The sequence below is a fragment of the Lagenorhynchus albirostris genome, chromosome 15, assembly GCF_949774975.1.
Source record: "Lagenorhynchus albirostris chromosome 15, mLagAlb1.1, whole genome shotgun sequence".
In the NCBI taxonomy this organism is placed as follows: Eukaryota; Metazoa; Chordata; class Mammalia; order Artiodactyla; family Delphinidae; genus Lagenorhynchus; species Lagenorhynchus albirostris.
Genome location: NC_083109.1, coordinates 78,948,857 through 79,213,402, shown reverse-complemented (window position 1 = coordinate 79,213,402; position 264,546 = coordinate 78,948,857). Strand labels below are relative to the sequence as shown.

At 47.8% G+C, this 264,546-nt stretch overlaps 4 protein-coding genes and 2 non-coding genes across 9 annotated transcripts; 5 read left to right on the top strand and 1 right to left on the bottom strand.

Annotated features, from left to right (window-relative positions):
- Nucleotides 1-24,226: 24,226 nt before the first annotated feature.
- Nucleotides 24,227-35,268, bottom strand: RHBDD2 (rhomboid domain containing 2). 4 transcript variants are annotated; one of them, XM_060124071.1, is made up of 5 exons: nt 35,037-35,175; nt 33,300-33,424; nt 32,560-32,967; nt 27,668-27,818; nt 24,227-25,201 (listed from the first exon to the last, which is right to left on the bottom strand). In XM_060124071.1, the coding sequence occupies exons 3-5, from the start codon at nt 32,720-32,722 to the stop codon at nt 24,844-24,846; spliced, it is 672 nt and encodes a 223-aa protein (XP_059980054.1). In that variant the 5' UTR covers nt 32,723-32,967; nt 33,300-33,424; nt 35,037-35,175; the 3' UTR covers nt 24,227-24,843. The 4 variants fall into 4 exon arrangements, with proteins under 4 accessions (XP_059980054.1, XP_059980055.1, XP_059980053.1 ...); XM_060124072.1 differs by lacking the exon at nt 35,037-35,175 and adding an exon at nt 34,030-34,092; XM_060124070.1 differs by lacking the exon at nt 33,300-33,424 and having other exon boundaries at nt 35,037-35,268.
- A 35,743-nt stretch (nt 35,269-71,011) lies between these two features.
- Nucleotides 71,012-73,258, top strand: CCL24 (C-C motif chemokine ligand 24). The gene is made up of 3 exons (XM_060124148.1): nt 71,012-71,125; nt 71,366-71,483; nt 72,544-73,258. The coding sequence occupies exons 1-3, from the start codon at nt 71,053-71,055 to the stop codon at nt 72,710-72,712; spliced, it is 360 nt and encodes a 119-aa protein (XP_059980131.1). The 5' UTR covers nt 71,012-71,052; the 3' UTR covers nt 72,713-73,258.
- An 8,054-nt stretch (nt 73,259-81,312) lies between these two features.
- On the top strand, nt 81,313-81,384 carry TRNAR-UCG (transfer RNA arginine (anticodon UCG)). The gene has a single exon. It is a non-coding gene; the product is annotated as a tRNA-Arg (tRNA).
- Nucleotides 81,385-81,745: 361 nt separating this feature from the next.
- Nucleotides 81,746-85,047, top strand: CCL26 (C-C motif chemokine ligand 26). Its single transcript, XM_060124335.1, has 3 exons — nt 81,746-81,856; nt 81,946-82,060; nt 84,829-85,047. The coding sequence occupies exons 1-3, from the start codon at nt 81,784-81,786 to the stop codon at nt 84,923-84,925; spliced, it is 285 nt and encodes a 94-aa protein (XP_059980318.1). The 5' UTR covers nt 81,746-81,783; the 3' UTR covers nt 84,926-85,047.
- A 26,252-nt stretch (nt 85,048-111,299) lies between these two features.
- Nucleotides 111,300-263,527, top strand: HIP1 (huntingtin interacting protein 1). Its single transcript, XM_060124462.1, has 32 exons — nt 111,300-111,456; nt 212,457-212,520; nt 216,524-216,666; nt 216,905-216,961; nt 224,634-224,714; nt 226,776-226,852; nt 227,302-227,363; nt 230,847-230,987; nt 232,959-233,016; nt 236,179-236,254; nt 236,347-236,487; nt 236,700-236,797; nt 237,161-237,233; nt 237,804-237,987; nt 238,511-238,599; nt 238,973-239,089; nt 240,070-240,171; nt 240,403-240,546; nt 240,997-241,132; nt 243,017-243,103; nt 243,308-243,415; nt 243,497-243,633; nt 245,397-245,507; nt 246,276-246,334; nt 246,733-246,826; nt 253,674-253,774; nt 254,459-254,564; nt 255,711-255,834; nt 256,283-256,344; nt 258,654-258,762; nt 259,721-259,794; nt 260,144-263,527. Exons 1-31 carry the CDS (start codon nt 111,337-111,339, stop codon nt 259,771-259,773), a joined length of 3,114 nt encoding a protein of 1,037 aa, XP_059980445.1. The 5' UTR covers nt 111,300-111,336; the 3' UTR covers nt 259,774-259,794; nt 260,144-263,527.
- Nucleotides 215,032-215,164, top strand: LOC132506548 (small nucleolar RNA SNORA25). Its single transcript, XR_009535874.1, has one exon. It is a non-coding gene; the product is annotated as a small nucleolar RNA SNORA25 (small nucleolar RNA).
- Nucleotides 263,528-264,546: the final 1,019 nt, after the last annotated feature.

The window sequence follows — 264,546 nt, the reverse complement described above, 5'->3', positions numbered from 1 at the left end:
GCTGTCAAGCAGCACCGGCTGTTGTCACATTGTACAGGGGATACACGGCCAAACCAACCACCCCTATGAGTACAGGGCTCGTGCTGTGTGTCCTCTTTCTGAAAGTTCATTTTTTTCCCCCCGGCACAATTTAAAAGAAACAGATCCTCAATCTCTCCAGGGATCTGGTGTATCAAGCTTTTTTCCTGAGACTCCCTCCAAGGTTCTCAGGCGCACCCCACCCCCATCCACACTGGTTACTATAAAGGACGAGGCTGATTCCTATCTGTGTTTCGGGTCTCATAAAGGGGCACAGCAGTTTGTGGAATGAGTGGATTGCCTTAGTCTGGAATGCAGGAAGAGCGTTCAAAATCTGGCCCCAATGTATCTTTCCAGCTCGATCTTTATAACCTTCTTCCACAAATTCTACACTGTAGCAAAACTGGATGAATCCAGTTTTGTACATGCTGTGCATTTTTATTCCTCTGAGCCACTAGGAATGTTGTTCTCTTCCATGTTTATATGTCCATCTCCTACCAATGCTTCCACCTCTGGAAGATGCCCTGATCCCTCCAGAAGTGATGGCTCCCTCACTACTGTCCAGCTCTCCAAGGCCCAGAGTATTTCCTACTTTAAATCATGTCTCGTCAGTCTTAAGTGTCTCCGGGGCAGGTCTGTCTCAGAAGCCTCTTCTCTCTCTGCCTCCCAAGCCCCAGGTTCTGCCAGATGCAGGCAGCATGGAGGCATTTGCGGGATGAGCCACAGAGGATTCAGGAAAGGCAGCCTGGAGTCGAGGGGCTTGGGCTTGGGTGAACGAGAATGAGGGTCCAAGGGGCAGGGATGCCAGAGCCGGGGCAGGGATGCCAGAGCCAGGGCTGGAATGAGAGGGAGAGAAGGGAAATGGACTGTGGTCTGGGCAGAACAAGGACTTTATGACTTGTCCAGGCCACTGCTTTGTTGCTTTTGGAAGGGCTGTGTCCTTCCACTGAACAGAATGGAAGAAGGTTTGTCCAGGTGAAGGCGCGGGTACCACTGCATTAAGGGCTCATCAGGAAGATGTCGTCTTCTAAGGGAGGGATGGGGGCCATCAGGATAGGGCCTTTCTCTGCCATCCCGCACCCTCTTCCCACAAGGTTCTTCTGAATGTGAACAGCCTGAAAGCTCAGAGCACCTACAACAGACAGAAAGCTCAGGGGCTGGGGGGCCAGAAACTGACCCCTAAAGCAAAGCTCCTCTCCACAGCAGAAGCTTTTACACATATAACATCCCACAAAGCTAAGGACTGTACCCTGTATCCGTACCTCTTGATTGCCATGATCCCTTGAAGCCTCTCCTTGCTCTATAGAACCAAACGTTCACTGAGCACTTGCAATGGGCTCCCACTTGCTATGGGACAGAAGGGAGGAGCTAATTACCATTTACTGAGCACCAACTAGATCCCGAGCGCTGTACTAAGCAGTCTACAGGTGTTACTGCAAATCTTCTCTCAAAAGTATATTCTATGATTCCCATTTGACAGATGAGTAAACAGAGGCTCAGAGAAGTGAGGAGATGTGTCCCAAGCTCCCCAAGATCCCACAACTAGTAAGTGTTTAAACGGTGACTGGGGCCTGGTACCCACCGGTCAGCGTGTCAAGCATATCCAAACCCTTCCCACTTCACCCCAACCCTGGGAGCCGTCCTTTCCCTCGGGGGAACTCACCCAGCCTAGGAGGGGGGCTTTGTGCCACTCTTGCTTCCGAGTGGTACCGTTTCTCATGCTGGTGGAGGCTCCCCCCAGCCCCACCCAGGGCAGTTCTGCCTTGGAGGGTTCAGCCTCTCAGGGCCCCTGTCCCAGTCAGCCTGACTCTTCCCTGCTCCCTCTGCCTCCGGCTTCCTCCTTCTCGGGTGCACAGTCTCCAAGATCCGCTTCAAAACCCCTTGCCTTGAGCAGGAACTCACTCCAGGTGTGTTGAAAGGGGCTGCCCTGTCTACTTATAGAGCCAGGGATGCGGCAGTCACCAGAGCACAGAGGCACAGAACCTCCATCTGGAAATCAGGAGCCAAATTCTGCTTTGACTGCTAACCAGATGCACGGCGTCCCTGGATAAGAAATCAGTTTCTTTATCAGCAAAATGGGGAGAAAAACCCTGTCCCGCCCCCTTCTCCCAGGTGTTCTGAGGTTCGTGGTGATGACCAGAGGATGTATTTGTGACGGCAGGGCGGAAGGCAAGGACCCAGGTGAGACTTATTGTCAAAGAGGAGCAGAGGGAGGGAGCCTGAAGATACACTTCCCCAACCTCTAAGCCTCTGGCCAAATCTCATGCCTGATCTCCTGCCTAGGGGGACTCTGAACTTCCTGAAGTTCTCCGATGAGCACTTGGTCTTGCCCCCATTTTACAGATGAGGAAACTAAGGCAGCGAAGTAAAGCAGCTCCATCTGGCTGGTGCACCCAAAGTCTGTTCTTTCTCCATTGATGGGATGGTTCTCTGCCCAAACCTCTTTTACAAAGGGCAGACGTCCTAGTTCCCTCTGATGTCAGGGGCAGCTGGCTCAGCCTGCCCAAAGGCTCCCCGGCTGGTCAGGAGCCAGGTCCTTGTGAGAAAGAGCAGAGGCCCTGGCTGCGGGGCTTACTAAGCCAGTTGAGTGTGTGGGGGCCTGCTGGCTGCAGGGTGAGCTGGCCAGCGGGGGGGCAGCTGTGGATATCCTGTCTGGAGACAGTGTCTGGCGACAACGTGAATTGGTCCCAGGGAACAGCTGAGAGGACGAGAGGGCAGGGGCAGCGGGGAGCTAGAACGAGAAGTCACTGAAACCTGGGGCCTTCCAGAAGGGACAGTGAAAGTACAGGAGATAACGGAGGCCCTGGCTGGATGTCTCAAAGGGCAGTTCACGGGTCCCCTACATCAGAATCATCCTGGGGCCTATTAAAACTGCCAATTCCTAGGTCATCCCTACCCCCAGCCGTTGGACCAGACTCTCCAGAGGCAAGGCAGAAATTGACATTTTAAACAAGCTTCACTCTTATCCACACTGGAATATGAGAACCACTGCCTTATGGGGTTAACTTGGCCAGAATAGGGGTGAGGGTGTCATGTCCACGACAAGGCACACCTCAGGTGGATCCAAACACAAAAACAGATAAAGAGGAGGGGGTGGTTGCTTTGAAGGAGAAGCTCAGATGATGACTGGCCTGGCCCCCCCAGGGTGTTAAAATGTCCCCAGACCTTCCTCACAGCCTCCCTGCCACCCCACACTCCTAGTGCTCTAACCTCGTCCAAAGTTCAACAGTTTCAAAGAGGCAGCCCTGAAATGAAAGAACAAACATAGCCCTTGGCAACAGCAGATTGGATTTCCAATCTGGACACCGCCAAGGCCCAGACAGCTGTGTAACCTTGGACGGGTACTGTGGGTCCTTGTAATGCGGCCCCTTGGGGTCTGGGTGAGGATTAAATGGGTTCATGGGCATGAAGTAGCCAAGCGTCTGTTGGTTCTCAGGGACCAGGGTTCCTTCCTCTTTCCTGTTTCCTACACATGAGCCCCTGCCCCGCCCAGCCCCCTTCCCTTTGTTCCTTTCTCTGTTATGCAACGAAAGTTTAAATTATTCCTGGGTTTGGGGCCGCCGCAAAGCCAATGGGAGGGTGGCTCTGTAATGGGAGGTTTTGGAAGCCACGTCTTCCCTGCCTACCTCGGCATTCTTGTCCACGTGCTGCTAGGTCAGGCCCTCCGCCCCCTCCTCACTATTGCGAAGAGCCGCGTGACTACGTTCCCCATATCGCCTGCCTGCTGCTCCAGCTGTTGACACAGCAACCAGAACCCAGGGACAGCCATTGAGAAAGAGCCTCTGAGGAGGAGCCTGCTTGGCTTCCATCTACATTCAGTGCAACAGCGCTTCCTGAGAGCACCTACCATGGGCCTTAGCAGAAATGGAAATAAGTTAGAGCTGGTCCCCGGCTTTAAGGGCCTGGTGGTCTCCTGGCCAAGATAGAGAATCTACTGGTCTAGTTGAATGATTCTCAAAGTATGGTCCCCAAACCAGGAGCATCAGTATTACCTTTGAATTTGTTCAAAATGCCACATTTCAGGCTCCTTCCAAAGTCTACTGAATCAGAAATTCTGGGGGAGAGGAGATCCTGAAATCTGGCTTTTAACAAAAGCCCCCCAGGTGATGCTGATGCAGGCTGAAGTCTGAGGACCACAGATCTAATTAAAACCTCACCCAATCCCGAGAGCTGGGGTCTATTGTTCCTGTATCACAGATGAGGGAACGGAGGCTCTGTCCTGCTCTGTGTGCAGACTAGCTGAGAGCTTATGAAGGGTTTGGATTATCAGGTCCCTCCCGGTGTCAAATTCTACCTGTGTAGCACCTGTGATAAGGTAATGAGCAGATATACTTTTTCCTGGATCCTGGCTGGAGAAACATAGAGGTATCTTACACTGTGTCCGGCAGGGTCGGGGTAGAGTGACGATGCAGACAGAAATGAAAACCTTACAACGGGAGCAGAGAAGAGCTGGGAGTAAAGTCAGAAAGAGCAGCAGCCCTGGCGACAACCACCTGCCCCAAATGTGGGGACACTGGGCTGACATAATGCCCCCCAGCCGAGGCCATCCAGGCTTCTAAGCCCGACCCCAATCCTGAGACCTCCTCTCCTGTGTTCACTCACCTGCACGCTAGGTTGGTTTCTTTCCTCGCTTTTGCCCCCTGCAGACTCTCAGGGTCCCCTCTTACACAGCATCTGCCTGAACACCTGCCTTCCTAAATTTGCAATCACCTCTTCAGCAACGAATGACTTCCAGCCTCTCTTTGCCCACATTCCGTGACTGGGCACTCACTGCCTTTTCAGGCAGCCCATCCATCTGTGAAAGCTCTGATGGGCTTAAGTTTCCCTTTGAATGAGCTGACATCCATCCCCGTGTAATTTCCACCTTTTACAATATGAGTTAGTCTAATCCCCCGTAACAGAGATTACAGGCTTATTTTAAAGTAAGAATATCTATCCCAATTATTTCCCATGAATCTACCACCCACCTTTGCGGATAAACAAGGCAAGTAGAACATACCAACCCATGACCTTGAAAACAGTAGGAACAACAAGATGAGGTGAAAGTAGAAAGGGGCAGGAGGAAGGACGGGAGGTGGTGGAGGGAAAGATCGCTGACTTGGAGCCTCCGTCTTGCCACTTCCTCCCCAGGAGACACTGGCAGGACCTCAGCAGTTTTCACAGGAGTCCCCTTCAAGAAAAAGAATACGATTTTCCAGAACTTGTTTCCTTTTGTTGAATAAATTCACAGTTGGATGGTTTGTAATGACAGAAAGGTAAAACTCACTTAGTGCATCTTCCGTGATCATTTCACATATATTACTGTTTTCAGCAAATGGGGATCTTGAAAGTTAAGTGACTTAGCTTTGTGGAAATCTGCCTCTGACTCTGGGCCTCAGTTTCTCACCTGTAAAATGGGGGTGAACCTAGCCACCTTCCAAAGTTGGTCTGAGAATTAAACAAGTTAAAGGGAGGGGAAATCATCTGTTGAGATATTATTATGTTCTCTGATCTCTAAAGATGAATGCTTGGAGTCTGGGTATGAGGGAAACTGGTTGATGGTTTCTATTGAGGGGAAGAGGGGCAGAAGTGAATCCCAGCTTAGCGTTCTGCCTGGGGGAGACCACAGCTGGAGCTCTGGGGCAGAACCAGTAGAACCAGTGAGTTTGGAGGACAGCTCTCTAGAAAAAGACAATGGAACAATCCCCTTGTCGCCCATCACTGTTTTTGGGTTTTGCTTTTCAGGCTTATTTTTCACAGGATTCTTTGCAAAATGGGCCTCAATGCAATTTCTTGGGTGAGGGGATTTGCCCACATTTGGGATCAGAGAGACTTTTCAACCCCAGAGGTAGCTCTCCGGGGCCTGTGAGAGACCCTTCGCTTTCGGGGGTAGTGTCTCACAAGGAAGGAAAGCCTCTTGTGCGGAGCCAGGGGAATGTTAACAGGATTATTTTAATCATTTTAGCAACACTGGCTCTGCCAAGTCTGCCAAGAGAAAAGGATGTGGTAGGTCAGGAAATTAAAACAACTCTGGCCTCATTCCCCAGAACGTGTTTTTCAAGAGGGATGAGTGTCTAGCAGGAGAAGGAAGGAGCCCTGGAAACTCCCTCCTTGCCTTGGGCTGCCCAGCCTGCACGTGGCCACTGGCCCTGCTTTGCAGAGGGTGCCTCCTTTGTCGAGGTCATCCTCCCCCCACCTTTATTTTTTATTTATTTATCTTTTTCGATCAATATTTATTGAGCACTTATTCCCCTTTATTTTTATTTTAAAAATATTTTTTCCTTCGGCCATGCCATGCAGCGTGCGGGATCTTAGTTTCTCGACTAGGGATTGAACCTGCGCCCCTTGCAGTGGAAGCGCGGAGATTTAACCACTGGACCGCCAGGGAAGTTCCCTCCTCCCCTTTTTGAAAGGTCTCCAGAGAACACCCTAACTCCTGGCCTAAGCCGGGTACCTGGGGGCCCCCAGTTCCAGACGCTGCTGGTGCCCACCTCCCGGAGAGTCCAGGAGCCTCCCAGGCTGCAAGTGGCACCCCCATCCATCTCTGTAGGGCTGCTTGCAAAGGAGACTCAGTCTCACTACCTACCCCTTCCTGGGTCTTCCAGAGCAGTGGCTTCCAAGCTATTCGGCAGAGGAATCCCCCAGGCACCGTGCATGCCAAGGAGTCCCATTCAGGAGGCCAGGCGCCGGGCAGGTGCACATATCTGCGTGCTGCTGGTGGTCCAGGAAGCACAGAGCTAGAGAAATTCGGGGTGGTTCTCCAGGGACTCAGCCCCACGCCCTTCACAGGCCAGTCCTCTTCCTCCCCAGCCGTGCAGCCTTGGGCATTCCGCTCCCCTTCTCTCCGATAAAAATGCCTGCTCAGCCTGCCTCCGGGGAAGAGAGAAGATGACCATGAAGATCTGGGCCCCACAAGGCCCTGAAAAGTTATCCAAAGTCTCCAGTCCTTGGCCTGGAGGCCCAAGGCTGGAAGTCAGAAATGGCTGCAGGATGGGATGAGGGTGAGAGCAGATGGGGCGGAAGGTGGAGGAGGGCGGGCCACCCACACCCAGTCCCACCACGAACTTAAAGCAGAGATGGTCAGCCCTGAAGAGCCTTCAGGATCATCACAGGCAACCTCCCCATGGTACAGATGAGAAAACTCAGCCCAGAGAGGTTGAAGCACTTGCCCAAGGTCACAGAGTAAATGAATGGCAGGGCTGTGACTAGAGCCTTCGGTTCAGCATCCGTATGCAGGACGTTCCCTGCTGCGCCCATAGGTCTGGACACGGGTGGGGGATAGGCCCCCCACCCCCAGACTGGGACAGGACAGAGGGCAGGGCAGAGCCCAGCCAGCGGCTCTGCATCCTCAACGCCTCCTGCCTTCAGCCGCTCTCACTCGCAGTTTTGGTTGACCTTCCAGGAGCAGGCAGCCTGCTCTCTGCCCTCCTTGCCCTGAACCTGGCTTCCCAGGAGGGCCAAGGAGGAGTGGAGCAGCAAGACTGCCGCCTCCGGCGCTTAGCCTCTGGCCCCCTCCCCCTCCATCCTACCCTGCCCCATGCTGAGAAAGCACCTACCTGGGCAGCTGGAGGTGTGGGCGCCCTGGGCAGGGCCAACCACCTGGGGCAGGTCCTGGGCTGAGGACCCTCCTGCCTTCCCAGGGCTTGAGCCCATGGTGGCCTTTTATGGGACAGAGAGGTATGCCGTGAGGGATTAGGGGTGGAGCCTGGTGTATCTGTATCGTATCTGAGAAATGCCCCCCACCCCGTCCCCGCCAAGTGCCCCTGTGAGGAGCAGCTGAGGCTGGAGCTGATTCCCAGACAGCTTCTAACCTGGCTGAGGCCCTGGCCCCTTACAAACAGCATAGAAGCCCCATCCAGCCAGGCCCGGGCTTCCTGGGGGGCTGGTCAGGGCCCCGGGGAGTGAGGCCTGTTCGGGACACACACCCTCCCCAGCCCCCTGCGGTCCTGTCTTCGGGGGACTCAGACCTTTGCATCAGGGGCCAGACAGATATGACAATTCCCACATACTCTGGGAACTTGAACAAATTATGCCATCTCTGGGCCCAGTTTCTTCACTCTAAGATAGAAATAATAATACTCACTTCATAGGATTGACCCAGGACCTAGCACATAGCTACTCAATCACTATTTGAAGGAATGAATGAATGAATAGAAAGATGACTAGGTTGGGAGGGGTCTGGAGACCCATCTCTAGCAACTTTATTTCCTCAACCTCTCACCTTGCTTGATCTAAACATGCCAAAGTCTCTCCCCATTTCCCAGCTCCATCCATAACTGTCCCCCACATCCTCTCATGGTCAGGCTGTGACTCCCTCTCGCTCTGGCTGGTTGCCTCCCAATAGCCCCTGTGCCCAGGTGGTTTCCCTGATGGCAACTGGCTTAGGAGTGACACATGACCTGGCTCTGGCCAATGAAGCAGGAGGGGAGGTCTTTTGGGAGGCTGCAGGGAGGGAGTTCCTGGCTCCCAAGAGAAAGACACTAGAGGAAATGGCCCCTTTCTGCCTCCAGATATAGTCATGTCCACTCGTGCAGCCTTCTTATGGCCATGAGGGGAACTGGCCCGAGGACAAAGCCAATGATGGGGATCGTACAGCAGAGAGTTCCTGAACTGCTGGTCATACCACACCAACTGCCCACCTGCCTCTGGACTTCTCTCTGTGTGAGATAATGAAGGTCCTCATTTGTTAAGCCAATTTGAGTTGGGTTTTCTTACTCACAGCTAAACGTGTCCTGTCTGATCTTCTCTCCAGCCCCTACCTGCATCATTCCCAGCACTAGTCAGCAGATGTGCCCAGTCCTGGGCTTTGTTGTAAGGACCCTGAGATGAGCCAGACTCTGTGCCTCCCCTAGGGAAGCTCATAGTTGTGAAGGGAGAGCCTGGCAGGTAATTATCCATAGATGGTTGCAAGCTTGTGAGCAGAGGCTGAGGGTATCTGGGGAGGGACAGACTAACTGTCCTGGGCAGTTAGAGAAGGGTTATGGGATATGGGTTTTGAAGGATGCCTAGGGGTTTTACAGACAGACAAAAAGAATGTGTTCCAGGCAGAGCTAACAAGGTCAATGAAGGGGTACAGCTTTGCTTAGAGAACATTGGTGAAGCTCAAGTTAGGTCCATCGAGGAGTGGTGAGCAGAGGCTGAGTGTCTCGCCCAGGAATCTGTGTATCCTGGGGAGCCAACAAAAGTTTTATGCAATATGTACATTTTGGATTAGAAGACCCTGGGTGTTCAGGATCGAAGTGACAAGGATCTTACCTGGGTGGGAACAGAGGGGAGAAATGGGGAAACTGGTGAAAGAGGTATTGTAGAGGCCCAATCCTGGGCTTTGGTGACTGAAGGAGAGAGTGAGGGTGAAGGGGGAGGGGAACGTGATGGCCAGATTCCTGGTATACGAGGGAGAAGGGGTGGTTGTATAAATCTTGGAGCAGGGGACTGTGGTAGCCAGTCTCCAGGATGGCCCCCAATGATCCAGCGTCCTGATATTCACGTCATCGTGTAGTCCCCACCTACACTGTACCAGGACTGGCCTACGTGACCAGTAGAATATGCAGAAAGAATGATTTGTGACTCCCAAAACTGGATCATAAAAGACATCATAGCTTCTGCCTTACTCTCTCTTCCATCACCAGCTCTGGGGGAAAAGCCAGACGGCACATTGTGGGTACGTTCAAGCAGCCTCATGGAGAGACCTATGTGCTACGGGATGGAGCCCTCTGCCAACAGCCAGCAAGGCACTGGGCTCTCCCACCAACAGCCATATGAGTGGGAAATGGAAACAGATCCTCCAGCCCCAGTCAAACCTTCAGATGACACCTTGGCTATAACCTCAAGAGAGACCTTGAGCAGAACTGCACTGTGAAGTTGCTCCCAAATTTCTGACCCACAAAAACTGTGAGATAATAAATATTTGTTATTTTAAGCTGCTAGATCTGGGAGTAATTTGTTATACAGCAATAGATAATATTGGGACTTAAGCCATCGAGATTTTATTTTCCTACCTGTCCTTCCTAGAGTGAGGGAAGACTATTATTATCAATGGGAGAGGCACTCCCCAGCCCACATGGTCCATGCCTTCATCCACCTCTCTTTACAGCTTACAGACTATTTTTACATGAGCAAACCTTTCACTGTGGCAACCAACCCCAGGAGGTAGTTATAATCCCTGTTTTACAGAGGGGGAAACTGAGGCTCAGAGAGTTGGAGTGACTTGCTGAAGATTATACAGGTTGTCCGTGGCAGGGCCTGGACCAGAACCAGGTCTGTTCCCAGGCTCTGAGCGGATCCACATCCTACCTGATGTAAAACAAAGAATGTTGCCCACCATCCAGTTCTTCAAGGATCAAGTCATTAGCCACTGCAGTCGCTGACCTACAGTGCAGCCCAAAAGGAATTCAACGCCAAGAACAGGATGAGGCACTCTGTTCTTTGAAAAAACAGGCCACTTAGATAGTTAGATACATCTCAGGAAGAATTTTAATGGACCCAGATTCTTGCACGTTCCCAGACATAGAAAAAGCACTAAAACCATTAACTGAGATACCTGTTTCTTGTGACTAGCAGTGACCTTTTACCAAAAGGTATACTTGATTGTATGTATTCTGCAGCCGAAATCATATATACATGTATCCTGGCTTCTTCCCCACTACCCGTTCAGAGCAGTCTCCTCAAAACTACTGAGAGGCTGTTTCCCGGGCTATAGTGTTCAGTAAGCCCCCTGAATAAAAACTGAAACTTACAACTCTTAGGTTGTGTGTTTTTCTTTTGGTCAACAGTGAGCACACAGTAGGCCCTCAGCACAGCCTGGGACCTGACTGGCCAGGTGAAAAGGCTGGAGAGCCCAGCCACAGGAGCCTGCGCTGAGGGAGCTGCTCCAGCCTCCCAGGACATTTCCAGGATGGTGGCTCTGTTAGTGGAAGCCCTGGCATTTACAATGATCTTGGAAGGCCTGCCTGGGTCAGATGGCAACCCCTGTATTATTAGGTGGCTCTTCAAGGAACCCAGCTTCCTCTCCTTTCTGAGACTCAGCTCCAGGCCTAGGAGCCCTTGAGGCCAGGGACTGAGGGGCTGGTCGCACCCTTTGAGAACCGCGTGGGCAATGAAGGAGTCAGGGAGGGAGCCCAGGAGCATCCTCAGCTGGGGCTGAAGGAAGCTGGCACTGCACCCCTTGCCGTGGCCTCAAGTTCCACATTTCATCACGGAGCCCTTTATTTTACACCAGGTGGGGGGCCATGAAGAAAGAACCCTCAAGGGACTGGCCGGTACACAGGGAGACAGGCAGACACCCGGCAGCCTGCCAAGCAGGACAGGAGGTGCTGTGGGTTGTATGAGAGGCCCTGGAGTGGGAGAAGCAGGGTGGACCCGACACCAACTCGTCAGTACTTCCAACCAACAGGCCAGTGTGGGGAGGGCTCCGTGCTTGCCTCTGCCAGGGGACATGAAGGGCTTGGTCTCAGCACTGCCCTTCTGGAAAGTCTGATCCATTGTTCCCAACGTCTCCATATATCCCACTGGTCCTCCTGGTAATGGCTGTTACTCACAGTGGGGCTTCTCTCCAGCCTCACTCTTACACACTCTGCAGCCGGAGAGCCGGTGAGGCTCCCAGAGTCATCTCATCCCATTTTGTCCAAGCTCTGGCCCCAGGAATAGCCTCTCCCCTTGTGGATAAGGCCCCGCCACCCACGCCCACTGAAGAGCCCCTGAACACAGGTGAGGGTGCTTTGTGGAAAATAGCCCTAAGTAGATTTAGCAAATAAAAATACAGGCTACTCAGTTAAATGTGAATTTTAGATAAACAATAAATAGCTTTTAGTATATCACAAATATTACAAGGGACTTACTTATACTTAAAAATTATTCATGATTTATCTGAAATTCAGTTTAACTGAGTATCCTGTATTTTACCTGGCAACTCTAGTACTAAGACTCTGAAGTCACTGCTGTTTCCACCTCCACCTGGGAGTGGCCTTGGTCCTCAGAAATCTTAAGTTAATGGACCCTTACTGGGCCCCGACTCACTGCCAAACACCCTGCTAAATTGGAAGGCCCTGAAGACAAATGGGGCAGGATCCCTTCTCTCAAGTAGGGAAAGGAGACATGCAACCAAATAAATTGTAAAGTACTGGCTATTAGGGAGGCACTCAGCTGCCAGCAACCGAAAACCCAATCAACAATGGCTTAAATGAAGAAGGCTTTGTTTCTCACACAAAACAAGAAGTCCAAGTATGTCTGCTGCTAGCTTTGGCTCAGCAGTTCAATAGAATCAGAACCAAGATTTCTGTAATGTCCTTGACTTTTCCCTCATGGCCTCAAGATGGCTGCCATGGGTCCAGCCATCATATCTGTGTTCAAGATGGAATAAAGAGTGGAAGGCAAAGGTTTTCCAACCCTGCCTGCTGCAATAGATTTATATTCATGTCTTATTGGGCAGAACTGGGTCATACGGCCACCTCTAACTGCAAGGGAGGCTGGAAAAGTAGACCATAGGATTATCATAATCAGATTAGATCCATCCCAATGTACTGCTGGGGCTGGGACCATTGCTTCCCCGCAGGAAGATGAGGGGAGAGGGCATTGGGCAGGCCCAACTGGTCTGCCATGTGTTCCAACAGAGGTTTGCACTAAGTGCTAAGGGAACACCCAAGGATGTAGTGACATGCTCTACCAGAGGGGTGGTAGTCAGGGAAGGCTTCACGGAGGAGGTGGCTTTTGAGCTGAGACTTGTGGGATCATTGGGCATTTGCCAGGAGGAGAAGGGAATTCCAGGCAGGGAGGACAGTGCAAATAACTGCAAGGTAGGCACAGTGACTGCTGCGGCCAGGGGTGGATGGAGCTCTCAGTGAGGCCATCCTGAAGGGTCTTGATGGCCATACTAAGAAGTTTGTGCTTTACCCCAAGAACAGTTTTCTGTCATCTTACTCAATGTCTCAGCGGCATTTGGCCCCTTTGAATGCCCCTCCACCCTCGCCTTCTGTGGCTTGTGACCCTCTGGTGCTCTCTTCCTCATGTCCTGCTCAGGGTCCTCTGTGAACTCCTGCTCCTCTACCTGGCCAGCCAGGGTCCTCGGTTTAACCCCCCCACTGAACCATGTTCATTTACCCCAGAGCACTTGCCGCGGTTGGTAATTAGATATTCATTTGTGTGGCTGTGTGATTGATTACTGGCTTTCTCCCCTCCAGCCTGTAAGCTGATCCTGGGCACCCGCGCCTGGCACATAGCAGACCCTTCCTAAACATCTGTTGAATGAGCTGATGAACAAAGGGTAACGTGTGTGATGGCGGGGGGAGGGGGGAGGGGGGCGGCATCAAAGGGGTGAGAGCTGGGAAGAGCTGTGGCTTGTTTCCTTGTGTTCTGGTCACTCCATTGTCCACTGATCAGAGGGGACAGGAATGGGGGATGAGGTACAGGCAGGCTGCAAAGGGGAGACCAGATAGGATACTTTCGGGTCTTTGGTTCTGCCTCTGAGGACCCCAGACCAGTACGGGTGGGCCCCCAATGAGGCAAAAAGAGATCTGATTCCCCCCTGGTGTTTCTCATCTCTGGGCATCTGGCTTCTTCCTTGCAGGAAGAGGATGGTAACACGCAGCCGCCCCTCCCCGGCCAGCTTGGGGCAAAGGCGACCGAGAAAGGGACAGCATGGTTTTCGAGTGGGCCTTCTTCCTGTGTACACAGCTTTCTCACTGCACCGGCGGGTCCAGGGTGGGGCCCACTCTCCATCCTCAGAGACCCAGCAATTCCCAGCAAAGCCCTGAACAAGGGACCAGAGCCTGAAGAAGGGTGGCACCTTGCAGCTGTGTTTGCTTCCGAGCAGTGATCCAGACCCCAGGAGAGGTGAGGTCTGTTGACACCACTGCCCCCATTACCTACCACCCTCCCAGAGCCCTCAGGGAGTACAGCCCACAAAGGATGACTCGGGTGTCATTGTCCGAGCGGGGGTTGGAAAAGAGTTTCCAGGCACAAGGCAGAATGTAAGGAAGATAGAGTTTATTAAAGAGAAGGGTCGCTGCAAGAACAGCGGGGCAACTTTCTGGTAGCCAGGGAAGGTCGACAGTGAGCATGGGTTGCTGGTCTGGCTTTATAGCCAAGGAACCTGCAAGTCATCAGCTGACTAGGCAGAGTATGTATACTTTCAGTGTGCTGAGCGGGAGAAAAACATGGCAAATGTCTTTCCTTATATGGGATGGGAAAGGGACAGGGCATGCTGCTTGGGAGGGCTCTGGGACATTGCAGTGGTCACACTGTGACAGAGTGATAGGAGTCCTGGAAATCTTTGTTCAGGCAATACTGGCCCCTTGAGTTTATCTTGTTCTTTGTCCTTGGAGCACACCACATCGGGTGTAGGGCGGGGAGGGAGGAGAGGAGAGACAGCCTGGCTCTAGGTGTAGTTCACACAGTAGGGAATAGACAGAAGCTGAGCAGTGGGGAGAAATGCCCATTATGTGGACGAGGCCCAGGTAGACTGTGATCTGCCCCAATTCTGCCCAAATTCTCAGAGAGTCAATGGTCTTCAGGACCCTACAGCACATCAAATTCAGCCTTCACAGCACCCCTTGTCTGCTCACCTCGGTGACGGGACCTCACCGTCTTCCAAGGCAGCCGGTTCATCCTCAGCTGGGCCCCCCTGGCCGCTGTACCAGTCCACGCAGCTCCCAGAGCAGGCTCCGCGGTGGGCAACATGACCTTCGTTTTGCAGTTGAGTGACCTGAACTGGGAGGCCAAGGGCACACAGTGAAGCCGGCCTCCTGATGGCCATGCCGGTGCCCCCCACACCCGAGAGAACGGGCAGCACCCCTGTGGTCCCTCCGTCTCCAGAGCTCAGCCCCACCTGGGCAGCCCCTCCTCCACCTCTCCCAACAGAAGACACACACACACACACACACACACACACACACACACACACACACACACACACACACACACACACACACACACACACACACACACACACACTTCCAGCACCAAGTTCTGCTGCGGAAGGAGCAGACACCCTGGCCTACCTTTCTGGTTCTCCCTGTCCTGTACTAGAAGCTGGCCCTTTGCCTTCCACAGGCTTGCGAGGAACCTTCTGGACTTCTCCCCAGGACTTTTCCTTTTGTCTCTCTGTGTCCCCATCTGGGCGCAGCCCTATCCACTCTAAGGGGGAGCACAGCTAGGCTCTCGCTGCGGAGGAGGGGTGAGACCAGGAGGGGCCAGCGGACCCGCAAGAGAGGCTCAGCAGGCTGGGCACCGGCCAGGAATTGTGTCCCCAGCTGATGACGACACTCCCAGCGCCGCCACGTTGCAGCCGAGCGGACCTCGGCCGTACCCAGCGGGTTGGCACGGAGGTTAGAACCCAGAGCTTTGGCATCTGTCTCCTGGGTTCAATCCTCGCTTCTTAATGGTATGACTTGTGATGATTTACTTTACTTCTCTGCGTGTCGGTTTTACTATATGACGACAGCGATGAGTCATCCCTACCTCATAGGATCGTTGCAATGATTAAACGAGTTACTACCTTTATCCAGCAAATACTTGTTGAGTGCCTGCCGCGTGCCAGGACTGGCAGAACAAGAACGGTTCTGGGCACGGGGGATAACGCTGTGAATGAAACCAAGGCTCTGAGCTCATGGAACTTAATTTTTTTTGTTGTTGTTTTTTGGCTATGTTGCACAGCTTACGGGATCTTAGTTCCCCAACCAGAGATGGAACCCATGCCCTTGGCAGTGAAAGCACAGAGTCCTAACCACTGGACCACCAGAGAAGTCCCTCATGGAACTTTATATATATGTTGGGAAGGGGTTCTGTGCAAGGGAGGGGCTCCTGAGGCGGGGGGAGTTCTCTGACGGCGGGGCGGAGCGAGGTTCTGTGAGGGGAAAGGGGAGAGTGGGCTCCATGCAGGGGAGGGGTTCATGGAGGAATCTGGTCCCCACCCCATTCACACGCATACACACATGTACACAAATGCACACAGAAACACGCGTACATGCAGACGCATGCCTGCACGTACACACACACAGAGCTCTGAGAAGACCCAGGTCCGTTCTGCCACATCCAGCAGGCATTGTGGCCACCCTCTCTGCAAGCCCCCTTCCTGGCTGTGAGCAGGGCAGGATCAGTGGGCTGAAGACCTGGGTGCTCAGCAAGACTCTGCTTTTACTGGCCAAGTGGCTTCCTTCCCAGAGCCTCGATACGCTCATCCATAAAATGGGAGCGAGAGTCCCTGCCTCCCAGTGTGGGGTGCCAGGCTTAGGGGCCCTGCAGGGCGGTGGGGGGAAAAGAAGCCAGCTCTCACCATCCTCTGCCCTCATTCTGACCCAGCTCAGCCTCTCAGGACAGGTGAAGGGGGATGGGCCGGCTCCCGAAGGCTGGAGAGGGCTGGAACTGTTACCTAATACCACCCGGAGCCTCCCAGTGAAAGTCGGAACCTGACCCCATCGGACCTTGGTTCTCGGGAAAACTGAGCCTCTCCCAGGTGCAGAAGCCACCAGAAGGGCCTGGCACCCTTGAGAAGGGAGGGGTCAAGGCCCTACGGAGAGACCCGGGCTTCTTCCATCAGGACTTGGGACTGCAGCATGAAGGCTTAAGGCTAGACTCCAAGCAGAGAGTTCCACCTCAAACATCCCAGAGGGCTGGCTGAACACCAAGGGGGACTGAGCCACACTGACTGGAGAGGCCTGGGTGGAGGCCGACGCAGGGCAGGGCAGGACCCGGGCAGTTTTCACTCATGGGAGAAAGTCTCTGGGGGTGAATGGGATGCTGGGGTGTGGGATTTGCCTCTACTCCCTGTGCAGCCCTGGGAAAGGGTTCTTTCCTCTCAGGACCCGAGGGGATCTAAGGGCCTTTCCCGCACAGCCATCAGTGCCCCTAGGCCGAACCAGCCTGGGAAAGGACCTTTTCCACTGGAGAAATGTCTAATAGGCAGTGTCACCCGCACCTTCAAACTTACCCACCTGCTCCCACGTTGAACACACACAACGACGCACCCACCTTCCACCTGCCCAAGCCGCCATACTCATACACACACTCCGTTGCTCCTCCGCCCATCCCTGGGTTCCTCCAGGGAAGGAAGAGTGACGGGGACGGGATGCTCTTACTGGGGCTACCGCCCTCTCCCTCAGGCCCCAGGGGAGGTCCTGGTGTCTCCTGTCCCTCCTCACATCCCAGATAAGGAGAAGGGATACCGGGTTAGCAGGATTTGACACCTGCAGTTGAGGCCAGCTGATTTCTCGAGGGACGTGGGCTCGGGGCTGTCCCAGTAGCCACGGCCAGGATGGCGGAGAGTTTGCCTCACGCTGGCAGAGCCCTCAGGAAAAACCCTCCTTTCCTCCACTTGCCCACTTCCTCAGACAGCGGAGAGGGGAGGAACTGGGGGCAGGTGGGATCTGGGGAGTGGGACACCTGGGCTCCATCCTTCCATGTGGGGAGTTCGGTCTGCCCTACCTCACCTGAAATGGCAGGTAACACTTCTGTGCACCTGGAGCCCTGGGAGTTAACAGAAGAGGGACCACAGCTGGGAGTGAACAACAAAGAACAGACGAGAAGGCTCAGGGGTTTTAGATTTCTTCTCTGCCAGCCACAGGAATGCCCAGACGGCGTGGGGGGGTGGGACGGGGGAGGGGCCGCCCCATCACATGGCCAGGGAGATCCAGAGAGCCGGCTTCGGCAGAGAGCTCAGGCACGTGGAAGGGCCAGCTCTGCCCACCCTTAAACGTCCTCCTCCAGCCCCGTGAGCCCTGGGTACACGAGGAAGGCAGGGGCAGCCCCAGGGGAGAAGCCCGGCTTCAGCCCCGTGAATGTGTGCAGCTCCCTTCAGACCCCCGCACAGTCACCCGAGCAGGGAAACACACGGAGGTCTCCACCACCCACAGGATCCAGTCCAGACTCCTTAGGCTGGCCCTCAGGGCCCTTCTCACCCTGGCCACCACGGCCTCTCCACATCGATCTCTCGGTGCTGGCCCCATGGGCCCTTCCATACCACACTTTCTGGGCTGGCCAAGTATCTGGGCCCAGGCTGTCCTCTCCTCCTGGAATGCCCTTCTCCACATTCTCTTCTGGGGAGTCCTGCCCTCCAGGCCAGGTTCGGGGATCACCTCCTCTGGGACACCTTCCCTGGGTGCTGTAGGGCTGGCTGCTCCCTTGTCTGTGCTCTGCCAGGGGTGAGCAGATGTCTCTCCCAGAGCTGGGGCCTCCCGGGGTTACTGTGGTTTCTGTCTCCCTCATCAGACCTCGATGGGAGGGGACCGTGGTCCTCTTTGTGCCCCAGCCCCTGGGATGAGGCCGAGGATGTAGCAGATGCTCAGTAACTATTTGGTAAGGGAATGAATGAATGAATGAATGAAACAAATGAGTGAGGGTGGGCACTGTGAAGGCTCAGGCTCCCAGGATCTATGGCCCTTGACAATGAGCTCTCTGTGGGCCAGGTGGACAGGTCATCTGGGCTCAGAGAACCAAGCCGTGAGCATGGGTGTGGCCTCCCCAGCCCAGGATGCCCACATGCAGATTCCCAGGGCAACAAGCATCGATTGAGCGCGTACAGTGTGCATCACCCCAGGCCATTCTCCTCCATGCTCCACCCTTCCCACCTGGCCCTCTGCTCTTGTCCCTCTGTCCACCTGGAATGCTTGCACCCTGATCCTCTCATGGCTGCTCCTTGGATTCCATCAAGTCTCAGCAGAAAAGTCACCTCCTCCAGGAGGCCTTCCCTGATCTAAGGTTGCCCCTCTCTATGCCTCATTGTCCTGTCTTAATGCTCTGCACCATCCTATCACTAGCTACTATTTTCTGTTTATTTTTGTTTGCTAATTGTCTTTCTCTCCCTCCCTGTCCCTGACACACAGATTATTAAACTCTTTGAAGGCAGGCGTTTGGCCACCTTGCTCTCTGCTGCAACTCCACACCTGGAATAGAGCCTGGCACCTACTAGGTACTCAGTAGATGTTCAGTGAATGAGTGAATGCAGACTTTGGGGATGAGAGCCCAAGCCAGACAGCTCCCGTTTTCACGGAGTCTGAGGTGCAATACACAGGCACCTGCTTGGAGAAGGCCACCTGAATTGGTGCAATTTGCCACAGTTGATAAAAGCCTTTCCCCCACCCCTCGAAGCTGCATTCACATCACGTCAGGTGCCTCTGACAACCTCCCTGAAGATAGGGATGACTGTTTCCACTTGGCAGGTGAGGGAAGGAAGCTCAGGTGAGGATGCGTGCCTTGCCCCCAGGTCAAACACTAGAAAGAAGCATGGTTTGAACCCCCCTCCCTCTTTATTACCTATATAATCTCCCTGTGTGGCGCAGGCAAGTCTCCCTGAGCTCAGGGAAGGCAGGTGACTTGCCCAAGGCCTCATAGCCAGGAGAGGCAGCTGGAGCCTGGAGGCCCCCCTCTGCCTTCTGATCAGAGCTCCTTCCTTGGGCTCAATTTATAATTCCAGCTCTCCCTTCCCTCTCCCTGGGGCCCGGGGCTGAAGTCTATATTCTTCAGAATCTGGGTTCTAGCACCATCTCTTTCCAAGGCCTCAAGCAGTCTCTGCCTCGTGACCTCGTGACCTCGTGACCTCGTGAGTGCAAAATCACACGGCCCTAAATGGCACACCCACTCGCACCCCTGCCTGCAGTCCACCTCCCTCTTCCGGCCTCCCTATTTCCAGTAGGGACTCAGTCACCTGAGTTCAAAATGTCATTTCTCTTCTACTCACCTCCCCCCGTTCCTTGCCACCGAATGAGCACAGGATGTTGTGGAACTGACCACGTTGTTGGTGGAGAGATGGCGAGGGGCGGGGTCCGGGGGCCCGGGTAGGCGTGGGGGAGCCGGCTGTGATGGGCTCCTGGGATTCTGAGCGGGATGGTGATGTACTGAATGTGCCGTCTGGGGAGACGACCTTGCCCGTATTAGCTTCCTAGGGCCACTGTAACAAAATGCCCCAAACTGGGTGGCTTCAAACAACAGACATTTTTCTTTCACAGTTCTGGAGACTGGAAGTCCAAAATCAAGGTGTCCAGGGGGCCAAGCTTCCCCTGAATGCTCTAGGAAGGAACACTTTCTCCCATCTTCTCAGCTTCTGGTGGTTTCCAGTGATCTTTGATGCCCCTTGGCTGATAGACAAATCCACCCCATCTCCGCCTCCGTCTTCACACAGCTGTCTTCTCCCTGTGGGTCTCTGTGTCCCTGTGTCTTTACGTGGCCTTCTTATAAGGACACCAGTTGTTGGGTTTAGGACCCGCCTGAATCCAGTATGGCCTCATCTTAACTAATTACATCTGCAAAGACCCTATTTCCAAATGATGTCACATTCACAGGTACCGAGGTTAGGACTTCAACATATTTTGGTGGGGAGGACACATTACAACCCATGACCCTAACCAAAGGGTGCGCAACGGAGTGGGAGGCCCTGCAGATGACCAAAGCTGGGCCGGGAGGCTGCCGCCCCAACGGGGTAGGGGCCGAGGTGCGAGCCCTGGGGAGGGGCGATCGCTCTCCAAGCTGCGCTCCGGGGTGCAGCGTGGGTGGTGGGCTCGCTGCTGTGGCCACGTGTGTGGGTGCTGTGGGGCGCCACCTTGCTGGGGGCTTTTCTCGTCACCCTGACCCACTTCTTCCCGGGTGAGGCCCGGCGAGGCCTGGCCACTGCAGAGAGTAAGGGGGCAAGGGGCTGCGCTGGGGTTCGTGGGGGGAGCGTTTCTCCTGTGCCCTAAAAGCCTCCCCCAAAATCTCCCTTCAGAAGGATGAGTGTACAGGGGTGTGGTCCCGGCGAGGGGAGCTAGACATGGGGATGGTAAGCTTTTTTTTTTTGCGGCTTGCGGGATCTTAGTCCCCCAACCAGGGATTGAACCCAGGCCTGTGGCAGTGTAAACACCAAGTCCTAACCACTGGACCGCCAGGGAATCCCCTAGAGGTGCGGATGGGATTGCAGGAGAGGTGGAGGTCCGTCCCGTCCAGCCCTGGTAGGGGCGGGTGGGGACTCTCTGCTCTCTTCTCCCCAGGGAGACCCCAGGCTGCAGATGAGGCTGGGAAGGGGTCCTGCGTGTCCTGCCTCCATGGCCTGGCCCAGCCTGATGGGAGAAGGGGTCTCACCTGCTCTCCTGAGCTCCTGATCTCTCTGGAGAGGTGCCACCATCCTGGAAGGGTTCGGAGAGCTCTCGTACACCGAGGCCACCCCGCCTCGGCAGCAGAGTCTGATTGAAAGGGGCTTCAGGACACCCTGTGAGGACCGAGACCCCCTGCCACCACTCCTGGCGTCAGCACAGCCGAGTGGGCTCAGCTGGGCCAGGTGAGAGCCGCTGCCTGGGCCTGCCTGTGATCCCAGCTGCCCGCCAGCCCATTCCACCCACCGACCAGAAGAGCGGAGCAAACAGGAGTGAGGAGACCCGGGTTGGGTGCTGGCCCTGTCCTGGGTCCAGGTGGGGGGACGCGGCTCCTGCAGCTGGCGGTTGTCCAGGCACAGATGGGCAGAGCAGAGGCCAGGGAGCATCCTGGGATGCAGACTAGGGGAGGTGCCCCTGCAGGTCTCAGGAGTCCAAGGTCCAGTACCCAACTCCGAGGCCAGCTCTGCCCTTCCCCAGTCCCCTCATTCCACGCTTGGGAGAACCTCATCCTACAGGATTGTCCTGCCTCCACCCCTACCCGGGGCCCTCCCCCATCCCACCATCTGAGGGCGAGCGGGCACCTTCAGGCAGGGCAGGAGCTCTGGACTTCGGATGGGAGAGCTGTGCACACGCTCTCAGCTCGGCAACACGCTTGGTGTGACCCCGGAAAGTCACTTTGCGTTCTAGGCTGTTTCTGCCTGTCCCACCCCTCGGCCAGGGCCTCAGGACGGGCTCCCATCATGTCCAACTCTTTCCTACCTGCCCTCCCAGCCTCCGGGCTCACGTCTCCGCCCTGCCTACTGGATCCCCGCCTTCCTGTCTCGGCTCACACCGTCACCCTGCGTCCTCCGGGCCCTGCCCTTGCTGGGTAACTCTCTCCTCCTGGAAGTCTCCTCTCTGACACCCTCGCCGCAAGGTGGGCTCACCTCACCTCTGCACCTGGCTGCTCTCTCTCACTCCATAGAGCACGTCTCCCTTAATGGACTGTGAGTGCATTGAAGGCTCAACTCGTTCTTCTCCATCTTCATGTCCCCAGAGCCAAGCACAGGCCTGGAACTCAGCAGTTGTTCACAAAGCATTTGTTAAATGGAAGAATGAAGGAGCAGGTGTGTGAAGGAGGGAAGCCTCGCAGGGCAGGGCGGCCATGCCTCTCAAGGCCCTTAACTTGAGTCGCGGTTAACCACAAAGCTGGTTCCCTCCCGGGAGGGGCCTCCTCAGAGGATGGGAGCGATCCCTCTTCCTCCTGTTCCCCCAGCGCCGGCCCCAGGGAAGGTTTCAGAGGCAGCCAAGGGGCTGCTTCTCTGCTGCCCCCTGCTGACGAAAAAGGGGAACTGGATGAAGTCTGGAAGCTTCTCTGGCTTCAGTGGCTCCCTCCTGGCCTGGGGATAAGAGAGAGGTTTCTGGTGCGCGGGGAATAATGGCCTTCCCTTTGCCAAACGTGCTGTATTCTTCATCCTCCTAACAGCCAGTAGTTAGGGTCTTCCCCTTTCCTTCCCTCCAAAGTCACCCCTTCGCCCCCGTGGAAGGGTGTGTGCTGGGTATCCGAGACGGACCCCCAGCTCTCCAGACTGGTCTGGGCGCCTCCTGGGAGCGCCTGAACTGCGTTGCTGAATTACAGTTCTTTAATCATCCACTCCCCCCACCCCCAGACTGAGCTCCCCAAGGGCAGGGATCCCAGTTCATTCAATTGCTCAACAGATCTTTACCGCGTGTCAGCCCCGCGTAGGGGGTTCTCTGCCCCCACGGAGCTCACCTTTCCGTTTCCAGGCCCAGCCCGAGGCTTGACACACACTTGGTGTTTGCGGAAGGGGGCACACTGGCGGATCATTCAGCAGCAAGTTGGGGAGGGGCTTGGGAGCCCCTCCAGGTCCTCTCATATGCGTGTTCAGGGGAGAAATGCCCCCTCTGACCTGGCTCCAGGCTGCCTGCTGTGGCCCAAGCAAAGGCCGGGGGAACGAACCGGACCAGTCTCAGCGCAGCAGCTGTGGCCGCAGCCCAGGCAGCCGCTGCTGTCAGCCACTCTGCCAGACCCACCCTGCCTCCCTGGAACCCCGCTAAGGAAAGCAGGGGTGGAGGAGACGGCTGAACAGAATGACCCCTGAGGGCCCTTCGGCTTTCTACTCGGGGTCGCATGAGGGCCCTGGAGCCTGACCATCCCCAAGGCCCAAGGCCTCCACAGCTCCAGCCAGACAGCCCAGCAGGAAGGCCAGACGTGAGGGAGGTGACTGTGCCACACTGGGAGCAGGTGGCCACCTCACCTGCCTCTGGATACAGGCTGGGACTGGAGGGAAAATGTCTAAGGGACACACAGCAGCCTGCACTCAGCGAGTGAACATGATGGGAAAGATGCTGGGTGTGGCTGGAGGCACCAGGCTCCGGGACTGCAGACAGGTCTCAGCTGCAGCCTGGGGCCCAGCTCCTCGGCTGGTGAATCCTCTTCACAATCCCGCTCAGGAGCCACCGTCTCAGCTTCATGCCCTGCCCCCCGCCCCAGTGCAGGCCACTCACTGCCCTGTCCACTGCTGCAGATTTGTGGGTGTGTCTCATCCACCTCCAATACCCAGGGCCTCCCAAAAAGCCAGCCCCGAGCAGGCCATGCAGCTCCAGGAGTAAACGAAGGCCGCGTGTGCTGGTGTCTCTGAGGACACCTGCAGGTGGCGTGTCTTCTCAACGTGAGCCCACTTCAAAGAGCTCAGCTGAAGGCTGATCAGGAGCCAGGAGCTCCCCTCGGCCTGGTCGGGCGCCCGTAGGCTCAGTCACATCCCTGTCCCTGTCCCGCCCTGCGTGGTGTGTGGGGGGCCTGACCTCTGCAAACTACATTTCCCGGGCTCACTTGCCAAAGGCTTCCTGGTTAATAAGGCCCACAGGAGACCCTGCGGGTAGATCAGGCGACAAAGCCGCCAGGGCTCTCCTCCCTGCTCTTGCTTCAGAGGCCACCGCGGCCAGTGCCTGCGTCACTCCCTGGCGTAAGGTCCCGCGGGCAGCCCTTCTTGTGGTGACCCAGCCTGGAGCCCTGGGAACACCACAGCGGCTCCCCGCTGTTGCCTATCTCAGGGTTGCCAAACTCTCCCGTTTGTCCTTTCAGCTCTCTGGGGACCTTCTCAACTCACGCCCTCACGCCAGATGCCCGCTGGGAGTCGTCTGCCTGACTTGACCACAAAGACACCACACACCGAGGGCAGGCTGGAGACTGTTTCTTTATACAAAGGTAATCAGCACTATGGATCCAGAAGCATGCGGCTGCGGCTCACGCTGGCCCGTCGCACCACTTCCGGGGCAGAAGTCTGGGTGTGGGGCTGGGGGGTCACCGCAAGGGAGGAACACCGCACAGGCCTGGGGACTGGCGAGCACACCAGCCGGGAGCTCCCAAAGGGCACACGCAGTCACACGAACACGGCATAACCACGAGCATGACGTACAAGGACAGGAAGGGAACGGAGAGCTGAAACGAGCCACTGACCACCAATGCCCTCTTCTCCCAGGTGTCCTGTGGGGGGCGGGACAGTGGGTGGGCAGGGCCTGGGCCTGGAGCCAAGTGCCCCAGCTGTGCCACTACAAGGCCACGTGACCTCACTGCACGCTTTCTGCATCTGTAAACTGGGGACGACAAGCTGTACTTCACCAAGTTGTCACGAGGATGAATGAGAATGAAATAGAGACACATATCAAAATACTCCACACAGAGCCTGGCACATAGAGGTGTTCAGTAAGTAACTTTTTGTCAAGAACATCTCAGCTCAGAAAGGACCTTCCTCGGAAGGCCGAGATGGGAGATCGCTTCCCTGGAAACTCTCTCTCAGGGGATCAGGACCCTTGAGCACTCCTTAGAGCCTGTAGTCGCTGAACTGGCCAGGGCCCCGGAATGCACTGTGCCGGGGCAGTTGAGGGGGGCGGGGGGCTGGACCCCCAGGGAGGCACCCGCAGAAGCCGGGTAGACACCAGAGGAGCTGGGAACTGTGCCAAAATGGTTCTGCACGTAACACAGGCCGGACGTGGGCTGGTACGGAGGCAGGCTGGCCGTGTGCCCAGGGACCCAGGACGGCCAGGGGGCCAGTTTCTGGCCACTGGTGTGCTGCATCTGGGCCACAGGGTGGTTCGGGGCCAGGTGAGGGTGGCCGCTCTGTGTGGGGTAGGAGCCAGGCACAGGGTTCAGCCTGGAAAGGAACAGAGAGAAAACGGTCACTCAGCCACTCATGCCGGGGCACACAGCAGCCCAGCGGTCGATCCGCAGGCGCGAAGCGTGGGTCGCTATACTGCTTTCTATTACAACGTGCTGTGGACGGTTCCCATAACCAGCTGCAAAAGTGCCAAGCGGGGAGGAAGGTCAATCTCAACTGGACAGAAAACATATGCCCAGAGGGGGCAGGGCCCACTCACGGTCCTGCAGTAAGTCAGCAGGAAGAAGGGGTATCAGGCCCATGCCTGAGACACGCTGAGGTGTAAGAGCAGCTTGCAAACTGGATGGACTGGATGGAGATGGGGACAGATCACAGCAGTCAGTGTTTGTGGTCGGCTCAGCAACTGGACCCAGAGAGAATGGATCCCCCTCTGTGGGAGGGAGGAGGGGAAGGCTCTAACGGGTAACACAGAGCTTGGGCCCAGGCCTTGTCTGCTGGGAGATATTCTACCCACGTCTTCAGGAATAAAGACTCACAACTCAAAGTCCTGGCAGGCAGGAACCGACATGACAGACGCGGGGAGCTGTCTGTGCTGAGGTTGGAGACCCCACCACAGACGCGTGCGGCTGGGGCCACAAAGGGGGACACATTCTAAGGGTTTTAGCCTGTGACCTTCGTGCAGAGTTCCAAATATGAAGAACAAGTGTCAACACCACTGATACCTGTGTTAGGTAACTAGACTAAACCTGTATACATTTCAATCCAAACCTAAGCTTACAAGTCAGCTGCTTAAGTACAGATACAGGACACTTAACAGCACTTCTGGCATTTTAAAAATATAGCGGTTTTGGCCGATAAGAAGCTTGACAAGAGCCTCCAGGGAGGCAAGGCTGTCCGGGCAGTCAGGTCCGCTGCCGAAACAAACACGCGTGTTCTAATACTACCTGTGTCCCGTTGTCAGGTCATCCAAAACATCACGTTCTGTTCCGGGTGCCTACAGCAGGCCAGGATAATGAGGGATCGAACACCACGCCATGCAAGGGACACAGAAGGAGCTGAGAGGGTCACCATGGCCCCTGGCCAGATCAGCGCGTCATGGTGAAGCAGGATCACCTGGCACCACGGTGTCACAGTTACAGAGAAGTAACTGCGATTCAGCGTGGAAGACCTTTCTCATTAGGGGCTGCCTTGGAGAGCCAGCCCCCAGCCGCCAGGGGTGAACATCGGCAGCTGTCTTAGAGGGGATTCCTTCACGGGAGAGGGCGGGGGAGAGAGCATTTGCAAACGTGGACCCTTAAGTTCTCTCTAGATTCTGTGAGAACAGCAATTAAGAGCCCAAAAGCTACAATACACCTAATTCTAGATTTAAACACCTCCCACCCATTTAGACTCCAGGAATTACTTGCCCGAAACAAAATGGGTGAGTGTGCGTTTCTATTTTTCCCAGTACCCGTCCCTGCCTTTAAGAAATGGTCAGAGTGGGGAATTCCCTGGCGGTCCAGTGGTTAGGACTCAGCGCTTTCACTGTGGGGACCTGGGTTCGATCCCTGGTCAGAGAACTAAGATCATCCTGCAAGCCATGCGGCCCGGTGAAAAAAATAAAAATAAAAAAGAAATGGTCAGAGGGCTCTGAGCTGCTGAAGGGCTGGAGTGTCCACCTCCTAAAATAAAGTACAAGGAGCAGACTCCAATTCAGCCGAAGTCCTGCCTCCAGGGCAGCGCGGGGGCAAGATGTACTGCACAGCTGAAGCAGAAAAGGGCCACTGACAAAGCACCTTGACTTTGTACTGAATCCGTTCTTCGGGAGGGACTTGAAGGAAAGGAAACCTCCTCCATTGTGAACTCTCAGCATCGGCAAAAACCAGTGAAGGCCACCTGAGGCCGGCAGTGTGTGCCCCAGCGACAGGGAGTCAGTAGGACCCGGAAGCAGGAGCCCCTGGCTCTAGACTGGGCTCTTCTGACTCTGTGTTACCTGGAGACAGACTCTTGTCCCCTTTGGGCCCTCTCTCTGAAAGGAGGGAGTCAGGCTACGTGAGCTCTGGCGGCTTGCCCAGGACTTTCCATTGAGAGTTAACGTGCCTAGACTGGAAAACAGTAAGCTTCGCCTTCTCCTGCCAGGTGGCCAAGAAAACCCTCTCAGGTTCGGGCCATGCCACCTCCTAAGGCTCCCAGTCCGTTGCGTGGACTGTGCTTCTTACCAGCGTCACACGCAGGAGCCCAATCCCACCTGCACAGGGTGCTTGTCGGCGCTGAGGGCTGTTAATGCCACTGGATGGGGCCACAAGTCACTCGGGATTATGCACAAGAGCCCCTTCCTGCTCAGGCCCTACTTCAGATGCAGCTGGGCAGAATCTAGGGTGCTCGGGAGAAATTTGTGCACAGATTTTTTTGGGCCCAGGCTGCCCACACCCTCTTGCCTATTCCCCAGGACAGTGAACGAGTCACACCCTCTAGAGGCCCAGGAATTGCTTTAGGAATAAAGCACAGAGTTCTATAACTTACTTCCGGCTTTGGGCTGCCCTTCTTTCAGCTGAAGAGCCGGAGATGTACTTGAACATCGAAATCTTCCTCATCAGGCTGAAGGGGAACTTCTGGTCGAGCTTCAGTGCAACTCGCTCTGGGAGGTCGATGGAGTAGCAGTAGGTGAAGCCATCTGAGGTTGGCATATTAAGGAAAACTGGAGGCAGCTAAAGGGAGGCGGGCTGAACACTCCCCAGAGGACACAGGTGCCCACATTGATTGTACAGGGGAAGTAAGTGTTTATTCCACCATAATATCTGACTGGAGTTTCAAGCTCAGGGGAAACCAAGAGTTGAGTTTCTATCCCCTGTACCTCAGAGGGAACATGACCCAGCAACAGGAGAGGGCAGACAGGTGCTAACATTTCACCTTCCCCTAGACACACCCATCCTGTCTCCTGAGCCCCTCTGGCCCCTTCAATCACAGTCAGAAGCCAGCACACATCTCTGTCTTTCCCGTGGGATGAGGCAGGAGGCTATCCTAATACCCTCTGGGAGGACTGACATCTTCTTGTACTTTGTCCCAAATAGGAGGAACCTTGTCTCAGTGTGACCAACTGAGCTTCCTGGGGGCCTCTGTGGCAGCCCTGGGAGGTCCCAGGGATGTGATGGTACTCTGGTCATCCGACCTGTGTCAGCCCATCACTGCCTAGACAGCCAAAAAGAGTCAGCCTTTATCCCACCATCCATCCGTCCTCTCGACAAATATTCATTGAACATCTAGTATGTACCAAGTACTGGGGTAGAATAAGTGGCCACAAGCAAAAGCTAATCTATGGATGACCACGCTGGGGACCGTAAGCTAGCCTAGGTAGGTCTGAGAAATTTTTCTCTAAGGATGTGATGAGGAGGTTGAAGCCTAAATTGTGAGTAGCAATAGCTAGAAGAGGGGTGCTGGCAGAGAGAAGACTGTACAGAAGCACCAAAAGAACACTGTTCCTTGTGGCAGTGTTCGTAACTAGAATACTACTGGCGAGATAATTCTCTGCTGGGCTAGACTGTTCCACTCATCATAGGACATTTAGCATTCCTGGCCACCAGCCACCAAATGGTGGTAGTACCTAGTCACTGTGATAAACAAACACACCCTTGCTATGTCTAAATTCTTTCAGGGACGACAGTATGCTTCCAGATACCGATTCCAGGTGGTAAGCAATGCTGTAAGGAAGTCAAAAGTTGTCATGGCTGATGACTTCAGAATGATCTCAAGAATCTGTTCTGCTTCTGACTCTGATGAAGTAACAATACTAGACTATTCCTCCCACATATATAACTATAAACCAGGATACAATATTTCACACAATTGCTTTCAGACTTTGGACCACAAACACTACCAAACTGTGATACCTAAGAAAAGGGACACAAAGCAAGTGAGCCTCAAGATCAAGCCGGCTTTCCGCCTGGAGGCACTTTCTAAACCACAGCACAGGAACCGGAATCCAAGTATCACTCCAACTTTAGTATACGTGCTGCCAAAGCAAGCACGGGGAATCCAAGCAGAGTACAGTGTTCCTGAGCTGGAGAGACAAAGAGTTCAGGGAGGAAAAAATGCCTGTGATTTACAGGTCAGTAATGGAGAGGAGGGAGAAGAAGCTCCTCCTCTTCTTCTGGATGGGGCCACAAGTCCCTTGGGCCCGAAGAGGTTCCCCGAGTCTTTAGCTAAACACTAATGTAGACGTACATAGGCTGAGGCTCCTCCAGTCAGGCAAAGAACAGCTACTGAAGAAACAACAGCTATCACAGAGCTGTAAGATTAACAACTCCTGGAGCTCCCACAGGACAGGGACACGCTCAAGTTCTAACCAGAGTAAAGAGACTTCACTGAACACCCAGGACATTCAGAAGAGACCCCCAAAAGGCAATGCCTTAACAAGTAAATTAACTACCTATTAGGAAAATAAATACTCTTTAAAGGAAGACAACAATATTCAGCCCTTGATAACACAGTATTCACAAGGTTTATCAAAAAATAAAAAATTACAAGACAAGGGACAAAGCAAGAAAATAGGGTCCATAATCAAGAGGAAAAACAGTCAAAAGAAACAGGTCCAGAAAGGACAAAGATGATGGTATTAAGAGACAAGTATTTTAAAACAGCTATTATAAATGTGTAAGTGAATGTGTTTAAAGGAAAACATAAACATAACAAACAGATAAAGAATCACAATACAGAAATGAAAACCATAAAGAAGAACCTCTTGAACTGAAATATACAACACAAGGAATAAAAAACTAACTGGGTAGGTTTAACAGCAGAGTAGACGCTGCGGAAGATGAGATTGCTGAACTTGAAGGCAGTGTGATAGAAATTATCCAAACTGAAATGTAGAAGGTAAAAAAGGCAAAAATTAAAAAAAAATACAACAGCCTTAGTGACCCACTGAACAATACCATGTAGCTTATATATATATAATTGGAGAAGAGAAAAGAGGATAGAAAAAAAATACTTCAAGGCATAATGACGATAATTTTTTTTAGACTTGATGAAAATTCTAAACTCACACATCCAAGATCAACAAACTCCAAGTAAGGTAAACACAAAAACACCACCTCAAGGCACAAGATAATAGCTAAAAACCAATGATAAAGAAAAAATTGTGAAATGAGCCAGAGAAAAACAATGAATTATATGGGGAAACAATAAAAATGATTACTGATTTCTTATCAGAAACAATACAAACCAGAAGTAATGCAAGGACATCTTTAGAAGTGAAAGGATATCAGAGAAGGCTAGAATTCTATATTTAGTGAACTAAAAGCATTTTCAAAGAACCAAAGATGGAGAGAATTTTTCACCAGCATACCTACTGTAATGTTAAAGGAAGTTCTTTCGGCTAAAGGAAAATGATACCAGATGGGAATCTGGATCTGCACAAAAGAATGAAGAAAAATAGAGATGATAAATATGTGAGTAAATGTTGCTTTTTAAAAAAATATAATTGACTGTTTAAGAGTAGCAAGAGAAGCAGCAATGTATTATGAGGTTTATAACATATGTAGAAGTAAAACATAGAACAACAATAACACAAAGGATGGAAAGAAGGAAAACAGAAATACAATGGAATAAGATTCTTACATACAAAGTGGTATATTATCTGAATGTAGCCTGTGATAAACTAAAAATGCATACTTCAACTCTAGAGCAACCACTAAAAAATAAAACAAAGAGGCATGGTTAATAAGCAAAGAAGATAAAATGAAATACTAAAAAAATATGCAGTTGAAGGCAGGAAAAGAGGTAAAAAGGAACAAAGAACATTTGAGACAAAAAGAACAAAAAAAGCAAGCTGGTAGACTTAACCCCACTATATCAATAATTACACTAAATGCAAATGGGCTAAACAAGCCTTTAAAAGGCAGACTGTCAGACAGAGAACCACCTATATGCTATCTACAAGAAAGATGCTTTAAATGTAGACATAAACATGTTAAAAATATAAGGATGGGAAAATATATACCTTGTAAATCCTAATTCTAAGAAAGGAGAAAGCTGGAATAAGTAAATTAATATCAGACAATGCAGAATTTAGGGCAAAGAATATTACCAGAGATTTAAAGGGTCAATTTCATAACAGTAAAGGGTAAATTCATTAAGATGATACAACAATCCCAAATGTGTATGTATCCAATAAACAGAACTTCAAAAACACTTGAAGCCAAAAACTGATAAGAACTGAAAGCAAAAAAGAGAGATCTACAGTATTAGCTGGAGATGTCAACAGTCTTCTCCCAGTAATAAATAGAATAATTATAAGGATATAGAAGATTTGAACAATACAATACCTTGACCTAACTGACATATACTGAACACTATACCCACCAATTGCAGAATGCACATTCCTTTCAAGTACACACAGAATACTCACCAAGATGTAACAAATGCTGGGCCAGAAATAATTTAAAAGGACTGTAATCTTACAAAGAATTTTCCCTGACCACATGAAATAAGAAATCAATAACAAAAAGAAATCTGGGAAATCACCAAATATTTAGAAATTAAGCAACTCCCTTATAAATAACCCTTGGATCAAAAAAGAAATCCCAAGGAAAATTAGAAAATACTTTTAACTGAGTGATAATGAAAACACAACATATCAAAATTTGTGGGATACAGCTAAAGTAGTGCTTACATGGGGAGTGTATAGCTTTAAATTTTCATGTTAGGAAAAAAAGTTTAAAACCAATGAAATTAAACTAGAATTTAAAAATAAGATACATAAGAACAATGTTATCAATGTGGATTTATACACTACCCACACTAACAGCTCACAGAATCACAAATTGTAAGATATGTCAGGAATGCACCTTGTCCAACTCCAAACACTACCATTCTGATGTTTAAAAAAGAACCACTTTGTATTTTAGAATACTTTCCCCTAATTGCCAGAATATTTATACAAGGAATATGAGGCTTATCCTAAGTTTTTAACTACCCATATGGTAAAAGCCTACCATAAAAAAAAATTTTTTTTTTCTTCTGAGAAAAAGATTAAGCCAAACAAAAACAAACAAACCTGTTTCCTATTCCTTTCATGGAACATCTCCAGCCCATGGGTAGTTCAGGTTCCTCCAATAAAAAAAATTAGTCAAATGTAGGTTTACACCTTGGAAAAAATCAATACAGAATATTTTACTAACTGGCAGTGCTGAGCCAGTGTGAGGAGTAAGCTATGGTGATCTTTTCCAGATGAGAAAACTCTGGCCTAAAGAAGGGAAGTGACCTGCCCGAGGCCACATGGTTTTCAAAGCTGAAGCTAGCACACAGATTACCTACATCTGAGCTCACAGCTCTATCTACTTGACACCCCCAGGCCCCACAACTTGGTTCACCCTTTGGCATGTCATTGTTCTACAGTTACCTTCTAGGAAGGATACATGTTAGCCCAATTCCAAGTCCACAGACGTTACTGAGGAAAGAGGTCTGGGGAATGAGCCAGGAGGCACAGAGCAGAAGCCACGGCACCAGCATTGAGGGCACAACCATGCCAAACACCAGGGCCCTCCTCATCCGAGAGCGGACGGAATTGACTCCCAGCATGGCAAAAGCCACTGGGGTGAAACCTCTGGCATCCTCTACCTCCCCCAGCTTTGACAGCGATGACACAGCTTCAAAAGACAGGAAGATGATGGCGCAGATGATGGCGAAGATCACGGTGAAGAAGCAGTGGCGGACGGTGCCCACGGTTCTCTCAAAATTGCCAGCAAAGCGCCAGATGATGATGGCACCGCAGAGCAGGGAGACTGGGTTCTCGTAGACAAAGATGTAAGTCACCAGCCTGTAAACTGCAGAGGGAACTGAGTTAGAGGCCCAACGGTGGGTTGTTCCAAGAAGGGAAAGCCAGGTTACAACCCACCTAGGAAACGGGGAGTAGCTGGCTCTCATTGCCAGTGAAAATCAGCCCGGAGCCAGTGGGATAAGCAGAGGGAGGCAACAACGAAAGACCCAGGACTCAAAGTAGAGGCGTGGATGTCTAATCTTTGCTCTTTCCCAGACCTGGAGCAAGTCTTATCTGTGACTGGCTTCCACGTGGGGAAAAAAATAACACTTTTTAGCGTGGGATGGTCTTTAAATTTGCAATGTGCTTTATAATCCTTTTTTAGGTTTTAATACTGACCTATCTCACCGGGCAGTTTGAGGGTTAATTAATTGTAACGGCTTCAGGTGGATTGAGTGGGTGTCACTTAACACTCTTTGTGCCCGTCTCCTCGGCTGTAATCCTGACCTCTCCTTCCATAGTGGCTGTTCAGAGGAAGAAAAAAGGGACCATGAATTATTTTGCACCTGTAAAGATTAGAAAACTATCACTGATAATGTAGATACAGAACTCAGAAGTCTTTCGTGAAAGTGCTGATCTAGTCTTCGAGGCAGAGCCACGCTTTATATGCAATAAGACAGCAAAGAATCTCACTTTTATTTTTCTAGAACCAGTCCTCTCTCTTATGTACTTTTACATCCCCACAGGCCAAAATACTAAACTGAAGGAGGGGGACTGGTGAAGTGGCAGTAACAGTGGACTTGGGAGCCTAAAGGCTTGGAGTGGAATCTTGGCTCTATCACATCCAGGCCGGTTGAGCTCAGTCAAGTCACAGGCCCTATCGGCTTCAGTTCTCTCTTTGTATAATAACAGGCATACACTCGAGGCCCTCAAAGGTCTCTTACATGTCTAATACTCACATTGCCTGTGAGCCCCAGAGAAGCTGCGAAGTAAAGAAAAAAAAGGGAGCTCAGTTTACGCTGGCATTTTGCATCTGCCTCTGAAGACAGATGTGCTGTGTGTATCTCAGGTGAGGTTGGGAGGGACCAGTTTTAGATTTGAGCAGGGAGGCAGGCTATGAACCATGTACCTCAGTCAGGCCATCTCTGTAAGGCTTCATTATCTGAAGAGTACTTCACTGCTTGCTGAGTACTTCTGACACTGAAATCCCAAGTATAAATGTGAAGATTCTAGAAGCAATTCTATATACTTTGGGGATCATAAACCCCAAGGTTCCAGTCCCAACACATCACACGATAAAAAGAAAAATCTGGGTTCCTGCGTCAATTATATAACTCAATAGCTCTGCGAGTCTTCGCATTAAGCCTCAGTTTCATCTAAATAATGCGCAACAATAAAGCCTACATTACGTCATGGGATCACCGTGAGTATTAAACGAGATTAATGCATGTGAATGTGCTTTGGAAAACAAGTCATACAAATTTCCCATTTTCCTCCCCATAAAAGAATGGGTTAGAAACAGAGACTAATAACATCTTTTATGAGCAGATGTTTATACTTCATTGGTCTGCAAAATCTCTCACCCTCCCCGAGAAAACAAACACCTCTCCCAAAGGTAGAAGATACCCCCTCGCGCCATGAGCAGGGAATCGGAGTGGATTAAGATTAAAACGAAGAAGCACAATAAATTCTAAACCCCAGGAAGCCAGGATCTTATAGGGGTGGCCACAGATAAAGTTCAAGTGTCTTGACGAAGGCGAAAGAAAAAATTTTTCAGTGGGGGGTTGGGCCCTTAAAGCAGACGTAGGTGTGAATGTGACAAGGGAGGGGAACAGAAAAATCCTCCTTGGTGATGGAGCAGGGGTGAATGAAACCATTTGCTACGAATGGATATGGGGGCCTTGACCAGTCGGATGGAGACAGGTAAGGGAACAAATCTGGGTAGGGAAGCATTACAGTGGTGACGAAGATGGGGCTCTGCACAAAGACGTGGAATATGGGGCTGGTCTTCCAGGTGGGCAGAATGATGATGCGGACGGAGGCGGGGTGACGCGGATGCTGGGAGGCCAGAGCCCAGGGCCTGGCGAGGTCGGAGGAAAAGGGCTGGCACCCGGGGTCCGGCCCCGCCCTGCTCACCTTGCCAGTTGCGCAGAGCCTCGGACCGCAGCGAGAGGCCCGAGGGCGCCAGGGGAGGCTGCAACAGGAACAGGCGAGGCCCAGACACCAGCAGCGAGAGCAGCGCGGTGAAGAAGGTGGCGGATGGCACCTCGGGCCACAAGGACCAGCTCCGGTACCCGGGCTCCGAGACCGCCATGGCCGCCAAGGCTCCCGCTCCCCTAGGCGACTCCGGCAGGTTCTCGGCTCCTTCCGCCTCCTTGCGGCTGTCTCCCATGGCAACAGCGGAGGAGGTGGCCGGAAGCCCCGCCTCCCAGACGCCCCGCCCCGTGCAGAGTTGCCCAATCCGGTCTCGCTGGCCAGTCTCCCCCGCGCGTAGGACAGCGCCCTCTGGCGGCAGCACTCCCCTTTTCTGTGTTTACCCCCATTATACCAATGAAGAAACTGGTGTCAGGGTAATGCAGTTAAATGGCAAAGACAATTAGAACTCAGGTTCCCCCCAGTTGCTATGGCCTGGAATTGGCTACTGGCAAGGTGCCTGGGTTAGAGAAACAGGGATGGGAGAGGAAGGAGGGATTCTACTGAAGTCCCCGAAGGGATGTAATGTAGCAACAGTGATAACCAAGGTCTATTTCAGCCCTTAAAGTCTGAAAAGCACCTTCACCAGAGAACAGCTATTTAAAGTAGCCAACTGGAAAATGGTTTCCCTGATTACAGATACTTTGGAAGGTGACTTGCCCAAGGTCACAAGTGGGAAGCAGTAGGACTAGGATCTGAATTCCTGTTTGCTAGGCCCCGATTTTCTTCCCTTTTCACTACTTCCCTCTAATATCCTGCCTACTGCTACATGTATGTAAATTCGACTACTGAAAAATAAACAAATGCTTCACTGTCTGTGCTGGACATTCAGATCTGTTCCCAGTCCTAGTCTGCCCCCCTCAGTAGTTCTGGCAATGTCTGTGTGCCCATGAACCTCAGGAAGAGAACCTAAGATTCTTTTCGTCTTTTGTGTTTAGTACTAAAATATAACCATGTAATTTTCTGGATATAAATATACAGCAATGGGACATATTTCAATGAATGCTATGTGTATTTAAACTAATGCTGCTCACGACGCAGCAGTGGGCATGAAAATTAAGGTTTTACTCAACAGGAAGCAAAACGGGAATCAGAAGTGTGGTGGAGCAGCTAAAAATAGCGAGTGGGGACTTGGGCTGCTGGAACCAAAGTCTGGGCCTTGGAAAGAGGAAGGGGGTGATGGTCCCATCTCCTCTGTGCCCATCAGACCACTCCAGGAGTTCTGGGTCTACTTTCAGACATATATTCTGAAAAAGGATGTAGAAAATTAGAGCTTGTCCAACACAAAGTGGCTAGGACTGGGAGGAAAGGGGGAAATTTCAAATCATATCTTGATGAGGGACAATTAAAGGGACCAGGGAGACTTCCGTGGAGAAGCTTCAGTGGTCCAGACCACTGGCTCTAACTATGTGAAGGGCTTTCCTGAAGAGGGGGAGTAGACTTATCCTGTGTTACTCCAGAGGGGAGACCTGGAAATGATAGGGCGACACACTTGACTTAAGAAAGAACTTTCTGACTTCCCTGGTAGTGCAGTGGTTAAGAATCCGCCTGCTGATGCACAGGACAAGGGTTCGAGCCCTGGTCCAGAAGATCCCACATGCCGCAGAGCAACTAAGCCTGTGCACCACAACTACTGAGCCTGTGCTCTAGAGCCTGTGAGCCACAACTACTGAGCCTGAGTGCCACAACTACTGAAGCCCACGCACCGCAGCAAGAGAAGCCACTGCAATAAGAAGCCCGTGCACCACAACAAAGACTAGCCCCTGCTCACCGCAACTAGAGAGAAAGCACGTGTGCAGCAACGAAGACCCAATGCCGCCAAAAAATAATAAATAGATAAGTAAATTTTTTTAAAAAAGAAAGAACTTTCTGACAGTTTGGATTGTCTATCCGTGGCATGAGCTGCCTTAATAGGTAGTGAGCTCCCTGTGACTACAGTGTGCAAGCAGAGGCAATCTGGGGACTTGATGAGAAAACTGAAGTGATTCAAGCCTCAGTTTGGAGGTGGAACTAGATGCCTTTTAAAATCTTTTTGGACCTTCAGTTCTAAGACTCCATAAACAAACAAACGCATATGGAGTGTTGATACATTCGCCACTTACGGGGGGTTGGGGATAATTGCATTTGGATTCCTGGCAGGATGAGAGTTGTGGTGACATCACATATCCTACAGCCAAGGGCTGTGTAGTCTAACGCAGGGAGCACCCAATGGTCTCCCTTCTCTCTGATTCTGCCTCCCTCTTCTCATTTTTTCCAATTATGCCCCCAGAAAACCCCAAGACCTTCTCTTCAGCTCAGGCGACAGAGGACTATCACGAGCAAAGCAGAGCCTTCTTCAGCAGATGGGCGCAGGGAGGGGGCAACCCAGTACCATGAATCTTTTTTGTCCTGTCTTTTCACTCTTGGTCTGCAAACATTTCCAGGCCTCAAATGTGCTACCTGGAGTTGCCTTTGTTTACGGTTCCACCAAGCATCCTCCTCCTTGGAGAGTGTCTAGTTTTCCACGTGCCAGACTTGGAGGCTGGGGGACAGGTGACTTCTCAGGGGGCACACATACCAGTGTGGACATTTCTAGATGAAACCCACGAGCAATGCTGTCCACGTCCAAATCCCCAGATTCTATGTATATGCTACCTTATGTAGCAGAAGGGACTTTGTCGGTATGATTAAGTTAAAGATCTTGAGACGGGAAGATTATCCTGGATTATCTGAGTGGGCCTAATGGAATTGTGAAGGTCCTTTTAAGGCAACAGGAGGGTCAGAGGGAGAGACGGCAATGTGATGACAGAAGCAGAGGGTGGAGCTATGAGGCTTGAAAGCGGAGGTGGGGGCCATGAGTCAAGGAATGAGGGTACCGCTAGAAGCTGGAAAAGGCGAGGAAACAGATTCTCCCCTAGATCCTCCAGAAGGAACACAGTTCTGCTGACACCTTGAAGTAGCCCTGTAAAGCCCATTTCAGACTTCTAACCTCCAGAACTGTAAGATTGTAAATGTATGTGGGGTTTTTTCCCAATGTTTTTTCATTGTGGGAAAGTACACACCACATTTACTATCTTAACCATTTTTAGGTGTACAGTTCAGTAGTGTTAAGTACATTCATAATGTTGTGCAGCCATCAACACCATCCATCTCTGTACTTCTTTGGATCTTGTACACATCAGATGATAACTCCCCACTCCCTACTCGCCCCAGTCCCTGGCAACCACTATGTGTCTTTCTGTCTCTATGAATTTGACCACTCTAGGTACCCCATATAAGTGGAATCCTGCAGTATTTGGCTTTTTGTGACTGGCTTCTTTCACTTAGCATAATGCCCTCAAGGCTTATCCATGTTGTAGCAGGTGTCACAATGTGCTTCCTTTTTAAGGCTGCATAATATTCCATTGTATGGATGGACCACACGTTCTTTATCCATTCATCTGTTGATGGACACTTGGGTTGTTTCCACCTTTTAGCTATTGTGAATAATGCTGCTCTTTGAGACTTAGCCTTCAATTCTTTGGGGTATATACCCAGAAGTAAGAGTGCTGGATCATATGGTCATGCTATTTTTAATTTTTTTAGGAGCCTCCATACTGTTTTACAGTGGCTGCACCATTTTACATTCCATCCAACAATGTACAAGGGTTCCAATTTCTCCACATCCTTGTCAACACTTGTTATTTTCTATTTCTTGGATAGTAACCATCCTAATGGGTGCGAAGTGGTAATTTGTATCGTGTTAAGCCACTAAGTTTTTTTTTAATTTTATTTATTGATTGATTGATTTTTGGCTGCGTTGGGTCTTCATTGCTTCGCGTGGGCTTTCTCTAGTTGCGGTGAGTGGGGGCTATTCCTCGTTGCGGTGTGTGGGCTTCTCATTGTTGAAACCACTAAGTTTGTAGTAATTTGTTATGGCAACGATAAGAAATGAATTCATTCCCTCACTCACTACACTGGTCTCTGTTTTCCAAACAAGCCAAAGTTGTTCTCACTTCAGGGCCTTTGCACATGCTCTTTCATCTGCTGAAATGCTCTCCTGGCTCTTAGTATAGTGGCCACGTTCTTAGCCATCAGGTCTCCAGCTCAGATGCTGCTCCTCATAAGGGCCTTCCCAGGTCACCACTTCCTGTTACTTCTTTCAGTGCACTCCCCTGTTTGTGTCTTTACTTATCTAACTGTCACTCTTACTAGACTACAAGCTCCCTGAGGGCAGGGACCTGCCATATCCCAGCACTTAGGATAGAGCCTGGCACACAGTTGGTAGCCAGAAATACTTGTTTAGTCCCTGCTCTCCACAGCTGGTGTCTCTGGTGTGGGGAAGGAAAGGCTGTGGAGGGTTCGAGGAGGTGATAAACAAACACCAGCTGTCGCACTTCGCACGGCTGAGGCAGCACTGGGACCAGTGCCAACCACCCAACTTGATGGGGCAGGGGTGTTCCTGGATTTACCGCCCCCACCCCCAGTGCACATCTGCAGAAGGTACAGAATGACCAAAGGGCTCTGGGGAGCTAGGGGTAGGGTGGGGACTGGACCTCATCCATCACCAAGGGCAGTTCCAGAGGCGCAGAAGAGCAGGTCCCTCTTGGGCGGACCCCACTGAGCAGCGCTGCTCCTTCCTGGCCCGTAAGTCCCTCTCTTTCCTCCTCATTTCCACCGAGGATGGCAGCGGTGCAGAATGACGTTTCTTAACTAGTTCCCAACTCCAGCTTCAATAAGCTGCTGTGGAGCCTCCAAGGCACGTCCTTACTGGCCCCTGGTGGACAACCCTGTGTAGGGTTCCTCTGGTCTGTTGGCGAAGAGGCCACGTCCCAGAGCAGAATACTGCTCCCCTGCTGGCTGTCCTGGGAAGAAGCCCACATCTAGACAGATGGTTTTAATTCGGGGACAGCTGAGTAGGTCCAAAATCCTGGATGGCTACCCCCAAAGCAATGTAACTTCAGTCCTCCGTGGCATTCGGGTGCCATGCCATCTCGCCCCAGCTCTCTTTTCCCACACTCACAGCATGGGGTGCACGGCAGCAAGCTCGCTGCCTAAACACACATCCCCCCAGGGAAAGGAATGCCGGTTCCCTGACCCCTTCTGGCTGGCATCCCATTTTCTACAATGATCCTCCTTGGATGTCCCCCAACACTTGGCTTCAGTGGGGCCTGGGAAGAAAGGGTGGCAGCGGCCAAACAGTGGAAGCCCTTGCAGGCTGTGGTGAGGAATGCAGATGTTATTCCAAGAAAGTGGGAAGAGGGGTTATGCCAGAGTGTCATCAACCATTTATGGTTTCGAAAGTGGAGGAAATGAGCACCCTCAGACATTGCTGAGAAGACTGAATATTGGTACAATTTCTGTAGAAGGAAGTTTGGCAACATCTTTCAAAATGACTACTGCACATATCTTTGATGCAGCAATCCTACTTCTAGGATTTTAACCTACTGACATACTTGCATCTGTGGAAAATGTCTTATGTAAAAAGCTATTTATTGCAGTGTTGATTGCAATAGTAAATACTGGAAACAGCCCAGGTGTCCGTCATGTGGGGATGATTAATAAATGATGGTACATCCCTTCAAAGGAATACTCCACAGTCATAAAAAGAAATAAAAAACTGAGAAAGCTCTGTATCAATATGGAATGATACCTAAAATATTTTGTTGAGTGGAGAAGCAAGGTTATTGTCAGTGGATATAGTGTGCTACAATAAATATAAAGAGGTGGGGAGAAAATAATACATTACTCTGCGTGGAATAATTCTGAGGCTTCCAGGGAGAGGAACTGAGTGACTGGGGAGCAGGTCTGGGAAGGCTTGCTCTTTTGTAATCTCTTTTGTACATTTAAAATTTTGTTATGGCCTGAATGTTTGTGTCCCTCTCAAATCCATATGTTAAAGCCCTAACCCCCAAGGTGATGGTATTCGGAGGTGGGACATTTGGGAGGTAATTAGGTTTATATGAGGTCATGAGAGTGGTCACTCCATAATGGGATTACTGTTATAAAAAGAGGAAGAGACCAGAATCATGTGAAGACTTAGCAAGAAGGTGGCCTTCTGCAAGCCAGGAAGAGAGTCCTCACCAGGAACCAAATCTGCCAGCAATTTGATATTGGACTCCCCAGCCTCTAGAACTTTAAGAAAGAAGTGTCTGGGTTTTTTTGTTTGTTTGTTTTTGGGTGCACCCCGAGGGATGTGGGATCTTAGTTCCCTGACCAGGGATTGAACTCGCGCCCCCTGCATTCAAAGCACGGAATCTTAACCGCTGGACCTCCAGGGAAGTCCCATGAAGTGTTTGTTGTTTAAGCCCCATGGTGTGTGGTATTTTGTTACAGCAGCCCAAGTGGACGAAGACATATGTGCAAGTAATACTATTTTAAAAAGTAAATAAAATTAAGGAAATGTTTTTACTCAATTATTTTTTTATGAAAGCATCTCTAACTTACAGTAAAAAGTTAATCTTAAGTATAATTGGCAAGTTTAACACACATATATATGTATGTATATCTCTCATGTGACTTTCACCCAGATGAAGAGAATTTCTAGCATCCCTTCAGGTCCTCTCCTGCCCTTTCTCAGTTTCCACCTTGCCCCACCCCAAGCCGTTCCTCTCCCTCCTACCCCCCCCATAACCTTTATTCTGACAGCTGTTATCATGAATTCATTTCGACCATTCTTGAACTTCATAAAAATGGAATCATATAGTAGTATGCTTTTATGTATGGCTTCTGTCATTCAATATATTATCTATGAGATTCATTGACATTGTTCTAAGTAGCAGTAGTTTGTCCTGTTGTTATTATTACTGCTGTGTGTAATATTGGGTTGTATAAATAAATCATAATTTATGTTTCCATGTTCCTGTTGATTAACATTTGGTTGTTTTCCTTTTTTTTTGTTCTTTTCCTTTGGTTATTATAAATGAAGCATCAATGCACATTCTTATACATGATTTGTGTGTGTGTGTGTGTATACATCTGCACTGGGTATTTACATCTAGGAGTGGAGGACAGGTGTATGTGGTGGACACAGTGATGCACCGTTCAGATCGCCCTTTAGAAACAAAGGCCTATTTTCCCAGCTGCTAGGATGCTACCTGCAGAAAGCCCTCCACTATGGGTGCTCTATGGAGATTGGCTGGGCTAAAGAGAGCTGCCTTGCTTGAGGTCACAACACTTTCCTGGGTGGCCCACATTCAATGACATAAACTGGGAGCGTAAAGGTGCATCCCTCACCCCAACTTGTGACAATTCTGAAGGATCATGGCAGCTTCAAACTACCCAGGGGTCGACTTGTAAGCAGCTCCTTTGCCTCTTTTCTGTTTGATCATCCCTGTTTTCTTTAGACATTAATCAAGGAGATGAGAGCATTAGAAAACATTTAATTTAGCTCCTGACTTCTGCTTTACTGGGTATGTACAACATTTTAGGCAGTCCAGTGGTTAGGACTTAGCCCTTTCACAGCTGTGGCCCAGGGTCAATCCCTGGTTGGGGACCTAAGATCCCACAAGCCATGCAGCGTGGCCAAAAGAAAAAATATATATATAACACTTTTCCTGTTTCCTGAAAGGAACCTGTTGAGTCCTTTCCTGAATTAGAAGGAGTAAGAATAAAGAATTAAGTAGTTAAAGAATGACTGACCCTCTGCCCCTAGCTTACCCTCAGTAAACTTGCAGGCAGACCACGTGAACAAGACCGCATCCCAAGTAAGACCAAGAGAAGTCAGCAGGTCTGCACGCAATGGAAAGATGACAAAGAATCTGACCTGTTGCCTTAATGATTAATTGAGATCGTTCCCCTTTTTCCCTTCAAAAATTGTCATGGCTGAGCAGAACCTTCAGAGTTGGTCTCTCAACATTAAGTCCACCATCTCCCCAGATTGCCGGCTTTTCTGAATAAAGTACCTTTCTTCTCTACCAAAGCTTGTCCCTCGATTAATTGGCTGTTTAGTGACGCGAGGGGCTGAACCTGCGTTCGGTTACAGAGTGAGGCCTTCACCGAGAAGAAGACTAGGGTACGGCATAAGGACAGGCATATGGACAAGTGGTGTAAAACAGAGAGCCCATAATAGATAAACCCTCATATATGTGGTCAATTGATTTTTGACAGAGTGCCAATGCCATTCAATGGGTAAAGAATAATCTTATCAACAAATAATGCTGGGAAAGCTGGATGTCACATGCAAAAGAATGAAGTTGGATCCTTATACAAAAAACCATATACAAAAGTTAACCCAAACTGCATTATACCCCAGTTTTTCTCTCCAGTCCTGCTTCCTTCCCTTCCCTAGGTGCTGATCCCAAGAGCGCTCTCCCAATAAATGATCACCTCTCTCTCAGAATGTGCTTCCCAGAAAACCCAGCCTGCACCAGCATAAAATTAATTTTAGTAGAAGCTGCCAAACCATTTTCCAAAGTGGTTGGGCTATTTTATACTCCCCCCAGCAGTAAATAAGAGTTCCAGTTGCTTCACATCTTTGTCAATATAGGGGAGTATTCGTTTTGGTTTAATTTGCATTTCCATGATGACTAACGATCATGGTCATTTTGTGAAATGCTTGAATACAAATAAAATATTAAAAATGAAACCAAAAAAAGATGTCCTGGAGAGAGATACCATGGCTGGACACAGCAGCTGAGGTGGAGAGAAATAAGTGGATCTGGAATATAATTTGCGGGTGGCACCTATGATTTAGCTGATGGAGTGCATACGCAGAGTAAGAGAAAGAGAAAAGTCAAGGGGAATGCCTACATGAATTGTGGTACCCCTTGAAGATCTGGGGAAAACTAGGGGGGAGAAGAAGACTAGGGTAACAACAGAAATCATTTTGAAGGAGGGGAAGGATTGGGAGAATCTGAAAGGGCAAGGAAGGCATTAGAAACAGGGAAGCAGGATGAATGAGGAATGATCTGTACAAAGCTATAGTAATTAAAGCGGTGTGGTACTGCATAAGGACAGGCATATGGACAAGTGGTGTAAAACAGAGAGCCCATAATAGATAAACCCTCACATATGCGGTCAATTGATTTTTGACAGAGTGCCAATGCCATTCAATGGGGAAAGAATAATCTTATCAACAAATAATGCTGGGAAAGCTGGATGTCACATGCAAAAGAATGACGTTGGATCCTTATACAAAAAACCATATCCAAAAGTTAACCCAAACTGGGTTAAAACCCTAAAACTACAAAACTCTTAGAAGAAAACACGGGGGAAATCTTCATGACATTGGGTTTGGCAGTTATTTTTGGATATGGCACCAAAAGCACAGGCAAAAAACAAAAATAGATACGCTGAACCTCATCAAAATATAAAACTTTTGTGCAACCAAGGACACTGTAAAGAGAGTGAAAAGACAGCCCACAGAATGGGAGAAAACTCTTTGAAGGAAATATAGGTGTAAATCTTTGTGACCTTTGATTTGGCACTAATTTCTTAGTTTTCATATCAAAAGCACAAGCAACCAAAGAAAATATAGATAAGTTGAAAGTCATCAAAACTAAGAACTTTTATTTAAAATTAATTAATTTATTTTTGGCTGCGTTGGGTCTTTGTTGCTGCGTGCAGGCTTTCTCTAGCTGCAGTGAGCGGGGGCTACTCTTCGTTGTGGTGTGCAGGCTTCTCATTGCGGTGGCTTCTCTTGTTGTGGAGCACAGGCTCTAGGCCTGTGGGTTTCAGTAGTTGTGGCATGTGGGCTCAGTAGTTGCGGCTCGCGGGCTCTAGAGCACAGGCTCAGTAGCTGTGGCGCATGGGCTTAGTTGCTCCGCGGCATGTGGGATCTTCCCGGACCAGGGCTCAAACCCGTGTCCCCTGCATTGGCAGGAGGATTCTTTACCACTGCGCCACAAGGGAAGTCCAAAACTAAGAACTTTTATGTGTCAAAGGACACCATCAAGAAAATGAAATGACAATACACAGAATGGGAAAAAAATGTTTGTAAACCACATATCTGACAAGGGTCTAGTATCCAGAATATATAAATAACTCAACAATAAAAGAAAACCCAATTAAAAAACTGGGCAAAGTGTCTGAATGGACATTTCTTCAAAGAAGATATACAAATGGACGATAAGAAAATGCTTAACATCATTAACCATTTGGGAAATGCAAATCAAAACCATAATGAGATACCACTTTACACTCCCCAAGATGGTTATAATTTAAAAAAAAAAGAAAAAAGAGGAAATCACAGTGTTAGTGAGGATGTGAAGTCAGAACCCTCATACACTGCTCGGGAGAATGTAAAATCCTGAAGCCACTGCAGAAAACAGCAGTAGTTTTTCAAAAAGCTACACGTAGAATTACCATATGACTCAGAAATTCTAATCCTATGTACAAACCTGAGAGAATTGAAAAACCGGCATTCAAACAAGAACTTGCACAGGAATGTATATAGCAGCATTATTCATAATAGTTAAAAAGTGGAAACAACCCAAATGTCCATCAACTGATGGATGGATATACAAAATGTGGTGTATACACATAGTGAAATATTCAGCCATAAAAAAGAATGAAGTACTGGGACTTCCCTGGTGGTGCAGTGGTTGAGATTCCGCCTGCCAATGCAGGGGACACAGGTTCAAGTCCTGGTCTGGGAAGATCCCACATGCCACGGAGCAACGAAGCCTGTGTGCCACAACTACTGAGCCCACATGTCCCAACCACTGAAGCCCGCGCACCTAGAGCCTGTGCTCCACAACAAGAGAAGCCACCGCAACGAGAAGCCCGCGCACCTCAATGAAGAGTAGCTCCCGTTTGCCGCAACTAGAGAAAGCCCGTGTGCAGCAATGAAGACCCAACACAGCAAAAAAAAAAAAAAAAAGAATGAAGTACTGAAACATGCTATAACATGGATGAACCTTGAAAACATAACGCTGAGTGAAAGAAACAAGTCCAAAAGGAGGACATATTGTATGATTCCATTTTTATGAAAAGCCCAAAGTAGGCAAATCCAGAGACAGAAAATACACTAGAGGTTGCAAAGGGGTGGCGGAGGCGGAAGGGAATGGAGAGTGAGTACTAACAGGCATGGTGTCTCTTTTTGGGGATGATAAAAATGTTCTAGAACTAGTGGTGATGGTTGCCTAACTCCAAATATACTAAAAATGACTGAGGGAGTTCCCTGGTGGTCCAGTGGTTAGGACTCTGTGCTTTCACTGCTGTGGGCCCGGGTTCTAGCCCTGGTCAGGGAACTAAGATTACAAGCCACACAGCGCAGCCAAAAAAATAAAAATTAAAATAATTACAAAATAAAAATGACTGAACCGGGTACTTTAAAATGGTGAATTTGGGACTTCCCTGGTGGTGCAGTGGTTGGGGGTCCGCCTGCCAATGCAGGGGACAGGGGTTTGAGCCCTGGTCCGGGAGGATCCCACATGCCGCGGAGCGGCTGGGCCCTTGTGCCACAGCAGCTGGGCCTGCGCTCTGGAGCCAGGAGCCACAACTACGGGCCTGGGGCCCGTGCTCCGCAACGGGAGAGGCCACCACAATGAGAGGCCACCGCAGTGAGAAGCCCGTGTACCGCGGCGAGGAGTGGCCCCCGCTCGCCGCAGCTGGGGAGGGCTCGTGTGCAGCGGCGAAGACCCAACGCAGCCAAGAAATGGATAAATAAATAAATTTATAAAGTGGTGAATTTTATGGTATGTGAATTATATTGCAATGGAAATATGTGCAAAAGAATACAAATTTTAAAATAAACTAAAAACCTGATGGGATTGTAGGCCAAAAAGAATGAATTTTCCTTTGTGTAAATTTAAAAATAAATTTTAAGTGTGAAGAAACTTCAAGTTTCTTGAGGGTAGACCCTATGTCTGCATCAAATTGATAATTCCCAGAGAGGTGAGTACATTGCTTTATGCTTAAAAGTTGCAGATTAAAGTAAATGATTATTAAATCAAAGTTATTTTCTTTGAGCAAACATCGGCACCTTTAGGGCAATTACTCTTTCATTTCCACAGCTTAATGCTGACAAGAGGTTCCTATTTCTCTATGATTGACAAACCTTCATTCCAGTGAACGCACATTGACCTGCAAACTCACTTTCTGAGCTATTGCCAGATGTCAAGTTGGGTCAGCATGCCCTAAGCCTTCCAGAGAAACAAACCCTCCACCCACAACTTTTCTTCTATACTGTCTAACCCAACTTCCTCCATCTCCTTCCCAGAGTTCCTATACATGTGTACACATACACAGCCCCGCAATGGATTGTGACATGATCAAGAAATAACCTTTCATTGGGTCAAGCCACTGAGATTTGCAGGTCTATCTTTCTTATTAAGGCCCTGGAGTAAAAGGATGGTAGACGCACTCAAAATGGGGTCCTTGAGGGAAACTTAGTAAAGGGACTCTTTGTAAAGGTGTGGGCCAGGTAGGCTGGTAGGTACCCCAGGGCTGGGAATGACTAAGAGTCATTTCACCTCCAGGGCCTGAGGGGTAAGAGGAGGGTGTCATTCCTGGGCCTGATGAGGGCAGCTGTACCAGGAGACGGATGAGCTAACTTCCTGGCGCCCCCCATTGGTCAACGCCCCTGAAGCCAGATGGCCACGGAGCCCCCTGATATGACACATAAAGGTCAGCCTACTCCACAGAGAAGGATGGAGAAGGGTGGAGGGTGTGTCTGGGGAAATGGAAAATATCCTGCCCACCCTGTTATAGCTGCCACTGCTCTTACCCAAAATTACACCACAGCTAAGAGTCAAATCTCCTTTATAGGAGTTTATTCCCTAGAGTTTGTGCTGCTGGTAGTGGGTGGGAGGGTGAGAAGGTGGGAATACACGCATCAGCTTTTGAATCAGAATACCTGAATTTAAGGGGATAATAGGATTTACTTCCCAAATCTGTGAAGAGCAACAAACAAGTTAATATTTGTGGAAGTGTTTTATAACGCGCTATCCAAAAATAATTTACTGGAGTTACGCCCCTCCCCTGTGTGTCCCTCCTGAGGATCACCAGCCAACCCAGTCTGCATTCCCGAGGACTTACATCTTGCCCCCTCCACATGCACTAAATTCCCACTGTGCTGTCCTCAGTTAGGTCTCCATTTTCCCCAGGAGCTTCCCCTCTGGAGAGGACACAGATGCTGGAGCCAAACAGAAGTGGGGTTGAACCCTGGTTTTGCCACTCACCAGCTGGGGACCTGGCTTAATCCTCTTCACTTTAACTTCCTCATCTGTAAAATGGGTACAATAAAGCTTCCCTCAAAACATTAGAAGTAATATATGTAAGACACATGACAAAGCAAGTGGCCAATAAATTGTAGCTGTGATTATTGACCCTCCACTAGTGGCAGATCAATCTCCTCCCAGAACAAATAGGGCTCAAATCCCACCTGTGAATTCCTCACCGCCGGAAGTGAAGTAGAAACTCCTCACTGTTGGGAGGTAGGAACCTAAAGGAGAAATCCGAGAGAGAGCCTGTTGACAGGAGATGGTTAAGGCACCCACCGGCTGGAGGAATTAAAAGATGTACGTGAGTATGCTGGGGGAGGTGACAGAGGTCAATCTGATCTTTTAGGGAGATTCAGACCTTGGAAAGAGAAGCAAAGTAGGGAGAGAAAGGAAGCAGAAGGATGGCCTGGTTTGCGTTCTTTTGTCAAAAAGAGTGAGGAAAGCCAAGAATGAAGGGGGAATCCATACACACACACAAAACAAACCCAGGAGAATCCCCCTCCGGTTGCCATGGCAATGGGGATGAGTCAGATGTGGCAACAAGAATCCAGAGGGGTCACGATTCACAAATAGTCTCTTAGCTCGGTTTTGGGGCAGATATGGGGAGAATTTTGAGAAGAGTCTGTGACTCTGGCCTGCTCCTGGGCTGCAGCTGCTGGCGGTAAATCCTGGAATTGCACGTCCGTGATGTCTTGCCTCCACGGTGTCTGCTTTGCTGCCTGGAAGGAATCACAGCCTGGTGAAAGGCAAAGACCCCTCTTCGGGGCCCCTGCGTGGGTCAGCCTGGCACTGGCTTGGGATCCCATACTCGCATCAGCAGGCAGCCATCCCCTGGGGACTGGGGAGTGGCACACGTGCACTGAGACATTCAAGCCCCCTCATCGGGGGAGACAGGCAGGGTGACGCAGGGGAAGGAACACAGTATGGGAATCAGAAGACCAGGGCTTACGTCCCAGCCCTGCCTCCTCTGATCTGGGTTTCAGGCACCATTTCAGCCCCTCTGGGCCTGTAAAATAGGCCTAATAAGTTCCAATAAAGCTGTTTTTATTCAGAATCAACCAATTTTCACTGATTCTATGGTTTCTTGAACGGCCATCCTGGGGAGTGGACTGGGAAGGAGGTTTAAAACCATATATCCTCAGAACTTCCCTGGTGGCGTAGTGGTTAAGACTCTGCGCTCCCAATGCAGGGGGCCTGGGTTCCATCCCTCATCAGGGAAATAGATCCCACATGCGTGTCACAACTAAGGAGCCCGCATGCTGCAACTAAGACCTGGCACAACCAAATAAATAAATAAAATATTTTAAAAAGAAAAACTATTAAAAAGTTTTATGCTCATCAAACACAAAGAGAAGATTTATATGAAATCAGCAGATACAAATTTGGATACATGAAGAAAATGTTCCTCAAATCTTAACCTTTCTACCCAAATGGCAAATTCCTCTCCATGAAGCACAGTCTGATCTCTCTTAAGTAGAAATCGATCCCTCCCTCCCCTGGAGTTGGGTGACACTCAGCTGCCCGCTTGGGACTTGAGCGAGTTACTGGTCTTCACCGACATGTTACCTACTTTGTAAGTGTTTCTTCCCCACTCCGGATGTTTCCTTCCATGTGGCGGGAGTTTGTTGGCAATACACTCCTGGCCTTTCTCTGTCTGTCCGCTTACTCTGTTCCAGAGAAGTTGGAATAACTTAGTTGCCTGGAAAGTTTGGAAGGAGAAATTAGGTGTCTCCCCTCACCTCCCACCATCTTCCCCTTTGCTTATGAGCTGGTTCCTTCCCTCGGAGTATATTTTCTGTTGGCTTCCAGGAACAGGTTCCCCCTACAGGCCTGCCCTACCCAGCAAAGCGTCGATTGGGCAGAAAGGTTTTTAACTCTGGGCTTGTATATCAGGGATCCCACTTTGGCTCTTATACCAAGCTACTATCCTCCGATCTAGCCTATATTAGCAATAAAAGAGTCATTTTGATTGTCCGTATGTTGCCTCCTTTGTCTTATGTCTTAGTTCAGAACTCAGGTAGAAAGAGGGTTCTGTTACTTACAAAACAGAAACAGACTCAGACTTCAAAAACAAACTTATGGTTACCAAAGGGGAAAGGAGAGAGGGGAGGGATAAATTAGGAGGTTGGGATTAACATATACACACTACTATATATAAAATAGATAATCAACAAGGACCTACTGTATAGCACAGGGAACTCTACTCAATATTCTGTAATAACCTATACAGGAAAGGAACCTGAAAAAGAATGGATATATGTATATGTATAACTGAACCACTTTGTTGTACATCTGAAACTAACACAATATTGTAAATCAACTATACCCCAATATAAAATAAAAATTAAATTAAAAAAGAGGGTTCTGTTCATTGGCCCTGTGGTAGATAGTATTATTGTTCCAAATATTCACTGTTCTTCCCTAGAGAAGATTATTCCCCCCACACTCCTGAAGTCATTTAGGAGCATTTACTGAATGTAGCTAATGAACCATGTGACTAGAAGTATCCTTCTACTTCAGGCTTCCACCATTGCTCTTTGTACTTTTTCTCTGCCATGAGGCTGGTTTGTTCCAGATAAGAGCTGCTCTTGCAGCCTGGGACATGGAACATAGCTGGGGCTGACCATAGAATAACATGTAAAGTGAGCAAGAAATAGCCTTTACTTCTTTTGGTAGGCTACTGAGATTTGTGGGTGGTTATTGAAACATTATAGTGAATACTGACCTATACAAGAATTGGTACCTGGAAGTATGAAAATCTAAAAATAAGTGGCATTGTTTTGGGGGCCATTAGAGATTGGGAAAAAATGGCAGTCCATGTTTCACAGTGGCAAAACCTTTGTCAAAACTATCACCTGAGCTAACCGGGAAGGAAGATGATTTAGCTAATGAACTTTTGGCTTTAGATAAAGAGATGAGAAATTTGGTAGCATGAGTTGGTTTCACTCGGTTGTATCTGACAAATATTCATGAAACCAATGAAATTTTTGAGAAAGTTGTAGCATTAAAAGAACCATTAATCTGAGCTAAAAGAAAGAGTGACTATTTCAGTACTTGAAATCATCCTTGGACCCTCCAACATTCTACAGGAAGGAAGCAAATTGAGAAAGCTACTCACTCCCCATGGATAACTTATTGTCCAATGTCTACTTCAGATATGGCCGCTGGGTGTAATGATGTAGTCAGAGCTTCGTAAAGAGTGAATCCAAGAGCCACAGGGAACGATGGACTAGGGAGACACTTCCAGAGACAGAATCTAGACCCAGTCAAGGAATTTTCCCCAGTCCCAGGTAAGCGGCCTTCCATCTTCCCCTGTCTGAGTGGGAGTGTTTACTATGGTTAACCTTTCCTGTTCCACCATTGCATGTTGGCGAATATTGGGGTGGAGGGAGGCCTGGAAGTCAAGGAATTTCCCCCAATCCAAAGTAGGGAACTTTTGCCAGGAGGATTTTAGAAACGGCTTATTAAAACATTATTTAATTATAAAATGAAATAAAACATCATCTTCTTGGGACTTCCCTGGTGGCGTAGTGGTTAAGAATCCGCCTGCCAGGGCTTCCCTGGTGGCGCAGTGGTTGAGAGTCCGCCTGCTGATGCAGGGGACACGGGTTCATGCCCCGGTCCGGGAAGATCCCACATGCCGCAGAGCGGCAGGGCCCGTGAGCCATGGCCACTGAGCCTGCACGTCCAGAGCCTGTGCTCCGCAACGAGAGATGCCACAACAGTGAGAGGCCCGCATACCGCAAAAAAAAAAAAAAAAAAAAAAAAAAAGAATCCGCCTGCCAGTACAGGGGATATGGGTTCAAGCCCTGGTTCAGGAAGATCCCACATGCTGTGGAGCAACTAAGCCCGTGAGCCACAACTACTGAGCCTGCGCACCACAACTACTGACGCCTATGCGCCTAGAGCCTGTGCTCCTCAACAAGAGAAGCCACCACAATGAGGAGTCTACACACCACAATGAAGAGCAGCCCCCACTCGCCACAACTAGAGAAGGCCTGCACGCAGCAATGCAGACCCAACGCAGCCAAAGGCAAAATAAATAAATAAAAAATTTAAAAATCATCTTGTTTCGGCAAACACGAGCAACTTTAGGGCAAATATTCTTCCATTCTCATGGCCCAGTGCTGACATGTTACCTTCTCAGTGTTACCTTCACTGACACAAACACGCGTTGACCTGGATCCCTTTCTGAGATGCTGCCCACTGCCAGCCTAGGTTAACGTGCCTTCCCGAGAAACAAACTCACTCTGACTGTGTCCCAACCAAAACTTCTTCTACACATTGTAACCCAAATTCCCTTGCTCCTTTCCGTCTGCAGCTGAATCTCTCAACACACGCACACACCCCTATCTCAATCCCTTGACAACTCCCCAGAACAAAAAGTTCCCTTCCTTCTGGAAGTCAGCTCTTTGGTAAACCTCGACTCTGCTGACAGCCTAAATTTACATTAATCTCGTTCTTGCTAAAGAGTTGAGAATTCCTTTTCACAGATAAAACCTATCTGTATTTCACAGGAAGTCACCTCTGAGTCACAGGCGGAAGCACCAGGCTATTCAAAGGCTGCCCTCTATAGGGAAGGGCTGGGAGAAAACATTCGAGCCCAACAGGCTTGACCAATAGTGAGCAGAGCTTGTTCTTTGGAATCATATGAAATGAGTCTCTTCCATTTCAAATGGTGCCATTTGGAGATTTACAGGTGGCGATTATGACCCTCTAAGTCTCCTGTTCTTCAGGTTAAATATCCCCACTTTTTCACATATCTGCAAAAGGGAGGAAGAGCTAAGTGTTTCATAAAATGTACAGTACCACATACCCTGAAGTTATCCCGTTGCATGGATTCAAACCTCAATCTCCATCCTGTTCACCCTCCTCTAAACACAATCCACTTTGTGAATAGTTTTCACACAGAAAACAACCCAAAATATCGGCAAGGCTTCACGTGCAAAATTATCCACCACAGCATTATTTGTAATGGCTAAAAGAATCCAAAAATCAACTTCAGTGAGAGGTTCAGTAACTTCTCAGCCTCTTTCTCCGCCAATGTAGTGTGTTTCAAAATAAGAAACCAGCTCTTGGGGCCAATCACTGTCAATCGTCAGCTCGAAAAAGCCATCAGTCACATCACTAAGTAGAAGAAATGCTAACACATTTAACCAGTTGAAACCAAACAGTCAAACCAAAGTGTCAACAAGTTATCTCATCTTTCACAGCAAAAATGCGTTATGGCCAATTAGCTACGTGGTGAAAATGTGTCTGGCAAGAATGCTTGTGGCAAAGATGCTGACAGCAAAGATGCTTGAAGGTGAAAGTACCTGGGATTGTTTCGAGGGTTAAATAGAATGCTTACCGTTTCTGGCAGGTGGTGACATTTGTCAGTGATAAGTTCTCCTTATTAGGAAGGGAGACTAACTTGCCACTGTGAGCCCAAGCTGCAAACAATGAATACTGTTCTTTGGGCCAAAACATGGGCACTGAGACACAAAGTTGAGGGGCAAAAGGGGAGGGAAGGCTAGCCTGGGGAAATAAAGCTATCTTCTGATCAGATAAGGCTTCCTAAAGCTAAGACAACGTAACAAATATCTGTTGAACATCTACTTTGTTCCACAGGGTTCTTCTGTGTATTGGGTTCAGCAGGAGGTCCCACAGCAGGTTAGCGGCAGAGTTGGAACTAGAATTTGGGTCCCATCATCTTGACTCAGTACTAAGGAAGTGTGGGTGGGAGTTGTGTTTCCCTGGAAGGAGTAGAGATTTCACTTTAAGTCAACCTGGAAAGAGGCCAGTCCTTGGACAGTAAATGGCGGGGTGGGGGAGTGGAGGGTGGGAACTCCTCCGACTGGGCTCAGACTGGACTGGAGGAAAGCAAAGGTCTCTCTCTCTCTCCTGGCCTCAGGCCCATTGAACATGTGCTCTGAGGCACAGGCAAAGGGATGGTTCACTTGATGCGTCAAGCTGCCTAGGCTGAGATGCCCAGGTGTTGGTTGAACACCAGTCTAGACGTGGCTGTGGAGGTACTTTTTAGATGCGATTAACATTTGAATCAGTAGACGTTGAATAAAGCAGATGGGCCTCATCCAATCAGTTGAAGGCCTTAAAAGCAAAAGCCTGAGGGTTCCTGAAAAGAAGCAATTCTCCTCCTGCAGACTGTAACATAAACCTCCTCCCTGAGCATCGGGTCAGCGGCCCTGTGGAATTTGGACTCGACGCTGTGACATCATCCTGAATTTCCAGCCTGTCGTCTTGCCCTACGGATTTTGGACTCGTCCTCAACCCTAATCCTGTGAGCCACTTCCTTCAAATAAATCTCTATCTCTATTTCCGGAAGCTCTAGCTCTAGCTCTACACCCTAACGGTTCTGTTTCTCTGAGGATCCTCACTAACACAAACAATTTCTCCAGAAACCGACTCCTGCGAGAGCTGAGGCTGGGAGTGGGGCAAGGGCAGTGCTGGAAGGGGTCCTGTGGGGGGATTGGCACCCGTGGACTCCGGCTGCAGCCCCGCCCAAGACTCAGCTGGGAGGGTGTGCACCAGGGTCAGCAGATGTTGGGCTTGCGAGCCAAATCCACGCCAGCCCATCGTGTGCAGCTCACGGAGCTAAGACTGGGTTTTGTACATTACAAGGGCTGTCAAAACAAACAAACAAACAATCAAAAAGAATAGGTGACAGAAGACTGTGTGTGGCCCACAATGTCTAAAATATTTATGATTTGGCCCTTTACGAAAACAAGTTTGCAGACCCTGCTATGGCTTATTATCCATTAACGTCCAATAGACTTTCATCAGATGTTATAGTCTGATTGCAGCGGCTCTGTGGGGAATTAGGGGATGACATGATGTCAGAGGAAAATTGGTGCCCTCTCTGGAAGTCAAGGGAGGTGAGAGCCGTGGAGATCACCGTCAGAAAAGGTGTCTACCCAGGGCATGTTTATCTCACAAGGGACAGATGTGGTCAGAAGGCCAGAGGGGAAGAAACTGACAAATTCACCTCGAGTCCATGAGAAGCCGCCCCTTGGGGACACACAGGAATGACAGATGAATAATATGAGGGGACCTGGGTCCCAGTATGGGTAAAGCAGGCTCTAGGTAAATCTCATTTGCGGGGTTTAATGAAAATAATGAGACTTTGTTGGGGAAGGTGTGGACTTAACATTTTTGTGGATGGACCAGCAGAATTATTCAACACGGAAACCGAGTTGGTAAAGTGAGGTGGTTGGTGGACGTGGCCGGTCTCGTGTCACCCAGGCTCTGCTGAAGCATTGGGACCCAGTTCTTCTCCAGGAATGAAGATGCCTTTCTAATTACGGGATCCTCTCGTTCATCACAGAAATATGCCTTAAATGCTAGAATATAAAAAGACCACAAAGACAAAGCTCCTTCTGAAGAAGTCTAAAATAAAGGGTCTTTTTCCCAACTTGAATATATAAACTTTTAGGGAGAATGATGCCTATTTATAATATTATATTTGTACTATTTATAAAATGTATGGTCATGAAGAACCTAGGTAAAGGACGGGAATAAAGACGCAGACCTACCAGAGAATGGACTTGAGGACACAGGGAGGGGGAAGGGTAAGCTGGGACAAAGTGAGAGAGTGGCATGGACATATATACACTACCAAACGTAAAATAGATAGCTAGTGGGAAGCGGCTGCATTGCACAGGGAGATCAGCTCGGTGCTTTGTGACCACCTAGAGTGGGATAGGGAGGGTGGGAGGGAGGGAGACACAAGAGGGAGGAGATATGGGGACATATGTATAACTGAGTCACTGTTATAAAGCAGAAACTAACACACCATTGTAAAGCAATTATACTCCAATAAAGATGTTAAAAAATGTAATTTATTCATTTAGGTGTATGCTCATTTTTTAAAATGCATGTTATATATAACAATGTATTAATTTGCAAATATTGGATTTTCCATTTTCTGATTTCATGAAACTATTTGTTTCAAATCTTTCCCTGAATCTTTGACACCAGTGTCTTTATTATCACTAGAACCCTCCTCTTAAACACACACACACACACACACACACACACACACACACAAATACACACAGCTTTTTAGTACAGAACATTTTAAACATATATACACATCAAGAGAGTAGTATAGTGAAACCCCAAGTACCCATTACCAGCTTCAGTAATTATCAATGCCTGGCCAATCTTGTTTTCTTTATGTCCACCCTGTTCATCTCTCCCACATATTTTTTTTCTCTTTTAAAAATTGAGGTAGGGGGAATTCCCTGGCAGTCCAGTGGTTAGGACTCCACTCTCTCACTGCCGAGGGCCCGGGTTCAATCCCTGGTCAGGGAACTAAGATCCCACAAGTCATGTGGTGTGGCCGAAAAAAAAAATTGAGGTAAAATTCACGTAAGATTAACCATTTAAAGGGTATACAATTTAGTGACATTAAGTATATTCATGATGTTGTACAATCACCCCCTCTGTCTAGTTTCAAAACATTTTCTTCAGCCTCAAAGAAACCCATACAGCCATTAAGCAGTCACTCCTATCCCCGACCCCTGGCAACCGCTAATCAGCTGTCTGTCTCTTTGGGTTTACTTTTCTGGGTATTTCATACAATATGTGACCTTTTGTGTTTGGCTCCTTTCACTACAGTTTATGTCTCTAATAAATAAGGCTTTTTGGCAGATAATATAATCATAATGACATCCTTCATTATGATATAGTCATAATGACTATTATGACATCCTTCAAAATCAACAATTTTTTAGTATCACCTAATACCCAATCTGTGTTCAATTTCCCCAGTTATCTCAAAAATGTCTTTTCGGTTTGTTCCAACGAGACGCCAACTAGGACCACACAGTACACTCGGTCGCAATGCTTCTTAGGTCTCTCTTTCTCTCTTTTTTTTTTACAATATTTAATTTTCATGTAGTTTCACCTATTATAGAAAATAATATACTGATTAAGAATACTGTTTCCCCCACTCTCACATTTCATGCAACAATTTTATTCCAACGCGTGTATATCAAGAGCAATATTTTGAATCATTCAGGAGGGTATTCAGAGCACATCATATTTAAGATGTCTCAGGTTTTAAATAGAGCACTTTTGAAAATCATATATGATGTCATCATTGGAAATCTGTAAAATTCTTTTTAATTAATTTATTTTATTTATTCTTTTTTTTTGTTTGTTTGTTTTTTTTTGTTTTTGGCTGCATGTGTCTTCGTTGCTGCAAGCCGGCTTTCTCTAGTTGCAGCGAGCGGGCGATACTCTTCGCCTTGGTGCGCAGGCTTCTCATTGCAGTGGCTTCTCTTGTTGCAGAGCACGGGCTCTAGGCACGCAGGCTTCAGTAGTTGTGGTTTGCAGGCTCTAGAGCGCAGGCTCAGTAGTTGTTGTGCACGGGCTTAGTTGCTCTGCGGCATGTGGGATCTTCCCGGACCAGGGCTCGAACCCGTGTCCCCTGCATTGGCAGGAGGATTCTTAACCATGGCGCCACCAGGGAAGCCCGGAAATCTTATCACGAGCCTGAAGCAGCCACCTGTGATATCTACAAAATTTCCATATCGTCTTTTTTTGTTTTTTGTTTTTTTCCGGTACGCAGGCCTCTCACTGCTGTGGCCTCTCCCGTTGCAGAGCACAGGCTCCGGAAGCACAGGCCCAGCGGCCACGGCTCACGGGCCCAGCTGCTCCGCGGCATGTGGGATCTTCCCGGACCGGGGCACGAACCCGTGTCCCCTGCATCGGCAGGCAGACTCTCAACCACTGCGCGACCAGGGAAGCCCTGTACATTCTTCATACATCAATGCAGTAAATCTTAGGCATGAGTACACTATATGATGAATCCTGAGTCCTTCTAGTGAATCTCTACATGAAGAGATGGTCTTGGGGACCCTGATATGAATCCATTTACATTTAATGTAATCATCAGTATAACTGGGTTTAGGGCTACTATTTTATTTGGCTTCTGTTTGTCTTATCCTTTAGTTTGTTTTATTTTGCTTTTGTCTTACGTTCCTCTGTTCCTACTTTCCTGCCTCCTTTTGTGTTAATAGCATATTTATTTTAGAATTTCTTTTTAATCTATCTATTAGTTCTTTTGCTATATCTCTTTACATTACCTTTTTAGTGGTTACTCTAAGGAACACAATATACATCCTTAACTTTTCAGGCTATTTACAGCTAATATTGTATCTTTTGATATACACTCTAAGAACTTTGCAACCATCTAGGTTCATTTCTTCTCATTCCTCATGCTATACTTATCATATATATTATACCTACATATGTAATAAACCTCACAATAAAATGTTTTAAATCATTGTCATAAACAGTTATATATATTTTAAGTAAATTACAAGAAAAAATATTGCCTTTAATATTTACCCAAATATTTACTATTTCTGATGTTCTTCATTCCTTCCTAAAGATGCAGGTCTGTGGTCCAACAGAACAGAACTCATCAGCCTTCATATCTGAATAAGAGTTCCCATCTCACACCCACTAACTCAGCTAAGTTTTTGGCAATGCTTTTGGGCTGGCACACAGGGTGGAGATCACTACGCCCATCTTACAGGTAGGAAAACTGAGACCCTGGAAGAGTTAGTGACTTGCCTGCTCAGCTGCTAAGTAGCAGAGCTGGAATCAGAATCTAGGTCTGTCAACTCTCGGTCCAGTGTCTTCCCATGTTTCTCAAAGATTGCAAAATAGTTAGAACTCCTCGTGTTGTATAGACAGCTTCTCCTATTGGGATCATTATATTCTGGGAAACTCTGTCCATCAGGAGATCATTCCTTGTAAGGAGCCATTCTTGAGGGTCCTTGGTAGCAGAAACCAGGGAAAAGATGAGCAAAGTGATCTTTCTCGGGTGCCCTGTCTTCCTGCTGAGGTTATAAGCTTCCTGAGGATGGAGAGGGTTCACGGGCACAGTGGTTGGTGTTGAGACTCTTCCCATAACCTCTCTCAGTGCCATCATCTGTCTTGGTGCTCCACCTCTCCCAGGAGCTCCTTTATTTTATTTTTATTTGTTTATTTTTTGAATTTTTTTTTTTTTTTTTTTTTTTTTTTTGCGGTATGTGGGCCTCTCACTGTTGTGGCCTCTCCCGTTGCGGAGCACAGGCTCCGGACGTGCAGGCTCAGCGGCCATGGCTCACGGGCCCAGCTGCACCGTGGCATGTGGGATCTTCCCAGACCGGGGCACGAACCCGTGTCCCCTGCATCGGCAGGCAGACTCTCAACTACTGCGCCACCAGGGAAGCCCGAATTTTATTTTTTTAAATTTTTTATACAGCAGGTTCTTATTAGTTATCTATTTTATACATATTAGTGTATATATGTCAACCCCAATCTCCCAGTTCATCCCACCACCACCCCACCCCCTGCCAATTTCCCACTTGGTGTCCAGGAGCTCCTTTAGAACCCCATCTCCCCCAGACTCCCAAAACTTACTGGATAGCTAACTACCCAACTCACCAAGGACTTTCTCTGTAGCCTGAGCCACTGAGTCAATGAGTTGGGGCTGCTTCCCAGGGGTCTTTGGTGAATGAGTCATCACCATCATTCCATCACTCATTTCTACTCAGTGCTCTGCAATTTGCCAAGTGCTCTTGTAACTATCTCTCAGTCAAGCCTCCTACTGCTTCCAGGAGGTAGGGCAAGCAAGAATATCCCAGAAGCATAAGATTCCCAATTATTCCCACCGACCCCATGAGATTTGGGGTCAAGTAAATGGGAACAGTGTGTCTGACCCCAGACCCAGAACTTCAATATCCTTGGGCAGCCCAGTGAAAGAGCTGGGCCTCTGTGGCCCCAGCCTCATGTTTCTCTGTCTTAGGGAAGAAATCCAGCTGGGCTAGTCCTTCAAGAAGAATGCCCCTTTCACTTCTCCTTTTAGTGAGGTCCTCAGCCGTGAGCTTTCGAGGATCAGCAGAATCTAATCCTTCCTTAGCTTCCAAGCAGGAGCTATTTCTACAAGGAGAAGGATGGGACCTGGCCTCAGGCAAGACAGGAAAAGCTGGTGGTTAGGGCTTCCTGTCCCCAAGCCCGGGGACTCCTTGCCTTCTTAGGGTGTGGCCTCCTCAGCCGTGGCCCATCAGGACCTTTGTGCACGTGCTCAGAGGCCTTCCCTCCTCCTGCATCCACCTGCTTTCAGTGAGCCTCTGGCTAGTAAATATATTCCAACCTCCCTCTCAGCACCACTCTTTCCCCTCCTTGCATCTCCCAGAACTTAAGGACCATGAGCCCCCTAAGTCCTCATCCTGGGTCCCACCCAGTGGTATACCAAGGCCAGCACATACCGACCTGGGACAGCATCTCTTCCCAACTCCACGTTCAGTGACACCAGGTTGAAAGCTTGAAATCAGCCACTGTAGGAGTATTTACATCATAGGAATCAGCAAACATTGCAAACCAGAGCTTTCCGCTCAGAGCCAGTTGTTAAACATTTACCAGCACATCACTGGCCCCATCTTACCTGTCTGTCAACCAAGACCTGCCAAGTTATTTGCTCATAATCACTGGTATTGGTATCAGCCACTTCCGGGTGGAGTTCCTGAGTCCCCTTTCCCAGCAGGTCATCCTGGCCCCAGGGGGCAGAGCCAGCCAGGTGGTGGCAATGGAAGCCAGGCCAGCATGCCCTGAATTGACAAGGACAAGGAGATATGGGCAGAGCATGGATAGTTTCTGCTACAGACACACACATACACACATACTCACTCCTGGTTTACCTTAACACTTGTGGGTTCGTTTCAATGCATATTGGAAAAAATACAGCCAGTACACTAAATCTGTGATTTCATGGGTATTTTTATTTTTTTGTTTTTGTTTTTTTGGCCGTGCCACATGGCTTGAGGGATCATAGCACCCTGACCAGGGATGGAACCCGGGCCCCTGGCAGTGAGAGCGCCAAGTCCTAACCACTCGACCACCAGGGAATTCCCTCATAGATAATTTTGGATGAAGTCAATTTCAATTAAGTGTATAATAGATTGGGTGGTGGGCAGAAGTGGTAAAAAATTACGGAGATGATGGAATGAACAAAGTTTAGCTGTTGGTGATGGGGTCCTAGTGAAGAATTTTAGGCAGGGGAGTGAGCAGGGCTAGTTTGCATTTTAGGAGGAGTTTTCTTGCATTTGTGTGCAGAACAGATTGGAGGGAGGCAAGTAGGGGCAGAGGAATGGGGTTGAGAAGGAATAGATGGGTCTGGGAGTTAAACAGGTACAATCAACAAAATTAGAGACATTATCAGATATGGGGAGGGGACAATGGTGACTTCCCTGGACATTAAGGAATAATATGTGAGTTGCTTTGGGGGCAGGACAATTGAGATGCAGTGTGTTATTTCTGCCCCCAAACTCCCAACCTCACCTCCTCCCATCACCTTCTGGAACTCAACCGATCTGCCTCTCACCAGGCTTCCCATTGGCTTGGAATGTCCTTGACCCCTTGTCCTGCGGATATCTTGCTGCCTTCTTTTTTTTTTTTTTAAATAATTTTTATTGGAGTATAGTTGATTTACAATGTTGTGTTCATTTCTGCTGTACAGCAAAGTGAATCAGTTATAAATATACATATGTCCACTCTTTTTTTAGATTCTATTCCCATATAGGTCATTACAGAGTATTGAGTAGAGTTCCCTGTGCTATACAGTAGGTTCTTATTAGTCATCTATTTTATATATAGTAATGTGTATATGCCAGCCCAATCTCCCAGTTTATCCCTCCCCTCCCTTTTTCCCCTTGATAGCTGTAAGTTTGTTTTCTACCTCTGTGAGTCTATTTCTCTTTTGTAAATAGGTTCCTTTGTACCATTTTTTTAGTTTCCACGTAGAAGCGATATCATATGGTGTTTGTCTTTCTCTGTCTGACTTACTTCACTCAGTATGACAATCTCTAGGTCCATCCATGTCGTTGCAAATAGCATTATTTCATTCTTTTTTATGGCTGAGGAATATTCCATGGTATATATGTACCACATCTTCTTTATCCACTCCTATGTCAATGGATATTTAGGTTGCTTCCATGTCCTGGCTATTGTAAATAGTGCTGCAATGAACACTGGGCTACATGTATCTTTTCAAATTATGGTTTTCTCCAGATATATGCCCAGGAGTAGGCTGCCTTCTTTTCTGAAGCTTCCTCATTTGCCACACAGAACCGTGTCTTCCTTTGCACTCCCAGATCCCTTCGTACCTTTGTGCCTGCAGGTGCTTGGCACTAGCAATGACCCCCCTTGTTAATATTTATTACAGGCCGGGCACCCTGCCAGGAACATTATGTACAGCACGTGGTTCACTCTTTTCTCATAATACCCCTGGGAAGCAAAGGGTTTCATCCCTACTTCACAAATAACAGAACTGAGGCTGATAGAGCCAGTATATGAACCCAGGCCTAATTGTCTCTAAAGCTCGTGCTCTTAATCTCTCTGCTACATATGCCTTATCATGCTATAGTGTAATTATTCATTTATGCATTTGTCTTTCCACTGGACTTAGAGTTCTAATGGCATTGAGTCTGAAATGGGTCCTTCCCTAGATCCCAGAACCCCAGAACTGAATGGGACTTCCTCATCTGAAGCTTGAATTTCCTACTCGGAGGCCTGCCAAGAGGTGCTTGCATGGTCCCCTTGTTGGGGATCTCACTATCATTCAAGGTGAGCAGATCTGTCTCTGAATGGCTCTGCCCATTACCAATGTTTTTCTTCTTTGAGCTTTATCTCTTGACCCCTGCTTCTGTTCCCCTGGGGCCTCCAACATCTAGGAGGTAGCAATGACACTGAGACATACAAGGGGATCTTCTAGTTCCCTTTGGTTTACAGCTGTCCCAGTTCACCAGGCAGAGTGGACCAGCTGGTTAGCGGTACCACTATCTGTGCTCCTGTTTGTGTTAAGTTGAGCTCTGGCCTCCAATAATCTAAGCATGGTATATGGTAAAAACCATATATAGTGAATGCATAAATTCATGCTGCAAGTAAAACTTACATTATTTGAAACTTATGAGACTTTTATATTGTTGATTTCTGAGTTAATTTCACACACTGAGCCGCTGACATAAACATACGTTTAGTTTTTATTACGTGGTCAAGAGTCTTTTTTACTAGTATGTTTATATACATCATCAATAAGCAGGTCTACAATTAAATTTTTGTGGGTTTTTTTTTTTTTTTTTTTTTTTTGCGGTACGCGGGCCTCTCACTGTTGTGGCGTCTCCCGTTTCGGAGCACAGGTTCCGGACACGCAGGCTCAGCGGCCATGGCTCACGGGCCCAGCCGCTCCGTGGCATGTGGGATCTTCCCGGACCAGGGCACGAACCCATGTCCCCTGCATTAGCAGGCAGATTCTCAACCACTGCGCCACCAGGGAAGCCGGACAGATTTTTTTTAACCTCTTAAAACACATCCACTTCATCTACCCCAGGAAGGATCTTGAAACAGCTGTCTGTCACCCAGACCCCAGATCCCAAGAAAAGAGCAAGACCGATATTGTTGGTCCTATCTTCCAAGTCATTTCCTTTCTTCCTTAAAGCCCATTCAAGAGCCAGCAAAGGGATTTCCCTGGTGGCCCAGCGGTTGAGGCTTCGCGCTTCCACTGCAGGGGGCGTGGGTTCCATCCCCGGTGGAGGTACTGAGATCCTGCATGCCACGTGGTGTGGCCCTGAAAAGAAAAAGAGCCAATCTGCCTTGATATTCAATTTTAGGGGCCCAAGAAAGACCTCAATGACCCCATATATTTGCTCCTCTGCTGTCTAATGCCTGAAATGGGCTTAATTCCTCTAGTTTAAGGCTCTGATTGCTGTAAGATGGTGAAGACTTGCAGGGGCACCATGCTTTGAAGTTTACTAAAAGCTCTCATATCCATAACTTCCTTGGAGTCTCATGATCATGTTACCCACACCCCCTGCCCATTACATAGATGAGGAAATTGAAGCTTGGGAGAAGTGAGTGACCTGCTCAAGTCTGCACAGCTAGTTTTTAGCGGTCTGGGTATAGAACATTCCAGTATACCATAGCTGATTCTCTCCTTGATCCCCAGTCCAGTTCCAAACCTTCCTAGGAAGACTCACATGGTTTTTAAGAAATTTGTCCCCCAGGTTTCTTCACTATTGAGTCACCAACTTTTTCTTTGTAATTAACATGTGATTCGTGGGGAGATACTTCGAGACTATGTAAATATCCCATCTCTCATCACCCGTTTACCCACTAATTTTAGCATTCATGGATGATTTTCTAACTCCATCATTTCTTCTATATTTATTAGTTGATATCCTACTGTAGGGTAAAGCTTTCTCTTCTCTCCCTAGTTTGCTAGGGCTGCCATAACGAAGCACCATGAACTGAGGGGCTTAAACAACAGAAATTTATTTGCTCCCAGTCAGTTCTGGACACTAAAAGTCTGGGATCAAGGTGTCAGCAGGGTTGGTTCTTCCTTGAGGGCTCTGAGGGAACGATCTCTTCCGGGCCTCTCTCTTTGGTTTGTAAACGGCCATCTTCTCCCTGTAGCTTCACATCATATTCCCTCTGTGTGTCTATCTCTGTGTCCAATTTTCCTTTTTTTGTAGGGACACCAGTTATACTGGATTAGGGCCCACCTTAATGACCTCATTTTAACTTGATTATCTCTGTGAAGACCCTATCTTCAAATAAGGTCACATTCTGAGGTCCTGGGGGTTAGGACCCCAACATTCATTTTTGTGGGGAGACAAAATTCAACCTCAAACTTACTTTGTTTGTTCATTGATTGATTGATTTCTTATTCAATACATCACTATCAACTATTACTGGTCCAACTGTCTCAGATTTGGCCAGTGTGAGCCCCTGAGAGCTGGCTCCTATGTCCTTTTGACATATCCCCATGATTCTTTGAGCAACTTCTTACTTTCTGGCACCAAAAAGATATTCCAGGTTCTACTTTCTTTGACCCAGGACTAGAATCATTTATTTCTCCAAGGAGAAGTATCTTTGCTAGGTATGCTCATCGCTATTGGTGTATCAGTGTTTCTAAAAGATGATATATACATGGATACCTCTGCTTTCAATTCAGCAACGTTGGGTTCACGCACTCCTTCCCCCTTTGCATATTTTCAATGCCCCTCTCCAAGAAGCAGAAACCTGGCTTCAATGGTCCTCATTTGCAGAGGCCTAGAATACAAGAAGCGTCTTATTTTAAGCTGTTATCAGTCACTCAGGTGTAGAGGGAATGTGTGCCTTTTATTGCCTGTCTATAGAGTAGGTTTTGATATAAGAATGGAGAGAGGGAGTAAGGAGGCACTGGGGTCTGAGGACGGTCACAGGAGGAAAAAGAGAGAGAGAAGGGGGCCCTCAAGCCACAACTCTCTAAGGACTCGGCCATGGGACCCACTGAAGGAAGCTTCCTTGTCTGCCTGCTTGCCAGGAAGTGTGACCAAGGTAAGGGAGGACCAGGGGAAATCCCACTGCCTGTGCCCTCTCGGTTTCCAGTCTAATATATCAGACTGTTTGCTGAAAGTCAGGCCACATGAGGGAGGCAGACAAGATCTTTGAAACTGGGCGCAGCTTTAATAAAGCCATTAATAAAGGCCCCACCATTTGAACAAACATTTTTAATGTTTCCACAGCATCTTCTCTTTCTTTTTTCGTCTAATTTTTAATTGAGATAAAATCCACATCACATAAACTTCATCATTTTAACCCCTTTAAAGTGTACCTGTGAGTGGTATACTCACAATTTGTACAATGCTCACTGCTATCGAATTCTAGGATATTTTCATCACCCCCAAAAGAAACTCTGTATCTCCCTACTTTCTACTCCTTCCAGGCCCCTGGCAACCAGGAATCTACTTTAAGTCTCTATGGATGTGTCTATTGTGAACATTTCTTATGAATGGAATCATACAATGTCTGGTCTGTTGTGTCTGTCATTTAACATAATGCATATATCGGTACTTCATTCCTTTTTATGGTTGAATAAAATTTCACTGTATATTGCATTGTACCTTCGTTTATCCATTTATCAATTGATGGACATTAGGTTGTTTCCACTTTTTGGCTACTATGAATAATGCTGCTATGAACCTTCATGTGCAAGTTTCTGTGTAAATATTTTCAGTTTTCTAGGGTATATACTTTAGAGTGAAATTATTGGGTCATATTGTAACTCTATGTTTAACTTTTTGAGGAACTGCCAAACCTTTCCATAGTGGTTATACCATCTTACATTTCCATGAATAATATATGAGAGTTCCCATTTCCTTGCCAACACTTTTTATTTTCTGTTGTTGTTGGGTTTTTTTCATAGCCATCCTACTAGGTGTGATATCTCATTGTGGTTTTGATTTGCTTTTCCCTATTGACTAAGCAATCCACAGTTGAGCATCTTTTCATGTGCTTATGGGCCATTTGTATATCTTCTTCTGAGAAATGTCTAGTTAAATTCTTTGCTTATTTTTAAATTGGGTTATTTGTCTTTGTATTGTGGACTTGTTTATAATTCTGGATACTAGAATTATCAGGTGATTTCCAAAGATTTTCTCCATTATGTGGGTTGGCTTTTCACTTTCTTGATAGTGTGCTTTGATTCACAAAAGTTTTTAATTTTAAAGAAGTCCAACTTATCTACTTTTCCTTTGCTTGCTTGTGCTTTTGATATCACATCAAAGAAACTGTTACTTAATCCAAGGTCATGAAGATTTACACCTGTTTTCTTCTAAGAGTTTTATAGTTTTATCTCTCATTTAGATTTTTGCTCCATATTGAATTAATTTTTGTATGTGGTATGGAGTAGGGTTTCACTTTATTTATTTGCATGTGGATATCCGGTTGTCCCAGCACCAACTGTTGAAAAGACTGTTCTTTTCCATCGAATGGACTTGGCACCCTTGTCAAAAATCAATTGACTATAAATGTAAGGGTTTCTTTCCGGACTCTCAGCTCTGTTCTGTTGATCTGTATGTCTATTCTCACGCCAGTATCAAACTACCTTGATTACTTTACGGTGCAGTAAGTTTTGAAATCCAGAATTGTTAGTCCTCCAACTTTGTCTTTCTTTTTCAAGATTCTTTCGGCTGTTCTGAGCTCCTTGCATTTCCACATGAATTTTAGGATCATCTTGTCCATTTTCCTCCTCTTTCTTAGCCTTTTTCTCCCTCACTTTCCCCATATTTCTAACACCCTTGTTTTCAGGTTTCAGCTGCAAACAAGGTGTGGTCAGGGACTGTGACCAGAACAAGTTACTTCACCTCTGTGCAACAAAATGAATAATATCTACTCCACAGGGTCATTACTGTAAAGATTAGATTAAATGCCATGATATATTAAAGGGAAGAGCCTGTGGATTGCTTAGTCAGTTCACCAGCTTGTAAACGAGTCGTAATAAAAACAACAAAACAAGAATGACCACGTTTTGTTTGCTGAAATATGGTAACAGGTATACACTTTACTGAACTACCTCTTTAATAAATAAGCCAACATATTTTTTCTTTTTTTAAAAAAACGTATTTATTTATTTATTTTTGGCTGAGTTGGGTCTTTGTTGCTGCGCGCGGGCTTTCTCTAGTTGTGGAGAATGGGGGCTACTCTTCATTGCGGTGCGCGGGCTTCTCATTGCCGTGGCTTCTCTTGTTGCGGAGCATGGGCTCTAGGGGCGCAGGCTTCAGTAGTTGTGGGGCGTGGGCCCAGTAGTTGTGGCTCGCGGGCCCAGCCGCTCCGCGGCATGGGGGATCTTCCCGGACCGGGGCACGAACCCGTGTCCACTGCATCGGCAGGCAGACTCTTAACCACTGCGCCACCAGGGAAGCCCCGTTCCCCAAGTCTTTGCCTGCATCTGCTGTCTTGGCCTCCTGCCCCTCCTTCTCCTTCTCCTCCTCCTCCCCATCCCCCTCCTCTTCCTCCCCCTCCCCTCCCCTATCCCCTCCCCCTCCCCTCCCCTATCCCCTCCCCCTCCCCTCCCCTATCCCCTCCTCTCCCCCTCCATCTCCTCCTCCTCCCCGTCCCCCTCCTCTTCCTCCCCCTCCCCTCCCCCTTCCCTTCCTTCTCCTTCTCCTCCTCCTTCTCTATCTAAATGTTAGCTCTCTTACCATATGATCCTGCAATGCCACTCCTGTGCATATATCTGGAGAAAAACATGGTCCAAAAGGATACATACACCCCAATGTATGTATGTTCACTGCAGCACTGTTTACACTAGTTATCCCTTTCTATTCTTTCCTGGCATCTCCTACTTCTCCCACTCTTACTTTGAATAACTGCTCGGGCTGTTGGAATCCCCCCTTCCAGCGGGAACGTGCAGTTCCCATTTTGGGAGTCAGCATAAGTAGCTCCGTGGTGGCGTCTACTCACTCACCTCTCATAGACTTCAGCTTTTCCTTTTGTAAAATGGGTTGGTAGTCCCTGCCTTGCTTACTTTCCCAGACAGAGCAGCGAGACTGGGTGTTGTTTTAAAAAGCGTCTTTGGAGGCTTCCCTGGTGGCGCAGTGGTTAAGAATCTGCCTGCCAAGGCAGGGGACAAGGGTTCGAGCCCTGGTCTGGGAAGATCCCATGTGCCGCGGAGCAACTAAGCCCGTGTGCCACAACTACTGAGCCTGCACTCTAGAGCCACAACTACTGAGCCTGCACTCTAGAGCCCGTGCTCCACAGCATGAGAAGCCACCCCAACGAGAAGCATGCGCACCGCAACGAAGAGTAGCCCCTGCTCGCCGCAGCTAGAGAAAGCCCGCGCGCAGCAACGAAGACCCAACGCAGCCAAAAATAAATAAATAAAAGAAATAAACTTTAAAAGAAATGCCTTTAAAAAAAAAAAGCATCTAGGGAAAGCCCCTAAATAGTGTTACTAATTGGGGTGAGGCACCCCACCCCAAACCCTCCCGCCCAATGACCTTCTGCCGTCCCAATGAAGTTGCAACACATGGTCAACGCGCGAAGGCTTCCCACCCTGCTCAGGCCAGTCCTCACCCTTCTCCTGCGTGCTGCCTCTGTCTCTCCCATCTCCAGCCACCCCTCCCAGCGCCCCCTGTTATAAAACCCAGACAGAGAGCAGGCTATCCCCTCGGAATTGTTGAGGAGCAAAGATTAGAAGCAGCTTCCTAAAATGGACTCAGTGAGAAGCCCTTGCATATGTAAAGGGCTCTCACTGAATGCTCCTCTGCCAGGTGAGGGTCCTTACTGCTGGCTGGGGAGGGGAATGTGCAAAGCTAGTGAAGAGCTGAGCAGGGTGCTCACCATATTTCACTCCATAAATAAGGACTATGAGATCAGGCAGTGCTGGCCTCCCCAACTTCAGTCTTGTCCCCATCAGAGGACCTGCTGCATGGCTCCCCTGTGTACACACTGACCCCAGTCATGCTGGGCAGAGACCACATGGGAGTCCCTGATCCAAAGGAGAGTGACTCAGAGTTGGTCCATCATATATTCATTCTACAAACGCTGGCCATGGGACAGGTGATCTGCACGGGACTTGGTGGGCGTGGAAATGAGACACTGATCTCAAGGTGTTCATGGTCAAGTGGGAGATGTAGACACACAGCTGGTCATCATCAGCCAGGTGATGTGGGCCGCTGTGCTGCCACACAGGTGTGCTCCTGGGAGGCCACAGCAGGGAGGCTGGAGAAAACCAAGTATTTCCATGAGAGGTGAAATGGAGAGGACGCGAAGGGTTTAGGAATGGAAGCAGCAGTGACAAGAGTCTCTAAACATGGGGTCCCAGGCTGGGAGTCTGGAATGGGGGTGGGGGGTGGGTGGGTGGCATGTCCCACTCTGACAACTGAGCCAAGTATTATGGTTTACAAAGCCCCAGCGCGGTCCCCACTGCCTTTCATCTTCCAAACCTCAGCAGAGCCAACCTCACACTCCACAAGTGCATGCGCCACTCTCCCCCCAGAAGAACTGGCCAGTCCTCCCTATGTGCCTCACTCCCTCACACATACACATTGTCTCAGATTGGGGTCCCCAAAGGAGACCCTGAGACGAGGATTCGTGGGCCAGTCGTTTAGCAGGCAGAGCTTCCAGGGGAAACCAGTAGGGGAGGGGGAAGCAGACCCTGAAGGGGAGGAGACAGCCAAGTCTTGTCTCACAGAAGGAAACTGGCTCCACCCCTCCAGGAACTCGAGAAACAGTACACGTCACGCTGGACCTGGAGTCTGTACCCCTCCAGCAGGCATTGTTCAAGGGCTTCCCCGAGGATGTAAGTCTCCAAGCGCGTCCCACTTGCCTAGAGCCTGCAGGCTAGGTGGATCTGGCAGCTTGGGGATTCGGAATGCAAGGTCACCAAGAGGGGGTGCCGCATGAGCATGGGAGAGGGGTCCGAGGAGATAGTAATGAACAGTGACGGCATCCGCTTTCCTCTATGCCCACTCCGCCAGCGCCTGTGATAGTTGACTGCACACTTGACCTCACATCTGCCTCCGCAGTAGACGCCTGGCACATGGTACTTGCTTAACAAGAGTTGGTGAATGAACGAATGGATGGAAGGAGAGAGGATAACTTTACTCCTTTTCAGATGAGGAAACTGAGGCTCAGTGAAGTGAATGACTTACCCAGGGTCCCACAGGAAATGAGCAGCACAGCCAGGATCGCCATCATGCATCCAATGCGTTTGCACTTCGCCCTAGCAGGGCAATGCCCTCCGCCGCCAGCCCTTTCTTAGAGGACAAGATAACCCCTGACTCAGTTAGCAGCGACTTCCTTTTTGCTGATCTCAGAGGCTTCTAGGACTTTGAAGGAGGGGAGGGGAAGGCTCCCTGGGGAGGCTATATATATATAAGCACATGTTTCCTCCTAGCTGCCCTGGTAAAGGCCAGAGGGCAGCTGGAGTGCTCTCAGGGAACCACGCCCCTTGTCCCAGCCCCGCCCCTCCTGCCCCCAGCTTTGAGCTCTGAGCTGCCTCCTCTGCTCTCCAGGACATGGCAGCCCCCATGACCATGGCAACCGGCCTCCTGCTCATGGTCCTGTGCACCTACTGCATTGTCCTTACAGGTAAGAACTCTGACCCCACCCTGGGTCGCTCACACAGGACAGCCGTCCCAAGGGCATGGCTGGAATGGCACAGCAGAGGATGGAGGACTGAGCAGCCTGGGTCTGGAGGGGACTGCTGAGAAGGGGGCAGCCCAGTGGCTGGACTGGAGGGGTTTAGTGCAGGGGACGGGCTCCATGTTGAAGCCCAGAGTCTAGAGCAGGCTGGTAAAGAAATTGGCTCTTCTCTCTCCTGTCTTTTAGGCCCCATGATCATCCCCTCTTCCTGCTGCTTAGCCTTCATTTCCAAGAGAATTCCTGAGAGACGAGTGATAAACTACCAGCTGTCCAACAGGAGTGTCTGCCCCAAGGCAGGAGTGATGTAAGAAACTACTCCTCCTCGGCCACCTGGCAGGAGTGGGGCAGGGAGACGCGAGCCTTCAGGATCACTGAGGGCCCTGCTCTGTGACCCTGGGGAGGTCACCTCACCTCTCTGAGCCTCAACTTCCTCATCCATAAGATTAGGAAGAGGATTCAGAGTCAGTAATCGTGTACTGAGCACCAAATATATACGAGGCACCATTCGGGGCATATAACATTCCCTTATCTCACCCTCTCAGCCATTCTATGAGCCAGGATTGATTATTCTCATTTTACAGGAGGCGATTAAGGCTCAGAAAGGTGACCTATTCAAGGTCACTTAGGACCCCAAATAACTTCAGAGTTACAAGACAGCAAATGTAAGCTCACTGCTTACAGTGGCATGCCCTAGAAATGTGGTCTTTTCTTAACCCAGAAGGTAGTATTTATAATGCAGAATCATTTACTTGTAGTGAATTGTTTAAACTTGTTTACATTTTTTTACCCTATAGCATTTATGCAATGGTTTACCGAATTCATGGAATTATTTTCACCAGTATGGAAATTAATTAAAACTTTGAATCTTAATTTTGTCTGCATCTTTGAGAAAAAAAAATTAATTATTAACTGTAATTTTCCCCACTGGCTCCAGACCCAGCTCCACAGCCTGGCATCCAGGAGCTGTCTTGGAAAATGGCATCCCACTGCCCACTCCCAGCTCTGGCATCCTTATCGGCCACGCTTCCTTGCACACTGTGTGAACTGGAGGCCTTTTTTCTTCGGGGTTTTCAGTGCATCTTCTCTCGCCCCTGTGAGTAGACATTGTGTCTCTCTCTTCAGACCCAGTGTTATCTAAAGGCAGGGCTGGGCCTCCCCCATATGACAAGGAGGTTACTGAACATGAACATCAGGTTATTGAAACAAAGAGATGCAGACGCACAGAGAGGAGACATCGTGTCAGGAACCTGCCAGGAGGCTGGGACAGCAGCGTGTCCTCTGGGCTTCCACACGACCTCCTCAGAAAGTGAAGGGATCCAGACCCCCTGCCAGACCTCACGTGTGCCCTGTCACTCTTCCCGCAGCTTCACCACCAGGAAGGGCCAGAGGTTCTGTGGCAACCCCAAGTTGCTGTGGGTCCAGAGGTACATGAAGAACTTGGATGCCAAGCAGAAGAAAGCCTCCAGTAGGACCAGAGTGATGGGTGCCAAAGTCGCTGTCCAGAGGCACCCTGCCAACAGCACCTTCATCTAACCCCTGCCCGGCCCCCAGCCCTGAGCTTGGGCCTGGGTCTCACCTCCTAAAAGGCTGCTTGGGGCCTGGTGAGCCAGCGGTGATAGGCAAAGGGCTAATGGTCCTGTTTCCTAGCATCATTCTCAGGGGATGTGTCTAGTCTATTAAAAGAACCCAAGGCAGGGGAGGCCTGCTCCTGGGGGCTGAATGAGGGCTCCAAGCATCCCGGGCCTCTTGCCTTTCCTGAGCTGGGAGAGAAGGTCCCGGAGGAGGGCCATGGCGGTCCTTTGTCCTCCCCCTGAGCTGGGGCGGGCACTTCCCTGACTTCTGGGTTCCGTCAGAGCCCAAGTGCATGAGTCCTACCCTGCAGACAGACTCTGCTTGTACCTTAGCCTGCAGCCGTCTTCTACGGGCCCTCTGGTCTTGCAGTGGGGCCTACGGGCTGTCTGTCTATCTGTCTGGGGATGGGTGACCTCTCAACACCCATAGCTCTCCATTACAGTGGGGATGCTCCTGGCCTGTCCCACTTGCAGCCTCCCAGGTGAATAAAAACCCAACAAAAGCATAGGGCTCTTTGCTGCGTTCACTGCCAGACCCTGGCCCTCCTGGCACACCTCTCGTGGGATGCGACTAATAAAGTTTTTTCAGGAACGCATTGGTTTTTGTAATGAAATGCACCTGGAGGACCTGGATGAGGGGCCAGCCTGGGGAGCTGAATTCCTTTGTGAAGATATGGGTTTAAGGAGATGTTTTGCTTCATGGCACAGTGTGTTCCATGCTACTTTGGGGACAAAGGCCCTCTCTGCCTTTAAGGCTGGTCTTTCCCCACATTTTGGTGAGGGGAAGATGGGGTGGGAGCTGAGGGGGGAGAGGATCCCAGCTTTTTTTTTTTTTCTATACTATGTGATTTGTATGTCGAGTGTAGATGGACACACTTGCTGTTCTCTAAGAACAATCTAAGTAAAATGTGCTTTCTCCTTCGAAGGTGGTCGTGTCTTGCCTGTCCTCATCTCCCTTGGGTGGCAGAGTTGGGGTGTCAACAGTGGAGTGCGTGCCCCAGAAATCACCCTGAGTTGCCCATCCGAGGCTGGGGGGGGGGAATGAAGACAGCCTGAGCACAGGGTATCCCAGGAGTGGTCTTGGCCTGCCCTTGGGAGTCCTGTTATGAACCCTGAAGAACATACATGCATAGCTGGATTCAGTTAAATTTGTAAAAAATTTTGACAGAACGTATTATTGCACAAGGAGCTGTTTAGGCATCAAAAGACTATTAAATTATAAAAGGTGGTTGGCCTCCGGCTTCAAAGGATTAGGGAGAAAAATAACACACTCACAAATCAAAAGCAGTGTGGGTTTAACACCAGTCCTGACTGAGAAGCCGCATGACCTTGAAATATGTTACTTAACCTCTCTGAGCCTCAGTTTCCCTCATCTGTAAAATACGGATAAGGAAACCTTTCAATTTTGTTTGGGGTTTCCCCAGAAGCACTCGCTGAAAACAAAGATTTGGGTTCAGATATTATATTTGGGAGGTACAGGAAACAACACCAGGAAAATGAGGAGGTAATACAAGGGAAGGAAATAAGAGTGTGTTATCACTGCCAATAAGAGTGTGTTATCACTTCCAATAAGAGTGTGTTATCAAGCAGAGGGGAATTAGAGCTCCAGCCACTGGGCAGTGGTGTGAGACCCACCCCTCAGAATTACACCCCCTCCATTAGTCATTGTCAGCTGCGGGGAGGGTCGGTCTTACTGCAGGTGGGAGCAGGGCAACCTTCCACGGTTCAAAACAAGCCTTCAGGTACAGAGAGTCTGCAGAGCACAGGAAAGGCCTGGCAGCAGACTATTAAGGTTCTTTTAACTCGATACAAAGCAGAATCAAGGGTAGCGTTAAAAACAAGAGAGGACATTCTGATGGGGGAAGAGAGCCTGCAGAAATCCTCGGTCCAGAGCTGGCCTCTGAACGGTGATTGAGCTTTCACTCTCTAAAGAACAGTGTTTCTTCTTCTTCTTCTTTTTAAAAAGTCTTTGCTTCCTTTTTTTGGCCGTGCCATGCAGCTGTGAGGGATCTCAGTTCCCCACCCTCACCCCCGAACAGTTCCCAAGCAGTGGAAGCACAGAGTCCTAACCCCTAGACCACCAGGGAACTCCCACAGAGTGTTTTTCTAAGGATGGAAGAGAGCTGGTGTCTTCAGGTGAGAGACGGAACTACAAACAGACATTGGTCAGACTGTAGGTAACAACAGAACTCTGACGCACAGCCTCTGCAGCAAAAACCCCAGCATCATGAGATTGGTCAGTGACTGCCAGCTTCCTAATTGTCCCCTTTCTCCAACTCAGAACCAACCAGAGATGGCCAAACATACTCCCGAATCAATCACAGAAGATGTCTGCTTCTAGTTATCCCGCCTCCAGCTTCCCGGGCCAACGGCCTCCATTCAAGATATACCTGTGCTTTCCCTCTGGTCCTCTCTGAAGCTCTCCCACTCCCCGGAGGCCTGTGAGTCTCTGCCAAACACAGGTGATGCGCCTGATTCCCTTGCTAGGCAAGCGCTAAATAAACTATCTTTGCTGGTTCCCATCTGAGGGTTCTCATTTATTTCATCAGGGAAGCTGTAAAATCTGGTACAGCTGCAGCCATGCAGCCATGGAAGGATTGAAGCAGGCAGTGGCGAGGAGGGGAGAGCCTCCAAGAGTGTGCAAAGCTGGAACCCTGTCCTTCTTCTGGCAGGTGTGTCTCCTGGGCCAGCCTCTTTGGAGGACCGTCTGGTAGCATATGTTAAAATGCTAGACACACATACTGGGACTTCCCTGGTGGCGCAGTGGTTAAGAATCCGCCTGCCAATGCAGGGGACACGGGTTCGAGCCCCAGTCCGGGAGGATCCCACATGCCGCGGAGCAGCTAAGCCCGCGAGCCACAACTACTGAGCCCGCACACCACAACTACTGAAGCCTGCGCGCCTAGAGCCCGTGCTCCGCAACAAGAGAAGCCACCGCAGTGAGAAGCCTGCGCACCGCAAGAGTAGCCCCCCGCTCGCTACAACTAGAGAAAAGCCCGCGCACAGCAACAAAGACCCAACACAGCCAAAATAAATAAATACATACATACATACATACACACACACGCCATTGACCCAGCAATTCCACCTCCAGAAATATGTCCTACACATTTGCACAGAGGTTCATGTACAAGGATGCAGGCAGCACTATTTGTGGTTATAGAGAACTAGCAACAACCTAATTGCCAATTCATAGGGGACTCAGCAAAGATATATTTTTAAGTGAAAAAAACCAAGGTACACAAGGACATGCACTGTATGATCCTATTCATGTAAAAAAAATACACGTATGCTTAGCAACTTGATGGATGCAAACTATCAAAGTTGTGTTGACTGAAAAAAATGCACAACGTGAGAGTTGCGAGTTACGTTTTACAAACTTAAGGAGGGGCAAAATGAGGACTATAGTCCAGGAGACAGCATTTCAGATAGCTCTGAGAAACTGCTCCAGAGAGGTAGGGGGGAAGATGAGTATAGATGTGAGTTTGGTGAAGGGGGAGTACATGCAATCAAGCTCATATTTTTTGCAGAAGATTGCTGCTAGTCACGAGGAGCAGACGTCACCATGAAGGATTTTAGTGCTTTTCTAGATACGAGGAGATGCAAGAGTTGGGCTCATAAAGTCTTCTCCCGAAAATATCTAACTATCTAAAGACATGTTCTGCCAGTTCTTCCCAGAGCACAGAGGGCCTCATTCCTGATCTCCACCCTGAGCTCCTTTCAGGCGGTGGCAATGGTCAGCAGCTGCAGCAGCTCATAATTTGATCCTTGTAGAGGTAGAGGGCAAGGGCCAATTTGTAGGTGACAGGTGGTTGCCTTAGGCAAGTCACGCTGGGAGTCAGGGAGAGAGAAGATACATCTTTATCAGTACTTTTCTGGGGTGTTTAAACTTCTTGCTATGTGCATTTATCCCTTTTGTAATAAAAACTAGTGTACAGAAGCTGTCGATGCGTTGCCTGTGCGCCTTTCCCTTGGACTGTTATCTTTCATCATGCTCCTGACTTCTTCCAACAGCCAGGAGGATCTGCGTCTCTGTGCCTGGGTGCTTTGCCCCGAAGGCTGCTCTGCTGGGTCAGGCCAGAAGTGCCAGGGAATGAACAGCCCCCGGGCAGCCCTCAACCAACAGCTAATTAAAGTGGGTGTCTAACCACCATCCCAGGTCCCTAACTCCCTGGTCGGAATAGCTCTAGGGAGTGTGTTCTCCGCTCTCTGCCAATCGTTGCCCTGTTTCCCAATCAGTCACTGGCTTGACAACACACGCTCCTGGCTGCCTGCCCTTCTCGCCGGTGTCTCTGCCTCTCCTGAATAAACTACATACTCCCAAACCCTTGTCCCAGGGTTTGTATTTGGGAGAATACAAACCAAGTCAACTAGTTTAGATGACAAATAAATAAATAAAGGAGAAATGACTTGGTCTAGGAAGTCAGATGGACCTGGATTTGATCCCAGCCTCCTCGGTTTCTGGCTGTGTGGTGCTGGAGGAAGCTAACTGAACTCTCGGGCCTCAGTTTCCACATCTGTAAAATGAGCATAATGGAAGTACCTATTTCATGGGTCGGCTGTAAGTATTAAACAGGCAATTAATGCATGGGAAGCATTTAGCTGAATGCCTGGCACATGGTATAAAGGCTGTGGGCAGCCTCAAGTTTAGGCAGGAGGCAGAGAAGCTGAAGCTGGTCTTGCTGTGGCCAGGGCACCCAGCTAATACATCTATGGCCACTCCAGTGGCTCTGTGCCCCCTGCTTCCTCCTGTCTCATTTCTCTGGTGGCCATTAAATGCCTCTGGAGAAAGGAGGCACTGACTGGAGTGCTGATCATGGGGCGCCTGAACTGTCCACCAGAAGTCCTGGCCTGCCTTGGCCCAACCTTGCTTTGGGATGCGAGCCTTGGCCGTGGATGGCCAGTCTGTGTGTGGGGAGATGACATCTCCCGCCCTGGCTCTGGGCGGACCACCAGCACAATGACAATGCACTGAGTCCCCCACAGTCTTTCTCAAGCTACCTTGAGATATTCTGGAGATGGAGGGGTGCCGGAAGCTGCTGTGGTCAGGGAGGGACCGGGCTTAGTTTGTGGCCACGTTAAGACAAAGTTGGTCTGTGTTTGGGAGAATACTCCACCCCGGACAAAACCTGGCCTGTGACTCACTGAAACTGAGTTAATTAAGCTCTGCTATAGCCCACGGCTGACATATCAAAAAGTACAATCATAATCCAAGGGTGGAAGAGGAAGCAAGCACAGGTGAGCCCTTGAGTCCAAGGGGTGGGAGGAGGAACAAAGAAGACCCACAGAACAGCAGTTCTCAACCCTAGCGGGGCTTTAGAATCAGAATCTGACTTAAAATGCAGATTCCTGGGCCCTGCCCCATACATGATGACTCTGCTGGGGTGGGGCCCAGAAATCTGCATTCTTGAAGAAGTTGCCCCAGTTGGCACAGCCACTATCGAAAACTGTATGGAGTGGGCTTTCCTGGTGGTGCAGTGGTTGAGGGTCCGCCTGCCGATGCAGGGGACACGGGTTCGTGTCCCGGTCTGGGAGGATCCCGCGTGCCGCGGAGCGGCTGGGCCTGTGCGTCTGGAGCCTGTGCTCCGCAACGGGAGAGGCCACGGCAGTGAGAGGCCCGCGTACCACAAAACAAACAAACAAACAAACAAACAAAAACTGTATGCAGCTTTCTCAAAAACGTAGAAACAGAACTGCCATACGATCCAGGAATTCCACTTCTGGGTATTTATCAGAAGGAAATGAATACACTTAGTTGAAAAGATATCTGCACCCTGATGTTCATTGCAGCGTTATTTAAAACAGCCAAGACACGGAAGCAGCCTAAGTGTCCACTGGAGGATGAATGGATAAAGAAAAAAATACACACACACACATATACACACAGTGGAATGTTACTCAGCCATAAAAAAGAATGAAACCTTGCCATTTGCGACAACATGGATGGACCTTGAGGGCATTGTGCTGAGCGAAATAAGATAGACAGAGAAAGACAAATGCCATCTGATCTCATTTATATGTGGAATCTAAAACACAATAAAACCCCAGACTCATAGATACAGAGAACAGATTGGTGGTTGCCAGAGGCGGGGGCTAGGGGTTGGGCAAAATGGGTGAAGGGGGTCAAAGTTACAAATTTCCAGTTATAAGATGAACAAGCCCTGGAGATATAACATACAGCATCGTGACTGTAGTTAACAATACTGTATTGTATATTTGAAAGTCGCTAAGACAGTAGATCTTAAAAGTTCTGCTCACAAGAAAACAAAATTTGTAACTCTATGTGGTGATGGATGTTAACTTGTGGCAATAATTTCACAGTGTATACATGTATCAACTTATTGTGTCGTACACCTAAAATGAATAGGTTATACGTCAATTATATCGCAATTTTAAAAAAAAGTAGTCCAGGTTATTGTCACAGCCAGCCAGGTTGACAGACTTTATCTCCCACTCTGGCAGACAAGGGACCGGGGAGGAGAAGGGACCTTTGGCTTCATCTGGCACAGGAGGACCAGTTGAGAAGCGCTGAGCTGGGTGAAGTGACCCAGGACCCCTGCTTGGGGGCAGGGGCAGCTGATGAGCAGAGTCTGGTCTCAGCCACCTCTCCTTCCAGGTGGCAGCTGGAGCGGCAAAATAATGTTGGGGTCATCATAAAGTCTTTTTTTTAAATTGAGGTATAGTTTATGTACAATATTATATAAGTTTCAAGTGTACAACATGGTGATTCACTTTTTAAAGGTTATATTCCATTTATAGTTATCTTAAAATGTTGGTTAGGGGCTTCCCTGGTGGCGCAGTGGTTGAGAGTCCACCTGCCGATGCAGGGGACGCGGGTTCGTGCCCCGGTCCGGGAAGATCCCACATGCCGCGGAGCGGCTGGGCCCGTGAGCCATGGCCGCTGAGCCTGCGCGTCCGGAGCCTGTGCTCCGCAACGAGAGAGGCCACAACAGTGAGAGGCCCGCGTACCGCAAAGAAGATAAAATAAAAAATAATTAATAAAAAAAATTTTAAATAAAAAAAAAGAAAGAAGAGAGCAACCAAACCAAAAGACAAATCCGCCCATGGTAACAAGCGCTAAAAACTATACTAAAAAAAAAAAAAAAGGACAGACAGAACCCTAGGACAATGGTAAAAGCAAAGCTATACAGACAAAATCACACACAGAAGCATACACATACACACTCACAAAAAGAGGAAAAGGGGAAAACATATACATATCGTTGCTCCCAAAGTCCATCTCCTCAATTTGGGATGATTCGTTATCTATTCATGTATTCTACAGATGCAGGGTACATCAAGTTGATTGTGGAGCTTTAATCCGCTGCTCCTGAGGCTGCTGGGAGAGATTTCCCTTTCTCTTCTTTGTTCTCACAGCTCCCGGGGTTCAGCTTTGGATTTGGCCCCGCCTCTGCGTGTAGTTCGCCGGAGGGCGTCTGTTCTTCGCTCAGACAGGACGGGGTTAAAGGAGCCGCTGATTCGGGGGCTCTGGCTCACTGAAGCCGGGGGGAGGGAGGGGCACGGAGTGCGGGGCGGGCCTGCGGCGGCAGAGGCAGACGAGACGTTGCACCAACCTGAGGCGCGCCGTGCGTTCTCCCGGGGAAGTTGTCCCTGGGTCCCGGGACCCTGGCTGTGGCGGGCTGCACAGGCTCCCCGGAAGGGGGTGTGTGGAGAGTGACCTGTGCTCGCACACAGGCTTCTTGGTGGCGGCAGCAGCAGCCTTAGCGTCTCATGCCCGGCTCTGGGGTCCGCGCTTTTAGCCGCGGCTCGCGCCCGTCTCTGGAGCTCCTTTAAGCAGCGCTCTTAATCCCCTCTCCTCGCGCACCAGGAAACAAAGAGGGAAGAAAAAGTCTCTTGCCTCTTTGGCAGGTCCAGACTTTTCCCCGGACTCCCTCCCGGCTAGCCGTGGCGCATTAATCCCCTGCAGGCTGTGTTCACGCCGCCAACCCCAGTCCTCTCCCGGCGCTCCGACCAAAGCCCGAGCCTCAGGTCGCAGCCCCGCCCGCCCCGGCGGGTGAGCAGACAAGCGTCTCGGGCTGGTGAGTGCCGGTCGGCCCTGATCCTTTGTGCGGGAATCTCCCCGCTTTGCCCTCCACACCCCTGTGGCTGCGCTCTCCTCCGCGGCTCCGAAGCTCCCCCCTCCGCCTCCCGCAGTCTCCGCCCGCGAAGGGGCTTCCTAGTGTGTGGAAACCTTTCCTCCTTCACAGCTCCCTCCCACTGGTGCAGGTCCCGTCCCTATCCTTTTGTGTCTGTTTATTCTTTTTTCTTTTGCCCTACCCAGGTACGTGGGGGGGTTTCTTGCCTTTTGGGAGGTCTGAGGTGTTCTGCCAGCGTTCAGTAGGTGTTCTGTAGGAGTTTTTCCACGTGTAGATGTATTTCTGATGTATTTGTGGGGAGGAAGGTGACCTCCACGTCTTACTCTTCTGCCATCTTGAAGCTCCTCCCCAGGAGCTTCATTCCTGAACATCCATTGTGTGGTCAGGCTGCTCTATGCTCCTGTCCTGAGACTGTCCATACCTCAACAAGAGATAAACAATGTTTAGAAAACCAAGAAAGGGGACTTCCCTGGTGGTCCAGTGGTTAGGACTCCGTGCTTCGAATGCGGGGGCACAGGTTCGATCCCTCGTCAGGGAACTAGCATCCTACATGCCATGCGGCGAAAAACAGAAAAAACTCTGGGCAAGAGCCAGGAATCTATCTGGAATAACTAAGGTCAATTCTCTGGAATTCTTATTTCCTCTGCTTTTGCTTTTCAAACAATCAAGCATTGCCTCAGACCATCGCACTGGCTGGGAGACTCTCAAGGGTGTGCTGACTCCTCCCCTTCCCGCCCCATGACACCTCCTCACTTTCCAATCTCCTTTTCAGGGGTGTCAGGTTGCTTCCCCTCTGTAGTACAAAAGAGCTGCTTTTGTGCTTTATGGTAAAATTCTCTGGAATTATCTTCAGGGACCACTCAGCCCCATAAAAGAGGGTACTGCTGAGACAGGAGGAATTAGGAAGAAGGCTGTGAAGGACCCAGCTTGTAGCACCATGAAGAACTTCCCTACGGCTTTCCCTCTTTTCCTGGTTTTTATCCTGAGTGTCCATCTTGGAGCTGCTGCACGTATGGCGCTGTCCAACTCCCTTCCCAGGCTGACTAGGGATGGAAGCAAAGGGACATCTCCAAGCTCCTTTCTCTCCCTGTTTATTTAGGTGGCAGTGATGTGGCTAAGTTCTGCTGCTTTCAATACACCCACAAGATCCCTCCCTGGAGGTGGGTGAGTAACTATGAATTCACCAGGAATAGCTGCTCCCAGCAGGCTGTGATGTAAGTATTTCTCCTTTGGGCTTTTAGGGTCCCTTACCATTCATGCTGTTGGATGGATTCTGGGAAGACCCCCACAGTGCCAGGATGAGCCTCAAGATGGGAACCCAGTGACTTGGGTTATCACCTTATCTCAGGCCTTAAGAAGCGTAACCCTGAGCTTGGTTTCCTAGCTTGCAGACCATGAGCTGGGCGCCTGCCAGGCACTGTGCTAAGTGCTGGGTATAAAAGAATAAACAGCCCTTACAGACCTTATATCTAGCATAAGAAAGAGGGCATTAAAAGACATTTGCACAAAATAATCAAGATTGTGATGAGTGCTTGAAAAAGACAGCGGGAGAGAGAGCAGGAGGGAGCATATTGTAGCGCAGGCAAAACTTTCTCTCTACCCTCTTAGGGGCTCCAGCTGGGCTTTAGAATTAAATCGACATAAGACATTAACAAGAGGAAAACATATAGCTTTTTACACGCACACAGGAGCCCCACAGGAAGATGAAGACCTAAAGAAGTGGCAAAAGCTACATGCTTTTTATATAAAACCTGCGTGCTTTTGAACAAGGAAGGAACTGTGGAGAAGTAATTAAAATATATGGGCGTGGGGAAAGCTAACGACTGATAAGAGTTATCTTCACAAGGTCTGTTTTTACAGAGTTCACTTGGCCTTGACTCTATCTCTGGTGTTAAGAATATTTCTTTCCTCCTGGTACGAGGAGGACATTTTTCACATGGGAGTTTCATCTCCTGCTTTCAGGGAAAAAGGGGAGGTCAGAATGCTCTTCTTGCCCCCTGCTGGGGTTTTTTTGTTTTGTTCTGTTTCATTGGGGGTTTTTTTAGTGTCTTTCGTTCAAAATAATCCTCACGTCAAAGTGGCATATTTGGGGGCGGCATATTCGCCACCCTTCATCGTAGTCACAGGAGGACCTAACTTAGTGTTGGGAGGGTCTCCTGGAGGGAGTGACATTTACACTGAGACCCCCCCAAGGCTAAGCGGGAGTAGCCCAGGTGAAGGGGGCAGGCAGGAGCATGGTGGAGGGGAGAAGGATGAACATGTTACTGACTAGGCAGACAGGTAGACAGGAGGCATGTCATGCCAAGCTCATCGGTAGCAGGAGAGATGACACACACCTGGAAGGCTCCCTGGCAGGACTAAATGAGGTTAATATATGCAAAGAATTTAGCGCTGAGCCTGCACACAGTAAACATTCAGCAAATGGAAGCGATCTTTAAGTGCAAATACACAATCAGGGGACCTTGGGTTCCTGAGCATGAGAGAACGGTGCGGAAAGGGAGAAAACGGGCTCCAGGGACAAAGCTAAATGTTATCATTTTGAGACAGTTAAGGATGGGAAAGAAGCACTCAAGTGCCTAGATATGGAGGGGGATGCTCCAGGGCTCAGGATGTCCTGGGTCTTCTCCTTTGTGTCTTGATTGGCTTTCTGGAGTTTTAAAGACACCAACACTTAACCAACAGCTGGCAAAGAGCCCTGAGCTGAGCTCAGAGCAGTGGCTCTTTCATTTTATAAGCTGTGTGACCTTGGGCAAGTCAAGTTTCCTCATTTGTAGAAGGAAGATGAGGGGCCTATATCAGTCAACTGTTGCTGCGTAACCAACCACCCAAAGCTTAGTGGCTTAATCCAACAATGGTCATCTTCTCATCTCTCGTGGTTTCCATGGGTCTGGAATTCCAGAAAGGCTTGGCTGCAAGGTTCTGGAAAGGCGTCTCTTGTGTGGTTGCAGACAGATGGTGCTGGAGCTGGAACAGCTCAGGGGTCTGGAGGCATCTCCCTCCAGGGCCCCTCTGTGTGGTCTCTTTGTTGGGCTAGTTTGGGCTTCCTCATACTATGGTGAGCTGGGGTGGTAGGACTCCTTATGAGGAAGTCCACAGCTCCTGTATAAGTGCTCAGTGAACCAGGCAGAAGTTCTACAACCTTCTATGACTTAGCTACCAAATCACATAGCATCACTTTTGCCATTCTCTATTAGTCAACCAGTCCTTAAGACTGGCCTAAATTCAAGGGGAGGGGACATAGACTCCCATCTCTCAATGGGAGCAATGTCACATGGATGTTCAAACACCCACAGAGCCCTTCCTCTCTCTTATTTCCCCATCCTTTTGCCTCTTCTCCCCTGCTCCAGGTTAGAGCACCCCCTGACCTAGGCTCTTGTCACTTCCGAGTACTCTCAGGGAGTAAAGGCTGGAAGCCATTCAGGGACATCAACCACAATCCCCAGTCTTAATGAGCTCACAGTGTGGTAAGGAAGGCAGGAATCGTATCCACATAAGCAGCCGTGGCTAACAACCCATGATAATGTGATTAAGAATTAAGTGGCAAAATACACAAGAGGTTCCTTTGCGGGGCAATACAAATGTTATAAAATTGATCATGGTGACGGTTGCATCATCTATTGATATACTAAAACCAATGAATTATGATTATACACTTTAAGTGGGCAAATTAGTGACTTATATCCCAACAAAACTGTTATGTTAAAACGAAAGAGTTAAGAGGCACGGTGCAGATTACCTGCTTCAGACCAGAGCTGTTGTTACATCTTTCCTGGTGAAGGTGGGCCAGGAAGTGTGGTTTCCAGTGGAAAACAGGATAGCAGAGAAGAGGGAGGTCAAGGGCCAGAAGAGGGAGCAGGGACAGTGTGACAGGGGTACAGCAAAGCGAGCAAGAAGATTGGGGCGGGGGGCTGCCCCTCCCTTTCCATCCCTTTCCGGGAGACAAAAGTTTTTAGCATTAACTGTCAGCATCTCTTTTCCATAGATTCACCACCAAAAGAGGCCAGAAACTCTGTGCAACACCGAAGGAAGCATGGGTGCGAAAATACATGTCTTTACTAAGAGCCCGGCAACAACCGTGACCGCCGAATTCTCAGTCCAAAACGCCTGGATCCTGCTCTGTTCTTGGCTTTGCCCCCCTTGGTGGAGCCTGAAGAATTTCTCCAACAGAAGGCTGCATGGGTCTGGTGGGGAGGACAGGATATTTCTCACCAGCCTTTTTTTTTTTTTAATAAAGATTTCATTTGCTCAATAAACATTCTAATTCAATAAAAACTGAGTTTTCTTCAAAGAAAATAAAGCAGTGGATATTTGCAGCTGACGGCCTGGCAAGTCTCCAATCCCTGAACTGACCCTGGTATTGAATTCTGCCTTATGTTTTTGTTTGGGCAAAAAAAGCAGGGACAATGTTGATATATTTTGGCAAAATGCCCATGAAATGTCTTAACATTATTTAGAGAGATAAGTTTATGTTGTATGGAAAATTAAACTCTGTGCAACACCTCATAGCCTCACAGCCTGTTGGTGCGGGGCATATGAAATGCATCTATATTGGGCAGTGTTTTCTCATAAGGCATTAATTAATAAGCATGAATATTGTCTACCTACCAATCCTAAGATGCCTATGTCTATATAGCCTAAAGAACTTAAAAAAAAATAATTATAGCTTCACCAGAAGTTGCAAAAACAATACAAGGAAGTCAGGGATACCTTTTACCCAGTTTTCCCCAATAGTCACATCTTACATAATTACAGTACAATACCACACCTAGGAAATCGACATTGGTATAAAGTGTCTGTATCGTTCTGTTACTTTATCGCGCGTAGATTAGTGTAGCCATCATTACAACCAAGATACAGATCTTTTCCGTCAGCACAAAGATCTCACCAGTGTTCTCTCTCTTCGGTCACATCTCCCCTCCCCCACCATCCTTAACCCTTAGCAACCACTAATCTATTCTTCTCCATGATTTTGTCATTTCGAGAAGGTTATATAAACAATCATATCATATCATAGTGACCTTTTGAGATTGTTTTTTTTTTTAACTTCACACAATGCTCTTGAGATACATCCAAGTTGTTGTGGGTTTCAATAGTTTATTCTTTTTTACTGTTAACTAGTATTCCATGGAGTGCCACACTGCAGTTTATTGAAACACTACCCTCCTGTAGGTTTTCATTTTGGGGCTATTACAAATAAAGCTAAGAAGAACAGTCATGCACACAGGTGTTTTCGAGTGGACATAGGTTTTCATTTCTCTGAGATAAACGCCCAGGCATGCAATTAATTGCTGGGGGTCATAAATTAAATGTATGTTTCGGTTTTTTTTAAAGAAACTGCCAAGCTATTTTCCAGGGTCACTGTGTCATTTGACCTTTCCACGAGTAATGTATGTTTCCACCAGTTTTCTGTGCATCTGGGCTAGCATTTGCTATTATCACTTGTTTTTCATTTTAGCTGTTCTAATAGGTGTGTAGTGATATTGTAACCGAAAGTGGGGTCCGGCTGCTCATCGCTCAAAAGCCAATAAAGAGGCCAAGTTGGTGGAAAGGAAAGTTTGCTTTATTTTGGATGCTGGCAACGGGGGTGGGGGAGGGCGGATGCCTGTCCAAAGGCCGACTCCCCCCACTGACAATCAGGGGGCAAGAGCTTTTATAGGCGGAGGGAGGGGGCTACGTGCAGAAACAGCACAGTCAGCTCTGACGGTCATCTTGAAATTAATCATGAAGGGGTCTGCCCAGCACCATCTTGATTGTTTTAAGTACAGTTAGTCTTCAGTTCCAGGGTTGGTTTGTTCCCATTTCCTTGAGGCCAGTTCTCGGAACTGTGTGTGGCAGCTTACCGTCATGGCTACAGTCTGGTCATCACATAGTTAACTTCTTCCACCTGGTGTGGGTTTCAGTATCTATAAGACAGCTTACAGGATATGGCTCAGAATATTATCTGTAGCCTGTGGGGAGGAACTAAAGGTCCTTGACTATGCTTAGTGACTAAACTATTATTATTTGGTCTCCTTTGACTGTTTTCCTTTGTTTCTGCATTTTCTCATTTCTCTGATTAAACTTATTCTTTGACTAAAGTTTTTCCACAGACAAAAGGCAGGCTGAGGACATGGGGAGAGAAGGACCATGGGACCCTGCTCCATTTCAAACTCTCATTGTGGTCTTAATTTTCACTTCCTGAATGGCTATCACTATGCAATGTCTTTTCATGTGCTTATTTGCCATCCATATATCTTCTTTGGTGAAAAGTTTCTTGTGTTTTTTCTCTACTTTCTAATTAGAGTGCTTGTTTTCACTGTTGAGGTTTTTTAATTTAATTTTATTTATTTATTTTTTATACAGCAGGTTCTTGTTAGTTATCTATTTTACACATATTAGTGTATATATGTCAATCCCAATCTCCCAATTCATCCCACCACCACCACCCCCATCCCCCTGCCGCTTTCCCCCCTTGGTGTCCATACATTTGTTCTCTACATCTGTGTCTCTATTTCTGCCCTGCAGACCGGTTCATCTGTACCATTTTTCTAGGTTCCACATATATGCATTAATATACGATATTTGTTTTTCTCTTTCTGACTTCCTTCACTCTGTATGACACTCTCTAAATCCATCCACGTCTCTACAAATGACCCAATTTCATTCCTTTTTATGGCTGAGTAATATTCCATTGTATATATGTACCACATCTTCTTTATCCATTCATCTGTCAATGGGCATTTAGGTTGTTTCCATGACCTGGCTATTGTAAATAGCACTGTTGAATTTTCATATGAGTCCTTTATCAGATAGATTCCAGATATGAGTCCTTTGTCAGATACGTGGTTTGCTGTCTTTTCTTCTTAACAGCGTCTTTCACAGAGTTAAAGATTTAATTTTTTTTTTTTTTTGGCCACACGGCGCAGCATGCAGGATCCCCGACCAGGGATCAAACTCGTGCCCCCTGCAGTGGAATTGTGGAGTCTTAACCGCTGTACTGCCAGGTAAGCCTCAAAGATTTAATTTTGATGAAGTCTAATTTATTGATTTTTTCCTTTTATGGAGAATGATTTTGGTGTCATCCCGAAGAACTCCTCACCAAGCCCTAGGTCCCAAACATTTTTTTTCTATGTTTTCTCCTTAAAGTTTTATAGTTTTACATTTACATTTGAACTTAGGGTGGATTGGGTGTTAGTTTTTATATAGGTGTGAGATTTAGGTCAAGGTTGACTGGTTGGTTGGTTGGTTGATTGATTTACATACCTACCTACCTACCAACTCAATTGCTCCAGCACCATTTAATGAAAAGACTCTTCTTCCCCCATTGAATTGCTTTTGCCCTTCAGTTCTTGTGTGGAGCTATATCTGGGCTCTATGTTCTGTCTCATCTGTTTCATAAATACAATCAATTTAAAAAAAATTTTTTGAGATTAATTTACACACCATAAAATTCACCATTTAGAAGTGTACAATTCAGTGATTTTTAGTATAGTCACAAAGTACTGCAACCATCATCACTACTAATTCCAGAATATTTTCATCACTTCCCTAAAGAAACCCCATAATTGTTAGTATTCACTCCCTAACAGCCCTGGCAACCTCTTCCCCCACCCCCACCCCCAGCCCTGGCAGCCACTAATCTACTTCTGTCTCTATAGATTTTCCTATTCTGAACATTTCATATAAATGGGATCATACAATGTGTGGCCTTTTGCATCTGGCTTCTTTCACTTGGCATAATCTTTTCAAGTTTCATTCCTGTTGTAGCATATATCAGTATTTTGTTCCTTTTTATGGCTGAATAATATTCCATTGCATGGATATACCACATTTTGTTTATCCATTCATTAGTTGAAGGACATTTGGTCTGTTTCCACTTTTTTGGCTATTATGAATGATGGTGTACAAATTTTTATGAACACATATTTTCATTTCTCTTGGGTATACGTGTACAAATGAAACTGTTGGGTATATGGTAACTCTATGTTTAACTTTTTGAGAAACTGTAGAACTGCTTTCCACAGCAGCTGCATCAATTTACATTCCCACCATCAATGTATGAGGATTCTAATTTCTCCATATCCTTGCCAACCCTTGTCTGTCCTTTTGATGTTAGCCATCCTAGTAAATGGAAATTGGTATCTCATTGTGGTTTTGATTTGTATGTCCCTTATGACTAATGATGTTGAGCATCTTTTCATGTGCTTATTGGCCCTTTGTACATCTTTGGAGAAATGTCTATTCAAATCCTTTGACTCTGTCTTTTCATTGTTGAGTTGTAAGAGGTATTTATATATTCTAAATACTGGAACCTTATTAGATATTAGAACTTCTAAGCAGACAGTTGTGTCAACTGCAGACAGGGGCAGTTTTATTTCCTTCTTTTTGATCTGTATGCCTTTTATTTCCTTTTCTTGACTTCTTGCATTAGCTAGAACTTCAAGTACTTTGTTGAATAAGAGTGGTGAGAGTAGACATCCTTGCTTTGTTCCCAATCTCAGGGAGAAAGCAATCTTTCACCGTTAAGGATAATGTTAGTTCTAGTTGTTTAGGTTTTTTTTTTTTTTTTGCTCATAATTGAGAAAGTTCCCCACTATGCCTATTTTTGAGAGTTTTTATCATGAATGAGTGTTCAGTTTTGTCAAATGCTTTTTTTGGATTAACACGATTATGTGATTTTTCTCTTTTAGTCTGTTAATATGATGGATTACGTTGATTGATTTTCAAATATTGAGCCAGTCTTGCATCCCTGGAAGAAACCTCACTTGTTATGGTGTATATATTGTTGAATTCTATTTGAAAGATTTTGTTAAGGATTTCTGTGTCTATAGTCACGAGAGATATTGATCTGTAGTCCCCTCTCTCTCTCTGTACTGTCTGTTTGGTTTTGGTATTATAGTAGTTCTAGATAAAATTAATTGGGAAGTGCTTCTTCCATTTCTACTTTCTATGAGAGATTGTGTAGAATTGACATTTATTCCTCTTTAAATGCTTGGCAGAATTCTCCAATGAAAACATCTGGGCCTGGAGATTTCTTTTTTTAGGAGTTTTAAATTACAAACTCAATTTCCTTAATAGTTGCAGGGCTATTCAAATTATCTATTTCATATTGTTGTTTAGATGTGATAGTTTGTATTTTTTGAGGAACTGGTTCATTTCATCTTTGTCAAATTCGTACGTGTGGATGTTCTACACGTAGATGTTCCAAGTGTTCTTTTATTAACCTTTTGAAGTCTGCAGGGTCTATAGTGGTTTCCTCCATGTCATCCCTGAATTTTGTAATTTGCATTTTCTCTCTTTTTTTCTTTGTCATTCTTGCTAGAGGTTTGTCAACTGCATTGACCTTTTCAAAGAATCAGCTTTTGGTTTCTTTTATTTTCTCTATTGTTTTTCTGTTTTCAATCTTCATTGATTTCTACTTCTTATAATTTCTTCCCTTTTGTTTGCTTTGGGGTTATTCCTTGATTTTTCTAATATCTTAAGGTAGTAGCTTAGGTGATTGATCTGAGTCTGTTTCTTTTTCCTAATGTCAGCATTTAGTGCTATAAGTTTTCCTCTTAGCTCTGCTTTAGCTGTGTCTCACACATTTTAATATGTTGTAGTTTCACTCAATATATTTTTTAAATTTCCCTTGAGACTTCCTCTTTGGACCATGGATTATTTTAAGTCTGTTGTTTAGTACCCAAGTATTTGTTCCAAGTGTTTGTTATCCTTCTGTTATTAGTTTCTAGTTTTATTCCAGTGTGGTCAGAGAACACGCTCTGTATGATTTCAATTCTTTTTGATCTGAGGTTTGTTTTATGGCTCAGAATATGAGTGTATCTTTCAATTGTGACATATTTACTGATGTTCTTAGCTCTCTACCGGACTGTAGGCTCCTAGAGGTCAGGAGTTAAGTGTAAATATCTTTGCAGAAGTGAAGGACTCAGCAAACATTTGTGGACTATGCCGCGAACGTTGCCAGACACACTTTGCCTAGGCTCCAGTAACAGTGGTTTATACACAGGAAAGGGGCAAGACGTGCAAGCCTGCAAGACTTTTGTCTGTAGTTCCACACAGCTACCAGCAGATGGCAACAGTCACTTACCATCTTTCCCAGACTCTTGTTACCTCTTCCCTGCCAAGGGGGCCAATTTGCACAGAAGTCCATTCTATGAGTCTTTACTGAGGATCTACCTGAGATCCAGGGTCACACACAGGCACTGGAGGAGGAAGGCAAAGGATATGAGAAAAGGAAGACTTGGCTCAGTCTTCAGAGGGTACAGTTCAGGGATTGGGGGTCTAGGGAGAGTGGGAAGGAAATGCACACAAAACAATTAAGATCCCCTACAAGATACGGGACCTGTGGGAGCTTGAGTGGAGACACAATCTCCTTGGGCCTCAGTTTCATCATTCGTAAAATCAGAAGGTTGGAATAGATGCTAAAAGAGAGATCACCATGTGCAGACCTAGCTCTGCAAGGTTTCGTGAAGGAGACTGGGGCTGGGTCCAGAAAGATGGGCAGGGTTTGGTAAGGGAGAGGCAATTGTAGAAATAAACAGCTTTGTCCATACTGCACCTGGTTCTTCCCATTCAGTCCTTTCTTCTTCTCAGCCACTTTCACAGGCTCTGTGCTAGACACTCTGCTAGGTGCTGGGGGCCCTGAGGCGGGGGAGGGGTGACATGTAAAAGTGGCAAAGACTTTCCCTGTTTCCTAGGAGTTCATGGTCTAACAGAGAACTGACGTGCCAACAAATATTTACAGTGAAATTTGTACAGTGCCATGCGATAAGAGCTGTCAAAATAGCTAACGTTGATATACCTATTGCCTTATCATTTAAGAAACACGTCTAGAGTATTCCTCAATCCTGTGAGGAGAGGAAGACAAGGATTCCCATTTTCAGGGAAGCAGAGGTAGAAACATGAAGTACTGGGGTTGAGGTCACACTTCTGGGAGTGGTGGAACGCAGGCTATCACCAGTTTCTCCAGATTCATATCCTGTGGTTTTGTGTACTTCCTCATGCTGCAAGAAGACCCCGCTGGTCAGCTACAAAATCGAAAATCTTGGCTCTCAGACCAGAATATCAGAAAACTCCTCCTTTACTCTTTACTAATTAGGGAACAAACAAACCTCTTGGTCCCCTGAGGGAAATCCTGGGCTACTTGGGTAGCATATACTCCCAGAGTGACTACCAGGGGCTGGTGTCCTTGCCCTGTCCCATGGTTACTGGCTCTCCAGGGACTCTCAAACTCATCCCAGGCTGCTGGGAATCTCATGAGACACTTGCCCCTCCCTGCTGAGCCCCTGACATCAGCAGTGAGTCACTCAATCTCCAGTTCCCTGGAGATCCCTATGGTTGATGCCCCCAAAGAGACTTCCAGAAGGCCTCTCAGGGTCCCTTCAACTCTGAACTTTTAAGTCTCAAAATCTCAAGTTTTAGAGTTAGTCCTGAGTTTCAGCTCAGGACTGAGTTAGTCCTGGTTTCAGCTCAGTCACTCCATCTTTGGGGACCTTTAATTTATAATTTAGTTTTTAAATTTATAATAATCCCTCTCATTTGCATGTAATTTTAAAACTGATAACATGTTCCCACATCCTCATGATTTTTTTTCATTCTTTACAACTCTGTTAGGAAATTTTTCCCTCTAATTTAGAGATAAGAAAATCTAAGGCTCCCCAAATTTATAACTAGCTCAAGTGGCAGAGCTTGAATTCAACAGATACTTGACTTATGCAATCAGTAAATATTTATTACGAACCACTGGATGACCAGGTGCTATTTGAGAATATGGAGGCCAACAAATTATGCTCCCTAGCCTGTGGCAATCATGTTCTAGCAAAAAAGATAGACACAGTAATATATTATTATGTGGCAATGTAATAAGTGCTACAGTAGAATGTTGAGGAAGGTAAGAACAGTGATTGGGTAGCTTCTATATGCTAAGCCCTGCATAAAGGGCTTGGTCACAACTTCCTCTGAGATCAGTCGGGACAAATTAAGTTATGCTCCAGAACAAATAAGCCCAAATCTCAGTTTATGTCCCACTCATACATGTTCCATTCTAACATGGGTGGGCAAGAAGCTTTGCTCACATGGTCACTCAGGGATCCAGGCCAACTGAGGTTCCATCTTGACTACGCTTTTGTGATTGCAACGACAGGATAAAATGAACTCTGAACCAGCAGCTAAATGTTGTGGCCCATAGTGACACCTGTCCATTCACGGTACAGATCCCCCTACAAGACCTCAGTCAACCATAAGGGGGCCTGGAAGTTGTCTTCCTTGTGCCCAGAAAGAAAGAAAGAAAATATTGGTGGGTACTAAAGTCAAATAGGGAGAGCAATGCAGTATCTATAGCATACCATCCGCTCTATCAGATTCTGATTCTATGGGAACTCTTCTACAACTCTGTAAGGTTCAGGTAACTGATAGACACGTGAATTCTGTTCCATCTGACAGAAGTTCAATTAAGCGCACTCTCTCTTTGTGGAAAAACCAGTTTGCCTCTATTTGCATATTCATTTCAATATTCTTGATCTGTAAAGGTGTCTGTTTCTCAGATTCTCTTTTGAACCAGTCATAACATCTGCCTGGTTCCCTTATTATGAGTAAAATAAAATCTTTACCGTGTGTTCATGAAAATTACCGTGAAAATTATCTTTCAATAATATACTTTAGAGATGAGAAAAGAGGTTCAGAGAGGTTAAGAAACTTGCCCAAAGTCACCAGCTAAACAAGTGGCAGAGGTGGGAATTCCTATCCCTTCTGTCTATCCTCAGAGCCAGGACATGGCAGAAGGTAGGGTTCATTCACTATCAGGATTGAAGAAGACTGGTGTTTACACTGCATCTTGGCAAGCAAGGAAGAGCACATGCAGAAACATCGGGAGCTGGGAAGGGCAGGGTGTGTTTGGAGAACACACAGAGCACCACAGTGGCAGGTTGCAGGGGAGCAGAAAGCATAGGCTGGAATTGTGAAAAGACTCAAACACCCAGGGCAGCTCTGGACTCGACTGTGTGAACAACAGGGAGCATTTTGCGGATTTTAAGTAGGAGAGTAAATGATCAAATCTGTATTTTAGGAAATCGTGTCTGACATTTGTATGGAGAACAGGCTGGGTACACGATCAAAAGCAGGGATGCACCCGTGTTCATAACAGTATCATTCACAATAGCCAAAAGGTGGAAATGACCCAGATGCCCATCACCACTGAATGGATACCCAAAATGTGGAATATACATGCAATAGAATATTATTCAGCCTTAAAAGGGACACATGCTGATACATGCCACAACATGGAGAAGCATTATGCCAAATGAAAGAAGCCAGACAGAAAAGGATATTGTATGATTGACTTATATAAGGTACCTAGAAGATGCAAATTCATAGAGATGGAAAGTAGAAGAGAGGTTACTGAGGACCAGGAGGGAGGAGTAGTGAGTTATTATTTAATGGTTCAGAGTTTCTGTTTGGCTTGATGGAAAAGTTCTGGAAATAGATAGTGGTGGTGGTCACATGACATTGTGAAGTTACTTAATGCCCCTGAATTGTACCCTTAAAAATGGTTAAAATGATACATTTTATGTTATGTCTATTTTACCACAATGAAAAATAGTTTTTTAAAAATGGTGGGGAGGGGACTTCCCTGGTGGCGCAGTGGTTAAGAATCCACCTGCCAATGCAGGGGACACGGGTTCGAGCCCTGGTCCAGGAAGATCCCACATGCCGCAGAGCAAGCAAGCTCGTGTGCCGCAACTACTGAGACTGCGCTCGAGAGCCCATGAGCCACAACTACTGAGCCCTCATGCCACAACTACTGAAGCCCGTGCTCCGCAACAAGAGAAGCCACTGCAAGGAGAAGCCCATGCACCACAAGGAAGAGTAGCCCCTGCTCTCCACAACTAGAGAAAGCCCACGTGCAGCAGTGAAGACCCAATGCAGCCAAAAATAAATAAATAAATTTATTAAAAAAAAATGGTGGGGAGACTGCTACAGAGTCCACGTGAGAAATGCCGAGGGCCCCTGTTCCCACCTGGATCCTCTTCAAGGCTCACATGCTTTGATTCTATTCTAAAATTGTCTGCTTCTGTTATGCTACTACTATGAATTATCTAATACATCTTTTTTTAACATCTTTATTGGAGTATAATTGCTTTACAATGGTGTGTTAGTTTCTGCTTTATAACAAAGTCAATCAGTTATACATATACATATGTCCCCATATCTCTTCCTTCTTGCATCTCCCTCCCTCCCACCCTCCCTATCCCACCCCTCTAGTGGTCACAAAACACAGAGCTGATCTCCCTGTGCTATGCGGCTGCTTCCCACTAGCTATCTATTTTACATTTGGTAGTGTTTATATGTCCATATATACACTACCACTCTCACTTTGTCCCAGCTTACCCTTACCCCTCCCCACGTCCTCAAGTCCATTCTCTAGTAGGTCTGCGTCTTTATTCCCATTCTGCACCTAGGTTCTTCATTACCTTTTTTTTTTTAATTCATATATATGTGTTATCATACAGTATTTGTTTTTCTCTTTCTGACTTACTTCACTCTGTATGACAGTCTCTAGGTCCATCCACCTCACTACAAATAACCCAGTTTTGTTCCTTTTTATAGCTGAGTAATATTCCATTGTATATATGTGCCACATCTTCTTTATCCATTCATCTGTTGATGGACACTTAGGTTTCTTCCATGTCCTGGCTACTGTAAATAGAGCTACAATGAACATTGTGGTACATGACTCTTTTTGAATTATGGTTTTCTCAGGGTATATGCCCAGCAGTGGGATTGCTGGGTCGTATGGTAGTTCTATTTTTAGTTTTTTAAGGAACTTCCATGCTGTTCTCCATAGTGGCTGTATCAATTTACATTCCCACCAACAGTGCAAGAGGGTTCCGTTTTCTCCACACCCTCTCCAGCATTTACTGTTTCTAGATTTTTCTTTTCTTTTCTTTTTTTTTTTTTTTGCGGTATGCGGGCCTCTCACTGTTGTGGCCTCTCCCGTTGCGGAGCACAGCCTCCGGACGCGCAGGCTCAGTGGCCATGGCTCACGGGCCCAGCCGCTCCGCGGCATGTGGGATCTTCCCAGACCGGGGCGCGAACCTGTGTCCCCTGCATCGGCAGGCGGACTCTCAACCACTGCGCCACCAGGGAAGCCCTGTTTCTAGATTTTTTGATGATGGCCATTCTGACCGGTGTGACATGATATCTCATTGTAGTTTTGATTTGCATTTCTCTAATGATTAATGATGTTGAGCATTCTTTCATGGTCTGTTGGCAATCTGTATGTCTTCTTTGGAGAAATGTCTATTTAGGTCTTCTGTCCATTTTTGGATTGGGTTGTTTGTTATTTTGATACTGAGCTGCATGAGCTGCTTGTAAATTTTGGAGATTAATCCTTTGTCAGTTGCTTCATTTGCAAATATTTTCTTCCATTCTGAGGGTTGTCTTTTCATCTTGTTTATGGTTTCCTTTGCTGTGCAAAAGCTTTGAAGTTTCATTAGGTCCCATTTGTTTATTTTTGTTTTTATTTCCATTTCTCTAGGAGGTGGGTCAGAAACGATCTTGCTGTGATTTATGTCACGGAGTGTTCTGCCTGTGCTTTCCTCTAAGATTTGATGGTGTCTGGCCTTACATTTAGATCTTTAATCCATTTTGAGCTTATTTTTGGGTATGGTGTTAGGGAGTGTTCTAATTTCATTCTTTTACATGTAGCTGCCCAATTATCTAATACATCTTTGATATAGTGCCTGGGCTAATGCCTGACACACATTAAATACTTAATGCCAATGTATTGTAGGAAGGAAGGAAGGAATAAAAAAACCAGAACTCCACAGCAGTGGCTCTCAGCAGACACGGCAGAGAGGGAGTAGCATCATAGAATCACAGGGAAGCCTTTACTACATAAACTTACTCCTGCCCTTCAAGGAATGCTGTCCCAGTGCCACGCCCAAATTCCAATGCAGTCTTAGGTGGGGTGGAGGCTGGGGGATAAGCAATCAGGTGAGGTGGACTCCTGGCAGGTGAGAAACCCAGGCATACAGATTGGGGCCTTGGTAGACACTGGGACCCTGAAACAGAGAAGAGAGAAACTGTGGATGGAGAGATAGGAGCCAAGGATCGGCCAGAGTGGGGTTGGATCCTTAGAAGCCAATCACAGTTCTTCTTTCCTCTACCTCCCAGCTCTGGTCCTTAATGACCTTGCCTCCTCCATTATTATCCACTGTTTCAGCTGAAGTTGTGACTCTGCAGGTCCATTAAGGCTCTCCTGGGGCTGTCAGGCTCCACCAAGTGCATTAGAGTGGAGACGGTGCGGGCAGAGAGGCACCACTCACCCACCGGCCTGCCCGTCCACTCCCCACCCCTCCCCCCAACCAGGAACCCCAGCAAATTCAAGGAGCTTGACTAAGGACGTCTGCACCAAGCGGTTCCCAGCGTCCTACATAATAATTCCTCCTCCTTGTGAAGCAGTTTTCTCATTCCGGGACGTTCTGCACGTGATCTGCACATTGCAGGCAGCAGAGCCAGTGGCTGGGAGTTCAGGCTTGGCCTTAGGCTGCCTGGCTGGGGCCCAGCACCATTGCTTATCACTTTGCGGATCTAAGATAAGTTCCTGAACCTGAACTCTCCATTAACCCCGGTTTCCTTACCAGGAAAGTGGAGACTTGTAGTGACACTAAGCTCAAGGGGTCGCCCTGAGGTCTAAATGAGGTAATGCATTAAAAGCTGAGAGTGCAGGGCCGGGTCTGTGGTCGGTGATCAACTATGTCAGTTGCTGCAGCTGGGTCTTCTGTTGTCTTTATTATTGTTACAATGAGAAAGTCGGACAAGATGATCTCAGGGGCTAAAATTCTGTTCATTCATTAAATGTTTATTGAGCATGTATTATATGCAAAGCACTCTTCTAGAGGCTGAGGATACAGCTGTGAAAGAGAAAAATCTCTGCATTCACATTTGTGGGGGGAGGGGAGCTATATGATAAGCAATAAACATAATAAATAAGTAAACTAGATAGTGCATTGGAAGGAAAGAGCTCTGAAAGAATAGAAGTGGTGGGGAGGTGCTCAGCAAAAGCCTCAATGAGAAGGTGACATCTGAGCAAAGACTTGAAGGAGGTGAGAGCATGAGCTCTGCAGGTATCTGAAAGAAGAAATGTTCCAGGGATGGGCAATAGCCAGTGCAAAGGGCCTGAGGTAGAATTGTGCCTGGCTTTGTTAGATGAGATAGTATAATGAAAGAGAAGTGAGTGAAGTGAAGAAGATTAGCAGGTGACATCAGAGAGATAATAGGGGACAAAGCATGTAGGGTCTTGTGGCTTATTGTCAAGACCTTGGCTCTTACTGTGCACTGGTACGAAATTGAATCTGAGAGACAGTTTGGGGTGAAGCAGAAAAGAATAGCTTTATTGCTGTACCAGGCAAAGGGGGCCACAGTAGGCTAATGCCTGCAAAACGGTGTGTGGCAACCTGGGGATGGGGGTGGGGTGTGTGTGTGTGAGAAGTCTTATAACCCAGGGGCGGGGTTGTTGATAAGGATCCGTGTGTCTGCAGGGCCCGCATTCCTTCAATCCAGAGATCATCTGGCATCAGCTGGTGACGGGTGAACTGTGACCTTCTCTCTGGAGTGAAGAATGCTTCACCTAGTAGTTAACATCTTCCATTGGTTGGGGACTTTAGTTCTGCATAAGAGCTCAAAGATATTGTTATGCGTATCCCTTGAGGGGGAACCAGGACCTGCCCCAAGGCTGCACTATTGTATCTTGACTTCTGCTACCTGGTCTCTGCATCGCCTCCCTTCCCTGCTTAGAACCTGCCCTTTGGAACTCAGGGAAGGTCGTGGAGGCTGAATGAAGTCTATTTCCTACACACAAGAAACAGGGGACACAGAAAGCCTTTTGTGCCCGGGAGCCCCACAGTGTCCTGCTCGGTTTCATTGCTAAGAGAGGAATGGGGGACTGTGGCGGCGGGGGCAGTGAAGAGGTGGTAGCCTCAAAGGATGGCAGACCCCGCAGAACTGGAGTCAGGTTCTAGAGGAGGAAGGTGGAAGGATAAGAGGTGGTGGTCCGTGAGTGGAAAGCACAAAATCGGGTGATTGATATCTATGAAGTCAAGGGTATGAACTTGGGAATGGGTGGCTGGGATTGGGTGCAGGACAAGGAACTGAGAACCGGGGGTGCGGGAGGATGATTTGCGTGCAAATGGAAATCACCGGGAATCGAGGCGGAGTAATGTTGATGAGAGTGACAGTGAGCCAGGAAGCTAGAATCGTCAATGTTTTAAAACGCAGATTTTATTATTACTCAAGGCTGAGTATTATTATTATTATTATTATTATTATGGCAAGGCTGACAGATCGGGAGACGACTGTCATTGAAAAAGTAGTTTGTTAAACTCACAGATCCCATCAGAAGGCAGAGGGAGAAAGGAAAATGGCAAGAGCCTTTGTTGTGGTTTTAATGGGCGAGGAGGGTCAATAGGTTTAGGATTGGCTCCTTTGGATAATTTCAGCGGGCTCTGGGGTATGATAGGGCCGTCCCTAGTTGTCTGGTACCTGGCCCAGGGGAGATTAGGGCAGGTGGGTAGGGGCCTGGAATGAGCACTCCATAAAGGAGTGGGTTAAGGTGTGAACCCTGGGGTACGGGGTTTGCATATGAAAGGTACACTCCCAGGGAAGTTGCCATCTCTAGGAATTAGCTGACCTGGGATGGGTGGTCCCAAGGGAAGGTTCCAGACCCAACATCTCCTTCCTTGTCTGCTACAGTTGCCTGAAACTCCTTTAAGAGAGGACAGAACCTCCCATCCCACAGCCATCATGAAGGGGAGGGGAGAGAAGGAGGGGAGGGGAGGAGGCTGATTCTTTGGTTTACTAGCCTTAGAGAACTACTATTTGATATTTTAAAACTCTAAACATTACAACTTTGATAAAAATAAAAAATTTTAAAGGAAAAAAACCCGAAAGATAATTCCAGCATTATTTCCTTGGATCTAAGAGTTTTACTATGGTAAGAATTAGTTAAATACTTATTTTACAGATGAGGAAGTTGAGGGTCAAAGAGGTTAAGTGATGAGTACATAGTTAGCAAGTGGGTCTGGCACTTGGCCTCAGGTCGGCTGACCCCAAAATCTGTGCTTCCCCAGCTGCACAGGCTCACTGTCAAAGGAAGAAATGACCAGCCACCTGGTGCATGGACATTGGGAAGGTTCCAGGCCCAACATCTCCTTCCTCGTCTGCTACAGATGCCCGAAACTCCTTTAAGAGAGGACAAAACATCCCATCCCACAGCCATCATGAAAGCAAGGACTCTCCCTTGATGCTCATTGGCCACTTTTATTGTGAGTCCTCTTTCGTGTGTTAAGAATCTGGATTTGGGAATTCCCTGGAGGTCCAGTGGTTACGACTCCAAGCTTCCACCACAGGGGGCCTGGGTTCGATCCCTGATTGGGGAACTAAGATCCTGCAAGCCACCAGGTGTGGCAAAAAAAAAAAGAATCTGATCTGGGTTCCCTAAGTAGAACTCGCAGACATCTGTTGTACCTGGGCCCTTTTCTCTTCCCAACAGCACCCCTCTCCCAATAAAGACAACCTCAGAGGTGGGGTAAACCCAAAGTACCTACCCATTAAGACAGAAAACTGTCAAAGGGACACCTGTGACATCCTTTCTCTAACTGTCCTGCTCAGCCTGACCTAAGCTCAGATACTCTCTCCCAAGGTTTTGAATCTTGAGCAAGTGCTTGAAGGCTGAAGAAGGAAGGGATGGATCCACCAGAAAGGTCTACCATAAGACCTATCATGTAGCTCCAGCTTCTGCGCTGTGTTGGTTGTCTACTGCTGTGTAACAAATTGCCCCAAAAAGTAGTGACAGAAACAGTTAATATTCATTATCTCACAGTTGGGAATTCAGGAGTAGATTAGCTTACGGTTAATTAGCTTAGCTTTCCAGCTTACTGTTTCCCATGGTTTCATCCAACGTGCCCCCAGGGGCTGCAGTCATCTGAAAGCACGAATGCAGCTGCAGGATGGGTTCCCAAAGGGATTCATTCACACATGTGGCTATTGGCAGAAGTCCTTAGTTCCTTGCCTTGTGGGCCTCTCCCTGGGCCATTTGAGTGTCCTCATGTCATGGCAGCTGGCTTCCCCCCAGTGAGGTGCAGGGCCTTTCACCACCCAGTCCCCAAATTCACACTCTGTCACTTCTGCTTTGTTCTATTCATTAGAAGCCAATCACTATGTCCAGCCCACATTCAAGAGAAGGAGAATTAGGCTCCACCCCTTAAAGTGTGGATTGAAGATTTTGTGAACATAACTTGAAATCCCTGATGAGTCCTTTGTAGCTGTCATGGTTTTCCCCTTTGCAAGCCTTATTCTCCTGCCTGCCCCGCCTGCATAGCAGGGCTGGCTTTGCTTCATGGGCCTATGACCTGTGTGTGCAGTTTTACAAGGCTTTGCACTTGGAAGGGTCCCATCCTTGGTTCAATGCTCTGCTGTTGTTATCTTGAAATTCTTGATACTTTTTGAAAAAGGTACCCTGCGTTTTCATTTGGCACTGGCCTCTCCAAATTATGTAACTAGTCCTGCCAGATAGTCTTCTTATAAATTCCCGTGTGTTTGAATGAGCCAGAATTATTAACTCTTTCCTTCTTTCTTCTTCTTCCCTCCCTCTTTCTTTCCTTCTTTCTTCCTTCCTTCCTTCCTTTTTCTTTCTTTCTTTCTTCTTTCTTTCTTTCTTTTATTCTTTCTCTTTCTTTTCTTTCTTTCCTTCTTCATTCCTTCCTTCTCCCTCTCTCCCTCCCTCCTTTCCTCCTTATTTCCTTCCTTCCTTCCTTCCTTCCTTTCTTTCTTTCTTTCTCTCTCTCTCTTTCTTTCCTTCTTTCTTTCTTTCTACTAAAGCTCTATGATAGAGTAACTTTTCCCATTCATATTTGTATGCACTCTAGACCAGCATGTAGAGACACTGAGCCAGTGTTTCTTGATGAATGCAAACTGACACAAATGTAAATTATATATCAGATCCTAAGAACAGTTTCTGATTATGTGCTTCCTAAGGGGAAAGATAGTATCTTCTGTGGTCATCCCTACGTCTGTGGACAGGGATAGCAAGTGGTCATTAAATATTTAATTGAAAAAAAGAACAGACAAGAAAGGAAAATGAAAACCCAGATATGTCTAACTCCAAAGCTCATGCTCTCTTCTCTATACCGTTCTATTTCAAGTGATTCATATTGCTTTAGAATCTGTGGCATTTGTGTGTCTATGGCCCTGTATTATTTGTCAGGCTGACAATGCCTTGCCACCAGACTGCAGGTTCCATGCAGGCAAGGACCACATCTGTCTCTCTGCCTGTGTCGTCCTCCTGCACAAAGTCAGCCATGGACATTAGCTGAATGAATGAGAAATGGGATTGGAGCCACAGGATAAGGGGCGAGATGAAAACACAAGCGAACTTCTGTTCTCCTGAGTTTCTCAACTGAACGTATTTTTACAGGTATGTAAGTCCCTGGAAAGGAGGTTATATCCCCACATTAGAAGGAGAGCGTTAAGTGTTCTGAGTAGCAGGTGTGTTAGTCTACTCAGGCTGCCATAACAAAGTGCCACAGACCTGGTGGCTTAAACAACACAAATTTATGTTCTCACAGTTCTGGAGGCTAAAAGATCAAGGTGTCGGCAAGTTGGTTCCTTTTGACACCTCTCCTTGGCTTGTAGGTGGTCACCTCCTCCTTGTGTCCTCACGTGGCCTTCCCTCTGTGTATGTTTCGGTGTCCTAATCACCTCTTCTTATAAGGACAACTGTCATTGGATTAAGGCCCACCCCAATGACCTCATTTAATTTAATTACCTCTCTAAAGACCCTTATCTCCAAAAACAGTTACATTCTAAGGAACTGAGGGTTTGGACTTCAACACATGAATTTGGGTGGACGCCTTTAGCCCATAACAGCCCATTGCTGCTAAATGATGGAGAGATGGGTGGGGGCAAAGGCTGCCAGACAGGCCCTGCCGTATGGTCAGGAGCACAGAGACGTGGTCCTGGAAAGGACAAAAGAGTCTTTCAAGGAAGTGGTTTTGTAGGGGAACTTGCTTCATCCCAGAGTGTAACTGAGAACTTGGGATCACCCTTGGCCCTATTTTCCATGTGCCCTGCCACCCACCATGGCCCTGCTTACTGCCGCCTATAGAAGCCCTCCACCCTCTCTTACTACTACTGCTGGAGTCTGGCTGGCTCCTTCAGTTCTTCCTGAAAATGACCTCAGCAGCCCTTTTTATTGGTTGGAGACCATTAGAAACTACAGAGAAAAAAGTGTTACTCAAGAAAGGCTCTGTTTCTCCATAATCAAGAAAACTGATGGGTATTGTAAAATGGAACCCTGGGCAAATAAGGATGGAAGTTTGGTCCAAACACTGTATCAGAAAGAAGTGCTTCCCTAGTCTACACGTATTAGTTATCCAGATTGCAAAATTCACAGTCCGATGAAATGTACCTGTTTTTTCGTAAGCGAGCTGGAGTTCTCCTTTGAGCTCCTGGCCTTCCAGAGGGCAGAGCCCATCTCCAGCAGTTCAGGGTCTCATGGTGCCTTTCTCCACGGGGCTCTTATAGTGCTAAGGAATTGTGTGGGGGGCCATCAGGCTCTTGGTTGTCAACATCTGTCCACACTGACACCCCCGAGACATCCTTGTGCCCTCTGTGCCCTCAGAGCACGGTCCCCACAAATCCATGCCGGCTCCCTGAGCCACTGCCCACAGCTCTTGGGTTCATGGGAGACATTCTGACTTCTCTGGTTTGAGGATGGGAAAGCCTGATCTTTCCTCCGTTCTTTCCTATCTACTGTTTATGGCATAACTGTGCCCTTCCAGGCTTTGGAAACGCAAGCTCTAGGCTTTTGTAACCCCAAAGCATTTCTTTCTGCTTTTCTGCTGTATCTCTCTTCCCCTGAGGCAGTAAATGCCACTGGGTAAGGGGCAAGGGAATATACTGTGGGAAGCGTGGTGAGGGGGGACCTCAGTGACGTACTGCAAAAATATGGGGTTGACCAAGAAGTTCGTTCGGGTTTTCCGTAACATCTAATGGAAAAACCTGAACAAATTTTTGGCCAACTCAGTATTATCCTGCCACTCCCCTAGTCACAGATTTCTCCCTTCAGCGAATTTTTCTTCTGATTTTGCTCTATCTCACGTCCAGTGTGAATGGCCCCATCAACTCTCACCCCCAATTCTTTGTCGCCTCCTTTCCCGGAGGTGATACCCGGTCCCACTTTAGAATCTCACTGCCAGATGGGGAACCTCACCTTCCCTGCAGAAATCCTCTCCCAATCCTACCCCTCTCTGGACACAACCTAAGTGTCTTCCACCTGTCTCCTCTCTCATGGCCTTGGACTCCACTCTGTGTTTTCGTGGCAGCCTGCATCTCTGCATTCCTGCAGCCCCTCATCATCTTTCCATTTTTCTGTTCCTCCCCATTTCTCCACCTTCATTTTTCCTGACACGTGATTTGGATTAGTGCCATAGAGCTACAGTGACAACTTCCCTTGCTCGTGTTTAGTTCACTTCTCAACTCACTGCAAGTTAGCATCTGTGTCGTAAAGCACTGACCTTACCCAAGGAGAGGGCTGGCTTTGCCTTCAGCTCCTGGGTGGTGATCTCAAAGCCCTTTGAGCATCCTGTCTGATAAGAGCATCTCTGTCTACCTGGGGGCCTGGGCCACACTGGACAGTCTAACAGTGTGATTTATCATTGGGGCTTGGGGCCACACAGTATCAGCTTGACCTTTGGAGGGGGTGGAGACTAAAGGGCAACCACCATGTCTATGTGATGGAGCCTCATTAAAATTCCGCACACAAGGCTTGGGGGTGGGGGGCTTCCCTGGTTGGCGATACTCCATGCATATTGTCACATGTCATTGCTGGGAGAAGTTAGCACTGCCCACACCTCCACTGGGAGGGAAAACTGGAAACTCCAAGTGCAGAGCCCTCCCGGACTCTGTCCTTAGAGGATTTCGATCTGTGTCCTTTCATTGTAATAAACTGTAACCACAAGTCTAACAGCTTTCAGTGAATTCTGTGAGTCTTTCCAGTGAATTATCAAACCTCGGGGACCCCTGAACATTGCAGCATCCATACACGTACGCAAACTGCTGCATCAGAGGCACAACTTTCCACTTTCGAGGTCCTCTCCCATTCATCCTCTGTGACTTTTGACACTTTTATTGGCCCCCTTTTTTCTTGCGATGCTCTCCTGCCTGGGCTCTGATGGCACTGAGATCTGCTGGCCTCCCTTCTACTTCTCCGTCCTCATTTTCTCAGTCTCCTTTTCCTTGACCATTTCTTGTGGATGCTTCTTATGACTTCTCCAAGTGATAACTAAACACACTGGGGTGGAAGCTCAGACCCAGATCCTTGTTGTTGCAAATCCCTGACTTGGTCCCCTGCACTGCCTCCTTGCTCCTTAGTCATCCTGACCTGTGTGAATAATTTAAAACCAGGTAAACTTTAAATATGTATACTTAGTATATTCTAGATACATGTCCTTTATTGGATAAATGTTTTGAAAATATTTTCTCCCAGTGTGCGGCTTGCTCCAAGTTTCTCTCTGTATCCTCCTCTCTTCTCTCATCCAGGCCCACAGCTTCCCCTCTCCTCTCTATGACGGTGACACTCAGCTTACATCTACAGCTCTGACAGCCCTTCTGAGGTTCCAGTAGCCTGATGTACATCTCTGTGTGGTATTTGAACCTCGGAGTGTCCACAAGTGAACTCATTATCTTTCCCTGAATGTATTCCTCATATCGGTCAATGGCATTATATTTTGCTAGTGCAGGAGAAGATCAGCTTGCCCTGCAGACACTTGACCCTGGTCCATCACTGGGGTCAATTCAGCACTGTCCCCCCACTCCTGGTTAGCAGGCTGCTTGTCTGGCTTTAGCTGGGGTTCCCATTTTGGCTTAGTTCCTGTCTCCCTGGCTTCTGACTTGATACAGTCCCAGGCTCCAGTATCAGGTTCTGCCTTAGCTCCTGATTCAACCAGGATAGGTGACCCATCCCAGTTTACCTGGCCTGGTCAGGTGTGGGGCACCCCAGACCATTCCTGGTAGGTCTCTGCTGCCCTGTTACTGGTCACCACCCTTCTCTCCAATCTACCCTGACTCCCCTACAACACACACACACACACACACACACACACACACACACACACACGCACACAGAGTTAACATCTTGAGTACTGGCATGAACATTCCGAGATCTGGCAAAGCCTTTGGATAATAAAGTATAAGTCATCCCTGCATAACTAAGGAAAGTTTTCAGTCTTGGCGCTCCTACTGTGCACCAGCTGGTAATAAGCTGACAGTCTGTTTCAACCAACATTAAAAGTACTTCTTGGGGTGTGTTTTGTTGTTTCTGTGTTTATCAACTACTATGTTTACATTTTCTTAATTTTATTTTCTAAATTAAAAGATTCATAAAAGCAATAATCTCTATCTCTATAAAACCCTAACCCACAACTAAAATTCAGTGGAACCAAATGTAAAATAGATGGTTAGTGGGAAGCAGCCACATAGCACAGGGAGATCAGCTCGGTGCTTTGTGACCACCTAGAGGAGTGGGATAGGGAGGGTGGGAGGGAGACGCAAGACAGAGGAGATATGGGGATATATGTATATGTATAGCTGATTCACTTTGTTATGAAGCAGAAACTAACACACCATTGTAAAGCAATTATACTCAATAAAGATGTTAAAAAAAAATATTCAGTGGAGCAGCAGCTCAGACTCAGATCCCTGTCATTGTAAAGTCTGTATGTAGTTCCCTACACTGTCTTCTTGTGCCTGGGTCATTCTGATCTGTGTGAACAATTTAAAATCCAAGCCATGCAAACTTTAAAAATATATACTTGATATATTCTAGTTACAAATTCTTTGTTGGATGAATGTTTTATAAATATCTTTTCCCAGTCTGTGCCTTCCTTTTCATTTTCATAGCTGTCTTTTGAAGAGCGAAAGTTTTTAATTTTGATGAAGTCCTTTTTATTGATTTTTTTTTTCTTTTTGTACTTCATGCTTTCGGTGTTGTATTTAGCAAATGTTTGCCAAACCTAAGGTCACTATGATTTTCTCCTGTTTTCTTTTATAAGTTTTAAGTCTTAGTTTTCAGACTTATGTCTATGATCCATCTGGAGTTAATTTTTTTTTTTTTTTTTTTTTTTTGCGTTATGTGGGCCTCTCACTGTCGTGGCCTCTCCCGTTGTGGAGCACAGGCTCCAGATGCACGGGCCCAGCCGCTCCGCGGCATGTGGGATCTTCCCGGACCGGGGCACGAACCCGTGCCCCTGCATCAGCAGGTGGACTCTCAACCACTGCGCCACCAGGGAAACCCTGGAGTTAATTTTTGTATTGATATATGGTGTGAGGAAAGGACTGAAGTATTTGGATTTTTTTTTAATGGTTATCCAATTGTTCTAGCACCATTTGTTAAAATAGATTATCTTTCTTCCTTTGAATTTCCTGGTACCTTTTTGGAAAATCAACTGACCGTATATGCGTGGGTCTATTTCTGGGCTCTCTAATCTGTTCTATTGATTGATATATCTACCTTTTCACCAATACCACACCGTTTTGACTATTGTAGCCTTATAAGTCTTGATCTTGTAATGTAAATAGTGGAAATGTGTTCTGTTTCAAAGTCATTTTGGATAGTCTAGATCCTTTACCTTTCCATATAAATTTTAGAATCACCTTACTAGCTTTTACAAAAAAGCTGCTGGAAATTTGATTAGAACTGCATCAAATCTGTAAGTCAATTTGGGAAGAACTGGCACCTTAACAAAATTGAGTCTCAGACCCATGACCATGGTGTAGCTCTCCACTATTTAAGTCTTCTTTATGTCTTTCAGGAATGTCTTAGTTTTCAGCGTACATGACTTTCATGTCTTTTGTCAAATTTATCCCTAAGTACTCCATATTTTTGAAACTATTCTATATGGTATTGTTTTAAAATTTCTGATTGTTAACTGCTAGTGTACAGAAATACAATTGAATTTTGTATGTTGACTCTGATTGCGTCAGCCTTGCTAAACTCACTTATTCATTCAATAAAAAGACAAACAACCCAATTAAAAGATGGGCAAAAAATTTAAGGAGAAGCAGTGTATTGGCATAGCCTCAAAGTATCTCCCCCCAACTTTTATTTATTACAAAGGGAAAAACAGTAACTTCACAGTGGAGAAAAATTATAGACACCACCACCATCCTGCAACTCCGTTTATTCTTATTTCAATACAAAAAGGTTTTTATAATGGGCAAAAGATTTACATAAACACTTCACCAGAAAGAATATACAGATGTCAAATAAGTATCTGAAAAGACAATCAACATCATTAGTTATTGGGGAAACGCAAATTTAAAAACCAATAAGATATCACCACACACTCATTAGAACGGCTAAAATCTAAAAGTCTATCATATCAAGTGTTGACAAGGATGTGAAGCAACTGGAACTCTCTGATGCTGGGAATGTAAAGTGGCACAACTATTTTGGAAAACAGTTTGGCAATTTTTTAAAAACTTAAACATACATACAACCCAGACATTCGATGCTAGATACTCACCTAAGAGAAATGAAAGCATATGTTCATACAAAGACTTGTACATAACTGTTCATAGCATCTTTCGGGGAGGAGGGTAATAGTCAGAAACTGGAAAGAATCCAAATGTCCATCAGTAGGTTAATAGCTAAACAAATTGTGGACTTATCCATACCCTGGAATACTACTCAGCAATTAAGAGGAACAAACTATTGATACATGTAACAATATACATAAATTTCAAAATAACGATTCTTGGTGGAAAGAGGGGGACAAAAAAGAGTACATCCTGTATGATTCTATTTATATAAAATTCTAGAAAATGCAACTAATCTATAGTGGCAAAAAGCAGATCAGTAATTGCCTAAGTACAGAGGTTTGGGAGGAAGTAAGACCGGATTGCAAAAGGGCATGAGTAAACGTTTGGGGTCGATGAATATGTTCTTGACGTGGTGATGTTTTCATGAGTGTTTATATGTATGTCAAACCTCATCAGATTGTATACTTTAAATATATGCAGTTTAATATATATTAATTATATCTCATCAAGCTATCAACATGTGTATACGTGGGCTCCAGGAACCCGTAGGAACAGTGTGGTCAGCTTAGGTATCATAAGATATTAAATCAGATCCAAACTAGGTGTGGGGTAGGGCAGATTTCACCAGTTGTGGAGAGGCAGGTAATAAGACAGTTATGATCCCCCTGTGGGTTTCCCAGAGATAGATTCCACGTCTGCAAACGGCATCCCTAGAACGTATAAAACAAGTGGTTTCAATGTTGCTGGGAGAGTTGCTAAGAGCTGAAGGAAGCAGGCAGGGTCCTGTAGTTTACTTCCTAGGGGAGGGTTTCCCTCTACCCTTGGCAAAGAGTTTCGCTGCTGCGGCAAGTGGGAAATCTTATTTTTAACTTACTCTTGAGTTTCACAGTGGAAGGTAACTCGCTTGAATCTTTCTCCACAGGGTGCCTCCAAACCACAGATTCCTGACTCCTACTCTGGTTTATTCTAATAAGAAGTAGGCTGATCCCTTAATCCCTGTTTAAAGGGCCGCTCTTTATTGAAGCCATAAACTCAGGGCAAAGGATCATAAATCACTCTTTAGCTGGGTCCAGAGCAGGAGGTGGGTGCAGAACAGAATGGGCTCAGAGAAGTAAAGCTTAGGAAGCTTGTCTGTTTTCTTTGTAGGCAGACTCCTGTGAGCCCCTCCCCACCCCCTCCCCATGCTGGGAACCTCCAGCTCCAGCCTCCACTCTTCTCCACTCTGCTCTGAGCCTGCAAGGAGGGGAGGGGGCAGACCTGACCCATCACCCTTAGCCCTCCTGCCTCCAGCTGGGTTTGGCCAGGGGGAGGCACTAGTAGGAAATGAGAGGAGGGGAAAGAGAGATTGCCGTCTCCCGGTGACTGGTTTTCTACCTTAGGTCACAATTCTTGTCAGGTGCCTCCTCTCCCATGATTAGAGCAAAGAATCCAAAACTAGGTGACAGCTAACCCCATCCCAGAGCAACCCAAGGAGAGCCACTCCTAAGGCCTCCCCTAAGAACACAATCTAAGAAGGCGAAACCAGGGTTCTTGCTATGCAAATGTAGCCTCAACGCAATTCCCCTCCATCACGATGCCACCCTTAAATCCTTCTTCTACAGAAATTCTGGCCCCAACACTCCCTCCCCGCATTCCCTTTGTCCAAACCTATTCACACAACCTCCCACGGGACCGAACTCTCCGCTCCTCGCTAGTGGAGGCCCTCGTTGTCTCACCTACTGCTGGAGTCTCCGCATTGGTTCCCTCCCTTCCCTCTCGCCCCCATAATCCCGTCCATACAATGCCAGCTGGCAAAGCCTTCAGTAGCTTCCTAGTGCCTACCGAGGCCCACCCCCTCTTCCCCTTCTCTATTGAATGTGCGAATTTTTATCAAAAGCTCTTAGTTTTTTTTAAAGTAACGGCTTTCTTTGAGTTTCAAAAGCATTTATTTTAAAAACACCAAAATTGGCACTGAACGGAAAACTTTTAACTTTCTTCAGCATCTCCGCTAAGGATCACACTTCCCTCTGCCTGTCGGTACCCTGGCTGACGACTGAGCAGGATGGGAGGGGTGTCCCAGAGCCGGGGATAAATATAAAGTGTCTGAATACGTTCTAGCCAGATCCAGATGATGAGAGGTTTGGAAAGGTGTCGAGAAGTTTCCACTGACCCGACCCAGCCCAGCGCTCCCTGGTCTGAGAACATTACAAAAGGGATGGGCAGGGATTCGGGGCAGAGGGAGGATAAGGGAGGAAGCAGAGGGAGCTGGGCGGGAGTCGCTACCCATGGCGGCCAGGTCTGCAACAAGCTGACCCAACCTGCGCAAGCCGGGCCTCGAGGCAGCGCATCTTGGGACTCCGGCCGCCGAGCCGGTCCAACGCGCGTTCTCTCGTCCCCGGCCCAAAAGGAGTAAATAGGCCAGTCCCAAGCGGACCCGGATTCCCTGCGGGCGGTCCGACTCCCCGCCAGCTTGACTCCCGCCCACCAAGCCGGGATCTCGCAGCGGCCCCGACACTGGGAGTGCGCTGGTCGCGGGGAAGACTCGGGCGCCGGCAGGGCAGGGAGAGCGGTGCGCTGGGCGTCGGGGGAGGGGAGGGCGAGGGCAGGTCAGGGCCGCCCCAAGCCCCGCCCCAGGCCCGCCCCCGCCAGGGGAGGTGGGGCCCGGTGACGGACAGGCCTCCGGGCCGGTCACGGCCCGCCTCACCGTCCCTAGGGCCCAGCCGGGTAGGGCGAGTCAAGGGGCTCTGGAGAGGGCGGGGGCGGACGGGGAAGCCTCTGGGCGGGGGCGGGGCCTCAGGAGAGTAGCAGTGCTCTCAGCCAATGGGAGGCGGGAGCCGTACCGTTAGCGCCGGATCCCAGTGGGTAGGGCGGGGCGGGCGGCGCAGAGGGGATCCCGGGGCTGCTGAGGGCCCCTGACTCGGCTCCGCGGGGCGACATGGACCGGATGACTAGCTCCATGAAGCAAGTACCCAACCCCCTGCCAAAGGTGCTGAGCCGACGTGGGGTCGGCGCGGGGATGGAGGCGGCGGAGCGGGAGAGCTTCGAGCGGACTCAGGTGAGGACCGGGGGACCCCGGGTCGCGCATGGCTGGGGCATCCCGAGAGACGCAGTGTCCTGGAGCGGACTTGGAGGGAGTAGGGGTCTTGCAGACCCAGGAAAGGACAGAGCAAGGGGGCCGCGAGAGAGGGCATCTGGTGCGCAGGTCAGGGCGGTCAGGGAAGGTCGGGGACCCCGGGGGCACCCGGCTGGCCTGGGGAAGAGGGCAGGGCGGCTCCGAGGAGCTGACATGATCCGTGCGGCGCGACTGAGGGGAGCCGATCCCGGCGGGGCAAGGCAGGGGTCACAGGGGCGGTGAGAGGGGAAGGAACCCGAAAACGAGCCGAATGGAAGGCTTGCTCCTAGGCTGGGGAAGCTCACTGCGGGGGGGCTACTGAGGGTACCTGAGGCTACTGAGGGGGCTACTGGCGGCCGAGAGTGGGGCGCTGGGTCGGGGATGTGAAGGGTGGGGAGCCCTTTCCTCCCCTCTCGATCGCTTCAGGGTTGTGCTGACATTCCCCCCACCCCTAGCGCCCCCTTCCTTGTGCCTCTTGCTTGGCTCACACCACCCCCAGCTGTCGGTCTCCGAGGGCCCGGCTGAAGGGGTCTGAGCGGTGAGAAGGAATGTGGGAAATGTGATGTGTGGCCGAGTTTGGAAGATGACTGGGGGCTGGAGGGGGCCGGCCCGGGGGCAGGAATTGAGGCTTTTAGACCAGTGGCCCCATGCCGGTCAAGTTGAGCTGCCCTGGGGTGCCTAGAACCCTGAATTGGGGTTTTGGTTTCAGCCCCCAAGATGTGCCTGACAGCTAATAGGCAGACTGCCCCATTTGTCCAGCCTGAGCAGGGCTGGGGGCCAAAATTCCTCACTGTCGTCAACAAAAAGCCACAATCCATTTTTACCTCAGCGTTTTAATGCCTTGTGTATTGATTGGACTGAATAAAGCTGACATGTTTATGGTGTTCATTGGCTCGTTTGTATGCAAAATCCGTTTCCAAGGGCACAGCACCTCTTTGAATCCCAGGGCCAAAGCGGTATGGGCACATTTTTTCTTCACTCTTGCTCTCGGAGTGGAACCTTTGAAGAACCAGTGGGACTTCTACTGCCAGAGGCTGGTTCTCCTGCTGTGTTCTGCTCCCCCCCACCCCCAAATACAGTACCGTGTGAGGGAAGGGCTTTGGGGTTTTAGATACAGATGGTGAGCTCCTGACTGAGTGTTCTATATAGAGAATCTTGCAAAGAATGAAGCTTTTCATCCCAGGGGACTTCCTTCTCTTCTTTTTCCAAGCCCTTCGCAGGTGTGTTTGGGTGATGTAGAGTAGGGAGTGTCCCCTTCCTAGGTCACCATCCTACCCCAGGTGGGATGGGAGAGATGGCTGTTCACTTCTGTCTCCCAGGGCCCAGCTGGGTTTAAGGTTTATTCTCTGACTTTGTGGATTGGACCCCAGAAAAGAAGGAAGCTACCTGTCTGCTGTGGGTATTATGGCTTCAACTAGCTGCCTGGGCACATGAGGCTTCTTGCTCCAGGAAACAGTGTGAATCTTTTTTTTTTTTTTTTTAATGGCAAAGGAAAATGAATGGTAATTCATTCCTTCTAGAGTCTCAAATAAGTAAAAACTGGAGCAATAGAGAAATACACGTAAGACTTTGACCCATTATAGTGATAGAAATTAGGTTTATGAAAGTTTCTCTAGCTATCCAGGGACAGCCCAATAAGAAGAGTCTAGGTCAGTGTTTGCCAGTTCCATTCTATGGAACACTGATAATTGGCCAAATTTGACCTAGTGGCGTGTGTGTGTGTGTGTGTGTGCACACGTGCATGTGTGCACATGTGTTGTGTGCACACGTGCATGTGTGCACGTGTGTGTGCATGTGTGTGCGTGTGTGTGTCTGTGTGTGTGTAGTGTGGAGGGGAGGTAGAATGAATCAGGAAAAGAGAGTTTCTCTATTGTTGAAACTATTAGGGGAGTAGGAGAGTGAAGAAAAGGAAAGAGGAGAATCCTAAAACCTCACCTTAGTCAAGCTGCAGAAATGTATTTCCTTTAATGACTACCTATGAAATGTATTATGAGATATAAACATGAGTTAGAAAAAAATTTTTTAATGAGTTAAGAAACCATGAGAATTAGCGACATTAGAATGATAATTGTAACTAATTATTGTGTTTGGCACTGTTCTAAGTACTTTATTATATTTCCTTCTTTAATCTCAGTAAGGTCCTGTGAGGTGGTATCGATAAGGACCTATGAGGTGGGTATCAGCCACATTTTACCTGGATGAAATTGTGTCACAGAGAAGTTAAGTAACTTGCCCAAGGTCACACAGCTGGAATTGATCCCAGCCTTTAACTACTACCTTGTGTGGCCTTAACTACTACCTTGTGTGGCCTCTGAGTACTGGGCAGAACACTGGCATGGGAGCTAGAAGAGGTTGGAGTTTGATTGCCAGGCACGTGGGTGGGTGGTGTGGCCCCAGGCAAGTTGTCTAACCTTTTTTTAAATTTAATTTACTTATTTATTTCTTTATTTTTTGGCTGCATCGGGTCTTAGTTGCATTGGCTGTGATTAACTCTTCAGTAAAAGGGCAGAAGTGTTACTAGTTAATGCAATAATTACTAAGAGTGTGTGCTTAAAGTACAGGCCATGGGGGTGGGAAGGGGGTGGCAAGGGGGTGGGTAGGGGGTGGCAAGGGGGTGGGAGCCCTCTGAGGTCTGAACCCCACCCTTCAGCCTGAGCTAGCACTTGCTGGGTGGAGAGGAGGGACAGGGCCATTCCAGGAATGGGGAATGGTCTGGAGATGGGTGTGGATGAGACTTATTGGCTGAGTGGAGACAGGAGCAGAACTGGTCCCTTCCACCTCTGAACGTCTCGCACCTGCTACCTGTCCTGTCCCCATTTCTCTGTGACCCTCAGTAAACTGTGAGCGTCCTGAGGGCGGGACTGTGTCTTGTTGCTCTTGCCTCTGTCCTCACATGCCTGAGGCTCATGTGAGTGGTGAAGTGGCTGTAGTCAAGGGTACAGAGTGACTGGTTGGTCCCACAGGGAGGCCTGGCCTGGATGGGGAACTCGGCTCTGGGCTGCAGGGAACATCTGTAATTTCTTGATGTTCTTTGCTAGTGGCCCCAAGTTCCCTCCTGGTCCTGCCTTGTCTCTGCAGTCTCAGTCGGGAGCCCTGCCCCAGGCCTATCAGGGGACTCTGATTTCTCTGTCTTCCTTCCGGTCAGGCCCGTTCCCCAGCTGCCTGTGCCCTCAGACCCGCCTTGTTTCCCCACCACTGCCAGCCTCTTCTGGGAAGCCTTCCCTCCTCAACTCTCCTGGGATCATCCTCACACTTCACATGGCCAGTGTCCCTGCCAGAGTGGGGACCCCTGTCCTGCCTGCCTCAGTCCCCATCTGCAACCAGACCCCTGGTGTGTCTCCCACCCAGCCCATCACAAGCAACCTTCAGTCTCTAGGGAAATAAAAAGTAGTTCCCGCCCTCAAAAAAGCTGCAGTAATAATGCTGCGTTGCCTGGAGTACTTTACAGTTTATAAAGCAGGTTTTAGCCATCCTTGGGGTTACACTGTGGTTCGGTGTTATCACCCTCATTTTATGGATGAGAGCTTGGTAACTTGCCCAGGGCCGCTGGTCGGTGAGAGAAAGGGTCAGGATTCAAACCCAGGACTCTGGGTTCCAGGTCTCAGGCCCACCACACTGTCCTCAAGTCAGGCAAGAGGGCGATTCTGGAATGAATCTGGAGGGTTGCCACTCACAAACAAAATACCCTGTCTGTATTTACTTATCTGGAAAATGGTTTTCTGTATGGTTTACTTGTTTTTTTCCACATCCATTTAGTGAGTACATACCATGAAGGGAACTCAGAGATGAGTAATGTAAAGAGAGTGGCCCCAGAGGAGCTCATGAGTCAGCAGGGAGGTGGACCGGCCACTGCGGGCCTTCTCTGCAAGGGGGACAGAGGACCCGTGGCACCGGCATCACTGGAGCCATTAGCAAGGCAGGACCTGCTGCATCAGAGCCTGCATTTCAATCAGACACGGAAGTTTGAGCAGCTCTGCTCTGTGGCAGGTGAATGCTGGGATCAGAGGAGAGGATGGGGCTCTGGAAACACAGGGGAAGGAACAAACCGTTAGTCACAATCTCTTGGTTGGAGCCCACGATAGAGTAAAGGATCCTAACCAGTCATACACTGGGAAGAGCCAGGAACAGAAACAAATATTTATGCAGGGCTTGCTGGGTCCTAGGAACATGCTAGGGGATTTATAGCCTTTAACCTATTTAACAGCTCAGGCTCAGAGAGGCCAAGTGACTTTTCCAAGGCCACATAGCAAGTAGACAGACAAGCCAGGGCTTCAAAATCAGATGACAAGTCCTCTTCTCCATGTTTAAGTCAGGGGTGTTTCTGCCATCTCGTTCATGATTATCAGAAGTTGTTCAACCTTCGATTAACCAGCTGAAAAATTGTAGGGTTGGGCTAGAGGAATCAGTGGGTCCCAACCCTGGCTACACAGGAATGGTTTCTAACATAAAAGGTGCTGTACCCTTCCTGTCCCCTGCTTGCTCCCTTAGTTGGTATTGAAAACTAGAAAGGATGCCGAGAGCTTTCTTTGGTTTTTCTGTGGTTCTGTCCTCTTCTGGTTTCCTCCCACCAATACTAATGAGAAAAGCCTGCACTTATCACACTTACTCTTGTGCAAGTGTAAGGGCCTTGCACAAATCTCCCCTTTCAAGTCTTACAACAAACTTACAAATAGGGTTATAAACCCTATTTTACAGATGAGGCAATTGAGGCTGAGAGGGGTTAATAACCAGCTCAAGGTTCTGAAGTAAGTGACAGCTGGGACTCAAACCCAGGAAAACTGGCCCCGATTGCCATCCCTGTGGCCTGGCCCCCTCCAGCTCTCATCCTCCTTCCTCCCCTAACACTTGGGGTCCCCAAGGCTCTGTCCTCACCTCACTTCTCTTTTTCCTCCTGTCCACTTCCTCTGCCCTCACTTCCATCTGATGGTTTCTGTTCTCACCTCAATGACGCCGACTCTCTGACTTCCTGGCCTGTGTGACCACTTCCCATTGGATATCTGCCCCCTGATAAACCACACTATGCCCCAAACTCTGCTTGGGCCTCCCCAGCCTGTGAACGCCTGTGCCTGGTCCCCATTAGTCCCATCATCTCCTGGGCATCAGCTCTGAGCCCTCCCCGCCTCTTGCCCTCACAGCCACACTCTATTCTGTGATGTTTCTCTTGTCCTTCCCTCCTTTGCTTCTCGCTGTCGCTGCCCTTATTTCCTCCTTTGCCTGTATTGTTGTAATTCCATCCTCCCCGCCTCCCAAAGCGTCTGATGCCAGATGGATTGTCTCTAAAGCCCAGCACTGCCCATTTTCCAGGAACCTTTGCTGGCTGCACAGAGACCCCACATGATGTGGCACCATCAGGGTCCCTAGTCCCTGTCGTTTGCAGGCCTTAACTTACAGGGCATCCCTCCACCAGGCAGCCCCTGCAGTCTGGTTCAGGTGAGCAGGGTCCCTTAGCTACTCTATGTCCCTCCCATTCATCCACGTGCACATCTTGGCTTCCCTTCCAGACTGGAAGGTCTTGAGGGCAGGGTCTGGGTTTCAGTGCCCAGTGGGCCCTTGCATGAGGCAGGCACTGGGGCCTGTTTGCCAAACATGTGAACATACAACAGTCGGAGGATCTACAGCAGCCTGGGGGCCGCAGGCAGACCTCCACTTGCAGAGTGCTTCTCCTTTGCACATTTTGGAGATTCTCCCTCTGTCTCCTTTGATTTCCCCAATGAGCATATCTCACTAAGTGCCTGCCCTGTGTGCCAGGCCTGGGCACCCAGGGTACCATGGAAGTACATGGCCCACTAGGTTGGAGACTTCACTTAGGAAAGAGCCTGCAGGGGCTGGAAACAGAATTAGGGCTCAAGGTTGACAGTTTGAATTTCCATCAAGTTCAGAACACTTGATAAACATTCCCGAACTATGGTCTTGGACTTCCCAGGGCTTCATTCTGCTTCAGGTCAGATCTTTCTGAGCTAGAAGAGGTTACAGGGAAGGGAGAGAAACTGGCCTAGTGTCCCGGGCACCTGGACGTGGCTGATGGCAGTGGCCTGCGTGCAGGTGCTGTAGTTTGCAGCAGGGCATAAGGGATGTTAGGATGAGTGCAGAGACAGGAAATCTGTCTCTGGCTCTGCCCCTGCATCTCTCATTTCAAAATGAGGAGGCTGGAAGAGATTTCTGAGGGTCCTTCCAGCTCTCAAATATTTCAGCTTATAAAACTCCTGTAAGCAGCCTTTGCCATTAGAATAAGGACACACATTTCTTCTGAGCTCTCAACTGCTCTCTTGAAAGGGGTTTCCAGTTGCCCCCTGTATGTGGAATGGGGCCCAGGTACCAGTGACGTGGGGCTCATGAAAGGATGCTAGTGCACCTTGGGAAGGGATAGGGTGTGTCCGTGTGGTCCAAGAGAGCAGATTCCCAGCCCCACTTGAGCACTGAAAGGGTTCCTTGCTTGTGAGGCACTGGTGAGGCCCGTTTTATGCTCCCCATGCGTGGGCCCACTTATTCCACTACCTCGGGACAAAGTGTGGGAGTGACCTGGGCGGGGTGTAGGGCACAGCTTGGTGCAGTGGTGCCACAGGCCAGCGGCCATGACTTCTCCTGCATCCAGAAGGATTGATGTCCTGGAGAGATGCCCACCTAGGAGAGGGAAGTAGTCAGCCCCACCTCCTGGCAGGGTGGGGAGTGCTTCCTGTTTTCCTGCCTGGGCAGGCAGGGAGGAGCCCTGTTCCAGGCTGTGGGCAGTACAGTCTGACACTGCGGGGAGAGAGCTGGGGATTAAAGGTTCCTCTGGCTTAGCCCACAGGAAAGAGAGAAGGGATCTTCTTGGATCTGAAAGGTGGCTGCTGCCACCTCTGCTGTTAGTGCTGGGACACAGCTCAGGAAGCTGGTCAGGCAGTTCAGGAAGCCAGTGTGGCCAGTTGCTTCTGATTTAACTACAGCTACCACCATGTGCAGTTTTTAAAGTACGTTTACACATAACCTCTTTCCAGCCACAGAACAACCGTGCAGGAGGTAATTTTGGTCAGTTCTCAAGTGTGGATACTGAGGCCCAGAGAGCTCTGTGACTTGCCTAAGAGCACTCAGGAAGTGGCCCGAGGAGCTGAGACTTGAACCTGGTGGGTCTGATCTCAAATTGTACACTTTCCTTTCCATACTTCCCTCTAAAACTGAAGCCTGGCCTGGGGCTGGTAACTTAGAAAAGGTATAGAGATTTCTTTTTTTTTCCCCCTAGGTCTTTTCCAAATTGACTTATTTGGACATTTGAAATTCCTCCCAGAAGATTTTTAGCAACACACGTAACTACCGAAGGACCTTTATCCAGAATATGTAAAAAAAAACTTAAAAGAAAAAAAAAAAAGGACAACCTAATAGAAAAACAGGCAGGAGGTACTTCACGAAAGAGGATAAGCAAATGGCCAGTAACCATATGAAAAAGTGTGCAACTTCGTTATAAATCAAGGAAGTGAAAATTGAAATTACAGTGAGATGCAGGATGGCTGAAATAAAAATGAAAAAAAAATTGACAGTGCCAAGTGTTGGCAAGCATGTGAAGCAGTGAAAGCACTCATGCACTGCTGAGGGGGGTGTACACTGGTGCAACTGCATTGGAAAACAGCCTGGTATTATCCCAAAATTGAAGATAAGCACACTTAGTAACCCAGCAAGTCCACAGCGAGCTATATACCCAACAGAAATGCATGCACATGCACCAAAAGATATTTAGAAGACTATCCATAATCATGTCTAATAATAACCCCAAACTGTAAACAGTCCAAAAGCCCATCAGCAGTAGATGGATAAATAAATTGTGATCTGGTCTCTCATTGGGATACTATACAGCAGTGAAGATGAACAAACTGTGGTTTCTCTCAACAACACGGGTCACTCTTGCAAACATAACGTTGAGGGGAAAAATGGCAGACCCCAAAGGACAACTCTGAAGGCTTCCATTTATATTAAGTTCAAAAAACAGGCAAAGCAAAACTGGGATTTAGGGGTGCTTGCTTAGATGGTAAAACTGAAAAGAAAAAAAAGGGAGTGATTATTATAAAAGTCCAGATAAAGGTCATCCCTGGGTGCAGGAGAGGTTAGTGATGGGTAGGATGTTCAGAACAGGGGAGCTTCTGAGGTCCTGCCATCCATCTGTTTATTGGCCTGGGTGGTGGTTTATGATAATTCATTAAGCTTTCCATTTTTGCTTCATGCAGTTTTCTCTATTTATATATTTCAGAATACAAAGGATTATAAAAAGGCTCCTCCCAGGGAGTAGGAGACGGTCTTAAGGAGGCTAAATAAGAACCTGCCATTTAGATATCCACCCACCCTTTGAGGTCTTTCTCAAACACAGCCTCCCCCGTGAAAGCACTTCTGAGGCTGCCCTAGAACTGGGAAATGTTTGATATATGAATCACGCATATACAAGCAGCACACCCTGAGCCCTGCTGTAACACGTAGCCGGGAAGTTGACACCTATCATTAGCCCACACTTAGCATGGTGCCCTTGGCTCCCGTTCATGTGTGTCTTGTGCCTACCTTCCTTCGTGGCAGACGGGCCCTCATTTCTTTTTCTTTTTTTTTTTTAAATTTATTTATTTATTTTTGGCTGCGTTGGATCTTCGTTGCTGTGCACGGGCTTTCTCTAGTTGCGGCGACTGGGGGCTACTCTTCGTTGCGGTGCGCAGGCTTCTCTTTGTGGTGGCTTCTCTTGTTGTGGAGCACGGGCTCTAGAGCGCAGGCTCAGTAGTTGTGGCTCACAGGCTTAGTTGCTCCGCAGCATGTGGGATCTTCCCGGACCAGGGCTCAAACCCATGTCCCCTGCATTGGCAGGCGGATTCTTAACCGCTGCGCCACCAGGGAAGTCCCGCGCCCTTATTTCTCACTCATCTTTTGGTGAGTTGCCCCAGTGTCTAGCAGAGGGCTTTACACCAGCCAAAGCTCAGGATGTCTGTTAAATACGAAATAAATTAGGCGGTGAGAAGTTCTCAAAGGAGAGAACGAGAGAAGAAAGCGTGCCTCTAGGCTCAAAAGAAGCACATTTGAATAAACCAAAGACCCAGGTGATAGGCTTCTGAAACACAGAACCTCGGGCTTGGTTCCTGTTCCAAAGCTTGAGATCAAGCCAGACACGGTGAGCCACTGTGAGAATCTGGGAGCCTGGAGGATGTCACCTGGGAACATGGCAGAAACGCTGACCTTCTAACAGTGGTTCTTTGAGGTCTCCGTCTGGCTGTGTGGTCCCTGGGGCCAGCCCATGGTGACAGTTCTTAGGCTAGACAGTTCCTGTGTGTGTTATTATGTCTTACTAGGCTGTCACGTGTCCCCTCTCCCATACTGGCCTGGAAGCAAATACCTTCTCTGTTCGGTTTTCCTTGGATCTGGCTTAACTATTGCTATATTCTTCCCTCCCATTTCCCATAATCCTTCAGAAAGACATAGGCAGGAGCTCTGTGGTTTCCTCTCCGAGCAAGATCCAGATCAGCTTCCCTTGGAGTCACAGGTCATCCCAGGGCTCCACCTCTCTGGGCTTGGCACGTGGTAGAAATTCAAAAAATATATATGTTGAGTGCCTTTCCTTTGTCAGCTCAAGTTCCTGGCGCAGTGTCTGGCCCCAAGCGACTCTTGATAAGGGTTCGTGGAATGAAGGATAAAATATTTTGGGTGAAGGACTGAATGGGCATCAACCATTTTGGGTCCCAGTTCTAAAATGTGAACCCTGATTTGCGAACCCTGAATCTGGGGTCACATGAGCACAATTGGAGCCACCAAGAGGGACCCTGAAGACACCGTCTCTCTGATGTAACTGTGGGTGGTCCTTGGGGACTTCCTATTGAACGTCAACTCCCTGACTCATGCTCGGCAGTGACTTGCGATCTCCTGCTTCCCTTGAGACCCTTATTCCAGGATGGGATCTCCCTGTACAGCCAAGGCCTTGTTACTGTTGATAAGAAAAATCCGACTCAAAAAAGAAAAAAAAAGAAAAAGAAAAACCCAACCCACCTAAACTTTGTCTCCATCTCCTGCCACAGACTTGCTCATTCTCCTTTGTTCACAGTTTCAGAGAATCTCAGTTTATAAACCCTCTCGGGCCATTCCACCTGAAGTTCTGCCAGTCACCCTAGGAGACCCCTCTGTTCTGCACCCCTGCAGCTAGTCACAGAGGCCTGTTGTTCCTGCCTCCTTGACTGCGCGCCGTATCGCCCCAACTTCTCCACCACCGCCTCCGCCTTCTCCACCGTAGTTCAGGTCTTCATCTCAAGCCCGAGCTATTTATTGCATGGCCCACCCGGCCCTCCTGCCCTCCAGTCTCGACCCTCATGAGATCTACCCTCTCCTTGGCCGTCAGAGTTTGGTTTTAAGAGGTCCAACTGTTTGTATCACTCCAGGTTTTAACAACCTCTGTTTGTTATGCGTTACTCTAAGCTGAAACCCAAGCTCGTTGTCACAGCACACAGCCCAGCTTGGCCAGCATTAATGTTAGCACCCGCAGCCCTACCAAGCGCCTTAGCACTTTCCCAGCACAGCCCACGGCTGCTTCACTCCTGGGTTTTTCCAGGTGGCAGCATTCTCGTCTGCCTAGAACGCCACTCCCACTTCATCCACCTGCCAAACTCTTCATCCGTTAAGTCCCACGCTCGATGGCCCCTCCTCTGGGAAGTCTCCCTCCACCCCCGCCCAGGCAGATTTACTGACTGCTGTTTCTGTGTGTTCTGTGCTACCGTGTTTATCTGGGTGTCTGTCCCACACTGGACCGTGAGCTTCCTTATAGCTTAGCCTGCTCTGTAGGCCTCCCCACCCTGAGCAAAGGGCTCAGTGCCCAGTAGGACCTCAGGAGATGTTTGTCAGATGAACTAATGATGCATCTTAAGGACCTAATTGTATTTGATTGTTGCGGTAACGGAAAAGGGAATGCGCCCAGTTCCCACCCCAAGGCAGATGCTTAACACCGAGGTGAACTCATCTGATCTGTGTCACATTGGACTGAAACGAAGGTTTTGGCAACACTGGTGGGTTCAAGGTGAGTGTGTTTTAGGAGTGGAGAATTCAGTGGGAGGGACAGATTTACAGAGGTGGCTTCCGTGTGCAGGTACGGTACACCTAGAGCCAGCGGATTAGGGGCCTGATTTATGTTCTGTCAGTGGACTGCTAGGTGTTCTTTCTGCAGCTCAGAAATGTGAAGTGAAATGTGGTAGGTAGAATAACATCCCCACCATCAACATATCCACCTGTGACTATGTTCTGTTACCTGGCGAAAGGGACTCTGCAGATGTAATGAAGGACCTCAAGATACGGAGAGGAGCCTGGAGTATCCAGGTGGGCCCAGTCTAATCACACATGCCCTTAAAAGCAGAGAATCTTCTCTGGCTGCCAAGCAGAAGAGAGACATGGCAGAAGGAGAAGTCAGAGGGATTCCAAGTGAGAGAAGGATTCAATGTGCCATTGCTGGCTCTGAGATGGAGGGGCTGACGTGCAGGGACCCAAGGGAAGCCTCCAGAAGCTCAGAGTGGCCCCTGGCTGACAACCAGCAAGCACATGGGGACCTCAGGTCTCGAATAGCAAGGAATTGAATTCTACCAACAACTGGAGTGAGCTTCAAAGCGAATTTTCCCCAGAGCTTCCAGTAAGGAATGCAGCCTGCTGACACCTTGATTTTAGCCCAGTGAGACCTTGTTGGACTTCTGACCTATGGAACTGTGAGATGGTGAATGGGTGTTGTTTTAAGCTGCTAAGTTTGTGATAATTTGTTAAGCAGTGGTAAAAGCTAATACAGGATGGTAACAGGTAACGCACGCTCCAGGGCAAGAAGCCCAGTGGAGGCCAGGCCTCGCTGCACAGACAGGCCATGCTTTAAACCTAGAGGAACACTTGTTATTTCATCCATGCTTGTTGTGGCCATAGATAAAACAATGGATTTCCACGCTTGGCACTATTCACAGGTGTTTTATCCTGGAAAAAACAATTCAGCAGCCTGTTCGAAACATTCTTTCCTGTTGGGCCATGGAGTTCTCTGGTGCAATTCCAAGTTCGAGGATCATAGATGTAAGTTACTTAGCCTTAAAAAAAAATTTTTTTTGATCAAGTGCTGTGCTGTCTATTAAAAAAAAAAAAAGGCAGGTGGGAAATCCCAGTGTTACCATAGGATCCTGATGGTGTCTTTGCTTGAGGGAACTGACTTAAAGGCAGGAAGCACAGGTGGGAATAAATGAAGGGCTTCCCTCAGGGTGGGCCTGCTGTGTCCTGAGACTTACTCAGGTTCGCTGGTGGTCTGGAATGTTCCCGTATCCTTGGGCTTAGCTGCAGAGCAGCCAGGAGGTCCTGGAACTCTGGATTAATAATTGGGAAGCCTGGCCTCTCCTGGATGTGGTTCTCTCTGTTCTGCCATGTTCCCTACCCTCTATAGGTCTGTGAAGTGAGGGGGTTGGATAAGATTGCCCCAAAGGCTTAGGAAATTGGGATTCCTTGCAAGTGTTGTTACTGAAGCAACAGCCCTGTCAGAATTGACTGCCTTCTAACAACACCTGGCCATTGTTACCCCAGATTTTGGTTCTCAGCTTCAGACACTGAATTCTGTTTGGCTTTCCCCTCTGTGTGAGACCTTTCCTCCTGGATAACCCTAGCTGCACTTAGTTTCTATGGGTAACTTCTGCGTTGGTCAGATGGACCTGTCCCCCCACCAAAAGAACTGGCCTCCCAAAGTCACTCAGCAAACACCCAGTGAGAAGCCCTTTGCAGTTGGTCACTTCTTCCCAGGCACCATCTTCTGTCTTCTGCTTAGAACTGCCAGGTACGTCTGCCCAGGCTGAGCACTGCACAACTTTGGAAGTGTCTTTTGAATTTCACCTTCCCAGTGGTAGCCCATCAGGCCTAACTTTGTAGCATAAATTTTTTTTCCAGAAAAACTCTTTGACACTGAATCAGAGGCCACATGGAGTGTCTGTCATGATGCCATTGCAGTGAACCTGAGGCCCGACCTATCAAATCTATTTGATTTAGAGAATGTTAGAGCCAGAAGGGATGTGCGAGATTCAAGCTAGCAGCTACAGATGTGTTTCTTTAAATTTTACAAATAAACCTGAAACCCGTGGCCAGGGCATAAACACTGATTTTCCACAGTCTCCACCACTCCCTGTTGTCTTCTGCCAGCCTGCTTCATGCTTTGACCTTACCTCCCTGGTTCCTGTTGTTATCTAGATATGGCCTCTGATTCAATCCTGTTTCCTAAAGGGAAATGAAGATTAGAAAAGAAAAATAGGGTCCATACTGCAAGTCAGTGCCCAAATTTGAGGCAGACCCAGTTGTGTCTGGGTCTGGGTTGTGCCCCAAGACTCTGTAGACGTGATGAGCATGGGCTTTAGAGCCAGACGGTTTACCTGCCTGGGGTCCCAGGCAGCCCGCTTTACAGAGATGCTGGTGGGCATAGGTTAATCTGGATCAATGAAGTAGAGATTTGTTGAAAGAGCATCTACAGTAATAAAAATACCTACCTCATAGGGCTGTTGAAAGGATCAAATGACATAATAAATAAAAGATGCTCAATGCGTTGCCTTCCACGTGGTGAGCACTTGGAAATATCAGCTCTTATAATTATTCTCTTACTTGTACTTAGTAACATCTGAGTTTGGGGGTTAGTGCACTATTTGGCACAGGGTGTAAGCACATGGCTGTTGGATAAGTAAATGGATGGGTCTTGGTCTGGTTTGTCTGCTCCCTGATGAAGCCCGGGTTGAGGCTCATCTAGACGAGGACCTACACAGGGAAGTCCCCGGGTTTTCAGGGGCGCCGTTTCAGAGGGTGGTGTGCAGAACCACAGGAGGAATTACCCGGAGATCTCAGGAGGTGTTTTCCTGCACCATGACCTGAACACATCGGCCTGCCTTTGCACAGGATCTCGGGTGAACCGCCTGCTTGGAGGAATCTGCATTTCTGGTTCTAAGGCCTCAGGAAAGACATTGAGGCACAAAGCTGGCTCAGAGGTGACAGTTAGGTGACAGAGGGCATGCAGTGAGAACTGCCCAGTCTGGAAAGACAGAGGCTGAAGCAAGGATGCAGACCGGAGAGAGCCCAGGCCCCCAGGGCAGGGCATGGGGTTTGGGTCGAGGCTCTACCCATGACTAGTTGTGTGATTTTATTTTCCTTAAAGGTATACACGTACAGGAGGTAAGAGTCAGTTCCACAGGCTTGTTACCAAAATCCAGCAGTCTCCTGGCCCAGTTCCTTCTCCCTCCCCAACTATTTCCTGCTTAAACTGCGTTCATTATAACCATTAGCATGAACCTGCCATTACATAAGAGAAAGATCTCGCTTTCATTAATATAGGTGCCTTCCATCCCCTGACAAGCACTTTCCCTTCATTATCCCCCCAGAGTTTTAACTCTGTATTCAGTGTCAACTTTATCATGACCCTGTCCATGCTAGGGACAGCTGAGCCCCTCCTATATATATATTTTTTAAATTAATTAATTAATTTTTATTTTTGGCTACATTGGGTCTTTGTTGCTGCGCGAAGACTTTCTCTAGTTGCGGCAAGCAGGGGCTACTCTTCGTTGCGGTGCGCGGGCTTCTCATTGCGGTGGCTTCTCTTTGTTGCAGAGCACGGGCTCTAGGCATGCGGGCTTCAGTAGTTGTGGCATGTGGGCTCAGTAGTTGTGGTGCACGGGCTTAGTTGCTCTGCAGCATGTGGGATCTTCCCAGACCAGGGGTCGAACCCATGTCCCGTGCACTGGCAGGCAGATTCTTAACCACTGCGCCACCCGGGAAGCCCCCCCCCCCCCATATTTTGATATACATTCCTGCATGCATTTTTGTTATTCTTTGTTTGCTTGGGCTCATCACTGATTTATCTAGGACCATCCCTCCAGTGTGTAAATCGCCACCTACTTAATACGGTATGTATTGTCAGTTTCATCATCCTAGGGTCAAGTGAGAATGCGGATGGGCAGGGGCTTGGTAAGGAGTCAGGAATCATGAAGATGACCTAGACTGGGGATAATGGCTGCAGTCCGGAACTTTCTTTGCAAACCTCCAAACTGGACAGTAATTATAGGGCAAATGAAAGGATACCTCCCTGTGAAAAGAGTGGGGACTAAGGCACATCCAACCCAAGAGGCAAAATAGGCTACACGTGTTTCCAGGTCCATGAGGAGTTTGGATCAAGTCATAGATGATGTAGCTGGGACTTATGAAGGAAAGTCTGAGCAATTAAGCGTGTCCTTATGTCATTGAGAACAACCTGCATCTCTCCCAGACCCCTGCTCCAGGAACAGCTGAGCCTAGGAGGTTTTTGAAAATTTATTTTCATTTATTCTGAGTGCCAGTTGAGTATATTTAGAATGTGTTTTGTCATGGAAAACGGGGAATAAAAACCAAGTGATAGGAGAGTCTTAAATGTCAGGGGAATTAGGCCTCAGAGTGAGGGGGCAGACTGGCTGTGAGACGCCCTAAAGCTCTGTTTCCTCATTTGCAAGTTACTTTACATAATAGTACAGGCCTGCAGTCTGTTATCCCCACAAAATCCCAGAGGCTCTGGAAACCTAAAGTTCTTTTCAAAGTTTGGTACCCGACCTGTTCTTGTCTGGGCCTATTTATAGTCTGTTATTTGCCCATTTTAGAATGGATGGTCATACGATACGCTGCAAAGATGTTACCGTGTTTGATTAGAAGGTGTTACCCAGACCCCCAAATTCCCAAACACACCAGCCCCCAAGAGTTTGGGATAAGGGATTGTGCCCTGGAGTGCCCACTCCATCGTGTTGTTGGAAGGATCTGAATACGATACCTTAGATGGAAAAGATGAAGCACTATGCCAAGCAAATGGGAGGTGCTCAATAAGTAAATGTTAGCTGTTATCCTTATTATTCATTGGTTTTAGAATCACACTTGTAGAACTAGGAATAATTAACATCCAAGTCCAACTTCCTATATTCAGTCAAGATCATGATGAATTATTTTAAGCTAGAAAGACTTGAAGTAGTAGCTTGGTGTGTAATAGCATGATCCAAAGACAGAACTGAGTTCAAATCCTGTCTCTGTTACTTACCACCCCTGTGACCTTGGGCAAATGCCTTAACTTCCTTGCCTCAGTTTTCCAATCTATATAGTGGGGGTAGTAATACCTCTCGAATGGGTTTACCCTGAGGATACAGAGAAAGTCAGAGAGGGCAGTGTATTGAAATGAATGACGATGTAGACTGACCTGGGCACATCACCTATGTGGCTTTCTTGCCAAAAGTGCATAACCTCAATTTAATCATGAGAAAACATCAGACAAACCCCAATTGAGGGATGTTCTACAAAATAACTGACCAGTCCTCTTCAAACATGTCAAGGTCATGAAAGACCAGGAATGACTAAGGATATGTGACAATTAATACAAGCTGGGATCCTGGATTGGATCCTGAAATAGAAAGAGGACACTGGGGGTGGGGGGGAGGGATAAAATAGGAGTTTGGGATTAACATATACACTACTATATATAAAATAGATAACCAACAAGGACCTACTGTGTAGCACAGGAAACTATACTCAATATTCTTTTTTTAAAATATATATATAAATTTATTTATTTATTTTTGGCTCTGTTGGGTCTTCGTTGCTGTGCGCGGGCTTCCTCTAGTTGCGGTGAGCCAGGGCTACTCTTCGTTGCGGTGCGCAGGCTTCTCATTGTGGTGGCCTCTCGTTGCGGAGCACGGGCTCTAGGCACACGGGCTTCAGTAGTTGTGGCTCACGGGCCTAGTTGCTCCACGGCATGTGGGATCTACCTGGACCAGGGCTTGAACCCATGTCCCCTGCATTAGCAGGCGGATTCTTAACCACTGCGCCACCAGGGAAGTCCCAATATACTCATTATTCTGTAATAACCTATATTGGAAAATAATTTGAAAAAGAATATATATGTGCATATATATATATGTGTATATATATATATATAAAATAACTGAATCACTTTGCTGTATACCTGAAACTAACACAACATTGTAAATCAGCTATACTTCAGTTAAAAAAAAAAAAAGAGGATACTAATGGAAAAACTGGAGAAATCCAAATTAATTTTGTAATATAGTTAATAATATTGTACCAAAGTGAATTTCTTCATTTTGATGATTTTTCCTATGGTTATATAAGATGTTAGTTAATATAAGGGGAAGCCAGGCAAAGATGTACAGGAACTTTGTACTATTTTTGCAGTTCTTCTGAAAGTCTAAAATTATCTCAAACTAAAATGTTAAAAAAAAAAAAGAATGGCATGTTGCTTGGCAGACGTTAGTCAGGGCTAAGTAAATGTGCATTCCTCTACTCCCTTGGGTCATCGTGGAGACCCCGGAGACCCCACATGCAGAGGGACAGGACAGTGGTGTCTGAGGAGGGAAAGTGTGGAAAGTCTAGGTTGCACTGGAGGAGAGAACAGATCTGGTGCCTTTTCCAGAGAGGAGCTGCTTTGAGTGCCCCAGGTCTTGAAGGGAGAAATGGCGTAAGACCTTTGTCTGCAGTCTGGCGGATGTACTTCTGTTGGCCTCCTTCTGCTGCAGACGGCCTGGCCCACGTAGTTAAGCACTTAGCAGTCAAACAAGCTTAGCTCCAGCTCCAGTTTGGTTACTTATCTTGGGGGGGGCCTTGGGAAAACTCCTCATCTGGAATATGGGGTAATGTACTGACATCTGGGCTCAGTGAATGGGTTGAATGAGAGGGCCCGGAGCAGTAGCCAGTACTGGTGGTGGTTTCCCCTCCCCATGAAGCCTTCCTGAACGGCCCCCGTGGAAGTGCCCATCGCCCTCCGGGTCCCCCACAGCAGTCACTTTGTGTCCCTCCAAGGGCCTTTTCTAGGGACACCCTTCTAAGTCCCATGGTTTGTATCTTGTTTGCCCCATGACTTAGAGCTTTTGTAAACCAAAGGGCTTTGCACGTGGGGAAATACACAAATGTGGTTAGTAAATGAGTGGGTGAGTGAGTGAATGAATGAATGAGTATATGAATGAGTCACTGAATGAATGAGTGAGTGAATGAATGCGTGAATGAGTGAGTGATAAATGAGTGAATGAGTGAGTGATAAATGAGTGAATGATGAAGGAGTGAGTGAGTGAGTGAGTGAATGAATGAGTAGACTGATCTCCCTCCTGCCTCTCTGAAAGAGGACTATGTACCACATTCAGTTATCGGCCCAAATACTTGCCTGGTGTCAGGCTGTTCTCTCGAACGACTTTGGTGGTGTTCAGAGCGAACACCCTTTTATTATGGTTTTTCTCCCTCTATCTTGGATGCCAGTCATCGCTCCAGAAAAAGCAGTCAACTCCTTTCTTACACTGTTTGAACATCTCCAGCTTTAAAGCTCTTTGTCAGTGCTTCAGAATTCTCCAGGCCTCTCTCCTTGTTGCTGAGAACTTTTTGCCACAGGAAATCAGGCTCATTTTAAGGGCCAAACAGTCACTAAATATAGCCTCCTGGCACAGATATTTAAAGAGCTGCGTTGATGATGTTATGTCTGAAGAGAGAAGAAGGAGAAGAAAATAACTTTTTTTTTCTTGATAGAAGAGTGAAGTTATACCAGATTTTCTGTGGGTCCACAGGGAGCAGAGTGCGGGTATGGTGTCAGTGTCTTAATTATGAAATCACCGGCTTAGTGCTTGGGGCCAGGGAGTCATTTCTTGTTAATTCCTTCTCGTCTGTATTTAAAACTACCTCCTGTCCTGGAGAGTTACCTCGGGCGAGTGTGCCCTCCCTGTCCAGCCCCGCACAGCGTGGGGGACGGGGTGGTGGTGGAGTGCACAGGGAGGTGTAAGAGCTGCTCTGCCCTCTCCTGGGACCAGCATTTTCCCACGGGCCGTGCGGGCGGATGGTTCAGGCAGTAATGCGAGCGATGGGGAGCCATGGGGAGCGGCAGAGGAAGCTTCACTCGCTCGCCCGCCACCCACCTCCTGCTGTGTGGCCCGGTTCCTAACAGGCCACGGGATACCGGTCCGTGGCCCAGGGGTTAGGGACCCCTGCCTCATAGCACATATCTGGTGTGTTTATCCCGTAGCATGTGGCTTCAAATCTCATTTGCCACCATAGCTTTCTGGTACCTGGAGATGCTTTCAAGTTCATTTCCATGTTAATGATATTTTTTTAATGTGTTTTTTTCTAGTATGTCTACATATTATGTGGGAGAGGTCATGTGTATGACAGCTCAGTCTGCTCTTTTTATCTGAGTCTTAGTTCCCTATTATTCGTCTCTTGCAGCATAGCCAGAGAGCTTAAAATTTAAAAAAAACAAAAACATAAATCAGATTATTTCACTGTCCTGCTTAAAACCTTCCAGGGGCTTCCTAATTGCTTAGAATAAAATCCACCTTCGTTAACTGAACTGTAAGGTCCTCTGTAAGCTGCTCACACCCTCACCGGCCTCAGCTTGCTTACCATGTGTCAGCCTCTTGCTCCTGTCTTAGAAACTTCGCATCTGCTCTTTGCTTTCCATCCAATTGCTACCTCTTTAAAGGGGCTTCTTCTGACTCCCCAGAAAGCTGTACCCACTCACTGTCTCATCAGCTCATTGTATTTTCTTCATGACACTTACCACTGGGTAGAGTCACCTTGTTTATTTGTTTTCGGGTTTCATCATTTGTCTCCCACCACCAATGCCAGAATGGGGGCTTCATGAGCAACGGAAGGATCTGTGTTGCTTGCAGTTACAACCTCAGTCTCTACCACAGCACAGTGGGACAGCAGTTAACCCCAGGCTTCTCCTCTGCAGGTCACATATTCAGACCCCTGCCACCTCTCTTCAGAATTCCTACCTGGAATCTCCCAGGAAAGAACGGTGGAGGTAGAGTCAAAGTTCAGTGTCCCGGTTCTGGCTGCAGGGCACACTCCCCGTGTGATCTTGGACGAGTCACTTAAATTCTCCCAGTCTCCATTTTTTCATCTCTAAAGTGAGGACCACCGTACAAGATAGAGTTTTTGCTAGAATAAAATGTGAATGTTCGCACAGCCTTGGGAGGGGCGAAGGCAATCATTCTCATTTAGGGGCAAAAGTATTCACATCTCAGTGAGGGGCTCCATGGGTACTCCAGGGTCATGAAGCCCCGTGAGACTTTTCTCACCCCCTTCTTATTGGCGTCCCTCATACATCGGTTTTTTTGGTCTCTGGGTGGCTGTATGGGTGGTAAGCATCATGTCGGCCAGCCAATAAATACATTTCTGAGGGCTTGCTCTACGTGACAGGTGTAAAAAACAGACCCCACCCTCATGGAGGCTGTGCCTGGTCCCTGGAGGACAGGGGTGCCATCATCCTCTTTGGCTTGTTCTACAAAGTTCCATCAGGGTTTTGGATGCGTGGGTTAGTTGGAATGCCTGCCAAGAGGAAGACCTGCCCGACAGCCTTCGTCACTCAGCAGACAAGGTTTCCCAAGCGCCTGCAGTGCCAGGCGCCAGGCGTCGTGCATGAATCAGACTTGATTGCTGAGTTTAAGTTGCTCCTAGACCCTAGGAAGAATGGGTGGGCTGAACGGTCACTGTGATCTGATCCGCTAACCACAGAAGCAGAGGATGCTGGCAGGGATGGGAGGAGCCCAGCAAGGCAGGATTAACTGTCTCAAGTTGCTTATTAAAGAGCCCGGAGCCACACTGAGTCTTGCCGTGATTCTAAAAGTGGTTCTAAACCTGACAGCTGTGGAGGAGAGTGGAAAGCTCCATGCAGACTGGAGGAGCTGGGGAGGCCTGGGGGCAGGTGGGTCTGGAAGAAGGCTTTGGAAAATGCGGTGGGGGGAGGCACGGGGACGGTGTAGCTGAGGGGAAGAGGGAGGGGGAAAGCAGGAGCGAACAGGGAATACTGCAAGCAGAGGCCACAGACTGGCAGCCCGAGGGCTGGATTCTTTTGTGGGCTTGTTTCGTTTGGCCCACACAGTGTTTTTTAAAAATGGAACTCAGTGTCTTTACATGGAAAACACACTCTTTCCTTTACCACCATCCTTACCGTTCCTCATTTTCACCCCTGGCCTGTCTGAACACATTTATGGACCTGCCCTATTCACTGAAAACCCAGAAGAACCAATGGAAAAGGGTCTTAGAATTAAGAAGCAAGTTCACTATAAGGAATAAAAGTGTTAGGAGTGAGATTATAAAAATGAATAATATATTTTCCTATATATTAGCAAGCAGCTTGAAACTATACTATAAAACAGATCCTATTCAGAGAAGCGGCAAGACCATAAAATGTCTTTGTAAGAATCTATGTAATCGTTAATCCTTCACTTATAATTTACTGAGTGTCTGCTATGTATTTTATTTTAAATTAAAATTTTTAAAATTTACTTAATTTTGAGGAAGTAATACACTTACTTGATTAAAAAAAAAAAGCAAAAGGTCTCCCTCCCACTCCTGTCCCCCTGCTGCCTAGTTTCTGCTCAACTCCAAGAGAGAGAACCACTCACTTACTAATTTCTTTTTTTTTTTTTTGCGGTACGTGGGCCTCTCACTGCTGTGGCCTCCCCGGTGCGGAGCACAGGCTCCGGACGCGCAGGCTCAGCGGCCATGGCTCACGGGCCCAGCCACTTCGCGGCATGTGGGATCTTCCCGGACCGGGGCACGAACCCGTGTCCCCTGCATCGGCAGGCGGACTCTCAACCACTGCGCCACCAGGGAAGCCCACTAATTTCTTTTTGTGTCCATTCAAATATTTAATTTTTATGTATAAGCAAATATACATATACTGGAATATTACCCTCTTCCCCACTTTTTACATAAATGATAGTTCAGAATCACTTTTTCGCTTAACCAACTATCTTGGCAGTTTTTATATATCAGCAAATAAAAGGCTTCCTCATTCTTTTTTACAGTTGAATAGTAAAAATATTGATTTAAGACCATGGGCTCCAGAGTAAAATTGCTTTGATTTGAACCTGGTTCTGTCTCTATGACCTTGAACTAATTATCTCTCTGTGTCTTAGTTGTTTTCATATGTAAGTGGAAATGATAGGTACCAACTCATACTGGTGCAAGAATTTAGTGCGATGATGCTTATAAAAGGGCTTAGAACAATGTCTGGTATCTAGTGAGCCCCCTAAATATTAGCTGCTTTTCTTATTCTTCTTATAATGATGAATATACTATACATGCAGGCTAAGGTAAAGGAATAAGGAGTGACTTCAGGGGGGGAGGGTATATGTGATAGAGGGGTCCTGATGAAAATTATAAGACTTTACTGAGAGATATAAAGCAGATGTGCTAGTGGAGAGACATACTTTGTTTCCAGATGGAAACTATGGAATTTGTAGAGAGGTCAGCTCTTCCTAGTGTAATTTATACTTGTCCTATTTGTAAACAAAACCCCAGTAGAATTTATTTTGGAACTACAGTTTTTCTAAAATTTATCAGGAAGAATAAATAAGAAAAATTTTAAGGGCTTCCCTGGTGGCGCAGTAGATAAGAATCCACCTGCCAACACAGGGGACACGGGTTCAATCCCTGGTCCGGGAAGATCGCACATGCCGCGGACCAACTAAGCCCATGCGCCACAACTACTGAGCCCGTGCTCTAGAGCCTGTGAGCCACAACTACTGAGCCTGTGAGCCACAACTACTGAAGCCCACATGCCTAGAGCCCATGCTCCGCAACAAGAGAAGCCACCACAACGCAAGCCCGCGCACCGCAATGAAGAGTAGCCCCCGCTCACCACAACTAGAGGAAGCCTGTGCGCAGTAACAAAGACCCAACACAACCAAAAATAAATAAATGAAATAAATTTAGAAAAAAAAAGAAAAATGTTAAAACTTTGAAAAAGATTGCAGTGAAGAGAAACTTTCCCTACTAAATATCCAAACACATTTTAATGATTAAAATAGTGACTTACTCGTTTAAGAATAAGTAGATCAGTAAAATAGTATAAATAGCCCAGAAACATACTTTATACACATGTAAATTAATTTTATGTCAAAAGTAACCTCACAAGTCAATAGGAATGGAAGAATTATTTAACAAATTAGGTGGGGCTCGTTTGGTTAGCTGTTTGGGAGAAGAGGATGTTTAGATTCTCACCTCAAGCTGCATGCCTGTATAAATTCCAAACAGATAAAAAATTTAAATTTGAGGGGGAAAAAAATCAAACCATTAGAAAAACACTTGAAGAAGGTAGAAGGAAGTTTGGGGTAGAGGAGGACCTTTGAGTTTTAAAGCAGTCAAAAATATCACAGTGAGGACTTCCCTGGTGGCACAGTGATTAAGAATCCGCCTGCCAATGCAGGGGACACGGGTCCGATCCCTGGTCCGGGAAGATCCCACATGCCGCAGACCAACTAAGCCCGTGTACCACAACTACTGAAGCCCACGTGCCTAGAGCCCATGCTCTGCCACAAGAGAAGTCACCGCAATGAGAAGCCCGCGCACCACAGCGAAGAGTAACCCCTGGTTGCCGCAACTAGAGAAAGCCTGCGTGAAGCAACGAAGACCCAACACAGCCAAAAAAAAAAAAAAATCACAGTGAAAACAACGCTGATTTATGCGATCACAAAAAGTTAAAGGTTCTGTATTAGTTTTCTAGGTTGGCTGTAGTAAAGTGCCCTATACTACTTGGCTTAAAACAACAGAAATTTACTGTTTCACCATTCTGGAGGCTGGACGTCCAAAATCAAGCTGTTGGCAGGGCAATGCTCCCTCTGAAACCTACAGGAAGAAATCCTTCCTTGCCTCCCAGTTTCTGGTGTTTGCTGGCACTCCTTGGTAGCCTGTGGCTTGTAGGCACATCACTCCAGCCTCTGTCTCCGTGCTCCTGTGGAGTTCTCCCTGTGGGTCTCTGTGTCTCTCTCTTCTTATAAGGACACCAGTCATATTGGGTTAAGGGCCCATCCTTAACCAGCGTGATCTTATCTCAACTAATTACGCATGCAACAACCCTATTTCCAAATAAGGTCACATTCTGCAGTACTAGGGTTTAGGACTTCAACATATCTTTTTGGGGGGACGTCACTTAACCCATCACTGGCTTCATATGTCAAAGCACAACACAGGACTTCAGCTAAAGTAGCGGATTGGCTGCACGCCTTCATCTCCCAAGATTTGCTACAATAATAGTGAAAATAAGAATGATGAAGGCTCACCAAGACAAAGAATGAGAAAGGGATCATTATCAAATAAGATACTTAACACAGTTTGGAGAGAATGGAAGAGGTGATGACAGGAGGAGGGCAGATGTGTTCTGCTGGGTGCAGATGTGCTTGAGCTTGGAGGCATCATGGTGGGGATGGGGGTCGGGGGGAGGTGGGACTGAAGTCAGGTGGAGAGGATGTCCGTCTGTAAGAACTGACCACCACCCCCGCCACGCCCGCTGTATTCAAGCAGGCAGGCATTTATACTGCAGCTGTGAAGCTTTGAACCAGGTGGGAGAAACTGACCCAGGAGAGGTCCTCACTCAGAAACTCCTTGTTGGGAATTCCCTGGCGGTCCAGTGGTTAGGACTCTGCGCTTCCACTGCAAGGGGCACAGGTTCAGTTCCTGGTCGAGGAACTAAGATCCTGCTAGCCCGCAGCACAGCCACACACACACACACACACACACACACACCCAAAAAAAAAAAAGAAAAGAAAAGAAACTCCATGTAGCAGAGGGTATTGAAAACAAGGGATTAGCCTGGAACCTTCACACCATCCAGATGAGTCAAGTACATCCACATCCCAGGCAGGTGATCAGAAGGTGCTTCTCTGGAGAAATTCAAGTCCTCAGAGCAGAACCCTCCCAGCCTGATCTCTGGGAGGCCCAGAGGTGGCCTGGTTCCTTGTGCATCCTCCCTATAATGAAATTTGCCAGTTGATACATTACACCCCTGGGAACTTCCACATGGAACTTCCAATTAACTTTTTAGAGCCACACAGTTAATAGAAACAGCTAATCAAGGATTAGCCATCGGGGACTTCCCTGGTGGTGCAGTGGTTAAGAATCCACCTGCCAATGCAGGGGACACGGGTTCGAGCCCTTGTCCGGGAAGATCCCACATGCCGCGGAGCAACTAAGCCGTGCGCCACAACTACTGAGCCTGTGCTCTAGAGCCGATGAGCCACAACTACTGAGCCTTCATGCCACAACTGAAGGCCTCACGCCTAGATCCTGTGCTCCTCAACAAGAGAAGCCACCACAATGAGAAGCCCGTGCACCACAACGAAGAGTAGCCCCTGCTCACCACAGCTAGAGAAAGCCCGCGCGCAGCAATGAAGACCCAACGCAGTCAAAAATAAATAAATTAATTAATTTAAAAAAAAAAGGATTAGCTGTTGGATAAGGAAAGGCAAGCCCCTGCATGAACAAAAGAACTTAACAATCAGGAAAGAGCAATCTATAAAAAACAGACAATGCCAGTTCAGAAGAAAACTTGAGGAACTTCCAAGTAGTATTCTCTTAGAGTTCAAGAGGGCAGTGAACTCAAAATTTCAGTCGAAGGTAGAGGAGCTAAACCTGAAGAAATCTCTCACAAAGTAGCAAAAAAGGACAAGGAGTTGAAAAGTACAGAGAACAGATGAGAGTCATGGAGAATCAATCCAGAATGTTCAGTATAAACACACTTAGAGTTCTGGAAAGAGACACAGAGGCAACAGAGGTGAGGAAATCAGAGAATTTGTACAAGGAACACAATTGCAGACCACCAGTTGCCAGCATAATAAAAGACACGCCAAGGCACAACGTAGTGAAATTTTAGAACACCAGGCGTAACGAGGTTCTACAAGCTTCCAGAGAGGAAAAACAGGCATCAGGCCAAGGAATGAGATTTGGATGGGACCAGATTTTTTCAAGAGTGACTCTGGAGGCTAGGTGTCGCATGCCCCCCGGGGTTGTGGGGGAAGAGGATTTTCTATCAATTTCATACCCAGCCAAGTGACTAATAATAAAGTGTGAAAGCAGAACAGAGATATTTCCAGATAATCTAGGATGTACAACATGTATCTCTGGGACTCCTGTTACCGGAGGGTGGACTTCAGCAAGACAAGAGGAAGGGGGAACATGAGATTCAGGAAAAGTGGATCCAGCACAGGCAAGTGGCAAAGGATGCTGAGGGTTGCCTCCTGGAGATGAGACACCCCACACAATATCCGACACAACAGAGCAGTTGGGAAACTTTCAGAACGTGTATGTAGAAAATTATGCAACTAAAAGAACAGAGGAATTGTTAACTCCCAGAAAAGTAAAAAATTGAGCAAGAATGGAAATGTAATCATCCCTTTCCACTTGGGTCTGTGCTGAGTGACATTTCTTTTTTTTAATTTATTTTATTTATTTATTTTTGGCTGCGTTGGGTCTTCATTGCTGTGTGTGGGCTTTCTCTAGTTGCAGAGAGCGGGGGCTACTCTTCGTTGTGGTGCACGAGCTTCTCATTGTGGTGGCTTCTCTTGATGTGGAGCACGGGCTCTAGGTGCACGGGCTTCAGTAGTTGTGGCTCGTGGGCTCTAGAGCGCAGGCTCAGTAGTTGTGGCGCAGGGGCTTAGTTGCTCCACAGCATGTAGGATCTTCCCGGACGAGGGCTTGAACCCGTGTCCCCTGCATTGGCAGGCGGATTCTTAACCACTGCACCACCAAGGAAGTCCTGAGTGACATTTCTCTGTAGTCATCATTTAAACACTGATTATTTTACTAAAATATTGGTATAACTATGATGAGAAGATGAGGAAGGAGAGGTGGTGGGAGAGCTAAGGGAATTATATCTTATCTGTCATAATAGGAAGTCATTAGGTAACATTTAAAATTAGTAAATGAAGAAATGGCAGCATAAGTATATTAATTGGATATCTCGAATTCATTATGAGAAGGGAAAAGAGATCAAAAGCGTGACTGCCTTTGGGAAGTAGAATCGGGAGGATGGAACAGATGACAGCTTGTTGATGATTACAAGCTGTCCTTACCACTTGATTTTGGTGGTCGTGGTGTAAAATTTCACATAACATAAAATGAACCATTAACCATTTGAAAGTATACACTTCAGTAGCATTTAGTACATTCACAGTGTTGTGCAACCTCTACCTCTGTCTAGTTCTAAGACATTTTCATGCCCCCCTGCAAAGGAAACCACGTACCCATCAAGCAGCCCCTCCCCACCCCCTGTCTCTTTCCCCCAACCCTCCAGCTCCTGGCAACCACTAATCTGCCTTCTGTCTCTACTAATTTACCTATTCTGGAAGTTTGATTTCAATGGAATCACACAGTATGTAACCTTTTGTGTCGGCATCTTTCATTTAGCATGATGTTTTTGAGGTTCACCCGTGTTGTAACATGTCTCAGTATTTCATGCCTTTTTATGACTGAATAATATTCTCTTGCCTGAATAATACCAGCTTTGTTTGTTTATCCATTCAGTAACTGAAGGACATTCGGGTTATTTCCACTTGGGGCTGTTGTGAATGGTGACGCTATGAACATTCATTGTTCAAGTATTTGTTTGAATATCTGTTTTCAATTCTTAGGGTATAAACCTAGGAATGGAATTGCTGGGTCATGTGGTAATTCTATATTTAACTTTCTGAGGAATTCCCAAACTCTTCCACTGAAGTTACACCATTTTACATTTCCCACCAGCAAAGTATGAGGGTTCCAGTTTCTCTACATCCTTGCCAACATCTGTTATTTTCTGTTTTTTGTTTTTTTTAATAGCCATCCTAGTGGGTGTGAAGTAGTATCTTGTGATTTTGATTTGTATTTCCTTACTGACTAATGATGTTGAGTATCTTTTCAGGTGCTTTTTAGCCACTTGTATATTTTCTTTAGATAAATATTCATTCGCGTCCTTTACCTTTTTTTTTTTTTTTTTTGCGGTACGCGGGCCTCTCACTGTTGTGGCCTCTCCTGCTGTGCAGCACAGGCTCCGGACACGCAGGCTTAGCGGCCATGGCTCACGGGCCTAGCCACTTCGCAGCATGTGGGATCCTCCCGGACCGGGGCACGAACCCGTGTCCCCTGCATCGGCAGAAAGACTCTCAACCACTGCGCCACCAGGGAAGCCCCGGTATCATCTTTAATTTCTTTCAAAAGTGTCTTATAGTTTTCTGCATTAAAGGTCTTTTGTCTCCCTAGGTAGGTTTTTGCCTAGGTATTTTATTCTTTTTCTTGCAGTGGTAAATGGGAGTGTTTCCTTAATTTCTCTTTCTGATTTTTCATCACTAGTGTATAGGAATGCAAGAGATTTCTGTGCATTAATTTTGTATCCTGCTACTTTTCCAAATTCATTGATTAGCTCTAGTAGTTTTCTGGTGGCATCTTTAGGTTTCTCTATGTATAGTATCATGTCATCTGCAAACAGTGACAGTTTTACTTCTTGTTTTCCAATTTGTATTCCTTTTATTTCTTTTTCTTCTCTGATTGCCGTGGCTAGGACTTCCAAAGCTATGTTGAATAATAGTGGTGAGAGTGGACATGTTGTCTTGTTCCTGATCGTAGAGGAAATGCTTTCAGTTTTTCACCATTGAGAATGATGTTTGCTGTGGGTTTGTCGTATATGGCCTTTATTATGTTGAGGTAGGTTCCCTCTAGGCCCACCTTCTGGAGAGTTTTTATCATAAATGGGTGTTGAATTTTGTCAAAAGCTTTTTCTGCATCTATTGAGATGATCATATGGTTTTTATTCTTCAATTTGTTAATATGGTGTATCACATTGATTGATTTACATATATTGAAGAATCCTTGCATCCCTGGAATAAATCCCACTTGATCATGGTGTATGATCCTTTTAATGTGTTGTTGGATTCTGTTTGCTAGTATTTTGTTGAGGATTTTTGTATCTATATTCATCAATGATATTGGTCTGTAATTTTCTTTTTTTGTAGTGTCTTTGTCTGGTTTTGGTATCAGGGTGATGGTGGCCTCACAGAATGAGTTTGGGAGTGTTCCTTCCTCTGCAATTTTTTGGAAGAGTTTGAGCAGGATGGGTGTTAGCTCCTCTCTAAATGTTTGATAGAATTCACCTGTGAAGCCATCTGGTCCTGGACTTTTGTTTGTTGGAAGATTTTTAATCACAGTTTCAGTTTCATTACTTGTGATTGGTCTGTTCATATTTTCTATTTCTTCCTGGTTCAGTCTTAGAAGGTTATACCTTTCTAAGAATTTGTCCATTTCTTCCAGGTTGTCCATTTTATTGGCATAGAGTTGCTTGTAGTAGTCTCTTAGGATGCTTTGTATTTCTGTGGTGTCTGTTGTAACTTCTCCTTTTTCATTTCTAATTTTATTGATTTGAGTCCTCTCCCTCTTTTTCTTGATGAGTCTGGCTAATGGTTTATCAATTTTGTTTATCTTCTCAAAGAACCAGCTTTTACTTTTACTGATCTTTGCTATTGTTTTCTTTGTTTCTATTTCATTTATTTCTGCTCTGATCTTTATGATTTCTTCCCTTCTGCTAACTTTGGTTTTGTTTGTTCTTTAGTTCTTTTAGGTGTAAGTTTAGATTGTTTATTTGAGATTTTTCTTGTTTCTTGAGGTAGGCTTGTATAGCTATAAACTTCCTGCTTAGAACTGCTTTTGCTGCATCCCATAGGTTTTATGTCATCGTGTTTTCATTGTCATTTGGCTCTAGGTATTTTTGATTTCCTCTTTGATTTCTTCAGTGATCTCTTGGTTATTTAGTAACATATTGTTTAGCCTCCATGTCTTTGTGTTTTCTACGTTTTTTCCCGTGTAATTCATTTTTAATCTCATAGTGTTGTGGTCAGAAAAGATGCTTGATATGATTTCAGTTTTCTTAAATTATTGTGGCTTGATTTGTGACCCAGGATGTGATCTATCCTGGAGAATGTTCCGTGCGCACTTGAGAAGAAAGTGTAATCTGTTGCTCCTGGATGGAATGTCCTATAAATATCAATTAAATCTATCTGGTCTGTTGTGTCATTTAAAGCTTCTGTTTCCTTATTTATTTTCATTTTGGTTGTTCTGTCCATTGATGTAAGTGAGGTGTTAAAGTCCCCCACTATTATTGTGTTACTGTCGATGTCCATAGCAGTTGCCTTATGTATTGAGGTGCTCCTGTGTTGGATGCATATATATTTATAATTGTTATCTCTTCTTCTTGGATTGATCCCTTGATCATTATGTAGTGTCATTCCTTGTCTCTTGTAACATTCTTTATTTTAAAGTCTATTTTATCTGATATGAGTATTGCTACTCCAGCTTTCTTTTGATTTCCATTTGCATGGAGTATCTTTTTCCATCCCCTCACTTTCAGTCTGTATGTGTCCCTAGGTCTGAAGTGGGTCTCTTGTAGACAGCATATATATGGGTCTTGTTTTTGTATCCATTCATGAAGCCTGTGTCTTTTGGTTGGAGCATTTAATCCATTCATGCTTAAGGTAATTATCGATATGTATGTTCCTATGACCATTTTCTTAATTGTTTTGGGTTTGTTTTGTAGGTCCTTTTCTCCTCTTGTGTTTCCCACATAGAGAAGTTCCTTTAGAATTTGTTGTAGAGCCGGGTAGAGTAATCTCGGTTGTAGGTTCTTCCCTTTCATCACTTTAAGTATATCATGCCACTCCCTTCTGGCTTGTAGAGTTTCTGCTGAGAAATCAGCTGTTAACCTTATGGGAGTTCCCTTGTATGTTATTTGTCATTTTTCCCTTGCTGCTTTCAATAATTTTTCTTTGTCTTTGATTTTTGCCAGTTTGATTACTATGTGTCTTGGCATGTTTCTCCTTGGATTTATCCTGTATGGGACTCTCTGCGCTTCCTGGACCTGGGTGGCTCTTTCCTTTCCCATGTTAGGAAAGTTTTCAAGTATAATCTCTTCAAATATTTTCTCGGGTCCTTTCTCTCTCTCTTCTCCTTCTGGGACTCCTATAATGCGAATACTGTTGCATTTAATGTTGTCCCAGAGGTCTCTTAGGCTGTCTTCATTTCTTTTCATTCTTTTTTCTTTATTCTGTTCCACAGCAGTGAATTCCACCATTCTGTCTTCCAGGTCACTTATCCGTTCTTCTGCCTCAGTTATTCTGCTATTGATTCCTTCTAGTGTAGTTTTCATTTTCAGTTATTGTATTGTTCATCTCTGTTTGTTTGTTCTTTAATTCTTCTAGGTCTTTGTTAAACATTTCTTGCATCTTCTTGATCTTTGCCTCCATTCTTTTTCCGAGGTCCTGGATCATCTTCACTATCATTATTCTGAATTCTTTTTCTGGAACGTTGTTTATCTCCACTTCATTTAGTTGTTTTTCTGGGGTTTTATCTTGTTCCTTCATCTGGTACATAGCCCTCTGCCTTTTCATCTTGTCTGTCTTTCTGTGAATGTGGTTTTCATTCCACAAGCTGCAGGATTGTAGTTCTTCTTGCTTCTGCTGTCTGCCCTGTGGTGGATGAAGCTATCTAAGAGGCTTGTGCAAGCTTCCTGATCAGAGGGACTGGTGGTGGGTAGAGCTGACTGTTGCTCTGGTGGGCAGAGCTCAGTAAAATTTTAATCCGCTTGACTGCTGATGGGTGGGGCTGGGTTCCCTCCCTGTTAGTTGTTTGGCCTGCGGCGACCCAACACTGGAGCCTAACTGGACTCTTTGGTGGGGCTAATGGCTGACTCTGGGAGGGCTCATGCCAAGGAGTACTTCCCAGAACTTCTGCTGCCAGTGTCCTTGTCCCCATGGTGAGCCACAGGCACCGCCCACCTCTGCAGGAGACCCTCCAACACTAGCAGGTAGGTCTGGTTCAGTCTCCCCTGGGGTCACTGCTCCTTCCCCTGGGTCCCGATGCGCACACTACTTTGTGTGTGGCCTCCAAGAGTGGAGTCTCTGTTTCCCCCAGTCCTGTTGAAGTCCTGCAGTCAAATCCCACTAGGCTTCAAAGTCTGATTCTCTAGGAATTCCTCCTCCCGTTGCCAGACCCCCAGGTTGGGAAGCCTGACGTGGGGCTCAGAACCTTCACTTCAGTGGGTGGACTTCTGTGGTATAAGTGTTCTCCAGTCTGTGAGTCAGCCACCCAGCAGTTATGGGATTTGATTTTACTGTGATTGTGCCCCTCCTACCGTCTCATTGTGGCTTCTCCTTTGTCTTTGGATGTGGGTATCTTTTCTGGTGAGTTCCAGTGTCTTCCTGTCAATGATTGTCCAGCAGCTAGTTGTGATTCTGGTGTTCTCACAAGAGGGAGATGGCACTCTGCCATCTTGGTTCCTAATCTCCCAACCATCTCTTTTTTAAAAGATTTTACTTATTAGGTAAAAATAAAGTTGAAAAGGTAGCATAGGGAAAAGAAGGAAGTAAATAAAAATGTTACCTCTGGGTGGTGGAATATTAAATAATCAAAAATACACCATCTCCTTAGCTGTGGCACAATCATCCCACCTGTCTCAGCTAGGACAGTTTTCCCAGGATTTCATCACCTGGGGCGGGGGGAGAGAATGAGCAGGAAGTGAAGACTACAGCTTGGGCTGGGCTCTCGCTGCCCCTGTGTGATTATTTACGTAAAGATGATTTATGATCTTTATGCCTTCTTTGGGGCTGGGGCATCTGACTCTGAGCATGCTGGGAAATGCAAAATGCATGAAATTTATTCTCTAGCTCTTAACAGCACCCGTTTTGCACCAGGGACCAAGGACACAAAGTTCATGAAACCTCTCACATCAGGGAGTTCACATTCAAGATCAAATAAAATCCATCAGGGCTCCAGACCATCTTCTGTGCATGCACCTGTCACAACCCACTCAGCTGACATCTCTCTACTTGCAGCCGTTTCTAAGATACCTGAGTGTTCATTTTGTTGACCGTCGTCACCCTCTATTTATTCTCGTGGTCTGTGGCCTGGGCTCCTCGTGGAAACACAGACGCAGTCACTGACTATACTCCAAGGAGACTGACTGCGCCCCAGTGCCAGGGCACAGCCAAAATTTGTATTTATAGTATCCATTCCTATATGTATGTGTATACATAAATTTATATATGCACGCATCTATACATGTATACATAATTTTGTACAATGAGCGGGTATTGCCTTTATAAAAAAATTAAAAAGAGTCTGCTCCGCATTTCTCTTTAGGATTTCATTCTGTGTGTTTGCTTTGTTGTCCTGCTGTCTGGCTTGGCTGCAGGCTGTCCAGAAGGCTCTGCAGAGGGAGAACAGGGGTCCCAGGCATAGTCACAGTGTGGAGCTGCGCCAGGGGAGCTCACAGGGGATGAAGGGGGCCTTGAAGAGAGCCTCTGGTCAACCAGTCAGCTGGAAGCACCTGTCCTTTGCTTGTCACTCAAGTTGAGGACACCAGGTGCCATGGGGCCACTCTCTGCCAGGGAGTGTCCAGCAATTTGAAGGTTGCTCTTAGGAGCCCGAGCTGGGAGGCCTGTGATTAAACCCCCTTCCGCCTGCTGCTGCAGTGCAGCTGTCCCCGGGACAGGACCAGAGGCCCCCGAGGGAGGGAGGGAGGGAGGGAGCAAGGGAGGGAGGATGGCAGTGCTGGTTGCGGGCACAGGGCCAGGCCTGGGAGAACCAGGCAGGCGGAGGATTTGCGTGGAGGCTGACAGGTGGAGCTCTGTGTCCTGGGTGCCCTCATCTGGAGGGGTGGCCAGGCACATCTCCCCTCAGCCCAGCTCCTCTCTTCCAGGCCGCACTTGGCCACCTTCCAGCCACTCACCCCTTGAGGGTCTCTGTCAAGAGCCCCTCCCCACCCACCTCCTGCAGACCCAGCAAGGTGGGCACCCCTTTGGAACCCAGGCTCCACATTCTCTGGGTCCACGCAGCCTTGCCCACTCATTGTGGCCCTGAGAGCTTTCTGTTTTCATGGTGGTGGGAGTCTCACTCTCCGATCACAGAAAGTTCTGTGAGGTCCCACCCGGCTCAAGGCAAGGAAGCCCTGGTGGGTTTGCAGACAGTACCTCTGGGATCGTGGCTCACAGGGTGGGGCACCAGCAGCCTGGGCAGGTGCTGTGTTGGGTCCAGGATGGAGGAAAGACCCCAGCATTGCACCCAGTTTCTTGGAGGAGAGACTCATCCCCAGCTAGAGTGAGTGTGCTAGCTGAGGGATGTAGGGATGCTCTAGGGGCTCTAGGAGGGACGTGAAGGACTCTTAATAGACGGGGAGGGTAAGCTTACAGAGGAGGTAACCCTTGAGCCGTGCCTTGAAGAAGTCTTACAGATGAGGGCACCAAAGAAAAACTTCAGTGAAGAAAACATGATGTGGAAAGACCCAGAGGTATGAAAGAGATCAGTGTTCTGGGATCAAGGAGAGTTTGGGGATACAGGTTGGGAAGGGAGTGAGGCACAGAGGAAATGAAGCTGGGAAGGAAGGTTGGACCCAGATGGTGTGTGTTTGTCACCCTAGATTTTAAAGGCATGGTGTGAGGGAGCAGATATGAGGCGCCAGCTGGGCTCCTGGAGAGGTCCTGGAGCCGCTGGAGACTTCTGGTTACAGCCTCAGAGTGGACCAGACAACCTGAAAATCCTGATGCCACAAACGCTTAGAAATGTGAAATAAAGAGAACAAATATCCTTTCACATGCATAGAAGTGCTCATCCGATAGTAAGAGAATTCCTCATCTCACCTTCCTGACCCCCTGCCCCAGGGTTGCCTGGGACCCCTCCCAAATAAACTGTCTGCTCTAGGATCCTCTTCTCTTTGGAGTCTGCTTCTGTGGGAACCCAAACTAAGATGGATTCTTCAATAAATGATGCCGAAGCAACTGGTTTTCCATAGGAGAAACATAAAATAAGATTAGAATCTTACTTTATATCCAAACTAAAAAATAAATTCCAAGTATATTAAAGGCCTAACTGTAAAAACCAAGACCTTAAAACTTCTAGAGGGAACTATGAGAGAGTCTCTTTATGATCTTAGAGCAGGGGAAAAATTCTTAAATATGACACCAAAAGTGCAAAAACAAAGGAAAATATCAAAGAAAATTGTCAAGTTTGTCCACAAAAGATGCCATTGTAAATAAAAAGACAGTTCACAGGCCAAAGCAGGTATTTGTAGAAATACCTGTAGAAAACTGACAGAGAACTAGTAATGAGAAGATATAAAGAGCTAGTACAGATCTACATGAAAGGAGACAGGCAACGCTGTAGAAAAGTGGACAAACATAAGTAGGTATTTCACGGAAGAGGAAATGTGTACAGCCAATGAACATAAGAAAAACCATTTCACACCCATCAGATTGGCAAAAATCGAAAAGTCTGAGAACACAAATGATGGCAAGTAGATGGGCCCCCTGGGGCACTGTCTCCTGGTGGTTGTAGTGTACATTGTCACCACTATGGAGATCCATTTGAAAATAGGGTTTAAAATTTGCATGCCCTGGGCTTCCCTGGTGACGCAGTGGTTGAGAGTCCGCCTGCCGATGCAGGGGACACGGGTTCGTGCCCCGGTCCGGGAGGATCCCACATGCCGCGGAGCGGCTGGGCCCGTGAGCCATGGCCGCTGAGCCTGCGCGGACCGGAGCCTGTGATCCGCAACGGGAGAGGCCACGGCAGTGAGAGGCCTGCGTACCGCAAAAAAAAAAAAACCAAAAACTTTGCATGCCCTGAGCCCCAGCAATTTCACTTCTAGGCAGTCCACTCACGTACCAGTGAACCTCTTTGAAACTCTTGAAGCACCACGTCACCATGGTGCCCTGGAAGGAGCAGCGTCATGCATGTAGCCATGAGACTCCCGGGGAATCACTTAACCTCTCTGTGCAGCAGTTTCAAGTGGCGAATGGGGATAATACCAATTTGCAAAGTTGTTAGGAGGACTACGTAATAATATGAACGATCAGCAGCACGTGTACAGTGCTTCCTGGCACCAGATGCTGTGCTGTACTTTCCCAGATTTAATCAGCAACCCACAAAGTGGTTAGAGGTGATCTCTAACCCTAACTTAGAGATGGGAAGACTGAGGCTCTGGGGAGTAGTTGATCCAAGGTCACCAGCTGGTTGGCTGCAGAGCTGGGATTTGACTCAAGCCACACTGCCTCCCATTACGGAATAATGCCCACGAAAGGGTTTTATAAACTGTGAAGGGCTGTACAAATTGTCCTTTGTCTCTCGTTCCTCCTTGATGAACTTCAGAGACCAGAAGAGACCCTTTAACAAATGGGGACCAGGTGCTCTTCTCTCCCCAGTGCCACATGGGCAGAGGCAGGGGCAGGATACATAGATGCCCACGAGCTCTGAACCTCCACGAGCTGCACTTCCAGAGGCTTAGAGCCTCAAGATGCCTCTCTCCTCCATGCCCGAAAAGTAGAGGCCCCAAGTGGTCTCATTTCTTCCTCCAAGCTTGTTTTCCTCCTGCCCCTACGGCTTCCCTGAGGCACATCCACACACATGCGTGTGCACACACACATGCACATGCACACGCCCTGCAGTCCTATGCGTCTGTGCCACAAGCCTGAAGGAAAGCCTGTGCCTCCGGCCAAGCCACCTCTCTTCCAGCGTGTACACAGCTACCAAAACCATCTTCCTCACTCTGTTCCGATCAGTTCCTGCCCAGGAACCTCACAGGAACAGCCTTTTGGGGTCCAAAGGGACCTTCACAGTTCATTTGGTCACACAATCTCATCTGATGCATGGTTAGATCCTCTCCACAGTGCCCCACTCCAGGCACCTCCCGGTCCTTCATAAATCTTACGTGGATGGTGAATACTAAAGTTTGCCTCTTGGAGTTCATTTAAATCCTCCAGCCTCACTCCTAAAGTCCTTGAATAGCAAGCCCCATCCCAGGTACCTTGGCCTTGCCTGACCAGCAGAGCAAGAATGGATCAGCAGCAAATCCCTCTAGGGCAGCAACTAGGGACACATTAGCAAGGAGGAGGTGGGTGCGTGGTCAGAACAGTTTGCTTCTGTTTATGAGTTTTGTAGCAGGTGTGTTATGGAATGTTCCAGTGTGTGTATATATGTATTTGTCAATGCCTCCTTAAGCATTCCAAGGTCAAAGCCCTGCAGAAACAACTAAAACTCTTGTGTCCTGGAAAACAGGAATATTAATTCCCTCTGGGCTACAGGATTTGTTTGTTTGTTTGTATTGGTGTGTGTGTGTGTGTAAAATGAGGATATTGGTCAAGATAAACAGCTTTCAAGCCTTTTAAATTTATTTATTTAACAGGCATTTATTGCTTGCTTGCTGTGAGCAGGCATTGTGCCAGCCTTGCTGGCACCTGTGATGGGTGGACAAGGCAGGACCAGGTGCCGCCTTCATGGGTCTGGTGCGTGGATAGATGTGCAACATGTAATGACAAACATGTCGTGGCCATAAAGAAGAACAGGTACTATGGTGTGAATTATAGGAAAACCGCCTGGTCTGGGGATGGCAGGAAGGGAGATTCAGGCCAAGATCTGAAGGAAGAGCAGGAATTAGCTGGAAGAGAAGGTCAAGAAAATTCCAGGGTGCAAAGGCCAGAGGGTTAGGAAGATGCTGCTCATTCCAGGAATGGTGTGGCATGCCTGCAGGGTAGACAAGGAGGGGTTAAGGGGCTTAAGGTAGGGATGAAGAGACAGGAGAGATGCACAGGGCCTTGAAGCTGTGTTGAGAGTGTTATATTTCATCCTAAGGACAATGGAAAACCTTCAAGGCAAAATAATGTCATGATTGCCCCTGCACTTTTTAAAGATCCTTTTGGCATATAGTTGTGATCCTATAAATTTTTGAATGAGGTGGTAGGACAGGATGAAATGAAGGCCTCATTGTGAAGAATGGGATGGGGGGGCAAAAGGTCAGTTAGAAGGATGATGGTGGTAACCATGGAAACAGAGAGACATGGACTTGCGGGGGGGGGCATGCATTAAAAGACTGAATTGCCAGGACTTGGTCACTGGTTAAGGATTATCCTCAGCATTCTGGTTTTGGCCACAACTGAAAGCAGAATGGTGGTGTTAGATTTGAAGGGATGGTCAGAGTGGATTTGTGACGTGTTAAGTCTGAGGTCACTGTGGCATTGCTAAGATCTGGAGATCAGCAAGATGGAAGTTATGCTGGTGTATGGGTGGTAATTGGAGGCATGGGAGTGGATGAGGCCCCTGAAGGAGAGAGTGCAGAGGGCTAAGGGGGTCTACAACTGCCCTGAGGACCCCAACATTTAACACACAGGTTGAGAAGAAGCCAGCCAAGGAAATGAAAATGAAGAGAGAAAGGAGGGAAACCAGGAAAACTTGGTACCATGGAGACGAAGGGAAGAGAATTTCATGGAGGTCAGAGTGACAAGCTCTAGTTAGATGGAACTAAAAACAAGTGTCCTTTGGATTTCGCAAATGGAACTTATTGTTGACCTAGCAAGAGCAAGAGGAGTTCTTGAAATGAAGACAGTGAGTGAATGCAGGTCTTTCAAGAAGTTTGACTAGGAAAGGTAGAAGGGGTTGTTCAAGGAGGGAATTAATTTTTTTAATTGGGGAACTTTTTAAAAAAAACAGATAGGGATAAATTAATAGAGAATGGTTGAAGTTATAGGACAGAGGAGGCATATCAGGTAGGTTCAATCAGAGAAGTAGATTAAAGGTACATGTAATAAGAGATCTATCATAAAGATTTGACCTTGTGCAGCTGTGGGAGCCCATTACCCTGTCATTGAGAAGTTGTTGTCTCTGTGTCTGGTGCTGGACCTTGAAGGCCACAGGGACCTTGAAGGCCATAGGCCAGTTGGGAAGGGAAGAGGGATGTGAAGTGGAGAAAGCAAGAAAAAGCTGGAACCTTATAGGCTGAGCTGGAACCCACAAAGATAGCTTGGAACCCTTGTCAATTTCTCATTGACTCCATTCCTCCAACTTGGATAATGAGGGTGTCGTGTGGGGTACTGGTGTTTGTCACAGAGCTAAACACGCACCTGGCCCAGGAGTTAGAGAAGCTAGGGCTGGAGGAGCTGCAGACCCAGCTGCTGCTCCAGGGCAGCCAGATGACCCTGGCAATGTGCATGAGCTACAGCCATGCCTGGTGCCCTGCACCACCTTCTGAGCATAAAGGAGCATGGTCACTCCTTCATGGCTGCCTTCCAAACCTTGGGCAAAGTCTCATACTAATTTGGAGCTATACAAGGAAAGTGTAGTTCAGTTTTGCTAATCTGACAGAATACAAATCCATCCTAGGAGGTGACTTTATTTTTAGGCAAGTATTTGTTTATTAGTGGATCCAGGCACAGTTCTAGGAGCTGGGGATACAATGTAAGTTAGACAGAGTTCGTCCTTACAGAGCTGAGGTTCCAGCAGGAAAATCAGACAGTAGCAAGTGCATATGTGATATGGTGCCTGATTGTGAAAAGTACTATTTGAAAAAAAAAAAAAAGAGAGAAAGAGAATAGTGAGTGTTGGAGATGGGGGTTGGGTAAGAAGGAGGTTATACTAGAGAGGGTAGTTGGAAAACCTCCTTGATGAAGTACCACTTAACCACAAACCATAATGAAGTGATGGAACCAGCCAAGTAGAGAGCCCGGGAAAGAGTTTTGCAGGCAGCGGAAACAGTATGTGCAAAGGTCCTGAGGCAGGAACAAGCTTGTTCAAGAAACTGCAAGAATGCCTGAGTATCTAGAACAGAGTGAGTGAGGCAGAGAAGGATAGGAGGTGAAGTTGAAAGTTAGGCAGCAGCCAGATCATGCAGATAGTCATTATTTGACCTGACTAGTGCTCTCCTTGAAGACCTCACTTGGAAGGCTTGTCCTTTTCTGACCTTACTTGAACTGTCCCAGTGCTAAAAGCCTTTCCTGGGAACATTTGTCAAGGATTTTGACATCACAGCTGCCTGAGCAATGGATAACAGTTGGCGTAAACAATAGACTAACATAAAACTAAAAAGGAAAGGCTGAGGAATGAAGTGTCCATAGGGGGCTTTAAAAAGCTCTGACATATTCCTGGAATCTGTGTGCATGTGATGGCCGTGTGCTTGGGAAGGCAATAATCTGTCACCTCTGAATCCCCTTTGAAGCTCTGTGCAAGCAGGACATGAAAGTTGAGGCAGAGTTATAAACTGCCTGGCTGAGTGTTAAAGGTATGTCCCAACACACATACAGAACCCCTCAGTGAAGAGTGGGCAACTTATTGTTTCCAGGAGGTTAAGGAAATATCTGCCTCATCATTAGCTGACCACTCAAGTTAACTGAGCAAAGACTTCAGTAGGTATACCTGACACAGAATACAGGCTTTGCAGAATTACTTAAGGAAAGTCACTAAACAAACAACAACTACAATAAGAAGCAACAACAAACCCTGTGGAGGGGGCAGAATCTGATTTCAGAGTTGTCACGTTATATTATTTGAAATATCCAGCTTTCAACAAAAATTATGAAACATGCAAAGAAACAATAAGGAAATATGATCCATACACAGGAGGGGAAAAAAGCAATTAATTGAAACTGATCCTGAGGAAGCCCAGAAGCTGGAATTACTAGACAAATACTTTAAATCAGCTATTTTAAATCTGTTCAAAGAACTAAAGGAAACAGTATGTAAACAATGAAAGGAAAGTATGAAAATGGAGTCTCACATAGAGACAGTCAACAGATAGAAATTATAAAAAGGAACCAGAGAGAAAATTAAGGAATTGAAAAGTATAATTATTCAAACAAAAATATTCACTGAGGGGCTCAACAGCAGATTTGAGGAGGCAGAAGAAAGAATCAGTGAACTTGAAGATAGGTCAATTGAGATTATCCAGTCTGAAGAACAGAAAGAAAAAGAATGAAGATAAATGAACTTGTGGGACAGACACCTATGGGACACCATCAAGTGACCTGAAATATGCATAATGGAAATCCCATAAAGAGAAGGGGGGGTGGGCAGATAGAATATTTGAAAAGATAATAGCTGAAAACATGCAAAATTTGATGAAAAGCATTCATCTCCACATCTAAGACACTCAACGAACTCCAAGTAGGGTAAATTTAAAGAGATCGCCACCTACATGCATCATAATCACACTACCAAAAGCCGAAGACAGAGAGAAAGCAGCAAGAGGAAGGTGACTCATCATGTACAGGGATCCTCAATAAGATTTCTCATTGAAAAACAAGACAAAACATAGAGACCAGAAGGCAGTGGGATGATGTATTCAAAGTGATGAAAGGAGAAAAAGAACTGCCAATCAAAAATTCTATATTTGGTAAAACTATTCTTCAAAAATGAAGGAGAAATTAAGGTATTCTTCAGCCTGATAAAAGGCATCTACAAAAACCCCACAACTAACATCATACTTAATAGTGAAAGACTGAAGGTTTTCCCCCTAAGATGAGGAGTAAAGCGAGGATGTCTGTTTCTACACTTCTGTTCAGTATTGTGCTGGAGGTCGTAATGAAGGCAGTTAGGCAAGAAAAAGAAATAAAAAGCATCCAGGTTGGCAAAGAAGAAGTGAAACTCTCTCTATTGGTTGATGACATAATCTTACATGTATAGAAAACTCTAAAGAGTCCAGCAATGACAACAACCAAAAAAGGAAGAAAACTATTAGATTAATAAATGAATCAAACAAGGTTACAGGATACAAGATCAATATTTTAAAAATCAGTTGGATTTCTATACACTAGTTATGAAAAATCCAAAAATGAAATAAAGGATATAATTCCTTTTATAATAGCATCAAAAAGAATAAAATAGGAATACATTTAACCAAAGATGTGCAAGACTTCTACACTAAAAACTATGAAACATTGTTGAAAGAAATTAAAGAAGACTTAAATAAAGAAAAGACATCCCATGATCGTGGGTCAGAAGACTTAATATTGTTAACATGGCAGTACTCCCTTAACTGATCTACAGATTCAATGCAATCCTTATCAAAATTTCAATGCCTTTTTGTAGAAATAGACAAGCTGATACAGAAATTCATATGGAAACTCAAAGGACCCCCAGGAGCCAAAACAATCTTGAAAAAGAAAAACAAAGTTGGTGGGCTCATACTCCCCAATTTCAAAACTTACTACAAAGCTATAGTAATCAAAATAGTGTGGTACTGGCATAAGAACAGAAATACAGATCAGTGGAATAGTATTGAGTGTCCAGAAAGAAACCCATATGTCTATGGTCAGTTTATTTTCAGCAAGGGTACCAAGACCATTCAATGGGGAAAGAATAGTCTTTTCAACAAACGGTGCTGGGACAACTGGATATCCATATGCAGAAGATGAAGTTGGACCCCTACTTCATGCTTTATACAAAAATGAACTCCAAATGGGTCAAAGACCTAAATGTCAGAGCTAAGCCTATAAAACCCTTAGAAGGAAATGTAGGTGTTTTAATGCTATCATCCTTTTGGCCTAGTATTCCCATCAAGGAAATTGGAATCCTCATACTTTGGGAGTATAAAATGGTGAATTTTATGGTATCTGAATTATATCTCAACTTTTTAAAAAAGATAATTCTGGCTGCATATAGGGATGGACCATAGGCAACTGAGAGTGGGAACTGGAAGGTTGTTGTAGTCTAGTCTAGTGGTGAGCTGATGGTGCTCTAAGGCCAAGGGCATGATGGCCTTAAAAGATAGGAAAGCTCAGGACCGGAATCCTTTGGAGAGGCTGGCTTCAGCAGGAAGAGGGACAAGTCCCAACACCGAAGTAAGAGGGAAGAAGGGATGTAGACACAGGGGTAGGCATTCTAGAAAACTGAATCTGTCTTTTGGTTTGGTACAGAAAGCCTTTGTGGGCAGAGGATGTCTGGAAGCTTGAAATAGCTGTGGGCAAGCAGAGAACATGGCCTTGGCTTCCAGGAAGATCGGGAGCCCTGAGACTGGGTATACAGGGCTGCATGTCAAGGAAGCAGTCCTCTTGGACCTAACAGTGACTTTTGAGCTAGAATAAGAGGAAACTTCAACAGGGGGATACCTAGAGATTATCATATTAAGTCAAGTAAGTCAGGCAGAGAAAGGCAAATATCATACGATATCACTTATATGTGGAATCTAAAAAATTGATAAAAATGAACAGAAATAGACTCACAGATATAGAAAACAAAGTTACGGTTACCAGAGGGGATGGGGGTGGGGGGAGATAAGTTATGAGTTTGGGATTAACATATACCCAGTACTATGTATAAAATAGAGAAAGAAGGACCTACTGTATAGCACATGGAACTATATTTAATGTCTTGTAATAACCTATAATGGAAAAGAATCTGAAAAAGAATCTGGATCACTTTGCTATACACCTGAAGCTAACACAACATTATAAATTAACTATACTTCAATTTTAAAAAATGTTTAAAAAAAAGAATAAGAGGAAACCAGGTATTCTATAATTATGGCTCAATAATACAAGCCATAGCCTGATTTTAATTCCGTTTTATGAAATCAAAGTGACTGATTAGTCAAGAATAGGCCTTGTATTTTTACAATCACAGTTTAATTTTTTTTTTAATTTTTTAAATTTTTGTCTGTGTTGGGTTGTGTTTGTGTTGCTTCGTGCGGGCTTTCTCTAGTTGTGGCGAGCAGGGCTACTGTTTATTGTGGTGTGCGGGCTTCTCATTGTGGTGGCTTCTCTTGTTGCGGAGAACGGGCTCTAGGCGTGCGGGCTTCAGTAGTTGGGGCACATGGGCTCAGTAGTTGTGGTGCATGGGCTTAGTTGCTCTGCGGCATGTGGGATCTTTCCGGACCAGGGCTCCCCTGCATTGGCAGGCGGATTCTTAACCACTGTGCCACCGGGGAAGCCCTAATTTTTTTTTTTTAAGATTTTTTTGGGGGGGGACTTCTCCGGTGGCGCAGTGGTTAAGAATCCGCCTGCCAGTGCAGGGGATATGGGTTTGAGCCCTGGTCTGGGAAGATCCCACATGCTGCAGAGCAACTAAGCCCGCGTGCCACAACTACTGAAGCCCGCACGCCTAGAGTCCGTGCTCCACAACAAGAGAAGCCACCGCAATGAGAAGGCCGCACACCACGATGAAGAGTAGCCCCTGCTCGCCGCAACTAGAGAAAGCCCGTGCACAGCAACGAAGACCCAACGCAGCCAAAAAAAAAAAAAAAGATTTGTTTTGGATGTGGACCATTTTAAAAGTCTTTACTGAATTTGTTATAATATTGCTTCTGTTTTATATTTTGGCTTTTTGGCTGCGAGGCATGTGGGATCTTAGCTCCCTGACCGGGGATCGAACCTGCACCGCCTGCATTGCAAGGCGAAGTCTTAACCACTGGACCACCTGGGAAAGCCCCCACAGTTTAATTTTGAATTGGGTATATGCCCATCTCAATTGGGTATATGCATTAATAAAAGAGTATAAGGTAGCATGACTAATAATATTAATTGATTATTAATGGTTTAATTGATTGACACAATTTTTTCACCTGCAGTGTCTCACTTGGTCTCTACAACAACCACGTAAAGCAAGTTTTATTATCTTCACACTTATTTTACATAAGGAAATGGAGGCTTAGGGAGTTAACACTTATTCTAAGTAGTCTGAATCCAGGTCTCCTAAATCTCACGTTCTTTCTTTCCACTATTACCCCATGAATCAAGCAGAGTACTTCTTTTTTTGTCTATTCAAATTCTCAGGGTATGTTGCCAAGGTATCTTTTTCCAGAAAGTCTATTTTTGTAAAATGTCTTTAATGCTTGTCCACTCCAGTGATTATTTCCAATAACATTTCTTTTCTGTTAATGATATTAATGCGAACTGTAGAAAATCTAGAAAAACTTGTTTTTAATCCCACGCAGGTAACTACTGTTAACAATTTAGTTTATTTCTTTCCAGTATCTGCCTATAAATAAATATACTGCCTATAAATATGTACACACATATATATACACATACACACATATATATACACATACATATATATTAATAATTTTTTTACAAAATTGTACTCATACTATAAACAGTGTTGTGTCTTGCTTTTTCACATAGTATGATGTTGTGAGATGTGGCATGGCCTTGTGGTGAAGGTTAATTAGGCCCTGAAGCCAGAATGTAATGGGCCTGTTAGCTGTGCGCCCTTGTCAATGCTACTTAGCCTTTTTGTACTAGAACAATATTAGCTATTACAAACCTTAGTGCAAATGTGGTGTATCCTGTGCACTCTCCTCTCAGACCAGGTGATCTCTGTTCCTGGGTTCAGGAACTGCTCTGTGTCTGAAACACATCCTCTCCCCTTCCCCTTGGCCAGCAGCATCCTTGCTGTCAGTTCATCTTGCTCATACCCTCCGATCTGTTGTGCACCCCCCGCCCCATGACCTCCGTAACATCCACTCCAACCAGTTGACTCCCCAGAGGCAGCTCCCTTACAGTCTCTGGACTGTCTCCCTGAGACAGTCTGTGCGTCTGCAAACTTATTGTCAACGTGGACTTGCTATTTCACTTAACAATATACATCTTGGATGTCGTTTATATCAGCACATAGGGCACTGCCTTGCTTTTGTTTTGTTTGTTTATTTCATTTTGCTTGTTTTAAACTGCCATATAGGGGGAAGGCTTTTTCAAGGCATGCCATGAATCCTAGAAGCTATAAAGGAGAAGTTGATTGATTTGGCTACATAAAAATTAGAAGCTTCAGTATAGGAAAACATACCATAAGCAAAGTCGAAAGACAAAACAGCCTCCACATTCAACTGGGGCTCTAACACTGCTCCGTGACTCTCTCATTTGCTTGGCTTGTACTTTACACAGAAAACCAAAGTCATCAGGTGCAAATGTTCTCTGCTTCCACCACCAGACCTCAAAATGTATTTGAACTGAAACCCATCCATTCCACCTCCCACCCGTTAAAACAGAAGGTGTCTCCCCTCCTGTCTGAAGCTAACGCCGCCTCTGTGCTGGGATCCCATCCCATCTTGCTCTAGTAGGACTGTGGCTCTGTTAATTGCCCAAGTCAGGCTGCCCTCCCTGCTGCTCCCAGCCTGTGTATTACCCCGGCCCACTGGGTTTTACCTTCTAGATATATCTTGTCTCTGCCCCCTCCTCTCTTTTCTCCCTTCACTGCTCTGGGGCAGGCCTCATCATTTCACACCTGGACCATTGCAGTAGCTTCCTCATTGGTCTCTTTCAACCTGGCCATCCTTGTTTTTTTGGCTGCGCCTCGTGGCTTGTGGGATCCTAGTTCCCCGACCAGGGATTGAACCCAGGCCCTCGGCAGTGAAAGCGTAGAGTCCTAACCACTGGACCACCATCAACCTGGCCATCCTTGATGCTGTCTTCCGCACAGGTGCCAGTGGAGCATCTAAAACCCGGGCCTACTCTCATCCCCTGCTGTAGGTCAGTCTCATCTGCTGTAGCTTGGGGGTCAGAGCGGTGTGGAAGGAATCCCCTTGTTGGTGAGGGAGCGCCTATAATTTGGAAAAAAGCCTCCCATGCCATTCGAGTCCCAGACCTTGATAGCTTGCCATTGCAAAGCCCTCTCCTCCATTACCCCTAACTGCCCAGCTCCCCAGATTCACCTGCCTTGGACTTTATGTCTTACTGACAGCAACGTGCCACACACCTACCCCACTCCTTCCAAGAATACGCTTACTGCCCTACTTCACCCGGCGGCTCAGCCATCCTCGGCCCTGAGCCCCAGGCTGGGACATGACACCCCCTCCTCCAGGCAGTCCTAGCATCCTGAACGTTCCTAAGTGGTTTGCTGAGTAGCCTGCTGGTCTGGATGCCTCTTAGGAGGCTGGTTGGGAGCTGACTCTAGCATATAGAGCTCATATCACCACTTGAACCTCAGCTTTGGGTCCCAGCAGCCAATTCTAGGGCAATGGGAACCGTCCCACTTCCTTCCTTCATAGCATCTGTCACGATATTGAAACTGTATTAAAATGGTCTGTCTGTGTGTTTGTCCCCACACTACACTATGTGCATCTTGAGAGCAAGGATAGTGTCTGGTTTTTCACATGGCCTGGCACGTACCCAGTGCTACAGCTGAACTGAAAAGGGACTTGGCAAACCATAGACCGAGTTTAATGTTTTCTTGGTCATTGTACTGGAACAGATGGTCATAAAGACAATTTATGAAATGTCATTAGGATAAGTGTAAATTCCTGTAGTTACATCCAAAAGTAACAGGCGTGTGCATTTTCGGTGGACCACCATGGCTTTGCAGCAGTTCATGTGATAAGAGGTGGGGATTTTCACTGGGGAAGCAGCCTCGACGTGGGTCGCCAGTGTGGTGAGGCTGCAGGACGCTGCTGGGACGCTGCCTGCCCAGCTGGTGTCCCGGAGACGTTGCTCTGCCATTGTCCCCATTCTCTCTCGTTCTTCAGTAATCTTCCCTCCCATCCGTGCTTGCAGCCTGTAAACATGCCCATGTGTCCCCCAACCTTTAAAACCCACTTTCCCACCCTGCCTCTTGGTTCTCTTGGCTCTTCCTTCCTTCCAGGAGCTAACTTAGCCTTATGGGAAAGATGGAGACCCTCCAATGCAAACTGCTTCCCCATTTCTGATTTTTTCCACCATGACGTCATCAGATACACCCCGCCCTCCCCACCTCTCCCTGACCATGGTTCACCGACTCCCTGGTTCCCTTGAGCCCGCCTCCTCCTTGCTCAGTCGTCCATCTCTCTTCTGTTGCACTTCTTGCCCATTCCTTCTGTTATGCCCACGAGCAGTTACAGATCTTCCCCTTCCTTACACACCCTACTGCCTTCTCAGGAATTTTCCATCCCCTTAGGAACTTCCTGGGATTCTCTGCCCTTCACCACTAGCCTTTTCCAAAGAGAAGGCCACTTCCCTGCCTCCCCCTTTCCCCTCTCCCCAGATGTTCAACATCTCACAGTCTGACTTAGGCCTGAATTCCTCTGCTGCGGCTGCTCCCCAGATGGCATCAGAGACCTAGCCAGCGTCTCTCTTTCTTTTTTTGGCCATGCCACACGGCTTGCAGGATCTTAGTTCCCCGACCAGGGATTGAACCCCAGTCCTCAGCAGTGAAAGCATGGAGTCCTAACCACCGGACCACCACGGAATTCCCAGCATCTTTAATTTAGTGCCTTGCTTGCCCCTCTGCCCCTGGTTCCCATCCTCAGGGATCTCCCCAAAGGATTTGGCCAACTCCTCCTTTTAGGGCAGCCCCCGGTCCTCACCTTCTCCTACCGTGTTGTCTGCACTTTCTTGGGCTCCTGCAGTGGCCGCTCCTCCCATCCTAGATGGAGACTTTCCCCAATGCTCTGTCCTCCGTCTTTTCTCTTCTTGACACTTTCTGCATTATCTATAATAATAAACAAGGAGATGAAGAGAGGTGCTGAGAAGACTTTGAGGATAGGGGGAGTTCTTTGGGTTGGTTTGATGGTACTGCTGGGTTTTTGTTGGCTTTTTATTGCGGGGGGGGGAGGTTTGGGCAGAATGGCGTGAGGGATTCCTTAGGGTACAGCAGAAAGGGTTGGAAGGAGACCAGCAAGCCACATGTCGGTTTCGCTATTTTCTGGACGCGCCCCAAACTTTCTTTGCCTCATGGTCTTTCTCTACCTGTTGTGTCTTACCCCCCGCTCATGACCTTTGTAACATTCTGGTCATACTTCTCTTACCAGTCAAATATGGCATTGTAGTCATTTTACCATGTACTGTAGCTCATACTGTCCATCAGTTCACTTAGGTTGTCTGGAGATCAGGACTTGACTTATTTTAACTCTGGAACATTTAACAGAGATGCTTACATGTAGGGGCTACTCAGTGTTCCTCAGGAGCATCAGCTAATGGGAAGAGCATGAGTCTTAGATGTAAACAGACCAGATTCTGATGCTGATCCTGGCCTTGATCCTTGTTCATTGTGTGACCTCGGGCACATTGCTTACCTTTCTAATTATGGTAATCGTGAGGATGAAATGTGATATTGGGTGCTCAAGAAATGCGAGTCCCCTCCCCCAGCCCTGGAAGTGGCCAGAAGTAGGAGGAGACAAAATGACCTAAAGCATCATCTGAGGACATGCTGATATCACAGGATGTGTCTCCACCCATAAATGATGGGCCAGTGGTTAGAATATTACTGCACTTGGTATGGCCCTTTTGGCCTTCACACCGGCTTGCCTTAGTTTGCTTTCCAGCTGTTTTAATAGTTTTTTCTCTGCTTTCCTCCCTCCCTTGGCCCCCACGACATGAGTGAATACCAGTACCCAATCCAGGATGCCCCCTTCCTTACTTTCCCTCCCTCAGAGTTCAGCTGCTAGGGTAGGATGTTCCAAGGTCTTATCACAAGTCTGACAGCTCTTCAAATAGCATCACACAGTGTCGTCGTGGAGCTGGGCAGATGTGTATTCTACCTGCAGAATTCTTAGAAAATGAGGAGAAAGCTGATAAGCCGGCAAGCAGGTCCATTTGGAGTGATCCAGGGCATCTTTCTCTTTCTTTTTTTTTTGAGATTGTTTTTCTGTTAGCATTTTTAGATCAACCTAATTCTTTTTGGTTACTGCATAGTATTCCTTAGAATTAACGTGCCCTAGTTTGTTTGAACTTTCTGCTCTTGTGGAAACATTTAAGTTGTTTTTGCTTTTTCCCTAGGAACAATGTTTCAGGGAATGCCCTTGAACACGGCTCATGGGAGCATTTTTCTAGGACAGATGCCCAGGGGTTAGATGATATATATATTTATATGTATTTGAAATTGTATTAGATCCTACCAGATTGTCCAGATCACAGACTGTATGTACTACCACAGGAAAAATGTTTTCTTTTTTGGTGTCATCATTTCATGTCTTGCATAAGAAGGTCTTCTCATTGCTAAAGGTATAAACAGATTTTTCTGTATTTTTATTCAAAGTTTGTAGTTTTGCTTTTTACATTTGGCTCCACACACCCCGCCCCGGGGGCGGGGGGGACTTTTTCCATTATATTGGTACCACCTGAATGGTCCACCTTGTTTTTAGACTTGCTGTTCTATTTCACTGACCCAAATGTTTGCTCCTGTACTACTGCAATCATTTTGAGTGTGTTTGTCCTTTAAAAAAAAAATTGTGGTTTTATATATATATATATATATATATATATATATGAAATCATAAAATTTTTCATTTTAACCAGTTTTAAGTATTAAGTAGCAGTTTTAAGTAACCAGTTTTAAGTATACAGTATACAGGTGGCATTAATCACATTTATAATGTTGTACAACAATCATCACTATTTCCAGAATTTTTCATCAGTCCAAGTAGAAACTCTCTACCCATTACACAATAGCTCCCTTTTCCCCTCCAATCCTGTGCCCTGTAACATCTGCCCTACTTTCTGTGTCTGTGAATTTCCAAATTCTAGATTTCACATAAGTGAAATCATACAATAATTGTCCTTCCGTGTCTGGCTTGTTTCACTTAGAATAAGTTTGCAGGATTCATCCACGTTGTATCATATATCAGAACTTCATTTCTCTTTATAGCTGAAGAATATTCCATTGTATGGATATACTCCATTTTATACATCCGTTCATCTGTTGGCGGGCAACTTGGGTTGTTCCACCTTTCGGCTATGGTGAATAATGCTGCTCTGAACACTGGCGTACACTTACCTGACTCCCTGTTTTTAATGCTCTTGGGTATATACCCAGGAGTGGAACTGCTGGGTCCTATGGTAATTCTGTGTTTAACTCTTTTCCTTGGTGGCCACAGAGGAGATGTCATTTCCTTCACTGTTAGTAGAAAGATCAGTCCCTGAGTCCTGTTCTTACCCCATTTTTACATTCACCTGCCCACATTTTCCCCCACCCCTGGAGCCAAGCACAGAACTTGGCACATGGTGGTACCAAGTAAAGGCCAGCCTGGGTGGGTGGGTGGATGGACAGATGAACTCCAGATCACTGGAAGAGCAAGATTTTCCCTGACTGTATAACGGGACAGCAAGAAGCAATGGAAAGAGCCTGCAGCCATACTATTGGTGCATGCATCCAACAAGAGACCTGGGTTCTGCTTCTTACATGAGCCCTTAGTTTCTGTGTGTCTTGTTTAGCTCATCTGTGAAAGGCAACTGCACTCCTGCTGTACAGGATGTTGAGACATGAGATCTGGGTATGAAAGCCCTTTGCTGAAGTCAAAGGCACTCACTGGCGGGAGGGATTGCAGAGTCCCGTGTGTACCCCGCACTCAGAATAGAGCCTGGCACATCGGTGAACTGATTTCTTGCGTGCATTCATTCCTACATCCAACCACTGTCTACTGAGTGCCTGCTCTGTGCCAGGCGTTGTTCTGGAGGCTGGGCTTCAGCCATGAGCAAGAGAGACAAAAAGGCCCTGGCCTCATCAATCTGCTCAAGAACGAGATCCAAGAACAAGCCCCACGGGTCCTAACTGCCTTCCCAATGCTTCTGGTACCAACTCTAGACTCTTTAAAAACACAGCAAGAAATGCCAGTGGAGAGCTTATATTTTAAGGAGGTGTCTCCTGCTTTAAGGAGAAAAATGGATTTGAAAATGTAAAACAAAGAATAGGCCAGGTACTTGGCAAATCAAGCAGCTGGAAATGCCATGAGGGAGGGGAACTTTTGGGGGGTTCTATGTGAAGCAAAGGGAGAGAAAAGATTCCAGATACTCCCCTGACTGCCACCCACAGGAAAAATGTGAGAGCCTCCAAGCCTCTTCTTGCAGGAGTTTAGGGGTGGGAATCAGGGCGACTGTCACCAGGCTCTCTGCAACACTAGGTCTGCCTAGGAATGTTGCTGGTGACACTTTGGCCCTGTCTGGCCCCATGGGAGACAGAGGTTGGCTTATCTGGTTTGGTCACTGAGCTCTGCCCCTCAGGAGCCCTTGGAGGTGGCCCAAGAGCTCATGGCCACTGAGCACACATCCCACGCACTGCATATCAATCATCTCATTGAAGCCTCTCCACAGCCCTTGATCACCTCCGGAAAACAGGCCCAGGGAAAGTAACGGCCTCAGTCTGGGTCACGCAGTTATGCACACACAACAGAGCCAGAATCCTTGCTCTTACCTGGACCCTAGCTGAGCCAGATCCCAGAAGCCAGGCAAAAGGAGGAGCAGCAAGGTTGATAGGGTAAGAATTGGCAAGAGACTCTAGGTAACAAAACCTGTTATACCCACAAGGACAGGTTTTATGATTTATTAATAAACTTAGCAATAAAGGGATTCTTTTGGAGCTTGGAAAATTTTATGGGCACTAATACGTAGTTTCCAAAGTTCTTTCACATATGTTCTTTTTCACTTGATCCTTATAACAACCTCTTTTAAGAGCAATGGTGTGGTTTTTTTTCGGTACGCGGGCCTTTCACTGTTGTGGCCTCTTCCGTTGCGGAGCACAGGCTCCGGACACGCAGGCTCAGCGGCCATGGCTCACGGGCACAGCCGCTCCGCGGCATGTGGGATCTTCCCGGACCAGGGTACGAACCCGTGTCCGCTGCATCGGCAGGCGGACTCTCAACCACTGCGCCACCAAGGAAGCCCACAAGAGCAATGGTTTTTATACCCATTTTATAGACAGAGAAACTGGCTCACAGAGAGTAAGTGCCCTAGATTGCACTGCTAGTGTGTGTGGAGGGGGCATCCTGACAGTTGTGGGCAACAGCCTTATCAAGTGTTTCATTTCCTGTGAGATTCTCAGAGCAGAGGTGACCCCAGCCCGGAGGAGGAGAAGGAATTCCTCAGCCTAATGAGGTCACAGTTTGTTTCTTTCCCAAACCTTTATTACTCAAAGCATGTATTCTAGTGAATGCAATTGACATATATTTGTTATTTACCAGTCTTTTCTCTGGAACCTGAACCTAGCTTTGCCTTCATACAGTCATCATTTATTAAAGGGACTGTCACCCCCAGTGATGTCAGTATATTTAGTAATGGCAGAATCTTTCCTGCACATATTCTTCAAGGTCTCACCTGAAGTTTGGAAGAGCTACTTGCCCTGGGCTGGGCTGGACTTGGGATGAGACCAGGTTCCTGACCCCAAAGGATCAGCCAGCATATGTAATCCCACCAGAGCTAGAGATGTACACAAAGTGCTGTGGGGAGACTAACCCTGCCTGGGAAGACGTCACAGAAGAGGTGAAACAGAGACAGGAACACAGGTGGCCTTGTAGGGAGAGGGGCCGGCTCATGCAGAGGCCCTGTGGAAGGAGTGATGTGGGATGAGGCTGGAGGGGCAGCGAGTCAGAGGAAGGCCCTTGGGATTTCCCCTTGAAAGCCATGGCTAGGGAGCTCTTGGGGTTTTTAAGAGCGTAATCTGCCTGTTTCTGAATGATCCCTGAGGTGGCAGATGGGGAATCTGGAGGAGAGGAGACCACTGTCCCCAGCATCTTGCCACCTAAGACCAAGAGACCATGACAGAAGTGGACCCTGGCCCTTGAGTCTCTGCTGAGGTGCTCAGCCTGGGAGAATTTCGGGGAGGAAGGAGCAGCCCCAACGGAGGCGAACAGGTGTGGAAAGAGTGGGATTCGGACCATGTTGACCAGGGGCCAAAGTGAGGGCCACAGGCGGTGAGAGCTGTGGGAATTCGGTTCCTCTCCCAGTGCCTCCCCTGCAGGCCCCCTGCTGAGTCTCCCCTCCCTGCTTGTGAGCACTGCTGCTTGGAACACCTTTGTCTGTCACTTCCTGTAGGAAGATGTCCCTGGCCTTCTGCCCCTTCCCCCACCTGCCTCCAGCCTCTGCTTGGTGCTCCCTGGCCACCTGCACTGTCTTCTTGTGCAGGTAACCCTCACATGGGCTTGAAATGATCTGCGGGCTGAGACCCTGGCTTTATTTGTTTCAGTAGTCATGGCACTTAGCCCAGTGCCTTGCATATAGTAGACACTCAATAAAGGTTTACTGAATGGAACTAGAAGGGAGAGGTTAGTAGAAGCTGGGTTAACATGTAAGGGGTGTCGAGGGCAGAAGGACCAACAAGTGAGGCAGGTGGGTGTCAGGGAGGGGGCGGGTGGAGGGTGGCCCGTGCAAATAAGGGTGATGGCTGGGAGAGAGAGGCCAGGTGTGGGTCTGATTGAGTGGGCAGCCAGAGAAACAACACACACACACACACACACACACACACACACACACACACACACACACACTGATTGATTGATTATAGGAAATTGGCTTACGCTACCATCTGCAAGCTAGACACCCTAGGAAAGCCAGTGGTGTAATTCAGTCTAAGTCCAAAGGCCTGAGAACCAGGGGAGCCAGTGGTGTAAGTTCCAGGCCTAACTGATATCCCAGCTCATGTGATCAGGCAGAAAAAGAACTGAAATCTCCCTTCTTCTGCCTTTTTGTTCTATTCAAGCCTTCAACCTTGGATGACGCCCATGCACTTTGGGAAGGGCCATCTTCTGTACTCAGTTTCCTGATTCAATCTCTTCCTGAAACACCTTCACAGACACACCCAGAAATAACGTTTAGCCAAATATTTGGGCACCCTGTGACCCAGTCAAGTTGACACAAAATTAGCCATTACAGCAGGCTAGGTGATTTCAGAGTCAACTAGCATTACCAAGCACCCCCCTGTGGCCATGCTGTGTGCAACCATTTGCCCCCCAAGAGTGGGTATTACCCTACATGCAAGAAGAGAAACTAAGTCCAGCATTCACACCTAAACAGAGCAAAGCCTCTTCCCATCGTTGGCAGGCGTTGGGTCGTGACTACAACTTGCTGCAACTTTATCTCTTTTCCACCTCAGGCCTTCTGTGGCTTCATACTCCATCCTACTCCAATGTACTATTTTAATGATTAGTATTACTGACAGCGATAATTAACATATGTGTGGTGCTATAATAGAAACGACAGCTAACTCTTACATAACATTGGATATACCAGGCAATTCTCTGTGTTTTACCTACATTAACTAGCCTCCTTTCATCAATGGGGAAATTGAGGCACAGAGAGGTTGAGTGACTTGCCCAAGGCCACATGTGGCCAGGGTTGCAGCCCAGGGTCTTATCTGACTTTCCCAGTAAGCTGCCCAAGGCCATATGGCAAGAGAAAGCTGGAGGTTGGACTTGAACCTGGGAATTTGGATTTAAAAACCTTTATTCATCCAGACTTCTGACTCTGCCTTCAGAATCCTGGGATGTTTTTACTGTGAGGGGGTCCTCGAAGACCCTCTCACTTTCCCTCCTTCTCCCGCAGGCCCTGTGCTCACAGGTGTCCCCTGCCCCATCTGCCTGTGTGAGCAACTGCCTTCTGCTAAATGGCTTTTATACAGAGCCCATGTCCTGGCTCTTAAAAAGGAATGTGTGGGATGAATAAGCACCTAAAAATAACTCCAGATCAATTTTTTGGGCGGGGTGGATTGGGGTGGGGAGAGGTCTGTGTTTTCCTTTCTCTCCTCTCCCTCCCTCCCTCTACCCGCAAGGCCCATAAACTGCTGCTGGCTGACATCTGGGCCAGGCTGGCTTCCTGTAAGGCTGTAATAACACGGAATTAGCCTGGCGGCCGCCCTCTCCTACACAAAAATGCCAGTGCTTGGTCACTACAGACGTCTCTGAGTTGCTGCCTTCCTGCCCTGATCCATGCTCCCGGGACAGGTCCTTGTTCATCAGATAACTGGGCAAGACAGATCCCTGGACTTGTCCTCTCCGTGGAGGAGCAGTGGAAAAACCCCTCCAAGTGAGAGGCTGGCAGCTTCTGGGCTGGGCCATTTGAGGGAGCCCCAAATTCCTGCCTCCACGGAGGAGCCTGGAGGGCAGGAGCGGAGTGCTCTCTGGCAGCCTTGGCCCCCGCATCGAGGTTTCCAGGCCGTCTGCTGACTCAGGGACTTGGCTGAATGGCTCGCATCTGTCTCTGTGCTTCTAACAGGCCCCTTACCCCCACCAGCCACCCACAGGCCGCCTGGAGAGGATTTAGAAATCCAGCAGATCTTTGCTGCCCAGAACCCGCCAGCTAAAAGCAGCATCCTGAGAGTGGGCTACGTTTCTTCCTCGGTGGAGTCTGTCTTGCAGAATGGATTGGTTCTGGGGGTATGCCAGGCGTTTTTGTACAGCTCAGCCGTGCTTGAGGTCTCTTTCCCCTGTGATGTAAAATATGTAGAAAGGGACACTGGTGTTTAATATGGCAGGGGTTGCGGGGGGGAATGGAATGGCAATGTAAAGAGGGAAAAGAAACCTACCAGGGGCAAAGGGTTCAGAGGTCCCCGCTTATGCTGAACCTTTGGCCAAGGGATGGAAAATTCCAGGTGGAAGCTCCGAAATTCCCAGTGTAGAAGTGCTAAGGGAAGCGCCACACCTAGAAGACCTAGTCTTCTGCCCCCCTCGGCTTCAGCCAGGACTGGGGCGGGGCTTCCTGTGCCCCAGCTATGTGGTTGGTCAGTGGTTCACTTGTTCCCAGTCTCGGGTGCACATCCTGGGGGAGCTTGAAAATGCCAGTGCCCAGGCTCTGTCCCCAGGCCGGTTATATCAGCATCCCTGGGGTGGGGCCCCACCTTCCCAGGTGATGGCAGCATGCAGCAGGGGTGGTGAGCCACCTCTGGCAAAAACCTCTGTTTTCCTCCACCCTCCGCCTTGCTTCTCAGCTTCTGATTTCTCAGATTCAGAGGTGGGCACTGCCACACCAAGCATCATGTCCTACATAACGGGCTTGGTAAAGAATGTTGAGGGCTGCTGTGCCGTTGATGATGATGATGATGACAATTTAGGCCACACTCTAGGGACTAGAAGCATTCGAAAAGTCCTTTTCTATGACTTCATTAAAAAGAGTCCCCTATAGGGCTTTCCTGGTGGCGCAGTGGTTGGGAATCTGCCTGCGGATGCAGGGGACACGGGTTCGTGCCCCGGTCCAGGAAGATCCCACATGCCGCGGAGCGGCTGGGCCCGTGAGCCACGGCCGCTGAGCCTGCGCATCCGGAGCCTGTGTTCCGCAACGGGAGAGGCCACAACAGTGAGAGGCCCGCAGTTCCTTATAAATACTGAAGGGAAAAGGTCAGTTTTAAAGTTGTACTTAAGGTCCCAAAGGGCTCTTTTGTTTTTAAATTTTTTGGCCACGGTGCACTTGGCATGAGGGATCTTAGTTCCCGAGGGATCAAACCCGGGCCCCTGCAGTGGAAGTGCAGAGTCTTTTTTTTTTTTTTGCGGTACGCGGGCCTCTCATTGCTGTGGCCTCTCCCGTTGCGGAGCACAGGCTCCGGACGCGCAGGCTCAGCGGCCATGGCTTATGGGCCCAGCCGCTCCGCGGCATGTGGGATCTTCCCGGACCGGGGCACGAACCCATGTCCCCTGCATCGGCAGGCGGACTCTCAACCACTGCGCCACCAGGGAAGCCCGGAAGTGCAGAGTCTTAACCACTGGACCACCAGGGAAGTCCCCCAAGGGGCTTAGAAACAAAGGTTCCCCTTAGCCCACAGCCAGCAAATGACCCATCCTCTGAGAGCTTTACTGCCTTCACCTGGGCCTGGCCTGAGTTGGGTTCTCTTGTCCTGAGGACCAAGCGAGCCTCCCAGATGGCCCTCCTGGCTCCCTTGACTCCCAGGAGACTCCTGGATCTGCGTCTCTGAGCCCCACCTACTCAAACTGCAGCTTGGCCAGAGGCCCTCCCTGGGAACATGGCCAGCCAGCAGGGCGGACTTAATGCAGTGAAGACCACGTTCCTCCCCGCAGTGCCCGGAAAGCAGGGCCCTTGTCCTAATTCCTCCTGATTCCTCTTTACAGGACCACTTGCCCCCAGCCCCCAGGGTCAGATCTTCCTCTGCCCCGCCTTCATCCTGCAGCCTTCCCCTTTCCCAGTTGTTCCCTTCCTGAAGCCCTGTCTTCCTGGCTCCCCACTGCTGCCCTTGACCACCTGCAGCTTCCAGCCTGTCTCCTCCCTGGAGCCTCCCAGGCAGCACTCCCAGTGGCTGGCCTCAAACACAGCAGGGCAAGAGAGAATCTACAGGCTGGAGGGGCAGCAGGAGCCATCACTCAGCCCACCCTCTGTGGCCCGACTCCCTCCGCCCTCACCAGGGGCTCCAGCCAGCCTCAGCCCAGCTCCGAAAGCCAAGGGTCACTAGCCCCGCTTTACCTCTTGAGTCTGTGTCTGGCTCTTCGTACATAGCAGCCTGTCTGTCTTTCTGCTGCCTACACGAGCCTGAGTGTCCTAGCTGGGACTCCCTCTCCCTCCCCGTGGGCCTGCTCGGTGAGACAGCTCCGCTTCCAGACAGATGCACATGGCCTGTTTCACTCGCCATGCTTGGTCACGCTACCCTCCTGCCCAGCCCTGCCGCCCAGTCTTCCTGCATGTGCTCCGATTTTCCCCAGCTGCCCATCTCCCGCCACAGTTCCATCCACACGCTCCTTTCCCGGACCCCACGGGAGGAAAGTTCAAGTGCGCTGGCAGTTGAAATGGGGTGTAGGGCAGTCCCTGTCCGTGCAGATGCACGAGCTGCTCCAGGATTGGCAGGGGCCTGGTAGCAGCCCTGCACAGTCCTCTTGAATTGCCTGAGAGCTTCTGGTTTTCTCGATTTGAAACTGCTGTCTGCCCACTCATACCCCAGCCCATTTATGTGTATCATTTCTCTGGAGGGAAGCACATTTCCCGGATGCTTTAGCAGCTGCAGCTGCAGTCCCAAAGGGAGCCACTGGTAAGCAGGACTGGAAATAGAATTCTAGATCTGGAGGTTCGCAGAGGATAAAACCAGGGCTCAGGCACTCAGGCTCATGCACACTTAGTGCCAGAGTGAGGGGGTACCCCAGACCACTGGCCCTTCCTCCTAGGATGGCCCTCTCCCTGACCAGGAGGGGGCATTTCCAGGAGCTGCACCCCCGGGCTCCCGGGTATGTGCCCACAACTCCCTTGGTCCTGGAGGGGGCCTGGTGATAGCAGAGCCCTTGACCTTTCCCAGCTCTAAGTGGCACTCCAGGCCTCTTCTCATTACTCATTTATGCTGAGGGTCCCCAGGGGTAGCTGTGACATCTCCAGCAGTCCCAGCAGGGGCAGACGCACCCCAGCTGATGGAGGGGTTTCCATGGCCTTGCTCCTGGAAGGCTGACAAGCTGTCAGCAGACAGTGATCTGAGCCCCAGCAGTGCCTGAGTTTACCCTGGGAAAGTGAGCTGTGGATACAGAGGGAAAGCAGGGAATTTGCAGGCAGACGACCTGTCATAGTCACATCTATGGGACCTTGGGAAGACACTGGCCTCTCCTTAGCTCAGGATCCATATCTGTAGAACTGTGAGCTGGGGGATGAGACAGGACAGTGTAGGCAGAGCATCTGGTCTGGTGCCTGGCACGCTGCAGGTGAGTTCCTTGCTCCCATGGACCCTGTGATGGGCAGGCCACTCACAGATGTTTATTACTTTTAATGCAGTCTCAACACTGCCCTTCAGTAGCTAAACCTTTACTGAGCGGCTGCTCAGAGGCCAGGCCAGAGCCCTTGTGCCAATTTGGTGGCACTGCCTGCTCAGTGCCCCAAATGGAGATTACCACCCATGCTCCTGTTTGGGCCTCTTGTGAACATCAACACACCTGAGGCTGGTCCGGGTGAGGAGATCTGGTGGCCTGTCCACAAGAAAGCCAGGGGTTCCTGCAGACCCGGTACCTGGCTGTGGCGTGAGCTCGGGACTCCAATCAGATGAGTTAAGCTTCTGACAACCTGGCCCTTCAGGACCACAAAGGATGAGGCTTCTGGGGGCAGCTGTGGCAACTCACTGAGCTGAGTCGTTTCACACGGATGCCCACTGAGATCCAGGGCTCGGCAGAAACGTCCAGGTGGGGAACCTTTTTGCCACCAGCTGCCCCTGCCAGCCGAGGGCCTCCCCAGGAGAGTCATCAGCTTCACATTTTATTGTCACCATGCCACCAGCTGCCCCTGCCAGCCGAGGCCCTCCCCAGGAGAGTCATCAGCTTCACTTTTTATTGTCACCATGCCACCAGCACCTGGGTATTGCTGAGAGGTTCCTATAGAATGAAATTTGCATATTTAAAGCAAATAACTAGGATTCCATATAAATTAGAGGTATGCTGCAAGAGGTCATGGGAAAGACTTCCCACTGGTTCCATCTGAGAGGTTTTGGCAAGATAATGTGGGGATGGAGGCTGATTCACTTTGTAACCTCCAGATGCTGGGGTAACATTTGTAACCACCAAGGAGGTGGGAATTTTAGTCACTACCTAGCAGTTCACTCTCTTTTCTAGTACTTTCTTAACTCTGGGGTCTCCCTTCTGCATTGTCTGCTTTTCTTTTACTTCCCCTCATTCCCCTATGGTTAAGGGATTTTCTTGGTCATGCCCAGATATCTCGTTCATTGATTACAGTTTCCTGCCTAAGCTGCAATCATTTTCTCTCTCTCTGGCGTGTTATAGTCAATATTTATTTTAACTTCAGTTTCAGAATTTGGGACAATGCCAGGTATCTCTAAGATATAGCCCTGTTTAGTGTGTTCAGGGGAAATGTTTCAACTACTTAAGGAGTCATTTCTTAGGGCACATCCTTGCATATCCACAGCAGATAAGCCTATTATACAGCAGCACACACAGCAGAGAGGGAATAAGGGTTGAAGTCCAAGGGGCAGCTAGCAGGCCCTGCATTTGAATCACTGATGCTCGGTACGTGGCACTGGGGATTTATGCAAATCACTTAGGGGAAGGAGGGGAAGGCAGCCGAATTCAGTGTAATTAATATATAATTAATAAACAAGGTTTTAAAATGAAGAAAAACAACCCCGTAAATTAAAATACATACTAACAATAACATAGTTCACACTTCCTGCCAACCCCAGTGAGGGCAGGTTTCCCAAAGGTAGGGCAGTGCCAGGTGCCCAGGATGCTGCCCAGTGCAATGCAGCGTGAACCCGCAACAGGGGCTACGAGCGGAGTAGGGGTTACGAGCGGGGGCTCTGGAATACACTGCCTGCGTTCAACCCTGGCTCCCCTGCCTATTAGCTATGGGGCCTGGGAAAGGCACTTAACCTCTCTGGGTCTCCTTCCTTATCTGTAAAGTAAGGATAATAATAGTAACGCTTAGTATACAGGGTTGTTGTGGGGACTAAAAGAAATAACGCCTGTAAAGTACTTGTCATAGTGCCTGGCACCTGGTAAGAACTCAGGAGACGTTATCAGTTGCTATTATTATTCACGGCATGACACAGTGCCCCCTCACCTCCCACCCCCGCTGCCAGCAGCACCCCCCTTCCCACTCACCTTGTGATGCCCTGCCCTTCACGTATCCTGAGATACATTCTAGGTCAGGGGACTCTTTATGCATCTTGAGGTTTTTTTCTTTTTCAACTTTTAAGGGTAATCAGAGCCCCTGCAGAGAGAGGCAGCGGAAGGCTTTTCCCACTGGAGTCAAAGTGACTCATTGAAAAGGCCAAGTTCTGTCCAAAGAAAGACCCGTGGAAATACTCCATGAGGTTGAGAGTCCGCCGCCGATGCAGGGGACATGGGTTCGTGCCCCGGTCCGGAAAGATCCCACATACCGCGGAGCGGCTGGGCCCGTGAGCCATGGCCGCTGAGCCTGCGCGTCCCGAGCCTGTGCTCCGCAACGGGAGAGGCCACAACAGTGAGAGGCCCGCGTACCGCAAAAAAAAAAAAATAATAATAATACCTATTCTATCTGCCTTAACCTGAGTTGAATGAGATAATGGGCAAAAAGACATTTTATAAACTTTGCAGCCCCCTGTATATGCTTACTGTTAGTGGTAGCAGTTAGCATAGTAACATGCGTTATATAAGGCCATTTTGTAGGGAGTATTGTTTAGTTGTTTTTTGTTTTTTAAATATTTATTTATTTAGGCTGCACTGGTCTTAGTTGAGGCACACAGGATCTTCGTTGTGGCACGCGGGATCTTTTAGTTGTGGCATGTGGAATTCCTAGTTGCAGCATGTGGAATCTTTAGTTGAGGCTTGTGCACTCTTAGTTGCGGCATGCATGTGGGATCTAGTTCCCCAACCAGGGATTGAACCTGGGCTCCCTGCATGGGGAGGGCGGAGTCTTACCCTTTGGACCACCAGGGAAGTCCCTATTGTTTGGTTTAAACCTCATTACTGGGAATTAATGGAATCTCATGCCTCAAAGTACTCGAAGGCCCAGCCCTGAGCCTCTCAGCGGGGTTCTTCAGTGTGGTAGTTGTAGGGCTAGGCGGCAGAATCACGGTTGTCCAGTAGGTGTCACCCTCCACCAGGACACATCCTCTGCACCTTCTGTACCGGCTTCCTGGGTCCATTTAGCACTTCTTAGTTGAAGTTAGGTGGAGCAGTGATTCCAGTGTGGAATTTGGGTTGACAAGAGGCCTGGGGCAAGTTAGTAAGTATGGGGTGGGGCACTCAGGGAGGCTCAGCCTCTGCCTGAGGGAACTCACAGGTGAGCAGAGAGAGCCCAGGGCAAGGACCACCCCCATCCAAGGTTGATGCAGGCTATGCCCAGAGGCTGTCCATTGCAGGAAGGGACTCTGAGTGACTGGCTATGTCTGGATGGGTCAGGGATGTCTTTGTAGAGAAGGTGATGCTTGAGATGGGTTCTAAAAGGTGAGAAAGAATCTTCCAAGCTGAGGAGGTGGGAAGGACATTCCAGGAGTGTCCTGCGGTGGGCCAGGACTTCATTGATGGGGTGGACAGGAAAGGATGGGAGAAGGTGGCTAGGATGGAGGGGGATGAGGCCAGGTTAGTAAGGACCTTGAGGGCCAGATGAACTGTGCAAAGGTTTTTTGTTTCATTTTGTTTTTGTTTCCATTTGGGGTCAGCCAGTAAGGAGTCACAGCTAAAGGTGTAGAAGATGAACTGGACATGTAGCGACTGGAGGCAGGGAGGCCAGTTAGGAGGCTGTGGTTTAAAGTCTTATCCAGTGCAGGAGCAATTGGTATGGGGAGGGAAGACATAGACTGGAAACTGTTGGCAAGAAAGAACTGCATGGACATGGGAACTGATTAGATGGGGTGAGAGTGGCAGTTGTCAGTGGAGGAGTTAAGACTGACCTTGATGTTTCTAGCCTGATGAACTAAGTGGATGTGGAACCATTAGTGAAGACAGAAAACAGGAGCTGGAGCAGATTGTGAAAACAGAGGGAAAAGAAAATTTTATCTTTGGATTCCTTGAGTATGAGGTGCCTGTGAGACTTCCCCAGGTGTTGATGTCTGGTAGACAGTTGAATATAGTGACCTGGAGCTGATGAAGAAAGGACAGCAGCCTGAGGGGCACAGCATTCTTATTTTGACCTACTGTTTCTCTTTCTATCCAGTTTATTCAAAAGAGACTCCTCCAGCCTGAGCTGGGTTTCATGCATATTTCAAATTGCTTCTCTCTGTAGTGGCACAATTAGAAATGTCTTTTCTTAAAAACCTGAGACCACAGGATGCCTCGTGGCACAGCCGCTGTGGAATGGGGAATGCAAAGCCCCCATCTTTTCACTTCTTCTCTAAGTCTGAACCTGTCACCCCAAGAAGAGTTGCAGGAAAGGCAGGCACCCAAAGATGTCTGTGTGCTGGGCAGGCCTAGCAGGTGACGGGTTAGCCAAGGCAAAGAAGCCCAGGCTCTCTTAAGAAGCTGTTTGCTCCTTCCCTGTATTTGTATGTTGTGTGCGCACATGCATCCGTATGCTTGCCTGTAGGTACTTTCTTATTTGCTAGGGTGCCCCCCCTGCCCCCCAAATGGAGCAGGAAAGGAACAGCCCTATTCATGGCTCCTGCTGGCCTCTCTTTCACAAGAGCAGCTCCCCAGCAAAGAAGTCCAGCAGAGAGAGCAGCCCTGAGGCAGGCGCCTGTCTGGAGCGGTGACACTGGCCCTCACTGCCTTTGGGCAGCATGTTCGTTTCCTGTGTCCGTTGTAACAAATTATCATCCACTTGGTAGCTAAAACAACAGAAATTGATTCTCTCCTGGTTCTGGAGGCCGGAAGTCCGAAATCACATCACTGGGCCAAAATCAAGGTGTTGACGGGGCCCACTCTTTTCACGGGCTCTAGGAGAGAATCTCTTCCTTGCCTGTTGCAGCTTCTGGTGGCTGACAGCACTTCTTAGCTTGTGGCCGCATCACTCTAATCTCCACATCCTCTGTGTGTCGTATATCCCTTTTACAAGGATGCCCAAGACTGCATCAAAGGTCTACGCAGATAGTCCAGGGTCTTCTTCCCACCTCAGGAGCCTTGGCTTAATCATATGTGCACATGACCTTTGCCACGTAGAGTAGTATTTACAGGTTCCAGGGATTAGGACCTGATATCTTTGGTGGTGTGTGTGTAGCAGCGGCAGGGGGCGGGGGCATCATTCAACCTACTACAGGTAAGGTTTGGGAAAGATCTTTCATTCAACCCTTAACACCTGTGTGTGAAGCAGGTGTCACTATCCCCAATTTTAGCAATGAGAAAATGGGCTTTGCCAGCTAAGATGTCAAGATCTATTGGGAGACCTTGATCAACCCCAGAGTTAAGGGTTCATAATATTTTTATTTTCATTTATTATTATTATTTTGGCCACGAGGCACAGCATATGGGATCTTAGTTCCCTGACCAGGGATTGAACCCGTGGCCCCTGCGTTGGAAGCACAGGGTCTTAACCACTGGACCGCCAGGGAAGTCCCGGGTTCATAATATTTTTAAAACATGAAATCTATCTTTTTTTTTTTTTAAAGAAAAAAGATGGTTGTCCATTTAAACAACCAGCAGATAATCCAAAACTCACTTCTGCATTGGGTGACTCCTGCTGGCTCACCTGGCCCTGACCTCCCTTGGGTGTCCGGGTTGGAGGATGAGGAAGTGGTGGCGTGCTTCCCTCCTGCCTCGTACCTCATTTGGGTCGACTCTTGTGGACATGTCAGTAGCAGGGTCTATGGGAGCCCAGAATACCAGAACTGACCAGGGCACCCTCCTGCCTTCCCTGGCTGGGGCACAGTGCTGGAAGAGCTGGGCTTGCCAGGGGCAGCCCTGGGGTGGGGCAGGAGAGTCAGTGTGCGGTCCAGACTCAGGGTTAGACAGAGAGACCTGGGCCCAGAGAGCCTTTCCCTGAAGCTGAGGGACCCTGGACTGGGCTCCGGACCTGGGAAGTAAAAATAACCACCACGACAAGAAGCCCCTGACCTTCCTGTACTTTTGCTTTTATATCTTATTTATATCATCTTTTATATCATGGGGTTCTCACATCCCCCTAGAAGGCAGGCAGAGAAACAGCCCCTATGACATAGATAAAGAACTCAGCTTTGAAGGGGAGGGTGCTGCCCTAGTCAGCCCAGCAGGCCCTGGGGCCAGGATGGGGGACTTAGCAGTGCTGCCTCCCCAGCCCCTCGGTGTGGGTCAGAGGGCCAGCGTTGTGGGTGCATCCTGTCACCTGTTTATAAAACCGGATTTCACTCCGTGGCAGCATGAGAAGCTCTTTTGGGCTTGGGCTGTACTGTTCTTAGTGAGGTTTCTTCTGCCCTCATTTCTTGCCAGGTGTGTGACCTGGGGCAAATCACTCCCCTTCTCTGGGCCTCAGTTTCCTTACCCTGTAAAGCAGGGCTGGTGTAAGTGGACTGAGGTCCGTGGTGACTCTGCTGAGCTGGAAGGCTGCTTCTTCCTGCACCTCCGAGGATGTGAGGCAGCCTGTGTTGAAACCATAGGCTTGGGCCTCCAGCCTTTTTCTGGAGACCGTGCCTCAAAAGAGCACTTGCCAGGAGCCCTTTTCTGCCACCAGCCGCATCTCCTTGCAGAGAGGAGTCTGTCTCCCATTTCTCTTAGCCAGACTAGGCATTGAGTAAGGGAGTCTGGCTTGAGAGAAAGGGTCTCTGAGCTCAGGGCACACATCATTTAGAAGCCAGTAGGCAGGTTGGCTCTGGGCTCCCTTGCGGGGGGCCTCGGAGCCTTCCGGGGATACCTGCACCACTTCCTGCTATTCGTCCATCTGTTTGCGGACCCCAGACTCTTCTGGGCGTCCCCTCCGGATTAGCCGCAGGCGGCTAACCACTGGGTTTGAATTCCGCCTTTGTCCAGTGAAGCCAAGTGGGGAGGGGCCGAGCAGACCCCCTGCCCCCACTGGAATGTCGGCTCGGTGCGCCCCCCAGCTCTCCCCGCTTTTCAGCCGCCTCCGCCGCCCACTTCCTGAGTCCCACTGACCCCACCACCCAAACGCGCACACCCGCGCACACACTCACACTCACACTCACACTCACACTCACTCCCCGGCGGCCTCGCTGCGGGCTCAGCGATCCTGGCCGCGGGCCTCGGGGAGAAGCGACCTTTTGTTATTCAAATCACACCCTCGCAGCGCGCCCGGGCCGCAGGCTCCGGCCCCGGGAATCCGTCCATTGATCCCACCCCGCCCGGCATCCCCGCACCGCCACCACCGTCACCGCTACCGCCGCGGCGGCTCGGGCGCCTGCAGCAGATTTCGGGATTCCCCGGCCCCCGGGCGCTCCACCGCGCCGGGCCGCGCCTCCCCCGCCCCCGGTGCGCGCTGCGGCTCGGCGCGCGGCCCCCTCCCCTTCCCCGCCTCCCCTCCCCCTCCCCTTCCTTTCTCCGGACCAGCCTCGGTCCTGCCGCCGCCGCCGCCTTCCCCGGTCCGCGGGGGCCCTGCCGGCCGCCCTCCCCGCAGCATGGCACCATCCGGGCTGAATTAGCTGGGAGCAGCGTTCGGGGCACGCGGGATCTCCAGGGGCGGGGGGGTGCCCTGCAGCCTCGGTCATGGATGTGAGCAAGATGGTAAGTGAAGAGCGGGGGCTCTGCCCTGGAACCTCCGCGTCCGCGTCCCTCCCCCCGTCCCTCTCTCCCTCCCAGTCGGCTTGATCCATTGAAAGTTTCTGGATGGTTGATCCTGCCTGTTGGCCCCAACTCCAGGCGTGCTGGAGGAGGGAGCGGGGCCAGGATTCTGGAGGCGGGTGGCCGACACAGCTGGGCTTCCCGGTTTCCCGCCGCGCTGCCGCCAGGGCTGCCCCGGAGAGCTCGCTAGACTCCAGGGAGAGAGGGCTGTTGAGCTCGCCTCCCACACTGGGGAACCAGCCTGGTGGAGGGAGGACAGGGCTGCGGGAAGGGGGCTCGTCCTACCTCCTCCAGAGCCCCTGCTCTCACACGTATTTGAGATTTATGGGAAGATTTTTGGACTGAGCCAGTGGGCAGGAGGGCACAGGTGGGTGGCCTGGGAGAGCAGTGAGGAGAAGCCAGGGCTTTAACCAGCCTGCAGGGTGAGGGGACAGGGATGGACCCCTTGGCACAGAATCCTTGGAGGAGTGTTCTAGACTCACCACTTGTAAACCCCCAGCTGCCTTGGCTTAGGAGGCAGCAGACACCATTGACTCTTAGCATCTAATTCTCTGGAGGGAGCTGATTCTTCCCCCAGGGCAGCCCTCCACTCCCCCAGGGGCACAGCAGGAGCTGAATACAGTGTTGTTCATTGATTAATTGAGGAGCAGCCCTGGGGGTTGGGGTGGGAGTGGCGGTGGGATGTGATTTGGGGGACTCTGAAGGGAGGGGTTCTCTGGGAGCACTTGGAGACCTGGGGCAGGTTTGTCTAAGTTCTGATTGGCTCCCACTCTGAATGAAGATTTAAAGGTGTCCTTGAGATCACTACCACCCTGACCCTGGCTTTAGACCCACACCCCAGCCTTACAACCTTTGAGGGCAGGTGCCTCAGGTTGGAGAGGTACCCCATGATGGCCTGTGCTTCATGGGGGCCCCAGGGCTTCAGAGGAAAAGACCTGGGTTGGGGTTTGTCTGGGGAAGGGGGCCTCTGGATCTGCCTATACCTTAGGGAAGGGAAGGTACTGGAATTTCAGTTAGTCTTGTACAGAATTAGGCTAGTTTTTCCCAGAAAGTGTCCTTTGGAAGTAGCCATCTCTTTGGAGAAGACCTGCAAGCTCCGGGCCCTGCCAAGCCTTTGGCATTCTGTCTTGGGTAGGCGACAGTGGGATAGGGAGCAGAGGATGGGTGAGAGTCATTCCTTCCTGTGGCAGGAGACTACTCTCAAACTGAGTGCTGCCCCTGGGGCGAGGGGCCTCGCTGGCTTTCATCTTTGTCTGAGGACACAAACCTGCCCATGGTTGGGCAATGCCAAGAGGCTGGACAACCACTCCCTATGTGTGTATCATGAAAGCTTATTTTCTCTGGGTAACTATTAGAAATACCCCTCAAAAAAGTCATCTATGCATCTGTGAGGGTGGGAAGGGGGAAGGCTGAGCAGCAGCCAGGCCCTTTCCAGGATCTGTCTTAGCAAGACCGGAGTCACCTGTGTAGGCTATGGGGGAGGGCGGGTGGGAGGTACAGGGAACCTGAAGTTCTAGTCCAATGGCTGCCAAACCAGATCACCTCTGAGCTTCCTTCTGTCCCTGAGCTTAGATTCTTTCCAAAGGCTGGTCTGTGAGGACCAGCTTACAGGGTTTAGGGACCTCTGTCTCTAGAGATCTGGTCCACTTCTGACACTACCACCTACCTCCATCCATCCCCTCTTTAACTCAACAGTGCTTATTTAATTCCTGTCATTTCTATAGCAAGTGCTGTGTGAAGGACACAGAAACGTAACGTATGGCCTCCTTGCTCCTCAGGCCCTTAGCATCTGGGTGAGGGGTCCAGAGAGATGCAGGTCGACCTAACAGCTATTAGTGCAGGCCCCGATCAGAAGGCTGTGGGGTCTGCGAAGGGATGGGCTGCAGAGTCCAGAAGAAAGACGAGGCCCTAGGCTGGGTCTTCAAGGCTGAGTGGAGTCGGCTCTGCTGAGAGCAGTGAGGGGCATGGCGTCTTAGGAGTTCCAGGAAGACAAATGGGCAGAACCCATTGGGTGAGACTGAGGACGTCTGGCTGGGACAGAGGTTTGAGATCAGAAAATGTTAAGATCTCTGGTTGGGGCCCAACCAGAAAGGCCTTGAACGCCAGCCAAGGCGTTCCGACTTTGGCCTGTAGGCAGTGGGTAACCTTCAGAGAATTTTGGACACAGGAGAGGCACATGTGTTGTCTCTTTCGTCTTTTAGCTTGGGGTCCAAACAAAAGTGATGTTAGATTCTCATTAATCATTGAGCAGCCAAGCTTCCAGCCCAGAAACAATTGTTCTCGGCTCTTTGTAAAGAGCACAGACCCTGGACTGTGTAGCAACAAGAACCTTACCCACCCCAGGGAATTGGCATCTGCTTCCTATTCCTGCAAAAGGCCGAAGTTACTTTCTGTTCTGACCATGAAAGCCCCATCTCCGGTTTAAAGTCCTCATTCTGGGGGCCCTTGGCTCCAGGGTAGACCTCAAACCCAGCATTTCAGTCATATCCTTGGCAAAGCCCAACACCAGCCTTGGGGTTTCACTCGCTTATTGCTGAATGAGAAAAAGCAGATTATAGTTTATCCCTTTGAGCATGTTTCTTAACCTTTTAGCCTCGTGTGTAAAATGAGCCTTGAGCGTCCTCATCAAGGTTGGAAATAATCCTTTAAGGCACAGGACCTAGTAAGTCCTCCATACATGGTGGCTGTTATGATAATGATGGTCCCCGAAGTCTGATCTAAGATGACTCTGACCTCCCTCTCATACACACACCCCCACACACAGCCTTTATTTTCTTGATTGGCCTAAAGAGCTGAACTTAGGCTGTATTTCAGTTGACTGCTTTGGGGACCAGTTCTCCCAGGTCTAGTTCTCTTTCTGAATGAAGGTACAAATGAGTGGAGACAATGGATTCGCCAGCTGCTGTGACCCAATGAATTTTTGATGACATCAGATATCTGCCCAAGGGAGAGCTGGTTTAACCCGGCACTCAGGGGTAAAGTGCAGATGCCTTTTGGGGGTTGATGATGGGGTCTGTGCCTTTACTGAATACAGAGCGTGAATGCACCGTGCTGTAATTAGGGGATCAGAGTCATCGCTGTCATTTCTTAGCAAAAGGACGTATAGTTTATGTAACGATTTGTATTTACATAGTGCTTTACAGGTTACAATGCATTTCACACCTGTTCCTGTTCACCACAACCCCATGAGAGAAGCAAGGCAGAAAGAATTAGCCACATTTTACAGATAAGAAAACTGAAGTTCAGAAAAGTGAAATCCTGGAGCAAGATGTGGTACCCCCAGTTCTCCACATCACCAAAATTATGACAAAGCCAATAAAGGGTAAGGAAAAAGATTGAGTGAACAGATTCTAGGATGGACAGAAGGTAATCTAAAACGATGAGCTGGACGTGGTAGCCTTTGGCCTCTGGGTCCCCGAGGGGAGAAGATTCAGGGAGAAGAGATTAGCACCCATCTATGTGGACTACGCCCCTCGTCAGGCATCTACAGCTGCTTTTAATGCTTGGGGTTTCTTCATGAATCTCGGCTGCCTGCCTTAAATGTGAGACTTCTGACCCCTGGGATCTTCCAGCTTACACAGCAGGAAGATGGGAGGAGGTCAGGGAAAAAGCGGAGAAAAGCATCTCAGGTGTTCTGAGTAAATGATGTTGATGGTGGGGCAGGAAGAAGCTTCAGGCCAACCTGCCGCCTGCTGAGGTTCTGTCTGCTGAGGTTCGTGTGTACTTGCTGGGTCGAGGAGGGGCGTGGTAGAGGGAAACGCGAAGCCAGAGAGATCCCAGGGTAGAATGATGCCCAGGACTCTGCCCACAGCTTGCATCAGCTAAACCATGTGGAAAGGAAGGCTTAGTAATCTGAGTATCTGAGCTAAATAATCAGTCAAAGCTGGCCATGGATGACCGGCTTGGTGAAACCAGAGCAGTGTTTTCAGTTCTGGGTCACAAAATACCGGTTTCGTGGGTTGCAGCTAAGCATCTGAAAGAGTGAAACAGACTAGAAAACATCCAAGTATATTACGTGTACGAAGGTTCATGAAATTGGTTTGGTTGTGTACGCACGCACACACAAGCATGGACTGGCCTTGTAAGATGTGCTTTTTACTGTGGTCGGAGTCAAAGAAGATTGGAAGCCTCTGACTAGAGGCTGTCCAGAGAGCTGTGAGGGGGATGTCAGCCTCGTGAAATGAGTAGTTCAGTCTGTGGAAGGGAAGACTGCAGAGAGGCTGGTTGACAGCTGAGGGCTGTGGGGAGGAAGAGGTAGTTTATGTACTGGGGTGGGGGTGGGGCTCTGGCTGGCCAGGACCGCCCCACAGCAGAGCATCCTATGGCAGAATTAACTCCCTGAAGAGGGAGAGCACCTCCCTGGCCATTGGAGCTGCCGAAGGACCCTGGAGGAGCATGGCCTCCGAGTCCTTGCCAACCTAGAGACTCTGGCTCAGTGCTCAGACTTCGGGAACAGCCCTCAGAGACCTGTCATTCCTCGGCTAAGGTGTGGCTGGCCCCAGGTGAAAGGCAGCTCCTTTTCACACTGGGGAGCAGTTCCAGAGAAGTGAGCTTTATGCATCACCAAGCACAGTTTCTCAAACTGAGCAGAGCATCACGGACCAGCCACCTTCTCCAAACAGCCCGTGGAATAAGGTCAGGGATCAGAGATGACATTGGCCTCAGCCAAGTGCCCGTGGGGAAGGAAATCTGTTATTTGCCTCTTTTTAAAATGCTTACGAAAAAAAGAGTTTTTGATATACCATCTGACTGCTGTCTCTTATTGTCACTGAACACTAAGATTTTATCCTACCTGGATGAGGTTCCGTTCAATTCAGACGCATGTTGAATCCTCACTGTATGCTCAGGCCCCTGGGGGGTGGGTGTTAAGATGTTGGGGACCCAGAGCTGAGGATGGCCAAGTTGTCTCTTGAAAGGCTTAGAGTCAAGAGAGGGGGACAGATTTCCTTGAAATGCTTTGAGTCGGGGGACTCATAGCCATTTGTAGTTGATGGAACACACTCAGCTGGATTATTTGCTCCCTCAAAATAGCCTTGGGAAAGAAACAGGACTTAGTGTCCTAAGTTCAGATGCACACATAGGTTTTAAGACAGCCCAGCCCACAGATGACCAATCCTCCCTGCCGACCAACCCTCCCTGCCGTCTTCCCCGTACTCCACTCCTCTCCCCCCAAACCCCCTCCCCCCAGACACAGCTGGGTGATTTTTTTGAAGAGCATGTCCAGGGGCTGTTTCCGCTCTACCTTTGTTTTATTTCTTGCCCTAGAGGTCCCAGTCCAAAGCCAGACAGGCACATTGCCTGGCAGCTGCCCCTGAACCAAAGGATTTTCGCAGTCAGACAAAATTCATGTTCCCCGGGCCACGAAAGAAATTAAGCCGTTTTTTTTTAAGAAGATGTTGGGGGTAGGCGTTTATTAATTAATTAATTTATTTTTGCTGTGTTTGGTCTTCGTTTCTGTGCGAGGGCTTTCTCTAGTTGTGGGAAGCGGGGGCCACACTTCATCGCGGCGCGCGGGCCTCTCACTATCGCGGCCTCTCGTTGCGGAGCACAGGCTCCAGACGCGCAGGCTCAGTAGTTGTGGCACATGGGCCTCGTTGCTCTGCGGCACGTGGGATCCTCCCAGACCAGGGCTCGAACCCTTGTCCCCTGCATTGGCAGGCAGATTCTCAACCACTGCGCCACCAGGGAAGCCCCGAAATTAAGCCATTTTAAGAAAGAAAAAAAAAAATCTCCGTGTCTCCCCTAGATTCCTTAAAATCCTAGTGAGTCTTTGACCTGGAGGGGATCGCTTGTGAGCAAATAGGACAGGGATTACAGGGGGGGAGGCATGTTTATACATGTGAGTGGGAGCCAGCACTGCCCCCTGCACACACAGGATCAGGAGGTGACTTCTGTGTCCTGAGACCGCCCTACTCGCCGACCAGGGGCCTTGGAGTCACAAAGGCCAGAGGCTAAATCCTGATGCCACCACTTGCCACTCTAGGACCACGGACAGGTTAGCTGACCTTGCTATATACATCAGCTAACTTTCTCAGCTCGATTGGTGTCTGCCAACTTGTGAGAGGCTGAGATGGCCTGTTTGCAGTTCTTGGCACAGGGAGGGGCTTCGTAAGCCATGGCTATAATTATTGGTATTTTTGCTTATTCGTTTAGGCAACAAATAAAATCTTTCTTTTTTTTTGGATTTACAAGCCATCCTTTTGTTAATACTTCATAAATTTATTATGTTATGGTCTCAACATGGTTTGTATAATGTTGATTCTTTGGCATTTACTGAATCTTCCGTTATGGCCTTGGCCATGTTTAATTTTTGTGAATGATCTATGTGCACCCAAAAAGGATGTCTGTTCTCTGTTGGGTGAATTCTCCATATATTTATGAGTTTAACCTTAATATATCTCTTTATCTTTGTATTTTGCTTTTTGTGTTGTTTAAGCCATCAGTCTCTAAGAGGGACCAAATAAAATCTTGAAACTTCAGGTGAAGGAGGAGAACAGTCCTTCTTTGGGGACCACCCCTCTGCTGGTAATCAGGGCAATCAGACACATTATAAGTAATTACAGTACATGTGATAAAACGCACAGGGTGCTTTTGAGGGATGTGCTAGGGTGGGAGAGGGTGGGCTTAACTGCCTGGCACTAGAGAAAGGGGCTCACTGAGAAAACTGGAGGAGGAGGGGGAAGGAATTTGCCCAGAGGGTAAGGAAGGTAAGAGCATTCCAGGCAGAGAAAGCCACACGTGCAAAAGCGCACAAGGTCACAAGACGGTGGGATGGGCTCGGGAACCACCTGCTCTTTATACCAGAAGATTAGGTGCAGTCCCTATTTCCGTGGGACTAGCAAATTTCCCAGGACATGGGGTCTAAATCTTTATAGCTCAGTGTTGTGTTTCCTGGAAAAAGGTGGTGTTTAAGCTGTGTTGTGAGTCTGGGGAGTGGTGATTTCATTGATGAAAATACATGGCGCACAGTAGGTGCTGATTGAATGGGTGAGGAAGTGGTGAGAAGACATTCCGGTTAGGAGAGCGGCGCTGTGTGCAGGTGAACGGGTGTTGAGGTTTCTTGGGAGCAGGGCCAGAGGAATGAGAGAGGAGAGATGAGTGGGAGCAGGGAGTGAGGGTCCCAGTGAAAAATAATCAGCAGGTGTTGCCTAAGTGAGGCAGTCTCCACTGAACAGTCAGACCCGAAAGTGCTATTCTGGCCAACAGGCTTACGCCTGCTTCTGGTCCCAGTGCCTGGAGGTGGCCCTTGCTGGTGCCAGGATACGCGTGGGAGCTGCACGCCATGGGTGGGGGAAAGTTTCTTGGAGATGAGTGTTTCATTAACTTCCTATCATGACCTCTTTTTGGAGCACGAGTTCAGCCTCATTTTCTGGGACCTAAAATAGCTTTCTTTCGCTGGATTTCTCCCAGGCTGGATTCGTAGGGAAGTAGTCTTACCAAATCACTGCCTCCTTGGCCCCCCTAGCTCAGAGATCCGTGTCAGCAGTTCTAGTGCTGGATGGCGATTTTCCCAGTGCTGTCAGCTAGGGTCCTGGCTATCATCCTTTCTGTCCTATGCATATGTCAGCATTGTCCTCTGAGTCAGCAGACTCTGAGTTCTTTCTGTGACAACTTTCTGCCTATGCTTTGACTTCTCAGCTCCCGAGGGGAGATGGCCATGAGTGTACTGGCCTCGGATGCTGTAATTTAGGAGGGCTGGGCTCCTGCACTTTTGGTACATTTTAATCTCACATAGCTGTAGTCATCAGCAGCTCTGGTGAGGAAACAGGTAACCCACAGGAAAACATTTAACTTATGCTAGTTTTCAGAAAATATGAAAAAGTGTAAAAAAAAAAAAAAGCAAGATCAGGCATACTCCCACCATCCAGAGCTACTAATAATTTGGTATAGATCCTTACAGACTTCTTTATTCATGGGTGTGAATGTGTACATACCAACACACATGCACGTGTGCTAGGTTGAACCATATGAAAGGGTAAAGGACTTTTTAGAAGTCAAAAATGGCCAAATGTTCATTTGATTTAACAAAATACAAGCATATACACGTAGACAAATACATATTTAAACAAAATGGGGCCATGTCTTAATACAGTTTTGTAAACTTGTATTTTAGCTTTCACTACACTTTAGATCTAGAAACAGTTATATCAGAGTGGTGAAGGGCATCAGTCCTGGAGTTCAAATTCCGTAGCCACCACTTACTCATCAGGGCAGGGGACTGAGGTTCCCTGAGCCACAGTTTTCCCACTTGTGTAGTGGGATAATCACAGTAACCTCTGTATAGGGTTGTTGTGAAGGCAGATTCAGCAACTGTTAGCAATTCATATTTCCAGATGAATAGAGCCATGTATCGTTTCATTGTAATCACTCTCCCACTAATAGACATTTAGCTGTATCCGTTTTCCACAGTTGAGGTGAGATCCTTATACACATATCTAAGTGTGTCTATCTGGTCACTGCTTTACACTTTAATAACGGGCTTTGAGATTTGGGCTTAGGACTTCCCTGGTGATGCCGTGGTTAAGAATCCGCCTGCCAATGCAGGAGAAACGGGTTCAAGCCCTGGTCCAGGAAGATCCCACATGCCGTGAAGCACCTAAGCCTGTCCTCCACAACTACTGAGCCTGCACTCAAGAGCCCCAAGCCACAACTACTGAAGCCCACATGCCTAGAGCCCATGCTCCCCAACAAGAGAAGCCACCGCAATGGGAAGCCTGTGCATCACAATCGAGTAGCTCCCACTCTCGGCAACTAGAGAAAGCCCACACGCAGCAACAAAGACCCAACGCAGCCAAAAATAAATTAATTAATTAAAAAAAAAAGATTTGGGCTTTTCAAAATTGTTTTAATTGGTGTGTTTTGGGCTGAGTGGTGCTTACGGGGAAAGCTGCTTGGACGGTTCTCTCTTCCGTTGCCCTATAACTAACTGTATGCTAGGCTCTCTGGGCCCGGCCTCCTCTTCTCTTTTTCACACTCCAGCAACACTGCCATTGAGCACTGGCCCCCACTTTTGTGCCGGGTGCTGGCCTCTCCCCTGAATGCCCCTACAGGCCCCTTCTCTAGGCCAGCTCACTGGGTCCAGGGAAGGGCCGCCGGGTCTGACCCGTTCAGCCTGGTTCGATGCTCACCCCACCCTCCCTACCACCTGCACCCACCAACGCCTCCTCCCACGGGCTGTGTACACAATGCCACCATCTTTCTCCCCACCTAGATCACTCTCTTTGAAGCCAGGACTTAAGTCTCACTCATCTGTGAGTTAACTTAGTACAGCACTTGACATAGGTGCTCAGTATTTGTTTGGTGGCTGAATTTATTGAATGAATACAATCACGACTAACTAATTAATGGCAGGACTTAAATAAACAGAGATGGTTTGGGGAGGATGGGGTTAATCTAGGTTATAGGTGTGGCTTGAAGCAAAGGCTTGGGGTGCAGCTGTGAGCCCCTGGACGTGTCTGGCATCGCTGGAGCTGGGCTTTATTTGTTTTTTTGTTTATTTATTTATTTATTTGGCCGTGCCATGCGGCATGCGGGGTCTTAGTTCCCTGACCAGGGATCAAACCCCTGCCTCCTGCAGTGGAAGCGCAGAGTCTTAACCACTGGACCGCCAGGGAAGTCCAGGAGCTGTGCTTTAGAAAGAGAGGTCTGGCCATGTCATGACCACCAGGTGCTGGTAGCCCAGAAACCAGCAGGATGTCAGTCCTGGGTGCCCAGCGGGGGTTCACCCTGCCTGGTCCCTTTGGGTGTCTCCCTCTACACCCCTACACTTCTCCTGAACCTTGTGGCTTTTCCCCTGAGGAAGGGCTCTCCTTCACCCCTCGAGAAACAGAAGTGAGAGTTTCTGGCTGCTCTGATTTCTGAGGAAGTCACATCGCAGCCCTACAGCTGATGACGAAATCCACCTACAGAATTAGCAACCACCCGTCTCTCCACTTTAGAAAACCGTTTAGCAAATCCACCCCAGCTCGTTATTACTCCCTGGGTCTGGGGCTGGAAATATCCTTCGGGTTTCTGCCTGCCGGCTGGGACGGTTGATAGCCTCCTGGGGGTAACCTGATCCTGCCCTACTCACTCCACTCTCTTCTCTTTGGGTCTGACCTGAGTTCAGTGAGCCTGTGCTTTAGTTATATGTTAATAAGGACTTCAGTTCCTGGAACGCTGGGCTTGACATTGACCTGTGTGTTCTCTCAGTCAGAATGATCCTTCCCAGGCCTGGAACGATGTTGCTGGGATGGATGGGCCTGAAATTGGAGTGAGATCTTGGTTCAAATCCTGGCTCTGCTACTTACCAGCCGGGTCATCTAGCTAGTCAGGCATCACAATTAGCTGGACAAGTCACTTAACCATTCTTGAGTCTCAGTTACCCCATCTAGTCAATGGAGGTAGCAGTCTCAGTGTTACTCTAAGGGTTACATGAAAGAAGGCATGCAGATGAATCTGGGATCTATTACAGGCCAGGACAGGTTAATTGAAATAGAGAATTAGCACCTGAGCCACAGTGAGGTAAGTGACTCTTTAGTCTGTGTTTTTAGATAAGGAAATTGAGAACCAAAAGGAGGGAGGGGGTGACAGGAGAGAAGGAAGGAAGGTGAGAGAACTGAGGAGGGAGTCTGGATGGGTTTTTTTTTTCTTCTTTTAAAAATTGAAGTATAGTTGATTTACAATATTGTGTCAGTTTCAGGTGTACAGCAAAGTGATTTGGTTATATATAGATATATGTATATATCTATTATTTTTCTTTTTTAAAATTTATTTTATTTTTGGCTGCATTGGATCTTTGTTGCTGCGCACGGGCTTTCTCTAGTTGTGGCAAGTGGGGGCCACTCTTCGTTGCAGTGCGCGGGCTTCTCATTGCGGTGGTTTCTCTTGTTGCGGAGCACGGGCTGTAGGCTCCCAGGCTCAGTAGTTGTGGTGCACAGGCTTAGTTGCTCCACAACAGGTGGGATCTTCCCAGACCAGGGCTCGAACCTGTGTTCCCTGCACTGGCAGGCAGATTCTTAACCACTGCGCCACCAGGGAAGCCCTATATCTATTTTTTAAATTCTTTTCCATTATAGTTTATTACAAGATATTGAATATAGTTCCCTATACTATACAGTAGGTCCTTGTTTATCTATTTTATATATAGTAGTGTACATCTTTTAATCCCATGCTCCCAATTTATCCCTCTTCTCCCTTCCCCTTTGGTAACTGTAAGTTTGTTTTCTAGGTCTGTTTCTATTTTGTAAATAAATTCATTTGTATCTTTTCTTTAGATTCCACATATAAGTGATATCATATAATATTTGTCTTTTTCTATCTGACTTACTTCACTTAGTATGATAATCTGTGAGTCCATTCATGTTGCTGTAAATGGCATTATTTCATTCTTTTTTTTTATGGCTGAGTAATATTTTATTGTATGTATGTACCACATCTTCTTTATTCATCTGTTGATGAACACTTAGGTTGCTTCCATGTCTTGGCTATTGTAACTAGTGTGGCTATGAACATTGGGGTGCATGTATCTTTTCGAATTAGAGCTTTCATCTTTTCTGGATATATGCCCAGGAGTGGGATTGCTGGATCATACGGTAACTCTATTTTGAGTTTTTTAAAGAACCTCCATACTGTTTTCCATAGTGGCTGCACCAGTTTACATTCCCACCAACAGTGTAGGATGGTTCTCTTTTCTCCACACCCTCTCCAGCATTTATTATTTGTAGACTTTTTGATAGTGGCCATTCTGACCAGTGTGAGGTGATACCTCATTATAGTTTTGATTTGCATTTCTCTAATAATTAGCAGCGTGGAGCATCTTTTCATCTGCCTTTTGGCCAGATGGTCTTCTTTAGAGAAATGTCTGTTTGGGTCTTCTGCCCATGTTTTGATTGGGTTATTTGGTTTTTTGTTATTGAGTTGTATGAGCTGTTTGTATATCTTGGAAATGAAGCCCTTGTCGGTCACATCATTTGCAAATATTTTCTCCCAGTCCCTAGATTGTCTTTTCGTTTTATGATTTCTTTTGCTGTGCAAAAGCTTATAAGTTTGATTAGGTCCCATTTGTTTATTTTTGCTATTGCCTTGGGAGACTGACCTAAGAAAACATTGCTAAGATTTATGTCAGAAAATGTTTTGTGTATGTTCTCTTCTAGGAGTTTTATGGCGTCATGTCTTATATTTAAGTCTTTAAGCCATTTTGAGTTTTTCTGAATGGTGTGAGGTTATGTTCTAACTTCATTGATATACATGTGGCTGTCCAGCTTTCCCAGCATCACTTGCTGAAGAGATTATCATTTCCCCATTGTATATTCTTGCCTTCCTTCTTGAAGATTAACTGACCGTAGGTGTGTGGGTTTATTTCTTGGCTCTCTATTTTGTTCCATTGATCTGTATATCTGTTTTTGTGCCAATACCATGCTGTTTTGATCACTGTAGCTTTGTAGTATGTCTTAAGTCTGGGAGCGTTATGCCTCCAGCTTTGTTCTTTTTCCTCAGCATTGCTTTGACAATTCTGGGTCTTTTGTGGTTCCATATAAATTTTAGGATTATTTGTTCTAGTTCTGTGAAAAATGTCATGGGTAATTTGATAGGAATTGCATTAAATCTGTAGATTGCTTTGGGTAGTTTGGCCATTTTAACTATATTAATTCTTCCAATCCAAAAGCATGGGATATCTTTCCGTTTCCTTTGATCATCTTCGATTTCCTTTATAGTTTTATAGTTCTCAGCATTTAAGTCTTTCACCTCCTTGGTTAGGTTTATTCCTAGATTTTTTGTTTTCTTGATGTGATTTTAAATGGGATTGTTTTTTTACTTTCTGTTATTTCATTGTTAGTGTAAATAAATGCAACAGATTTCTGTATATTAATCTTGTATTCTACCTTGCTGAACTCATTTATCAGTTCTAATAGTTTTTGTGTAGAGTCTTTAGGGTTTTCTATATAGAGTATCATGTCATCTGCATATAATGACTTTTATCTCTTCTTTTCTGATTTGGATACCTTTTATTTCTTTTTCTTGTCTGATTGTTGTGGCTAGAACTTCCAATACTATGTTGAATAGAAGTGGTGAGAGTGGGCATCCTTGTCATGTTCCACAATTTAGGGAGAAAGATTTCAGCTTTTCACTGTCTAGTATTATGTTGGCTGTGGGTTTGTCATAAGTGGCTTTTATGTTGAGATATGTTCCCTCTGTGCCACTTTGGCAAGAGTTTTTATCATGTCTGGATGTTGAATTTTATCAGATGCTTTTTCAGCATCTGAGATGATCATGTAGTTTCCATCTTTTCTTTTGTTGATGTGATGGCAGTCTGGATGTTTTGTCCTTATATTTCCCTTGCTTCCCCCGGACTCCTGCCCCCACCTCATCCCCCGAAAACAAACACATCAACCACCAAGTCCCTGGTACCCACGTTCCAAAAGCAAGCACAGGTCAACCCCACCTCTCCTTCCTGCAAGGCCTCAGTGAAGAAGGAGAAGAAGAAGGGCACCAAAGTGACCAAGTATATCTGAGTATTGAGTCCATCGAGGTCCAAACTGTTTTAAATCTGGAAAGGCAAAGAGAAGGAGGAGAAGAGTTGGTGTGAGGACAAGTGACAGGGGTGGAGGAGAGTTGGCTGGGAGAAGAGGAGGCAGAGGGCCAGCTGGACTTCCTTCCTCGATGGGTGCTGTTGCTGCTTCCAGAGGCCTGTGCGTCCCCGCAGTCTAAGCAGCCGTCCACTTCCCTCAACGGTACGTCCTGCCTTCTCCTCTGCTGCCCTCATGCTGAGCCCTTGACCTTGCTTCCTAGTTCACTGTGAAAGGAGATGCAATCCCAAGAGAGCTCACACAAGCTGTCTCCAGCGCACCTGCTTACACCTGTGTCTGTACTCTGTGACCTGGCCTGTTACTCTCACAGGGTGGCCGCCTCCTATTGTGCATTGGACCCCTTCCCCATCCCAGCGACCCTCTCCCTTCTCTCCCCTCACGTCTATACAGACAGGTTATACCTTCTCCCATTTAAAACAAGGAAACCTAGACCCTACCTTCTTCTTTCTCTGTCCCCCTCACCAGCACTTGCTGCCTCCAGTGCCCCTGTTACCCCTTTTCTCCTGAATCCCCCATCAGGCGCTCTCTTCCACTCCACCACAAAGCCCTGGTGAAGGTCACCACGATGTTCAAGCCAGTGGTCAGTTTTCAGCTCTTATCCTGTTTGATCTGTCAGCAACGTCCAACACCACTGAAGTTCAAGTATGTTTCTTCATGCGGTTCCAGGAGGCCACACCCTCTCCTGGTTGCTTTTCTGTTTCCGTTACTCATTCCCTCATGTCTCTCTGTCTTGAATGTTGGGTGTACTCAGGCTGTCCCCAGACTTCTCATCTGGACTTACTCCTTGGTGATCTTATCCATTCTTAAATCCCATCTCTGTATATGCTGATGACTATCAAATTGATGCATCTAGCCTGAACCTCTCCCGAATTCCAGGCTTGCACATCCCCCGGCTCATTTACAGCTCTGTCTGGATATCCAATGGACATCTCTTATTTAACATGTCCAAAAACAAGCTCCAATCTGCCCTGCCCCAAGCCTGTCCTCCCGTGATTCTTTCCATCTTGTTAATGGCAACTCGGGCCCTCTAGTTACTCTGGCAAATAATTATGGTGCCTTCCTTGACTCTTTCCTTCCTGACACCCCACGTCCAAACAGCAGCAAATCCTGTCAGCTCTACCTTCAAAATGTATCCAAATCCCACCACATCTCAGCACCTCCACTGCTGCCAGCCACATCTGAGCCACCATCATCTCTGGCCCGAATTAAAGCAGCAGCATCTTAATCATCCCCCCTCCACTTGCAGGCTGGTCCCTGTAGCCTCTTCTCAGCACAGCAGCCAGAGGGGTCCTCTAAAACACTGGGTCCGATAATGTCACCCTTTTGCTCAAAAAGAAAAAACAGTGAGGGGGACTCCCCTCGTGGTCCAGTGGTAAAGAATCCACCTTCCAATGCAGGGGACGCGGGTTCAACCCCTGTTCGGGGAACTAAGATCTCACGTGCCGCGGGGCAACTAAGCCCACGTGCCGCAACTACTGAGCTCCGCGCCTCAACGAGAGAGCCCGCGTGCTGCAAACTACAGAGCCCATGCTCTCTGGAGCCCGCACGCCACAACAAGAGAGAAGCCCGCGCACTGCAACTAGAGAGAAACCAGAGCAGACCCCGCGCCGGAACGAAAATGATCCCGTGTGCTGCAACTAAGACCTGATGCAGCCAAAAAAAAAAAAGGAAAATAAATAAATAAAATAAATAAATGTTAAAAGAAAAAGAGAATTGTCTCGCTTTAATGTGAAACCAATAGGAAAGGATCTTAAAAAAAAAATACCTCCCAGTGGCTCCTGTCTCTCTCAGAACAAAGGCTGGCCCTTACAGTAGCCCCTTGTGATGGGGCCCCTCCCACCTCTGACCTCTCAGCACCAGCCCCGCTTAACCTCTAGCTGTTCCTCATACCTGCCAGGTGGGCTCTGCCTGGAGCTGTTCCCCCAGGTGTCTGCTGGGCTTGCTTCCTCATCACTTACAAATGCAGCCCTTTGTCTCCTAGTCCAGCCTTCCCTTATGACCCTGTGTAAGGTGCTAACACCAGCCTAGTGTGCACCAGCCTCATTGTAGGCCTTATTTATCTTTCATAGAGCACCGTTTCACGTACTGTGTATTTTAATTATTTACCCTCTCTCTACCACTAAAATATAAGATCCACAGGGCCAGAGACATCGTTTTTTGTTCACGGCTGTACCCCCAGAGTAGTGCCCGTGATAGGCCTTCAAGAAATATGTGTTGCAAAGAAGATATACAGATTGCCAACAAACACATGAAAGAATGCTCAACATCATTAATCATTAGAGAAATGCAAATCAAAACTACAATGAGATATCATCTCAGACCGGTCAGAATGGCCATCATCAAAAAATCTAGAAACAATAAATGCTGGAGAGGGTATGGAGAAAAGGGAACACTCTTGCACTGTTGGTGGGAATGTAAATTGATACAGCCACTATGGAGAACAGTATGGGGGTTCCTTAAAAACTACAAATAGAACTACCATGCGACCCAGCAATCCCACTACTGGGCATATACCCAGAGAAAACCATAATGCAAAAAAGTCATGTACCACAATGTTCATTGCAGCTCTATTTACAATATCCAGGACATGGAAGCAACCTAAGTGTCCATCAACAGATGAATAGGTAAAGAAGATGTGGCACATGTATACAATGGAATATTACTCAGCCATAAAAAGGAATGAAATTGAGTTATTTGTAGTGAGGTGGATGGACCTAGAGTCTGTCATACAGAGTGAAGTAAGTCAGAAAGAGAAAAGCAAATACTGTATGCTAACACATATATATGGAATCTAAGAAAAAAAATGTCATGAAGAACCTAGGGGTAAGACGGGAATAAAGACACAGACCTACTAGAGAATGGACTTGAGGATATGGGGAGGGGGAAAGGTAAGCTGTGACAAAGTGAGAGAGTGGCATGGACATATATACACTACCAAACGTAAAATAGATAGCTAGTGGGAAGCAGCCGCATAGCACAGGGAGATCAGCTAGGTGGTTTGTGACCGCCTGGAGGGGTGGGATAGGGAGGGTGGGAGGGAGGGAGACGCAAGAGGGAACAGATATGGGAACATATGCATATGTATAACTGATTGACTTTGTTATAAAGCAGAAACTAACACACCATTGTAAAGCAATTATACTCCAATAAAGATGTTTAAAAAAAAAAGAAATATGTGTTGGATGAATGAGTATGAAAATTCAGAGCAGTTGCTCCCTGAGTTTAGAGAAGACTGGAAGAATCCAGTGGCCCTTAGGAATCAATGAACCATGATCAGGTAAAGTAGAGAAATAGGTGACAGCAGGGCTGGGTATCTTTTGGAAGAAAACAGGTGACCATCTGTACTGGGCCAGTTCTATAGTTAGGCAGAGTATATGGCAGGAGAGCTCTTTTTCTGAGGTTTATGCAACAGATGTGGTTTTGTATGAATCACACTTCTGTAAAAGGAATCCTATTTTAAATGTACTAGCAGAGATTGCTATTTAAAGGAATCTGATGTCAAATCCTTTGGTAAATTGACTAATCTCCTGATTTGTCCTTAGTGTCCATTCATATTTTCCGGAAAAAAAATTATATTTACTTAAATCAGGGTATGCTTGTCTGAGCTGAGGAAATCTCTTCATTTTCCATCTTTCCACTTTATTATTATAAAAGTAAATATTATAATATAAAGTCTTTATTATCCCCTTTTTCTTTGCTCCTCCCATTCTTCCCCCTCTTCATTCCTGCTTTTCCTTTAGCTGAGCTTTTTTCCTCCTTTAGACTCTGACATAGAATGTTCTTCTGTAACACAGCCGGATTTAGAGTATGGTGAACAGTGGCCCTTTCTCAGACCAGATGAGTCCAATCCTGGGTGGAGCAAAGGAATCTGTTAGGGGTGGATGAATGCATACGGGGGATACAGGGGTCAGTTCTTAGGTGATATTCAGGTACAGCCAGATTGGAGAACCACTGACCAAAAAAACACTGTGTGCTATTTGAGGCTGTTGAATGAGGCTGGACAGGCATCCCCTATGGGGCTTTGCAGAAGGTGCTTGATGCGAATTTGGCCATAGACTGTGACCGGACTGGCTGATTTGTCTGGGGGCTGGAGTTCAGGGCTCCGGACTATCCCCTCTCGGTACGTCACCCACCTGCGGAAATCTCAGAGAAGAGCGAACTCCTGGGACCTCTGCCTGATGGAGTTTAGTCCAGGTGATCTCAACAGTGTCAGCCTGCAGTGACCTTGGACTTCACAGGCCCAACATCCAACCTGTCTCCCTTCAGACTGGAACAGGTTCCTCCCGAGAAAGAATAAAACTGTGTATTATGGGGGTTTGGTGGGAGGTGTGCGAGCAACTAAGACCAGAACCTGCTTCCATGACGATAGTACAGGCTGATTTGTTTAGAGGTTGTTTGACCTCAGGGATGGTCTTCTTCAGGTACCCACTCTAGGTTTTCTGAAAAACTTTCTCCTTTTGGTTCTCATCAGAGGTCAGAGCAGGGGTTTAGTAAACAAGTTGGCTCTGGCTAAGAGTTCAGTTGTAACCATATAGGTTGTAGAGTGTAGAGCATGTGCCCGACTGGTGTGGCTGGACCTCTCCAAGCCCACTTGTTTCCCTATAAAGTGTGCCCAGCTCTCTCACCAGGGTTTCTCAACATCAGTCAGACTGCAAATGAAAGCTCTTTGCAGACTGTGAAAGGCTAGACAATAAAGGAGAAATGCTATTGTTATTATTTTCCATGCACACCTGGTCTTCACACATTTGAATGAGCCAAACAGGTGAATTGGGAAGATCTAAGGTTACCGAATTCATTGTTGGAGTCAACATATCTTCCCGCAGCCGCCCTCTTGTGTAAAATGGGACCCTATTTATTTATAAATTGCATTTCGGGAAAATTGGGTCACAGTCTTGTGAAGACCGCCATCTGAAGTGAGAAGTGAAGCTGAAGAAGGAGACGCAAGGGGTGTCACTGAAGCCACGTGGGAGAGTTTGGATTTCGCGAGATCAGGGACCCATCGCTTTCTCAGCAGGGAGAACTCAGGAGGAAAGTGATTCTTGCTGCTTTATTTGGGTCCGTGGTGGTGGAGAGTAGAGGTAGAGGGTCAGTTATATAGTAACATGGGGGTGAGTTTGCTGTAGAAATAGAAGATAAAACAGAGGTTTGGGGGGCGGGAAGTGGCAGGCTCTGGCATTGTCTAGGTCTCTCAAGTGCCTCCCAGCTCATTCATTTGACACGGAGACACTCTTAGGAATGGGGTCTGGGAGAGGCACGGAGCTGAGGAAGGGTGGGTCCTGTGCTGTGCCACTACCTCCCCCCTGTGTCTTGAGAGAGTCAGAGCAAAGTTGCTCTGTGCTGCTGAAAGAGAAGAAACAAAACTAACCTCCCCATTAGAAATCTGGGAGGTGGAGAGTGCTGGAGAGCATGGTGCGGGGAGGAGAGGAAGTTGAGCAATGCTGGTGATTTGGGGAAAGACACAGCTCAGGGTTTCCACTCTTGCAGACCAGCTGTCTATCTGGAAACCAAGGCCATTGCGAAAGGCCGCTCGAGCTTGGCTGGGTGCCTCCTGAACGATCGGGATGAATCTGATGGGCCTGCCCCAGGCATCACTTTCTAGGCAGAGGCCTGGCCCTAAGAGGGACTCTAATGAGTTCTCGGTGCAGCCCCTGTGAACGTGGCGGTGCAGTTTGGGTCACTAGGAAGGCAGAACCGAGGCTTCCTCTGTGACAAGAGAAACAGAACGGTGGGGGCCAGAGCATGCCTGTCTGAAGCCACAGCCGCCTGCAGGTGGGGAAGAGGGAAGATGGGCCAGCATCTCCTTTTCCCTGAGACCCGACGTCTCAGTATCTAACCCTCGTGCCCTACATCCTCGGACCTTCTGCTCTCCCTTGGGAGGAGGCTGCTGGTGTGCACAGTGGCTGAGACCCACAGGAGACATTGGGATGCTCAAGTTGGTGGGTGACCTGAGCTTGGGTTACATTGGGGGACAAAGTGCAGGGAAGATGCTGATCTTTGCCAGAGGGTATGCAGGATGACCTGGCTCAAGGGGACTCTTCAGTAGTCCTGATAAATGAGGGAGGGAAGACGGAGCTTGTTGGCTTCTTCTCCGGGTCAGGAGGACACGATGGGGTCCCCCTTTCTGTAATCAGTTGCCCCTGTGCTGGATGGTCTGATTCAGAGTCTGTAGAGAATTTCTGAGGACCTTTGGGGATGCAGAGCTGGGGGTTCTCTCCCAGCACAGTGGCAGAGAAAACAAGAGGACGAGGGCTGCACGACAGCAAGGGGCCCGGGTTGCCCTGGGAAGGCCTCTCGGAGGCTTGAAGGTACAGGAGGGAGGCTGCTCCCGTCGGCTCTCTCACTCTGTCCCCACAGAATCTGGAACCGTGGCTGGAGGGGGTCTTGTCATGTAGACAGGGAGATCACTTCTCTGGGAATTTACAAGCATCCTGGATAGTTTTCAGAGAAGGAAATATAGGTATTTGTCTCTGGAAAAAGAGTGTTCTTTGCAGCCTCTCTACACCCAATCTAGAAAGATTGCAGACGGGGAGTCTGTATTTCTTGTCTGTGTGACCCCATCAGGGGATGGAGAACCAGCCAGGGAGCTGGTTCTAAATGGGGTCACTGGTGGGGGAGGGGGGCCTGGAGTTGAGGGGCTGTTCATACACCTCAAGAGCCCCAGCGCTGAGCCCCGGGCCCTGGGAGGGGAGGAGACGTCCGTTCTGTCCCCACTGTCTCCCATACGTCTTCCTCCGGTTCTCTGCTCCCCTCCCCATGCCCCTGCGGCCTCCATTCCCCTCCTGCCTGGCTTGCTGCTTTCTCTCCCTCTCCTTCCCTGGTTCCTCCTGTCTCCCCGATGTGGATGGAATGGCCTAGAGCTCCATCTGGGCCTCTTTTCCTTTTCAAAAACAGAATCAGATCCTGTTTCTCCTCTGCTTAAAGTTCTTAACGGCCTTCAAGGCCCTGCCTGGTCTGGCGCTTCCTGCCCTCCTCTCACTCTGCTGCAGCCTGACCAGCCTTCTAGCTGTTCCCCAAACACACCAACCACACTGGCTTCTTTCACTTCACATAATACTTTTAAGATTCATCCTATAGTTGGCATGAATCAGTAGTTTTTTCCTTTTATTCCTGAGTAGCTTTCCGTGGTGTAGCTATATCACAGTTTGTCCCTAGGTGGAAGGACATTGGGATTGTTCCCAGTTTGGGGAGGTGATGAAGACAGAATCTGGCTTCTTTTCATCCTCACTCAAGGGTCCCCATCTGGCCCTGAGACCTTCCATTTCTCACAGGTGCTGGGAACTTATATATATATATATATATATATATATATATATATATATATTTTTTTTTTTTTTTTTTTTTTTTTTTTTGCGGTACGCGGGCCTCTCACTGTTGTGGCCTCTCCCGTTGCGGAGCATAGCCTCCGGACGCGCAGGCTCAGCGGCCATGGCTCACGGGCCCAGCCGCTCCGCAGCATGTGGGATCTTCCCAGACCGGGGCACGAACCCGTGTCCCCTGCATCGGCAGGCGGACTCTCAACCACTGCGCCACCAGGGAAGCCCCCGGGAACTAATATATTTGAAGACACCTGTGCCCCTTCTCCCCCATCACTCTTCCCCACCACCACTTTCCCTGATTTCTGTTCTCTCATCTGACCTTCTGTGGTTCACCATCCTAGTTGGTTTCCTTTGCCCACACCCACTTGATCTGTAATTCTCTTAGAATGGGGCGCCAAGAGCTGAACGCATTATTCGCTGCTCAGCAGCCTCTCCGCACGTGGTAGGATGACTCAGTACTCCAGGTGAGGTTGAAATCTGTAAAACCAGGGATTGGCTCCTGTGCTGGATCTTCTAATTCTGTTGATGTAGCTCAAAATGAAATTACCTTCTTAAATTTTATTTTATTATGGGGGCCACATCGTACTGTTAATGAACTTACCGGGAATAAGTTTGGCCCCTTTCACCTGGTTTGCTGTTCGCCCGTATGTACTAGGATTCTGGGCCCAGGAATTTTCTGTTTTGTTGTTTTTCGCCCATGGTCATGGTCTACCAGTATCATCCAAATGCATTTACTCCCAACATCAAGATGATGGTAGCCAACAACCAGCACCTGTAAGGGCGGACATCGACCCTTGTGGACCTCCCTGTCTAGCTCAGGGGACACCAAACTTTTTCTGCCAAGGGCCAGATAGTAAATAGTTTGGGCTTTGTGGCCAGCTGCTCCTGCAGCTGTTACTCCTCCCCCCTCCTCCCCTCCTCCCTCTTTCCTCCTCATCCACCTCCTCTGCTTCCTTTAAAAATGTAAAAACCAGGGGCTTCCCTGGTGGCGCAGTGGTTGAGAGTCCACCTGCCGATGCAGGGGACGCAGGTTCGTGCCCCGGTCCGGGAAGATCCCACATGCCGCGGAGCGGCTGGGTCCGTGAGCCATGGCCGCTGAGCCTGCGCGTCCGGAGCCTGTGCTCCGCAATGGGAGAGGCCACGGCAGTGAGAGGCCCGCGTACCGCAAAAAAAAAAAGTAAAAACCAGGGTAATTCCCTGGCGGCTCAGTGGTTAGGACTACGCACTTTCACTGCCGGTGGCCCTAGTCGGGTAACTAAGATCCCACAACCAATCCCGGCTCATAGGTTATACTCAGGCTGCAGGTCAGGTCTGGCTGGCAGTCAGTAGTTTCGACCCCCAGTAGCCTCTGTTCTTTCTCATCCTTGTCAATGAGATGTTATAAGAGACTGGCAAGCACCTTGATGATGGAAAATCAGACACAGACGTTGATGTTTTCCTGAAACGGTGGCCTAGAGTTTTAACGAGGAAACGAGGTCAGTCTGGCCTGACTTGCTTCCGTGAACGTAAGTTGGTGCCTGGTGAGCGGCGCCGCCTTTCCTTTTGGGAATCTCTCACGAATAACAGGTGGAATTTTGCCGTCTTTTCTTTCGGTAAATCACGATTATCTTCACCCATGTGTGGTCCTTGGGCACCACTCCATTTCCCCACAATCTCGCCACGTGTGTCACTCTTAACCCCTCGTGTCTTCCTCGTCCGAGTCGGAAGCCTGAGCTCACTCAGCACCGGGAATTCTCTGACAGTCTCCTCACTCACCTTGGGTTTGCTCTTTCAATGCTCTCTGCCTTTTTCAGTTCAAAGATCATCCTGGACAGAAAAGACAGAAGCAAATTAGGAGTTGATTGGGACTTCCCTGGCGGTCCAGCAGTTAAGACTCCCTGCTTCCAATGCAGGGGACGCGGGTTGGATCTCTGGTGGGGGAACTAAGATCCCACATGCTGCAGCCAAAAGAAAAAAAAAAAGTTTAGCATCAACATCTCACCATTGCTGAAAGCAGCGTGCCCGTCCCTTCCTGTTCTTTTTGCTTTTCGTGTAATAAGGTAGCCCTTTTGGGGGTCCCACACATTTTCTGGAAGCCTCATCTCATTTTGGCTTTAGCTTTCTGATCCTGCTCACACACACAGGCATAGGTAACATGTGCACCCGTGCTGCTTTCTTTTTTCATCAAGTACTTCTGAAATTGCCGTCAGAGGAGAAGGAAGGAAAGAATAGAAAGAGGAACAGGAAGAGGACGGTCTTTATCTCCCTATAAACAGTTAACTCTTTGGCGACAAGATCCACTTTCTCCCACGTCTCCAGCGGCACTGGGTATGGTGTCCTGCACCCAGGCAGCGGGTCTAGGTAGAAGGATCATCCCTCACAGTCTGGGAGGGGCCCACCTGGAGTTGTGTAGCTTAGTCCTACAGCCTAGATGGCGGCCCTGCCCTGCAAAAAGGAGGTATTCGGTCAGAATCATAATTCCTCCGTGTTTTCCACCTTTAAAAAAAAAAATTGTTTTACACGTAACATAAAACGCACCATCTCAGCCAATATAAAGTATATAATTCTGTAGCATTTAGTACATTCATGATGTTGTGCCACCAATCACAACTGTCTAACTTCAGCACATTTTTTTCATCGCCCCAAGAGGAAACCCTGTACCCGTCAAGCAGTCACTCCCCATTCCCCCTCCTACCTGAATCTGGCACCTAGCAGTCTGCTCTCTGTCTCATGGATTTGCCTATCCTGGGTATTTCGTATAAATGGAATCATACAATACGTGACATTTTTTGTCTGGCTTCTTAGCATCATGTTTTTGAGATTCATCCCTGTTGTAGCCTAATCAGTTCCTCCTTTTTGTGTGTGGGGGTGTGTTTTTATCGTGGTAAAAATGTTCATACCATAAAATATACCATTTTAATCACTTATAAGTGTACAGTTCAGTGGCATTGGGTACTTCCACATTGCTGTGTGACCATCACCACCATCCCTCTCCAGAACTTCTTCATCTTCCCAAACTGAAACTCTGTCCCCATTCAACAATAACGCTCCACTTCCCCCTCCTCCCAGCCCCTGGCAAACACCATTCTACCTGTGTCTCTCTGAATGTGACTGCTCTAGGTACCTCATATAAGTGGAATCCAACAGGGTCTGTCCTTTTGTGACGGGCCTATCTCACTCAGCATAATGTCCTCAAGGTTCAGCCATGTTGTAGCAGGTGTCAGGATTTCCTTCCTTTCAGGGCTGAATAATATTCCATTGTGTGGATAGACCATGTTCTGTGTACCCATTCCTCTGTGGATGGACACTTGGATGGCTTCCCCCAGTGTTTTCCACTTTGGTTGCTTGTTTCTTCAGTTGTTCTGGGTGCTTCACAGTCCTGGCCACCCTGCTCCCAACACAGGTTTGTACACCTATTACAGAGTTGATTGACATTTTTTAATCTTCTCAACTTTCTTACTCCGTCTTCCCCTCTAGATTATCAGACTGCAGAAGAGCGAGTGCCTTTCCTTTTGCTAAACCCTTCGAAATCTGCATGACCCAGATAATTAGATTACTCACCACCTCTCCAGAAGCCAGAGGATGGTTGGGGGCTTTAGAACGGGAGGGGAGGGAGAGATGTGATCCTAATTTCAATAGTCCTCAGCTTATGAAGTAGATAAGACTCACAAAATACTAAAAAAAAAAGAGAGAAAAAAATACTCTTAGTCTGTTCAGGCTGCCATAATAAAATGTCATAGACTGGGTGGCTTAAACGATAGGAATTTATTTCTCACAGTGCTGGAGGCTGGGAAGTCCAAGAGCAAGGTGCTGGCTGATTTGGATCTCCATGAGGGCTCCCTTCGTGACTTGTAGACGGCCACCTTCTTGTTGTGTCCTCACGTTGTGGAGAAAAAGAGAGCAAGAGAAAGGGAACCTGCTCTGGTGTCTCTTTTTTAAGGTCACTAATCTCATCATGGGGGCCCCATCCTCATGACCTCATCTAACCCTAAGTACTGCCCAAAGTCTCCAGGTATCATCACACTGGAGGTTAGGGTTTCAACATACAAATTTGGGGGGCACACAACTCAGTCCATAGCACATACCTTTTATAAAAAGCATTTAAATGAGGCAAAGTATTTAGCCATATGGAGCCTAGCTAAGTGCTAAAGGATTGTAAGAAAGGATAACTGGATATCATTAGTTAAGGCAGCTTATATTTAAATATCAGCAAGATTTTTCATTGGAGAGAAAGAAATGTGACTTGGGAAGGGGAAGATGGAGGTTCCTAGACAGGTGAGTGGAACAAACAAGGTATCACGTGGTGATGAGGATGTCTACTTGGAGAGGTCCGGGCCGAGCAGCCTTTTTCCTCTGTCAGCCCATCCACGTGTCAGGCACAGTGTGTGCACTGGGGGGGAACAGCAGGATCACACGGTCCCTGCCAGCACAGAGCTCACTGTCTAGTGGTGAGACCTACAACAAGCAAAGGAACCAACAAGGGAATTTCAGGTTGAGATAAGAGCCTCTACAGGAAATAACCAAGATGGTTGTGTCATGATAAAGAGGTACTGCAGGCCAAGGGGTGGGGAGATGCTTTAGATTAGAGAGGCTGCCTAGGAGGTGGTATTTGAACAGCCGGGAAAAGAAGGAACATCCAGCCTTGCAAAGAATGGGAGGCAAAAATCTGACCATTCCAGGCATAAGGAGCATCAGAGACAGAAAGAATTTTAAATGTTTGAAGAACAAAGAGGCAGCCCATGTGGTCGGGGTGTAACAAGTAAGAGGGCAAATGGGAGTTGACGCCGGTGTAGGGCTTTGTCCGCCGTGTGGGAGGGCAGGCTTCATTGGTGGTGGCGGGTTCTGTGGCAGGTGGCGTGTTCTGTGGCAGGTGGCGTGATCTCAGGTGTGGTTTATCAAGATCACTCTGGCTGCTGGGCAGAGAGCCACTTGGGGAGCTCCCAAGGGAGCTTCCACTTGGGAAGCTATTTCAGTGGTCCAGTGGGGACATGATAGAGGTTTGGGCTTGGCTGGAGGCAGAGGAGATGGAGAGATAACAGAGGGATTTGGGAGGCGGAAAGGGCAGCATTGCTGATGGGTTGGATGGGAGCATTGAGACAAAGGCAGCAGTTAAGGGTAACTTCTAGGGAGACTGGGAGAGGAATAGTTGGGCAGTGGGGCATGTTGGCAGAAATGAAGAGTTCAAAGCCATGGGCCTGGTTGAGATCACTCAGGAGCAGTAGAGATCTGGGGCGCAGCTGCTGTGGGGTAGAAAGCAAGGCAGGGGACTTCCCTGGAGGTCCAAGGGTTAGGACTCCATGCTTCCACTGCAGGGGGCTCGGGTTCGATCCCTGGTCAGGGAACTAAGATATCCCGCATGCCACGTGGTGTAGCCAAAAAGTAAGAAAAAAAAAGAAAGTCAGGCAGGTGGATGGCATTGAGGCTGCCGAGTAGCTGAAGGGAGCACAGTGTGGGGACAGGGACCTGGGTTTGAATTCTGGCTCCGCCTGTGGCTGCCTTTGCTTCTTTGGGCAACCTGACTTGGAAAATGGGTCAGATTCCCTGCCCTCTAGGGGAGGGGGGATCAGAAGCAAATCCCCAAGTACAGCGCCTGGTAGAGGCTCAGCTGCTACCCCTAATCAATCCGGTGACAACAGTGACGACATTCTATTATTATTATTTCTGATCAAGAGAAGAATTCAAAAGACTTGACGTTGGACATCCACTTCCAAGTGTCACGGCCAAGACCAGAGCAGTCTCACTCAGTGCTGAAGGCTATGTGCGGTCTTCTGTGCCTTGCTTGTCTCTTCCCTGAGACTCGTGTGACTGCGACTCGGTTCTGAATCTGTCATCCTCGCTCAGGCTGCCCCCACCTTTACCATGACGTGCCCCAGCAGTCTTTTGAGTCTGTCTCTCTCCGGCATCACAGCCCACCCTCCCCATCGCCAGCCTCGTTCTTCTCCAGGAGGAGCTGACGGCCCAAAGCATCCCTTTCTGCCCTGCGCAGCAGGTATTAACAGGACCACCTGCCTCATCTGTTTACCCCAAGCCTCCAAATCTGACGCGGTGGAGGGATGCAGCATGCATCCCCCATGCTGGGCAGCATCACCAAGGCCATCGGTGGTGGCCACCTCTGGCTTTGCTGAGCAAATGCCTACCGCCCACTGATGCCCTTTTCATTCCTTCTGTGTCCTTTCTAGCCTACTTCCTCCTTTCTCCTTCTGCCCTGCCTGGTCGCAGGTTTTCCTACACTTGGCCGGGGCACTGGGCCCTCCGGTCCCTGGCTTTGGGACCCGCCTCCCGCACCGGGCACATCCTCCGTGCCTGCCCCTGCCATGGAACCTTTGCGAGCCAGCCCGGCCTTGGCAGCCCAAGCGCTGGTCCCTGCCAGCAGCTGTGTGCGTGACCTGACTGTGGCCAGCTGCCCCCGCAGCACGGGCCCAGGCCTGGCCCCCCGCAGAAGCAAGGCCCGAAGTTTCCCCATTGGCTGCAGCCTGGCTGAGGCTGTCCTGAGGGAGCAGAGGACAGGGACGGGGGCGGTGGGGGGGCGGGGAGCGGAAAGCCGCCCTTCCTACGGTGCCTGCTGATAATTGGCCCTCCGGAACCAGCCTGGGACACGAGGGCCAGCTGGGTCAGGAAGTGGTGTACAATGCTGGTCTTTCAGGGGGGACACTGCACGGTCTGAGGTCCTGTGTGACTCCGGCGAAATCTGTAGAACAGCCTGTTCTCAGAGGATGTTCTCTAACCTAGGCCGGAGGTGGGCAGTGGAGCCCCGAATTTCTCACCCTCTGCCCTGGGAGCGCCCCCCAGGCATCGCCCAGCTCCGAACCCAATTATTTAATTCAGAGAGAGTCTGGGGAGGGGAGGGAAAGAGAGCAGATTTTCTCAAGAGACCATGAATCACATACCTGGTACTTTTTAGAGGCAGGCGCACTGGGAAGCAGTCATTAAGTCCTTAATGATTTAATAATTTATTAAGACTCTGCCCCGCCTTAGCAGCTGCGGGCCCACGAGGTCAGAAGGCAGGGTCCTCACCCTTGGGATTTTAATCTTGGCGGGGAGGTAAGACAATATACTTGTTGTCAAACACACGAAGAGAAATGGGAATTTAAAAAGAAAGAAGGAACAAATTCGAAATGATTGGCCAGAGTGGCCTCGCAGGTCTAAGGGAAGGTCAAGTTTGGACTGTGCTCAGAAGACGGGGCAGGATTTGGGATGCAGAAGGAAGTGAGGGGCGTGTGACGCCGGGTGGCATCCCCGGCACCGAGCATTGCACAAGTACAGGAAACTCAGCCTAGCGTGGAACTTCCGCCCTGGATGTGTCCAGTGTCTGAGATTCCGAGGGCCCCAGAGGACCACAGCCTGCCTTTACGGGCCCAGAGGCTCAGCCCTGCCTCTGAGCCCGAAAAGCCTGCTACAGAAACCGGGTGGTGGGCCTGCAGCTGTGGGCTGGACCCTGCCCGACTTCTCGGTAGGGAAGCGTTGATTGGAGAACTTTGGGCATGTTGGCTGCAGTGGGTAGGCACTCCCAGGAACCTGCCAAAGCTGCAAGAGAAGGGTCTGTGGCAGTCCTGACCAGGGCAGCCAAGGCTTGCAGGTGTCTTGTAGCTATTGATTTGGGTAGAGACTTCGTTCCACAGCCCAGGGCTAGGCTAGGTGCTGTGTTGGGGTCCTGGGCTCGTACTGGGGCTGTGACTCTGAATGTCCACACAAAAGTTGTTTCACACTTTCCTTTTTCAGGGCACTGAAAAGGTACCTCCTCAAACTCAGGAGGACGGAGTGGCGTTTGCATCTGGTCCCTCCCCTGCTTCACGAGCCTTCCATTGGGACTTCCCTGGTGGTCCAGTGGTTAGGACTCCATGCTTCCACTTCAGGGGACATGGGTTCAGTCCCTGGTCAGGGAACTAAGATCCTGCATGCCACAGCACAGCCAAAAATAAAAAACATAAAAACAGAAGAGCCTTCTGTGGATCTCAGTGTCCACCAGGTCACAATTTCTTGCCCTTATATCCAAAGCCCACCATCATCTGAAGGATGTTTACAGAGTCTAACAGTGAGAAGGAACCTAAAAATCACCTAATCCAGCCTGAGCCTGTAAGTCTTTTTCACAGTAACCCTAAGAAGACGTTGCCATGCCTCTGCCTGTATACTTCTCATAATGGGGAATTCTCTCTTTCATGAGACAGCTTTAAGTTTATCCAAAAACGGCCTGACTGTACTTCTACCCATTGGTCTAGTTTTGATCTTTGGAATTATTCTTCCTTCCACATGACCACCTTTAAGAATATTGATATTCCTCTAAGTTGTCTTCAGGCCCCAGGCTTATCCCAGCCCAGGTCACTCTCTTTTAGAAGTAGTCTAGTTTGTTGGTTTCCTTCATAATGTACAAGGTCTAAAACTGAAGAGTGTTTTACATGTGAGTTTATCTTCATAAGGAATTAGAACCATCCCCTCCCTCATTCGGAACACTGTGCTCCTTTTAATACATCCAGAGCCAGACTTGCATTGTGATCAGCCACATCACAGCGTTGCTTATATTAAGTTGGCCGCCAAATAAAACACCTAAATCATTTTCACAAGTGCTGCTTTGACTCATATCTCCCCTGTGCCAGCGAGTTTAGACCCAAACATAGGGAACTTCCTTTATACCTGCTAGATTGCATCTAGTGACGTTTCACCCATTTTTCCAGTCTGTGGAAATCATTTGGACTCTGGTTCTGTGTCTCTGTGGTGTGGAGGGCCATGTCTCATGTGGGGATTGTGATCCAGAGCCTGAGCTGTGGAGCCCCACTTCCGAGTCTGAGTTCCAGCTCTACACCGGCCGGTAGAGCAGCCTTGGGCAATTTACATAGCCCTTCTAAGCCTTGGTTTCCTCATCTGTAAAATGAAGATGATTAATATTAATACTCACTCGTAGGATGTAGAAGTTATAAGACTTTAATGAGATAATTCGTACAAAATACTTATTAACACAGGGCTGGGTAGTAAGCACTCATTAGCTGCCTTTATCTTGATGATTAGAACCACTGCTACTGCCAGTTCACTTCCTCAATCTTTTAAAAATGACTGTTTCTCACCCCAAGCCCCCCCAGCCTCATCGTCCTTTGCTTACAGTGTCCCCTCAGCCCCAGATGCCTGCCTCGTTCTGCCACCTGCCCAGCTTCAAAACCTCTGCAGCATCTTTGATTCTTCCTTCTGTTATGTTCCCTGTAACTGGGAGCTCCTACTGGCCAGTCCTATTGGAATTGCTTCATAGCCCACCTTGTGTCGGGTTCTTTCCATTTCACTTCCATCTTTTAGGTCGAGGCCTTTTTTCCTTCACTTCTCTGCTATTAATAGCTGCCTCCTTCAACTCTCTTCCCTTCAGCTGCTTCCGTCCTTTCCCGCCCCCTCCGAAGCCCACTGGCCCCCCGCACTCAGTGCTACCTCCCTTTCTGCCTTCATGCCCCGTTCTGCCCTTGCACACACGTGGCCTTGCAGCAGAACCGGCCCTCGCGTTCCAAGCCTTTCCGGAGCTGGGCTCGAGGATCCGACCACCAGAATAGTGTGACCTTGGGCAAGTGGCTTAGCCTTTCTGTGCAACAACCATAAGTGCCCCTCGAATCTGTAGGCGGCGTCATTGAGAGAAGTCAGTCAGTGGCAGGGGAGGCACCGGGGACAGACAGGTGACCCCTTTCTTCCTTAGACAAAGTTTCCCTGGGCAGCATCGCAGTTTCACAGGATCTCTCCTTCCTTTCAACATGTAGAGTACAGGATATTTTCAGTTTTCAGACACACACACACACACACACACACACACACACACACACACACACACACAGTCTACAGTTACAAACTCATGGTATATTATTTTATGTGGCTTAAGGGAATTTTAAGGATTTTTTGTTTGTTTTTGTAAGCAAGGCTCATACTGACCACAAGCTTGGGCAATTGGTCTTTGGTCCATCAGTATGAATAGATATTTGTGGACCAAGTCTAAACCCCACCCATCACAGTCCTCCCTCAAGGCCCTGACGCAGTTTCTAGCATTTCCGGCCAACATGGATTTCTCTTTTTCCATCACAGCCTGTGCTACTGGCTGTCTCTACCAACCCCCTAGAACTTGACCACATTCAGTTTGCACCCTACTGGATTTGCATCTCTTGGTGTCATATTTAGGTCCCTTATAACTCCTTATGAATGCAGGCAACCTTTAAAGGCTCAGCAAATGTGGTCACTTTGCCCAGAGGTCTGTCTGCAGCCAGGATCCCATCATTGTTCTAGAGCCAGGAAAGAAACATAGTTGAAAGCATGTAACTCACCTGAGGAAATCTGAAGGAAAGAGGATGACGTGGGACAGGCATGGAAGAAGGAGCTGAGAAACAAGGTCCAAGGAAGGACTTGTGAAGAGGAAGCTGGAAGCGCTGGGTCTCCACAGGACACAAGTGCTGCCTCACTGGGAGATTTTAGGGGGATAAACTTTTTACTTCTTTCTTGCAGCATCTCTTATATGAGATTCCTTCTGGACTGGTCTTACCGATGCACTGACAGCCAACAGCTGTGCTCAGTGGCGCCCCCTGCGTGTGCTGTAGGGGAGAGGGAAAGGAGTATCTGCACTCTCCTTGTCTTCGGAGGTGACTGAGCATGATGGGGAAAGGACCCTGTGTTAGTCTCCTGGGGCTGCCATAACGAATTACCACATAGTGTGTGGCTTAAAACAACAGAAATTTGTTCTCTCCCAGTTCTGGAGGCTAGAAGGTCAAAATAAGGGTGTCAGCAGGGCCACGTTCCCTTTGGAGGCTCTAGGGAAGAATCCATCCTTGCCTCTTCCTAACTTCTGGTGGTTGCTGGCCATCTTTCGCATTCCTTGGCTTATAGACACATCACTTTAGTGTCAGCTTCCATCTTCACATGGCTGTCTTCTTCCTGAGTGTCTGTGTGCCTGTGTCTTCACCTGGCCTCCTTATAAGGGCACCAGTCATACTGGATTTAGGACTCACCCTAATCCAGTATGACATCATCTTAACTAATTACATCTGCAAAGACCCTGTTTCCAAATGAGATCACATTCACAGGCGCTGGGGGATTTGAACTTGAACGTGTCTTCTTTAATAGCTTATGCTATTAAAGAAGTTGAGTCTGGCTGACAGACATAGAAAACAGATTTATGGTTACCGAAAGGGATGGGGGAGGGAGGTAGATAAATTAGGAGTTTGGGATTAACGTATACACACTACTATATATTGGGTTGGCCAAAAAGTTCGTTCGGTTAGTGAATACGTTGTTCAATAAAGCTCTTCATGAAAATGAAAAACATCTTTTATTTGTACTTAAAACCGAATGAATTTTTTGGCGAACCCAATATAAAATAGGTAAACAACAAGGATCTACTGTAGAGCATAGGGAACTATACTCAATATCTTATAATAACCTACATGGGAAAAGAATCTGAAAAGGAATATATATATATATATATATATATGTATAATTGAATCACTTTGCTGTACACTTGAAACTAACACAACATTGTAAATTAACTACATCTCAATGAAAAAAAAAGAGTTGATTCTGGTAGAGGAAAAAAAAATACGTGCAATAGTGGACTTAAAGAACACACCCAAAAGTTATGTAAACCAGATATAAAAGACCATATCTTGGTATAAAACCTATTTTGTACCAAATATATTCATACACATATACATGTACATATACATATATGAGGTATACATAAGTATGTATTTTTTCCAGATGAAGATTCAAACACAATAAAATACAAACAATAAAACACTTAGAGGAAAATGTAAGAGTCTACCAGTATAAACATGGGGCAGGAGAAGCTGTAAGTAAACATAGAAGCTATAAAAGATAAGATGAACATACTTCACTAGGTAAGGCAATCAACAACCATGGGAACATATAAGAAAATACTCAAAACTTACTAGCAGTCAGGAAATTACAAGTTCATGATGAAATGTCGCTACACCCGTAAGACCGGCAAAAATGAAAAGAAGTGATAACCCCCGTTGGAGGGGATACTTTTGAACATCGCCAGTGGAAATGTGATTGTTAGAGCCTGTTTACAAAGCGTGATGGCAGCCTTGTTTAGATCCCGATTAGAACAGTTGCAAGAAAGTTGTTTGTTTGTTTGTTTGTTTAACACAAGAGAGAAATGTGAACACTAACCATTTGATGACATTAAGAAATTATCCTTAAAATTTTAGGTGTGATCATAGTATTATGGTTAAATTTTAAAGAGTCTTTTTTTTTTTTTTCTTAGAAGTTCTTACTGAAATATTTACTGGTAAAATGGTATAACGCCTAGAATTTACTTCAGATAATCCAGGGAGCAAGGGAATCAGTGACCAATGGTATAAAGCAAGGGTCAGCACACTAGAGGTGCAGGCCAAATCCAGACCACCTCCTGGTTTTGTAAATAAAGTTTTATTGGAATTCAGCCACAGTCATTCAGTTCTGTATTCATTTAGTATCGCTGAGGTGGCTTTTTCCCTCCAGCAGCAGAGCTGAATAGTTGTGATGGAGAGCATGTGACTTGCAAAGCCTAAAATACTTACTAACTGGCTCTACAGAAAATGTTTGTGACCCCTCACCCATAAGGGTGCATGTTTGGATGCAAGTTCATAATAATTGGTGCTGGGGACTGACTATATGAGGGCTTATTAGACTAATCATCATATTTGTGTGTGCTTGGACTTTTCCATAATGAAAAGTTTAAAAAAAAAAAAAGTGGACCCAGTAATCTCACTCCTAGTACTCTATCCCTTGGAAACGAAAGCCTCAATTAATAAGGATATATGTATAAGAATGTTTACAAAAATAGTTTACTGGAAATAAATTGCCTCCCAATACGGGATGCTATAAATGACATCCACCCCCGCCATGGAATATTATGTTATCTTTTTAAAGAATGAGCTAGCGTTTTACCAGTTCACTTGGAGAATGTTTCATGGGATATTTTCAAGGGAGAAGAGCAAGATGTGAAAAAGTCTGTGCATGACAGTCCCAGTTTTATAGAACAGTGACAAAAATAAGCCCTTCGGAATGTAGGGGTGTGTGTGTGTGTGTGTGCGTGCGTGCGTGCACGCGTGCAGGATGCATAACGGGTTGCTAACATGGGTTGGGGGTAGAATGATGTCTGTGGAAGGAAGCAAAGCAAAACAGAAAAAGGCTGTATTTCAAAGAACAGCCTACACGATACGATCCCATGTATGTGTGTGTGTAAGTTATATTTACAGGTATAACGTGCTTTGCTTACTTCAGAAGAGAGTTACGATTTTTAAAACGACCAGAAAGGAGTGAATATTCGTCCTGCCCTATGATAGAAGTAAGAAAATAAAAGGGAATTTGGTTAGGAGCTGGAAAGTGCCCAAGAGCAGGGAAACAAGAGAGGAGAGTGACCACTGTCAACCCGGGCCAGCTAGGGTAGGCTCCATGGAAGGTTCTAGCTGTGAGAGAGGGGGTAGCTGGACGGTCTTTGAGCCACAGCCCCTCCCTGATCTCAGCGCCTCTTCCTCCTGCTCCCGGAGAAATAATGTTTCCCTGGAGGATGAAAGGCATCCCTTTGTGCAGGCTTTAATTGCCATGTTGGGCCAAGTGAATGAGTGGCATGCGGGCGCAGCAGCTGGGCACAGCCAATGCCAGGCAGCAAAGCCCGCTGCCTTAGGACAGCCCGGGCCAGCTGGCCTGGGAGTGCTGCCCACCTCTGCCCCCCCGCAGGGGGGCCCTGCAAGGGAACAGTGGAGCAGCGGGGTCTGCGGAGGGAGGAGAAGGGGCGGGGCGTCTGGGAGCGTCCCAGCCACTGTCAGAAGCTTATTCATCTCATCCTCCTTCCCCTCCCCCCTCCCTCTTGTTTTTCAGACTGTCAGCATCAATAAGGCCATTAATACGCAGGAAGTGGCTGTAAAGGAAAAACACGCCAGAAATATCCTTTTAGATGTTGCTTGGAGGACCGACCCCAAGGGGGGGGGGCGAATGAGGTCGGGGTGAGGCATCCTTGCTCAGCTTCAGGAAGGAAAACTGCCCCCCACCGGCCAGGCCCCAGCAGGGTCTGAACAGTGTGGGTTGGCAACAGCTGGCCTCAGAGCCCACAGCCTGTTGAGGTGGAAGGGACCAAAGCGGCCATCTGGCCCAGTCTCGCCTCTCTCCTGGGACTTAGCTTTTCAGAACTACCGAGTCCTTTGAATTTACTCTCCTTTGAGAGATTTCCTCGGGGCACCAGAGGGGTTTTCACCTGTACCATCAAAGCGCTCTGGCCCTGCACCTTGCCACACTGACCACCCCCTTGGAGACATGCTCAAATGCCCTTCTCTGAACATGAAAGCAAAACAGAGGCCTTGGCGGCAGCGGTTGGCCTTAAGCCGACACAAGGGCTCTACCATGGAAATCAGAGCCACTTGTGTGAACGGGTTCACCCAAACCAGAGGGAAGAAGATGAGAAGGTCAGGGTGGACTAGGGAACTGGTGATTTGAAGATTTTCACCAAGCCCCCCACGCCAAGTTGGTGGAGGTCCTGGGCAACCACTGTCATGGGTCTGTGGCTTTGGAGGGAAGTGCAGGCCACCTGGCCGATGGATTCCTCGGGACCTGCCCTTGAGGTCAAGTCCGGGTGCTCGAGGGCTAATCCCCGAATCCTGGAGGAGAGGCTGCCAGTGGGCCAAGGCTTGGTCTCTGTGTGTGCTGGGGCCAAGCACAGGGCAAGGGAGGCTGGGCTTCTGTCTGCGATGGGAAGTTCCTTCTTGCCGGGGCTCAGCATGGTGGCTGCACCACAGCCAGTTGGGTTGGAACAACCTCTCTTGAAGTCATCCCACCCCCGCCCCTCCGTGGAGGAGACCCTCCAGGTTAGAAGGCCATGGAAGCCCGGCACTGCCAGTGCGATGCCCAGAACAGGTCAGGCCCTCAGGAAATGTTGCTAAGAGCATGTACTGCTCTTCACTGGAAGGAAAGCAGCTTGTCTTTAGCAGAATATGCTTTGGTTGGAATTAGGGCTTTGCTGCAAGATGGGGCTATAGAACCTCTACCGGGTACCCCAGAAGCCTGGCCCAACCGTGAGCCTAGCCAGACCTTGCCTTTTTATGCCCTTGATGCTTTACTGAGTCAAGAAAACCAAACCAAGAAAAGCCCTCATTATTGGTGGCCCAATTGATTTTCACAGGGAGTGACCCAGTCTTGACCCTTCCCTACTAAGAATACTGATCAGTCAGTCTGGTGCAAGATACGAACTAAGAGAGAGACAGTTGTCACAGGACAGTGTGCTCCTCTGGATGGGTGTGAGCACAGAGAGGGCCAGGCCTGTAGTGGCCGGGCCAGGTCACACCTTGCCAGGGAGGCTCCCTGGGGCGATGGAACAGACCTAGAGGGAGATTCTGAAATCTCATCTCTGGGGCTCTCTGACTTTCTCTGGGACCTCGAGTGGGCCCCGTGGGACCTCTGTGAGCCTTAATTCCCTTGTCTGTCAAATGAAAGTGTTGGCTAAAGCAGCTTTCAAAGGCCTAACATTCCAGCTCTGACATTCTGGGAGTCTCTCTGCCTCACAATTTCTAAGGGGTGGATAAGTGTTGAAAAGATCCGCTCCATACAGTAGGGTTTTAAAGCCTAAAGATCTCACAAAACATTTATTCTTTATCAGTACTTTTAAAGAACATCAGCTACCCTCATTACCAGCTGAATGAGCATTTGGAAACCTGGCTTCATTTAGAAATGCTGTTCAGACAACCATTTATCCCTGGTGCCTGACTGGTGAACAGGTTGACACCCCCGACGGTGGTATCCACTCCTGGAGGGCTGAGGACTGAAGTCTTACTTTCTTTATATCCCCAAGTGCCTGACACGAATTGGGTGCGTTAAAATGCTTAGAAAATTAAAGAAAGACAGAAAGGTCTGCTCGCCTCTTTCCAAGCCGGGGTGCCCGGCCAGCTCCACACGTCCCTGGCTTGTTTCGGGAGATTGCTCTCCGGTAAAGGAGCCGCAACCTACTGGGAGAAATCATCTCAGTTGAGGGTAGGGGCCTGTCCGTCTCTCCTCTTGGCTTCCTTCTAGTCCCAGGGGGCTGTGCTTGAGGTGAAACCATAAGTTATTTCAGAATCACTCTAAGACCAAAAGCTGATTTCAGCTTCTAGACCCAAAAGTCCGTTTTCAAGGCAGCCCCTCTCAAAATGCAAATTTCAGTCCAGGGAGGGAACTTTACCACACTTTCCAGCTCAGAAGCAAAACAACATGTCTTTCGGGTGAGTCTCATAGTTTCTAACCTGAGGCAAGTCTTACCTAAATGGTGCAGTGCTTCTTACCTGCGCCTGGATTAAAAAGCCGAAAGTTCTGAGGACATTGCCATACCTGGGGTTAATGGTGCCCAGTTACCGGGTGTGTGAGGCCTGTGTAAGCATCCATTACAAAAGAAATGTGGAAATCCTCTACTTGCCTCAGAAAGGGCTCCCTTAGGTCATTTCAGAGAGGGCCGATGGGACTAAATCCAGGAGCTCTTAACGCTGTGACCAAAGATTGAGTTCTCTATTGGATATAATATTAATAGTAACTCGATAGTGCTGTGTTTTCCTGATGGAGATACAAGCCACTCATCCATGATTGGTGATGTGGGAAAGTCAAAATAAATGTAAATGTCTTCCAAGTTAGAAAACAGTGGTGGGGGGGCTCCCTAATTACGGAGGCCTGGAGCTCTGTTAAAGTCACTCGAGGCCGGAAGGACATTTATTACACGCAAAGCGGGGCAGGCACTCCACATGGCGGTTGTGTTTGGAATTGGATCTCAGAAGGAAGTGGCCCCAGGAGTCCGCATACAGGGAATTCAAGGTGTTGGGAAATGAAGGCACCCCTGAACGAGGCCAGGAAGGTTTTTAGAAGAGGTGGAGTGAAAGCATCATTTTATTTACTTATTTATTTATTTACTTATTTATGGCTGTGTTGGGTCTTCGTTGCTGCGTGTGGGCTTTCTCTAGTTGTGGTGAGCAGGGGCTACTCTTCGTTGCGGTGCACAGGCTTCACACTGTGGTGGCTTCTCTTGTTGCTGAGCACGGGCTCTAGGCGTGCAGGCTTCAGTGGTTGTGGCACACGGGTTCAGTAGTTGTGGCTCACGGGCTCTAGAGCGCAGGCTCAGTAGTTGTGGCACACGGGCTTAGTTGCTCCACGGCACGTGGGATCTTCCCGGTCCAGGGCTCAAACCCGTGTCCCCTGCATTGGCAGGCGGATTCTTAACCACTGCGCCACCAGGGAAGTCCCGAAAGCGTCATTTTTAAATTTAGGGAAAATACATTTTAAACAAAGACTGCCTCTTTCAGGGTAAGAGCACAATGCCTAATGGGAGAGGAGATAGACAACTCCCTGGAAGAGAAGCCAAGGGTGTCAGTAGCCAGGGGGTAGGGTCCCCAGCAGGGGCCAGGGCACTTGAAGAGCTGAAGCACACCCTTGCTTTGGAATAGTGCATAAGAAAGAATTTTGAGGGGCTGTATTGTGTTGTTAAAATGTTAGTGTAATTATACACACACACCACACCCTCCACTCACCTCCCCACAAAGGCCCTACCACAAACTCGGCAAACCTAGAGGAAGGGCAGAGTCTGTCTTCCCACAGCAAAGCCCTAATTCCAACCGAAGCATCTTCCCACTAAAGGCCAACCAGAGCCACTGCTGGCCCAGAATGCACTTATGCAAGTTAGGAAAAGACACCCCTCCCAAAAGACATGGCTGTCTCTTTGGAAATCATCTAATAAAATGGATTTTATTAGAAGGAAGCACTTTTTTGCCATCTGCCAAAAAACTGCCAGGATACTTGTACAGATCTGTGATGCCTTCATTATAAGCGGTGTCCTCTGATGGGTAGTGCCAGGCGCCATGAACAACACACAGCCCCCGCGGTGGCCTTTAGAGGCTTCATCCCAGGGTTGGTTGCCTTTGTTTTCCATGACCCTCCCTCACCGTGCATACTGGGCACCCACCATGAAAAGGGGGCGCAGACCTTTTGGTCTGTTGTCAACCGGCTGCCCCTCTCCAGCAATGCTGTGCTCTGCTGGAAGTTCTGCCACGTGTTCCACAAACTCCTCCGGGATGGACACCCAAACGTGAGTTCCTGGGGCTGCAGGGGATTGGCAGGGATCCAGGGACCCATGTGGGGAAAGTGCAGTTGCCTGAGTCACAAGAGCCACTGTCCACTCTCGCACAGGGGATGGCAGCTGCCCCCATCTCCTGGCCTCTTGGATACCAATTTCATAGACGGCTTCGTCTCTCTCCCATCACCCTCTCTCCTCCACCCCAGACCCATGTTTCACCATCCTCTGTCTCCTCTCCTTCTCTCTCCAGGTCCTGAAGGACTCTCTGAGATACAAAAACGAATTGAGTGACATGAGCAGGATGTGGGTGAGTTTGGACACGCACCCAGGGGCCACCTGTGCCACCTTCTCGTTTCCCAGAGGCCACAGAACAAGGACTGTGGAATGGAGCAAATTCATCTCTTTCAGCTTGTTTAGCATTTCTCTCATGAACATCAGGGAGGGAGTCAGAGATGCCCCCAAATGGAACCATGATATCCACAGTCTTACCTGGGGTCCCTGGAAGCTGTAGGGAAGTTCTAGGGCTTGGGAGCTTCTCCTGCCGACGGAAGTTCATGTCATAATGCTCTCTGGGCATTGGGATCCTTCGGCAGTGACACTGTCACAGGTCCTACTTCTTTCCTTCTAGTGGTCCCATTGGGGTCACAGTACATTGAGAACTGGCATTCCCAGTCCTTAATGCCAGTGGTTTTTCTTTCCTATCTAGGGATTCTCAGTGCCTTAGGAAGAGGGAGGAGGTAGGTGGCAATATCAGAATACATTGAAAAGAGTGGTTTTGTACACATACCGGAATCCCTCTAGATTCAAGGAGTATGTGTATGGACAGGAGGTAATTTGCCTTTTGAAGAATCTCCCCAGGTGATTCTGATGTGTCATTTTGCCCCACTGGTTAAGAACTACTATGTTAGCCCTTTCCTTCAAATTCTTACCTGTGTCTGTCTGCACTCACAAAATGTTAGCAATTATGTTGTCCAATCTACCCATTATAGATGAGAAATACAGGCCCAGAGAGGGAAGCAGCTTTTCCTATGTCACAAGACTAGTTAACCTAAACAAAGCAGAGGTTTGTCCCCCAAAACTTCCAACTGTATGCTAGAGAGCTTTCTATTACATTTCTGTAACATGGAAAGCTTAGGTCTTTTTCCTTTTTTGCTAGAATTTATCTGGTATATCTTTTTTCATCCTTTTACTTTTGACTTTTCTATATTCTTTTTAATATTTTTTACATATATATTTATTGCACTGTGGCCAGAGAATCAATATGATACTGATTTTCGAAGTATTTTTGAGACTTGCTGTGTGAGCTAGCTCATGGTCAGTTTTTGTTTAAAATTGAAGTATAGTTGATTTATAATACTATATTAGTTTCAGATGTACAGCACAGTGATTGACTGATTGACTTTTCTATATTCTTTTGTCTTAGAAATATACTTGTCAATAGCATTTAGTTGGATTTTTTTTTAATTCAAGATGGCAGTCTTTGTCAACTGGACACTTACTCTGTTTACATTTATTATAATTCATAATATGTTTAGATTTATATCTCCCATCTTATTTTATGCTATTTGTCCCATCTGTTCTGTTTCTATTTCTCTCATTTTTGCCTTCTTTTGGATTGATTGGGTATTTTCTTTCTCATTTAGTTTCCCCCTCATTACTAGTGGGAAGATAAAAAATAAAAGCAGAGGTTTTGGGTTTTTTTTAATTTTTTGATAATGTTATCTAATAATTACAAAGTGCATGCTTACGTTATCAGTGTCTAAAATTCATATCAATGTCTAGATATCATATCTGTTTCCAGTATAGCACAAAGACCTTAGAATATTTTAACCCCATTCACTCCCTTGTATGTTGTTGTCATGCATTTTAATTTTTGTTGCTTTTAGACCCTAGAAGATATTTTATTTTAATTGTCTTATTCTGCGCTCTTCATTTCCTCTTACATCTCAGGCCATCCATTTGGGATCTCTTTCTTTCTGCCTGAGTTATTTCCTTTAGAACTTCCTTTAGTGAGAGTCTGCTGGTGGCAAACAACCACTTTTACCTGATGGATAATGTCTTTATTTCACCCTCATTCATGGAAGATATTTTCTCTGACTTTAGAATTCTGGGATAATAGTTCTTTTCTTTCAGCACATGGAAGATATTAGTCAAGATGTCCTTCCACCGACTTCTGGCTTCCATCATTTTTATGAAGTCTGCTGTCAGACTTACCATTGCTTCTTTGAAGCTAATCTGTGTTTGTTTCTCTGTTTTTAAGTTCTTAGTATTTATCTAGGTGTGAATTTATTCTAGGTTCTTTGGACTTTTTAAATCTGTAGATTATTATATCAGTTACCAAAAAATTCTCATTGTCTCTAAATATTGATTTGCTTCATTCTTTGTTTTCCTCTGAGACTTTGGTTAGCAGTATTTTAGACTTTCTCACTCTATTCCCCATGTCTTTAAACCACTATTTGATTTTTTTCTACCTGTTTGTTTGTCTCTATATTGCATTCTGGATAATTTCAGTAAATCTAGCTTTCAGTTCACTTATTCCCTCTTCAGCTGGGTCTAATCTGTTGCTAAACCTCTCCATAAGGTTTTCAATTTTAGTATCATTCTCATTTCTTGGAATTTTAGGTTTGGTTTGGTTTGGTTTTTTCTAATCTGCTTGGCATTCTTTATAATTTATTGTGCCCTGCATATATTTTAAAACAGTCTCTAATTTTTTTTAGGCTTGTTAAATATAGTGGTTTTATATATCACTTTTTATAATTCTAGTATCTAAAGCCCTTAGAGGTCTGTTTCTGCCATCTGTTGTTTTGATGAATTTTGCTCCTGCTATGTAGTTTCTTTTTGTATTTAGTTACTTTTCTACTGTGAGCTGCTCATTTTCCTGGAGATTTTTTTGGTGGGAATTCTTTGAATTCTAACAAAGGCAGCTTCCTCCAGAGGGAATTGGCACTTGCATCCATTAAGATCACTCTAAATTAAATTCTCAGCTTAAAAGTTATGTGAATTCTGAGCAGATCCCCTTGAGGACTGGCTCACGGGTCCAATTCTCAGCAGTAGTTTTTTCCGCCCTCTGATCACAACAGTGGTTTAAGGCAGTAGATTTTCTTTGCAGTCCTCAGGGGGGACTCCTTCAGTGCAGGAGTACATGTGTGTTATTTCCAATTTACCCTTAATTCCCCTGCACGGAGGAGGAAGTCTTTTGGCCCTTCCACTAGACTCCTCAAGTTGGGCAGGTGAGAGCCCTGCCTCCTGTTCACCACCTGGGCCTTAAGGCCCAGAAAACCAAAATTCAGGTTCACTTGGTGTGGTAAAGTGCCCTCTCCCCACCATTCCCTGAACCCATCAAGTCATTTGCTCTCTGAATATCTGAATTACTCAGTTCCTGGCCTGAGGATTTCTTACTCTCTTGCAAGTTCATTAATGCCTTCAAAGCATTTTTAATATTCCACTCAATATTGTTAGTAGTTTTCAGTGGGAAAGTCAACCCAGTTACCTAGCCTGCCTGCCTTGTTATCCAAAATAGAATTCTTTTAGGTCTTTTTTCCTATGTAATCTGTCTCTTCCATTTGACTAAGAGTTTCTGAAGTTAGAAACTTCTTTTACTTTTTTTTTAAAATTAAGATCTTATTTTCTTTAAGAGCAGTTTTAGGTTCACTGAACAATTGAGTGGAAAGTACAGAGTTTCCACATACCTGCCCTGCCCCCAACCATGCATAGCCTTGCCTAATGGATGAACCTACTGACACATCCATCACAATCACCAAAGTCCATAGTTTATATTACAGTTCACTTGTGGTGTTGTACATTCTGTGGGTTTGGACGAATGTATCCGTCATACAGAATATTTTCACCGACTTAAAAATCCTCTTTGCTCTACCTGTTCATCCCACCCCACCCCTACTCACTCCCCACCCCCACCCCCCCCAACTCTTGGCAACCACTGATCTTTTTATAGTCTCCATAGTTTCACCTTTTCCAGATGTCATATTGTTGGAATCATATAGTATGTAGTCTTTTCAGACTGGCTTCTTTCAACGTAGTAATATTCAATTAAGTTTCCTCCATGTCTTTTCATGGCTTGATAGCTCATTTCTTTTTACTGCTCAGTAATATTCCACTGTTTGGATGCATCACAGTTTATGTATTCATTCACCTACTGGAGGTCATCCTGGTTGCTTCCAACTTTTGGTAATTATGAGTAAAGCTGCTACAAACATCCATGTGCAGGTTTTTGTGTGGACTTAAGTTTTCAACTCCTTTGGGTGAAAACCGAGGAGCTCCATAGTTGAATCATATGGTAATAGTATGTTTAGTTTTGTAAGAAACTACCAAACTATTTTCCAAAGTGGCCGTATCACTTTGCATTCCCGCCAGCAGTGAATGAGAGTTCCTGTTGCTCTTCATCCTCATCAGTATTTGGTGTTGTCAGTGTTCTGGATTTCGGCCATTCTAATAGGTATGTAGTGGTATTTCATTGTTTTAATTTGCATTTCCCTGTTGACATAAGATGTGGAGCATCTTTTCATATGCTTATTGACCATCTAAACATCTTCTTTCATAAGGTTTCTGTTAAGGTCTTAGGCCCATTTTTTAGCTGGATTGTTTGTTTTCTTATTGTTGAGTTTTAGGAGTATATTTATATGTTTTAGATAACTGTCCTTTATCAGATATGTCTTTTGCAAATATTTTCTCCCAGTCTGTGGCTTATCTTCTCATTCTCTTGACAATGTCTTTTGCAGAGTAGAAGTTTTTGTTTGTTTGTTTGTTTTTGCTATGTTGGGTCTTAGTTGCTGCACACGGACTTTCTCCAGTTGCGGCGAGTGGGGGCTACCCTGTGTTGCGCGGGCTACTCACTGCTGTGGCTTCTCTTGTTGCGGAGCATGGGCGCTAGAGCACACAGGCTTCAGTAGTTGCAGTGTGTGGGCTCAGTAGTTGTGGCTCATGGGCTTAGTTGCTCTGCAACATGTGGGATCTTCCTGGACCAGGGCTCGAACCCATGTCCCCTGCATTGGCAGGCGGATTCTTAACCACTGCGCCACCAGGGAAGTCCCAGAGTAGAAGTTTTTAATTTTAATGAAGCCCAGTTTATCAATTATTTCTTTCATGGATTGTGCCTTTGGTGTTGTATCTAGAGTTATCACCATACTCAAGGTCATCCATGTTTTGTCCTTTGTGATCTTCTAGGAGTTTTATAGTTTTGCATTTTACATTTAAGTCTTTGATCCATTCATCTTTTACTTTTTTTTAAATATAATCCATTTTAAAATTTTTTATTCATTTTATTTATTTATTTTTGGTTGTGCCGGGTCTTAGTTGTGGCATGGGAACTCCTAGTTGCAGCATGCATGTGGGATCTAGTTCCCTGAGCAGGGATCTAACCCACGTACCCTGCATTAGGAGGCGAATTCTCAACCACTGCACCACCAGGGAGGTCCCCACCTTCTTGATCCTCATACATTTTCACGTGAAGTATAGTTGTCTTTGATGATGAGCATATTTTTGCTTTTTCTACTTCTCACTACTTTCTGATTTTTCTATAATGAACAAGTATATCATAAAATATGAATTTTCATAGAAAATTAATACATTATGAAATACTGTCATCTATGGCATTGATGTTTTTAAACTCCTTTGATTACTCAACTCTCTTTGGTGCCCCTTGAGGCACCTTTCAAAGGATTCCTCTACGCTAGAGGAAGTCAATGCACTTAGAAGAAAATGTAGAGGTCAAGACTCACGTGGGAGCCACAGTTATTCAGTTTAAGGTTCTTTGTGCCCCATTTCCCTTTTCTTTTTTATATAATGGGGAGTTGCCAGCATCACTCTGCTAAGCCTAGCTTCTGCCCAGGCACCTAGGACATGACTGCATGGGCAGACTCCATGGGAAGGCTTCTTCTTTACCAGCTGGGTTTAGTCCCATTTCAAACCCCCATCCCATGTATATTACCATAGATGCTCTTAGTCTGTTGAAATCCATCTGGAGGAGGTGTTTGTTCTCCTGTGTTTAGATAGAGAGACAAAAGGAAGGAGATAGCCCATAGTCAGACTGTGATTACTAAGGATGGGAGACTTAAGGTTCTTAAATGAGAAACATCGTCCAGAATTTACCCAAAGGATGTTTGTGCACAAGATGATACTGTAAGAATGTTCATCGAAGCATAGTTTACATAGAAAAACTTGTCTACAATTAAAACACATAACAGTAGGGAGCTGGTCTGGTAAATTACAGTACAGACTTATAATGTACTGGGTAGTCACGAAAAATAACGATACAGAAGAAAATTTAATAAGATGGAAAAAATTGCAGTATATTAAGTGAAAAAAACCATATTGATCCCATTTTATCTTTTAAAATAAAGGTGGAGCACAGAGGATTTCTAGGGCAGTGAAACTACTCTGTATGATACAATAATGGTAAATCCATGTCATTATACATTTGTCAAAACCCATAGGATATACAGCACCAAGAGTGAACCCTAATGTAAACTTTACTTTGGATGATAACAATGCGTCAGGTTCACCAATTATAACAAATGTCCCACTCTGGTGAGGGATGTTAACAGTGGAAGAGGCTGTGTATGTGTGGGGACAGGGGGGACATGGGGAATCTGTACTTTCTGTTCCATTTCGCTGTGACCCTAAAACTCCCCTAAAAAATTAACTCTGTTTAAATTGAAAAAATAACATTGTGAACCCCAAAATGTTAGCCATGATTGTATCTGGTGGTTAGGTTAAGGGTGATTTGTTTGCATATGTACTTTTTTACATTTTCCAAATGTTCTTTCTAATTTCGTTTTTCAATGTATATCAACATTTTATTAAAATTTTTCCAAATTTTTATTGTGGTAAAATACACATAACATGAAATTTACTACCTTAACCATTTCTTAAGTGTACAGTTGAGTGGTATTAAGTACGTTCATATTGTTGTATAATCATCGCACCATCCATCTCTGAAATTTTTCATCTTGTAAAACTGGAAATCTATATCCATTAAACAATAACTCCCCATTCCCCTCCCCACCTCCAGCCCCTAGAAACCACCATTTTACTTTCTGTCTCAAGATTTTTTACTAATCTAAGTACCTCATACAAATGGAATCATACACGATTTGTCCTTTTGTGACTGGATTATTTCACTTAATGTACTCAAGATTCATTCATGTTGTAGTACGTGTCAGAATTACCTTTTTAAGACTGAATAATATTCCGTTGTATGAGTATATCACATTCTGTTTATTCATTCATCTGTCGATGGACACTTTGGTTGCCTCCATGTTTTAGCTATTGTAAATAATGCTTCTATGCACATGGGTGTGCACATATTTTCAAGATCCTTCTTTCAATTCATTTGAGTATATACTGAGAGATGGAATTTCAGGATCACATGGTAATTCTATTTGTAGTTTTTTGAGGAGCTGCCATACTGTTTTCCACAGTTGCTGTACCATTTTACATCCCCACTAACAGTGTCCAAGGGTACCAATTTCTCCACATCCTCCCCAGCACTTTTTTTTTTGATATTAGCTTTCCTAATAGATGTGAGGTGGTATCTCATTGTAGTTCTTTTTTTTAATTTTTGTTGGAGTGTAGTTGCTTTACAGTATTGTGTTAGTTTCTACTGTACAGTAAAGTGAATCAGCAATATGTATACATGCATCCCCTCTTTTTTGGATTTCTTTCCCACTTAGGTCACCACAGAGCACTGAGTGGAGTTCCCTGTGCTATATAGTAGGTTCTCATTAGTTATCTGTTTTATACATAGTATCAATACTGTATATATGATTCTATCTGGTGGTTAGGTTAAGGGTGATTTGTTTGCATATGTACTTTTTTACGTTTTCCAAATTTTCAACAGTGGATGTATGTTATTTTCATACTCACAAAAAATATATATCCTTTCAAAAAGAAATCCTGGCTGTAGATCCTTCAAACCAATGTTCTTCGTGTTGACACCCCGCTTTCTTTCCTCATCCTGAAAGGGCCACCTGAGTGAGGGGTATGGGCAGCTTTGCAGCATCTACCTCAAACTGCTGAGAACGAAGATGGAGTACCACACCAAAGTGAGTCTTTGCGACAATCCTGCTGCCACTGCCAGCCATGCACTCCCCCCGCCCCTGCTTCCCCCACCTCCCCGCCCTGTCCCCTCACACCTGGCTGGGCTTAATTGTCAGGTTTTCCAGGTAATGAGACAGCCTGGCTTCTTAGGGAGTGTTCACACCATATCCCAGCTATGTAAGAGGAAACATTTTATAGAGTAACTGCAGTCAGGCCCCTGGGATGTGACAAAGGGCCTGGGATTTTGGCCCAGGTCTTCTGCACCTTTTGTTCCCCATTTTGCAAATAGAAAGAGGAACCCGATCCACCAGGTGGCCTTATAAAAATACTTCAGAAGCACTGACTTGACTGTTAATAGAAACAATGCCTTCCATTTATATAGTAAGTTTCCACACAGGACCTTCTAATCAAGATATGACTTTAGCTGATATTTCTTTTTTTATATAAGATTTTTTAATATTTATTTTATTTATTAGTATTTATTTTTGGCCGCATTGGGTCTTCTTTGCTGCACGCAGGCTTTCTCTAATTGTGGCGAGCAGGGCCTACTCTTCGTTGCAGCGCGCAGGCTTCTCATTGCGGTGGCTTCTTCTGTTGCGGAGCACGGGCTCTAGGAGCGCAGGCTTCAGTAGTTGTGGCTCGCGGGCTTTAGAGCGCAGGCTCAGTAGTTATGGCGCGCGGGCTTAGTTTCTCTGCGGCACGTGGGATCTTCCCGGACCAGGGCTGGAACCCGTGTCCCCTGCATTGGCAGGTGGATTCTTAACCCCTGCGCCACCAGGGAAGCCCTAGCTGGTATTTCTTACACACTTAATGCATGTAAAACTGTGTGCCAAGTGGCATATAAGATTAAGAAAAAAGGGTCTACTCGTTAGGCGTTTACAGATCTGTCAGAGAGAGAAGCTGATACGCTTGCAGTAGCTGTGTAATAGTGCCGGGCAGAAGAGCGCCAGGGATGTTTTGACATGATGGAGGGATATGGCATCCTAAAGGGCAGAATGGAGGAAGTGGGTCTTGAGGTGGTCCTTGAAGGGTGGGTATGAGGCACATAGGCGGTAAGGAAGAATGGCATGCCAGGTGGGAGGGAAAATGGCCAGAATTAGGGAGCTGGCGGTGGAAATGGAGAAGGGGACCAGGTCATCATAATGTCCAGACTGAGTGAGGAAGTAAATGCGACCAGAAGGATAAAGGCACCGGGCCTGAGTCTCTGAGGCAGATGAGCAGGGGTGGTGGGCCTGAGGGCAGGAAGGGGCGGCAAGGCAGAGCGCCGGGTGTTACAGCCAGAGAGGGAGGTGCCGGCGTGGAGGATTTCTTTCTTCAGAGCCTGAAGAACTCACACTGGCATTTAGAGCCCCCTTGGTGGACTGGCCACCCGTCTCTCTGTGCTCCCCTCCACCTGCCCCGCTGCCCTGTGCTCCACCCGCTCCAGACAGACCGCACCGAGGAAGAGAGCAGGATCCAGATACTCGACGGCTGATGAGCCCACGTAACTTCCCCTGACTGTGCGGGTGCTTGATGTAATATTCTCCAGCCTTCAAGTTTATTCTACTGATTATGTTTTGCTAAAGTTAATGTGAGAATGGGTTTGCCTGCCCTGAGCTCACAATAGCCGCTTCAGGAGATGGCCAGAGGGCAGTGGGAAGCCTGGAGAGTATTCAGAACAGATTGGAAATAAGCAAAGGCTGCACTGCCTGCATGGTGTGGGTGTCAAGTTGAAGACCGACCACTCTCACACGCTCGGTGTCATTGCCCCACAGAGAAGATGTCCATGGCACAGGCTGTGAGCGAGGGGCCCTCCCCTGGGTCCCAGGGTTGGGATGAAGCCTTCCCCTATGATGATGGGCGGTGGGTGTTCTTTGCCGTGAACCAACCACAGGACCTGTGTGTGCGTGTGTGAGGCTGTGAGTGCTGCCACACCTCCCCAGGGAGCATGCAGGCACCTGTACCAAGCAGAATCCACCTGCTGCAGCCCGAGCTCAGCGGGGCTGGCTTGCTTGATGTCGGCTTAGTTGGTCTGTATAGAGAGCTCTTGAGGTGCCCTGTTCTGACTTCCTCTGCCTCCCTTCCAGAATCCTAGGTTCCCAGGCAACCTTCAGATGAGTGACCGGCAGCTGGACGAGGCCGGAGAGAGTGATGTTAACAACTTGTAAGTGGCTGTCCTCACATTCTGGACTCGATGAGAGAGAAAGCTTGGGTAGATGCTGTCACTTCTGGTTAGGGTCACAGAGGGCCTGAGGGCAAGGGCAGTGGCTGGGGTGCGGACTAAAGTCCCTGAGTGACTTGACCTTGGGGCCACTTCCTCCTGGCGCCTCTTCAAGAACCCTTCCAGGGCGCCTCCCACTCCAGGCCTCCCTTCTCTGTGCCCCTCTGCCCTTTTTCTTGGCTGCTTTCACTGTTGAATTCGCCCTGCTTGATCTTCCAATGGCCTTAATACCCACTTAGGTCGGGGCTAAGAATTGAAGCTGGTGTGTGTGTGTCTGTGTGTGTCTGTGTGTGCACATGTACATTGGCGGCAGTACAGGGCTTGGGGGCTGGGACAGGTGGAGCACTGGCCTCGGGCCGTGGAGTATAAGCTCTCTTTCCTCTTGGGTCCAGTTTCCAGCTGACAGTGGAAATGTTCGACTACCTGGAGTGTGAACTTAACCTCTTCCAAACTGGTGAGTCTCTCCCTCCCGTCTAGCCCAGGCTTTCCTGGGCATTCACCTAACCCCCAGCCTGGTTCCCTGCTTGGACCATCTGGCCTAGCCCCCGTCTCCATACAAGTTGTGCAGTTCAGGGCCAGGGAGATGGAGCTGCCCACACTGTGTCTGTTCTCTTGGCCCTGGTGCAAGGAGGGGCTGAAGCCCAAGGGCATTTTCACGTGAGTGGAAAGACTGCGATCCCCACCCTGCTGGCCTCCCCGCTAAGCCCAGGCCTCCAAGAGTCCAAAGACAGTTCCGGCCTCTGACAGACCCTAGACTGTGGCCCCAGCACTGGCTGGTCCTTTGGCCCAGGCTTGTGTGCTGCTCAGCTGGGCTGGCCCTCAGGGTGTATTTCTGCCCAGGTGGCCTGTGCAGTCACCCTTTCTGCCCCAGCATCCCGTGATACCTGGCTCTGTTTCCATATGCATTGATCACTTGGGTTATTAGCAATAGATGCTGAGCTCCTCCTCAAAAATCAGGAACCATGCCTGCTCACCTCTGTTCTAGCCCCATGCCTGGCATATAGCAAGTGCTCAACAACCAAGTTTAGAATGCTTGCTTTCTGCATGAACAGCAGTGAAGAAACAACAGGTGGACAGAGTTCATAAAATGTTGTCAGCGGGCTTCCCTGGTGGTGCAGTGGTTACGAATCTGCCTGCCAATGCAGGGGACACGGGTTCGAGCCCTGGTCCAGGAAGATCCCACATGCCGCAGAGCAACTAAGCCCATGCGCCACAACTACTGAGCCTGTGCTCTAGAGCCAGAGAGCCGCAACTACTGAGCCTGCGCTCTAGAGCCTGTGCTTCCAACAAGAGAAGCCACTGCAATGAGAAGCCCGCGCACCGTAACAAAGAGTAGCCCCCGCGCGCAGCAACAAAGACCCAACTCAGCCAAAAATAAATAGATAAATAAATAAATTTATTTTTAAAAAATACTGTCGACATCCAGCTGAATGCTCTGGAATTATCTGGGGAGAATTAGCTAGAGTTTTCTAGAGAGAGCTCCCCCAAGTCTTCGCACAAACTCTTCCATCATTAAATGGCGGTGGTTTTCTCATCCCCCAGAGAGCAGTGATTCGGAATCAAGAGCATCCTCTACACGTTTCCCCACCTGCCCCCCCATCCTCAGTCACCTCTTGTGAGCCACAGAAATCGAGAGAGCTGGTATTAGAAGAAGTCTGTCCAGCTCCTGAGTCCTAGTCTGTGACCCCGTAAGATTGGGACCGGAACCTTCGGAAGGAGGCCCTGCATTTTCAACTGCGGGAAACGTGGGCCAATTACAAGTAACATTTATTTGGTGCACTTGCAGTGATTCTCAAGAGTGTGGTCCCTGGACCAGCAGCATCGGCATCACCTGAGAACGTATTAGAAATGCACACTCTCGGGTCCCACCCCAGACCTTCTGAATTAGAATCTCTGTGGGTGGGGCCCAGCCATCTGTTTTAACAAACTCCCCAAGTCTGCACTGTCCAACAGCGTTGCCACTGGCCACGTGTGACTATTTAAATTAATTACGATTAAGTAACATTCAAAAGTCAGGGCCTCCGTTGCACTCACCACATTGCAGGCACTCGGCAGCCACACGTGGCTAGCATATTGGACACACGTACAGAGCCTTTCCATCATCACAGAATTCTCCTGGAGTGATCCTATGGGGGGATTCTGATGCATGCTACAGTTTGAGAAGCGCTGAGCTAGAAAATAGTTTTCAACCCTGGCTGCATATTAGAATCACCTGGGGGGCTTTTGAAACCCCCCCCCCCACTAATGCCCCAACCCTACCCCAGACCAATTAAAAAAGAAGGGGGCATGGAGGAGTTGCAGGCAGACATTAGTTTTCAAATTTCCCCAGGTGATTTTAATCAATCTCAAAGCAAATGGGAAGGACCACTGCACTGTTGCCATGAACTTTATAGGACATTCTCATTTAATCCTTACGAGACCTCCTTACAAGACCCTTAAGAGGTATGTGCTATTAGAACCATCTGCATCTTACAGAAGAGCATCTGGAGGCACAGAGAGGTTGAGTAACTTGCCCACGGTCACACAGCTCTAGATGTTACTAGATGCCAAGGGGCATTCCTGGAAAGCGGCAGGCAGGCCGTGAGATGGAGCGGCCTGGGGTTCCTTGCCAGCGTGGAGCCTAAGGAAGCCAGAAGATTTGGGGATGGCCGCCTCGCAGTGACAGCTGCTTTTAATTTGTGTCAAGAAGAAAAGCTGCCTTTTAATTAGAACCGTTTGGGTTTTTTGGTTTTTTTTTCTTTCACTTGACAGACTAAGCCTGTTAACAGGGACTAGTACAGCCAGGGAAGACCGAACACAGTGGCTCTGGGCTTTCCTCCGGGGCAGTCCCACTCACTGAGGGACTGCAGGGAAAGTCTTTCGGTGCCGGCCACGTGCAGGGTCTCCGGAGGCGGTGGGCAGCCTCTGCAGGGAGGAAATCAGCCCTGGCCAGTGGTGTGCACTCAGGGTCCACGGCCAGGCATCTAGGTGCTTGGTTTAGGAGCGAGGGGCAAGGGGCAGGGGGTTAACGTGGAGGGGTCTGTGGGAGCAGCTTGCTCTCTGGAGCCCGGGAGAGTGGAGGGCAGTGCTTCCGTTGACCGGCTCCCCCAAGGACCTCCGTCAGCCTTGATCCTGATGGTTCGTCCTCTTCCTGGCTCCTTGCCCTGGGTCCTTGTAGCCTCTCCTCCAATTGTCCACCAGGGTTCCTGCATTTCCCCCCTTGTGGTGTTCCAAGAACCCTGTGACAAGCCAGCAGGAAGCCAAGGCTGAATTATTTCTTCGTGTTCTGATCAATGTTTGATAGTTTCCCCACATGTTTTCTCTTGCTTCTCAGGGTCAAGATCACCGTGAGACCAAGTTCATGCCTGAGACAGAGGGCTGAATTGGCTGTCAAAAGCCCCTTTCGATCCTGAAATTCTGATTCCCCATAAAACGGAGGGCTTCCCTTGAACAAGAGCCCACCTCCCCATTAAATCAGAAACCTTAAAAGGGGATGTGTTCTTCCTGCCCATATGGGAGGGAGGTGGGGGAGGAAGCATGAAGCTCCTCAGACCGGAAGGAGGCATTTGGGATGCTCCCCCAGTAAATCCCTCCCGCCGGGCTGTGCACAGAGTAGAGCAAGTTCATTTCACCTGTTTGTGACACACAGAGCATCTTGACTGCCAGGGCCACAGGCTCCTGGTCTAGCCGTCGCTGGCCACAGGGGCTCTGGCTTTTAACTCACCATCTCTCAGCAAAACCGCTTCTTGGCTTTGTGGCCACCTTCAAGTTACTTACTCCCCTGTATGATGGGGATACTCTTAGCTACCCCATAGGAGTGTTGAAAGGGTTAGATGCATCACATGAGATCATGATTGCACAGAATAGGTCCTCGTGTGTTAGACTCCCGCCTTCTCCCGTCTGAGAAGGTCGCCTCTAATTTCCTAGCTCTGCTGCCTCTCCCCCTTCTGTCCCCTAGTGTTCAACTCCCTGGACATGTCCCGTTCCGTGTCAGTGACGACAGCCGGGCAGTGCCGCCTAGCCCCGCTGATCCAGGTCATCTTGGACTGCAGCCACCTCTATGATTACACTGTCAAACTTCTCTTCAAACTCCACTCCTGTGAGTATACGGGGCTTGATCTCCGGAAACTTCTGGCCGGAAGGAGGTTCACAGCCTGAGGCTGTCCCTGGAGGGAAGCAGCTCCCCCCAGTGCCCTTGGCTTTCTGCTCCTGACCCCAGAAGGCCCTGGAGCTCCCGGCTGTCTTGAGAATAGAAGAGCAGGGCCAAGCCTTGCTGTGCTCAGGGAAGCACCTGGCCTGCCACAGCCGTGACTCAGGTTGGTCCTCACCCTCCCCCTCCAGCTCTACCACGTCAACATCCATGTGTGTCATGTACGCTGCAGACCACACAGATGAGGACAGAGCCGGCCTAGACCCACAGGAGCAAAGGCGGCAGTTTCCAAAGAGTTCATCAACGCAGTCTCTTTGTACAAATGGGTTTTGTGGAGAAATGTAAAATATAAAACAGGGCTGCTCAAATCAATGGAAGGCCACACCTCCCCTAGCTACAGCTCCTTGGGATAGTTTCGCGGAATGTATTTTGGAAACTACTGGTCTTGTGGACGTTCTTATCCGTTTATGTGCTGCTTTTTTTTTTTTTAGGAATATATATATATTTTTTTTAACATCTTTATTGGGGTGTAATTGCTTTACAATGGTGTGTTAGTTTCTGCTTTATAACAAAGTGAATCAGTTATACATATACATATGTTCCCATATCTCTTCCCTCTTGCGTCTCCCTCCCTCCCACCCTCCCTATCCCACCCCTCCAGGCGGTCACAAAGCACCGAGCAGATATCCCTGTGCCATGCGGCTGCTTCCCACTAGCTATCTACCTTACGTTTGTTAGTTGTGCTTCTTATTTAAAACGATGTGTGTGGGTGCTGCTTCCTGAGGGTCTGCATTGTTAAACCATATCCCAGATGAATCTGATGTGGGTGGTCCCTGGGTCACACTGTGAGGTGGCCATTGTGAAGGGTATACACATTCAGAGTGCACGGATGATGGAAAACCGAGAAAAATCAAGACTCAAATGGATGTTAGCAAGGTTTTATTGCGGAAGTCTAGGACAAGGGGTACTCTGGAACAGGTCACTGACAAGGAGTAGTCTGGTTATTTAGACCAGAACAAGGGAAGCAGCATCACTGTCATTAATGTAGGAGGGTTTCATGGGAGGGAGGTTGGAATTCCATGTTCAAGGGTTAGAAGGGTTTTGGAGCAGGGGGGCATGTCTGAAGGAAGCAGAGAGGGTAGACTAAATCCCAAGAAAAGAAGGCAGGCAGTTGCATAGAAGCTCTGGATACAGATGAACTTGTTCCTAAGATACTACAGAACCAGTTGCGCACTAGGACATCCCCACTTCCTTCTATAAAGTGGTGAGTTGTGATAAGAGACAGGTAATTATTTGGGTTTAAAGGCCTTCTTTAAAGGCAGAGCAATACACAAGACCTTCGAGAACTGTGTGGTCAGGGAAAAAGGGATGCTCCATACAGTATATGCTTTTCTGAAAATAAATATTTTCTTTTAGAATAGATTTAGATCTACAGAAAAGCTGCAGAGATAGTTCAGAGAGTTCCCATACACCCCTGAACCCAAGGGTCTCAGTCCTGCAGTCTTTGCCTGTCTCTGGCAGGCTCTCTGCATCTCTCCAGACTCAGCTGTACTGGGCCTCACCCAGTGTGCCCAGTGCACACAACCCCCCGGAGAGAGCCCCCCTCTGGGGCCTGCCGTGGTCCACCCTGCTGCTTGGGTCAGGTCACCGCTGCTGTAGTCAGCGACGTAACTTCCATCCTGCTCTGTCGAGAGTGGCTTGCAGTCCAGGAGCAAACAGAAGGAAAGATCTGACTGATAAGTAGCCCCAGAGTCCCTGCTGGCCCCACTGGGCCCTCTTGGTTTCCCAGGGCAACTCTAGGTCAAGAATGCCTTCCTGCAGGGCTGGCCCCCAGCCCTAGGAGGGATGGTCCCTTCCCGCTGTGTCTTGCCTGCCCTCTGGTCCTCCTATTCCCTCTTAGTCTTTTCCAATTTCTTCCAGGTCTTCCAGCCGACACCCTGCAAGGCCACCGGGACCGCTTCATGGAGCAGTTCACAAAGTAAGCGGCTTAAGTGAAAGGAAGGCAAATCTAAAAGTGCTATAAAGTCAATTAATCCATGCGGGAAGCACTTGCTTTTAAATCATCGAGGGGTGAGGGTATCTGCTTTAATGCTTTAAAAGCGAAGGAAAAGAAGACGGCAGCAAACCTACCAATGGCTGGGGAAGCTATCGGTTCTCTAATAAATCTCATAGAGAAAGACAGTTTCATTCATTCAGTCATCCTGCTTTATTCCCAGGGCTTCATCCTCTTCCGTTTTTCTTCTCCTTAAGTTCTCATGGTTTTATACCGTATACATGCTGACAACTCCCAAAGATATAACTCCAGCCCAACCTTACCTCTGGATTCCAGGTTCACATCCCCAGTGGTCTATTTGACATCACTATACCAAACTTACATCTCAAACTAAACTCTAGGTTTTCTTCAAAAACCTTTTTCTTTCCCTTCTATCTCAATAAATGCTGCCCACCATCCACTTAGGACAGAGATCCGGAACTCACCATTTTCCTCATTCCCCACGTCCAATCTATTAGCAAGTTCAGATGATAATTGACAAAGAGGTCTTGTCTCTGGTCATATATCCCATCTCTTCCACTTCCATTGCTGTCTACCAGGACCCTCCGATATGGACGGGATGCTCTGGATTTCAGCTCCTGCCCTCTGCAATCCTATCCCCACCCAGCAGTTAGAACGACCTTGTAAAAATATAAATCCCTTGCTTACAACCTTTCAATGGCTTCTGATTACACTGAGAATCAATTCGAAGCTCCTCTCTGTGGTCTGCAAGGCCCCTACATGATCTGGCCCCTGCCCGCCATCTGTGACCTTGTCTCCAGTTCTCCAAGTGTTTCAGCCACGTAAGGTCCTCTTCCAGTTCCCGGAACATAGCCTGCGCTCAGAGGCTTAGCACGTGCTGTTCCCTGTCCTCAGGATGCTCTCCTCCCAGCCTGGCCAGCTCCATCCAGGTCATCTTCAGTCACCTCCACACAAAGGCAGTCTCTGGCCCCTCATCTGGGGTCTTTTTGCCTACCTTCTGCTCCTCCGACCCCACCCTCATATTCTCCATCACAACACCCTGTTTACTTCCTTCCTGGTTCTTAGCATGACTTTTTTTGTTTGACTGTCTTGTCCATTATTGTACCTCTAGCACCTGATTCACAGCAGTCAGTTAAGCCTATAGCATTCAATCATGTTTGAATGAATTAATAAGCTAATCAGCTTGTCTAGAAGAGGAAGAGCTTCTCTGACCAAAGGGGAAATTATTCTGGTGCATTTGGGAAAGAAAATTGGTGACGAGATGACAAGTCCAGCTCATCTTTCAATTAAGCATGCCCCAAGAAGAAGGGACGGAATGGAGGGAGAGACAGGAGGATGGGGCCGGGGGTGGGGGTGGGGGGAAGCATGAGCATGATGTTTTCCTTGTTAATTTCTTCACCCTTGACTGCAGGAAAAGCATCGCCCCCCCACCCCCAGGATCCCAAGCTTAGGCTTCTTTTGCTGGTTCCTGAGCAACAATCAGAGAGGGCAAGTTCGGGGTTGTGCTATCCTCCCCGTTTCCTTGTTCCGTCTGAAAAGCCTCGTATGTTTATTCTATAATAAATGACTTATTAAATGCTAGGAGACAGGCCCTGGGGCTGGTTTCCTGGAATGTTAAATTCCAGTAGCTTAGGAAAGCAGCAGAGCCTATTACTGTTGGCTCCAGCCCAGAAAGCAGGGAACGTGTGGTCAGGTGATTCTGTTTCCTTTCATTTTTTTGAGCTTATAAAAGCATTTCCCATGAGCGCCGCCTCACCTTCTCTTTCACAGACACGGTGGCTGAGGCCTCAATGTCCCCGAATTCGGGGAAAGCAACAGTGATGTCACAGGGACAGTCCTAACCCTGGGGTCTGAAGGGTTATCGTGAGACCCCAGGAGTTACGTTTATTGGACTGAGCTGGAGAAAATTCTGTGCTGCAGAGAGAGGGTGCTGAGATCCCTGACCCTCTTTTATTATATCTCAGAAAATATGTCTGGTGCTCTCAGTTTTGTTGGCCTTCAGTGTTTAGATTCAAAATGGAGACTTGAGGAAGAGAAAAAATTGGGGTTTATTTATTCCCATATCCATCCAAGATTAGGACACAGTATAAATGGTTTTTCTTCAACCAATATTGCTGAGTAATTCCTCCATGCCTGGTACCACTTTATTTTTATTTTTTAATTAATTTTAATTGGAGTATGGCTGCTTCACAACGTTAAGTTAGCCTCCGCTGCACAGCAAAATGAATCAGCCATACACATACAGATACCCCCTTCCTTTGGACTTCCCTCCCATTTTACCACAGTGCATTAGGTAGAGTTCCCTGTGCCATACAGTATGTTCCCATCAATTGTCTATTTTATACATAGTATCAATAATGTATATGTGTCGATCCCAGTCTCCCAATTCCTCCCTCCCCAGCCCTTTCCCCCTTGGTATCCATACATTTGTCCTCTATGTCTATGTCTCTATTTCTGCTTTGCAAAGAAGATCATCTATACCATTTTTCTAGATTCCACATGTATGCGTTAATCTACGAGATTTGCTTTTCTCTTTCTGACTCACTTCACTCTGTATGACACTCTCTGGGTCCATCCACGTCTCTATTAATGACCCAATTTCGTTCCTTTTTATGGCTGGCCCGGTACTCTTTTAAACCTAGCTCAGCAGGTCCCAGTCTCTGCCTTCTAGAAGCTTATAGTCTAGTTGAGGAGATAACAAATAGCGCTCAAATAAGGTGAATTCATTAAAAAGAGATCTGCCTTAGTAATTAAGTTCCCTTCCCTCTTCGTATCATTAGTTGGTTTATCCTCAGAAATTTATTTTAATATTACTCTAAGCCAAACATTGCTAGGAAGATACATCTGCCAAACAGCAGCATATATTCTACGGTGATGCAGAAATTAGTTTTTGGACTGTCTACTCTTCCAAAGGATTTTGTGGTTTGAATTACTCTTCCCCCAATCAGTGAGGACTGGCTATAAATAATCTCTCCCTGCAGCATCGTAATTGCATCCTAGCACCATGGAGCCCATCTCCTTGGCAGCCTGTGCCCGGGGGCTGGGCAGGCAGTAGGAAAGCAGGGCGTCCCCTCCCCGGGGCTGGTGAAGGCCCCCAGCAGCCCTCAGGCCTTTCTCCACCCTTAGGTTGAAAGATCTCTTCTACCGCTCCAGCAACCTTCAGTACTTCAAGCGGCTCATTCAGATCCCTCAGCTGCCAGAGGTAAGGCCACAGCCAGGGAGCTGCTGAGTCCTGGAGGCTGTCTTAGAGGCTGGCAGGTGGGCAGGGTTTGAGGATGTGTCTTCCCTTTTCAGAACCCACCCAACTTCCTACGAGCCTCCGCCCTGTCAGAGCACATCAGCCCCGTGGTGGTGATCCCAGCCGAGGCCTCATCCCCCGACAGCGAGCCAGTCTTAGAGAAGGATGACCTCATGGACATGGATGCCTCCCAGCAGGTGAGGACCACTTAGGAGGAAGCTCAGGCCTTCCCGTTGCCCCCGGGGAGGGCAGGAGGACCTGGGACAAGTTCAGCCACCTTCTAACCCAAGCGCCGTAAGTGGACCTGAACCAGATTAAGAAAGTATCCGTTCCCACGTGTCACTCGTGAGACCCACGCTGACCTCTCTGGGTCTCTAACCTTGTCCTTACTCCTTTCTGGTTGCCGCAGAATTCATACGACAGCAAGTTCGATGACATCTTTGGCAGCTCCTCCAGCAGTGATCCCTTCAATTTCAACAGTCAGAATGGTGTGAACAAGGACGAGAAGTGAGTCCGGGCTGTGGAGTTAAAGCACATGGTACAAAAGCTAAGTTAAGCCGTGATCTCACTTGCCACACCCAACCAAAGAGGAATTCTTGGGCTTCTTCGGTAAATGTCTTGACCTTCGAATACTGGCCCCTTTAAAATCCCAGAGGAAAATCGAATGAGGCTGAAATACCCATGGACCTGTGGGTGGTAGATTAGTATCTGGAAACGCTGACAGTCTTAGCGTATAACTTACAGGATTTCAAAGAACTGTTCCCAAATTAACATCGACTTTTAACCTCCTCCCTGGGTCTCCTAGCTCGCATTTAAAAGGGAAGGGATAGAAGCACAGTGGAAGCAAACTTGCTGTCCTTCTGTTCCTAGGGATCACTTAATTGATCAACTGTACAGAGAGATCAGTGGGCTGAAAGCACAGCTGGAAAACATGAAGACTGAGGTATGAGCTAGGCTCTGATCTGCGTCTGGGCTTCACCGGAACATGACAGCTTTTAATATTAAATTTGCTTCACATCCACCCTTGTTGGGCCACATCTTGACCAGGTCGTTATGCATTTCCACTGCACTTAACCCTTGAGAGCAGCACTTAAGCCGCGCTCCAGGGGCCCTGTGACAGTGGGAGATAGTTGTGATCACCAGCTGGCTGTGAAGCTGTGCGGTGAGAGACCTGCTCTTCTCACTTGGCGGCGAGAAGGTTTGACTTGTAGCTCTGCTAGCACTTTGCAGTGTCTGGTGCGGAGGCTTTACCCTGGGACCAGCAAATGTCCTCTCCTTCATTCCAGCTGGTCCATCACGGCTCCCAGGCCCCTCTAACAGGACCAGAACTCCCCTGCCGTCACCCCCTGTTGTTGCTGGGGGGTGGCTTGTAGTGACCATAAGCCTCCACTCTCGTGAGGCCTTGGGAGTGGGCCTCTTAGGAAGACCCAGGTGTTGATGTGGTCGGCGCTGGAGACGTGGCAGGTCGACCCCGCTCGGCCTGCCCAGCCCTCATCCCCGGGCCCTCCCGCAGAGCCATCGAGCCATGCTGCAGCTGAAGGGCCGCATCAGCGAGCTGGAGGCCGAGCTGGCCGAACAGCAGCACCTGCGGCAGCAGGCGGCCGACGACAGCGAGTTCCAACGGGCCGAGCTGGACGAGCTCAAGAAGAAGCGAGAGGACACGGAGAAGGCTCAGCGGAGCCTGACGGAGATCGAGCGTGAGCGGCTGGCACCGGGCTGGGCGTGAGGGTGGGGCCGGGGAGGGCGGAGCCCAGTGAGACCCCGGATGGAGGCTGAGGCCAGGCGCCAGAGCCCCCGCCTCCAGTCTGTCCGGGAGGCTGTCGTGAATGCCAGTGTCACCAGTCAGAAGGGCAGATTGGTGTCGGGCGGGTTGAGAACCCCACTTGAGGCCCTGCTGCGAACACGGAGATGGGGCTACAGACGATGACGAAGGAGAGGGAGCCTAAGAAAATTCGTGGCATAAAAGCCAAAAACCCTGATAAAGTAAATGCCGAGCATGAAATGCTCAAGGCATGCATCAGTGGAGGGATTTGAATTAGGTGAATTCTTCATTAAAGACGACTTCCCAGGGGACTTTATTTCAGTAGGATTTTTGAGGGAGAAGGAGGTATATATGCTTGTGAAAAGGAGGGACGATCTTCTAGGGGTTCTGGCTTATTGGAAGGAGGGCAGAGGGTCCCCACCAGTGCAGACCCCTCACCTTGGTCCTTGACGATACAGGGAAAGCCCAAGCCAACGAGCAGCGCTACAGCAAGCTAAAGGAGAAGTACAGCGAGCTGGTGCAGAACCACGCCGACCTGCTGCGGAAGGTAGGACCCTCACCGCCCCCATCGGCACGTGCAGGCCCCGCTGCACGGGGGAGACGGTGACTTACGCCACGTGGCTTCTCCAGGGCTGGCGCCCCCGCCGTTTCTTGGAAACCGCAGCTCCCTGGCCTCCTGTGTCTCGAGCTCCACCTTAGGTGCCAGCCCCACTAGCATTAGCATTATCCCCCATCTTTATCATTTTGGCAAATAGTTGAGAGTTGAGCATCTGAAGGTGACAGCTTCCTTCTAGGTGGGAAAGTGATGTCTGTGTCCGACTCTAGGGCACTCACGGTCTGAATGCTGTCATTTCTTCCGGAAGGAAGATGGCCTTTGTGCTGGAGATACGCTAGTTCAAGACACTGTGCTTCTCTTACAGAATGCAGAGGTGACCAAACAGGTGTCCGTGGCCAGACAAGCCCAAGTGGATTTGGAACGAGAGAAAAAAGAGCTAGAGGATTCTTTCCAGCGCGTAAGCGACCAGGCCCAGCGGAAGGTGAGTAGAAGAAGTAGGTGGGAATTGGTGGGGGGGAGGGTGTCTGTCCGAGATGGAGGTGGGCCTTGAGCACTGCACAGATTGAAAGACCTCGTCGTCTGCTTCACGAGCAGGTAGAGCCCTGTGGGAGGGTGACAAGGGACCGTACAGGACAGGACGTGGTTACCCATGTGTAAGGGGTTAGAGGCATGACGTGATGAAGGGTCTGAAGTTGAGTGGGGCTCATCAGCTAGGACGCGTCTTGAGGAGGCTTTGAAGTGGAAGCAGGTGGATGTCAGAGAGGAGTGGCATTTATAAAGACCCACAGCCAGAACTCCCATGAGTTGGGATGGCGTTGGCGGCAGGTCCGATTGGAGTAAGGAGATGTCGGGTGGATAAAATGGAACACCTTACACTTAGAGTAGTGGCTTTCACGCTCTCCTGTGACCCAAATGAAAAATACATCTAATGGAAATCAAAGTTTCACAGAGCAATACTTATCCTTATGTGAATGCATGTGGAATTTTTTTGTGGGGGAAGCTCTGTTTACTGCATTCTTTTAAAAATGTTAGCTGTGAATTCTTACTCATGGGTCACAACCCGCTTTTTGAAAAACACCACTTAGAAATCAAAGAAGGGAAATTGTTTCAAGACGGTGAGATGGGGTGAGTCAGCATTATACCTACTGGGTGTTGGGATGCCTGAATTAAAGATCTCGTTCTGCTTTAATTAGTATTATGGGCTCAAGCATGACATTTGGGAAATGTCCCTAAAACTCCCCACCCCCCACCCCACCCCCACCCTTGACATTTCCTGAAGCTGGAAAAAAAAATTTTGGTACATTCTGAGCTCTCACCTTCCCCCTGCTTTATGTCAGGGTAAAACTTGCTTCTATATAAAAGTATACAAATCTCACAAGTATAGCTTGAGAATTTTTACACGTGTTTATCCCATGAAACCACCACCCAGGTGGGAGCGCTCCTGCATTTCTTCTCTTTCAGACTCAGGAACAGACGGAAGTACTAGAGAGTTTGAAGCAAGAACTTGCCACCAGCAAACAGGAACTCCAGATTGTCCAAGGCAGCCTGGAAAGTTCTGCCCAGGTAAGCATCACCTGTCTTTCCCTTCCTCATTCTTCTCCATCTCTGGCTTTGTTGTTGCTGGCACCCGGCATCCATCACCATGAGCACATGGCCCACCTTGGTCCCATCTGGGAGCAGTGTGTCCTTGGGAAGGGGCAGATTCCTTGTGGCCTGGTGGTGGGTGTGGACCTCTGGAAAGGGGACAGTTTAATTCTCCCAGCAACTCCCTCTTCCCACTCGGTCGCCCTGCAGTCAGAAGCGAAATGGACCGCCCAGATCGCCGAGCTGGAGAAGGAGCGGGGCGGCCTGGTGGAAGCCATGGCTTGTCGAGAGGAGGAACTGTCCGCTCTTCGGCAACAGTTGGAATACACCCAGATCAAACTGTCCAGCGCACAGGCAAGTAACGGACACCCACTGGGGCTGACCAAGTCCAATTTCATAGTCACGGGCCTCGGCAGTGTATGCGTGGAGGCAGGGGGGCTGTGAAAGGGGTTTGGGGCCTTCGGCCGGATCGCGAAGGCGAATATTCTGCGGGCGTAGCTCCTAATGCCAGCGTGCCCTGTGCTGCACACAGAGCAGATGAGAAGGGATGCACCTGGCACTCTCTCCCCAAGGGTGGAGGCCGGGCTGCCGTGGTCCACCCCCATAGCCTCCTGTGCTCGGGGGCACACACCTGTGGACAAAGTTAAAAAGGCTTTTTCTCTGTGTCAAGCTAACTGGCCTCGGCCTCATTAGCAGCAGCTCAAGCTAAGGTTCCAGGAGTCCCAGCTGTGTCACAGGTGGATGGGGCATGGAGTCTCATTAGGGGGCCTGTGGCCGACTCTCACTTCCCTGGACCATCTCTAGGAATCTGTAGGCCGGCTCGCGAGGGACCAGCGAAAAATGCTTCTGGCGGAGTCGAGGAGGGCTGCCGAGCAGGTGGTGCAGGAGGCCCTGAGGCGGTTTGAGGAGCCCGCTCTCTTCAGCTGTGCCGGATCTGCAGGTGCCCTTCCCCTTGCCCGGCTTGCAGGTGCCGGATCCTCACAGCCCAGTGCTCTTCGGCGTCGGCCTTGAATCCCATGAGACCCTGATCTCAGGGGTTCCCAGCCCAGCTGCATGTCAGGATCACCTGGGGATGCCCAGGGCCCCCCCACCCCCACCCCACGCCTAATTTCTATTCAGTCGGCAGCTCTGCAGCACAGGGCCTGCGCAGTAGTATCTTCTAAACCCCCCCACCCCCCCAGCTCTCACCCCTCCCCCCCCCGGGTGTGATAACTACTGCGTTGGTCGTGGATCACGCTGATGAAATGCATCCTGGGAGCTGAGGCCTGGTAACAATTCTGAATGCCGGGAGGAGGAGGAACAGACAGGCCTCTGTGTCTCTAAGGAGAACAGTGTGGTCTGAATCCAGAGGTGGCTGCCATGAGCTTCAAATGTAGACAGGGAGTCATCATCCTTAAGCGTGGAGAGGCAGAAACGATAAAACCCCCACAGGGTCATGGGCATGAGCAAGGGCCCACTCTGCGTGCCCCAGAGTCCTCAGGGCATATGGTGAAGTCAGAGGAGCCCCGTAATGAGAGGAGGGCCCTGGTGCACAGTAGATGGGAGAGCATCCAGGCCCGGGGCATTTGTGAAGTCGTGGACGTAGCCGCGACCAGATCTCATTACAGCTCATTTTCGAGCACAGGGGACTTGATAGTCTTGAGAGGTCCTATTCAGAACGAGGCAGACGGGAAGAAACAGCTGATGGGTGATTTTTTTTTTTTTTTTTTTTTGCGGTACGCGGACCTCTCACTGCTGTGGCCTCTCCCGTTGCGGAGCGCAGGCTCAGCGGCCATGGCTCACGGGCCCAGCCGCTCCGCGGCATGTGGGATCTTCCCAGACCGGGGCACGAACCTGTGTCCCCTGCATCGGCAGGCGGACTCTCAACCACTGCGCCGCCAGGGAAGCCCTGATGGGTGATTTTTATTATCAGCTAGAAAGGTCTCAATTTGGTGAAGTGTTTCAAGAAGGACTGTGATATCTTGTTCAGTGGGGAACCCGTCTGTAGGGAAATGCAACAGTTGCAAATGAAGTAGCACACTGGGTACCTCATTTACTGCGAGAACACCAGGACATGGGGCAGCTGTGGGCAGATTCCACAAGAGATGGTATGAGCTGGGTTTTGAAGGAAGAGGAGAGACATAAAGCCATGGAGAGGAAGAAGAGTGGGGAATAATAATCATAAAAGCGGCTGACATTTACCGAGTGCTTGCAATATGCCAGGCACGATTCTAAGCGCTTTATGTGCCTTGGCCCAGCAATCCTCACTGTGATGCCAGGAGGTGGTACTATTATTCCTCCTTTGTCGGATGAGGAAGCAGGCGCATGTGGCCTGAGAACACAGCCAGTAGTGATAGAGCCAGGAGCTACAGCACGTATGCCACGAGACGCAAGAGCCCGTACTTTTAACTCCTGTGCGTGCGATTCAGTCTCCGTGGACCAGTGCACAGAGGCACAGCAGTGGGAATGACGGTGTTGTGGGCAGAACGTGGAGCCAGGGGTCTGAGCCCAAGAGTAATGGGAGTCCAAGGGCTTAACAGGAAGGCCTGGATTTGATTCAGTGGCAGTGATGGGAAATGAGGGGCAGAAGCTAGACCGTGATGCCATTGCCGTGGTTCTTGGCTAAAGGACCAGGTAGCCTCAGAAGTACAGCCTTTGAAGCTACAGTAAGAGAATCACGTACCAGCATAGACATCGATCTCTCCTCCCTCCCCCTTCTTAGGGAAGCTCCTGCAGGGCTGGGGCCCCCCACTGGGAAGGTCATCCATCAGGCAGCTTAACTAACAAGGATGAAGTGAGCTGAGACAGCTCTGACTCTGACTTTGCCCTGTCTTCCCTCTCGCAGATCACCTACTCTCCAAGGTCAGGTCCGTTTCCAGCTGCATCGAGCAACTGGAAAAATGCTGGAGCCAGTATCTGGCCTGCCCGGAAGGTAAGAGAGGTGAAGGAGAGGGTCTGTCACTAGTGACAGCTGGGCAGGGATCCGAGACGCTGGAACGTGGCAATGGCGACCATTTCCTAGGCACCCAGAAAGGAGTGTGTGTGTCTGACTTGCAAAGCGGGGAGGAAGGAGGTATGAAAGTGACCGCCCTCCCCTCCAGCAGGACTGAGAAAGTTTCCTTTAAACTCCTGGCAGATATCAGTGGGCTTCTGCACTCGGTAACCCTCCTGGCCCACTTGACCAGTGACACCATTGTTCATGGCAGCACCACCTGCCTTAGAGCCCCGCCAGAGCCTGCCGACTGTAAGTACCAGGGTGAGGGGCCACCACCACAGCACGGGGAGCAGGGGGCCTTTAAAAGTCTCTGTCGCCTTGCCTCCGCAGCTCTGACCGAGGCCTGTAAGCAGTATGGCAGGGAGACCCTCACCTATCTGTCTTTCCTGGAGGAAGAAGGAATCGTCGAGAATGCCGACAGCACAGCCATGAGGAGCTGCCTCACCAGGATCACAGCCATCGGCGAGGTATCATCAGTGATATCCCTGGGGAATGTCGTTTTTTGGTATGAGTGCTGGGGATTTCTTCAGGGATCAGTGATGTTCTAAGCCAGTTCTTTCTGTACTTTAAACTTGATTCGGGAAGGTAGAGTTAGAACTGTAAAACTTGACTTTCTGAATGACTTTCCAGTTGTATTTAATTCACTGGATATTAATCGAGAATCTTCTGTGTGATCATCACTGTGCTAAGCAGTGTCAAAGAAGGATGAGCACAGTTTTCCTGTTTTCAAGGGTTTTTATCTGGCTGGGCAGGTAACACCTAAAATGAAAATAATATATTTATTCACTCAATAAAGATGTAGTGAGTATGACCTATGTACAGGGAATTGTGCCAGGTGTCGTTCTACAGGGACAAATAGGTCCCCTGGGGAAGGTATGGTCTCCCTGGGGAAGAAAAATAAGGAAATCACCCTTTTTTAATTTTTATTTTATTTTTGGCTGCATTGCGTCTTAGTTGCAGGGTCTTAGTTGTGGGATCTACGTTGAGGCATGCAGGATCTTTCATTGCGGCACATGGGCTCTTTGTTGCAGCACGCGGGCTTCTCTCTAGTTGTGGCACACGGGCTCCAGAGCATGTGGGCTCTGTAGTTTGTGGCACACGGGCTCTCTAGTTGTAGTGCGCGGGCTCAGTAGTTGTGGCACGTGGGCTTAGTTGCCCCGTGGTGTGTGGGATCTTAGTTCCCTGACCAGGGATTGAACCTGGGTCCCCTGCATTGAAAGGTGGATTCTTAACCACTGGACCATCAGGGGAGTCCTGGAAATCAACCATTTCTATACAGTGTGATACAGATCTATTTAAGGAGTACACTGCAAGGCAGCTTTTAATTCCATTACCACCTAAAATAGTGAGAATGATAAATTCAGAGAAGGAAGAGACCAGGGCCAGAGATCATATCCTCATCATCTCTCATTCAAACTCCGCCAAGTGGCTTGCAGGATCTTAGTTTGCTGACCAGGAATCCAACCCATGGCAATGAAAGCACAGAGTCCTAACCACTGGACCACCAGGGAATTCCCTCATCTGAATTTTTTTTTAATTTATTTATTTTATTTATTTTATTTTTGGCTGCGTTGGGTCTTTGTTGCTGCACACAGGCTTTCTCTAGTTGTGGCGAGTGGGGGGCTACTCTTCGTTGCAGTGCTCAGGCTTCTCACTGCGGTGGCTTCTCTTGTTGCGGAGCATGGGCTCTAGGCGCATGGGCTTCAGTAGTTGTAGCACATGGACTCAGTAGTTGTGGCTCGCAGGCTCTAGAGTGCAGGCTCAGTAGTTGTGGTGCACGGGCTTAGTTGCTCCGCGGAACGTGGGATCTTCCCGGACCAGGGCTCGAACCCGTGTCCCCTGCATTGGCAGGTGGATTCTTAACCACTGTGCCACCAGGGAAGCCCTGAAGGTGTTTTTAAAGTACCTCCCAAGCAGCAAATACAGTCACTGCTGCACAATGGTGGGGTCAGGGTCTGAGCAGCTGCAACTGAATGGCCTTGTGTGGGGTTCGACAGGGATGGCCTTCTGGAAAGAGGTGGGTTCTGAGTGAGAATAGAGGCGGGAGGAGTGTGGAGTTGCAGAGCTCATGTGGTAGAGAGTTCCAGACAAGTCCCACCACAGCGTACAGAAGTGTGTTACGTGGTGGGACCCTCCTACCTTCTGCCGTCATGTGGGGGTTACCTGTGCACCACGGGAGGGTAGAGAGGAGGTCAAAGAGTCATTTCCGCCTTCATGATGCTGTTCACAGGAGCTCCTGCCCAGAGGCCTGGACATCAAACAGGAGGAACTGGGGGACCTGGTGGACAAAGAGATGGCTGCCACTTCCGCTGCCATTGAAACCGCTACGGCCAGAATAGAGGTATGGAAGTCTCTGCAGGATCACCTAAAGTGATGCTGTGCAACTACCTTTTGGCAACATTGCCCGCTGGGTATATCTTAGCTGTTCTCTGCAGAGCCCCCTATAAAACAAACCAAAACCCAAATCCCCTGGGATCTCTGAGTTACAGAAAATAGAAAGTTCTCCAAGGGAAGATGAGCAGTTTCCTCAAGGATCACATACTTTGGTGTCAGGCCATCCTACATTCAAGTTCCAGACTGACCGCTGAGTTACGTTAACCCCGCTAAGATTCGGATTCCTTTTCTATATGACGGTGATGATAACAGTACCGTCCTCAGAGGGGTGTTGTAAAGAGCTCAGTGAGGTAGTGCACATGGATCTCGGTGCCAGGCACTCAGTAAACCAACGGTAACTGTTGTCTCAGGGAGAAGCTGAACGGGCACCATTGGAAAGGTCACACGTTACTCCTTTGATGGAAGACTCAGGCCATCTGCCTTGGTGTGCTGCCTGCCTCGAGGACCTGGTAGCAGCTGCCCCTGTTGGCATGGTGCACAGAGTTCTGTGCACATCAGCCCAGGTGCCAAAATGTCAAGACACAGACTGTAGCTCCAGCTGCCTCCCACTGAATAGATCGGAGGTCTGGGTTCTTTTCCTGACTCTCACGAGGACATGGGTGGGCACTTCTAGGTTTCTCAGCTACTGCAGGATGTTGGACCCCAGGTGCAGCAGGACACCAGTGGGTTCTCAGTACCTGTGATGTACTGAGAAACTCTGCTTCTTTTTTAACAGGAGATGCTCAGCAAATCCCGAGCTGGAGACACAGGAGTTAAATTGGAGGTGAATGAAAGGTCAGTCTGAGCGGCGTGGTGACACCTAGGTGATCAGGATCTGTCTTTCCTGCACTGGATCATACTGATTAGAATAGAACCTTAGCCGCCACAGGGAAGGGCTGAGTCTATGGAATTGTCAATATCAGTATTAATGATGACCATGATATCAATATTGCATTATAGGGGAAAGAAACCCCAAGAGTCACTACTTACCTATTCCTTATGAAGAAGATCCACAATCAAGTCTCCCCTCTCACCCCGCTTTCCTTCAGAGCTTCACCTCCAGAATATTCCCTGCCTTTTCTCCCATCCCAAGTTTGCGTGTGTTCAGGAGAGAAAAAGAAAACAAGTCTTCCGCATTGTTTTTGGTCTCTGTTTTGTGTCCCTGACTTTTTTGTTGTTTTTGCTTGTTGCAGGATCCTTGGCTCCTGTACCAGCCTAATGCAGGCTATTAAGGTCCTGATCGTGGCCTCAAAGGAGCTCCAGAGAGAGATAGTGGAGAGTGGCCGGGTAAGCATGCGTGAGGGCCCTAGACAGAGCAAACATCGGTTACTGATTCCCAGCTCAGCGAGAGGTGGAGTCTACTCGATACACATTCAGTGAGGTCTAGGTGTGCTGCCGTCCAGCCATATGTGTCCACCTGAGGGCACAGCTGCCACTCCCATGGACGTCAACAAATGCTATGGAAAGAAGCTGGGGCATGGCCAGGTCCCCGGAGGGCAGTCGGCCAGAGCCTCCAGCGGCAGGCTCATTCACCCCAGTGGATGTCACTGGACCCTGCCATGGAAGCCCAGTGTGCATTGCAAGTCTGGACTCTCGGAGGAGGGGGTGAGGACTTTTAAAACCAGGCAAATCAGAAATGCCAACCTGGTGCTGACTCTCCACTGTGGGCTCTGCCCATGTCTCTTTCTGTGCATGCGGGATCTTAGTTCCCCTACCAGGGATCGAACCCGCACCCCCTGCAGTGGAAGCGCAGGGTCTTAACCACCGGACTGCTGGGAGAGTCCCTGCCATGTCTCTTTCCAACAGCAGCTAACTCGCAGTGATTCAGACAGACTCTGCCTCCGTCCCTTGTTGACATCATCACTTCAGTTTTCTTGCTCCTTTGCTGGCGTCATCAGCCTCTTTTTTCCTTTCTCACGTGCCCGTGTGCGGCTGCAGCTCAGGAGACAAAGGTCCAGAGAGGGGCCTATGAGCCTAAAAACAATCCTATAAAGAACGAAGCTATACCATTTACCATGTGATGTTACAGTGAAATGACTGCCAGCCTTCTAGGAAGCAGGGTCTCATCAAAAGTAAAATCTGCCAGCACCCGGAGTTTCAATTTCTCAGGTTCCAGAATTGTTTAATATTTTGATGAGTAAAATGTATCTGGCTCATCATAAATGTATGGTGGAGTAGAAGGACGTGCTCTCACTCCCTCTTGTGAGAACACCAGAATCACAACTAGCTGCTGGACAATCATTGATAGGAAGACACTGGAACTCACCAAAAAGATACCCCACATCCAAAGACAAAGGAGAAGCCACAGTGAGATGGTAGGAGGGGCGCAATCACAGTAAAATCAAATCCCATAACTGCTGGGTGGGTGACTCACAGACTGGAGAACACTTAAACTACAGAAGTCCACCCACTGGAGTGAAGGTTCTGAGCCCCACGTCAGGCTTCCCAACCTGAGGGTCTGGCAACGGGAGGAGGAATTCCTAGAGAATCAGACTTTGAAGCCTAGCGGGATTTGACTGCAGGACTTTGACAGGACTGGGGGAAACAGAGACTACACTCTTGGAGGCCACACACAAAGTAGTGTGCGCATCGGGACCCAGGGGAAGGAGCAGTGACCCCAGGCGAGACGGAACCAGACCTACTTGCTAGTGTTGGAGGGTCTCCTGCAGAGGCGGGGGGTGGCTGTGGCTCACCATGGGGACAAGGACACTGGCAGCAGATGTTCTGGGAAGTACTCCTTGGCGTGAGCCCTCCCAGAGTCTGTCATTAGCCCTACCAAAGAGCCCAGGTAGGCTGCAATGTTGGGTCACCTCAGGCCAAACAACCAACAGGGAGGGAACCCAGCCCCACCCATCAGCAGTCAAGCAGATTAAAGTTTTACTGAGCTCTGCCCACCAGAGCAACACCCAGCTCTACCCACCACCAGTCCCTCCCATCAAGCCTCTTAGATAGCCTCATCCACCAGAGAGCAGACAGGAGAAGCAAGAAGAACTACAATCCTGCAGCCTGTGGAACAAAAACCACATTCACAGAAAGATAGACAAGATGAAAAGGCAGAAAAGGCAGAGGGCTATGTACCAGATGAAGGAACAGCTCTACAACAAATGCTAAAGGAACTTCTCTAAGTGGGAAACACAAGAGAAGAAAAGGACCTACTAACACAAACCCAAAACAATTAAGAAAATGGTCATAGGAACATACATATCGATAATTACCTTAAACATGAATGGATTAAATGCTCCAACCAAAAGACACAGGCTTCATGAATGGATACAAAAACAAGACCCATATATATGCTCTGTACAAGAGACCCACTTCAGACCTAGGGACACATACAGACTGAAAGTGAGGGGAGGGAAAAAGATATTCCATGCAAATGGAAATCAAAAGAAAGCTGGAGTAGCTATACTCATATCAGATAAAATAGACTTTAAAATAAAGAATGTTACAAGAGACAAGGAAGGACATTACATAATGATCAAGGAATCAATCCAAGAAGAAGAGATAACAATTATAAATATATATGCACCCAACACAGGAGCACTTCAATACATAAGGCAACTGCTAACAGCTATAAAAGAGGAAATCGACAGTAACACAATAATAGTCGGGGACTTTAACACCTCACTTACACCAATGGACAGATCATCCAAACAGAAAATAAATAAGGAAACAGAAGCTTTAAATGACACAATAGACCAGATAGATTTAGTTGATATTTATAGGACATTCCATCCAAAAACAGCAGATTACAATTTCTTCTCAAGTGCGCACGGAACATTCTCCAGGATAGATCACATCTTGAGTCACAAATCAAGCCTCAGTAAATTTAAGAAAATTGAAATCATGTCAAGCATCTTTTCTGACCATGATGCTATGAGATTAGAAATGAATTACAGGGAAAAAAACGTAAAAGACACAAACACATGGAGGCTAAACAATACGTTACTAAATAACCAAGAGATCACTGAAGAAATCAAAGAGGAAATCAAAAAATACCTAGAGACAAATGACAATGAAAACACGACGATACAAAACCTATGGGATGCAGCAAAACCAGTTCTAAGAGGGAAGTTTATAGCTATACAAGCCTATCTCAAGAAACAAGAAAAATCTCAAATAATCTAACCTTACACCTAAAGAAACTAGAGAAAGAAGAACAAACAAAACCCAAAGTTAGCAGAAGGAAAGAAATCATAAAGATCAGAGCAGGAATAAATGAAAGAGAAACAAAGAAAACAGTAGCAAAGATCAGTAAAACTAAAAGCTGGTTCTTTGAGAAGATAAACAAAATTGATAAACCATTAGCCAGACTCATCAAGAAAAAGAGGGAGAGGACTCAAATCAATAAAATTAGAAATGAAAATGGAGAAGTTACAACAGACACCGCAGAAATACAAAGCATCCTAAGAGACTACTACAAGCAACTCTATGCCAATAAAATGGACAACCTAGAAGAAATGGACAAATTCTTAGAAAGGTATAACCTTCCAAGAGTGAACCAGGAAGAAATAGAAAATATGAACAGACCAATCACAGGTAATGAAATTGAAACTGTGATTAAAAATCTTCCAACAAACAAAAGTCCAGGACCAGATGGCTTCACAGGTGAATTCTATCAAACATTTAGAGAAGAGCTAACACCCATCCTGCTCAAACTCTTCCAAAAAATTGCAGAGGAAGGAACACTCCCAAACTCATTCTGTGAGGCAACCATCACCTTGATACCAAAACCAAACAAAGATACTACAAAAAAAGAAAATTACAGACCAATAGCACTGATGAATATAGATGCAAATATCCTCAACAAAATACTAGCAAACAGAATCCAACAACACATTAAAAGGATCATACACCATGATCAAGTGGGATTTATCCCAGGGATGCAAGGATTCTTCAATATACGCTAATCAATCAATGTGATACACCATATTAACAAACTGAAGAATAAAAATCATATGATCATCTCAATAGATGCAGAAAAAGTTTTTGACAAAATTCAACACCCATTTATGATAAAAACTCTCCAGAAAGTGGGCATAGAGGGAACCTACCTCAACATAATAAAGGCCACATATGACAAACCCACAGCAAACATCATTCTCAATGGTGAAGAACTGAAAGCATTTCCTCTAAGATCAGGAACAAGACAAGGATGTCCACTCTCACCACTATTATTCAACATAGTTTTGGAAGTCCTAGCCACGGCAATCAGAGAAGAAAAAGAAATAAAAGTAATACAAACTGGAAAAGGAGAAGTAAAACTGTCACTGTTTGCAGATGACGTGATACTATACATAGAGAATCCTAAAGATGCCACCAGAAAACTACTAGAGCTAATCAATGAATTTGGTAAAGTAGCAGGATACAAAATTAATGCACAGAAAGCTCTTGCATTCCTATACACTAATGATGAAAAGTCTGAAAGAGTAAATAAGGAAACACTCCCATTTACCATTGCAACAAAAAGGATAAAATACCTAGGAATAAACCTATCTAGGTTTATTTTGTATGAATAAACATACAAAAGTCCTGTATGCAGAAAACTATAAGACACTGATGAAAGAAATTCAAGATGATACCAACAGATGGAGAGATAGATATACCATGTTCTTGGATTGGAAGGATCAATATTGTGAAAATGACTATACTACCCAAAGCAATCTACAGATTCAATTCAATCCCTATCAAATTACCGATGCCATTTTTTACAGAACTAGAACAAAAAATCTTAAAATTTGTATGGAGACACAAAAGACCCCGAATAGCCAAAGCAGTCTTGAGGGAAAAAAACGGAGCTGGAGGAATCAGCTAAGACTATACTACAAAGCTACAGTAACCAAAACAATATGGTACTGGCACAAAAACAGAAACATAGATCAATGGAACAAGATAGAAAGCCCAGAGATAAACCCACACACCTGTGGTCAACTAATCTATGACAAAGGAGGCAAGGATATACAATGGAGAAAAGACATTCTCTTCAATAAGTGTTGCTGGGAAAACTGGACAGCTACATGTAAAAGAATGAAATTAGAACACTCCCTAACACCATACACAAAAATAAACTCAAAATGGATTAGAGACCTAAATGTAAGACCAGACCCTATAAAACTCTTAGAGGAAAACATAGGAAGAACACTCTTTGACATAAATCACAGCAAGATCTTTTTTTGATCCACCTCCTAGAGTAATGGAAATAAAAGCAAAAATAAACAAATGGGACCTAATGAAACTTCAAAGCTTTCGCACAGCAAAGGAAACCATAAACAAGATGAAAAGACAACCCTCAGAATGGGAGAAAATATTTGCAAACGAATCAATGGACAAAGGATTAATCTCTAAAATATGTAAACAGCTCATGCAGCTCATTATTAAAGAAACAACCAAATCCAAAAATGGGCAGAAGACCTAAATAGACATTTCTCCAAAGAAGACATACAGGTGGCCAAGAAGCACATGAAAAACTGCTGAACATCACTAATTATGAGCGAAATGCAAATCAAAACTACAATGAGGTATCACCTCACACCAGTTAGAATGGGCATCATCAAAAAGTCTACAAACATCAAATGCTGGAGAGGGTATGGAGAAAAGGGAAACCTCTTTCACTGTTGGTGAGAATGTAAATTGATGCAGCCACTATGGAGAACAGTATGGACGTTCCTTAAAAAACTAAAAGTAGAATTACCATATGATCCAGCGATCCCACTACTGGGCATATACCCAGAGAAAACCATCATTCAAAAACACACATGCACCCCAGTGTTCTTTGCAGCACTATTTACAATAGCCAGGTCATGGAAGCAACCTAAATGCCCATCGACAGACGAATGGATAAAGAAGTTGTGGTATATATATACAATGGAATATTACTCAGCCATAAAAAGGAACGAAATTGGGTCATTTGTAGAGACGTGGATGGATCTAGAGACTGTCATACAGGGTGAAGTAAGTCAGAAAGAGAAAAACAAATATCGTATATTAACGCAATATGTGGAACCTAGAAAAATGGTACAGATGAACCGGTTTGCAGGGCAGAAGTTGAGACACAGATGTAGAGAACAAACATATGGACACCAAGGCGGGAAAGCTGTGGGAGAGTGGGGATGGTGGTGTGATGAATTGAGCGATTGGGATCGACATGTATACACTGATGTTGATAAAACTGATGACTAATAACCTGCTGTATAAAAAAATAAGTAAAATTAAATTAAAAAAAAAAAGAACAGAGCTATATCTGCTTTGGTGGTGCTTTTTATCAGTCCGAGAGGTGATGTTTTCTGCCCCCAAAATAGAAGGAGGGACTGAGCAAGGAGTATCTGTAGATTCTCAGACTGTCCGGTACTTCCGAAGCATAAAAGCATTTTAAAATTCCAAGTAGGAATTATTATATTTTTCTTTCAGTTTTATTGAGATACAGTTGACACACAGCACTGTGTCAGTTTAAGGTGCACAACATAATGCTTTGACTTAACGCATATGAAGCGATTATCCCAGTAAGTTTAGTGAACAACCGTCATCTCTTATAGATACAAAATGAAAGAAAGAAAACAAGTTTTTTCCTTGTGATGAGAACTCTTAGGATTTAGTCTCAGTATCTTTCATGTATAACATACAGCAGTGTTCGTTATATTTTTCATGTTGTACATTACATCCCTAGTACTTATTTATGTTATAACTGGAAGCTATACCTTTTGTCTCCCTTCCTCCAATTCCCTCCCCCACCCCTCAGCAATTATTTTTTTAATCACTCACTGTGTACGCACTGTCCTCTTTTGGCAAATCACAGAGAGTGGCTAGACTCCCCTCAGATCATAAGTTATTTGTATATACATATAAATAATATATATATCCTTATATATACAATATAGAGATATTGGGATGTGATAGAAATGCTACAGGCTTTGGAGTCAGAAAAGCCTAGGATTTATTTCCATTTATTTCCTGCATATCCTGAGGGAAAGTATTTTTGCCTCTCTGAATCTTAGTTTTCTCATCTTTAGAAATGGGAATGATACTGCTCACCCCTCGGGGTTACTGTGAAGACTGCATGGGATAATATATATAAAAGCACCTGGCACATGGTAGGCACACGATAAAAGATAGCTAATAGTATTTTTCACTTCCCTAGGGTACAGCATCCCCTAAAGAGTTTTATGCCAAGAATTCTCGATGGACGGAAGGACTTATCTCGGCCTCTAAAGCTGTGGGCTGGGGAGCCACTGTCATGGTGTAAGTATCCATCCCTCCCAAGGCTCCTCACTTCACCCTGCTTTCCAATGATCCACCCCAGAGAACAACTAAGGGGAAGAATCTGCCCCCTAGAAATGAACTGTTGATAGGGAAGTTAATAGGACTGAAAGTTTAAAAGGGAGTCTGGGTCTGAATATAAAGAAGATGTGGTACATATATACAATGGAATATTACTCAGCCATAAAAAGGAACGAAACTGGGTCATTTGTAGAGACGTGGATGGTCCTAGAGACTGTCATACAGAGTGAAGTAAGTCAGAAAGAGAAAAACAAATATTGTATATTAACGCATATATGTGGAATCTAGAAAAATGGTACAGATGAACCGGTTTGCAAGGCAGAAATAGAGATACAGATGTAGAGAACAAATGTATGGACACCAACGGGGGAAAGCGGGGGGTGGAGTGGTGGTGGGATGAATTGGGTGATTGGGATTGACATGTATACACTAATATGTATAAAATAGATAACTAATAAGAACCTGCTGTATAAAAAAATTAATTTCAAAAAAAAAGGAGTCTGGGTCTCCTGGAGCAACACAGGGGGTGGGGCAGGCTGGCTGAGCTCCCTGTCTGCCAGGGTGATGGGCGTGGTCTAAAGGTGAGGTCATTAGAGGTTGCAGCTGTCAGTTTCATAACCCATCTGGTTCTCACCTGACTATCAGGGATGCAGCTGATATGGTGGTACAAGGCCGAGGGAAATTTGAGGAGCTGATGGTCTGTTCGCATGAAATTGCTGCTAGCACCGCCCAGCTTGTGGCCGCATCCAAGGTAGGACCTGTGTTGGGCTCCCCAGGACACTGTAAGTTCTGACTGGGTTAGAAAATATACCTGGACCGTGGCACTAGCCCCAAGAACTGATTATTTATCCAGTATCCAGGTAGGTTGAGTCCCAGATAAAAATTCTGTCTCCAAGGGTCCCCTAAAAGCCTTTCGGCAGGGAGCCCCTCTAACCCACCTCTCCACGTGCATGCCTTTTGTCTTCATCATTTTTATTGCAAGTGGCCTCTATGTGTCCAGCCATGCCAACCTCTGATGAGCAATCGTACGTTCAAGGAGCGCTCAAATAAGGAAAATGCCGGCCCAGTAAGCTGGTTACCTGGCTTGGCTCTGAAGTGCCACAATTAATGTCTGCCTCTCTTCAAAAGGGTCCAGATTTGAACCATTGCCCCAGCTAATCCTAATGCAAAGCTCGTCACCAAAATCCTTCCATGAGTTGTAGAGTTCCCCAGGGAGTGTTCTTTCACTGTCCTTATTTATTGTTGTCCCAAAATAGTGATAAAGCTAGAGTTCAAGGCCACCAAGCAAATAAGCCAGGAATGATTTTGTTTTTAATTTATTTGTTTAATTTATTTATTATTTTTGGCTGTGTTGGGTCTTCGTTGCTGAGCGCGGGCTTCCTCTAGTTGCAGCGAGCCGGGGCTACTCTTCGTTGCAGTGCGCGGGCTTCTCATTGCAGTGGCTTCTCTTGTTGCGGAGCACGGGCTCTAGGCACACGGGCTTCAGTCGTTGTGGCTCGCGGGCTCCAGTAGTTGTGGTTCGCGGGCTTCAGTAGTTGTGGCTCGCGGGCTTCAGTAGTTGTGGCTTGCAGGCTGTAGAGCGCAGGCTAGATAGTTGTGCCACACACAGGCTTAGTTGCTCCACGACATGTGGGATCTTCCTGGACCAGGGCTCAAACCTGTGTTCCCTGCATTGGCAGGCGAATTCTTAACCACTGCGCCACCAGGGAAGCCCCAGAAATGATTTTTGATATTAGAGAGAGATGCCAGGAGTTGACCCCCTAGGTAGCGATTTTTGAGAAGTTGATTGGTGGCCACAGCAGAGCCCATATATTTGTCAAGAACCATCAGACCGGCTATCTGATTCCATCCTTGCTGCTCTATGTTGTGTGACGCTAAATCTGCTTGGTCCTGGCAGGTGAAAGCTGATAAGGACAGCCCAAACCTGGCCCAGCTGCAGCAGGCCTCTCGGGGTGTGAACCAGGCCACCGCCGCAGTTGTGGCCTCAACCATTTCTGGCAAATCACAGATCGAGGACACAGGTAGCCTTTCAGAAGCAGCGCTTTTCTCATCCATCCCATGTGGCTGCTCATTACGTTCTTCTCCACGATTCCGATCTCCCACAGTCCTGTTTCCAAATTCTGTCTTATTTTTCATCTTTGTACATTCCAACTTACCTTCTCAAAAGTTGAGACACCACACAAGCATGCTATTGGTCACTCTAGGGACAGGCCTTAGCTAGATTTTCCATTTAGCTACTTCTCTGAATTCAGAGAAATGACTCCACAGGCCTGATTGTCCATTGGGGTGGGGTCTGACCCTAGTTACCCTGTCATTGTCTTCCTCCCTCTCCACCCCTCACTTACATTCACGCCTATGTTGGTAAATGACAAACCAAGCATTTCAGCAGAGCGTTGGCTCCGGCCACCTCTCAGGTAAGTGTCAGCTGGGGTGTCATTCGACAAGACCCTCCTATTTCCATCATTGCAGACAGCATGGACTTCTCAAGCATGACGCTGACCCAGATCAAACGCCAGGAGATGGATTCCCAGGTAGGAACTCCATCTCTAAGTCTGGTCAGACTCCATTGCCTATGACACTGACCCCACATATTATTCCCATGGGGAGAAGTCAGAGAGAAACTCGCGGGGGAAATGAACACAGAGGTACATATCACCCCAAGAATGAACGTAAGTGATGCTGGAAGAAACAGCGGAGGTGGACAGAGGTCATTAGTAAAGATCAGAATCTTAACTCTTGCCCACCCGTCTTGGTCTGGCATCCCTCAAAATGTTATCAGCTCTCTCCTAAGCGGACCATAAACTGGTATTTAATAGTCTTATATTGACAATTTTTTGAAAACTTTCAATATGAATTATTTGTATATGACCTTCAGGTTTTTTTTTTTAAAAGTCAATCCACTGTTAACCCATCAAAGGCGATGCCATTTCTCAGTTTTAGTAAAGTTATGCCATGCAAAATAGGATCCTGGAGAATACCTGACATCCTTGTTCTAGAATTTCTGGTCACAGTCCTGGGGTAAAGTCCAGCTTGAGACTGGTGAAGTCTATACTCAGCATTTTTAGGAAAAGTCATGTGCCAGGTGTCTGTAGACACTGAAAGAACTGGGCTCAGTTCTGTTGTCTCTGCTGAGCTACTGCAGAAGCAACTTACCTATATTGTATGCAAGTATGTGTTTTAGAATTATCCCATGGCGGGGCAGGGAGAACAGGAAAGAGTATTGCTGAGGCAAGTCTGGCCTCGAGTTGGTAGTTGATGGAGCAATATGAAAGGTATATGGTGGGGTTCACTGTACCAGTCTCCATCCTTCTGTATATGTTTTACATTTTCCATAATAAAAAGTTTAAAAAGCAAAAAAAAACCAAACCACCTTACTGGGTCTAGTTGCTTCCTCTCTGCCCATCTTCAATGCATTCAGCCTCAACATATTGTAAAAATGTAAATGACGACATGTCAGTTCCCTGCTTAAAAGCTTCCGCTGGCTTCCTTTGGACTTCCTTTGGACCCAGACTCCTTCCCCTGGCCCGTGGGCCGCAGGCGTAACGATCCTTGCCTATTGCTCCAACCTCACCTCATGACTCTCTCCCGGTCAAAAGTTACTTCCTGAGAGTAGCCTTTGCTGCCCACCCTTAGTCTTTATCACTAAGTCGCCCTGTGTCATTTGCTTTATGATCAGGTCTTTTCTTGTTCATTAGTTTGTCTCGTCCCCCCATGAGGTAAGGGGTAAGCAGGGACCTTGTCTGTCTGAGCACCACTGTGTCTCCAGCACCTGTAACAGAGCCTGGGGTCCATTATGGGAGCTCAGCAAATATTTCTTGCAGTAATAAATAAAATAGTTAATGAGGAGGAATAGCCAAGAGCCAACCCTTCCTTTAGTGAGACTGTACCTTTTCCTGCACCATAGTAACCCTAAGTGATACCAACCCCTCAAAAATGCCAGAACCATTGTATTTGGTTCCTGTCTAGACTTCCAGAGAACTGGGGTTGAAGGAGATGGGTTACAACTGGATTAGAATGTATCATATAGGTAGACTAAACATTAGAGTTGCCCTTTTCTTTCCATTTTTTCTCTTTTTATTTATTGAAATAGAGTCGACGTACACTGTTACATTAGTTTCAGATGTACTACATAGTGAGTTGACATTTGCATACATCACGAAATGATCATCACAATAAGTCTAGTAATATCTGTCTCCATACAAAGTTATTACGATAATACTGACCATGTTCCTTATGCTGTATATTATATCCTTGTGACTTATTTATTTTATAACTGGAGGTTTGTACCTCTTAATCCCCTTCACATATTTCACCCCCCTCAACCTCCCCTCCACTCTGTCAACTACCTGTTCATTCTCTGTATCTGTGAGTCTCTTTTCATGTTATTTTGATTGTTTTGTTTTTTAGATTCCACATTTAGGTGAGATCATATGGTATTTGTCTTTCTATGACTTACATCACTTTTCAAAATACCTTCTAGATCCATCCATGTTGTCGCAAATGGCAAGATTTTTCATTTTTTTTAATAGCTGAGTAGTATGTTTTTAGTTAGTGATTTATCAGAGGAACATAAGATAAGCCCTACTCCCATTTAGGCATTTGGACCGTGAAGTATCATTCATTTCCAGTAGAGGGTCCCAGTGAGAAAGCATAAAAGCCATTGGGATAGATGGATGAACGAGAGGATGGAGAAATTAGAGCAGAGACAAGGGTGAAATTGAGGACTGGGTAAGCTATGGATAACATGGACGACGAGTCCTGGACGACAGAGGAAAGGGATTAGGTCGACATGAGACCGTTCTCAGGTCCCTGCTCAAAGCAAAGGCCACTTTCCCCACAGGTTAGGGTGCTGGAGCTAGAAAACGAACTGCAAAAGGAGCGTCAAAAACTGGGAGAGCTTCGGAAAAAGCATTACGAGCTCGCTGGTGTTGCCGAGGGCTGGGAAGGAGGTGAGCCAACGACTGGCACAGCCCCCAGGGAGGGAGGTGGGGGGATGCTGTGGGCCTCCCCCTCCCATACAGCGGAACCAGGAACTTCTCCCTCCCCCCTTCTATTCACAGGGCATCTTTTTTTTGTGCGGTATGTGGGCCTCTCACTGCTGTGGCCTCTCCCGTTGCGGAGCACAGGCTCCGGACGCGCTGGCCCAGCAGCCATGGCTCAGGGGCCCAGCCACTCCGCGGCATGTGGGATCTTCCCGGACCGGGGCACGAACCCGTGTCCCCTGCATCGGCAGGCGGACTCTCAACCACTGCGCCATCAGGGAAGCCCTCACAGGGCATCTTTTTTCTCCAGTGGTGAATAACCCATAAGCCCCAAACTGGTGGTGAATAGAAAGCTTTTGTGATCATCTTTCAAGACCTGAATGTTGACCAGTGGACTGAATGGTCACTCACTCACACCATTGCCTTCCAGACCCAGTTAGCCTGGTTTTTCTCCCCAGGAGTTTAGTTTCAGGCCAGCATCAAGTTGAGTAGTGAATGAATGAATAGTGGTCAGTGAAGGTCCAGCAGACAGGGCAAGTGAATTCCAAGCTTCTGGCTGCCTAGAGCCAGCTATGGGTAGCAATGGCGAGAGACAGAAAGGGTCAGGAGCTAGAAACAGTGTGGAGTGGAGAAAGGTTCACCCCACCAGCCCAGGGACTCTTGGTCGCCCGGAGTCTGTGCGGGCTGCTTTTCTGAACATCCAAAGTAGCCAACTTGATCACAACCAAGATCGTGATTCTCATTGGGCTCACTGACTCTGGGAACCCACCACAGATGCCGCCCAGTCATTCCTGGACACTTGACCCAGGGAATAGGTGGTTATGATTATGTATTTTAGAGCCCAACCTGGCGGCCGTTTCTGTTGGCTAGATGAATGTGTGCGTGCACCAAACACTATGAAACATAAGTGACTCTTGTCTTTTAGGAACAGAAGCATCACCACCTACGCTGCAAGAAGCGATCACCGAGAAAGAATAGAGTCACGCCGACGTCCCACAGGTCAGAGTGTAAATCCTTGTTGCCCATCTGTGTGTGTGTGTGATTTCCCCAGTCACTGGCCAGCCCCTGGGAGTGCACGCCACGCCCATCATCCGGTGCTGAGGACCTGCCCGGCCTTCCAAAGACTCCCTCCACAGCCCATGATCTGTGTTCTTTCACTCCTCCCCCACCGCCAAGAAGAGGGGAGCCCAGGGCCACCCCGACAGAAGGGACCTCCCTCCCGGTCCTGCCTGTGTTACCCCCAAACAGTTGGTGTCCTTGTTGGGGGGTGGGGTGGGAGGCTTGTTGCTACTGCTGTTGAGCTGGAGAGCGAAGATCTTACGCGTTTTCTTTTCTGTTTTCTTCTCAGCCTTTTCCGTTTCATCATTTGCACAAACTTGTGAACACCGGGGGACTGGTGGATTCCAAACCGTGACCCGACCCTGAGGCTGCACAGAGTCGGAAGAAGAGCAGAAGTGTCCTGGCCGAGAATGCCAAGGCAGTGCCCCCCTCTTTTGGCAGTTCCATGGATTCCCACTGCTGCTTATGGTGGTCGGGTCTTTTTTTCCCCAAGTTTCACTCACATAGCCAACACTCCCAGGGGATCACCCCTGAAGCCCTGAGCTATTGGGGGCCCCTAACTACAGCAGCTCACAGCAATGGTGCTGCCTAGGCTTCGCCACGGTGCTCCCCGCCGGCCCCCCAAGCCGAGCGTCCTGCTGAGCAAGTGTGGGTCGGCCGAGGCCACTCCCCGGGGCCGGGCGGAAGGAGAGCGAGTGCCTTGCCTTCTAAAGCTGGAGCCCAGCCGAAAGCCTCTGCCCACCTTCACAAGTGAGGGGCGACAGAGAGAGGGAGAGGAAGGGTGCACACAGCCCAGGTCTTCAGGAGGCCACCTTTCTTGGAAACTCCTTGTGACCGGGCTGAAAAGCCTTATCCCATGCTTGAACCCAGCCGGTGAGAGTAGCCACACTTCCTCCCCCCGGAAGGAATCTTCCATGGCCCCTCAGTCGACACCTCCCTTCATACCCAGGCAGGGCCCTAAGAGGGAACACGTGAGGGGTTTCCAATCCCTTTCTCCAAATGTCTGCCTTGGCACCCTCTTGAATCTCAAGAAGATAGTTCCATGTTCTACCTAATGGACAGACCCAGAAGATCAGGCCAACTTACTTGCTCCCAGCAGGAAAGACCCTGGGCTTGGATTGGTACCTTGAATATTCTGACTGATCTCCATTAGCAGCAGTGCTGGCAGCAACCAGGATTTCAGGTGTGACTGTGGCTAGGCTTGCGTTGCTGCCTGAGTACATCCGTCTTTAAGAATCGGAAACAAGACCTAGAGGCCATCCCGATCTGTCGTTGCCGGTTTGGGTCTTGAAGGGGAAAGCTCCTCAGAGCATCTGGGTCAGGGAAAACAAGAGAGGGGGGCCACTGGCTCTGACCCCTTCCAGCCACACATCCCGGGCCCTGGCTGCCTCGTGGACAGGATGAGGACAGAAGGAGCTTGAACGACATCCTGGAGATGGGCGGCCCGCCAGCACTTCTTCACCTCCAGATGGACCCCAGCATTTAAGTGACCTTCCCATCTTGGACAAACAATGTCTTCCTTCCTTTATCTGTAGCAATTCATAGGTAGTAGCCAACAAGCACTTCCCAGGACCTGTCCCCAAGGACCATTGCTGAGTGTTGCTACGTGACAGGTTGTGAGACTCCCTTTTGATCACTGTGAATCAACTCTCTCTCCTTCCTAAGCCCCCACCGCCGACTCCCTTTCTCCGCATTTTCTAACTAGGGCACTCAAAAACCTGCGTCCCATGAGCTCAGATTATGAGACGCAGATGTGTGATCTCCATACTGGGCTGACGAGGCGGCAGCAGTAGAAACTGACCGGTCTTACGTTTACTGCTTCTTTGTGCTCAACTATTTTTCCACCCAAGCCTCAGAAGGAATGATGTGTAGCATCCCTGGCCCAGCTGTGCCTATTAAGCCAATTGGCGTGTTCTCAGCATGGGTCAACACTTCTAAACGTGGCTGGTCCTCACTTCCAGAATCTCAGCCATTCAGACTATTGTGCTCCAAATTACCGATGGGGGGAAAATCTAGGATATGGGACCAGATTAGGATTCCCTGAGTAACGCTCCCTCTAAAAAGAAGCCACAGTCATTTTTAAAACCTTCATGGGCTTCTCCGGAGTAATAAGACAGTTAAGAAAGCACTTAAACAGGAACACAGGCTAATTCAGTCTCACATGAGGAAATATATGTCAGAATTAGTATAATTACTTTTATAATCGCTTGACTCAGAAGCTAGTCCATTCTCTAGCCCAAATCAAAATGTCGTACCTTGGCTGCTCTAAAAATGAGCGTGTTATCCTGGGTGTGAAATGCCTTGGTTAAAACAGGAATCACATTCTCAGGCTAAAAATGAACCTCACAGCCTTTTAAATTAGTCACTGAGCATCATTCGTGACTTGAGTCTCATGGGTCAGTGTGAATGGGTCAGAGCAAGGCAGGACAGCAATGAAGTGATGCCTTAGCGTTGACGAGAGGCCGAAATACAGCCGTATCCATTATTTTAATTGTGTAGCACAGTGTCTCATATCTCTAGAGTAAGGATATGAGTGTACATAATAAGGAAAAAATTTGAAGGAAAGACCTACCTCTGTGGGGTTATTTATATCTGAGCACGGAGTTTAAATGAGACTCGAATTTAGATTGTTTGCTGATTCTGCTGCCCACAACAGGATACCTGAATTGGAGTCCCTGACCCAGTGGCTGGAAGAACCACTGTCCAGAGCATCCTTTCTTGGAAGTGTCTGAGCTGCCAAGGCAGACAGCAGGGTTTACACCGGGTACCACGGGGATCATGAGCTCATGTCTCCAGTCCAGTTGGTTTGCTTCGGCCTCTCACTGAGGAGCTGGTTTGGGGCTTGCACCTGGGTGGCGCCTGCTTCTTGGCCAGCTCCTTAGTCTAGAGGGATCTCCTGGCTCCACTTACCTTGGTCTTTACCAAGTGGTAATGTTCTTGCTACCTTCTACCACCTTTCTGCGTCTCTGGAAATCCTTTCTGCCAGTGAAAGCCTTCAGTCCTGGCATTGGCCTTCCAACCAGACTGGCTTTGCCCGGTCTTCGCCATCCTCGGTCTTCCAGAGACCGCGTTGCCTGTTGCATAGAAAACCACCACCTCGGGCCTGCCAGCCATCAACACAGCATACCGGGCCAGCCGTCTACTGCTCACATCTCCCAGGTCCAGACCAAAATACAGGATTAGCAACCCACAGTGGCAACTTGGCCTCTCACCCCAGGAGCCAAAGCAACATGAAACAATTGGTCAAACATCGTTGGGTCCGATTCTGAGAGTAGGTGATTTCCAGACATGTCTTTCAGGTGACCCTCAACTACCTCAGGTTTGAAGGCCCTAAATTAGGCTGATTACTACTCACAGGGACAAACTGAGGGGGTTCAGATAAATCTTGGTGATAACGCAATTGTCTCAAACTTATAACAAACTCTTTCACATTTAGGTTTTCAGGGATGGGATTGGGTTTTTTCTTCTGTTTTTAACCTTTTCCCCAATTTTCCATTAGAATAGTTCCTATAAATGAATTTCATTTTTCACTGAGTGCCTACCTTCCCAGGGCAGGTAGCCACTGGCTTTGTTTCCTTCCAACAGTACTTTTATTATGGTATTAAGACTTTCCTTTGTATAATACATTGCATCTGTGTTTTCAATTTTTTCAATAAATATTTCAACCTGGCAATGGAGAGGAGTGGTGATAACTGACCAATCAAAGTGGTTTTGAGGTCTGGGGTTTCAGTGAAAAGCCTACATTTATATCCCAAGGTTCACTGAATCCACTTAGCTCTGCACCTCTGGGAATGTGTCTTAAAAACAAGACATTTTCTGAAGCGTAAAACTATTGCATTTCCTATGCTACTTTAGAAAAAAGAAACATTAGTTTGCACCTCTTAGCACTTTTCCATCCTCTGTATCCTCTCGTCCTTGGGAGTGATCGAACAGTGTCTAAGTGTTCAATATAGTACTATAATTTATCTAGAAGGCCAGGTCACTGCATGAAATCTGGGGTCTTGAGCCATGGATATTCCCTTCTCCACCCTAAAGATGTAAAAATAATCTGCCGTCTCAAAAATGCATGGGGCGAATTCTGCTCGGGGCCAGAAGCTGCCAATCACAAGGGGATTCAGAGCGAGCCAGTCACAGCTACCAGAGGATTTGCAGAGGGAGCTGACAGAATGGGGCCGGCTGCATGGTGACTTTCCCCGGCAGAATCGTCTGTAACCTAACGCTGCCAGTGTGTTAAGCCAATGGGACCTGCCAGGGAGGAAGGGAGATGGGGAAGGCCTGGGGTTGGCAAGCAGGGGGATTGCCCAAATGACTCACAAAGGACAGAGAGAATGAAGCAAGCCATCGGTAGAGTCTGTAACTAAGGAGGTCAAATAATCAGGAAAACTGAAGGAAAATAGTGTTGAAAGTGCCCAGTGGGGAAGATGATCTTGATAAATACAGAAAACGGGAAACCCTTGCCTACAGCTGTGTTTTTCTGCTCTCTCTAGCAGGATGCAAAGGTGAGCCTGCTCCATTTGAAGCCCCACTGATAGAATGGACGGTTGTTGGTCACAGCCCTCTTGCATGTCACTCCTGGAGCTTGAGTGTGAAACTGAGGTCCAGAAAGCCAAGCAGAGAACCACCTGGAGCAAACAGGGGCCCCAGGCTTTGAAGTGCCTTCTCCCCGAAACCTGCACATGACACTGACCAGGT

Coding starts and splice junctions, on each gene's coding strand:
- RHBDD2 (XM_060124070.1), bottom strand. CDS start 35,214: ATGGCGGTCTCGGAGCCCGGGTACCGGAGCTGGTCCTTGTGGCCCGAG. Junction 27,819..32,559: donor ACTTGGAATTGGGCTAACAT/GTATCCTTCCTA, acceptor TGCCAACCTCAG/ATGGCTTCACCTACTGCTAC. Junction 25,202..27,667: donor AGGGCAGCCCAAAGCCGGAA/GTAAGTTATAGA, acceptor GTTCCTTTCCAG/GCTGAACCCTGTGCCTGGCT.
- CCL24 (XM_060124148.1), top strand. CDS start 71,053: ATGGCAGCCCCCATGACCATGGCAACCGGCCTCCTGCTCATGGTCCTG. Junction 71,126..71,365: donor CTACTGCATTGTCCTTACAG/GTAAGAACTCTG, acceptor CCTGTCTTTTAG/GCCCCATGATCATCCCCTCT. Junction 71,484..72,543: donor TGCCCCAAGGCAGGAGTGAT/GTAAGAAACTAC, acceptor CTCTTCCCGCAG/CTTCACCACCAGGAAGGGCC.
- CCL26 (XM_060124335.1), top strand. CDS start 81,784: ATGAAGAACTTCCCTACGGCTTTCCCTCTTTTCCTGGTTTTTATCCTG. Junction 81,857..81,945: donor CCATCTTGGAGCTGCTGCAC/GTATGGCGCTGT, acceptor CTGTTTATTTAG/GTGGCAGTGATGTGGCTAAG. Junction 82,061..84,828: donor TGCTCCCAGCAGGCTGTGAT/GTAAGTATTTCT, acceptor TCTTTTCCATAG/ATTCACCACCAAAAGAGGCC.
- HIP1 (XM_060124462.1), top strand. CDS start 111,337: ATGGACCGGATGACTAGCTCCATGAAGCAAGTACCCAACCCCCTGCCA. Junction 230,988..232,958: donor TCTCTTCAAACTCCACTCCT/GTGAGTATACGG, acceptor AATTTCTTCCAG/GTCTTCCAGCCGACACCCTG. Junction 239,090..240,069: donor GCGACCAGGCCCAGCGGAAG/GTGAGTAGAAGA, acceptor CTTCTCTTTCAG/ACTCAGGAACAGACGGAAGT.